At 44.5% G+C, this 243,316-nt stretch overlaps 8 protein-coding genes and 1 pseudogene across 13 annotated transcripts; 6 read left to right on the top strand and 3 right to left on the bottom strand.

Moving 5' to 3' along the window:
* Positions 1 to 7,976: 7,976 nt before the first annotated feature.
* LOC133359118 (adenine phosphoribosyltransferase-like) lies at positions 7,977 to 25,536 on the top strand. Its single transcript, XM_061577514.1, has 6 exons — positions 7,977 to 8,146; positions 11,915 to 12,052; positions 14,694 to 14,787; positions 16,344 to 16,490; positions 23,309 to 23,404; positions 24,946 to 25,536. The coding sequence occupies exons 2-6, from the start codon at positions 11,930 to 11,932 to the stop codon at positions 25,125 to 25,127; spliced, it is 642 nt and encodes a 213-aa protein (XP_061433498.1). The 5' UTR covers positions 7,977 to 8,146; positions 11,915 to 11,929; the 3' UTR covers positions 25,128 to 25,536.
* Positions 25,537 to 39,475: 13,939 nt separating this feature from the next.
* Positions 39,476 to 97,903, bottom strand: LOC133359051 (transcriptional regulator ovo-like). Its single transcript, XM_061577430.1, is given in 9 exon segments — positions 39,476 to 54,473; positions 55,797 to 55,866; positions 57,035 to 57,356; positions 60,337 to 60,400; positions 61,057 to 61,285; positions 61,287 to 62,688; positions 63,199 to 63,325; positions 95,581 to 95,699; positions 97,599 to 97,903. Coding segments are annotated over 7 exon segments (2,253 nt in total). The 5' UTR covers positions 95,628 to 95,699; positions 97,599 to 97,903; the 3' UTR covers positions 39,476 to 54,473; positions 55,797 to 55,804.
* On the top strand, positions 96,798 to 107,326 carry LOC133359048 (E3 SUMO-protein ligase ZBED1-like). 3 transcript variants are annotated; one of them, XM_061577425.1, is made up of 2 exons: positions 96,798 to 96,875; positions 103,400 to 107,326. In XM_061577425.1, the coding sequence occupies exon 2, from the start codon at positions 103,622 to 103,624 to the stop codon at positions 105,611 to 105,613; it is 1,992 nt and encodes a 663-aa protein (XP_061433409.1). In that variant the 5' UTR covers positions 96,798 to 96,875; positions 103,400 to 103,621; the 3' UTR covers positions 105,614 to 107,326. The 3 variants fall into 3 exon arrangements, with proteins under 3 accessions (XP_061433409.1, XP_061433408.1, XP_061433410.1); XM_061577424.1 differs by lacking the exon at positions 96,798 to 96,875 and adding an exon at positions 102,087 to 102,438; XM_061577426.1 differs by lacking the exon at positions 96,798 to 96,875 and adding an exon at positions 102,683 to 102,821.
* Positions 107,327 to 112,134: 4,808 nt separating this feature from the next.
* On the top strand, positions 112,135 to 118,740 carry MRPS23 (mitochondrial ribosomal protein S23). 3 transcript variants are annotated; one of them, XM_061577427.1, is made up of 5 exons: positions 112,135 to 112,239; positions 113,780 to 114,001; positions 114,857 to 114,928; positions 115,683 to 115,803; positions 117,240 to 118,740. In XM_061577427.1, the coding sequence occupies exons 1-5, from the start codon at positions 112,193 to 112,195 to the stop codon at positions 117,309 to 117,311; spliced, it is 534 nt and encodes a 177-aa protein (XP_061433411.1). In that variant the 5' UTR covers positions 112,135 to 112,192; the 3' UTR covers positions 117,312 to 118,740. The 3 variants fall into 3 exon arrangements, with proteins under 3 accessions (XP_061433411.1, XP_061433412.1, XP_061433413.1); XM_061577428.1 differs by lacking the exon at positions 112,135 to 112,239 and adding an exon at positions 112,291 to 112,490; XM_061577429.1 differs by lacking the exon at positions 112,135 to 112,239 and adding an exon at positions 112,517 to 113,159.
* A 29,020-nt stretch (positions 118,741 to 147,760) lies between these two features.
* Positions 147,761 to 163,131, top strand: LOC133359009 (collagenase 3-like). The gene is made up of 8 exons (XM_061577382.1): positions 147,761 to 147,884; positions 149,865 to 149,990; positions 151,781 to 151,942; positions 154,902 to 155,240; positions 157,275 to 157,412; positions 159,749 to 159,902; positions 160,579 to 160,682; positions 162,175 to 163,131. Exons 1-8 carry the CDS (start codon positions 147,836 to 147,838, stop codon positions 162,279 to 162,281), a joined length of 1,179 nt encoding a protein of 392 aa, XP_061433366.1. The 5' UTR covers positions 147,761 to 147,835; the 3' UTR covers positions 162,282 to 163,131.
* A 2,537-nt stretch (positions 163,132 to 165,668) lies between these two features.
* LOC133359130 (uncharacterized) lies at positions 165,669 to 186,824 on the bottom strand. Its single transcript, XM_061577524.1, has 10 exons — positions 186,758 to 186,824; positions 182,421 to 182,594; positions 181,859 to 181,974; positions 178,350 to 178,502; positions 177,363 to 177,498; positions 175,833 to 176,020; positions 171,274 to 171,431; positions 169,718 to 169,875; positions 169,022 to 169,108; positions 165,669 to 166,900 (listed from the first exon to the last, which is right to left on the bottom strand). Exons 2-10 carry the CDS (start codon positions 182,573 to 182,575, stop codon positions 166,753 to 166,755), a joined length of 1,299 nt encoding a protein of 432 aa, XP_061433508.1. The 5' UTR covers positions 182,576 to 182,594; positions 186,758 to 186,824; the 3' UTR covers positions 165,669 to 166,752.
* Positions 186,825 to 189,634: 2,810 nt separating this feature from the next.
* Positions 189,635 to 198,108, bottom strand: LOC133359008 (cytochrome P450 2C5-like; annotated as a pseudogene).
* Positions 198,109 to 204,139: 6,031 nt separating this feature from the next.
* Positions 204,140 to 211,331, top strand: LOC133359065 (cytochrome P450 2C20-like). Its single transcript, XM_061577447.1, has 3 exons — positions 204,140 to 204,312; positions 205,870 to 205,917; positions 207,719 to 211,331. Exon 3 carries the CDS (start codon positions 207,793 to 207,795, stop codon positions 209,305 to 209,307), a length of 1,515 nt encoding a protein of 504 aa, XP_061433431.1. The 5' UTR covers positions 204,140 to 204,312; positions 205,870 to 205,917; positions 207,719 to 207,792; the 3' UTR covers positions 209,308 to 211,331.
* A 14,764-nt stretch (positions 211,332 to 226,095) lies between these two features.
* LOC133359094 (cytochrome P450 2F2-like) lies at positions 226,096 to 233,754 on the top strand. 2 transcript variants are annotated; one of them, XM_061577479.1, is made up of 3 exons: positions 226,096 to 226,221; positions 226,448 to 226,495; positions 228,348 to 233,754. In XM_061577479.1, exon 3 carries the CDS (start codon positions 228,422 to 228,424, stop codon positions 229,961 to 229,963), a length of 1,542 nt encoding a protein of 513 aa, XP_061433463.1. In that variant the 5' UTR covers positions 226,096 to 226,221; positions 226,448 to 226,495; positions 228,348 to 228,421; the 3' UTR covers positions 229,964 to 233,754. The 2 variants fall into 2 exon arrangements, with proteins under 2 accessions (XP_061433463.1, XP_061433464.1); XM_061577480.1 differs by having other exon boundaries at positions 226,111 to 226,221; positions 226,445 to 226,495.
* The last annotated feature ends 9,562 nt before the right edge of the window (positions 233,755 to 243,316 follow it).

Here is a 243,316-nt window from a genome sequence, read left to right as displayed (position 1 = left end):
CAATGAAGGTAAATAAATAAGTAAATGCTAAACCGTCGGGGCACGGCGTCGATTTCAGCAGGCATCGTCGGCAAAGGTGTGGTAGCATCGTCGGCCAGTGTCACTGCATCGCACTGCGAACACCACGACTAAAAAGCAGCAACAATAAGTAATATTAAAAAAAAAATTTTTTAACACGCTTTAAACACATACCTGCGGAGGGAGCTGGTAGGAACGTTGGGTTGCTCGGTCAATGGCCAGGGTCAACGGCGGCGTGGTGTATTCCGCAAATATGGCCGACTGTGAGGGCGGGCACAAGCCGGCGTGAGTAGGTTAAACGTTGAGTTTTATAAGGGCACCACGGGGTGACCAGCCCCTCCCCACCCAGCCCACCCCTCCCACCCCCACCGAGCCCCACCCTCCCCACCCAGCCCCTCCCCACCCTCCCCTCCCGAACCCAGCCCCACCCTCCCCACCCAGCCCCTCCCCACCCTCCCCTCCCCACCCAGCCCCTCCGTCCCCACCCAGCCCCTCCCTGCACGACGGACGGACGGACACAATAATCCCCTGTGGGCTGGTGTAACCAGGAGGTTCCTACCAGTAACACACACCTACTACGCAACACGTGTACCAGCGAACACTGCCAACCCACAGAGAAGCCACTGGACTTAACACACACCTACTCAATTTTTATGTAAGCTTTCGTGACTGCAGGGATTCATATTCTTGGTTCTTTCGGTAAAGTCACGTAGAAGGGAAACAATAAAATAATTATAAAATAGAAAACAATAAAATTCTCACGACGTGTCTTACTGTTTGGATTTCATACCCGATGATGATTGCTTGCGTTGCAGTCGAAACAGTCGTGATAATTTTATTGTTTAATATTTTATAATTATTTTATTATTTCCCTTATACGTGACTTTACCGAAAGAACCCAGAAAGCACACCTACATTTCGATTTAAAGCTTTCGTGACTGCAGGGATGCATCTTCTTGGTTCTTTCGATAAAGTGACGTAGAAGAGAAATAATAAAATAATAAAAATATAACATAATAAAATACAATTCTCACGACGTTTCGGCCACAACGCAAGCAGCCGTCCTCAGGTGAACAACCGGGCTGTCGGAAAGACTCATTCATGACGCTGTCTTTCCGACAGCCCTGTTCTTCACCTGAGGACGGCTGCTTGCGTTGTGGCCGAAACGTCGTGAGAATTGTAATTTTATTATGTTTTATTTTATTATTTTGTTATTTCCCTTCTACGTGACTTTACCGTAAGAGCCAAGAATAAGAATACACACCGACTACACAACACGTGTACCAGCGAACACTGGCCCTGGCCTCAGGGCAGAGGTCGCAACCGGGTACCCGATACCCGTACCCTACCCGATACCTAGCTACCCGTACCCGGCCAGGTACGGGTACGGGTAGCCGTTTGCGACCCTGGTGCGGCCGGGTACGGGTACGGGTAGGCCGTGAGTCACTGGTGAGTAACCGTTTGTCACTCATTTCGGGTAGGGTACGGGTACGGGTAGGGAAGGGGTAACCGTACACGGCCGTACCCGGCCGGATACGGGTACCCATTTGCGGCCCTGGTGCGGCCGGGTACGGGAACGGGTAAGGAATCTCTCTCTCAAATTTAGCATTCTCAGGAAGAACGTAATCAACCAGATAGGGTGTTGACTGTTATGCTATCCGACTCTCTGTTGTATTACATTACATTTCTAAGTATACTAGATTTGTGTTTCTATTAAATTTATACCTGATGATGATTGCTTGTGTTGCAATCGAAACGTCGTATGCTGGTATTTAATTTAATTTATTAATTTATCTTTATACGTGACTTTACCGAAAGAACCAAATAATAATTCCTGCAGTCACGAAAGCTCCAAATCAAGTTTGAATCATAACCCGTTTGCGACCTCTGCCCCAGGGCCCGATGCCACCTCCTGGCCATGTCAAGTCGACAGCCGAAACACAATTGAGTTCGCGCCACGGCCACCGTGAACCTCGCAGGGCGACGTGAGTGTGCGAGTGAGCTCAAACCGATGCATGCCGTTCTCAACCACTGCCACTTGCGCGGATTTGCCGAAGGGAAGTGACGTTTTTATTTTGAGTTTGTTCATTTTGAGCAGGCGATATCCCATTGCGTTTAGTAGTTGCCGTCTTTGCGGACGATTCAATGAATTGTTACAATTCGGTGTCTTCGATTTAAACATTCCTTGCCTTTTTGTCATGTAATTGATGCATGCCGTTCCCAACCAATGCCGCTTGCGCGGATTTGCCGAAGGGAAGTGACGTTTTTATTTTGAGTTTGTTCAATTTGAGCAGGCAATATCCCATTGCGTTTAGTAGTTGCCGTCTTTGCGGACGATTCAATGAATTGTTACAATTCGGTGTCTTCGATTTAAATATTCCTTGCCTCGTTTTTTGACATGCAATTGGTTCTTTCGGTAAAGTCACGTCGGTATGAAATAAAATATAACTACGTGAAGGAAAATAATAAAATAATCATGGTTTAATTTTATTATTTTCCTTATACGTGACTTTACCGAAAGAACCAAGAAGATGAATCCCCGCAGTCACGAAAGCTTTAAATCGAAATATAATTACGTGACTTTACCGAAAGAACCAAAGAGTATGGATTCATGCAGTGACGAAAGCTTCAAATCGTACTCTTTGTTTTATTCCGGTAAAGTCAGGATAGGTAAAAAAGTTAAAATAAATTAAATCACGACGTTTCGGGCGCAACACAAGCGTCCTTCTTCAGGTGGGGACAACTTAGTCAAAGCACAACCGCTTAAGTGTGTGAGTACACGCCTTGTTTTGCGCCCGAAACGTCGTGATTTAATTTATTTTAAATTTTTTACCTATCTGACTTTACCGAAAACACCAAAGAGTATTATGAATCGATGCAGTCACGAAAAATTCAAACTTCAAATCATCATTTATACATTTTCACGCTTAGTTGGTCTCGCTTGTACAAGTTTGGTCATTTCAATTTGCCTACGTGTAACTATATCCACAGTAGCGAATAACTTTCCCGGAATGTTTCCATTAACTGTAAATCATCAATTGTCAAACGCAAGAGGACGATTCGTAATTCACGAGTGTGGGAATATGTTTTAGGGGGCGTCCATAAATGACGTCACGCGATTTTGGACGATTTTTGACCCCCCCCCCCCATCTTCACCCGGCGTCACAAAAAGTCAGACCCCCCCCCTCGAATATGACGTCACAAAGCACTGCCCCCCCCCAAACCATATTTCCATTTTTAAAATTAAACATGCTTCAACTAGCTTTAGAACTACTGTCATTGTAGTGCGTATTTAATGTGGCGCTGCACTCTGATGTTGTAGGAGAAACATTTATTAAAAAGTCTATTTAATTAAGTAGAACGTGTTGTCTATATTTATTTAAAGTTGCGCATTTTGATGTGACGTCACATTTCTCACTCCCCCCCCCCCTCGTCACACATCGTTACAGATGTCTGACCCCCCCCTTCCCCCAGGTGCGTGACGTCATTTATGGACGGCCCCTTACGTAGCCAAACCGCTCGAATCGGAGGTGCGTGGGAAGGAAAACAAACTCAACACAATCATTTGTTCATGTTTACAACGGTAAAAGTACACCTCTGACAATGCCTGCTGACACCGCTGCTAGCCATAGGGACGACTAGACGGTGCTCACAAGTTTCTCGGGAGGGTATTTGGCCTACTCTTCCACGCCGGTTGACAAACTGTGCTGTGCACCTTAATACTGCTGCTGGGTAGGAGGTTGGGAGATGTCATAAACTCTCCCATTGCAACAACAGCTGTCGAGCAGCGATATTTATACTGCTAGGAACCTCCTGGTTACACCAGCCCACAGTGGATTATTGTGTCCGTCCGTCCGTCGTGCATCCAAAAATGGGAGGGGTGGGGCTGGGTGGAGTGGGGAGGGTGGGGAGGGGCTGGGTGGGGAGGGGAGGGTGGGGAGGGGCTGAATTGCGAGGCAAGTCTGCTGACCATTACACCACGACAGCGTTGATTAATTACGGATCAAGCGCTCACAGATTTAGAACAATGTGATCACAAGGACACAGTCTTCGAGAACGTGTTATGAACCGGTAGGTTGTGTTCCCCTTTAATGCAGAAGTTGTTAACGTGTGTGGACAAACTAACATTTGTCGTCATGGTTATAAGGGGCGGAGGCATTCTCTTCATGCCGTATTGGACAGTGAGGGCGAAGCAATGTGCGAGTTGCAGTAAACTTAAACCTAATAAGTTATATTTAAAAAAATACTTCAAAAAAAGAAACACGCTTTAATGAAATGTACCGTAATAGTCATGCCAAAACTCCACGACTCCAGGAAGTGGCCCCGAAGCTTGTTATATCGTAAGGAGCCGTGGGCAATTACAGCCAACGTCAGTTGAGCGTGGACAATTAGACCCAAGCCGAAACATAACATATAACAAATATTATTTTAAAAAAAACTTTATTATGATTCAATATAGTATTGTCAGCAGTTTGACATAAGTATACCAAGTGTGCAGTCGATAGCACATTGGGAATTGGGTAAAACTTGAGTTACAAGATTTGAGGATACGACAACAGACAGAGTGAGTTTATCAAAAGCGTGTCAAAGAATGTTTTAAAATATATGTTTTAGATTGTTTTAATGATATAATATAATCTTGTCATCAGTATGACATAAGTATACCAAGTTTGCAGTCGATACCACATTGGGAATTGGGTAAAAATTAAGTTACAATTCTTTTTTTGAGGATACGACAAAAGACAGAGTGAGTTAAATAAAAGTGTATGAAAATAATACAAAACTTAAGCAGTATGTGTTTTGGTTGTTCCCTTGTTTTATTATTCTTGAAGAGTGTTATTGTTTCCAGACCTTGCTGAGTGTGCTCATCTTTGACTACACACGTTAGATTCCAAGAACACAGGATGAGATGTTACTATCCAGTGTGCAAGCACTTCCAAGAGTTCATGAACAGTGAGCCTGGTGAAATTTGGGGAGCGCATCGTCAGTAGTGTACCTTTGGTCCGAGGATGTTTCGGCCTTTCATACTATACACCCTCCCCAAAGGCGGCCAGCGACAGGGTGATCAATCCTCCACTTGCGTCCCATTCCCTATTAGTCATAGGAGTTGCCTTGTTGTTGATAGCCAACATCCCATGGGACTATGCATGGCAGGGGCATCCTCCTCCCTGAGTCAAGCTGAAAAAGTAAATAGATTACACATGCGACGTTTTAAATAAGCATCGATTCAAATGGTTGCTATTTCAACCAATTTGTCAGAAGGCAGTACAATAACAATGTCGCATATCCGACGTGCTGTGCATCTAAGGAAATATGTGAGAAGGTCGGATATCTTTGAGAAAGGTAGTTACACTCGGCTAAAGTGTAACTTATTCAAGACGTCTGGAAAGTTTTGACTTAAAACTAAAATTAAATGTTTTTTTACAACTTTTTTCTATCTTCGTGACTTTACCGAAAGAACCATGGAATACGTCTGGAAAGTGGGCCAAATATCCTCTATAGAGCCTATCTAGAGCTCCTGCTAATGGGGGCTCTTTTGCTAGCAATGGCACGAGCCGGCAATTGCAGGGCTGCACCCTAACCTTTGAATAAAAAATGACCAGCTGTAAAGAGATCATTGATCTTTGTGGATGAAACTGAAAACTATGAAATATAATAGCTAGAATATATTACAGTATTAAATCAAATAATATGATTTACACGACTAATCAAATGAGCGTTTCAAAGCTCTCGGGAACGTTTTGGAATGTCTCGCTAATGTATGTCAAAGGGTTCCATTCGAGTTGAATAATACCGGTAGGGACCTCCTAGTAATACCAGCCCACAGGGGATTATTGTGTCCGTCTGTCCGTCGTGCAGGGAGGGGCTGGGTGGGGAGGGAGGGGCTAGGTGGGGAGGGGAGGGGCTGGGTGGGGAGGGTGGGGCTGGGTGGGGAGGAGAGGGTGGGGAGGGGCTGGGTGGGGAGGGTGGGGCTGGGTGGGGAGGAGAGGGTGGGGAGGGGCTGGGTGGGGAGGGTGGGGCTGGGTGGGGAGGGGAGGGTGGGGAGGGGCTGGGTGTGGAGGGTGGGGATTGGCTGGGTGGGGAGGGTGGGGCTGGGTGGGGTGGGGCTGGGTGGGAAGGGGCTGGTCACCCCGTGGTGCCCTTATAAAACTCAACGTTTAACCTACTCACGCCGGCTTCTGCCCGCCCTCACAGTCGGGCATATTTGCGGAATACACCACGCCGCCGTTGACCCTGGCCATTGACCGAGCAACCCAACGTTCCTACCAGCTCCCTCCGCAGGAATGTGTTTTATAAATGTAAATGAACCGAACATAGTGGTGCTGATAATAATAATACAATGTATCAATATAAATTTGCTAATGTCGACACAACGTTGCACGTTTACTGAGAAGGGAGGGATACGATTGTGTTTCGTTACAGGAGACACTGACGTGGAACGGTCAATAGGTCATCAGTATAGATTTGAAGTATTCGTGACTGCAGGGATCCATACTCTTTGGTAGGTATAAAATGAAATAAATCACGACGTTTCTGGCGCAACACAAGCGTCCGTCATCAGGTGGGACATCCACAACAATTGTTGCGACGCTTGTGTTGCGCCCGAAACGTCGTGATTTGTTTTATGTTATACCTACGTTACTTTACCGAAAGACCATCAGTGTTTTCGTGTTTGTTTGTTTGACTTGGTCGCAGCGTGCTCTTTTGATCATCTGTGAAAAATGTTGCCCCCATTGTTGAAGAGTGCCAAGAGCTCAAACCCGTCCAATACAATACTGTCAAATTGCCATCGGTGGGATAAAACATTCCTGCGGAGGGAGCTGGTAGGAACGTTGGGTTGCTCGGTCAATGGCCAGGGTCAACGGCGGCGTGGTGTATTCCGCAAATATGGCCGACTGTGAGGGCGGGCACAAGCCGGCGTGAGTAGGTTAAACGTTCAGTTTTATAAGGGCACCACGGGGTGACCAGCCCCTCCCCACCCAGCCCCTCCCCACCCAGCCCCTCCCCACCCAGCCCCTCCCCACCCAGCCCCTCCCCACCCTCCCCTCCCTCCCCACCCAGACCCTCCCCACCCTCCCCTCCCCACCCAGCCCCTCCATGCACGACGGACGGACGGACACAAAAATCCCCTGTGGGCTGGTGTAACCAGGAGGTTCCTACCAGTATTAATCTGAAGTTAAACTATGTGCACCAATACCACGACAATTCAGTTAAGTCCACGAAGTTTGTGCAACTCCCTGTGTTTGTTGCGTTTTTCAACGGAGCTGATGTCGTGTTGTTTCAGTCAGTAACGGTGCATTCTTTTTCACGATTCAATCTCACTAGACCGCACATACGCACCTATGACCAAATCAAACAGAATGTGCCAGGTCTCCTGCAGATGTATACAGCCTGGGCATCTGGTCTGTTGTAAACAGAGCCCGCTTGCTAGTTAGCTGTGTTCATGTCCTCTGCTCTTCCTTTTCATGCAATGTCTACAGCCCGCTGGGTTCACAATCAGCCTGCTGTGTTAACAACCTCCTATCTGGTCAGCTGTGCCTGTATCCTGCCATCCAATTTAATGTAACAGCCCTCCACCTGGCCTGCTGTGTTTGCAGATTGACATCTGATAGTTTCGATTTAAAGCTTTCGTGACTGCAGGGATTCATCTTCTTGGTTCTTTCGGTAAAGTCACGTAGAAGGGAAGAAATATTATTTTATTACTTCCCTTCTACGTGACTTTACCGAAAGAACCAAGAAGATCTGATAGTTGCTATATACCACATCTGCTCTGTTCAGCCCACATTTAGGGCCAGCTATGTCCGTAGCCTAGCTGCCACGTGGTGAGCCCATGTCTGCGGTGTGTAACACAACTTCTGGATAGCTGTGTTAAGGCGCTTGCCACATTGACAGCCGTATTTAGAACTTGCAATCGAATACGCTCGGCTCATCCTCTGCTTGTGCTGCGCTGCGAAGAAATCCATTTCTCACTGATCGCCTTTGAGTGTCCGCCCTGAAAGGTCGCGATTGGTCGTGAATACATCCGCCCACTGCACTGCGCTCCTTTTTAAAGGTGCATCTGGGCACGAGGGCATCATGAGGCCGAGAAACGGCACAGGATCTGAGCTCACATCGACAACAGTCCAAAGTAGGTGCTTGGCTGCGTGTGCGCGTTTATTTGTCCTGGTGTGTGTATGTGTTAACATTTCACAGCACTTGCCCCAACACTCTATTAAGGCCATACGGGGGTTCATTGTTTTTTGTGTGCAGGTGTGTAGATTTCTGTGCAGGTGTGTGTGTGTCAGTCTGTGTGAGTGTATGTGTGCAAGTGTATGTTCACTTCGTGGGGGCTGCAGTAGTGTAGTGGTTAGTACACTACTCTACGAACCCGGCGACCCGGATTTGACCCCCCCCCTCACGGCCACCACCAGTGACAATTGTCTAAACAGGTGCTGGGCCTCCCCTAGGTTGACTCGGCCCTAAATAAGTGCGGTTTGTGAATGTAAAACGAATAGGCCGTTATGGTCCAACTTTTACAAAATCGAAAAACTACCCACAAATCGCTTAATTCGGATGACACGTAGCAGCATCGCCCCCTACTCTGAAACGAGTGCGGACTGTGCCTGAAACGTAGCGCCTTCTTGATACCCTTGTGCTCGAAGAACGGCGTAAACACCAAAGGCGGCTAAGCATGTGGTGTTGGTCATACCACTCTCTGAGCTGCTATGGAGGAGGCTTGCGAAGGGCGCTACTGGTCAATTGGAAGCAGTCGCCCTTAAACAACAGCGGAGGGCAGAGGAGCGACGCTCACAACAACCAGAGGAGCGCCGGGCGGCTAAAACGAAGCAATCTGGCACGGCGGGGGGCATAGCTGGTGCATCTGTCATCTCGGTCGGTCAACCCATGGCACCTGGGTCTGTCCCGTGAATTCCTGTCAGCAGCGAGCCTTCAACACTTCACGTGGCCTCAAAGTGCACCTGGCCTGGCATAAGCGCAGTGGTGAGGTCACCGCGACTATTGTTGTTGAAGTGCTGTCTTTTAATAGGTGCTCGTAAATATCAATATCCCAAGTCGCCTTTCTCTCTGTCGCTGATAGCCGTGGCCGATTTCATCACCAGTATACTGCCAGGTACAAATTTTTTACAACATGCAATAGACGTGTAAATATGTATCTGAATTTGTCTTAGGCCTCCCGTAGGTAAACTCGGCCTAAAAAAACAAGTAGCTGGTGGGGTGTGTGAAAACCCACAAGTACTGGGGAGACAAATGCAGCTGAGCATTGATACATTTTTGTCACATCACACAATCATGTGCTGTACTAGCTTGAATTCGAGATTGCAGACATCATTTGTTTGGATGTATTTGGAACTTCTTTTGCACCGTACGTAGCAAAACCGTGCTATTCGCAGGTGCGGGGTAAGGACAACGAACTAAACACAAAAAGCAGTTCTAAATATATTGGTTTTAAATCTAGATTGAACGGTGTGCATAGCTCCAGTGACTTCCTAATATTGGAAGGTAGAGAGCATTGTCGACGGCTGCAAAAGTGCATTTGAAAGCATGCAATGCGGTGCCCATCTTCGTTAGACGGCGAGCCAACAGCCACTGAACAAGGGATAATTGTGATTTTTGCACGAACTGCAGAAACATTAATTTCACAAATCACAACACATCTCAATAACACTTAGGAAACAGCTTACTAAGGCAGAGCATTTTCTGGAAGGATTCCAATAAATACGATTAGATTAAAACTCCCATTAATGAATGCCGTGGGCTATTTGAGTCCGCCATTTTCAAATAAAAATGTGTATAATCTTGTACATAGACTTTCACGACCCGCAATAGTACAAAACATCAATAATTTATTTTGGGTTATATTGTGTAAGTATAATGTCTTTTTTTTTTACTATAACCCTCCATCACCCAAGTAAATTCAAGTTGCCGCGTGGACAAATATGCAAATTCATATAGGTTTCTTGGAAAACTGCATATAGGTTTCTTTGAAAACTGCATATAGCTTTCTTTGAAAACTGCATATAGGTTTCTTTGAAAACTGCATATAGGTTTCTTTGAAACCTGCAATGATGAAAGCCAAGCAAATGCCGAGAAACCAAGTAAATTGGCATATTTGCACACGTGACAACTTAATTTGATTGGCTCTGTCGGGTGCTGGATGGTTACAGTTCGAAAATTGACAGCAGGAGGGTTTTGATTTATTTATTGGGTTACATTCAGCGGAGAAGTTGACTCAGCTCTGCGACGTCACAGGAGCAGGATATTTTACTGACACGAGGTGGTCCATCGCAGTTTCTGTTATACAATTCTGCAACCCCTAATTCCCCATCGAGGCAACAAAGGTCGCTTGCCTGCAATTTCAGTCATCGCATCAGTTGCAGCACGTGCTGCTGCGTGGTGTTCAGCAATTTAATTTTAGCAACGGGAGTGGCTGCGGTGGTGTCCACATCCATCGCACCTCTCGGTGTGGTTTTCACTGATAGTGACATCTTGAATATGCGCAGGCAAATATCCAGCTCTGCACAATTGCGATGGACTGCAATGGAATACATGGGCACTATGAACCATACATAGGCCCGTATATTTCTTGGACGCTAAGCAACATTGAGCCTGGATAGAGCTTGGACGGGTGACAGCCTTGTATGGAACAGGTTGGCACAGGGCAAAGGGGCTCTGTGGTGGACAACAGAGGGCAATGCAGTAAAATCCATTATCGTACCATACTTCTGTGCTCCCAGACGCTTTGCACACACATGCATATGTCGTGAGTTCAACTGAGTCGCAGACGTAGACGTGGAGGCAACACATTTATTCAAGTCCAACACACGGGGAAACTTCCCCTTAACAGAATAACAACCTGTGGTGGTGACCACCAGGCGAACTACACTAGTTACAACGTAACTAGCTACAACGGACTGGGACCAACAGCTTGGGTCTGGGTCCACGTGTTGGAGACTCGTTGAACGGAGAACGTAGACAAAGGCTTCTTCCAGGATGAACAACAACCCCTGTCCCTCTCAGGACCCGGCTGATATTCTCTGCGGCGTGGCCAGCTCCGCCATTGGCCACGACCACCTTCTAGAATCCTCGGGAAGGATCTGGGTCCCAACCACGTGACCACCCCCAGCCCCCTCTGGGGGCCCCTTTGTAGACTTAACTGGTCACGTGTCCTCCCGGGTCAACTAGAGTGCCATGGCCTCGAGTAACCTCGGCCGGCACTCACACACCCTGTCCTGTAGGGGCTGGCACTGCACGCCAAGCGTGGTGCCATCAAGCGCGATCATTCAGTGCTCACTGGGTCCCTCTAGGGCCGGTACTACACCCGCACCCCTGTGGTATCCGTGATGTCACTACACCGCACGCCGTCCCTTTCCAGGGCAGGCCCTGCATGCAACATGTTGACTTCCAGCGATGTCACTACAAAATTTGCGCATACAGTAAAACCTTGGATTGCGAGTAACTTGGTCTGCGAGTGTTTTGCAAGACGAGCAATTTTTTAAAATAAATATTAATTTGATAAACGAGCGAGGTCTTGCAATACGAGTAGTACGTGTATACACGCTTTGTCTGCCGAGCGTCATGTGATCACACCTGACATACGAGTGCTTTGATATACGAGTGCTTTGGATTACAAACACGTTTCCGGAACGAATTATGCTCGCAATCCAAGGTTTTACTGTATTTATGTTGGAACGCTGGGATAGTGGTGGCCACGCTTTGCTGTGAATCCTTGCGACCTGAGTTATATTTCCAACCGTGTGTCGAAATCTCCACTGACCAGCATGAAGTATTCTCAAATAACCTAACCACATCCTGCAACGGGTGTAGTTTCAACTGTGTACGAATTTTACACCGCGCCCTTCTGATTTGTATTTTACTAAAATGTATGGACGATTTTCAGCCTTGCCCAGAAGCGATGGACGTGTGGAACCCGATAAATAAGCAGCGGCGGGGCTGGTATCTGGACCTCATGGCACCGAACGAGAAGGGACCCAAATATGCCTGGCTGGACCCATCTCGCCTCTACTGCAACAAGGAGGTTAGGAAGTCGGAGCTTTCGGGGTGGCTGCTGGCCATAGGACACTCCGGGAAAATGCTTGGGAGGGCCGGTCCATTCCGAGGGCCGGTGGGCCGGTTTGTGTAGGGAAATTGCAAATGTGTGATCAGAGTAATTTTGAAAAAAAAATTTTACAATAGTTTATTACCGTTAATTTGTACGCTTCATTGCTTATTTACGCTCTCGGGTGCCATTAAGTCCCATATTCGGCAGCCCCAAAGATTCCTCACCGGCCCATTTGTTTTTTGGACCCAGCGCAAATGGGCCAATGAGGTCGCCAAAATCGCGCTAATACGTCACATCACAGGTCGAGTCACTCCACAGCCAGAATTTGGGCCAGTGTGTTTACAAATGCCTTGGCCGATTTTTTGTTCGAGTCCATCACTGACCATCACCATCATCGTCTGCAGTAAGATGGGTATACAGCATAGCTACTTACCCCACCTACTTTACCATGACACGAATTCTGGGGTGGACTCACATCTTTGAGTCCCTCGGATTAATTTGCAAAATGGTTCCATCAGTCACTTGTGACGTGGGATGGTCACCGTATGACCAACATCATGAGATGCAATATATCAGGACTGAGACGCGTTTAAGGAGTTAAGTGGTTTAATTCTCCTCTCGCCATCGTTTAAGGGAGATTCTTCGGTGATGCAGTTTAAAAGGAAACCCAACGGCAAGAGGAACAGCACCACAGAGTCTAAATGTGACCTGGTCAAAACACGACTAGATCAAGTGTGAATTTCGTGACCTGAAGGCCGTCAATAGAGTCGCCTTGTACAAACAATATGAATAGGGTATTAGCACAATATTTAGGTGTCAACACATTAGTTTACACCACTTGCCATCACCACGTTGAACCTATAAATGGTTCGGCGGCTTAGTGCTCCACACAGACACGCATCGAATGTATTACAACATAACCTTCTGTGCCAGTGGCCACACACCACGCCACAACAAACAGCGCTTGTTTCTAAGCTCTCACAGCCATACCGCACTTGATTTACTCTCAATCAATTAAAAGCATTATCTCGAGGTGTCATACATCAGTTGCAAACATTGAACTGCGTTTCAGATGTCGCAATTAAAGTCACCCTCCATGGCTCTCTGCCTATTGTCTCTGTGGGACTTGCATAGTTTCGGTTTTGGCCGAAAGTATTTTTTTTACCTTCTTGGTTCTTTCGGTCAAGTCACGTAGAATGGAAATAATAAAATAATAAAAATAAAACATAATAAAATAATTCTCACGACGTTTCGACCACAACGCAAGCAGCCGTCCTCAGGTGGAGAGCAGGTCTGTCGAGGAGACAGAGTCAGAGTATACTCGACAGACCTGCTCTCCACCTGAGGACGGCTGCTTGCGTTGTGGCCGAAACGTCGTGAGAATTATTTTATTATGTTTTATTTTTATTATTTTATTATTTCCATTCTACGTGACTTTAACGAAAGAACCAAGAAGACGAATCCCTGCAGTCACAAAAGCTTTAAATCGAATTTTTTTTTACTATTGGTCTGGTTTCGGTTTCGGCCGAAACTGATATTGACCTCCGGTCGTCAACCGAAGATCTATTTTTTCTTCATAATAAAGGCTTTTGGGTTCGATCGCGTTCACATAAATGTGTCGCAACCCTCCACCACCCGACACGGCCAATCAGTAAAAAATGTGTCACGTTAACAAGACGTCAATTAGTTACTTCTTCAACCCACCGGTGTGTTTGAAGAGTGAATCCACAACATTTACAATTTGAGTTGTACGACGTTTCGCTGGTAATTACATCCAGCATCTTGGGGCGATTTGCCAGAATAGTGAAGCCACCCACCTGCTTCCGGTCTTAAATAGTGCAGGATGACGTAATCATTGTTGAACCCCATCAGGTTTCGAGATCAGAGGCGGAGGTGGGAGGGGTATTGTAATTATTTAATAGATTAGTAATCAGTTAATTAGTATGTGATTCCTCTATAAGGAAATGTAATATGTATTGTGTATTACTTAATAATACGCTTCCAGGCTGTGTTACGTCTGTAGCTATCAGAGCGGTTAAAATTAATAGTATTTCTCTCAATTTCAATGGATTCTCGAATTTGTCTTGGCCAGTAATAATTAGTTTTGCATAACACTTCAACGTTATCAAAATCAATTGAGTGTCCTTGTTGGCAAGCGTGTTCTGCCACTGCCGACAGTTGTGTTTGAGAGAATGTCATGTTCCTTTGGTGTTCTTTTAGTATTATGCTAATCTTTCGTCCCGTGTGTCCAATATAACATTTACCGCATAAGCAACTGATCCGATATACACCTTATGTTGATAACTTAGGTAATTCATCTTTCGTACAAGACATTCGTTTTTTAATGTTGTGTACTGTAATTACCAGCGAAACGTCGTACTCAAATTGTAAATGTTGTGGATTCACTCTTCAAACACACCGGTGGGCTGAAGAAGGAACTAATTGGCGTTGTGTTAACGTGACACATTTTTTACTGATTGGCCGTGTCGGGTGGTGGTGGGTTGCGACACATTTATACTTACGCCATCTAACCCAAATGCCTGTATTATGAATAACACTGGCCGCGAAAGCCTACGTGTTAAATCTCCAATTCTACGCTCTCACCCATCTTGCACAGGCTCTGAGAGACTGCGTGGAGGACCTGGTGGGGCCCTTCCTGAACGACTCCATCGACATTGTGGCAGGAATCGATGGCATGGGCTTCATCCTGGGTGAGTCACAGCTTTGGAAATTCACGCAGAGTGGTTGACTACAGTTTCTACAGCCTCCAAGCTCCGCTCACTTCCCCCCCCCCCCCCCCCCCCGGCATTTTGCCTTGCTCTCCCTGCTCGCCCTGCCCCACACCCCCCTCTCTGTCTCTCCTCCCTGGCTCTTCCCCCCACCTCTCTTACCTATATAGCCTCTTGTCACAGCAGCCCTCTTGCCCACTTCAGCAATTGTTTCTTGCTGTGGTTGTCCCACCTGATGACGGACGCTTGTGTTGCGCCCGAAACGTCGTGATTTATTTTATTTTATTTTTTCTACCTACGTGACTTTACCGAAAGAACCAAAGAGTATGAATCCCTGCAGTCACGAAAACTTCAAATCAAGATTGGTTGACTCCTCCAGTGGCGAGTGTGATGTGGGTGCTAAGCGGTGTTAATTCAGTGCGGAATGTTTTATTTCGGCCGTGATCTTAGTGCAGCCTGTGGAGTTTGCATCTCGTGCTTTGCGAATTGTCTTGTCCTTTTTTTGTCGACTAAAGCACACTGACATACAGTCCAATCTTGGTCATGAAATGCTTCGGTGTGAGTGAGGAGCACGCAAATTTCCTCCCCATTTACAGGTCTGCTGCTCGGTGAAATCAGTCATTTATATACAGCCATTGTTTGGCTTCCTCGGTGCAAATGCGGTCTCTAATAATATTACCGAATGTAATCTTAATCTGTGTCTTCATTGAGAATCGTTCATTTCTTCTTGTTACACTTTGGTCCGTGGTTGCGTTCGTGGCAGTCATCGTCGCGCTTGATGATTTTGTTCACGCAGAGTATATTAGGTTGCGGTAAGACTGTACAAATTATATTTACATGTTTAGACAATACAAACAGGCCATTACACAGTAGACAGTATGGATAATACACATAAGACAGAAACCGGACGGCACAAAAACATTCATTGTTTAATGGATTTGTGAGTTAAAATCACGACATTTCATTACTTTGTGAACATTTTATCAAATCTGTTGAATCGTTGAAGTGGTAATTGTTTTACACACACACATTAATGCATTGAGCGGTTGGTGCACCCACACTCTACCCCACCACACGCAACCAATCGACTCACTGTGGAGTTCCCGTTTACTGCTGAGTGGACAGAGGCAAGAGGTGGGGGGGGGGGGATTTAAAACACTTGCCCTATTGTTTCAAGTGCCACGTTGATAAATTGAATCAAACCGGCGACGCCATTGTTGTCGATTGAACAGTGATTAACATTTATCCTCTTTTATTATCATTACACACCATCATTATCGATCAGGGCGTGGAGCGGTGGCGCAGTGGTGAGCGCACTGCGCTATTAACCCGGTCCACAGCTGGGTTTTAATTCCAGATCACGGCCAAAATCAGGTGGTGACGAGTGACATCTGACAACCGATCAGACAAGTCCACAGCACGGTCATACGTCTTTCAATGTGTTCACCATGATTGACACCGTGCATGCATCGCTCCTCGTGGATGATGGCACGCACTATCTCCACTTATCAACGAGATGGTCGTTTTCCATTGCCCAGGAACGGCTGTCGCGTACCGCTTGCACAAGGGGTTCCTGGCAATCCGCAAGGCGGGTCACCTGTGCGTGAAAACCATCAGCCAGAATTACACCGACTACTCGGGAAAAAACAAGGAGCTGGAGGTCAGGACGGATGTTATTAAACCAGGTGAGAGAGAGAGAGACGCACACACACACACGGGGCATGGGTAGGGTTGGTAGTGTCGACGAAGTGGGAGGAATGGTTGTCGGCTAAAGAATTGCAAAGATTAAGCGACAACATAAATGCACGTATGTGCGTTGAACTTCTTTCGCACCGTACGTGGTCAACTGTGCTAATCGGAGGTGCGGGGGAAGGACCAAAAAAAACTAAACATAAGTAACTGTTCAATCTTGATTTGAAGCTTTCGTGACTGTGGGAATCCATATTATTTGGTTCTTTCGGTAAAGTCACGTGGGTAGAAATGAAACAAAATAACTCACGACGTTTCGATAGCGACACAAGCCATCGTCTTCAGGTGAAAATCTCGACAGCCGCGATGTCTGCTGCGAGCAGCACGATGTCTGCTGCCTGCTGTATATTTGGAGTTTGCGTGTTCTCCCCGTGGTCACGTGGATTTTTTTTCTAGGTCCTCCAGTTCTTCCCCTCCACATTGAGAAACACGTGTTTAGAGTATTTGGCTGCTAGATATAGTTCCACGCGAAAAGCCACTTTTTCGAGCAATCGTTTGTGACCAGGTCCCTTCTGAAAAACAGCTATATCGCTTAGTGGGCATGACCTGGTAAAATAAAAAATAGCTTAGTTTGTTTAAGTTCTAAATATTTCTCGTACAGGGTTCCCTCCTTTTCAGGAACGCAACTGCCGCGGTCTAGGAGAACAGACTACTTCATATAGGTTAATGAAGGATGGGGGGGGGGTATATTTCTCTACACTACCGTCGACTGTCCACAACGCCTATTGCCCCCGTCTTTAAGACGTGATGGACACCGCCCAAGGGCCACGGCTCGATTCTGCTTGACTTGCAAAATGTGAAAGAGATTGGGTGCATCCCGAGTGATATGGTCAAAGGTACACTCATTCGTCATTGAAACATGTTTGTGGAGCATTCAACTTGTGACTCAAACGTATGGATGCCCCTATCTCTTACGATCTCTGACCGATGTGGAAGAGTAAGTCAAATATACGCTATAAAAGGGGCCCCCTAGAGTTTTCTCGAGTAGAGGCCGTTCTCCTGGAGAATGGCGTGAGCACGTTTCAGGCTCCACACCACCTGTTTTCTTTCTATTTTTAAAAAGAAATTCGGGTCAAAGCTGGATGACTCAAAGATCAGTGCCGAGCATGCACCGCTGAGACCCGGGGTTTGCATCCAGGCAGCCGCCTGCGATTAAACCCGGTTCTCTTGTGTGACAAGTTGGTCTCAGCAGAGTCACTGACAACCTATTGCTAACGAAACTATTTTTTAAATTTATTTTACCAGGTAAGGCCCACTGAGCTACGTAGCTCTTTTATCAAAAGCAACCTGGCCACAAATAATCGCTCAACGAAGTGGCTCATCGCGTGGACATTTATCGTAGCCAGATACTCCAAACGCATGTTGATTCTAAATGTGGAGAGACAAACCAGAGGACCCGGAGAAAAACCCACGCGACCACCGGGCGAACATGCAAACTCCTCATGTACATGCGTCAGGGTCAGGATCGAACCCACGACCTCATGCATACCAGGCGAGGTAGTTAACATCCCACCACAGCAATCTCCAACATGCATTCTATTGTGGATTGCTTTGAGTGCCAGAAAAAAAAGAGAACACCATAGATCACAAAACAAGCGTTATATGAAAGACAAATGTATTTCTTCGAAAAGTGGGCTTAGGCAGAACACATCGCTAGGAGGGACGATGGCCCAGAAGGACGGGATAGCCACGACTGTAGCTCGAGTCGTAAGCTTCGCTCACATGCAGGAGCTAGATATATTATGACATTGCAAGAAGAACGATGATAACGTGGTGGGGGGGAGGAACCTTCATCCATCTGTAAAATGATCAGGATTATTGTCATGACGGGGTGTTTAAACGTGGGCATCAGCAGAAACTAGGAGTCGGCAGAATTAAAAATAAACGTGACCTAGATGCCATGTGACACGCTTAGTTGATGTTTCTGGAATGCAGAAGGTGTCGATGGCGGTTAGAAATATCCTTCCTCGGGGTCATGTCCTTCAGAAGCAGTGAGCCGTAATCTCTGAGGGCCTGTGGGCTAGAGCCCTGCATGTATTCAGTTTCAAGTCTTCCGAATGATGCCAATATTGGGGCGCAGGAGCACGGAGATGCGTGTAATTATGGTTAAAGGTGCAGCCGTGAAATTATTTGCTCACACCACCACCGGTGGTAGGGCTTCCACTGGAGGAAGTTCTCGACAGAGACTCTTTGGAGGGCATTTGGCCTATTCTTACATGCTGGAGAGGAGTCCTGCAGGAGGTGGGAGTACCCACACTTGACCCGTAGTGTACCCATTTATACTGTGCATAAAGCATGTTTGGTAGTACTGGTAGGAACCTCCTGGTTACACCAGCCCACAGGGGATTGTGTCCGTCCGTCGTGCATCCAAAAATGGGAGGGGTGGGGCTGGGTGGAGAGGGGAGGGTGGGGATGGGCTGGGTGGGGAGGGGCTGAGTGGGGGGTGGGAGGGGTGGGGCTGGGTGAGGAGGGGCTGGTCACCCCGTGGTGCCCTTATAAAACTCAACGTTTAACCTACTCACGCCGGCTTGTACCCGCCCTCAGTCGGCCATATTTGCGGAATACACCACGCCGCCGTTGACCCTGGCCATTGACCGAGCAACCCAACGTTCCTACCAGCTACCTCCGCAGGAATGTGTTTACATACTACATGTAAGTGTATTGACCGTGTATAAAAAAAAAATCCAATGACATAAAAAAAGAGTAGGGCATGCCCCCCCGACTGCCAGAATTATTTGCAATGTCGGTGCTGCCTACACTTGGATTATATAGGAACAGCTGCTACTCGGGGAGGGGGGAGGTCTTTTGGGGTGACCTCCGCAGGCATTGAAATGGCTGAGATGAAATGCGAGTCAAGGCACTTTGAGTTTCAAAAGTATTAAAGTGCTTATGATGAAGAATTCTAATCCCGAATGAAGTGGCCTGTGTGGCTGAGGAGCGTTTTGAGAGTTCTTCTCTACATTGTGTGGAGTTTTCTCGAGGCACTCCGGAGTTAGATGCAAGCCAACAAAATCCATTCTCAAAATAGGCATTTGGCCCAAACGCCTCTTGCGTAACCCATGAGCAAGAATGTTGACGATTGGATATGGTGGCTGGTTGCCTTTTTAATGTTCATTGTCATGAGTCATGGTCAATCCATTGCCGGATGAAGCCACTATCATATCCGACATTCCTGCGGTGTAATAACTCACCGAGCACCCATTGTTGTGGGTTTATTTTTACATGTGTAGTGTCTTGTAAAATCACTCAGACTGACACGTTGTAAGAGGTCGCCTGCTTACACTTTATTAGCATTTTGCACCAGTTGTAGGGACTCCTATCACTGTCTATACGGTCACTTCTGTTAACGAATTCCCCTTATCTACGTTACACCTCGCTAACCTGCACACAGCAGCTCTCGCTCTCAGCAGCTCTGCACTCAAGGCTCTGCACACAGCAGCCCTCACACAGAGGCTTGCACACACCGACGCTCACACAGAGGCTTGCACCCATTAGCTCTCACACAGAGGCTTGCATACACCGACGCTCACACAGAGGCTTGCACCCATTAGCTCTCACACAGAGGCTTGCACACAGCGGCGCTCGCACAGAGGCTTGCACACAGAGACTTGCACACAGCTTCTCACACAGCACCCCCTTTCCACCGCTGCCCTCGCCTCCGCTCCCTCGGACCTACTCACTCGTCCGTCCCGGGCGGGGGGGGGGGCTCAACCATCACTTGCCCGGCGACTCGTGAGGGTTGAGGTCCGTTCTTGGCTTGAGCGGCAGCAGCGAGACGTCTTCTCTCCCTGGTCCCCAGCAACACGAACTCCCAATCCGCTCTCACGCACGTCTTTATAGCCCCCTCCCAATTATCCAGCTCCTCCCTTGTGTCTCTTTAGGGTCAGACAGGCTGGCGCCTGTCAGGCCATCAATCACCCCTTATCGCACGTCTCCCTGGTAACACCTCCGGTGTCAGTGTGTGACCCCAGGCCGACCTGGTCTGCACTCGCTTCTCTCCCAAATTAGGTGGCGGTTTGCTCGTGCAACCTAATGTTGCACACACGCACGTGTTTGTCCTCGGTTGAAACAGTGTGCGCCACGTATTTAACCGCACTACACATGTGTAGTGCGGTTAAATACTACACATGTGTAGTGCGGCTGGACAGTTATTGGCTGTCTAGTGCGGTTAAATACACATGTGTAGTGTCGACGGGGCGGGAGACAAGATTCTTGAGAAGACACCTTCTTTATGAACACTCTTAGGTTCACAGGTTTGCCCTCGTTCCTTCCAAGTCGTAGAGACACAACCCTGACCGCGTTACACCAACGGCATCGACCGAGACAGCCAATAACTGTCCAGCCGCGCAATGATCGGGCGAAGGCGGCGGCGACGACCACAGTAACGACGAGATTTTTGCACTCCCAGAACCGTCAGCCCGGAGCTCTCGCTCTCCGCTGCTTTTATCCTACTCGGCGCGGCCTGGCTCCGCCCTGGTCGCGCCTCCCTTCTCGAACCCGCTAGCGGGTTCCAGGGGCTTCCAGATGAGGTCTTCCGTGGCCCTTGCCCCAGTTCCTCCGCCCTGCTGGCACACCCGTGTATATGCTCAACGGCGTGTGCACTACTGTTCACTGCAGTTGCCGCTGCTGGACAGCAGTCGGCACTGTGTCACTACACACGTGTGTTTGTATGTGTGCATGAAGAGTGGTAGTGCAGTGGTTCGCACGCTGCACTGCGAACCTGGCGATCCGGGTTCGATTCCCGCTCAACGCCAATGACGAATATCTAAACCAGTCTTGGGCCTCCCCTAGTACAGTATCTGCTGCGGTGTGTAAACATCGCCATTAGGAAGACAAAGGCGGTTGGGCGTGGTTGCTGGCCACCCACCTCCTTGTGTGCCATGCCGGCCTTCATAGGTGCCCGCGAACAGGACTTGCTCCTACAGCCTGTTCATGAACATATTGCTCTGTGATCAATCACCATCGTAGCTCCGACTGCACATCCATATATTTGTGGTAAGGCAAATGTATGCCTTAGCTGGAATAGAAGCAGCTGTTATTCGATAGGCATTTGAGTTTGAAATTACACGCTGACTGAGGAAGCCAGAGTGGGGTGCTCAGTGCTCGTTTTAATGCATCTGAATCAAGTGCGTGTGCACACAGCCCCCCAATTTTGTCTAGGCTTCAAAAAGTGCCCTCATCTTTCAGTGTATTTTATGGCGATAGTAAAGAGGTAACATGCATACATACACACGTAAGGGTCAGTTTAACACGTCGGCTTTCGCGACCAATATTATCCATAATATGAGCCAAGAATGAGTGTGTGTCCCGCACGTGACGTCACTCCACATGAGACCCACCCCCCCCTTAATTAATATTCATGAGTGGGTGGATTTTTACACTAACACAGAGGAAGGTCGAGTCAGTGCTCGCCGAGCTGCATTGGCTTCCGGTTGCCGAACGAACACATTACGAGGTCGCACTAATTACACACAAAGTGCTTGCCACAAATGAACCACGATACCTTGCTGATATCAAGGAGCATAAACCATCAAGGAAATACCAGTCATCCTCGCAGTAGCGGCTTTTGGCTAACCATCGCGCCCTTTCAGATGCGCTTCTGCAGCCGTCTGGAACACTCTTACTTCCGATATTAGGAAGCCACTGGTGCTATGCACCCTTAAATCTAAATTGAAAACGAATTTCTTTGGAACTATATTCTTGGTTCTTTCGGTAAAGTCACGTAGAAAAGAAGCAATAAAATAATAAACATATAAACAATAAAATTCTCACTACGTTTCGACTGCAACACAAGCAATCATCATCAGGTGTGAAAAACACAGCAAGAATTTTTTTAAAAAGTGGCGTTTTTTTCTTAACGTCAGCACCACGGACAGCAATTTGGCAGTTGTTCAGATGGACGAGTCCATCTATGATCGGAAAAGAGGAGGGCGGAGAGGAAGAGAATGGAATGGTGCTGACGTTAAGAAAAAACCGCCACGTTTTTCAAATATTCTTGCCTGTGTTTTTCACACCTGATGATGATTGCTTGTGTTGTAGTCGAAACGTCGTGAGACTTTTTATTGTTTTATATTTGTATTATTTTATTGTTTCCCTTCTATGTGACTTTACCGAAAGAACCAAGAATATGAATTCCTGCAGTCACGAAAGCTTTAAATCAAAATTCTTTTGAATTGTTTATTGTGTTTAGTTCGTTGTCCTTCCCCAGTACTTCTGATTATTGCGGTTGGCTGCGTACAGTGCGAAATCATTTCTACATGCATACATATTCGTTTCAAAGTTGGTAAACGACCCAGCCAGGAGTCGTCTGGTGAATATGAGTGAATGATCTAAGGGGTAGTGGCGTTATCGTGTGGTCCATGGTTGGAGATTGTTGACCACAGTCACACTGTGAGATATTCTGACATTTTCACGAGTGTAGGAGGTTGGCACATATGTCTTACGATGTACTGTGTAATTCAATATAGACAATTGTTTGCATTTTTTACGATGCTGAACAATTAATAGCAATAATTACAGACAATATAGCAGCTGTTATAATACAATCCCAAGGTGCTTTACATCGATAACAATGGGGGAGGGATAGCTAAGAAGTTAAAATCGGAAATGCTTTTTGAAAAAAGAAATTTATTTTATATGAAACTTGAAGATCGTAAAAAACCCCTTGGCTGCACTTAGTGTGAAACTAAAAGCGCTTAGTATGAAGAAGCTATGCTACTTAAACGGACGAATGTTGTCTTTGTTGTCTCTGCAGGCATCCGCGTCCTCATTGTGGACCAATGGATTGAGACTGGCGGCACAATGAATGCAGCCATCGCTCTGGTGGAGAACCTGGGGGGTACCGTTGCAGGCGAGTGACGGTCGATCATCGATAATTCTCCGGCTCTATACTCGCGTAGGTATCAGATCAATTAAATCACGACGTTTCGGGCGCAACTCAAGCGTCCGTCATCAGGTGGGACAACCGCAGCAAGAAACAACTGCTAAAGTGGGCAAAAGGGCTGCTGTAACAAGAGGCTATATAGGTAAGAGAGGGGGGGGGAGCCAGGGAGGAGAGATAGAGAGGGGGGTGTGGGGTAGGGGAAGTGGAGAGCTGCCGAATGAAGAGCAGCTAGAAGAGATTAAAGGGAATTGTCGGGGGGTGGGGAGGGGAAGAGAGCGGGGCTGGGAGTGGGGAGCTGAGGCAAAAGCAAAAGGAAATGCGGATATGACGATTTAATTATCCGGCTGCTTCCAACATTATGTGGCGGTCCCGGGCCGATCCGACAAAACCGCTTTAAAGGCTGTAACCAGTCCGGCGGCGATCAGCACCACGTGCGTGACAAAAAGAGTTGCTATGCTTGATGTCAGTGTCAAATAACACATTCCTGCGGAGGGAGCTGGTAGGAACGTTGGGTTGCTCGGTCAATGGCCAGGGTCAACGGCGGCGTGGTGTATTCCGCAAATATGGCCGACTGTGAGGGCGGGCACAAGCCGGCGTGAGTAGGTTAAACGTTGAGTTTTATAAGGGCACCACGGGGTGACCAGCCCCTCCCCATCCAGCCCCACCCCTCCCACCCCCAACCCAGCCCCACCCTCCCCACCCAGCCCCTCCCCACCCTCTCCACCCAGCCCTTCCCCATCCTCCCCTTTCCACCCACCGATCCCATTTTTGGATGCACGACGGACGGACGGACACAATAATCCCCTGTGGGCTGGTATAACCAGGAGGTTCCTACCAGTATAACTGCAGTAATAACATAAAATAGACAGTGCGATATCGGCGAAAAGTTCGCCTGAGCATGGGTCTAAAGACTGCATCAGTCCCGCGTCCGTCAAACACAGTGAGTAGTTGACATAAGAGCGTAAGTACGAACATCATCCCGTGCAGAGTCTTCGAGATTGGAGTGGTAAGTACGGTACAGTAAATGGAGTAACTTTTAACGGTGGGATATTTGTTCTTGTCAATTGTTATGTTTCTTTACGCCAATTCCACATAGTAAACACATTTAAAACACTAAAACGTATACACAAGAATGTGCACATAAAAAGCTATTTTAAATAATGATGCGATTTTGATTTGAAGCTTTCGTGACCGCAGGAATCCATACTCATTGGTTCTTTCGGCAAAGTCACGTAGTTAGAAATAAAGTAAAGCAAATCACGACGTTTCGATCGCAACACAAGCGGTCGTAATCGACCGCTTTAATTTATTTCTAACGACGTGACTTTACCGAAAGAACCAAAGAGTAATGATGCGATTATCCGGCGGTTTCTGAAAATCCGGCGAGAGTGCCGTCTTTTCCCCTCGCACCTCCGACGAACACGGTTGTCTCCGTACGGCGCGAAAGAAATTCAACGTGAGCGCGGCAAAATTGGGTACGAAAATGTGTCCGTAATTGTGCATTGCAGGCGTGGCCACAATCTGCATGGAGGAGACGGCGGCTGGGCTTTCCCTGCAGAAGAGCTACAAGTGCTCCGTGTGCATCCCGAAAGAGATCCAGGGAGAGTTCAACTCCAAGTGTCTGGGCTCCTTCAACGCATTTCAGATTCAGCACGAGCCTCTTCGTAACGGCGGCGTCGGGTGGAAGTGACGTGGAATCGGACCGCACGAGCTCATGAATTCACACACAGAAACCGGATTTTCTTCATCAAGGGCCATTTTTCCCCCTCGGACTGAGCCGAGATGGGATCAAATGAAATATATTCAAACGTACCCAAAAACGTTGGCAACCACCAATGGTGACGATTAGTCGATCAATTGTTAAAACCACGTGAGACCTCGTGATGTTTATACAACGATTGGGAGATGGACTCTGTGACCCAGGGTCAGCATTTTATGACCCACAAAATCCATGGGCTCCATCCATCTCCCACTCCCCTCCATATATGGTTGCCACCTGCCCTGGAGTTCGCAGGATCGTCCTCTTACTGGTAGGAACCTCCTGGTTACACCAGCCCACAGGGGATTATTGTGTCCGTCCGTCCGTCGTGCAGGGAGGGGCTCGGTGGGGAGGGAGGGGCTGGGTGGGGAGGGGCTGGGTGGGGACGGGAGGGTGGGGTGGGGCTGGGTGGAGAGGGGAGGGTGGGGAGGGGAGGGTGGGGAGGGGCTGTGTGGGGAGGGTGGGGGTGGGACTGGGTGGTGGGGTGGGAGGGGTGGGGCTGGGTGGGGAGGGGCTGGTCACCCCGTGGTGCCCTTATAAAACTCAACGTTTAACCTACTCACGCCGGCGTGTGCCCGCCCTCACAGTCGGGCATATTTGCGGAATACACCACGCCGCCGTTGACCCTGACCATTGACCGAGCAACCCAACGTTCCTACCAGCTCCCTTTGCAGGAATGTGTTTTTGAGGTAGCCATCCTGATGAAAAATCCGTCAGTTGCTCCGAGACACTAAAAGTCTGATTTCTTTTTTGTTAGTTGTGTAATAATTACACCACGCAAGAGGATGCCTTTCACATGTAGTTCTCCCTTATTTTCAATAATGAAACACATTATTCTCCACATCGTGTCCCAATTTGTCTTGTACCTCAGCAGTGGAAAACCTAATTTCATCTGCAAAATGGAAGGAAAAAGTATTTTTCGATTTAAAGCTTTCGTGACTGCAGGGATTCATCTTCTTGGTTCTTTCGGTAAAGTCACGTAGAAACGTCTGAATGAACACCACCAAGCTGCCAAGCTTGGCGGTGTTCATTCAGACGCTGTCTTTCCGACAGCCCTGTTCTTCACCTGAGGATGGCTGCTTGCGTTGTGGCCGAAACGTCGTGAAAATTGTATTCTATTATGTGTTATTTTTATTATTTTGTTATTTCCCTTCTACGTGACTTTACCGAAAGAACCAAGAAGAAGTATTTTTCGCTTTCAAAACAGACTTCAATCTCACGTCATCCCCATAGCCGAGGGCTGATGTCCATGGCATAGACATTTGATCTTTTGCGACCATCGGCGTGTCTCATGGAGAACTGTCAGATCAAAATATAATTTTCAATTCCTCTCCCTATTTCCTTCCATTTTCCCCCGTGGGAACATCCTTGTTATTTTTCCATCGGCCGTTTCTCGAGTTGTATTCCGCACATACAACCTTCCATCTCATTAGATGCGTCAGTAATTCCTGCTTGTAGCCAGAAGAAGAGCAACCAAATAGATTTTGCTACACTGCGTTCTGTTGCCCGCCATGTAGCCCCCACAGCAGCCTATAGCAACCTACTGTGCAAGGCAGTTGCCCATCCAAGCAGAACCGGACCTAGACCTTTGGGGGCCCTAAGCAAAATTTGGTTGGAGGCCCCTTTGATGTATGATTTTTTTCACCCACGAGCTAGCAGTGACTCTAGGGGGCCCTCTGCTGGCCACGGGGCCCTTTGCAATTGCAAGGGTCGCTTAGTGGCTGGGCCGGCTCTGCATCCAAGTAACATCCAGACTCACCCCTGCCCGGCTTCTGATATCTCAACAGATTAGACCAATTCCTGGTGATGTATTCACGTGTGTGTGTGTGTAAATGTGCGTGCAGGATGAATGTGCTGCACGATTGTTATTCAGAGTGCAAATCAAAGGTAAGGGCTGCAGATATTAAGAGTCTGGATGAGAGGGGTTTAACTGTCATTACATCCCACTAAGTCTTAAGAACCAAACTCCGCATACCCAGTGGATTTGCTGCAAACAATGTGTATAAGAATATGCAATTCTAGTGCAATAATATACTGTATTAAGACAGCAATGTACAGTAATATAGCTTATTTTATGTTTTTTTTTTTCCAAGCCCCAGTCTGCTTTAACCTGTTATTGCCAACTGAGATCCTTGTAAAGCAGACCTGGGTAACTTTCAGTAGTCTTAACTGGCGTGAACGAAATTTGTAGAAGCAAAAAAAAAACACTTTATTTGCAGCAGAGTTCCACATTACATGCACAAAACAAGGCTATAAAATGAATATGAACACAGCTTATGTACAGTACTAATCTGACGAGGACTATCAACTTGAGAACGTACGTAGTTAAACGTACACAATGCACTAAACATAATTCAGATAACGACGCTCATGACACTTTACAATCCGGGGCACATTCAGTACATTTAAAGGTGACAAAATTCAAATCCCCTACGAATAGACAAGGCAGCTTTAAAATTATATTTCGGACAAAATTATTTCTGTTTTTGACTGTAGTCATGGCTAGGGCTACGTTCTTCGCCTGTTATTCTGAGCGTGCCATCCTGGACAGCTGTCTATTTGTACAGGTATCGATTCCACTTCATTTCCACCTTCGAATTAGTCAAAACTAATTTTTTTTTGTATTTTATCAGGTAAGGCCCACTGAGCCATACATCTCTTTTTCAGAAGGGACCTGGGCACAAACGATAGCTCAACTGAGTGCCTTCATCGCGTGAAATGTATAGCAGCCAAATACTCTAAACGCGTGGTTGTTGATTCTAAATATGGAGGGGAAAAAACAGAGGACTAGGAGAAAAATCCACGCGACGACGGGGAGAGAGACACGGCAAACTCCAAATTATACAGCAGGCGTTAGGGTCGGGATCGAAGCCACGACCTCCTGCATTCCAGGCGAGGTAGTTAACATCTCCTGGCCACCGTGATGATGATGAGAGAGAGACCCGCAAACTCCAAATATACAGCAGGCATCAGGGTCGGGATCGAACCCACGACCGTCCTGTATAGCAGGCGAGGTAGTTAACATCTCCTGGCCACCGTGATGATGATGAGAGAGAGACCCGCAAACTCCAAATATACAGCAGGCATCAGGATCGGGATCGAACCCACGACCGTCCTGTATAGCAGGCGAGGTAGTTAACATCTCCTGGCCACCACGGCGCCCCAATTAGTGATCGGCGCCGTACTGTCTCCACCCGTATCCAATCCCGATGGACCTTGCACGTGGGCTATTCGTGGTCAGTGCCGAGCCATCTATGCTCAGAACCCAATTTGGACGTACCTCTCTCTCTCTCTTCCCTGTGCTGTTCTCTGATACTTGGCGCATGCTGCTGTGAGATTTTTTAGATTATACTGGTAGGAACCTCCTGGTTACACCAGCCCACAGGGGATTATTGTGTCCGTCCGTCCGTCGTGCATCCAAAAATGGGAGGGTGGGGCTGGGTGGAGAGGGGAGGGTGGGGAGGGGCTGGGTGGGGAGGATGGGGAGGGGCTGGGTGGGGAGGGGAGGGTGGGGAGGGGCTGGGTGGGGAGGGTGAGGCTGGGTGGGGGGTGGGAGGGGTGGGGCTGGGTGGGGAGGGGCTGGTCACCCCGTGGTGCCCTTATAAAACTCAACGTTTAACCTACTCACGCCGGCTTGTGCCACAGTCGGCCATATTTGCGGAATACACCACGCCGCCGATGACCCTGGCCATTGACCGAGCAACCCAACGTTCCTACCAGCTCCCTCCGCAGGAATGTGTTTCACCTCTGTACATGATGCCGATAACACAGTTTGAATACAATTGCTATTATCGATCTGCATTATGATGCTAGCTCGGACCTGAGCACAAATGAAAAACTTAACAGTAATTGACAATCTTAATTTGAAAGTTTCGTGACTGCAGGAATCCATACTCTTTGGTTATTTCGGTAAGTCACGTACGTAGAAATAAATAAATAAGTAATTATCAGTGCTGTATAGCCCTGATATCTTACACGGCAACAGCCACGGATAGTAGAGTGGGTTTGCTGCAGGAAAATTCTGCAGCATATATACAGAAATGGTCCTTAAGCCAATGTTTATATTTTCGTATAAAAATGCTGCTTCGGTTAACTAATTTAATATGAAAAAAAGGTTCGATTCAAAATATTCGACTTTTCTGGCGTCACTTAGCGGACACTGACATTTCTGGCAGCCTTTCGGTTCACGAAATAGAAATCCTGAAATTCGTTTCGAATTAACATACTAACGATTACGTTTCTGATCTATTTAACGTCACTTAACACCGTGGCAACGCGTCTTAATTTGTATATTCGTTGGATGCAAAAATAACATCGTAGTTAACCAGTGTGTTTAAAAAAAAATACAATGTTAGCATGAAACATCGCTGATGAGGTCACATCATCAGTGGCAGTGCCTGTGCAATGCATGCTGACTTTTGACGACACAAATGCGAAAAAACCCACGGATTTGAGTTATTTTCCGTATTTTTTATTTACGTTTTTTTAGTTTGTATCCAATATATTCGCTTTCTATTACACTGGTCAACAATTTTTTTTTCTCGCCTGGACTTTTGCAGCTGTTTTGGACTAATTTCAGGGTGCTGATTCCAAATCTGATCTCAGATTTGCTCTATCATCTAATTTTTATGCTATCGGCATACCCAATTTTCATTGATTTTACCCGAAATTAACTCTGTCACTTATGATTGCAAGTTGTTGCGAGTCAGTGACTGCTTTCGTGTTAAAATATGGTGCTGTATTTTTAGGATAGTGTGTTTATAATATAATTTAATGTAGATATCCACATTTATTTAATATTTTTCTTCTGCAGTTTTTATTGAAAATGCAATATTTGATATCTCAAAAACCTGATGTGATAGACAAAAACTGATGCCAGATTTGGAATCAGCACCCCAAAATTACCTTAAACGCGTTAGAATACCTTATGCCAGATAAAGTGTGTTGACCAGTGTTATCTTTGACCGAGTGGACTGCAATTCTTGTCTAAGTTTAGAGCTATCGTTAGGTTCGGTTGTCTGGACAGGAGGTGGTCACATGACTGACTGTCATTCTATACAGCATGCATTGTAGTATTGTTTCAAAATCGCCCGATTGTGAACAAATAAGATATCTTAACGACGTAAGAGTGAGTTATGAAATGCTATTAGTGAGGCCAGATACCCAGTTGCAAAGTGTAACGTTGGTAACTGTGCATCACCCAAAGACTGATGAGGTAACGTCCCATATAGATGTTACAATTTTTGTTTTACATTTGCCAAGGAGCGGTGGAAACTGGCGTATCCTCGAAATTGCAGGCTAATTCGGAGGTTAAAACTACTTTTTTTTTTAAGTAACGAAAACTACACGCTGTGGTTTAGGGGCCGTCCATAAATGACGTCACACGATTTTGGACGATTTTTGACCCCCTCCCCCCTCTCGTCACACGGCGTCACAAAAAGTCAGACCCCCCCTCAAATATGACGTCACAAAGCTCTGCCCCCCCCCCCCCAAAACATAAAAAACATGCTTCAAATCGCTTTAAACTATTGTCATTGTAGTGCGTATTTAATGTGGCGCTGCACTCTGTTGTAGGAGAAAACATTTATTAAAAAGTATATTTAATTAAGTAGAACGTGTTGTCTATATTTATTGAAAGTTGCGCATTTTGTTGTGACGTCACATTTCTCAACCCCCCCCCCCCCCCTCGTCACACATCGTCACAAATGGCTGACCTCCCCCCCATCCCCCCTAGGCGCGTGACGTCATTTATGGACGGCCCTTTAGCAGTACACATTGCCAAATGCCTCTTCGTGGGTTCCGAGGATCACGTGACCGCTTCGTTACCACCACGTGTCCGGTGGTTTTCTGTCTGACACCAACTCACGCTGTGAAGCGAGACACTGATATATGCATGTTACATTCATTACGTTTCAAAGTCAAGAATAAACCCCAAGCGTAAAAAAACACCCCACCGTAATAAAAACAAATCATTTGGGAAGTAAAAGCCTTCACCTCGTGTAAAAAGGACAGTGAATCGATTAAGGAGAATTAAAATAAATTTCGATTTAAAGCTTTCGTGACTGCAGGGATTCATCTTCTTGGTTATTTCGGTAAAGTCACGTAGAAGGGAGATAATAAAATAATAAAAATAAAACATAATAAAATAATACAATTCTCACGATGTTTCGGCCACAACCCAAGTAGCCTTCCTTAGGTGAAGAACAGGTCTGTCAGACGCTGTCTTTCCGACAGACCAGTTCTTCACCTGAGGACACAAGCAGTCAAAATGCAAACAAAAAGAAACAACTCTGATAATGGTAATGATATGCACTGTGTGGACCAATCAATTTCAAGGACAGTGCATATTATTACCATTATCAGAGTTGTTTCTTTTTGTTTGCATTTTGACTGCTTGTGTTGTTGTTATTGCAAACATGATGCCTTGTATAAAGGTGTTAGTTTTGTACAACACAAGCAGCCGTCATCAGGTGAAGAACAGACCTGTCTGAAAAACAGCGTTGTAATGACACCGTCATACTTACACAATCTAACCTAAAAAAACCTTTATTATGAATATTGGTCGCGAAAGCCTACGTTTAAACTGAGGTTGTCGTTAGCAAGAAAATATGTAAACTCCCTTGTCAATATTACAGCTTCAGCACACCGGTATGTTGGAGAGGAACCCACAACATTAAACAAATGGATTCCTCTCTAACATAGCAGTGTACGGCAGCAGAAATTAATTGGCACTTTTGTTCACGCGACAACTTTATTAATGGGTGGTGTTGGGTGGAGGACGGTGTACGACACATTGTTTATGCGCCCTGACCCAAAAAACAATTGTGAATCATGTATGCAGCAGTGTTTGAGTTCTGTAGATCTGTGGTTGACTGTATCACTAAGTTTCCAGATCGACAACAGTGTTCATAGATCTTCTTGGTTCTTTCGGTGAAGTCACGTAGAAGGGAAATAATAAAATGATAAAAATGAAACATAATAAAATAAAATTCTCACGATGTTTCGTGAAAAGAGGCGAGGGAACTGGAGTAGCAGATTTGAGTAACTTTTTTGACAGGGGTGGAGCAATATTAATACCACAAGACAAAAACAGATAAATGTGGAATGGGCACATTCTCAGAGGTGAAAGCTTGGCGAAGAATGTTTCTGGAGGGAAAACAATCTTGAGTAAGAAACCAAGGGAGGCAGAACAATTTGAATTCTGGTCTATGAAGAAGGAAGAGGAACGGTACCGTACAGGGAAATGAAGATGAAAGTTTATGGTCAGACAAATGGAGGAAACTTGATCCAAAGTCCTGCCATTTGGTAGAGACCTATAGAAGCATCGCCGTAGCCCAAATGATTATATTTTATGTTTTATACTCTTAGGGACTTACTACATTTCATTGGCAATTTTACATATACATGTATCAATAAGTGCCTTCATTATAAGTTACGTTGAAGCTGCTTCAGTGACGTTTAAAAAACAAAATGTTTTTAAGGCTTTTAAAATGGCAACGTTCACACATCTGGCCAAATAGCACGGTACTGGAGCACGCAGCTTGCAGTTGGGGAGCTGTGAGTTCAAGTCCCAGTTGGAGGTTGACTTTTAGGGGAAGTCAACAGTGGTCGTCCCACCACACATTCTGCCACCATAAACATTTAGCAGATAGGCCTGTGACAGTCCACAGCGTGGCAGCACAAATGTGTTTTGCTGATTTAGCATGCCACACGAAACAACACTGCTGTGTTAGTGGTGAGCATACCAGCTAATTTATGAAGCTTGCAGCAACATAACAGGAATTAATAACATGCTCCTGTAATACAGGGTGTTTGAAAAATATGGACCCAATTTCAAAGCAGTATATTTCACGATGGCAACAAGTTAAAATACACAAAAAGTTACAAACGGTTTAATGAGTTATCAAGTTTTACTAACCATTTTTATAAATGCTCTATGTGCCCTCCACCTGCTGTACGGACAACATCGAGACGATAGTTGAATTCGTCCCAAACGCTTCTCAAAGTGTCTTCTTCCACTGAAGTCACCGCTGATGTGATTCTGTTTTTGAGGTCATCCAGATTAGTCGCTAATGGTGGCACAAAAACACGGTCTTTGACGTATCCCCACAAGAAAAAGTCGCAGGGTGCGATGTCTGGGGATCTTGGGGGGCCAAGAGTGTAGCGCCAAGTCTTGGGGTCCCGTGCGACCTATCCAACATTGAGGCAATGTGTCATTTAGAAAACGTCGAACCTGCAGGTGCCAATGTGGCGGTGCTCCGTCTTGCTGAAACATGAAGTCATCGGAATCTTTATTAAGTTGTCAAAAGAGACATTCCTGCAGCATTTCGAGATACGTTTGCCCCGTAATTGTGGGCCATAAACCTTTCTTTGAGAAACAGCACAAAACACGTTCATTTTCGCGGAATTACGCTCATGCTCTACAGTTTCGTGTGGATTCTCTAATCCCCGTATGCGCACATTGTGACGGTTAACTTTACCGCTTAGATTCATCACTAAAAATCAAACGTGGTAAGAAGCTGTCGGCCTCCATGTTCTGTAACATCGCATCATACATTTCTACACGCTTTCCTTTGTCACCTGCACGAAGAGCCTGGACCATTTGCAAGCAGTATGGCCTCATGATTAAACGTCGCCTTGACACACGCCAGACAGTCGTATGAGGGATCACAAGTTCTCGGCTGGCACCACGAGTGGACTTGCGCGGGCTACGCAGAAAACTCTTGGATTCTTCTCACGTTTTCCTCTGAAGTGCGTGGTCGCCCTGTGCTCTTCCCCTTACATAAACAGCAGCCTGTTTCCTCAAATTGTCGGTAACAACGACGAATGCTCTTTGACATTGGCGGATCAATGCCAAAACGCCGTTGAAACGCACGCTGCACCGCAATTACGGATTGAGTCTTGCTGAACTGTAGAATGCAAAACGCCTTGTGTGTTGCGGGGTCACCATCTTGCGAATGACTGAGGCTAGGGGCTGTTTGTGCGCTGGGAGAGGCATCGAGCAGTAATCATTTAAAATTCTATGCCCCGCCTTTTCAAGTGGTAAGAGTTTCATTCATGGGCGGTTCGTGGTTGCAGAGATATAACGATGTAAAATCGGGTCCATCTGTTTAAAACACACTGTACAGTATATGTGGGCCCATGGCTTAGCAGAAGTCTGTATCCTAGCGACCTCGAAGAATCAAGGATTAACCGACCGTGAAAATTCTTAGGATCCAGTTGAAGCTTCCAAGACTCAAAAAAAAAACGGGAAAAACCTCCCAAATGCTGGACTGTGATGGTGCGTAAATTTGTTTTGCAACATTGATGGTGTAAAGCATATAATTGCGGTTAACAATTCAGATAATTTTCTGTTATGAGCATTAATAACAGCTGATTTACTCAATAAAGGATTGCGATTGAAAACCTAACACGAAGACGCGTGTGTGAATGACTCGTGAAAATAATTATCATCAGCCATGGTCAATTCACTACTGGATGGCTTCCAAGCTACCGCCATCTCACGATCAAGCGATGATGTAATGATCCACAGAGCACCTCCAAAACTAGAGTTTAAATCTTTTCATCTCCACAATGCCCTCTTGAACGCGTTCAATTCCTCAGCTGCCAGGCAATCTTGACAATCCCTTCTCGTGATGTGTCCTACTCAAGCCCAGTTTCTTTTTTCTTCTTGGTTCTTTCGGTAAAGTCACGTGGAAGGGAAGTAATAAAATAATAAAAATAAAACATAATAAAATAAAAACATAATAAAATATTATTTTATTATGTTTTATTTTATTACTTCCCTTCTACGTGACTTTACCGAAAGAACCAAGAAGATGAATCCCTGCAGTCACGAAAGCTTTAAATCGAAAAAACCCAGTTTCTTTAACAAGTCTAAATGTAGACCATTAATCTGCGAATGTTTTGGAATCACATGCCCATGTTTCCAAAACAGGGCTTTGGTAATTGAGTCCAGTTTTCAGAGGTGGCCACCACTCTCCTTATCTAATTTTATATTTATAGAGCCTTCACTCAAGCCGGTTAACATAGTGAAAGCAACGGTAACAAAATATAATTATTTAAATGGAAGGGGGGAATGCAAGGGTTGAGGAATGAGTGACCGCGATAGAGGATACTTAAGGGTCAAGAAAGGATAAAGGGCCGTCCATAAATGACGTCACGCGATTTTGGACGATTCTTGAGCCGATTCTTCCCCCATCGTCACAAAAAGTCAGACCCCCCCTCAAATATGACGTCACTAAGCTCTGCCCCCCTCCCAAATAAAACATGCTTCAAATCGCTTTAAACTATTGTTATTGTAGTGCGTATTTAATGTGACGCTGTACTCTGATGTTGTAGGAGAAAATGTATTAAAACGTCTATTTAATTAAGTAGAACGTGTTGTCTATATTCATTTAAAGCTGCGCATTTTGATGTGACGTCACATTTCTCCTCCCCCCCCACCTCGTCACACATCGTCACAAATGTCTGACCCCCCTCCCCCCGAGGTGCGTGACGTCATTTATGGACGGCCCCTAATCCCAATGAGATAATGCTGTCATGTATTGTAACATTCCAAGATACATGTCAATGAATAAATATAATTAAAAAAAGATTGTATATAATACATAGATAATCGTGTTAAGTTATACTAACAGGAAATCAAACAAAATGCTTAACAATTATAATAGGTAAAGGAGCAATCCTGAACATGCATGCACATTCCACTGCGGACATGTTACTCACCTCTCCTGGGATACAGGTTTGATCCCGACCCTGACACCTGCATATTTGGAGTTTGCATGTGCCTGTCTTCCCCGTGGTTGCGTGGCTTTTTATCCAGGTCCTCCGGGTTTTCCCTCCACATTAAGAAACATGCGTTTAGAATATTTGGCTGCTATAAATTTCCGCATGGCAAGCAACTTTGTTGAGCTATCGTCTGCGAGACCTGGTCGCTTCTGAAAAATAACTATATAGCTCAATGGGCCCTAATCTGGTAAAATAAAAAAAAAACTAGTTTAGTTTTAGCCTCCAACTGAGAGAGCTCTGGAGCGTATTTGAAACTTCTGTCGGGACCCGCGGCTCTCGCATAAACTGCGTTGCGACGTCATTTTATGTCTGTTGAAGGCGAACGACACGGCAATCTATTCCTCTCGACGAGCTCTACACGATGCGCTAATCAAAGTCATGTTTCTTCTGCGCATTCGTCGCTTTCGCTGCGCTTGGACGACATGACAACAGAATAATCCGTGCCAGGTGGGTTGATGCGTTTATGTGCGCGGTGGGATGGAGTCGTCAAAAATAAATTAATTACGATTTTGACTTCTGTTTATTCGGGACCTCGGGGTCCTGCCATAAGGTTAATTTGGCCAGCTGTCATGCTCCCTACAAGTCCTGCAAGAGGGCGTATCCACGCTTTACTCGCACCACACAATCTGCTGATTTTAACCAACCGTGGGGTGTGCCCATTTATACTGCTGGGTGGACAGAGGCGTGGGAGTGCTAATTAGTCATAGCTGCATTACGTGTCTTATTATCAGGGGGGTGTATCTGGGGTAAAGGTGAAAGGCGGAGTCAGTCGAGAAACTCCGGGAACCAGCTCAAAGGTTCTGGAAAGGGGGCGTGGCCCAGAGGTGGAGCTTGGCCGGGCTGGGACAAATATAAGGGGGACTGAGCCAGAGGTTTGTGGCTGTAACGGGGTCCTGGCTGTGTCGCTGCTTGTCGTCATCTCTTCGTCTCCGACCACGTGGCTGATCTTCTGAAGACTCTCTCCGTCGCTGCGCTGGTCGAACAGCTTGCGTAGCGAAGCCGGAGATGGGGCTAAGTGTTAGGATCGCCTGTGTGTAGATGCGTTACACAATGTATCGCCCAGTGGGCTCTTAATAAATAAGAAGCCTTCTACTCGACAGTGTCTCGGAAGTCGCTCACTACACATATGAATCTGATTCCAGATTGAGATTTCCATATGGGATGTTTTTGACAACCATGGAAGTCCGTGACAGGTCTTTAACAACCGTCATCAGTAAGAGGAGCAAGCTGTGACCCCATATATGGAATTCCTTTATAATAATAGGGGTTTCCCCTTTTTTCTGGCATCAAAACTGAAACTTTTTTTTTACAAGGAATGAATATCTGCATTAACCACAATACTTGTAGTCAAAATGCAAACAAAAACACTATAATATATGCATTGTCCTTGAAACTGATTGGTCCACACTAGAGACAGCTTTCTTTAGAGCCTAGTCTCAATTGGTGCTAGACCAGATGATGCCAAAAGGCACTATCAAAGTAATGAGGGCTCGGGGTAAGCATCTACATCATTAGACCTCCTTTGCCAGTACCAAAATATAATAATAGGGGTTTCCCCTTTCTTCTGGCAAAAAACTGAAACCTTTTTTTACAAGGATTCATGTCTGCATTAACCACAATACTTGCAGTCAAAATGCGTGTTTTTTGTTTGCATTTTGACTGCAAGTTTTGTGGTTAATACAGACATGAATCCTTGTAAAAAGGTTTCAGTTTTGTTGCCAGAAAAAAGGGGAAAACCCCTATTATATTTTGGTACTGGCAAAGGAGGTCCAATGATGGAATTCCTTATTGAAATTATAGATATGTGCAATGTTGGAGCAAAAACCGAATTGCAGAGTGCACAGTAGAACCTTGTAAATAAGGATTAAACAAAGTAACAAAAGCATGTCTAGGTGGGTTTATTTAACTCTCATGATTACATTGTTTAAACATATTTATAATTACTTACGGAGTCAAGTGGTGGAGCATTGCTTTGCACAGTGCACTACTAACCCAGTGACCTGAAATTGTATTCAAAGCCACAGCTAAAATTAGTGGCGAGTGATATTTGAACTGGTGCTGGACACCCCTGCACGAGCTAGCAAGGACGAGCGTGGTCAAGGAGCATTAACCATCACACGAACTCTGGTCATCCCGGCAGGGCCTTTCGTCTATCCATCGATCAAAGGCGGTCACTGCACCACGCATTTTCAGATGCGCTTCTGTAGCTATCTGCAACGCTCTTCCTTCCGATGTTAGGAAGCCACTGGAGCTATGCACTTATAAATCTAGATTGAAAACTCGTTTCTTTAGAAGTGCTTTGTGTTTAGTTTGTTGTCCTTCCTCCGCACCTCCGATTAACATGGTTGGCTACCTACGGTGAGAAAGTCAAACACACAAACACAACACACAAACAGCCCAGATGTCTGAAAGGTGCGTGGGGGGGGGGGGGCCTTCGTCCAAACAGTGGACTGATGCAAGTCTATGATTATTAATAAACCACTTAAGAAATTTATTTCAGGCATTAAACATTATTTATATTTATTACAATTTCAAGTTTAGAAATTCAAATTATCTGCTGATAGCCGACAGCGAATATATAGTTGCCAACACAGCATTGTGGAGGCTTTTGTGTTTTTAAATAAAAGGGAGGTAGGTTTGTCTTAACCTGCGACTTTTGACGTCAACAAAATAAATCAAAACACTGCCTTTGCGTGCCATCACATTATCGAGCCGTTTTCTCTGTTACATGTTCTTCTTCACGTGGCATGCAGTGCAGAGACCATAACGTAATTTTTGGAACAGTACCATGTTATATATTAAAGTATCGGTTATTTAGCCTCTCAACGGCGTTGGTTGTTACCTGATGGAATTGCTTGGGTGCCACTGTTCAACGGTCTTGATGGGCAGCAGTTTAGAATGTTTTTTTAGTGGATGATGTTTTACAGAAGTTGTCAAGACGCTCTTCGCCCCTCCATACCAACATAAATAGTCGCTCCAAGCCTGGGGCGTTCCATTCAGACTCCGTCTCCTTGACAGACCTGTTCTCCACCTGAAGACGGCTGCTTGCGTTGTGGCCGAAACGTCGTGAGAATTATTTTATTATGTTTTATTTTTATTATTTTATTATTTCCTTCTACGTGACTTTACCGAAAGAACCAAGAAGTTGTTTGAGACAGTTTTTACCAGTCCAGAAAAGGTGAGAACTGGCTGGACAGGATTACTCTTCTCTCGCATTTGTGATCGCTGAAATTACACTTGGGGAGGGCATGAAAGGAGAGTTTTTATTTATCACTGAATAATTATTTTAATTGAGACAACGGTTCTGTAACAGATCGAGGATTATATATCCAATTCTATTTGTGAGATGACAAAAATACTCAGCTTTTTTAACAAGATCAGGGTGTTAACCAAACCAAAGGTTTGATGTGGGATGAGAACCTGTCCCTGTATAAAACTGAACAAGGGTAATGTACCGTACATCATAAGACAGAATAGGGAGTCGGGTAGTAGATGGGTCAATGTTTATCTACCACATGGGTTACTGTGGGCGGTAGTTTTATAATACATTTCCACCACAAACCATTTAATCTAAAAGAGAAAGCGATCGACTTAATTGAACCAACTTCACTCAAAAGCAAAAGGCGACGATGCAGCAGTAAAACTACATAGTATATACAGATGTGTACACTGGATCGTGATGCGCGCACACAAGATGTAACAATAGAAACCAGCAGCAAATAATTTCGGCACAGGTTAAGGTTAAACATGTACTTATTTAATTATTCAAATTCTACAAGTTAAACGGTCAAAGTATTTAATACTGTTCGTGGCCAATGTGGATTCGGAGAGGACGCTGCCATGGCAGTGCTAAACACTCGGGTGCATGATGGAGAATACCAGTTGGAGCGACACAGTTGGGTATAAATTACACCCAGACATACTTTGCACACACGTACACAACTCGTGTTTACCAAAAAAAATTAAGGGGAAAGTGTGGCACAGCACACAAGGGGCTCGTGCTTATTTTATGTAGAGTATGTCCAAGCCATGCCCAAATACCACTTGTCAAATGTGTGCATAACCAATAAGATACTCCACATATCCCCCATACATACGAATTATTCGACAGACAAATGTCACTGCTTTGTTAGCAAGCACCTATTAAAGTTGCCATGACAACTGAGGGCTTGTGTGGACAGCACCAAGCGTGCGTGTCTGGCTGCTTTGGTCTCGGCAGTGTCAATGATGACCACGCAGCAACAGGCGCTACTCAGTTCAGGCCGAACGACCTCAGAGGAAGCCTGGCCCAGGTTAATGTATCAGTCATAAACTCTGTATGCATTGTCGGCAAATCAGCTTCGGATGAAAGCCACGACTGCCACGATGACACCGACAGTACACACACCGCACAGACACTCACAAGCACTCACACAAGCATTTTTAACCAGCTGTGCCGAACGCGCACTATTAAAGGATTACGTTACTTAAATTGCGTCTCAAAGAAAGAAACTCCCGAGCAATCAACACTGCCATGGTGCAAACTTCCTCATACTTTACACCTCCCAGGGTCCCCAGCAAAGCGCTTATCGGGAAAGAGGATGGGGTAATAGATAAGCAGTGCGTGAAAGAGGAGAGGGGGTGGCGCACAGGGTTTGGGATACAAGGAGAACTTGTGGAAAGGAAAAGCAAGGGATGGGATGCAAGAGGGGGGGGTGGGGCTTAGGGTGGTGCTGGTGGGGAGCGAGGTCATGTCACGAACGAAACCCCACACTTGCGGAGGCACTGTCCATGAATGCGATAAACAACAAACCAAAAGCCAAGAGATGCAGTGTGGAAAAGCGACGTTAATTAGACTTTGGCCCCAGCTGCCAGTCATGAATTTGACATGATCCCCCCCCAGCCTCAACTCTCTTCTTATACACACGCCATCACCATGACCTTTACAGAGGCCATTGCCAAACGGAAGTAGTATTAATCATCACGGCAAATGTTACATTTACCCAAAAATAGCCTTATTCTAGTCCTAACAGACTTAATCAAAGATCAAAACATATTTAATCCTAGCCATTTTAACTGTAACCCTTTACACCTAGCATAACCCATTAATCATAACAATAATTCTTGCCATACGTCGCAATTTCACCGTAGTCCCAGTCAGAATAAATCTAGGCTTCATTATTCTTAGAACTTAAGCCATGACTGTAATATCGGCATTTGGGCCACAGGCTAAAATACTGTTAATAACATTTGGTTAAGGGCTAGGATATTAAGTTAGGAATAAAGACTGAGCACCCGAGTGAATTAGTGTTAGAGCAATAGGATTAACCCTCTAGGTTTCCACATGGGCCACGAGTCATACATCAATATTATCGTCGCCAGTTCACTTTTCCATACTGCAGAACCATGTTTTGTTTAGTTTTGCATTACACAGCTATGGTTTATGGAAATACATCATCACGCCCGGACTATATAAAACGAGGACAGCTTTGACCGTTTTGTTTAACTCAATCCGATAACACTTCAGACGTACATTTTGTGTTGTGACAACACATAAACACGGCCAAGTATAATGTTATTAAAAAAGAATGTATCTTACTTTTCTATCGCTTTAAAACAGTCTTGCTACTGCATACAAGAGGGTTCTGTGTTGTTTTGAAACATTTGAATAAAAAACTTTACAAACATTAACGCACATCAGCCACAAGACATGAGAAAAACGTTCACAAAAGATCTTGCAAAAACCACCAAAGCATCAGTGTATATGGAGGGTTGTCTCTAAACTTATCTGTTCAAGTGAAATAAGATCAAATACTCTTGATGGGTAAATTATTTGGTAAATACATTTTTTACTCCCCGCAAGTCAATCAGCCATAAAAACAATCAGTTATCACTCCATTCTGGTCATCACATTATTTCTTGCAGTGGGCGTTACACATCAATGGTTTCGGACAACAAATACTTGCCCAAACAAACCATCAGGCCAATCAGATTCGGCATAAGTTTCATTTTTCGTCAACACTAGTGACAACTCTGGACACCAGATTGTTTTGGAATTCAGAAAGCATGGCTATGATGTCACGGCAGTGACTCAAACCAAACTGTGTTCAAGTTTCACCCTTTTGCTCGAGATCGTCAGTACAGCATATTTCCCTTGATAACCTGCACTGCCATTAATGTGCGTGTGGTTTTCCACACGCAGACGTCTACAACATAGCCATGCTCTTTAAAAGTTTATTTCAAGCCGATTGATAATACGCGCTCCAGTGGAACTTTGCAGAGTATTTAGCGAGGTTTCTTGCAACCTTCCTTGTGGCATTTCAACCTTTGCCAATGTTGGCATAGATTCGGTCTGCTCTGCTGGTGTTAATATTAGCTTGCTTATGATAAATACAAACAAATTCAAGGGATACACACGCAATGTGTCATTTACACCTCTCCTCCCCACCACCACCACCAACAATTCTAATAAATTTCAGGTGGTTCCAACAACATTTTTTTGGCAAAGATACCAGCACATTATACCGAGCAGCCAGGTATATATATTAAAAAAATATTATTCTGTTTACATCGTTGTCTACCAGGAGCATGTGGACACACTAATTGAACTTGTATTTAAGCTAAGAGATCAGAGTACAATGGGGAAGGTAGGTCTTGCACTCGGTCAAATGTTCAATTTAATTCCCAACAGCAGCTGTCCGTTCATTCCCTGCTGGGAGCTATGAAACTTATAAGCCGACGTTGAAGACCAGGCGACACCAGCATTGGCAAGAATCGACCTCCAGGCTCAAATTTCAGATTAAGTACCGAAAAAATGGCAGCATAAAATGAAAAGAATTTACAATAAAAACACTATTAATGTGTAATTGTGAAAAAAATCAAATGCACTGAAATATAGAATTGGCTCGCTGGACGATAGCACTAAAATGGAGGTTGATAACCCCAAATACAAAAATACAAGTTTATTTTTGCCAATTCGACAGGGTATTGGAATAAAGCATGCATCAACGGTTTTGTTTAATGGTGGTAATAAACAGCATTTCATGTTATCTGTAAGGCCCATAGGCTGATACCGTAAATGTTCAGTGACTTCAAAAAACCATGTTACCTTCAATAATCCTACTATAAATACATTTAAAATACCAGCCTTTGTAGTCAATTAAACGTTTTTGCCAATCAGGAAATTGGAATGTTGAAACTCTTAAAACAGGAACTATTAATCAAATTGCCATCCGATGGCCCAAACCAGACCACTCACGAATGCAGGCAACGCTAAGTTATCTTCACGGAAAAGTAACAGGGGTACCTAAAATATAAACAAATACAACATCTGCATGTGTATCCAGAAGCTGGTTTACCCACTGCACACTGCTTATGCGTTTTTATTTATTTATTTCATCAGAGCTGCATTATGCATAAAAAGCAGTTTACTAACACTTACAATGTTGAAATCCACGCTCGTTTGCAGGGAGGCAACATGTTTACATTTTTCACATGACACACACTGCGATAAATTACATATTTACGCTGCACAGTCGAGGGGGGTATAACGATTAACTGATTAATATCGATACATGCAATGAATCGTGTGAAAGAATCGATGTTTTTTAAAATCGTGTATGTTGTACGTTATAAGTTCATGTCAACTCCGGCAGCCAATCAGCCAACAACAGTGGCCGTGACATTCATCCCATTTGATTTGCTTTGCTGGGGTAGACATGATAATTGTTAAACTCCTATTTACCTGCCACAAATACTTGACATTTCCCACCGCCCCCTACCAAACGATCTGGGTTTGTGAAAATGTAAAATACAATGCAATGTTCATGGAGCGTAATTGCACCGCATTAACACGTGGATAAAAATCATGTGCATACATTTTTTTCTGACAAAACATAATATCTGTTTTATATGCAGTAGCAAGACTGAAACACACACAGAAAAGTTATGTATTTTTTTTCAAACCTCCGTTTAGAAACACAAACATGAGTTTATCTGTTACAGAAATGTGTTTTTTTGTTTTAAAACTTTACACTTTTGTACATCAAGGACGGATTACAGTGAATAATTGGGTTTAAGAGAGCAAAAAAAAAGTTCAGATTACACATATTTACATGAGGGAGCAATAAGGAGCGCTACATTAATGTGAAAATAACAGCGAAACAAAACATAAAATTTAAAAATATATTTATATATAAAATGTCGCTCGGTAAATCTGTGAAGCATATGTTTGGGGAGGGACAATGACAAAAACATTTTTTTAAAATTGGCATGTTTTTAAAGGGGCAGCATCTCAAACTATCCAGCCTCCTTTATACTTTGACAATTCCAACCGCTTATTGGTGTGCCTACGTGCAGAAGCGAACCTTCAGTCTCAATTTTCAAACTGGAAATGTGGGCATTCGTAGGAAAATAAAATTAGATTTAAAATTTCAAATTGCATCACGAATTAAATTATGTTGTGCGAATAAACAATGTTGAAGGTCCAACAATCAACAAAACTTCACATCATCCTGTTGGGAAATGGCCCTGAGAGGTGACATCACAAAACTAACGCAAAAGGTTGCTATTTTCCTGGTACCAGACGGTACTCACAACTATGCTTTGCGAGGAATGATTTTGCTGCATGCCAATCATCTGATGGACACATACAAATTACAGCCCCCAGAGCTGATGTCTATCAGTAGCCTAATATTGTGCCAGTTGACTGACAACTTAGCTTAGATTCCTAGACGTGCATCTTGTGGGAGGGCTGATGTCCATGTCTGTTCAGTGAACAAGCACCCAAAATATCTTGGGGTGAGAAACGGACGCAAACCCTAGATGCCAGGATCACAACTAAAGGTTTTTTTTTTACCCAAAAATGATTTGCAGATAAATATGGAGCGAATGACTTGGTAGTCCATACAGCTTATGGAGGGGAAATTCTACTGGCTGTCGTAAATACACCATTAGAGAATGACAGGCAAAGCATTGTGATGTCACTTCCAGGATTTTTCCCCCACACGTGCAGGATCTGTGATGTATTAACAATTTCCTAACATACCTAGATACCGATTTAAAGCTTTCGTGACTGCAGGGATTCATATTCTTGGTTCTTTCGCTAAAGTCACACCTGATGATGATTGCTTGTGTTGCAGTCGAAACATCGTGAGAATTGTATTTGTTTTATATTTTTCTTATTTTACTGATTCCCTTCTACGCGACTTTACCAAAAGAACCAAGAATATACCTAGATACCGTTCGTACAATTGGGGTATATTTGGTATTTTTTTTGTTTAAACCCAGCGTGAGCAAACCGTTTTAAAATTCAACCAAGGTCTAAAGAGAGGATGGAGGACTTATTCCTTATAACGGTGAGTGTGACAGCCCCATTAAAGCAAAAACTACAACCCCTTTAAAAAATCAAACCGTCCACTTCAGTTTGAGAACAGATGACATTAAATCTATAGTATTTTTTATGAGAAAAAACAGCTCATTTGTGGTCAATCACATTTAACAGCTGTCTTTGCACACCAAGGTTTTGAAACAAAGTGAACACAAAATAAAATCACATGCATATACAATCACAGGTGCTTGACAAATGATCGAACACCTGCAGGAAATAATCTAGTAGCTTGAATTCACCTCATTAGCACATCACCACCACCAGCAAATGGACTCAGCCATTCCCGACAGCGCAAGTGGACTGTATGATTGGTAAACACTGCTAGATCGCAGACTTCAAATACTGTACTGTGGTCTTGTTTATTCTGCATACACTGTTGGGGCAGGTGCTTTTGAAGAACTATTAAGGTCAGCATAGTGCACGAAAGTATGGTGCAGAGGACATCACCACAAACCCACCACCTGGCTGGTGAAACATTAACTGGGCCGAGTACTCATCGTAGACGAGTCGACTTTCCCCCACATCTCAGATTAGCACGGTTGGCTACATACGGTGTGCATACACACGCAAGGTGCGATTTGCACTTGTGATAACCACCATGATAAGATATGGAACTTGGATTACTGGGAAGATAGCACAATGCTGAACCTAACAATGCCACCACTATACAAGAAGCACCCCTATGTGGACTTTATAGGATTACAGAAATCTACATCAGTGACGGGGGTGGGGGGGGCACACCATATTGCAGATCCTGTCATCCATAGTGCACCGCAGAGGTAACACCAAATAATCCATGAAAACATTTTCACTCCAATATGGTGTGCCACGGATTATGGGATGAAAGAGCCATGCGATTCCGTGAACCTGAAACAATTTCACGGATAATGATAAATTGGCAGATTACAAGGTTGTGAGCTAAGATCCAAATGGTGCAAAATCTGCTTCGAGTCTCCTTGAATTGATATCCAAGTAAAAAAAAGCAGAAATATTATTCTACAAAACAAATCAGGTCAGCACTGTTAAATTAAATAACAAAATATTACCTCTGCATTTCCCTGCAGCACCACACCTATAGCTGTGTTAAGCCCTAGCTATTTCTATAGATCCCCGCTCGTAATCCACGGAGCATTTTCAATCCATTCAGGATTAGAACACAGCCGCGAAGCGCCAATAATCCGTGAATTACAGGGATTTGTGAATGATTGAACTTCAGATTTTAGAATTTCTGCTGTATTAAGTATTCATGTAATTGGTATTTTGAAATTTAAAAAACCTGCTGCAGCTCCAACTGAAAAATGATTAAACTCAGCCCATCTGTTTAACAATTATACAGTCCGCTGCCGGCTTAAAACATGACGGTAATGGTAATAGAAGGATGTGAAACCATGAATTCAGAAAGACATCCAACTAAAATGAATATGCCAATAATAGTTACAAGTTCAAATGAAACACAAAGTGTTATACAAAACACAATATGAAACGAACCTCCACAATAACACCCACCAGCCCAACCTCCCCCTAAACAGACCCATTCACGCTCACCAAACATTGCACATTGCAGTTATTAGTGTCATGTTATCCAGTCTGCAAATATGCCAATACATTTCAATGATATGCCATTCTTCATCCATTTGGTGGGGAGGGAGGGAGGGTGGGTCATATGCTTCACGCTTCATAATTCGGCAGATACACAACTGTTTAAGTCAATTAAAACAAAAGCCCCAAAGTAAAAAAAACTACTACAGTACTTACAAGATAATAAAGTTAAGCTTTTTTATTCTCTTCCACAGCAGAAGAAACATTAGAATCAACTTTTACAGGCGACTGCTCCTTGTAGCATTGTGCTCATATATTTTAAAAAGGCAAAAGCAAATTTAAGAAGGGAACTCCGTCCAGGCCGACAGAAGACATTTCTTCCACAAATCTTAGAATTATAAGGTGCCTTAGTCTGACTATTGAAGTATTGTGCTTTGCCATTTAATATTGAATTTAGCCGAGATTGGAGTATCCGCAATTGCAAGCAAAGTGCCGGAACATGCATTATTTACTGGCAGCTTAGTTCCTTTTCATAGTAAAGTTCTGTAAAGGACACATTTGAAATGGATGGTGATTCAAAGATTTTTCATTCTCCAGAAGGTCAAACTCGGAAATAACAGCTTATCTTTGGCATTACATTCACGGCAATTGGCATGGTTGCTAAGAAGCCTATTATGAGATATGCATGTGAATGTGGGAGCAACTAAAAATGCTTAAACCTCTATAGTTGTCTATGACAGGTCATGAAATAGAGCCTCATTGCTTATTGGGCCCTTCCTGCTGAAATAAATAGAATATATAGAAAATATATCTTCATGTCCGGCTGATACACTCTTGTAGTTTGTTATCATCGGGCCTGTAACATAACTTTAAGCGAACCAGATCTGGAGGCCATTTGCATCGGTTAAGCATACAAATTGACGAATTAACGGCGGCCGACCTGGTAAACAGTTCGGATTTGTGAAGTCTCATAACCATGCAGCTGTTGTTACTACGTCCATTTATAAGCTGCATGTTATAAAAGAAAAACTCAAATTATGCAATATATATAAATGAACAACATTAACATAACTCCATGTATTACACTCATGTCTAAGCTTCTCCAAATTCAAACGAGGTTTTGGCCCTGCTCATCTGTCAACCCCAATGGTGGGAAATGCACAATTACTGTTGCAAGAACCATTCCAAAAGTCATTTAACTTTCACAAAGGTACCAATTTTAAATAACGTTGGAGGAATGATGGGCTGGATCAACATGAGCAATTGGTTTTGACTTGACCAAAGTACACGAGAAAAGCATCACCAGTAAAAGTTGATTATTATTCAAAAACAAACAATTTCCTTCAACATCACGTTGATGTCACTAAAGCTCGAGGTGGAGGCTTAAATGTCTCTCTGCTACATTGTCTATAGGATACATAATAACAGCACGTTTTAAAAATCGATAAAAGTAAAACCACGGAGGAAAAGAAAACGCGAAAATAAATCACATCACACTCTTTCAGAATCCGAGCACGCGATCGACACGATGCCACCGCCCAACGAGAAAGGGAGTTCATTCACAAGGCCCTGGGCTCTGGAAACCAAAGCAAAACCCCACCACCATCGCCACCACCACCACCACACCCAGTCACCCTGCCTTGTCTCGGACTAATGTTAGTGTGTGCCAATGCTAATTGTTGTTGCCCGCGTGGTTAGAGAAATTGGCAGTGCTGCAGCAAATACTTTGTTTGCCTAAGCGCATAAAATAAGTCTCAGAAATTGGAGAGGGTTGTGGATAACTTTTGAGGTTGGAAAGAGATCCCTCGTGTGCAGCTCTAGCATGGAATTATATCAGAGGAAGTCAATTATAAGGATGCCAGGAAATTTGGAGCTCTGGGTTGTACCGCATATTTTTTGGTATATCTGACATTTTGTTCCACTTGCCAAGGGCTTCGATGGGAACAATTCATAAAGAATAATTAAGTTCCTACAGATGCTCCCAGCACATTGAGGGAAGCGACGGATATCCATGTTGAACAACACATGGTATCACCTGAAAGCACATTGGACAGCTACACAGCACAACCACAAAACCGGTGGAGTACAGTTTGGTTTCCGCAATTCCTTTCCGACATTTCCCCCCACTCACATGAATGAGTTATGCTTCAGTGGCATACGTTTGAGAGGGTGTGCACCACAAACCATGGGAATCAACATATCAAATAGAAACTTCCTCAGTAAGGACACTTAGAACTTATTCCAGGTGGTTGAAGATGCAGTCTAAGTCTCTGCAACATGTTTTGTGGCGGCATTTCGAATTGTCTATTCAGTTTTTGTTTTCTTTATTTAACTCCGATAGCCGGCTGAGATTAATTTGCAACTTGCAAAAGGAGATCTGGATGAAATGCACTTATGCGGATTGATTTTTCATGGATTTTGTACAGGGTTATTCCAATGTCCTGCCATGCTTATAAAATAAACATATGAATTAATATAACAAGTAATGTGAGCGAATATAGTTGCAATATACAGAATATTAAAACAAATTAAAATTGGTAACGTATGCAGTTCACAAATGACAACATTTACTTTGAGTTATTGGCTTTCAAAAGCATCAATGTGTGCACTAGGGATGGGTTTTGGATTGATAAAAATGCAGATTCTGATATTTTTATGGAAAATTTAAAAGACTAGAATTTCGGCGGCCGGAGCTCCCGCGGAGGTCTTCTCAGCGCTTTACGCCTTCGCCTGTCAACATGTCCTCTTCTTCCGCTCATCCCCAATGTGTGCAAATATTACTGACTATTGTATGTAGGGTGTGCAGGCATACATGCCTACAAAAAACATTTTTTTTTTAGGGGGTGTGAATTTTTTTTTGTGGGGGGAGGGGGTCGACAATTTTTGGAAACCTGTTAGATAAACTTTTTACCACATTTGAGGTGGGGGGGGGGGGTCCAATTTCTATACCTTTTTGAGTCAGGGCTCCTGAAAGGCTCTTATTTAGTTGATAAAAGGAACGTCGGGCTTTTATAAAAGATGAGGAAGGTCAGGAATCACACCATTTGTGGTGCAGACTGCTGGATTGACCAACTATTGTCTCAAATCTGCATTTCCACATTCAGCCTAAGGGACCCCCCTCAGGGAAAATGGCTCGCAAGCGGCTTTAACATCGAGGTTTACAAGGGAGCCGGTTCGAGACCCTCTGTGAAAAGCTCGATAACCAGCTAGATTCCATCAACTTTGATCACAATAGTGTCAAGGAGAACTGGACATCCTTTAGGGATGTTGTCTACGTTAATCCCTCGAATGTCTTGGATCCACCACTCACGAGCATTAGGATGTTTGATGAAAAGGCAGATACAGTCCATGGTGGGTGAGAAACATTGGCGCCATAAAAAATACCATGACAAGATGTCATCCCCAAATACAACAGACTTCAGCAACATCCGCAGAGCTGTCCAGGTTAGGTTCAAGAGATGTAGGAGTCCTGGCTTCGTAGGCAAGCAATGACATTCAATGTTATGCCGATATAAATGACATGAAGTGCTTCTATGACGTTGTAAAAACAGACTACGGTCCACAGGTCTGAACCTTTCCTCTCCTTGGTACAGATGGGACCACTCTGATTAGAGTTCTTTGACAGATGAGCAGAGCACTTTAAGTGTTCTTAAACGGTATTTGTCGATCCACGCAGAAGAAATCACCCGCACGCCCCAGGTTAAGGTCACCATGTCACTTGCTGATCCCCACCACCTTAACTGAAACCAAGAAGGCTATTAGCCTTCTGGCAAGATGGATGGCACCAGGTTCGGATGCATTTCCATCAGAAATATACAATGTAGGTAGGTTGTGCTTGGTTGAGCTCAGAACATCTTCAAACAATTCTGAGCTGCGCCACACCCTGCCAGGTCGCGCAGTTGCTCCGCCAAGCCGTCATCAAGTTGTTGCTCCAATCAAGCGTATCGCTGCGCCACGCACTCCCGGCTTTCAATGTCCAAGGGTCCATTGCTGGTTATCAGCCAGTGGCTTGCTTTGGTGGATTTCCGTTGCTCATCGGCATCCACCCAAACACTGCCCCCTTCCTCGTTCTTGTGCCCATCTCGGCAAACTTTACTCAACCAACGCTTTGAACTCACCTCCAGCATTCCGTCAAATTTCAGCAGTCTTCAGAGCCACTCATTAGTCACAACAATTACCGTTAATGCAACAGACGTGGATGCAGGGGAGGGCATAGCCGAGGAGTTAGATGCAGTGCAAATCCTACTCCTGGCAAGTACTCGCATATTAGTGTGATAGCTAGCAACAGATGGCCTCACAATAAGTGTACGTCATGATGTTGCAGTTGTATATCCACATCGTGTCTACCTGTTATGTTGCTTCTAAATAATGACATCAACAGCACTGCTCAAGCCATAAGCAACATGTCCGGTGCTCGATGTATTCCTCCTAGAGTTTCGCGGCAAACTTTGCAAACCGTCTCTATACACCAGGCTCCACCAAAAATGTGATGTTCAATGCGTAGTCTGTACGGAATAAGTATGTGTCAATTCACGATCACGTCCTTCAAGAACAGTTGCATTTGAGCACCATTACTGAAAGTGGCATCAAGCATCAGACTGTCGTCATCTTATTACCTGTACGCCGACAGGCGACAGATATATTCAACCGACTCGACCAATGCCAGCCTCAAGATCCGCAAATGTTCGAACCAATGATGGTGGAATCTGTTCGTTCGCTCGCGAGATATTATCATCTCTCAAAATTGCATTGCCAACGTATCAGACCTTCGAAGCTATTGGGGGTCTTTGTTCATGGCCAGCAAGCTGAACTTGCTGGCAAATAATCGGCCAGTTTCAGCACCAGCCAACGACTCATTCTTTAATCAATTTGCTGATCTCTTGGAGAGGACAGCCAACTATGCAGCTTCGATAATCCTACTCGGGGATATTATTCTAATTTTAGACATTGCTACGCACTCACACTATAAAGTTTCATCGACTCTTCCAGGATCATGGGCTGGTTGCACCATATTAGTACACACAACACATCAGGATGGTTATCTTCTGGATGTGCCAATCACACACGCAGATAGCAATGGTGTTGTTGTTGCTTGTGGAGCCACCCATGCTGTGCGACCACTCATTCTTTATTGTTCAACTACAACAGTGGTCCTGATTGTTGCACTTATGGTGGGTAGGGCAGTCAGCCAAAGTGCCTAAAGTCGGTCCCTAATTTGAGGGCATATTGCTCCAGGTTTGGTTGTGCACTCGTGATCTGTGTTTTCTTTTTTGATGTTCAAGTTGTGTATTGGGTTTTAGAATAAAACAACCCCTACAACAGCGAATGTTAAACAGATTTATAGTTTAGCAAGGGGCTCCATCTGCTGGATAACGTGCACATTATAAACCATGGGGGGTATTCAGTTGCCGTAAAACGTTGGTTGGTCATTAGATACACTATTGTGAACCATCTTGGTTGGAAACCTAAATTATCGTATGGCTGGGGAAGCAGTTTCAGTTTGATGCTGAGGTTAGCAATCAATTCGGCTTCAGGCGAGGCAGAGTTGTGATGTAACCGGGAACGGGATTATTTCTCAGGGCAGGAGTTCAGTTTGTGGACGAATGTCTGACTTGGGTGGCCAGTCACAAATTGGGCTGCTCCTTATGTTCCACTTGTAGAGCAAGTGGACACATCTTTCCTGGCCTGTCCTCATGTGGTTGAGGGTTGTCCAAGCTTTCCATGGAAGGATGAATACAATAACTCATCACTAAATCTAATTGTTTGCAGGTGCTTGGTGGATTGTCGCATCACAGGACCGTCAAATATGGCTTGGGGATTAATGATTGATGTTCATGATGATGAAATATAAAACATTACTTGAAGAATTCTTGTTAAGTTTATGGTTGTTTACGTCCCCATTGGAAAATATACAAAGAATCTCAATTGGTTCTCAAATGGTTAAATAAAAATGTTGTACCAGTGAGCGTTAAAATCAGGGTTAAGTAAAATGAAACTGAAATAAATAGGTGAATCATGCATTTTCTCCAAGCGCTGCCTCATCCCACTTGCAATAAAGAATGAACAAAGCAACAAGCCAAACATCCAATGCAGGAGCATAATCCTCAAGTTGTCTCAATAGTATGACGTAATTTTTTTAATTGTAAATTTAAATAACTGCAATTGTAACAAACCTATTACAAAACGTAATTAATTCTGTATTATCTGAAAAAAAACTGCTATAATTGAAAAACTCACATCTGTGCAACTGTTACAAGAGAGTTATTTAAAATGTTTAAATGTCAATGGTTGAAACATGTGAACAAAACATTTTGTCAACATGTAATGTGGAAAACTAATTTATAATGTAAAACCACACCGATTCATACAATCTCAAACATTAGTAGATGGATAAGTTGAGATGGTAGAATATAAGGCTTCAGAACAGTGAGAGATAACAATGTTTAAGAATTTCCAAAAAATGCTTGTTAACATTTGCAATTTGCATTTCACGAAATTATTTAAGTAGTCTCAATTTTTTATTTGATTTTCCATTCGTAACAATTAAAATACTAAATGACTTTCATCATATCCTTAAAAATATAGCTCTTCAGCATTTCTTATTTGTTTTCACAATGGAGCTCTTTCATGAAAGCATGTTACTAAATGCACTGCAATTCATTTTACAATGTACACCTACTCTGGTGTTGACAAGCCACAAAACACATTTTAAAATACAAGGAAGCATGCCATCTGGTACGTTGTAGCAGAGTAATGAGACCCATTCGAGTGGTTTTCCTCCTGTTGCTATATTTTAGACCATGGTCAATGGCGGCTCCGGATGCAAATGGTGCAACAGCATGGTTATGTTTTAGGCTGGGGTGCTCGGAGGGTGGGTTGCAATTGGGAGTAGTTGATGGGCGACTGCTGAATCAATTGTACACAACGGAAGAGACAGCTGATGGGCAGGGTTATGTATGCCCGAGTGAGGAGGGTAGGTGGTGGTTAACAGTGGATTGGGTATGACTTTTCCCCACACCACTCGCACACCTCAAAAGTCCGAGACCAGGTCATCAGCGAGGCCACGGGACCGGCTAAACGCAGCTGAACGCACGCACATGCACCTACGCCAGCTCAAAGACACGCACTGATGCATGCACACTTCCAATCCCGCTCGCTGTTGTAATTCTTATCACTGTGATCATATCAATGATTTTTTTTCCACTTGAACAAACTCAATATTCTCTCAATCCCAATGTGGCAAAAACGTCTGATATATTACAAATTAAAACTTTCAAACTACACGAAAACATTACAATCTTTTTTTTTTCATTTTGTTTAAAATGTGGTTAACTATTTTTTTTCCATTAAAAATACAAATGAAACTAAAAAATGCACACAAATACAAGTAGACCTCAGTCAGTTTATGTTTTTGTTGCTGTTGTTAGTAATAGTAAAAAAAAAACAAGGAAAAAAAGGACTTGCTTCAGTTTCTCTCAAAATGCTTGTAGTGTTGAATGTGGATTTTTCTAAGTGGGACCCCCGATGTGATTTCATCCTCACTTCAGATCCATAAAAATCCCATCAGATCGTCCTGTCTGCTGGGGATGGAGGTCGACACACAGGGAGAGAAGAGAAAGAATAGAGAGATGCACAATTAAATTTTTGGTTAGATGTCAGTAAAATGTGCCTTAAACCCTTCCACCACCCAACAGCCATTTAATTAAATTGTTACAAAAACAAACGTGCCAATTTTTCACTGCTTCAGCACGCCGGTATGTTGGAGTGTTGGAGAGAAAGCAATAACATTTAACAATTGGGTATGACCTTTCGCTGGTAGTCCTACTAAACTAACTTAAACTATTTTTTATTTCACCAGATAAGGCACAATGAGCGAAATAACTATTTTTACATGTTTTTATTTAACTCACTCCGTCTGTTGTCGTATCCTTAAAAGTCTTGTAACTCAATTTTTACCCACTTCCCAATGTGCTATCGACTGCAAACTTGGTATACTTATGTTATACTGATGAAAAGACTATATTCTATCATACAAATTTAAAAACATATTTTTATACATTTTACATGCTTTTATTTAACTCACTCTGTTGTTATATCCTCAAATCTTGTAACTGAATTTCAACCGTCTTCCCAATGTCGTATCGACTGCAAACTTGGTATAAGTATGTCATACTAATGACAAAACTATTTTCTATCATTAAAATTATCTATTTTTCAACAATATTTTTTACGGGTCTAATTGTCCACACTCAACTCACGTTGCCTGTAAATCACCACGGTCCCTTACACTATGGCAAGCTGCGGGGCCACTTCCTGGAGTCGTGGAGTTCTGCCATTACGAGTACGGTACATTTCATTAAAGCGTGTTTAAAAAAAAGTATTTAAAATATTTTGAAGCGATCTCTTCCAGATTAGTGGTCCTGAGGCAGTGAATGATATCTCACATTCTTATGGCAGGACCAAGGCTTTCCAAATGACTACTCTCTTTACTTTCGATCATGGGGCAAGTCACCAAACGGGAACTCAATTTTACCAACCCCAGCAATACGAAGCCAAATAAACCCGAGCTGTTCAGACTAAGAGCTCTCCTACATGATTACAAGTAGATCTGGAACAATTAGTCAATGAACAATTGTCATATAATAGTTTGTTTTTAATCAATTACTCAATTACCTATAAAAACAAGGCGGCCACTCCAAAGAGATGTCGCCTCAAAGGCAAAAACTAGATGTATAAGAGTGTCATTCCTGAATCAAATGACGATTCCAGTACCACGAAAACGATGAGAGGGGGACGAAATCATTGCTTGCCTAGTTTGTACACTCACGATGAAACGCAAATAACGTTGAATGATCTCTACGGGTTAATGATGCTTGCAGACGTACGCACGTTCGAACACTCACCTACTGACCTAGAAGGCAGAGAAGTAAGCTTGCCTCATATCCGTGGGCTGTGCTGGTGGAAGCACCTCGGCTGCGAGAGAGACAAAGGTACAATGTGGCATGAGTAAAGCGATGTTAGTACATATGGAATCTCATTCAAATAAGCAACTGCTCATGACGGCCACATCATTTTTAAAGACGTAAATGTCTCACGAGTGTGATATTCATGTAAGTTCACCGAGCCAGTACATCAGACACCGGATATAAATTAGAGGTGGAACAATTAGTCAATGAATTGACTAAAAATGTAAATAAACGATTCTTTTTGTGGTTGATTACTCAGCTTTCTTTATAAATGGACAATACCCACCCCCACATTCTGCCTCCAAAAGTCGAGCAACCATTTAAGTGTCTCACAATGTTGAGGATATCACTATGCATTGCCCTCAACCATTCAAAAGCATGCATGGGAACAGATGTGTGACTTTTTAGCAATTATTTTCGTGTTATTTGCTTAGTCAATTGAACCAATAATTGGCACTGTAATTAAAGAATTGGAAAGACCACCTCAAGTTTAAAATCAAGACCATCACTCACAATAAAACAAGGTTCTCAAGCATTGACAGTATTATCCCGGTCGCTGGTAAATGCACCAAAATAAAAAAAATTAGGTACTTCACTTAAATCGATCTAGCCGAAGTCTACATTTGAAAATACATACTTTGCTTCTCAGAATATGGCAATTACCCAGGGTGTTAGTTTAAGATATACCTTTCAAAATCTAAGGCAGTTTGTCAATGATAACGGAGGAAAGTATTTTCCATGTATGCCCCCCTACACTACTGCTAATTAAATTAGCTTTGAAAAAAATTCCGTTCTCGTTTGCTATTCAACCATTTAAACTGCAAACATTAGAATGTAAGCATGACCTGTCATCTAGATGATGATATATGTTGTATGTACAGGAGACTAAGAGTACATGTACAAGTCACGTAGATGAATAATAAAATGAAAATAACTAAATTCTATCACATTTAGTTATTTTCATTTTTTTTTCATCTAAGTGACTTTACCGAAAGAACCAAAGAGTATGGATCCTTGCAGTCACGAAAACTTCAAATCTAGAATTACATGTACCATGTAAAATGCATTGCATTCTACATGGTGACCTCTGGATCGCAAGTCCAGTGTGTGTTAGCCATTGCACCACAGAAGCTCTCAATGAGCCTTTGCATTGCTGTCAAAGGTGTCCCGTTTACTTTTGATGCAGACGACAGGCGCCGACGCCCCCGTCACGCCCAGCTGGCCTGTCTGCTGGACAAGCGCCGATCCCCCGGCCGCCTGCGCAGCCTGCGCTGCCTTGTGGCACGCGTTGCACACTGCGTGCGAGGCGCCGGCAGCCGGGGCCCCCTGCTGCTCGCCCTGGTGAGCGCCAGCAGCAGCGGCGGCGGCGGCGGCAGCGGCGGCGCGTCCCGGCGTGGCGCGTGTCGGCTTTCCGCACGAACGGCACGGCACGCGCTCCTGGTGCCGCACCATGTGGGCGCGCAGACGGTCGCGCGTCGCAAACGCCGAGTCACAAGTCTGTTTGGGTGGGTTATAGCCAGGGAGGGTGTACAAATGGAAAGATATTGGGGGGGGGGGGGGGGGCGAGGAGTAGGGAGAAAGGTTTGATGGGGGAAAAGGGTAACTTGATTAAGGATAAGGATTTTTATTTACCAGGCGCTCAAATGCCTTATGCTACTCAAAGCGCCTTACATCTCACCTGAAGCACTCAAATACCCTGCTGCAGTCATACCAAACCAACCCCCATTTGGCAACTGTCCCTGTGTGGCACAAGGTGTAAGCAGCACCAGCCTATAAATGAGCAGGATTCAGATCTTTCCCAATCAAGTATTTTCCAAATAATATATCACATTTTGCAACTCATAGATGTGTTGAATGCGGAGAGTTGAGGATTTTTCTTTTTACATAATGCACACAATGGCAAAGCGTGGTTGGCATGTAAGGAACAAAATGGGGCCCCTGTCCATATTCTACCCCTCTTCATAGAATGGAATCTGGGCCCAAACTGCCGTTGGGGCCCAGTGCAGATGCACGGCCTGTACACTCGATAGCTACGCCACTGAAAGTACATGTTCTGCCAGTTTATTATTCCACTGCTGGATGAGGGCCTTCGCACACCATGATGGTCATAGGGGTTATGGATCATACTTTCACCACACTGGTCAGTGTGGCTGGATACAAGCACGAAGCACAAGCGTTGGAGTATAGTAGAGAACATATGGATTCTGCAACACTGCCCTCTGCTGACATTTTATAAAACAATAACTATTAAAATATTCTCACTATGAGATCTCTTTTACCAGTGGCAAAATATAATAGTAGGTTTTTACCCTTTTAACTGGTACAAAACTGACACCTTTATTCAAGGCATCATGTTTGTTTGAGTTGTACGCCTTCTGGTGTCATCTGGCCCTACACCAATGGGGACTAGGCTCTAAAGAAAGCCGTCTCGGGTGTGGGCCAATCAACTTCAAGGACAGTGCATATTATCATCCTTATCAGAGTTGCTTCTTTTTGTTTGCTTTTTTGACTACTTGTGTTGTGGTCATTGCAAACATGATGCCTTGAATAAAGGTGTCAGTTTTGTACCAGTTAAAAGGGTAAAAACCTACTATTATATTAAAATATTGTAAACAAAGGAAAGCTTCACTTTTAATAGTAAATGCTTAATGGGCTCAAATGTAAAATTAGGCATGTAATGATGCATATTCATCGATTCATTTAACCAAATATATTTTCACGTTCAGAATACATGCATAAAATTGCTTATGAAGATTTGATTTACAAATTATACAAATGACATGCAAACAATATATTTAAATTATTTTTAAGCAAATTCAGTGCACAAATTGTACAAACAAGACAGATAAATGAAAAACAATACACACGAGAAGGTAAAAACACAAAAAAAAGAATGGATCCTCAAATAAAAGTGACCATTCCTAAAATAACCAGTAGGGGAAGTATTGCATAATCACAAAAAATACAACATAAAACAATAACATCGTCTCGCCGAGTCTCACGACAATTTCAAAAAGAGTCCTCCTGCATTTGATGTTGAGCTAAAAAATAACTTTTTCTAGGCAGAATTAACTCCGTGTAGGTGGAATACAGAGGCACGCGGAAAGGTCTTCAGTCAGACACGCATGTTGCAGTTGGAGTGGCGGAGGCTTACTGATGGGAGGACAGGTGACAAACCCAGTTGTTGCAGATGGAGTTGTCATGGCACATTGACAGGTCAGAGGACAGACCCCAGGTAATTGTAATGCGGGTGGAGGAGGTGAATGCCTATGAACAGGGGGACACTGAACAGGCGCGGGAGAAATTTATCAGAGCGACTGTCTTTCGGCCACGCAATGCTCGGCTCATTCCCGTGAGCCTGTTTGTCCGATATACTGCCATTGCTGAAGGTATGGTTGCAATCAGCTACACTGCGAAACCTTTCCCAAGTATCCTAAGACAGTAGGTACTAGCAAGTGGCAAGTTCTCTCAGCTCCAGATGCTCCTATTCTGCTCAGTAGTGCACTCAAAGGCACAACCACGCACGCTGGCGCGTGTGTATATGCACATATGGCCAAATGTATGAAGATATAAACGCACATAAAGGGGTGAAGAGATCGTCTGAAGCGGTAGAGGAAGACCTGGTGCTGAGTGGACTTGCAGCAAGTTGGTATCAGCGGTGTCAGGATCAGCCTCTGAGGAGGCGGAAGAGCGATGCTCACAACAAGCAGGTCGGGTGGCTAAAACACAACTAAATGGTACTATGGAGAGTACTAAGGGTAGACCTACCAGCTAGTTACCTTACCCTGAAATACTTATCACCTGGGTCTATCTTGTATTAAACTTATTTTCATGAGCCTTCACCAATAAATGTGGTCTCGAAGTGCACCCGCCATTGTGGTTAACGGTGGCTGCCGATGAAGCATGTTGCGATTAATTGATTTATGAAATGTTTATGCTCACAATGCATGTATTGAATCACGCATTTAAAATATTTGACTTTGAGTATGTGCACGCATTATATTGTTTCAATTGGACTAATGGAGCTAATTAAACCAAAAATCCACTCGATATGAGACAGATAAGACAGAACATGGTATACATTATAAACTGGACAGTGCTCACAAGACAGTGGTACAAAAGATACAAAGGATGAAGAACAGATATTACAATTAAGGCAGACAGTCGATATGGTACAAAGACAACACAATTTGTGCTTTCGTTTCCTTGAGGCCAATAGAGATAATCGGTACAACAGACGCAGTAAAACGAGACACGAAAAACATTTAATTCTAAAATTGAATTGTGACCGAATGGTGAGAAATTCATTGAATGGCGGGGATGGTGAATCATCTCAAAACTCGGTCTGCATTCGTTTGAGGCCTCCAGGAATTTGCTAATGTTGTAATACCAACGGCGTGCAGTGGACAGCGATACCCGACAGTCAAGACAAGCCTAATCACGAGGTTGCTGTTGTTGTTTGCGTGTAAATGGATACCGGGCATCTGAAGGGTCGCTCCGTTGAGTGAACGCGCTTCACGTGGTTGTTCAGGTGGTCGCGGCTGAGAAGACACAGGAGCAAAACTCACATTGGGTACCCAAGGTCACTCTTGGCAAATGAGACCATCCTGGTCCCCTCAAGTTTTCACCTATAGTTAAACAAATTAAACTTGAAACATTTTAATGAAAAAGAAACACATCGACGCAAACATCTAGCTCAGCAGCCATTACAAACAAGCCGAAGTCAATAAAGATCCATGAGAGCTTTGCCAGCGGCAGGAAGTTGTTACCAAAATATATTGTACTCCAATGCAACTTAGGCCACAGCACCAAAGTTCTTAAATACACTGACTATTAAGGTTTTGCTTTCGTTATGTATTATTCAAGTAATTATTATGGGAAGTTATATTATTGTTGTGGTTGTGTCTGAGTGCATATTTTACTAATTGCCTCCCAGACATCACCAGCATGCAGTGCTATCACGTGGCACTCTCCTTTTAGCAATGGCCTAAAATGGGAATATTTGAGTAGTGGCTTTGTAAATTTGCACGTGCTCACGATTTGAATGACAAGAGCTTCCAATGAATCTAAGCCTTGTAACTTTAGATAAAGTGTGGACAAAGGAGATTGGGAAAGAGCAATAAAGATGTGATCCAATACGCATCTCCCTGCGGGAGGAGCTCAAAAAAACACACGCGCGTGATGTGCCGTGGCTCACCGAGAGAACCGCTTGTCGCAGGCAGGGCAGGCGTAGGGCCGCTCAGGGCCACCCTCGTGCGCGCGAACGTGCGCGCTCATGCGGTCGAGCCGCTTGAAGCGCTTGTGGCACACGGGGCAAGAGTGTGGCCGCTCCTCTGAGTGCGACAGCTTGTGCCGGTTCAGGTGGTAGACGTCGCGGAAGGCCTTGGTGCAAACCTCGCACACGTGGTTTTTCTTGACAGGGACGCCTCACTCCGTTCACTGCAGACGCACCGCTGCGCGACTTCTTGCCGGTTGGCGCTGCCGGAGCTGTCCCGGCTGCCGCGACAGTCCCAAACGCCGGCTGCCCCGCAGTCCCCACTGTGCCCGACGCGTCGAAGCTCTGCTCCGAGCCTGGGATGAGGCCATTGCTGACCATGGCCACATCCACTGTTGTGAAATGCTGCTGCTGTTGCTGCTGCTGCGAGGCTTGTCCACCAAGGTGCTGCTGCTGATGGTGATGCTGCTGCTGCGCAAGCACAGGTTGTGCCGACGTCTGGTCAAAGGGTGTCACGCCGGCGCTCGTCATCACGAAAACGGGCATGGTGAGAAAGTGTGCCGCTGCAGCCGCACTACCACCCCCACCCCCACCACCTCCGCCCCCACCACCCCCGTCAACGCACGGCTTGCCGTACGCGTACTGCGCTGCGCTCGCGTTGCCGGCGGTAGTTGCCGCTGCCAGCAGGTGGTGGTGGTGGTGATGGTGGTGGTGCTGCTGCGACGCACTCAAGTCGCCGGCTCCCGCCGTGTGCACCTGCTGCTCAGCCGACGAAGACGACGATGCCGCTGCTGCCGCGGATGACGCAAGCAGCTGCGCAGGACTCACAATCTGCCCGGCCGTGGCGATGATCTGTGGCGCACCACCTGTCGACAGCAGCCCTGCGGGGCTAGCCGCTGCGATGATCTGTGCCGTCGGTGTGGCCTGCGCCAGGATTTGGCCTGCGGTTGCACCGCCCGCTGCCACCAGCTGCCCGTTGGGGTGCGCAGCGGCAATGAATGCCTGCGACGAGGACGACGTGCCAGCACTGCCCGCTACCAGTGATGCTGAGGAGCCTTGGCCCTTAATCTTGGTGCGTGTGTGCGTCGCCTCGTGCCGCCTTAAGTGGTAGCGGTCCTTGAACTCCTTGCCGCAGGCGGCGCACACCAGCCGCGCCTTGGTGCGCGAGTTTGCCTGCTGCTTGACCTGAGACGGGGTCACTTGCTGCCCTCCAGCTGCCTGTTGCCCGTAGGTTCCGTCAGACGATGCCCCAGCCGACGTGCTCTGGTAGCTCTCCTGCTGCTGCTGTGTTGTTGCTGCAGCAGCGTAGGCGTCGCCCTGCCCGATTGGCGGCTGGGTGGCGACCGCTGACTGATCGGCGCTGGAGGGAGCAGGTGCTGCCCGGACCTGTGGAGGTGGGGGTGGTGGTGGTGGAGCTTCGGTCTGGACTGATGCGGGATCGACTGTACGCTGCTGCTGCTGCTGTTGTTGTTGCTGCTGTTGTTGTTGCTGCTGTAGTTGCTGCTGCTGTAGTTGTTGCTGCTGCTGCTGCAGGGCATCAGTGCCACTCCCGACTCCGACCACCGACTGCAGCATCTGCATAAGGTCCTGTGGCTGCTGTGCCACGCGGTTCAGCTGCGGGGAACACGACGGGCGCCTGTTAAACGAGGGATCACTTTGCTGAACTCACTTCATTTTAATTAATGAACACAACAACATTAATTTGTAAATGACCAAAAGACCATTAAGAGTTCACAGTGCACATTAGTGTCGGTGGCTTAATAAAACTGGGACATTTTAAGAAATACATTGAGATGCTATTTCATGGATCAATTTTGTCAAATCTAAGGCATCACAATGACTATCACCACATTAAAGAGTCAACCGTTCTAAAAGTAAGTCATTCAGCCATTTATCTGCTATGGAGAAGGACCATTGCCCATAACATCAACCTATTATATATTTTTCTGTTACACAGCATTCGTTAATGACAAAGGTAAGGTTAAGATACAAGCCCTGCGATTACTTTATCACAGCACTGCTGGCAGAATGGCCTCCCTAGAGTGAGCCTAAGTGCAAACATTGAGTGGACATTTTGCCTGCTCTGCCATGTTGGCCAAGGTGACGAAATATGAATTCCCTTGCCTGGTATATAGGAAGCCGTAGGTTCAATCCGGGCCCTGACGCCTGTATATTTGGAGTTTGCACGTTCTCTCCGGTCCTCCAGTTTTTCCCTCCACATTTATAAACATGTGTTTCGAGTATTTTGCTGCTGTAGGGTGGCCAGAGACAGGAGGATTTAAGACATTTCTTGCTGTGGATTTCACACCTGATGATGATTGCTTGTGTTGCAGTGGAAACGTCGTGATAAATTTTATTTTTTATATCTATATTATTTTATTATTTCCCTTCTACGTGACTTTACCGAAAGAACCAAGAATATAAATTGGCCTGTTGTTTCAATGACACTGAGTTTTTTTTTACGTGAGCATTGCCTTCAGTATTAGTTATATTAAAAAATAGTTACAACCGCTATTGTTTAATCAATTAATGTATCTGTGTATAGATAACCTTTTTTGAAAACGAGCTTTCCTTAGGGAGACCAAAGTTACAAAAACAGCAAAAAGAGTCTACACAATGAGAAAAAAATACAATTGAAAGCTAAAAAAAAATCACGTGACATATTATGATAATAGCTATCATCATAATATGCCACGTGATTATTTTTGAGTTTTCAATTGTATTTAACCACTTGAGAGCTTGTGACGATTCATTAATTATATATTTGGTTTCATGAAGGCCCTCTGGTACTGAATTTAAATCGGTTGCCTGGGTGATGGTGGCCGGGTCACTTTTAGGAGTCAGAGTGGAGCTGGAACTGCTGAGATCCTGGGTTCGATTGCAAACAGGCTCCTCCTAATTCTCTTTGGTTCTTTCGGTAAAGTCACGTAGGTATAAAATAAAAGCAAATTTATTTTCTACCTACGTGACTTTACCGAAAGAACCAATGAGTATGGATTCCTGCAGTCACGAAAGCTTCAAATCAAGATTAGACTCCTCTTGCACTAAGCCAGGTTCTAAAATGGAGTGAGTTGGGGGGAGTCTCAGCCCAGCCACCAATAAAATCACAACAATATTGATATTACATTAAATTCAAATGTAATTTTCAAAAATTATCGCTCAAGCCAATTAAAAAGTAAAATGTTAGATTCAATGATGTGGCATGAACAGCTTACACAGTATTGGTTTTGTGAGAACGTACACCTCACCTAGTATGGATGTCACTTGAGTGGATCTATGCCATTCTGTGCTACGCAACTTCTATGCATTGCTATGCGAGCATTTTAAATGGATCAAAATTGTTCAAAGATAACATTTCTTAAAAAAAAAAGAAATATTAAGTTTTAGTAAATTAAGTAAGCATTAAAGCTTTTATACATTTAATCATACGCTAATGGTGAAGCTTTGACAATTCAACAGTCACATCTCTCGTGATAAAGTCCCAAATAACATTGATAACTTTAACATGGGCTTTCTGCACTGGGGAAATAAGTTTACAATTGAGCGCAAAAGCCTAAACATCCATCACTGTTACACAAAAGGCGTTTGGAAACAGTGCCGTGCACACTGCAATCACATGTGCAATGTACATCTTTACCAATGTAACTAATACATGTTTCAAAGAAATTCACTCGGATGAAATCTGGGCTTTATAAAGCATCTGAATACAATTTCATCCCAAGCGGCGGAATCCCCAAGGAAAGGAACATCACAGCAGCACTCCCCACTCGCGAGGACACTTTCTGCTCCTGCAATATTAGAGTTGGGACTGCTGCTGGAGTAACGATTAATAAACTGGCCTTTTCAATCCAGAGGCCACCGGTGTTGTGAAAATGTAAGCAGTTGGCAAGTTCCTCTAATTCCCTCACTTGTCCACACCCAGCAGGATATACAGTAGAACCTCGGAGATCGAACGCACCAGAACTCGAACAAATCGATGTTCGAACGATATTTCCGAACATTTTTTGCCCCGGAAACCGAACGAAATTCGTAGGTCGAACGGGCAATCGCGACTTGAAAGAACCTGTAAGACTGAGACGCTTATGGCCAGCGTGCATGACGCTTGCCCAGACAAAGGGGACTCCCCCCTTCCAAACAATAACACCACCACCTCCACTCACCATCTTCTACTCAAGCCATTAACTCTCCTTACTACAGGTAAAGTGAAGTTCAATGTTCATTTATTTCATGTATTCCATATATTTATTCATTTATTCCATTTATTTATTGTGTTTCTTGGTTTTTTTGTATGCTTTTATGCATGTAATTACTGTAAACTTCGTGTAAAAATGCTTTACAATGAGCGCTTTCTTGTGTCTGGAACCAATTCATGTCATTTACATTAATTCTTATGGGGAAAATTAATTCGGCGTTCGAATGGCCTTCTGGAACGAATGAAGTTCTATCTCCGGGGTACTTTACAGCTTGTCCATTGGTGGGTTGCGTGCCGTGAGATAAAATGTGGATACTCCCACCTCTTCCAAGACATCTGTCTGCATGGAATAGTTGGCCAAATCGAACCTATAAGGCAGGGGTCGGGAACCTTCTTGACTGGGAGAGCCATAAAAGCCAAATATTTCTAAATATATTTCATTGAGAGCCATATATTATTTTTAACGTATAATAAATTAAATATGTCTTACTTTTAATGCGACTTCTGGTCACGGGACCCGTGACCCGAGAAATTTTATCTTCAAAACGAATTTCTGTTTACTTTAAAATGACACAGTATTATTAAGCAATATCACAAGTATTTTAAAATCAGTTCCAAACTGATTTTATTTTTATTTTTTTATTATTTATTTTTTTCAACTCAAAATTGTCTGGGAGCCATATGCCGTCACCGGAAGAGCCATATATGGCTCGCGAGCCATAGGTTCCCGACCGCTGCTATAAAGGCTCCTCTCGAGCTCCCTCAAGTGGAGGCCCTTCTGCCAGAAGTGTTGTTCGCAATAAATTGCAGGGCTGCACCTTCATCAACTTTTCTAAAATATGCATTCCACTTTATCCAGCTTATACACCATCCAACTATAATTTTAAACTAAAACACGGATAACAAGGGACATCACAGCAGTATCTTTCCTCCCCACTCACCTGTACAATTTACATTCCGCTATATTGGAGTTAGCGGCGTGGCACAGTACCTTTAAAAGCATGACACGACAGGAAATGTTCTTTGACATAATGGTTGAATTGAATTGGGTCATGTAAACTCTTGCAGGCACTAGAAGCGATGTATACTCCCAACAATAGATATGCTCAAAGGATTCTTGAATAAGATTGCAACTCTAAATGGAGAATTCATCAAATTGCTTGGGTCGGGACTATCGAAGGTGGACAATGTTTGCTGGAGGAGAGAGGAACAAGACGAGAGGAGTTGTTGAAAACTTAAAGTCTTGCAAATTATCCACAGGTGGACTGTCAGTATAGAGAATTGGAGAACTTAGCCAATGTGGTCATTCATGAGTGAGAGTGTGAAGTCTGGCAGAAGCTTTAAGAGAGACTTAAGCAGCACACAGTGATTTAAGCTGGTTGCTGGCGATTATGGAATTATGGTAATCAAGAAGACGCGTTATAAAAACGAGGCTTTTTCAGTTGTATGTGAGGTAAAAAAAGGTGATTGTGGGAGACATTCAGACTTGAGGGTAGGAGTATAACTCCTCTGATACATGGTCATATTCATAATAGTACAAATGCAGTTTGATAAATTGTAAAAAATTGCTTCATAAAGTTTTGCACATTGATCAATGTTACAATGCACCAAGTGGCATTGAATGCAACATTTATCAACATTTTGAATGGCATTGTATACATTGCTACAAAATGTTTGTCCCGTCTGCAATGCACCACTGCATATGAAAACCCTGCAGAAATGTACACCCGTATGGTGATTACATTTTTACACGCTTTTATTTAACTCACTCTGTCTGTTGTTGTTGTTGTAGTATCCTCAAATCTTGTAACTCAATTTTAACCCACTTCCCAATGTGATATCGACTGCAAACTTGGTATACTTATGTCATACTGATGACAATACTATATTCTATATATAAAAAAAATTTAAACATTCTTTTTATGTTATGTTTCGGCATGGGTCTAATTGTCCACGCTCAACTGATGTTGGCTGTAAATCACCACGGCCCCTTACGTCATAGCAAGCTTTGCGGCCACTTCCTCGAGTTCTGCTATTACGAGCACGGTATATTTCATTAAAGTGTGTTAAAAATATATTTTTAAATATTACTTATTTCATATTAAAAGGCTATAGCTAGAACTAGTTTGACTTAGCTGAGAATAAAGAGGCAGGGGTTGGGAAAGACCTTCGGTGTGGCTGGAACCTGGGTGTAAAAAAAGCAGGCCAGGCGAGGCAGTATCAGACCACCAGAGCACTTCCCACCTCCAGTCAGCTCTGCAGTCAACCAGACTTCAAGCGAGGAGGGGATGACTCTTCCTGTGTTTCATTCTCCACAGTTTGATAGAATATTTTGGCTAATATGGGGTTCCCGCGTGTGAAACAAACTTGCAACACGCCTGGGAGAGTGGGCGAGGACGTGAGAGAAGCGACCGCAGTGCTTGGCCTCCGATTACCAGCAAAGCGTGCAGCAGCGAATAGAGTGGGCAGCGTCAGGGCACAGAGACTAAGTTGCAGGAGGGGACACACGGGCCTGCGGGCACTGTTGTGCGCAGCAGATGTGGGCCGACTCACAACGGCTTCCACAGACAAAGCAAGCTTGATACGCAGGGAAGAGGTACAATAGGGAGTTCCATAGTGAACAAATGCCCAGTATCACCAGATGACACTTCGAATCCAACTTGTCACACACACCCCCGCGCGGTTCTAAACGGGCGCTCACCCAAAACTGTCATGAACACTATTTAGAGCCTTTCCTGTATGCAGTAATATGGATAATTGGTTATAGCCTTGCCATCAGGGGGTATGTAAGAAGGGTAAACTGTACCTAATGTGCTTGGAGTGTAGACTCCCATAATTTCCAGCTACAAGTGATAATAAATCCTGAAGCCCTTACCCAACGGTATTGTCTTTCTGTTGCTGCACCCTTGCTCAACATATTCTTGTATTCTTTGAGTCTTTCGGTAAAGTCGCGCAGACAGGTTCAAAGAAAATAACAAAAAAAATAACAACAAAAAACTATGACGTTTCGATCACAACACAAGCGAGCGTCATCATTCACCCATACCCAGTCTAGTGAAATGGATATTGCTAGAGGGACCTAGGGTTTTGAGAGAACGGGTTGCGTCCACTCTAGCGTGTGAAGTTATAACAATGTTGAAACCAATTATGCAAAAAATAATGCATACGAGGATAGATTGCTCATTCAGCACATTTAGGTCATTTACATACTTGATATACTATAGATAGCAGTAATGCAGCGGTTCGTGCACTCCGCTATGAAGTCGGTGAACCGAGTTAAATTCGCTGGCCACAGCTAACATCAGTGACGAGTGATGTCCGATCCGGTCCCTATATTTACAAAAGCTTACTTCAGCCGTCCCCACTGCTGCAGAGTGACATTGTTTAACTTTTTAATAAAATAGCACGTGGCTTTGGGTTATTTTCATTTGAGCTCCCTCATTGGTGTACATGTAATAAACATGACTTAAAAACCGTTCCATAGAACAATACATCTTTACGTTTCACTTCAATGTTATTTTATAGAGCCCTTTGTTAGTTCACTGCTGGATGAAGACCTCCTCATGCCGCGTTCACAGTGGTGGTTGATGAAGTGGGGGATCCAGGTCCGGTTCAGATATCACTGGCGACTTATGTTCACCCGGGCTGGCAATTGAAATTAGCTCGCCAAGTTCATAGGATAGTGCATGAACGACTGCGCTACCGCAATGACCTGTGGCCCCTCTATCAATTGTTTAGAACAATTTGCTTGAAACAAAGCAATCTCTAGTTCTCTCTTTTGCAGCAGAATACGTTAAGACTTCCACAGTAACCTTCTGCAGTTTAACTAATAACGTTAAGAGGTTTAAAATGGATGTCTTCAAAGAAATCTACAAGCAGTGCTTTTTATTTAAAACTAAACTATTTTAAAAGCCATTAATTACTTTTATTTTGGTTTAACACGTAGGCTTTCACGACCAATATCATCAGCTGTGTCGGGTAATGGCGGGTTTTAACGACACATTTATATATTTACGCGATCTAACCCAAAAAAAACTTCATTATGGATATTTTTATTCTACCAGTAAAGGCCCACCGAGCTATTTTTCAGAAGCGACCTGGCCATAAATGATAGCTCAACGTAGTGCCTTGTGTACATTTCTTGCAGCCAAATACTCTCACGCATGTTGTTTCTCAATGCGGTGGGGAAAACCGGAGGGCCCGGAAAAAAATCCATGCGACCACGGGCAGAACATGCAAACTCCAAATATACAGGAGTCAGGGTTGGGTTCGAAACCATGACCTCCTGTATACCAGGCGAGGTCGTACGGTGTCCTGAGAAACTGCTGCATTTGTGCATGAAATAATTCCAAACTGTACAGTATTGTAATTGTAGGTGTGAATACTTTTCATTATGCTGTATTGAAAGTTAAATGGAAGGTATGTAACAACGTTTCAACTCATAACTTACACGACTTGATGAACTTTCCTGATTTCGTATCACGGATTCAATTCAAGAACCTCGCTCGTCCTGTTGCATCCCACAAATATAAAAGTTAATATTTGCAAACTATTTTCATTTCACTAAAATTTATACAAGCATGATTCATTGCATCCACCATGGGTTTTGAATACATTTTAATCAATGCTTTTACAAATGCCAACCAAGTGTGCACCAACTAAGTCTCCTGCAACTACAGTACTTTGTCCGCATCTCAGTGAGAAATTGCACAAGGTCGTTCAATAGCATATTCAAACTTGTAAGAACCAATCACAGTTGACAAATGTGCTTTTGATGAAATACGTCGCTACAAATCGCAAAGTAGATCACTTGAAAATGCAGTCTCTGCTGTGAGCAGTGGTTGCACAACTGCTCGCACGCGACTGCAGAGACGTATGCATACAAGTGATTCAATTGCATGCAAATGATTGCTCAACTGTGGCCCCCGGCTTTACACTTCACTCCTTCATGTCTATGTATCGATAGCATCGATAGTTACATTTTCACGTGCAATTTTATTGAGGGTGTGTCTTCATGTAGTCTGGCACTGTTTTGCTGTTTTGCTGCCTTGGCCAAGCTTGGAAATAAATGTAATTATGCAATTTGAACTTAAGACACTTTTATTTTCAGTGATTTGCTTACTTTTCCTATACTTTGCACTGCTATTGTTTTTTGTATTGTTGTTATAATATTTCTGACCCACCCCTTCTGGACATCTGTGAAAAAAAGCTCCATAGCACATCAGATTTCTCCTGGATAAATAAACACTGAAATAAGTAGGCCCTGATTCGCACTCACAACCAGTCATTTAATTTAGGTCCATTTCCAAATTTCTATGCAACTAACACCAAAAAAAATATTTTATATTTATATCACCTACATGTTTTACCACTACAAACGCAACCCAAACAAAACGTAATTTGTGCCTCCAGAGAAAGCATTGCTGCTCACACTGAATAATGTTAATAGCTGTTTAAAATTCTCCACAAAGAAACAACCTGGCAGTTATTAAGAAGAAGCGATCCCATGCTGCGCTTGTAATCAGACAGCGTGTGTGCTGTACGTGCTATAAAGTGAGCATATTAATAATTACTAGACTGTTTAAAAGGAATATTCAGCTCTCAAAGCAAAATGTCTCATCTCGTTGATGCATCTAGACTGCTCTAGGGTGTCCAGACAACGTTTTAAGCATCATTAATGACAACAGGCAAGTTACATTTCGGGTACACTGCCTTAGAATTGCAGTGATGGGACTGCAAAGGCAGCAAAAAAAGAACCGTCACTTAAAAGTCGTTATTCTCATTTTAATGAAGCTTTAAACTCGTGTTGGACAATTTATGTGTGGCGATAGTTATGAATAAAACTGTTTAACACATTTTAAAAGCAAACTAGTGTAACTGCCTGTCACATGATGGGTTCATAAAAATGTAATGTTTAAATGTAATGAAACAGACAAAAAATTTAAGATTGTATTTAATTGATTGAAAAATTGTCTATCACATTTGGTGTAAATTGACGATCATCTCCCAAAAGTTTTCCTTGAGATGAATTTTGTTGATTTGAAGCTTTCGTGACTGCAGAAATCCATACTCTTTGGTTCTTTCGGTAAAGTCACGTGCCGAAAGAACCAAAGAGTATGAATTTTGTTCTTACTGGATTCTCGATTTGAACCTTATGGCGCGGTAAAGCTGGGTAGGCTACGTAGATTTTCATGCAAATAAAAAAAATTAAGTTTCTCATGAAAAGCTGATTACATTTGTAAGTAATTATTAGTTTGTTACAAGAACAATTAATTTTATCCCAAAAATATACAACGCTGCTTTTGATAAAAGCCCTCGCATAATGTCCGTGACGCTGTCATTTTTAGCCTGTTGATGGTCAGGGACTCATCTCGACGAGCTGTACACGATGCACCAGTACGGTGCGTACGAGCGTTCAGGGGTTCAGCGCAATCGTCCTCGCTGCGTTTCGACATCGCAGAGTGGCACCGATTTCGGATTGATTGGTACCCCAGTCGTGGAGTTAAGTACACCCCTGAAAAAAAGTATCCCAGAAATAAAATATTTAATTGCCTCGGCCATTTGGTATTATTTGGTACCCTGGGGTACCACCATAAGGATCATTTATGTGAATACAATAAAGTTAACTATTTATAAACCGGAAGGACAGGTCGTTGTTCACGAATTTTCACAAATGTTCGCAAAAAATGTGAGCAGGTTGCTTTTACCAAAATGAATATGCACTCGGTTACAATAACTTACTGGACTCTGAATTTATGTGAATTTTTATTTTATTTATATTTATTATTGATCGGGAGGTGAGAGGTCAGTGTTCGCTAATTTTCACAAATTTTCACAAAAGTCATCAAAGTGAAACTGCACTGAGTTCAAATTAAAAGTGAGATTGCTTCTTTATTTCAATTTCTATTCGATGTCCAAAAAAAATAACTATTGTCACACACAAATGAACCGAATAGAGTATTTATTATTATTCTACAATGGTGTGCAATCTAAAAGATTAAATATGAAAACAGGGGCGCACTTGGCTTTCATCAAAAGCAGCGTTGGAATTTTTTTGGAGAAATTGTTCTTGTAACAAACTAATAATTAGTTACACATTTAATCAGGTTTGCATGAAAAATAAAAAAATAATGCATGAACATCGACATAGCCTACCCAGCGTTACATACAGCGTAGTGTTAGGTGTTTGGCACAGATCACCAAAACTATATGTATAATAATACAAGTAGTCCCCGAGTTACGATGGTCCGACTTACGATATTTCGATCTTACGATGGCGATAGTGATACGACAAAATTGTTATCAACAACCTAACATCGTTCAAGTATGCAGACGACGGACAGAATCTTGGTGATTACAGTACCATATGATACGTTACGATACGTTCAATGCATGTATCATAGGTTGCTTTAGCGATTCCATTTTAAGGTTACCACGATGTGATAAGTTCAATGCATGTTAAAAGTTTTTTTTATAGCAGATAGGATTATTTCCTGAAAAAACTTTCTATTAAATTACAGTTCAAATAGGTAGGCTAAGAATTTACCTTGATTTTTTTTACTTGACATTTTACTGTGCAATACAGTATTGTAATTAATACATACAGTATATAGTTTATACAGTACGGTCCTGTAAATTGCTCTGTTTTTTTTTAAAATTATCACCATTCTTTAAGACTCCTGGGTAGGCTAGGCCATCTTCGACTTAGGATATTTTCGACTTACGATGGGGTCGTCGTAACACATCTCCATCGTAAGTAGAGGACTACCCCTGTAGTTCAGTTCTGATTCACACACCCTGTGCATTTGTAAATTGGTACGATTTTAGAGTCTGTTCTATTCAGGAATCATATTTGTCTTGTTATGTATCATCTGTTTCATGCATTGTGTACAGAACATCTTGTCTGGTATGTACTTCCTCATCTGTACAATTTTATCTGGTCTATTTGGTGTTGTTTGTACTCTCCATCAGGTCTGGGTCAATTACAATGTGTGCAGTTCATAATTAATTGCAATTACAATGTGATTGCAACTGACAATCTCACTGTAATTATAATTATTCCCAGATCTGTATCAGGTCTCATTTGTACAGACTTTGTGTTCTCTTTACATTAGCTTAATATAATTTTCGATTTAAAGCTTTCGTGACTGCAGGGATTCATCTTCTTGGTTCTTTCGGTAAAGTCACGTAGAAGGGAAATAATAAAATAATAAAAATAAAACATAAAATAATTCCTCACGACGTTTCGGCCACAACTCAAGCAGCCGTCCTCAGGTGAAGAACAGGTCTGTCGGAAAGACAGCGTCTGAATGAAACACCACCAGGCTTGGAGCGTATATACGCTCCAAGCTTGGTGGTATAGACTCGTGGTTAAGACATTCCTGCGGAGGGAGCTGGTAGGAACGTTGGGTTGCTCGGTCAATGGCCAGGGTCAACGGCGGCGTGGTGTATTCCGCAAATATGCCGGACTGTGAGGCGTGAGTAGGTTAAACGTTGAGTTTTATAAGGGCACCACGGGGTGACCAGCCCCTCCCCACCAAGCCCCTCCCTCCCCACCCAGCCCCTCCCTGCACGACGGACGGACACAATAATCCCCTGTGGGCTGGTGTAACCAGGAGGTTCCTACCAGTATTAACCTATTATCATGCACACAACACAATTCAAGTAGCAAGTGCATAAACATTTTTATTTACGAATTAGGTTATCATCGTTATCTGCCTGGTGGTCATCCCTTTTCTGGTGCTACTTCCACTGTTTGGAAACCCCTTTCTCTGACCATATGCACTGAAAGTTCCATCTCAAGCTGGGCTATAAGATTATTGAAATTAGCAATTACTCTGGTGATTACACTAATCTACAATTTTTAGACGTCATCTGCTTCCGAGATGAAATGTACTGTTTATTATGGATTTTGATGTGCTGAATTCAAATATGACAATTACAACGGATTGCCCACTGTGCCCAATAAATTTAAGTTTTTACATTTTACGCCCATGTACAGCACTGCCTTACTCTTGGGTAGTTCCAAATCCCTGATAAGGTCTTTCATTTCACCTTGTGTTACGAGGTGTGGTTCAGAGGAGGAGGATAGGAGAAAATCTGGGTCATGTGACTTTGATGGTTCAGGACCAGAAGTTTCATCCTATTCCACGTCTGACTCAGGTGAGAATGATTCTGATGCATCACGAACTGGCAGTCCTTCTCCGTGGGGTACTGGGCATATAGCTGATGGAATGTTTGGATAATGCACAGTCCACTTTTTCTTCTTTGACACACCTTTCCCAACTGGAGGCGCCATGCAGAAGTAACAATTTCTGATATGATCTGTTCAATCTCTCCAAATTATTGGCACTGCAAAAGGCATATATATATTTTTCCTGTTCAACCACTGGCGAAGATTTGTTGCACAAGTGTTGCAGCCTATGTCTGGGGCCCACATCTCGTCCTGATCTCCAATTTTGCAGCCAAAATAAAGGTGCTAGTCTTCCTTAACCATAGTGGTTATACTGCACTTTTATGATGCAAAAGTCACTTCATAACAAACATAGCAGAAGTGATCTGCTTTGTTCACACAAGTACGAGGCATCTCTGCTCACTTGGCTGAACAGAAATGTGTACCTTTGCAAGATCAAACACTGACAAATAAGGGAGCACGACACTGTATGATTTCTAGAGCTGATATAGGGCATTTTTTTCAGCAGAGGGATGTAAGCCTAGTTATGATTGCATCATCCATGACTTATAAGAATAACATGATACAATTTATATCATGTATGACACGATACCAGGTTCAGATTGCATCATTCATTGTTTTACTCAAAAAGCAAGTACTGTCCAAACCAGTGTTATTTATAGATCCAGTCAAAGATGTATTTTAGTTATTTCTGGTTTAAATTTGAGATCCCTTCCCTTTATAACTCACTTATCCTCCGCCATTCCCAAGTCAAGGGTCGTATATACTGTAGCATATCTTGAAAACTAGAGCAAATCAACAATTTAAAGCATCATTTTCATTCTCAGTGATCCAGAATTAGTAAAGTTGAACTACATTTATTTCGGAAGCATTTTGGCTGTGCTATCAGTTTGATTACTCAACGAAACAGATAATATGAATACAGTTGGGGGGACAAAATCGCCTAAACATGAATGAGAAGTCAAACACCAACTAATTTCGAGGGTTGAGAATGGTCCAATGGTTGGGAACCACTGATCTCTAGCTAGACTAGTGTCAAAATTACAATTATTTCACAAAATAAATGACTGATTGGTAAACAAGAATGTAATAAGTTTTTGAAACTTAAAAAAAAAATTCCCAGATTCTCTTAGCAGTAGTTTATAAACAGAGGTAAAATATTTTGCCAATGTTGTTAGTAATAAACTTTACCAAGTTTTTTAAAATAATATATTGATTCAATACTTCAAAAAATATAATCAAATTACTAAGTTGGGCTAGGTTGATTGATGCTGAGAAACTATAAAGGTGGGATACTTGCTTTAATCATGGATTGCCTTGAATTTAAATTGTTTTATAGGTATGTATGAACTTCTTAAACACCGTACAAAGTCAACCATGCAAATTGGAGGTGCAGGTGAAGGACAACTCAACACAAAAAGCAGTTCTAAAGAAGTTAGTATTCAATTGAGATTTAAATGTGCATCGCTCCAGTAGCCTAATATCGGAAGGAAGAGCATTTCAAATGGCCGTAGAAGTGCATCTGAAAGTACACGATGCAGTGACCGTCTTTGTTCAATGATTAGCCAAAAGCCGCTGTGAAGATGACCCGAATTTGCGCGATGGTTTATGCTCTTTGATGAGATCAAGGTATTGGGGTTCATGTGGCAAGCACTTAGTGTGTGTAATGATTGTGACCTTAAATCAATGCATCTTTACACGTCTAATTAATAGGCTTCATAAATCCAAAGCGTATTACATATCTGGCAGGCAACAACAATCATTGATCGTGTAATGTGTTTAAACGAACACACACAAAAGCACTTTAAAATGTTTTGCTAAATATACTCTATAAACAATCAACCCTTTTTTTATTTAAACTGATACCTCAAACACGACAAGCTAACATTAATACGCTTCCATTGCTGATATCGTGCAGACACTTAATTTGCAGACAATTAGTTTAAATACTAAACGTTTCATCTCTAATGAATTGGAATTAAAAAGACAAAGCACCTCACTTGTGCCATGGCCTAGAACCTGCTCTCCTCAAGCTACATTCCGGGACAAAATGTTATGAAGTGCATTCTCTAGGTGGAAACATTGGCTCAGGATGTTAATACCCATGTCAGGAGCACTCAACCAGCGGCAGCGAATTCTACGTTCGAATCAGGGCAGTCATCCATGGCTGAGCCAGATTCTAAAATATGTCAGCAAGTTTTTACGTACAGTAATCAGCCTGGTCACCAATGGCTTCAAATGAAATGTGTTTGGTGGAAACACACATTATTATACATGAATGGCCACAAACACTACATCGTGTAACGTTTTCCAGTAGTTTGCAATTAATTGCAATACCATCACATGGTAAAAAAAATACATTAAGCACCTTAACCTCCATACGGCTCGACTTGTCATCGACAGCCCGCGAGTACAAATCTAGGTTGAGTTGACACTGCCCATCACCAATTTATGGTTGATAAAATGTGTATAGCTTTGTGTGAAAACGATTAATTGACCCATACAAAGGGAATGATGAGGAATGCTCACGAGTTGTTCAGGGCTGATATTGGATAAGTTCTGCCCCTTTTCTGAATAGGAAGACTGACTTTAAGAGGGGAATCTAAAATTTTGCAACGTGCCCTGTGTCTGATGAAGGGGGGGGGGGGGTTTGGCGAGTTTGAGCAGCAATTCAAGTGTGCAGTCCTTGACTAACAGAACGTGAATGGACAAGGTGTTGAACATATGCTATATGGGAGGGGGGGGGGTGTCAAGACATGATTGATATATATAACACCAGTCAGTTCAAATTGTGTTTGTCAATTTCAATGCTGCTTTTGTCAATCAAAGATTGAAATATTGTTCAGTGGTTGGTGAAAGTGTTGATTGCGTCTATTTAAAAGTTTTTTCCAGTGTTTACTGTCGATGTTTAAAATTGGTCATGGAATCGAAGTGCATTCTATATAAATGCATGCCCTTTCTTTTGTAGAGGTGTTACGGAGGGCAAACAAACACACTGGGTGTGGTTATGCCCTTACGCCGAGAGGTGCTTACATCCACGTCCGCACCGTTTAGCCTGGGGGGCTAACACGGCGCTGGGATCCCCCACGGCCCCACCCCTCAGTGGGGGAGTTGCTATATAAGGCGGTGAGCCGGAGGGCTCGGGGTTCAGTGTTCAGCCTTAACCAGAGAAGCAAGAAGACCTGCTAGATAGGCCCTGGGACTCCCCTGGATCGCTGTCCTTCTCAGGACCGACCAGGGCAAGCCAGTGGCGTGGCCCCGAGAGCCCAGAGCTGATGTTCTTGTAAGAGCCGGTCTGGGGACTCAGGGTGTCGTAATCCCAGCTTAACCAGAGCTGGGTTAGCTAGCCTCCCCTAGCCCTGTAGTGGAGGACCTAGGAGTAAGGCTAGCTGTGACATAGAGTGTTGATCTCCCTGTTAGACGGGTGAAGGGGCCGATACCCCTTCGAGTGTTGTACATCTCGGCCTGTTATGTACTTTGTGCTTAATAAATAAGTGTGCCTCCAACTACGTCGTCCAAGTCTCCTGGAACCTACTACACTTTGATAAGGAAAAACTTAAGACTCAAAAGATCCTATTGTGGGTCCTGCATTAGGATTGGTCAATTCTATTTAGAAGTATTTTGCAAGTGCAAAGAAACCAGAGTGCCTGAAGAAAACGGACACATACAAAAGCATACCATTTAAAAGGTTGGCACAAATGGATTTAGAAATCCATTTGCTATAATATGGTACCATCTCCTGGTTACCTGATGTACCAACCCTTACCTCCAAAGTGCTGATTACAGACATGCATTGCCACCGCCACAACCGCCTCAATGATCATCTTTGAACAAACCACCATACCAGCAAGTGTGCACTATTAACATGAATAGTAACAAACGTATCAAAGGTTGGTATGCTGTGATGGCGAGGTATTATCTCCCTCGTCTGGTATACAGGTGGTTGTGGTCGATCCAGAACCTGACGACTGAATTTTTGGAGGTTGTTCTCCGTGGTCAAGCGGATTTTTTCTCCGGGTCCTCAGGTTTTGCCCTCCACATTTAGAAACGTGTTCAGATTATTTGGCGACAATACATTTTCACGTATGTATGATATGCGGCTTCAATAAACTACCATTTGTGGCCAGGTCACCACTGGAATAGATCTAAAAGCAAAGTGGGCTGTATCTGGTAAATATGGAGCGACATAGTCACGTACCGCCGGGCGAGGAACTCACCGGACAAAGGGACACCCGCTATGTTCTGTCAGGGCGGGGTGCGTACAATACCCGCCCCGTGAGGGTGGGGTACGGACAGTACCTGTGCCCCCAGGGGATAGGGGACCCTGTGTCGGGGGCGGAGCCTGGAAGGGAGTGAAAAGCCGATCCCCGAGGGGAGGATCGGCAGTTCGAGCTGGGAAGAAGACTCGGCGCTGAAGCCTGAAGAGGACTCCACAGGTGGACTCGGACTCGAGTAGGGGAGTAGGTTGGGTGCGCGGAAGCACGTGTTAGGTTAGCTAGGTCCGGTGGGTTACCACCCTAGCTATCCGGGTGAAGGGGCCGTTACCCTTTATGTGTTAGCCTGTTAATGTTAATAAATGTGTTTCCTCCTTTGCCTGGATGAGAGTGTGTTTATACCCACTAGAAATAGTGTTTTTAGTTTAAAAGGCCAGGTTACCCACAACCAATGGTTTCAGGATTGGAGTTGAGTTTGGTTGCCTAGAACTCCTACCGATGTGTTATAAACCCACTTGCTGTATGGTCATCTCTTGCGCAAGTCACAGGTCAGCAAAAACTATTTCTCAGACGTTATGGACTCTAGGTAATCTACCAACCGTCTTGAAAGTGCTGTATGACAGATACGTGTCACCAGTCATACCCAAAGGCACCACCAACCAGCAAAATATGCTTCAACACAGAGAGCCGCTAACTTATGAATACATGCACAGCCCATGTCAGTCCACTAGCTCGATGAGGTTTCCCCCACACCTGAAGCCGTATTACAACCAGTTTATAAATTGAGGTTTCCCTCCCAGGCATTACCCAGACTCAACTCTTGCTTTTTCGCTTCTGAGGTCTGATGAGAAGGGGGTGCTCTCTGGGCAGTGACGTCACATGTGATGTCACCCACATGCAGCAGCGTTACGCAGTGTGCCTGCTGACGTCACACATCCCCCCCCCCACCCTCCGCGTAGGCCGTGTATTAATCCAAGACAAGAAGTCTCGGGCAAAGCCGGGTAGTAAAGCTAGTCTATCTTCTTATATCTAAAAGTAAAAAATTGTCTGTTTGTGGCTTTGTGTGTTTGCGTGCTAGTGAATGATTTGGCTATCCAACGGTGGGGGTTACGTTAAATAAAAATAGTCAGGTACCACGCCGTAAGCCCCGCCGTGCCAACGTCATAGCACGAACTTTAAAATTCACCTGCATCGCCCCGACTGCAAAATTGTTCAGGAGAGGCCTCCTAAACAGTTGAGACTCATTGAGGCTTTCTTGGGTAAACAAGTGATAATAATATCTTAAGTTTATTTTTTTCTCAACAGGTACATAACTGGTGACCATGGCTACCGACTGCCCTCAAAACACTTTGACAAGTACACAACCCACAATGGAATGTAGTGTAGCATTAAGACATGACACCACCTGTTTCAAGGTGAATCAAAATGCGAAGAGACAACCTAAACATCAAGGGAGCCACGCAGGCCAGCTTTGGCCGTTTCTTTTGCCACAACAAGGATCTTAAGTCTGGCTATTTGATCCATTTTGATTTCAAGTGAATCTCAAAAATCTTAACAATGGAAACTTTGCCATTTACAGTTAATTTTAACACAGAGTTGCGGAGAGAGTTCTGATAGGCATAAAGGATGTTGACAATTGGTGGCATGAAAGCTGAATGGCCTGCAATGACCCGAACAAGTAACTAACCGAAGACCCAATGCAGGAAGTACCTGGCGTCAGCCTGAGGAGAAGGCAATGGGGTGCACATAATTGTGTTCGAAAAATGCACAGCAGTGTGGCTTTTTTGTTCACAAATAGAATATGAACGAGTCGCCCGTTTGTGAATTTGCATTCTGGTCATCACATAACCGAGCACTGCCCATTGCATGGTTACACAGGATGTACAGATGCTATACGTCAAGCAACTCGTCATGCAATCAAATGGAATACCAAACTCAATATACAGTGTTAATCATCTCTAAGTTTCTTTTCAATGGCAATACAAAATACACATAGGTTTGTTAATTTAATGTTTTTTACCATTATCAATACTCGCATACACAAAAAATATATTGTTTCCCAACCTTTAAACCTTGCACAGACCAGACTGGTGAAGTACGATCAAACAAGCCCCAAGATTGACATGGTGTGGTAAGGCCTTCATCAAGCAGTAGATTGACAAAAGGGCTCTAAGTTTTATGTACACGTTTCCCTCGATTTATGCAGGTACGATTTGTTTGATTTCCCAAATATATGCGACTAGTGTGTATATATGCGGCTATGTGATCAGACGTGGGACATTGTGTACTAGTGTATGTACTCTGCACTACGTAGCAAAGCGCGCATAACGCGCGGGAAACATATACATATTTATTGTGTATAACGGGTTAAGTGAAAAATCCCATTGGACCGCAACGTGTGGCTTGAACATTCTCATGGACGATCATTACTAAATTGATTTGATTATATATTTCATGACTTTTAAGAATTGAAAGTCAATGTTGAAAACTCGATAATCGATTCATAACTTAATCGCAACTGTGTAACTGTTTATTCATGCTTACCTCATGTGTGTACAGACAATACTGTATTGATTTGCACGAATGTGTTGAATTTCCAATTTGTATACAAATCAAGTGCTCTAAATATCCATTAATGTGTAAATATCCTAATTTCTATTCGTTATTTAGCATATTCTTACACTTATATTGCTATTACAAAAGCACAAATGAATCAAACTTCTCTTGCAACTGTCTATAAAAAGGCTGTACATGTATGATGTATCATATGTACCTTTTCCCATGCTGATGGCACACGTGTACGTGAAATCAAATATCTTCAGGTCAGAGGACGTAACGAGGCTCCCACAAGGGCATGCGGGAGGGCGTGTGGCACAGCTTGGTGCCAGCTATCATAGTGCGGTCATGTCGCTGCAGTTCTCTGCGGCGAGTACAATGTCTTTTAAAAACAGCGGCGCTATGCCTCTAAATAAAATTTATGCTAACCGCTTACGCGTTCCGAGAATGAGCGGTGAACGAAATCCATCCTGCAACTTGCAGACGTCTCGGAATGAAAATGGGTTAAGAGACAATGTAGTGGAAATGAGGTGTTCCCGATTTTGAATTAACTCAAAAGATCAGAATATTGGGCGTAGATACAACTTTTTGACCATGGTTTGTGGAAATGTAGCACAACATGACATTCCTTTGGTACATCGAAAGCATGTTAAAATCTTTAAAAATGTAAATTGTGAAAATTAAAATCAGACAAATCCAATTTTGTTCTTAAGAATAAAAAAATATTTGTATTCTTAAACATCTCTAGCTCACACAATGATTACAATGAATTGCAATGAAAGAGACACTTATTTTTTGTTTACAACATTCGTCCACCAATGGTTGTCTATTAAATGCAAACATTGTAGAGCCAGCGCTACAATTGAATCATAATTCGCAGCGCATGCTGAGAGCCAGCACTACAATTACATCACAAATCACAGTGCTTTCTTTTATCGCGTTTGTCTATTTTACTCCATTAAGTTATGCTTTAATTGTGATTGTCCATCTTGCATCAAGGTTTAAACGTTTAATCAAGTTTACACGTTTGAAATTTTTATGGAATACAACACCACAGATATGATCTGCTATTTTTTGATGGATCAATATTGCTTTGGTAACAAAATCAGAATGCGCCATTTTGTTGTTTTGGGTTACATTTTCCTTTATACTACAATACCATAAAGTACATGGGCTCACTAGCCTGATGTTAAACCTGGAAGATATTATTTTCAGGAAACTTCCAGTATTGAGTCCTGGATTCATATGAAGAAATGCTGGAGGGTTTAAGTTTTCTGGGTGGCTGCTTATGATGTTGCTTAGTGGCTTCAGGATAATGCAAAGTATTAAGTAAAGTGTTAAGATTTTAGGTTCGAATCCTCACAACTGCCTACCAGGTTCTCCGAATATACAAAAAGCATCAAATGAGGCATCACTTATTTTGTTGTTGCAGTCCAGCTCTGATGGATAAAATTAATAATAAAAACATCATGTCAGGAGTATGACATGGTTCAATTATGTGGAAAATGGAAGAGAAACTTCTGTAAAACCCAGCTTTGCTCATGTGGTTGGTTTGGATCTATTTTTTCCCGTTTCCCATTTTCCTGTTATTCTATTACAAATTATCGAAATGGAAATTGTACATATATATGCAACAAGAGGCTAATGGGTCTGGAATTCAAGTGAGTTTTATCTCCCTGTTTTAATAAGTGATTCATTGACTCATCATTCAATGATCAAAGGCATTTTAGTTCAGACTGCATGACGAATCCGACGATGTGATTTTGATTCTCGGCCACGGCGAGTGATATCAAAATCAGTTCTGACCCTCCCCTTTCGGCAACTGGCATTGACCAGCATGGTGTCGTTTGGTCAATTAAAATAAACCCCATGATTGACACAACGTGGTGAGGCATGCATACTATTAAAATTGAGAAACATTCTACAGATTTAAAGGTGCATTATATAACACATCTAGTATGACAACATGACAGACTGGGTAAGTGTAGTGTTGGGTTTGAGCTGTCTTTAGTTATAAGCTTAGGGTTAGGACAAGGGTTAGAATATTTTCTTTGTGAAAAAAAATTGGTTTGGTAAATGCAAATGTTAAATTTAAGATTTGTGTTAATGGTCGCAGTGGGTAGTGTTTGGTTTTGTGATAAAGGAATTGCTAGGTTTCAACGTAAAATTAAGGTGAGGTGAAGTGTGTTACATCTCGTATGTCCATTTAAAAAAAAGGGCTATGCTTAAGATTAGTTATAGAGCTACTGATGCCAGGTATCATGTTATTGCTAGGGTTAGCATTGAAGCTAGTTTTACAGTCAATGTTGACATATGTTAACTTTAGGTTAGACCAATAATGCACAAGGCTCACATTCTTTTTAAAAATGTAAACCTGTTCTGTAGCTTTCCCATCTACTTCAACTGTTTAATTTTGCTCCATTGTAAAAAATTACCTTTTTTAAATTACTCTGGAATTAAATGAAACGGAACAAGAAATCTTCATGTTTCATCAGCAAACGTAATTGGCAACAGCACATGCTCAAAACACACGCTAACATATGTTACGTGACTTGTCGTACGTACTGTCCACTGCAAACAGCTACAAATGACAAGGGCTGTTAATGTTTTAAAATACATAATACAGTTGCAATATATACATTAGGAACCACACGTTTTATCTTAGTCTCTAAGCCTTTATAAGATAAAGTGCTACACAGATTCGTAACGTTATTAGTTAAATCCAGTCTAAAATACCCTGACCAAGACATCCATAGGAATATTATGGCTCTTAACACAAAAATGCACAAGGCTGGAATATTAATCCATTACGGTTTGTCAGGCAAAAGGAACCACAGGATCATTATAACAGAGTACATCGAGTTTCTAAAGCTAAAGCACTCATGGGATTCATATGGATAAGAGGCAAGTGTCAAGTCTCACAAAGCCTTAGTATTAGAGGCTCCTTTTAAATGCCTGAGGTTCAGACAGCTTGAATGGATCGTTTATCATCTATGGGATCAAAACAATTTTAAAGGAAGTGATAAGCTAGCTGTATTTGTGCAGACCACACTCAAGCTCCCTTCATAGTGGCTTGTTAAAAGACGTGGAGACAAATCATCGATTAAAACTCGTTTTTTATGCTATGCATCAAAGCTGGTGTTTGAATTAGGAATACTTTCTAAAGTAAACCAATTTACGGTTTATGTACATGTTACCTTTTGGACAACTTAAAGTTTGAGATAGCGCAAACGAGATCTAGGTGAAAGAAAAAAATTAACCCGTAAAAACAAAGTTTTTCACTATAAATCCTTTATATGCGTGGCGGCTAGAGTCCTCTCGTCCTCTGGCTTGAGATGGCTGCCACCATTAAGCAATTGGTAATTAAATATAATTTATTTTTTCCTAAAAAGTGTAAAATTTTGGAAAAAAATTTTCACGAAAATAAATTGTCACGCACAACGAGTCTGTGTGCAGAATGTCAGCTCGATTGGATCACGGGAAGTGGGTTAAAAACGACCGAAATATTTGCACGGTCGCAAGCGCGAAGCAAGTGAACTTAATATAAAGGATTTAAAAAAGAGATACAATTGACTCTACAATTGAAATGTGCCAATGATTTATGGGTGGGGAGGGGGAGTTGAAGGATGTCACCTTGGGCACATACTTGCTAGCTTGTTTTATCCATGTCTGGACACCAAACACATTGCTTTGCCTGCTACAAGCAATAGATTTAATAACCCTACAGCAGTGTTCTTCATTGCAAGGCCCCGTGGGCCATTCTCGGCCCGTGGTGTCCTTTAGTGCAAGCCCTGACGTGCGACCCCTACCAATACACGAATGTGAAAAAAACGCATCATGCTGTCAAACCGAATGGTTTCAAATGTGTGGTTGCCCTCGCACCGATGTCTTATCGGCGAATGAGGCCCCCCTACTGAAAATTAGTGAAGAATATTGACCAACGGTGACTTTTAAAACAAATGTATTTGTAATTCTTACAGAATATGCAATCTTATTTTAACAGTATTTCAGAAAATCCACAATATTTATAAGAAATTTAATTAGTTTTTTGCATTTCATCCGACTTGTTTTGAACATGTACCTCAGTGTGTGTACTGAATTAAGATTATTCTATAACACACTTGTTTCGCTGTACAGTTATTTATCCCGCTAAAGACAGCGTTTGATAATAATGGCAAGTCCGTCAATATCCGCGTCAACATCAGTATCAACGTTCATCTCTCAAACACGTACGAGGAAGTGCACTGGATGCACAACTAGCCATTGGATTTTGTGATTTAGTGATTTTGGGGAAGTGAACCGGAAGTGACTGATAGAACAATACATTAATTATTATTGACCTCTCAACAAGCAATGTCTCATTTGTAAAGTGATTTCAGTACAGCCACCTCTGAAAACGAATGTAGATGGGTGACTCCGCATTTAATGCTGATGTCTTTCTCGGAGAACTGACCTAGTACCAGTGGGGACACTGGGTTCAAACATCCAGTCCCAAGCTCCCACCTGAAATAAAAACGAGTAGGGAGATATTGAATCGACCCCCTCCACGATTCAATTGTCATAAATTTGGGTCAATTCAATTCACAAACATTATTTGTTGCCATGGTGGTGTCTGGAGCATCAATGCTACTGCTGCTACTAATGCACGGGACTGACGGTAGGTCATTGCAACCTCCACAACAACAAATAATGCGCTGTGTCGAATGCCACCTGGGGTTCAAGGCTAAAGGCAGTTCTGCACAACAGTAACCGAGTGACGCCTCCAATGACCGCGGTGAATCTTCTACGATTTTTCTGGCCTTATTCTAAAATGCGAACAGAGACTCCGATGCGACTCATACCAGTTCATTCATCCGTCAGGAATGCCCAAAAACAGTGTGATGGCTACTCGCTGTCACTTGCCAATGACGGGAATTTCTGTCCGAATTGGCACTGCATTCAAACCATCACACTCCAAAAATACGATGCTAGTATCGCAGTTGAACAGCACTAGTACGCACAAGTCCTTCTTAAAAAGTGTCCACGGCATGTACGTGTCATGGCATCTATAGTGGCTTTACCTGATTTCCAACAGATTTCATATCCAACTTCATGGAAAATGAATGAGATGGTTCACTGATGGGGATTGTAGATTTATACATGTTTTTCACAAGATTAAAAAATTGGATGACTTGAGGTTGACTCTGGCCGAGTGACATCAATAAATATCTGGGCTGCAATTTTTGGGGGCCTGAGTTGAAACCTTTTCGTTTTTGGATTGTTCTAGATATAAGCATGGAATTAAACATAAGTGTGCAAAATTGCAGCTTTATAGTTCTTTTCGCACACAATTAAAATGTATATCAGTCCCTAAGATTGTCACTACGGTTGCTGTATTGAATCAGTAACTAACGACCATGTAAAACAATGTTTGTGCAAACTTGATTTGAAGCTTTCATGACTGCAGGAATTACTCTTTGGTTCTTTCGGTAAAGTCAAGTAGAAAGAAAATAAATTAAATAGCAGAATACGATGTTTTGATTGCAACACAAGCAATCGTTATCAGGTAGAACTCAATTTGAGAGAAAGACAAAACACAAACACGGAAACACAGACACACAAGCAGAGAGAGACAACACAGAGACAGACACACAACATAGACACGGTGCCTATGTTGTGTGTCTATGTTGTGTGTCTGTCTGTGTTGTCTCTCTCTGCTTGTGTGTCTGTCTGTGTGTCTCCGTGTCTGTGTTTTATCTCTCAAATTTAGTTCTACCTGATGACGATTGCTTGTGTTGCAATCGAAACGTCGTATTCTATTATTCAATTTATTTCCTTTCTACGTGACTTTACCAAAAGAACCACAGAGTAATGTTGTGCACCTAAAAATATTTAAACAATTTATAGAAGCTATAAAAAATAATTGAGACAAAACTAATTGATGTCTTATTTCTGACGTTTTCAAAATACAAGCTTCAAAGTGAGACGTTTGATTTCAAAGCTTGAAAAACACATCCAATATTAAGCTGTGCAAAATGTACGCAAGCTGCAGTCAGGAAAAACAAACATCAAACAAATGCCACATGACATATCTTTATGAACCCCAAGAAGAAATATGAAACCGGTTATAAAATTATATATAAAATAAAAGTTTGCAAACTCATTAGCGTTAATTTGCAGAGCTGATTTCTGTGACAAATCTGTAAAAACAGCCCATGAACCGGCACATAACTTATTATGGTGTACAGTACATCCTAAGATACCCTGGGCTCGAGATGTTGTCATGTGCCCTGATTATAAATGTTAGTGCATCCGATGTGCTTTTGGCAATGCATTAGATGTGTCCGTTAAAGACGTGTGTTAATTTGGATCTCTTGGTTGCACCATGTTGTTCTCATTTGGTATTTTTAGCACTAACCCTTTGTTAAATTGTGTTACTGGAAAACCTTGATGACTTATGAGATTTCAAAACTCACATTTCCACTTTTATTTTTTGTCAAACAAGTGACATTTAAATTAAGCAAAAATGGGTTTATAAAATCAACTGAACAGTTAAAAAACATCATTGAACTTCATTTATTCCAATGAAGACCGAGACATCTATATGGGTTTTTTTTTTCAACGATTTTACTTAACTTGTCATGGTCAAATCTTGTAATCAAAATTGTCTACTTCCTGTTGTCCAATTAATTCAAAATTTAGCACATGTACTCAGATCTGGTGACAATGCATGCCTGTATCAAAATAAATTCATCGATGAATTCGCTACTTTAAAATAAATTTACATTTTTTATGGACGCCTTATTATTTATATATATTTGTGTAGGTAAAAAACGTGGTCCCTAAACTCTCGAATCGCCTCGCAGAAGAAGCAGGCGCCACATGTCTCAGGCGCGCCTGCTCCGTGTGAACGAGTTACGGGCACACTCACTCCATGCAAACAAAAGTTGTACATTGAAGATTCATTTATAAAGTAATCAATTAATTCAAGTAGGCGTTGAGGTGGGAGCAGGCGCCGCATCATTGACGTACTTCTCGACCATGAGTTAAACAAAGTTGTCAATAAAACCGTTGATTTAAAAAAACTTTTTTGAAGGAGTTTATTTAATTAATATATGTGAAACACGTTTTTACTTGTATAGGTGCAGACACTTTTTATAAACTTAGTAATAAACATGAAGTCAGTCAAACACAATCTAGCATGCTTTGTATGGACAGCCATGTAATCCAGATTATCCAAAACATGACCATGCGACTAATGCAAATGTTTATAGAAGTGTTAAAAAAGACAAATTTTGGCTAAAAAGTCAATGCTTAAAATAAAAGAGTTAATATTTTTTTTTAAACGAGTCAACAAACTATGGCGATTAAATTGGTTTGACTCTAAAAGCTTCAAATCTCTGAACACTGCATAAAATATACAATCGCCATAATTAAAGAATGAGCAGTTTACCTCCGAGGAAGTGTGACATGAAAGCAGATAGAAAGTTGGCAAAGCCCAACTCTGTATAAAAGGATAAGTATATTTTCTATATAATACGTGGTCTTGCATTCTCGTAAAATGGTATACACTTATGTATTGATTTGATGCATACGTCCGCTAATATGTACAGCGTATTGAGGTGATATCTAGATGCTTAATAATTATGCCTTGTACTCGAATTCATATGTAGTGGCATTACTGGGCGATGCCACTGCTCTCCAGATGTAGTGCCAGCCCCAGGACGACAGGAGGTGGAAGAGTGCCCGGATTGAGCTGGGCCGTCGTGGCACTCAGGTTGAACCCGGGGAGGGGGGGGGGGGCTCGTGACCGGAGGTACGGACCACAGGACCCCCAAGAGGGGACTGGGGGGATGACGTGTCCACAGCCCAGGTCCTTCTCGAAGGGTCAAGAAGGAGGGCGTGATTAGGGGCGGAGAGTCGGGACTGACTATATAAGCCGGACCCCCGAACGGGGTCCGGCTTATATACTCGAAGACCCGAAGCCGCCACCTGAAGACCTGAAGCCGTCACCCTGAAGAGGAGCCCGAAGACGGGACCCGGACCCCAACCAGGGTCGGGTCGAAGTTAGCCTCCCCAGTGTTAGGGCGCGTTAGCCCGGAGGATATACCTCCGGAGGGTATCGGGTGGAAGCGGCCGTTACCCCTTCGTGTTAAGGTTTATTATTGTTATAATAAACGTGTTGCCTCTAGTAAAGTCTCGCTCTTCCTTTGACCTTCAGACGGCGGCACAGTTCCCGCCAAGAATGAAGTGGAGCGGCTGTCAGCGGAGCGTGTACCGTCTCCATCAACGCCTGCCCGTCCTCAAAAAACTATCTGCAGCGGGTGGCGACTGGGCGGCCTTCCAAAGACGGTTCCTCTCCAATTGCGAGATGGCGGGGTGGTCGGAGGAGCTGCGAGCGCTCCCGGCCACCCTGGACGACGCCCTAGCTGCCCTCATCACCATCCCGCGGGCGGATTCGCTCTACGTTGCAGCAAGCGCTGCAACAGATGGCGGCGATTTATGGACCACCATCGGACACGCGCCATCGCTTTGCTGCACGGAGGAGGGGTGAGTCTGAAACACCCCTCACCTTCGGCAGCGCGTTGTTGGCCTTGGCGAAGGCCGTCTTCCCCCGCATGGACCACGAGGGCATTGATGCTCTGGTCCTGGAGAAGATGCTGGCGTTGGCGCGGGACCTGCGGGTGGTCATACACATGCCGTTTACGTCGAGGACCTGTGCTCCCTCCGGGCTGCCAAGTGCATCCAGGCGCACTTGCTCCTACAGCGGAAAGCGGGTCTGGCGGCCTGTGCTGCGCCGGGCGAGGCGCGCATTCCGCCGGAGGATGCGGAACCCACCCGGGCCTTCACAGACAATCGGCTGCGTCGGGATGGCTCCCGACAGCAGGGACAGACGTCACCGCGACCGGACCAGGCATTCGTCACCTGCTACAACTGCGGAGACACGTGTCATCGGACTGCCGGGCGCCACGATGTCGATTCTCCGGACCTCAGCCGTCGTCCCCTGGCTCATCCTCATCTCCGTGGCAACCTGAGGCGAGTCGTGGCAACCTGAGGCGAGTCGCGGCACCATACACACTCGGCCCCTGCCTTCACCGCATGCATCTCGTTGCGCCGGCTCACGCGTTCGTCGTGCGTCGGGTGTAGGGGGTCAGAATGTGATCAATCCGCCTGGCCGCTCCGATTGGGTCAGTGGTCGGAGCTGGTTAATAGAGTTGTATGCTGCGACCGCGGGATCATCGGTCGTTATCGGTTCTATCGAGGGGGTCGCTTTCCAGATGCTGGTCGATACAGGAGTGTCGGCGACCATAATTTCGGAGCTCATTTATAACATCTTACCCAAAAAATGCCGCTCCCTATACCTCGTTGAGGTGCCATGCTTTGCCGCCAATGGGGGTTCATTGGGTATCATTGGCCAAATTACTGCCCAAATTTGTATTGGTGATAATAAATTAAAGGGCCCGATTCTGGTTTCCTCATCCCTTGCCGTTCCGTGCTTACTGGGGTCCGATTTGTTGGGTAAGATGCCGATCAAAATTTTGATCAACCAGGCATGCATTGAATTGCCATCCGGCCGTCGGTTGGCATTCCTGCCCTCCCTCACTCGGTTGAGTACGGCCTACACCACCGTGCAAGCGCTGACGTCCCGGACGGTGCGCATTCCTCCTGGAGCGCAAATGCTCGTTCCCCTTCGCTTGCGCAAACCACTCGATTCGGTGGCGACGGCGGGGTGAATACTCTTGGGTCTGTCGAACACGGCTGTGCGGGGGTTGGAGCTGGTCGGGGCACAAACCAGTGTGCAACGACAGGGAGCCCTTTTTTCAGGTCTTGAATGCCGGTTGCGGACTTCCGTCATACCACAAGGTACCGTGCTCGCTCACGCGACACCGGCACTCCAAGGTGATTCGGTTGTGGGGCATGTTGGGGCCGTGCCTCGGCCGCAGCCGCAGCCTCACTCGGGTCTGGATGAAGGGTAGTTCACTTCACTTTGCTCAGAGGCTGGCAACCTGTCAGAATTCCAGAGGGAAAAATTGCGGGTGCTCTTGCGGGAATTGACTGACGTTTTTAGCAAGGGTAAATTTGACATTGGCCGCACTAACTTATTAAGCCATCATATTGACACAGGTGACGCTACTCCCATCTGGCAGAACCCCTGTTGGTTGAGTCCGGCGGAAAAGGAGCATGTCCGATTGGCTGTTAATGACATTCTGGCTGTTAATGACATTCTGGCTGCGGACATCATTTCGCCATCCACCAGCCCGTGGGGGGTGTTGATCGTCCTCGTTAAAAAAGACATAATGGCAGCTTGCGATTTTGTGTGGATTTTCACAAACTGAAAACAATTTCGGTAGAGGACGCTTATTCCCTTCCTCGGACGGACAAATCCCTGGATGCCCTGGCGGGTGCACGTTATTTTTCCACACTAAACCTTCTGTCCGACTTTTGGCAATTGCCTCTGGACGAGGCCTCCAAGCCCAAAACAGCCTTCTGTACGCCACAGGGCCTTTTTGAATTCAACTGGCTCCCGATGGGTCTCCACTCTGCTCCAGCGACATTCCAGCGTCTGATGGAACTGGTCCTCGCTGGGCTTCAGTGGGACTCGTGTCTGATATATTTGGACGATGTCATCATCTTTAGCCGCACGTTTGAGGAACACCTAGATCGCTTGAGGGCTGTCTTTGTTAAAATACGAGCGGCTAATCTCAAATTCAAGCCCCAAAAATGTCCCCTCTTGCGGGAATCCGTGCGGTACCTTGGGGACGTCAGCCAATCAGGCATTGCCACTGATCCGAAGACGGCTTGCGTCCGGACATGGCCGACCCTCACATCGGTGGGGGAGGTGCGGAGCTTTATCGGATTTGCATCTTATTATCATCGGTTTGTGGCGGAGCTTTCTTCCATCGCTAAGCCCCTCCACGCGCTGATGGCCAAGGGGAGGAGGAGGCCGCGTTTGTCGCGCTTCGTGAGGCATTGGTTAATGCCCCTCCCAAATGCTACCCCAACTTTTCCACGCCATTTATTCTCGAAACGGATGCCAGGAACACCGGCATTGGCGGGGTTTGTCACAGGTCGTGAACGGGGTAGAATGCGACGTTGCATATGGCAGCAGAGTGCTGTCCCTGGTGGAGCAACACTACTGCATTACACGCCGAGAGCTGCTAGCCATAGTTTTTTTGTGCTGCAATACCGGACATATCTATATGGCAGACGGTTTACGGTGCCGTCTGATCACGCAGCGCTGCAGTACGCGTTGCGGGTTGACCAGCCATCCGGTCAACTTCCTCGCTGGCTCTAAGTCCTACAGGATTAATCGTTCACCGTCACCTACCGGAAGGGTACCAATGCTTTGTCGCGGTTACCACCGAGCGATGGGTGCGTGCGCTTCTTGGGCTTGGGGCGCTGTAAGCAACCAGTTGACAGCTCACCCTCACCCCTCGCGGCGTTGGCCTAAGTGGCTTCCTCAGAGGTGGGTTCCTCCAAGGTGGCTGACGAGTCTGTCGCACGGGATGCCGTTCTCAGCTTCGACCTCGCTGATTGGGGACGACTCCAAATGGAGGACGTTTCTCTTCTGACTGAAGTTGCGCCGCCGCACTATGCGGCCCGATAGGGATAAGGGCCGTGGGGGATTCGCGTCTGTTATCTTGCCGTGATGGCCTCTTAATGAAATTGGATGGCAACGCGTGTCAATACCAGATTGTCGTGCCCACCACCCTGCGGGGTCAGGCTGTATGGGCTGTCCATGAGAGCCTTTTGCACTTGGGGGTACACAAGACCCTTGCCACGCTCCAACTTGACTTCTTTTGGCCGGGCATAGCAAAGGATGTGGCTGATTTGCTGCTGGGCTGTGTGCAGTGTGCGCAATGGAAACCGCCAGTCAAGCCATCCTGTCCGCCCTTGCAATCCATCCAGATGTCCCGCATTAATGAGCTTGTCGCTCTGGACATCCTTGGTCCTTTTCCCGCCACCCCCCGGAGTAATAAGTACTTACTGGTTGGGGTGGAATATTTCTCACGCTGGCCTATTGCCTGGCCGCTCCCCAACCAGTCAGCGATGGACAAGGGTGCTCCTGAGGATCTATTGACCGACCAAAGAAAACATTTTTCTTCCACTCTACTGCGGGAAGTATGCGACCTGTTGGGTACGAAGAAAATCCGTACGTCGCCATATCACCCCCAGATGGTGGAGCATCTGCACAAGATGCGAACCTCAATGCTGTGCCATCAGGTCAGCGAGTCGCAACTTGATTGGGATTTGCAAATTCCCGGTGTTCTCACCGCATATCGGATGGCCCCTCGCGCGGGAACTGGCTATTTACGGTATGGCAGGGACGTCGCCGCCCCCCCCCCCCCCCCCCCCCCCGTTGAAGTGCAGCTGCGGGTCACATCAAACAACTCCAAATCTAAGATCTCGGACCACATGCGCTTCAATATTCAAAAGCTGATGAAAGCGCGGGAGGCGGCAAGGGAAAATTCTCATTCGTGCCAATTGGCCAATGAACGGCTGCGGTGCCTCTGTGCATCTGGACACGTGTGGGTTGCAGGTGACAGGGCCTGGCGCCACTGCCCCCAGGTACCATTGGCCACGTCGCCCAAATTGCTGAGACCCTGGAGGGGTCCTGTCGACGTCGTTCGGGTCGTCCGCCCGCAGTGCGTTAAGGTTCGGTGGGGCCGAAGGTGCTGGTTTGTTCATAATGTTGTCCTACCATCCCAGTTATCAATTTTATTCACCTGTAAAATTTAAAAGATGCAGCATAACTGCAGTATTGGACCTTGTTACCTGCTCAGCCAAGAGTCACGACGACACATTACACTTTCCACAAACATTATTTTAGGGCTGCAATTTCACCTTTTGCAAACTTCACATTCAAAGTAACTCCAGGCAGGGATCGTCTCTCTAAAAAGTTGGGGGATGACCATTTTTGTGCATATCAAAGCCGAAGATGTATGGTGGAAGGTTGTAAAAATGCATTTGCAGGAATGAAGAATAAATGACCATATCGAGGTGTCTGATGAAGGCTGTAATGAATAAAAACATAGCACAACTCTAACAGTGTGCTATTGGGATTTGTATTTTTAAAATAACACTACGTAATATGAATATATGCAAGGACATGAATGCGGTTGTGTTTTTACTGGGGTGGAACGGTAAATCAATTGTAATGAATTGTCTAGTTCATGAACACGATTACAGTATTGAATAAATTGCGATCCTCAATCAGGACTAAATAATAAGTAGAGTAAATGATTATACCTCTAATGTTCATAAATTGCAATTTAATATTTCTAACCAAACACATAATACGATACAATAAACACAAACTTGCCTATGTAGCTGATTGCTTTCATGCCTGGCTGAGCCTGTTTATGAATGTGTGAATTACTCGATGGGCCCCAATAGCTCTTGCAAGTACTGTATTTTGCATGTTAATGTGACACTAAACTGGATGAGGTGTTGCATTTAAGTTAAACAGTGCTTCTTTGTTGCCTGCAATGTTCTTGAGGTTCTCAAAGGTTAATCGTGACGAATAATAGACACTGCAACTTTGCTTACATTATGCTATTGTTTTCTACAATGAAATACTTTTGCAAATAATCACATCACATTTTAATCGTTAATACAGCCTGTAATAGGCACATTAGGCTATAGTCATACATTTATGCTTATTTAATACATTCCCCAGCCCAAATAGTTCACTCAAATCAGACAATATATGGGCACAGATCCACAGCTTCTCAGCCTATAAAAACAAAAAAGGGAAGCAGTATAAAACCATACTAACAAAAAAATTATTGTGATACTGTACTCTATTTATCACTTTATAATTAATTCAGTAAAAATTACGTTGATTACATTTGCACACCTTTGCAACAAAAAATGTTCACCATGCTTCTGCAATTTAAACATATTTGGCTAAATTAATGTTTAAAAGTTATATTAGAATGCATGGCCTTGGCACAATGCCCTATCATTGGCAATTTTGACATAAAAGAAAAAATCCATTAAATTATACATTCAACAACATGTTAATAAAGCCTGCTGACTTAATATGGACACAGTAAAGTTAAATGTGACCAGATTTCAGCAAATTATAATTAAAAACGGTCACATGCGATAGCATTTTCACTTGTTTTAAACATTGTTGGATACCAGCGGGGAAAAAAAACCCAAAACGCACATTTCCATAGTTAATTGCAGGCATATATTAAGATGAGTCATACGGGTGTATGTACTGCTGCAAATAATTTACTGCTGAACATTTTCACCGTTTGACAGTTAAGCCTTAAACTGGGATGAAAATGGTCATAATAGCCTCGCAGTCGGTGTGCTTAAAACTGTGGTAGTGTGCAGTGTTCACCATTCAACTCTCGCACCTGTAGTAAACCTTTGTAGTTGTGCATGCCGTCATTTGCTTGTGCATGCCGCATGCCAGTCGCAACGTGGTTGTTCAAGTCAGCGAGCGTCACATGTGTATGGACCGTTGAGTGTCATTCTTGCTCAAAGACCAAACGTGAAGATATGGAAGTACAATTACAAAAAAATTGCAGCTAAGCAATCAAGATATCCCATAGGTCTTCTTTGCAAAACAAATAATTTATATCAACTGGTCGACAATGCGTTTCTGTAAATTATGTATTGTTATTTTGCCAGATAAGGCCTGCTGAGCTATATTGCTCTTTTTCAGAATCGACTTGGCCACAAATCATAACGCAAAGAAGTGGTTTATCATGTGAAAGTGTATCGCAGCCAAATACTCCTAATTCATTGAAGTAAATAAATTGGGTCAGTGTACTCTCAAACGCATAATACAACTTTCAGAAACGGCGGCCACATCGCATTTACAGCCCGATGCTCACTTTTTAAGCAATCTAACAAAAAATTAAGTAAAATTTTAATCGTCACAAATAACTACTCTGCGACTATAGCAATGAACGATCGTTAAGCAAAAAAGTCAATTTGTTATTGTCCTAATTACGATTACAATATGATAAATCGCGAAAGAATTTCGATGCAGAGAACAACTTGGGTGGGGGGGGGGGTAGCAAAGTTACAAAATTAAACGTCGTGAGGGTATGCAGGCAGTGATGGTAACAGCTATGGAGATCGGTGGTTAACGAGTTGTCGAGAACCTGGCACTTAACGCAGCATTGATGAGTGGTGGGAGAAGCCAAAGAAGCGTGATTGCCGAAGACTTCGGAAACATGCAATGTACGTGAATACTACGTGGAGAACCAATTAGTACATGTTTACTGAATAACAGCGCATGAAGACCTTGAAAGAGCAATAGGGGCGACCCAAGAATAGCAGGTACTGTAGGCGAGCAATAGCTGAAGAAAATGAGATGTGACTACGAAGGAATAGCTATGACAGCGATGGCGATGAATCGGAAAGAGATGTAGAAGAGGGTGTTATTAATTGAGTTACAATATAAGTCAATTGGATTGTCGAGGTGTGTGTATATGAATGAGAGCGATGGGTAAGACCCAGGGAACGAGACGGTGTGGGTGGGGGCGACCGAGTAGTGAATGAGAGTGATGGGGGAGGCCCTGGGCACGTTCTGGGGTGGGTGGGGGAGACCCAGTGCTGAATGAAAGTGATGATGCGGGAGATCCTGGAGGAGAAACGAATGGCTTGAACGAGACGGGAAAGACCCAAGACATATGACGGGGTAAGGTTAAAAACAATGAGTGGATGGAATTACGACGGTGGGGGGGGGGAGCACAGCAGCGACGTTTGGAAGCCAGCGATGGAGGGGATGGCAATCCGAAGCTATGGTTGGACTGAATGCGAAAAATGTGGGTAGCGTAGAAGCCTTTGGGGGAATCCCACGACATTCAAGGCGATGCGAGGAGACGCACGGTGAACCCAGGCGCAAAGTTAAATATAAAACGACTTAAGAGTTAACCACCCCCCCACACACTTAATTGCGACGCTTTAAACGAGAACCCCGACGCGCTCTTAACGTTGTTTTATGTAACCGGGCCCTGACATGTGAAGCTGTGGGGGGTGGTAGGGGGGCCTAGGCCGCGCATTGGAGACGTGCCCATCAGCAGCGGCAGGATGAACACTTCCAACAGCGCACGCACTCACCTCGACAGCGATGAACGTAAGAATTCAACTAAAGCTGCCGTTCGGAAGAAAAAAAAACTTAAAAATGACAAAAATTCCGCCTGGAATTGGTGGACTGGGCCTCACCCCCTGACGTGGGCCCGGAGCGGCGATGAGGGGTGGTGTGGGGTGGGGGGTGGTGAAGGGATTCGAGTCTCGCTTTTTTCTCACCACCACCACCCACCACCGCCACTGTTAATCGTCAATCGCCGTCGCATTGAAACGCGTCAAAAAACATAATTAGGCAAGGCGGCTAACGTCGCAAAGCGAACGCGGCACTCACCTGGTACAAGTAGCTTATCCAGTTGGCGTCCATGAAGAGAGGCGGGAAAGTGGGTCTCAAAGTTAAAGGATGAGAAGTTTATTTTTAATTATTTTTTATCTAAAAAAAAATTCACCGGCGCGCCCCCGACAGGCTTGCGCTGGCGGTCCTGGTGACGGCGGCGCGGCGGAGGGACTAATAATGTGATAAGATCGCGTTGCAAGCCGCCGCGACGCGAACAAACAAAAGGGTTTAAAAGGCGCGGCCTGCTCCCGCGGAGAAGCCTCCTCTCGCCTCGCCTCCGCGAAAAGTGGGACGAGCGGCCACTTCCGGTTGACCCCTAACCCCTGCCCCCCCCTCTCTCCCTCCCTTCGGTCCCCCCACCACGCAACCACCGCCCTCACTCCTTTCCGCTTCCCACCGTCGTGACTTCCGTCGTGTGACGAGAGAGCTTCCGGTTCAATCCTGACCCCTGTTTGTCCTGCTCCTAAATCGCTTCCCCCTCCCCTCCCCCTCCTCCTCCCTCCACTCAAGATCGTCTTCTTCCTCCTCCCCTCAATCTCCCTCACTCCCTCCCTCCCCTGTACCCACATCAAATAAAATTTCCTCTCCAATCTCTCCCTTACTTTCTCTTCCCCCTGTACTCATTTGCCCCTCTCCCATCAGCTCAGTCTCCCATCTCCCCCTAATTAATCCTCTACCCTCTTCATTGTATCCCTCCCCTCCCCCTCTTCCTCTTACGCCTCATAACTACTGATAGACTCCCGTCAGAAGGTGTTCTAATATACACTGAATCGCATTACAACTGCTCACTGGCAAAATATGTATCCCGTCCAAAGGAGTTAGAAATAATAAGGTTTAGCTTTTGTAAAATTTTTATTTTCGTCTCAGTATACCACCGTCCTGCGAGGGCTCTTGTTACAGCCATCCAAGATCAGTGACCTCTTCCATTTTCAGCCTCGCATTGACCACAAATCATACTACAAATACTATATTTATAAAATGAGCCTAAAATGTATTGATTACATCCAATACTTGATTTGTCTTCAGTCCTTACTTCAACTGGTCCACTTTCAATATGTATTTCCCCCCTAAGAAATCAGGAAAAATAAGAATAACTCCTGGTTCATTTCTGAACTAAGTGACCTCCGAAAATAATGAGCATGGGCCATAGCAAGGAAATCAAAAAGTCCTAAAGCTACCCTACATTTCAGAATACTCCATAATAAGTGTACTGCTCAAATTAAAAAAGCGACACCTAAACACTTGAAATTATAGATATCTCCTAAGACAATCCCAAAAGATTTTGGTCTGCCATAAAATTCCTCCAATCTCCAGGACTCAACACTAACCCTGTTCATAGTCTTAATCATTGTCAGTGAAATTTCTGGTGAAAATATTCTTGACGCTTTCAACAATCGTTTTCTACAAGCAGAGAGTACATTTTAAACTAGTAATCTTTCATCAATGCATGTCACTCATTCTCCCACACCAAACCCTAATTATTTTGCCCCTAAATTTCTCAGGACATTCAGACTTAAAATTATAAACAATTCTCTACATCTTTTTTTTATCCCTACAATGCTGCTGAACCAGACAGCATTGTTCCAATATTTCAAAAATTAGGAGACAATGCTCTTGCATCCCTGATATGCCATTTGCTTAATATGTCTGTAAATTCCAACTCAATACCCATTTATTGTAAATTGTCATATGTCCATCCTTTGCACAAAGAGGAGGTGGGGGGATTTAAATAACCATCCAAATTACCAGCCCATCTATGTTGGTCTTTTATAAAACGTAAAAAACCGTTCAGAAACAGCTGGTCAACTTTCTAGTCTTATGGAAAATGCACTGAACATCAATCTGGCTTTATACCTAAGCTGATCACAAACAGTTTTTGACTACAATGTCTTACAATGTCCACGTTTCGTTCAAGCATATTAATCACTGGCTCCACGATCAAATTATTTAACAATATAAAAATCCTTGGCGTCATTCGACTCCAAATGTTCCTTTGACAGCTACTCCAACCACAATCAGATCTTGCAACTACCACCTCAGGGCCTTCTATCATGTATGTCCACTCATCACCACTGATATCGCCAATACCCTTGCCTGCAGCATCGTCCAGTCCTGTGTCGGCGATTGCAACACTGCCCTTGTTTGATTCTCATCAAGCAATTTCAAGAAACTCCAATGGTTGCAAAACAATCTTGCCTGCATAGTCCCTGGCGCCTGTCATCCTCAGTGAGATTCCCTCGCCTCCCTCCGCTCTGTTCACTAGTTTCCCATCACCACCAGGGTCAGCTAAATGATCACCTGTCTGTAACATTGTGCCTCTTTTTTCAGTCCACCTTATCGCTCTTCACTCGTCACTCTGAAATACAGCTCATGGTAGAACTATCTTCAACACAACTCACACATTTCTCTCTATACCAAGGACCAGGACTAGCATTGCCAGGCATAATTTCTCTGTGGCAGCCTCTGCCATCTGGAACACCATCCCGCTGAAAATCTACATCTACTTTTAAGATACACTTAAAGACCCACTTCTTTAGCCTGGCGTTCGAGCGACACTGAGCTTTTCGCTGCACCTCTGAGTCATGGTTATATACGTCTGTGATATTGTGCGCATGATAAATTGCATTAGTATTATTGTACCTTTGATCATCACATCTTACAAGCCAGGTTACTCGATTCTGGCCTTTGCAAAAAAAGCAACAGACTTGTTTATAAATTATTTATAAGGTAGAAAACAACGTGTAAAATTGGTAATTCTTTCCTTTGACTTCACTCTACTATAGAAAGGTGAAATCATAGGGTTCAGTGCTTATTCATATTCTATTTTCGATCTACATAAAGAGATTATAGTAAAATCTATCTCATTGTAAAATTAGACTTTTTACTGATGATACTTATTTATACCCCAGGATCTTCATGATAAATGTATGACAAAAAATTACAAGAAAATTTTACCTTTTTTTTACATAATCGCCTTGAAACCCCACCTGAATGCAAACACAACTAGATACGTTACTTTTAGGAATATCTACTACATCTCGGAACAATTTGCAATTTGACCATATGCACTCCCTGCTGTAGAATTGAAAATGTTTCTTGACATCTGGCTCAAATGTCATCTCGACTTCAAACATATATAAAATTTAAATAAAAAAACTTGTATAAAAACAAATCCTGCTTCTCATGTTCTACACAGAAACATTTTATAGCTACTACCGTTATGCCTATCATAGACTATGCTTACATCGTATACGAATAAGCCTCTAAAACCACTCTGGATTAATTAAATACTGTACTATTGTTATACTTCCTTATGTTTTATCTTACAAACTACTCTACTATCGCTGTGATCTATACCCCAAGACCAGTTATCACCCACTTTGAACTCGAGAGGGAAAGTCATTGGACAAGTTCATATTTAATGCATACACACATAACTCAGTCCCTTACCTATCCAAAGTATTTATCCATGACCACAATCCTCAAAATCTTAAGACGAACCACAGTACTGAAGTGTATTGTACCAAGGGAAAAACACTCAACTGGTTCTCACTCATTCTCTGTAAATGTCCCAAACATCTGGAATTCTATAGATTCAAACATGTCCATGCTCACTCTTTCATCTAAATCACAATGTAATGCTAAACTGTTGATTGTTTAGATCTTTAAATCTAGATCTTTATGAAAACTTAACCCTGCAATTGATTTTGGCATACATCCTTCTCTGACATATTGATATAAAGACCCACCTTATATTTGAATGTTTGTCATTTTATTGGCAAATGTATTTTGATCAGTCTAAAATATAATTCCCAAGCTGACTTACATTAGAGGGAATCTATTATGTATTTAACAATTATTTATATTTGAGCAATCATTTATAGTTCTCATGTGATACTGTTTTAGTGCTAATTTATATTTGCTGAATTGATGTACTTTATTTGTTTTGCGATTATCAGTCTGTTACCCAGGTAAATTTTGCAATTAAGACTATCCTGGTTTCTTCAGTTGTTCTCACCTATGCTGTTGTAACTTTCTGACCGGCAAATACTGGACATGTATGAAAAGGAGCTTCATGGCTCATCGGATTTCTCCAAGATAAATACAAACTCTGATTCTAAACAAAATAAACATTAACCTTGACTCCTCCCATTCCCCCCTCTTCACTGTTACAAAAAAATCAACAGATTCGTCAAAAGCCTTAAGATAACCAAAAATAGGCGATGTTTCGGGAAATGAACCTTCTCCAATAGCACGTAAATCATAACTGTTATAACTTATACTCTTAGGTTTTTTCGGTAAAGTAAAAAAACCTAAGAGTATGAATCCTTACAGTCACGATAGCTTCAAATCTATGGTATAACTTATCACAATACTTTACATTGACCTGCCACCCCCCCCCCCCCCAGATGAATTTCCGGCCCCCACCCCTCGTCCTTTGCCCCACCCTTCCATCCATCTCCAACGATTCGATTCCCTCAATTCCGTAAAAATTATACATCGCGATTCTCGCATCTACTCAATGTTTTGCCATCGAAGCGAACGTGATCGATCGGCAGCGATTGTGAGCTCGCGGACACGCCATAGACACGTGACGCGATAGAAGCAAGCTCAACCTTCAAAAATAAAAGAAAAACACCGTCAACTGTGTCGAGTTTACATACATCGATTCCAACAAAACCAGAAAAAAGAATCGTTGGTCGGGGTGAATCGACGCGAAATCGCGGGAACCCGCGGGCCCACGTTTTTGAACTCCATCGCGGCGGTGGAGGTGGACGCGGCGGCCGCGTCTCGCCGCGGACGATCGAACAATCAACACTGCAACACCGCGACAAACGTGTGTTTACATCCCGTCCACCACACGAGCGGAGCGAACACAGAGGCGGGGGTGGTGGGGGGCGGCAGTGTTCGACAATATGGCGATACGATGTGACGATAATCGTATCGTCCCGATTTTCCCTCCCGAAATTATCGAAATATCGCGATTATCGCGGCTGATTTTTATTATTTCCCTTTTTTTTATCGCTGTATTCGCTGACCCAGAGGGGATGCTGCTATTTTGTGGAAACGATTCCTTAAATGTCGCGTTGGGAATATTTTTCTTTACCGGAGTAATAGAGGCATGGCGGTTGTTGGCACCATTGTCGGGATTTTCTGTAAATATTTTAAGTATTTCTCGTGTACGTATCCGACAACCGTGTGCGTGAATATATTGTACAGGTAACGATTGCACGTATTATGGCAGGATTATGATAAAATAATAGCAATCGAACGTTTACATAATCTGTACTGGCAGCGCAGGCAAGAAGCAGGAAAACGGTAACAAAAAAAATATTGACAATCTGTGAAATGCAAAGTTATGGGGAAACATCGCGATAATTGTCTTATCGTGGGCATTGATATTGTATATTGTGGTAAATTATACCGCGGTAATCGTTGGTCATAAAAGTAGTTGGGGGGGTTTTTGTTGTTATCGACTTTTAACGGCGCTTAAATGTATGGCAATGAGTCAACCTGCCAAGCAGCGAGCCTTCGAAATTTCACGTGGCCTCAGAGTGCACCTATCCTGGCACCGCCACTAAGTGGCCAATAACGTTTGTTAAATCAACACTGGGAAAACGCAGCGCACGGTCAATTCGGCACGTCACAACAACACAGCGTATCGTGATATACCTATCTTCATTGTCTTTTTACCAAATATTTACATTGAAATAAATGTTAACGAGCAAGATATCTGTGGTTCTAAAGCAATATCAGTCTTATACCCATTGGTTGATGTTTTGTTGTCATTGACGCAGGTCCTTGGACCCACGTGGATGCCCTAGGACTCATCGTTGCTGGTGCTGTACCCCTGGTTGCTTCATCCCGGGCTGCACTGGAGTGCTGCTCTCTCTTCTCTCTTCCGTGTTTCCCTGCCGCTAAGCCAAAATCCCACCCCCTTCTACCCTGATATCGAGTGATTGACGGCCCGACGTTTATGTGACCCATCATCGTTTTCGTCACCAGTAACAATACACAAAATGGAGTCGGCATCAACAGCAGATGTTGACGTTTTGCTCTTCCCACCAGAAAAACGAATTAAATCGGCTGTCTGGGAATATTTTGGCTACCAGAAAGATGACAAAGGCTGCCTTATTAATACTGGATGGCCAATTTGCCGAACGTGTTTGGTTGCAGTATCCAACAAGGCTGGTAACACATCAAACATGATGACTCATTTGCGTGAATATCACCCAGCACTGCATACAGAAGCGTCATCTTCTGCTGGTGTTTCCTTTGTTTCACCAAGCACCACCCTTGCTACTCCTAGATCCATTCGACTGTCATTTGCTGAGACTATTGAAGGGACAAGGTCTAAGAAGTTGAATCGTGAATCAAAAGAGGCCAGAGCTTTGGATAAGGCTGTGTCCTACTTCCTGGCTAAAGACATGCAACCTTTTTGCACAGTTGAAATGCCTGGTTTTAAGCAGCTTGTCTCCAAGCTGAATCCTAAGTATGACATGCCTGGCAGAACCTTTTTCACGACAAAGGCAGTACCAGAACTTTACAATGAAACAAAGGCCAAGGTCCAGCAGTCATTGGATTCTGCCTGCTGGTTCTCTGTCACAACTGATACCTGGGTGGGCTGCACTGGGAAAGGGGAGCCCTACATGAGTCTGACAGTGCACTACATCAGGGTAACAGCAGACGGTGAATGGAAGCTCGAGTCACACTGCCTGGATACATGCTACATACCTGAGGATTACAGCGGCATGCACATTGCAGAAGCTTTCCAAGAAATGCTGCAAGAGTGGAGCCTAAATGTCCTCAAACTGAGCAGCGTCATCACAGAAAGTGCTACCAGCATGAAAAAGGCATTCAGTGAGCGGATGAAATTGCAGTGGTTGGGCTGCTTTGGCCAAAACCTAAACCTGGCCGTTCACAAGTCTCTGAAGATCGAGATTGTGGAGTCGGCAGTGAACTTATGTCGTAACGTGGTAAGTGCCTTCAATAGGAGCTGGAAGAAGAAGAGGGAATTGACGAAGAAACAAGCTGAGCTAGGAATGGAGCAGCAAACCCTTATTCAAGACACAACAACCAAGTGGGGGGGCATATACGAAATGGTGGCCCGACTCCTGGAACAGCGGCAACCTGTGCGTGCTGTGTTGGCAGCAGACCAAGGAAACTTGCATCTTAATCCAATGGATACTGACATTGCAATACTTGAAGACCTGGCAGCGGTGCTCGGCCCACTGCACGAGTTCACAGACTCATTGGCCTCTGAAAAATATGTCACTGTGTCTGCCTTGCGACCAGTATTACACCACATCCTGAATGACATATTGGGGGAAAAGTACGGTGACACCAGCTTGGCGAGAGACTTAAAGACGTGCATCGCTGGTGAACTCAAGTCTTGCTATGCCAGTGACAATGTTAAGATTCTCGATGTGTGCTCATTTCTAGATCCTCGATTCAAGAGTGACTTTGTAACAGATTTACCATCTGTCACTGTGGATTTGATGGAATGCATCAGCGCAGTGGAAGAAAATATTTTCACGACGCAAAGTGTTGCCACGTCTACAAAACTAGAATCCGGTGCCAGCTCAACAGGAGCTTCTGCTAATGTGACTACCTCTCCTGTAAAAGAAGAAGTGCCTGGTGCAATCGGAGCCAAAACTAACAAACTTGGGGCAATACTGAAAAAGATTACGGCCGCCAACCAACTTCATAAAGAAGGCACCGACGCTGATGACGGTGCATCATTAGCAAGCAGAGTGAAGAAAGAGATCCACCACTACATTTCTGAGCCTCTATATAATGCTGAAAGTGACCCTCTGCGCTGGTGGTCCGTTCGTTGCATTGACTTTCCCTTGCTGTCAAAGGCAGCTGAGAAGTATCTGTGCATCCCTGCCACCAGCGTACCATCTGAGCGAGCATTCGGCACACCGGGGCAAATTGTCACACCGTTTAAATCACAGCTGTCTCATGAACACTTAAACATGCTTATTTTCTTGCATCACAACTTAAAGTAAGCCTTGACTATTGTAGTAACGCATTTTCTGGATAAAGTACTCTGGAAAATAGATGCACCCCATACTTACATAGGAGCCAACACGTGGGAGTGGTGGTTAGCACACAGCGTTCACTGATACCATAAACTCGCACCCCAAACTTGCACCCGGTATCAATAAAGTTATACATCTGGTAACATCTACCGAATTATAAGATGCAATGCCCAACTTTTGCTTTAAAATAAGGGGGAGAAAATGATAGAGAATATGGTAGTTTCCATTTTGTGTAACTGACAGCATGTGTGTCGAAACAAAGCAATTTGGATTGTAAAGTTTTAATGATTCTAAGACTTAACGCAGGTTTTTTTTGTTAAACTGCAGTTGCTGGCACAGGCGCAAAGACCCAAAATGTCAAGCAGTCTTCAACAGACACCACTGTCAAAGTTGTACGAGATAAGAGTTAACTTTAGAAGTTAATTTAGCAAGGTTATAAGGACTTGGGAAAGAGACAAGTGGGATTTCCAAAGTTGACCAGTGCACTGGAAGAAGAAAGAGAAGTGGTTTGAGCCATAGTATGGGAGTCGAACAGTCTGGATGTATGGTGGTTGAACAGGCAAGTAGATTTAATCCTCAAGATGGGTATAGGAATCCCTGAGTGAAATCCATAAAACAGTAACGGTCTTAGCAAGAGTGATACTATGGTGACTGACCGCCGGTGAGCGATTGACTTGAGTGAATCAGTGAGTTCTGGATCATTAAATCAACCTGCTGTATACAATCTATCAAGTATAGTGAAGTAGGAACTGGATGCTTTACTCAATATATGACAATTTTTCCCATTCAAATTTGTGATTAAAACAGTTCAGAGTAAAGAAAAAGGCTTTGACATAAAAGAAAACTAGCTATGATACCTCCTTAGCCAGATTAGTAATACTGTATAGCAATTCCATGACATCAGGTTGGGTTGTTCCAAGTAGATTAATAGTTTTACTATGGATAAGAATATTGTTTAATATGATGGCAGGAACAATGAAATTTCCAGTATTACATGATATATAAAATACGTATCACCCTTTTTTTTTACTCCATATATGATGACTTGCCCTTTTTATGTTGAGTGAACTGCAGTTAAGCAAATAAGTCATCTTGATACCGGAAGTATTGCAAAACACAACAAAAGATATACGTGTAAAATACAATTAAACGCAATTTATGAGAAACTGACATCGTGACTATACCACAACCTAAATGCTAACACCTGTACACATGCACCCTGCAAAATGTTATATAAAACAATGTCTCGAATCTGATCCGCTGAGGACTGAGGTACAGAAACACTCCGACTAGCTGGACTAATACGGGGGGCCCTGGTTCGGTTAGCTGAAACGTCTGGCTTGCCACGTAATTTAATGAAAACCTCCGGTTTAATGTATTGTTATCAGGCTTGTTTACACAGGAAAGCCTCGCTGAATCTAGACTTTTTCTGAAGGATCTACCAAATGCTTGTAGGAGGGAGTGATGATTGCTATGTATATTCCAATTGAGTAATTTGCAGAAATTTTTTCAAACTTGGACCATGACGCCCACACACAATGGCCTATTCTTGCGAATGACATAATGGGATCTTGAACGTTCACTGTGAAACAGAACACGCTATTGATAGTCCATGTCACTGCCGTACGTAACAAAAATAAAATCTTGTGTACATATGTTAAATGTGTGCATTTTACTCGATAAACCAAAAACAACTAAAAGTACTGGCTGTATCTGTCCCGTGTATCGTTTTCTGTCGGTCGGTTTGGTACGTTGCCACCCCATCATCTCCCACCATTCATACACCAACCCCACCACTCCTGCACTACCTCTATCAAAACATTCCTGCGGAGGGAGCTGGGAGGAACGTTGGGTTGCTGCTCGGTCAATGGCCAGGGTCAACGGCGGCATGGTGTATTCCGCAAATATGGCCGACTGCAGGGCGGGCACAAGTCGGCGTGAGTATATTAAACGTTGGGTTTTATAAGGGCACCACGGGGTGACCAGCCCCTCCCCACCCAGCCCCACCCCTCCCAACCACCACCCAGCCCCACCCTCCCCACCCAGCCCCACCCCTCCTATTTTTGGATGCACGACGGACGGACACAATAATCCCCTGTGGGCTGGTGTAATCAGGAGGTTCCTAGCCAGTAGAACAGTCCTTAAAGAGCTGCATGCGGCTCCTGACCCGCAAGTTGCTGATTCCTGGTTGAGTCAACTAAAGACCATGTTATAAATATCTTATCGTCTAGTCAACTAGACCATGTTATATAGTGTACGTCTGAAATAGACTCGTGCAGTTTGAAAATAATGTTACTGCATATTTTATGTAAATGATTCATTGATATTATTTAATTTAAATTCGTTTTTTTTCATTGGTCCACCCATTCCAGCTAAATGTAAAATCCGACTACCTAGGGGTTTTACTGTGGAAAAATGTTGAATATGCAAGTATAGAAAATTACGTTGAAATGTTTTCTTGTCATGCACAAATAGGCATACAAAAATATTACTGGACAAAAGTAAAGTACAAACTACTTCGAACGTAGGAAAATGCTTTACCTTATAAGTGAATGTAGGAGAGATTAAGAATACCATGTACAGGTAGTCCCCGAGTTACGATGGCTCGACTTGCGATATTTCGATCTTACGATGGCGATACGACAAAATTGTCATCAACAACCTAACATCGTTCAAGTATGCAGACGACGGACAGAATCTTGGTGAGTACAGTACAATGATACGTTACAATACGGTCAATGCATGTATGATACGTAGCTCTAGCGATTTCATTTTAGGGTTACCACGATACGATACATACGTTCAATGCATGTTAAAAGTTTTTTTTTTATATAGCAGATAGGATTGTTTCCTGAAAAAACTTTCTATTAAATTGCAGTTCATATAGGTAGGCTAAGAATTTACCTTGTTTTTGTTAACTTTACATTTTACTGTGCAATACAGTATTGTAATTAATAAATACATACAGTATATAGCAGAGGTGGGACAAAGTCATTGTTATGCAAGTCCAAGTCGAGTCTGAAGTCATCAAATTCATGACTCGAGTCTGACTCGAGTCCAAGTCACATGACTCGAGTCCACACCTCAGAGGTGGGACAAAGTCATTGTTATGCAAGTCCAAGTCGAGTCTGAAGTCATCAAATTCATGACTCGAGTCCAAGTCACATGACTCGAGTCCACACCTCTGGTATATAGTTTATACACAACGGTACTGTAAGTTGCTCTGTTTTGCTAAATTATCACCATTCTTTAAGACTCCTGGGTAGGCTAGGCCATCTTCGACTTACGATATTTGCGACTTACGATGGGGTCGTCGTAACGCATCTCCATCGTAAGTAGAGGACTACCTGTATGTGAAAAAGTCATATTTGTAAACATCGCAAGAAAATGACAGACCGTGCAAAAATTCTGCACTGGGGTGGGGGCGGTTAATTGGTCAGGGCAGATATGTGGTCAGATATGCAACTCTTAATTATAACGTACGAGTGCACGGATTTTCCAAAAATTATAAATTAGACGATGTTATATTCTTAAATAATATGTATAAGTTTGCTAAACATTTGGGAGATAACTGTGTAAAAGACACAACTGGAAAACAATAATATTCTTAAATAATATGTACAAGTTTACTAAACATTTGGGAGATAACTGTGTAAAAGACACAGCTGGAAAACAATAGTATTCTTAAATAATATGTACAAGTTTGCTAAACATTTGGGAGATAACTGTGTAAAAGACAACTGGAAAACGATAATATTCTTAAATAATATGTACAAGTTTACTAAACATTTGGGAGATAACTGTGTCAAAGACACAACTGGAAAACAATAATATTCTTAAATAATATGTACAAGTTTGCTAAACATTTGGGAGATAACTGTGTCAAAGACACAACTGGAAAACAACATAAATTAGTCCCTAGAGCAAATACCGAAAGTGGACTGGGATCAAAATTAAGAGGTGGACGAGAGTAGATTGGAGTGAATTTGAAAAGCTAAACTTGACATTAAGGAACATACTAATATCTGAAGTACTTTTTTTTTAATCAAGGCATATTGCCTGATATGGCATGGAGCGTAAACATGAACACTGACGAATAATGTGGAACAAAAGCTCAAAAGTGCGCCAAGCATGGAGCTATGCATTCTTGGGATTGTCGACAGAGGAATACGTGGATTCAAGAACATGCAGGTTAAAGACTTCATCTTAAGTGAAATATGTGTGCTTGGGAATAACATGTTGCTGCTAGAAGGGATAAATGGCCAGTGGGTGAAAATAACTACTGAGTGGCAAAGGAGGGACCGTGCCCAAAACTATGCCAATCGCAGAGATGGAGCAATGAAATGGGATTCTAGATTTGAAGCTTTCGTGACTGCAATGATTCATTCTTAGGTTTTTTTCGGTAAAGTCACGTAGGTAAAAACGGAAGCTTGTGTTGCCTCCGAAACGTCGTGATTTTTATTTTATTTTACGTTTTAATGTTTTTACCTACGTGACTTGACCGAAAAAACCTAAGAATACAATGAGATGGGCTTGTGTGCAGGTGCTATATGAATTGTTACAGTGCGAGGGATGGGGAGGCCTTCATCCAGCAGTGGATTTTTAAACTACAGGATAATTTTCGTGATTGTGTATGCAAACATTGAGCATTTTTCAAGAACTGTTAAACAATATATTGAGCCACAACACAACTGCAACAACTCGACTACAATCACACAACTAGAACTTCTCAATCACAGCAACATGACTATTATTGGGTTGAACAAGCAACCTTGTATCCGTTGGTACACACGGTAAAGGCACCAGCAGAGTCAATGATATGTATGGGAAAATTAACCAGGAACTGGAAATTAAAGAGAGAAGACAAAGAATGGGAATAGGATGGAAAAGGAATGGAAAAACGGGACCAAAGGGGTAAGAAAATATTAGGAAAAGGCGACATCAAAACCTCGACGCTGCTGCAAGGAAACGGCACCTGTTTTCACAGTGGACGGTGGGGTTTATGGGCGGCTTGAGCTGAATCACATAGAAATTTAGATATTCTGTCCTGTATAGACGAGAAGGGAGTGGTTCAGAATGTGGATGGCCACACACAAGTCTCGGTATTAAACGAAACTATGTTTTATTTGACCAGGTAAAGTCCACTTAGTTATATATCTATATATCACCTGGCCAAAAATGAATCGCTCAACGAAGTGATTGGTTCTTTAGGTAAAGTCACGTAGGTATATACCTACGTGACTTTACCGAAAGAACCAAAGAGTATGGATTCCTCCAGTCACGAAAGCTTCAAATCAACTCTCAACGCATGTTGATTCTAAATGTGGAGGGGAAAACCCGGAGGACCTGGAGAAAAATCCACGTGGGCCACGGGGAGAGAGTTACCGCAAAATCTACATATAAAAGGCCTCAGAGTCGGGATCGAACCCACACGCTCCTGATAGTTGGCGAGTTTGTTAACATCTCGTCGCCGTCATTTGTGGGAGGCTTGAGCCGATTAATATCGATTAGGAATCGCGCTGTTGGGTACGCACGGTGCGAAATAAGTTTTAAATAGATACATACAAAGTGCTATATTTCTGAAGACTTCCCGCCTCAAGCATCAACAACAACAACCACCACAGGAACAACAGCAGCTGCTTGACCGGTGCTTTCATCCCTTACATGAGCATATTGTATGGGACTTCTTTCGCACCGTACGTAGCCAAACCGTGCTAATCGGAGGCGCTGTATTACCAACATGCGTTGGACAGTGGTGCAAAAGCACAAATTACAAAGCAACTCAACACGTTCGTTCATAACACGAGTCCTGAAAATGTAATGCAAATAGAATATATAGGCGACGTTTCGGGCAATAGACCATCTTTAAAGCGCGCATTGCCACAGCGAATAACAGTTGCAGACTGCACAGTTTACACCATGAGGCCTGATAAGAATCACATCCGGATTAAGTTGTTTATATATATACACATGTGCTTATTGTTTCCTAGTAGGCGCTATTATGTAACAGAAACACCCTTCGGTAATAAAAAATAAAATAAAAAAAACACTCCAAATAATCGATTACAAACGGCATCATCGGGCAAAATCGCGTTTCGACGAAGCCGGTTGTTGTAATCACGAAGCGAAACGTCACGGTATTCTTAAATTATAAATAAAATGTTGTGCGTTTTACTCTCCAAGGCGTAACGAATTGGCACGAAATGTTTACCTCACAAACCTTACTCATTGGCTGTGTCGGGTGGTGGCGGGTTAACGACACATATATATATATTTACGCGATATAACCTACACCCACTGCGCCCCTCTCTTCCCCCCCACCAAAAAAAGAAACACCTTTATTACAGATATTGATCGCGAAAGCTTACGTTTTAAACCATTACTGTACGGTCACAAAGAACGACATGACGTCACTACACCGGTAACATTAACTCGGTGGATGACGTCACGGCAACGGTAACTCGATGGATGACGTCACGTCAACGACTGGGGGCTAGGGGATGACGTCACCCACCCCCCCTCAACTGCCACCATCCTCACTACATCATGGCGGGGCTGACTCGCATCGAGCGTCACGGAACCATCTTCTCACGGTGCGCCCCCACCTCTCCTCCTCCTCCTTTCCTCGTCGCGGTTGTCGCGCTCCCGTGTCGTCGTCGTCGCGCCGTTCTTAGCCGCCGCGACCGTGGCTGCTGCTGCTGCCGCTGTTCGTCGCGGGTTCTGTGAGCGCGTCCGACCGCCGCCGCCTCCTCCTCGTCCTGCCTTAGGCCGCGGGGTTCAGGGTCACCGGGTCACGTGACCTCCCCCCCCTCCTCCCCAACACGTGGGGAGCGGTGGCGCAGCGGTGAGCGCAAATCCAGCCACTTGTGCCCGATTTGTCGTGAAATCCATGCGCACGTCTTGGTCACGCGCGCGCGCGTTGTGAATGTGCCAGACTCCGAATCCGTCGGGAGGTTGGCCCACACGAAGCTTGCAGTTTCTCTGGACAAAGTTATGCCCTGGTCCCCCTTCCATACGCTTGGCAAACGTGGAATCATTCAAAGGAACATCTGCGCCGGTTTGAAATTATTCAGGCTTTGGTTTAAATAGACTGGATATATTGTGAGGAGCTCACAGATCCTTCAGATATTTTGGACACGTTCCCGTTAGTGAGATTCCTCCGGCAGGCAAGGCTGCGTTGGCTGGGTCATGTTGCCCGCATGCCCAGCCACCGCATGCCCACGCAGCTTCTGTTTGGCTGGATAGAGGGGGGATAAACGGGCTTGAGACTAACTAGAGAATAGATGGAGTGATGTGGTACAGGAGGATGTGGAGCTGATGGGACTTGCCGACGACTGGTACCGGCGGTGTCAAGATCGGCCTCTTTGGGGGAGGTTGGTGAAGGACGTTGCTACTGGGCAGTTGGAGGCAGTCGCCCTCCAGCAACAACGGAGGGCGGAGGAGCGACGCTCACAACAACGAGCGGAGCGCCGGGTGGCTAAAACACAGCAAGTTGCCACAGTAGGAAACACAGGTGGTGCATCAGCTGGTCTTCTCAGTCAACCCATGGCAGCGAGATCTGTTCCGTGACCTGCCAGCGAGCCTTCGACATTTCACGTGGCCTCAAAGTGCACCTAGAATTCTATATTTGAAGGTTTCGTGACTCCAGGAATCCATGCACCTAGCATGGTACAAGCGCCGTGATGAACGGCGGTTGTTGTACCTGTGTGTATGTGTGCAAGAACATGAATTAAGTTAATATATTGTCGATAACGGAGGATAGATTAAATTAGTTTCCTGCGTAAATTTATTGCCGGTTTTTGAACGTACGTAAAGAATGAAACAGCAGCACATTGAGGTGCCGCGGTGGCGAGATGTTAACCACTTCGCCTGGTATGCAGGGGTTGGTGGGTTCCATCCCGACCCTGACGCCCGTATATTTGAAGTTTGCATGTTCTCCCCGTGGTCGTGTGGATCTTTCTCCGGGTCCTCCGGTTTAATCCTCCACATTTAGAAACGAGTATTTGGCTGAAATACATTTCCACGTGATAAGCCACTTGAGCGATCATTTGTGGCCAGGTCGCTTCTGATAAAGAACTACTTACCTCGCTTGGTAAAGTAAAAAAAGTTGAAGTCTTTCTATGTGTATCGCAGGGTGCGTGACCTGATGCGTGCCCAGGTGATCAAGGAGGCCGACCGGCCATTGTGGTATGACATCTACGCTGCCTTCCCACCAAAGCGCGAGCCCAAGTACCAGGGCACGTGGACGCCACTGCTGCCCACGCGCTCGCAGCGCAAAGTCGCGCACCGTGAACAGCTGCGCCCCGAGCCGGACCCCGTGCGCGCCATCGTTTACGCCGAGGACACCGTTCGCGCGTACGTACGTCCGTCGCGCCCTCGCCCGCCTCTGGGACAAATATCGAGATTCCATTTTATTAGTCGGATCTCTTAGAGACGCCTTTAACAGATTGATCTGTCAAGTCTGTTGTTTAAATGCATCCGTGAAAAAGATTAGCTCTGAGCTTCATAGCTCATCGGATGCCTCCAGCCTAAATAAAGATTCTGATTCTGATTTCCAGACTTTTGCCCAAGGACGTCGCAAGAGACCACCTCATCAATGTTTTTTGTATAGAGATCTCAGCAGAGACTGCGGTGTTGTCGATGGTTCCTGTCATGGAACTGGCTTGGCAATCTTTTGCCAAACACCCCCATTAGATCTAGATTTGAAGTTTTCGTGACTGCAAGGATCCATACTCTTTGGTTTTTTCAGTAAAGTCACATAGGCGAAAATAGAATAAAAATTAAAATAACTAAATTAAATCGCGACGTTTCGGGCACAACACAAAACGCCGAAGTATGCCTAAGAGGCATACTTCAGCGCTTGTTTTTTCTCTGTGTTTGTCCCCACCTAAGGACGGACGCTTGTGTTGCGCCCGAAACGTCGTGATTTAATTTAGTTATTTTTATTTTATTTTCACCTACGTGACTTTACCGAAAAAAACCAAAGAGTACCCCCATTAGAGACTGATTTGTTAGTCTTTTGTCTGGAAACTCCATCATAGACTGTTGTACAGTCATGTGCCTGTATGTGAGAGTCCACATGTGAATGTGTGATCGTGTGTTCATATGTGCTGGTCTGGATGTCACATTTTTTTTGCACGTAGTGTTGTACATGTATTTACCTGTGTGTGCATGTGCGTGCATGTTTATGTTACGTGTTTGCGTATGCAGGCGATTTTTCCAGACATACACTGCGGGCCGGTACGACCTCACCAGACCCAACTTTGTGTCGCTCTCACAGAGGTGAGGTGTGCTAGTCATGTGACCACAAATGATACGTATGTATATATGTTGAACTTCTTTCGCACGTACGTAGACAACTGTGCAAAAGGCAGTTCTAAATATATGAGTTTTCAATCTAGATTAAAAATTGCCTAGCTCCAGTGGCCTCTTAATATTGAAAGATTGCTGATTGTCATGTGCTTGTGTGATTGCATTGCAGAATTGTTGCAGCATTGTGTGTTGGCTTTGAATTGTTACATAGTAGTTGGTGTGCATTATTTTTGTATGAAGCATATTTAGGGATTGGTGTGCATGATATGACTGTTGGGGTATGGATGTTTGTGTTGGCGATATGCAACGTATTGGGGTAATATTCTTTTTTATTGCCATGAAATTTGGTAATCCTTAAGAGTAAACTTAACGTTCATGCTTTGTTGTAGCACTGCACCTATAGCAGCATCATATGTTGCAGCTGAAGTGGGCATTGTATCAGTAAGGTGTACGTTGATGTTAAATTGTATTGCGCTTGTGGTGACATCCTGCCAATGTATATTTTCTATGGCTGTTTGAAGTGTGCTAAAATCACCTCCACTGCCGACGCGATGTGGGGAGGCCTTCATCCAGCAGTCGATTGACAAATGGTTGATCATTGTGGCAATTCGTGGCTGATCCAATATGGTTCTGGTGTGGTTGTATGGGTGCCGCACAGGTCTATGTCCTCGTTCGTGGAGAAGTGTGGTTGTTGATGTGCGGTGATTGTGATGATTTGGTCTAGGTTTGTGCAGCGCTATGAGGAGCTTCAGGCATCTGGGGATCACCCTGAAGAGAATCTATTTGAGGAAACTGGGAAAGCATTGTTGGCGGATGGCATTGTCCTGCGGCGAAAAGGCAGCAAGGTATTCCACATGTTGAATCTGGACCCTACAACACACAGCCCCCAGAACCAACATTCAATACCATAACACAGGAACACCAAAGTCGTCAACTCAAAACACAAAAAGCACCTTTGAACCCAAGAACTCGTAACACACAGTGTACAAAACCCATGGTCTCAAAGCACGCAACACGCTCAGGGTTCTAGACACACATTACTCCAACACCTTTATTTTGGGTTATGTTTTGGAACTTGCTCATAGCCTTTGTCCAAGGTTGATCAACGACTATTTTGGGTTTATGCTGAGGGTTTTAGTCATTGATTAGGCAACAATTTATCTGTTCATAATAGAACATGGAAACAAAGCATTTAAGATGCAATTATGAAGAAGAACAGGTTGCGGTCATGGGTGGAGCACATGTAGAGGATGGAGGAAGGAAATTTACCGAGACAGCATTGGAGTGGTTTCCTAGATGCTTGCGACCAAGGGAAGGCTCTAAAGCCAAATTGTGCGATATTACTAGTAGGAACCTCCTGGTTACATCAGCCCACAGGGGATTATTGTGTCCGTCGTGCAGTGAGGGGCTGGGTGGGGAGGGTGGGGAGGGGCTGGGTGGGACTGGGTGGGGAGTGGTTTGGTGGGGAGGGGTGGGGCTGGGGCTGGTCACCCTGTGGTGCCCTTATTAAACTCAACGTTTAACCTACTCACGCCGGCTTGTGCCCGCCCTCACAGTCGGGCATATTTGCGGAATACACCACGCCGCCGTTGACCCTGGCCATTGACTGAGCAACCCAACGTTCCTACCAGCTCCCTCCGCAGGAATGTGTTTTGAGAAAGGCCCTTGTGGGCTGGGTATCAATTTTGCAGAAGCCGAGTGATTTGTCAGAAAGAAAGTGGTGATTGTGAGGCGTGGTGGCATCGGCAGCATTCATTATGATGGCCTCTTGATCTTGCCTTAAAACCTTAGGTATGTGCCCTTGGATGCATCACGTATTCTTTCATTGTTTGCTGAATTAAGGTCAGCGTTGTGCCCTGGGATTATGTTCCGGCAGTGTCCTGGTCTGTTTTCTGGTTTGTATGTCAGGTCAGCATGAGGTTTGTACTAAGACTGATTTTCAAAGCTGCATATTGGGTTAGTTTAAAGTTTATTTTATTTAGCCAGGTGAAAACCCAAGAGACCAGGAAAGTCTAATTTGCAAGAGTTACCTGGGTCTGGTCATTAGTTGGGTGAAAAAAATATGCATGGCATGTGTCAGGGTTTACTAGTTATGTCCTGGTTTGTGTTGGTGCCAGGTGTTATGTCAGAGTTTACTGTAAACAGTGTCCTAGTTTGTGCTCTGTCGTTATGTCTCTGGACAGGTAGCAACACTGACCTTCAAGTACTGTCATTCAGTTGCGTGAGATGTATTCATCAATCGACGTCGCTGGTGTTAATCGTTTGTGTGTTTGCTTTTCAGCTTGAAACAGAGGCAGAAGCCGCCACCCCTGTGGGAGCATCAGACCAGCCTTCTGAACCCGCAGCATCTTAACCACGAAACAACACGTGCACCAGCAACTGAATACTGTGACATTCATTGAACCAGCTTAGAGAGCTCACTGGTCGTGTATATCTATTCTGGAGAGATATATTCCAAATAATTCACACCAAAATAGTTTAATCTCTTTAAATGAGCTAAAGGAACCATCACCCACACTGCTCGTCATGACCTTTATCGCTAGCGGGTACATCCCCCCCCCCCCCCCACCCTATGGACTCCCAAAAGTATTTTACCTGGTTCTAGATTTGAAATTTTCGTTACTGCAAGGATTCATACTTATTGTTTTTTTCGGTAAAGTCACGTAGGTAAAAATTAAAAGAAATGAAATTAAATCAAGATGTTTCGGAAGCAACATATGCCACCGTGATCAGGTGTTGACTGCTCCAGCAAAATTGCTGTGATTTAATTTATTTTTATTTTTTACCAACATGACTTTACCGAAAAAAACAAAGTGTTTACCTGGGTCAAACAAAAATATGATAGGACCAGGGTTGCAGTCAGTTTCCTCTAACTCGAAAGGGTCACACTGTATAGCACAGTTTACGAATCACTGCACCACTGCTGCCATTATAACAATTCCAAAAGTGAATGTTGGAGATGGACCTTAACGATGGATCAAATTTCCATCATGTGGCCAAATCACAATGTTCTCAAGGCATTGTGGATTTTTTTGTCCATTTGGCAATGCTGCCCTCTATTGAGAGGCAAATCAGAAACCAGTGAAGGGTGCATGGCTGGATTTTGATCAGCTCAGTTTATTTTGAGTTGAGGCTGATTGACCTAAGAAGCGATTTTCATTGGCTACCTGACCATAACGTCTGATACGATATCAAACACGTGATATGGGAAGGTAGGGTTTCGAGAGGTTGCATAGAAAATCATGGACATTTTATGAACATGGATAATTACCTGAATTGTGCGCAATCGAAAGCTTGTGCATCTGATCCAGCTGTAAATATATTGTGATCACCCTGGTCATACACAAGATATTTGATGAAGCATAATTTACACTTCATTGGCTTGGTAATACCACAGTCGCTTGGGTATTTCACAGATTATATTAGTTTTTTTACTGCAAGAAAACATCTGTTTAATAAATAACTATTTATGATCCCTAATCTTGCCTTTTTTCAGTTTTCACAAAGTACACAATGTACATTAAGCAAGTTAAAGCAAATTGATGTCACCAGCACGAGAGAGTTATACCCGTGAATTTCCGAATGCTATCCAATTACAGCAGGGGACACCTTATCGGAGCTGTGTAGGACACTGAATTGTGGATATGGACATCGAGGTTATGAGATGTTTCACATCTTCAACTCTTAAGATTTTTTTTTTCTCCCGAGTTTGGCAGCTCCTGTTTCCGACAGTGACTTCCCTTGCATTATTGCTTTTAATAAAAAAAAATGACATCGCCTGAGTAGATTTGGTCTTGTCCATTCGGTCATATCTGTCACTTTTACAATGGATGTATGGACATCCGTCTATATAAGGTGCTTACATTTTTTTAAATATACGAATGAAAATTTGCAACAATACCACAATAAATGTGCTTCCGGCCTCTGGAGACCACCTGGAGAAGATTCCAGGAATGTGTTGACAATGATGGCGAATAAGTGGAGACTGACTTTTTGAAGCTATTAACATACATTTATTATGTTACAGTGTATCAGTTTCTCATTAAAAACGACAGTCCCATGAAAGTGTTAAAAAAAATTTAAGCACCCTGTTTATACGGAACAGATACATAAATGAAAATTCCTCAAGAAATTATGGATATCGAATCCGACTTTCCCTCCGTATACGGAAAATATAGTTGCTGAAAAGTTGCTCAAATAGCGAATTTCCGTATATTGTTTTTGCCGTAAACGAGGGATGATTTTAAAACAGTTCTGAAAAACAAGATTGGACTGGCACTTCAGTGCTTACGTACACTAGGGGGCACAGTTGATGCAATCACTGACGAATCGCCAAAGAAATTTGGCGAAGCTGCTGCGTTGGCAGTGGTGCACAAGCACGATTTAAAAAAAATAACTAGACTACATTTCGGGCGATGGGAGTACTCGCCAGCATGCGCTATATATATTTAAGGAAGTGTCATTGATTAATGTTTTTCAGCCAAAATAGGTGGTGGTGGGGAACTGTTCCCCACAACTTTCCATCCCGGCAATCTTATGATTTACCACAATTCGGGGTTCCAATTTTATTCAAGAAAAAAATATTTTTAATTGAAGTCAATTGGGGTTCTAGTTGCTGCAGGAGTTTTGGAACCTATCACTGTAAATACAATCTAGATATGCAAAAAGATTAGATTTTTGTGTTTTGATGTACATTGTGAAATTAACGACGAATATCGAACGATGATCTCGTGCTTCATTATACACCTATAGTAGAACCTCGGAGATCGAACGCACCAGAACTCGAACAAATCGGTGTTCGAACGATATTTCCGAATATGTTTTGTCCCGGAAACCGAACGAAATTCGGAGGTCGAACCGGCAATCGCGACTTGAAAGAACCTGTACGGCTGAGACGCGTATGGCCAGCGTGCATGACGCCCAGACAAAGGTTTTACCTCCTCCTCACCACCTTCCACTCGAGCCATCAACTCTCCTACTACAGGTAAAGTGAAGTTGAATGTTCATTTATTCCATATATTTATTTCATTTATTTATTGTGTTTCTTGTTTTTTGTATGATTTTATGCATGTAATTACTGTAGACTTCGTGTAAAAATGCTTTATAATGAGAGATGTCTTGTGTCTGGAACCAATTAATGTCATTTACATTCATTCTTATGGGGAAAATTAATTCGGTGTTCAAACAAATCGGTGTTCGAATGGCCTTCTGGAACGAATTAAGTTCGATCTCCGGGCTACTACTGTATTTGTCAATTACATAGTTACTTATGAGCAAGCCTTCACCACCCCATCCACAGCACCTCCGTCTGTCCTGTACCCTCCTATCAGTGAGCATTCCATCTGTGACACGTGCGTATGTACCTAGTCTTCCTGGTAACGACTTGTCGCATGTCGTAACGCAATTCTACGTGTGTTCATCCACAGTTGCCCACACTTGCACATCGGTCATCTCAGATATGCATCGTATTCGTGAGGGTTGCCTGTGGTGGCGCACGCTTCTGTGGTCCAGAAGCGGGGTTTGGTTTGGTGGTCCACAGATCTTTTGAAAAGCCTCAACTCCATTGAGAAGTGAGGTGGCTACGAAAACCTGGGGTCACCCTTTCTGGGGTCAAAGTCGAACTTTGAAAATTACTTGCAAATTGCCTGATTTGGTAACTTCACATAGCAACGTCGAAACTGCAGCGGATTATCCTCGTCTGTAAACATAACTTTATAAATGGCCTCGTGCTATCAGAATGGCACGAATATCAAACGGGCTCGATATTGTATTGCATTTGATTGGCAGGACGACTGAAGTCTCATCGAGGGTTGCTACCACCAAGGTAAAATTGACCAGGACATCATGGGGATAAGAATAACCCACAATACCAGTAGAGGGGAAAACTACGATTTTGTCATTCACGCAACTCTGATTAGCACGGTTGGCTACATAAGGTGTGAAAGAAGTTCAACATACGTACAAATTGCATATCGCAACGATACACAATCGGCAACACATAAACATATATACCCAGAGACCTGACTAGATTCTTGCATGAAAATGTGTTAAGCTCTGCTAAATCTATCATTTGTTTTTCCTTCAGCATTGCAAAACCTACTAATGCCACGCAGTGACGCCGTCGCTATTATTGGAACATTCCAGATGTAGAGGTATTATTGTGCATCTCCCATGCTGTTAGCCGGTGGTATCGGACACGTGCCAATATGGGGCAGAAGACGGCCTCAGCCCCAGTGTTAAGGGACTATGGCCCACAGGGCCCAACAGTAACCCCTATGGAACAGCATGACCAGAGGTGCAGACCCCAGACCCCAGGAGGGGGGCTGGATGAGGATGACATCACCCCCAGGTCCTGCTGGAAGGTTCGAGAAGGAAGGTGTGGCCACGGCTCTGTATAAAAGCCGGACCTCTGAACGGTCCCGGCAGTCGTTGCTCGCCTGAAGATTGAAGAAGCCTCCTGAAGAGAAGAACCCAAAGGGCAGAGCTGGACCCCTGGCTAGGATCGGCTCAAGCTTATACCGGTGAAGACGCAAGCGTCAATCGTGAGAGGTGTACGTTAGCCAGTAAGAGGCGTATTAGTCTGTAGGGGCTACATCCCTAGCATATCGGGTGTAAGGGGCCGTTACCCCTTTGTGTTACGCAGTTATTGTTAAATAATAAGCGTGTTGCCTCAAAGAACTCTCCTCTAGTTATTTACCCACTACACATACATCAATGCGTATTCAAAACAAAACATAATGGCGAACAAGCCATAATACAGGTTTTTTGGGTTAGATCGTGTAAACATATAAAAGAAGAGCACACATATTCTTCGGTTCTTTTGGTAAAGTCACGTAGGTAGAATTAAAATAAAATGAATCCCGACGTTTCGATCGCAACACAAGCGCCCGTCTTCAGGTGAATATCGCGACAGCTGCGATGACTGCTGCGAGCAGCACGATGTCTGCTTTTTTGTGAAGAAAAGCTGTTACCAGCAAGAGTTCATATAAGTTTTGAGAACAAAGGCAGCCGAAGAAGTGTTAATGGGGTATTATTTATTACCCTTATACCGCAGCTGTCAAAACGTGATTTATTTTATTTTATTTCTACCTACGTGACTTTACCAAAAGAACCAAAGAGTATGGATTCCTGCAGTCACGAAAGCTTCAAATCAAGAGCACACAGTCATTTATATGCAGTCATTACCCCCCCCCCCCCCCACTTTGCGCACGAAGAACACACAAGTGTTGTCATCACATCTTCCCCTCTATTTAAGGAACGAAGCTTAAGGATTTCTCCACAGCTCTGGCTGTTGCCTGATGAAGCCAGTTGTAATTACTGGCGAAACGTCGTACTCAGATTGTTAATGTTGTTGCTTTGCTCTCCAACACACCGGTGTGCTGTACTCGTTTAGTGTTGTACTCACACGGACACTTAACTTTTCCCCTGTGTCACTTTATTTACCTTGCATCCAGTGTTGATGCTCCTCACACTAAAACACACTCTTGTTCCGAACTCCCCGACTTCCCCCTACTCACCTCCACACACCTCGTGCGCGGTAACCACTCTGTCTCCCCCACTCTCTCTCTCACTCTATACTCTGATATCCTGTCCTCCTTCCCCCACACCTCCGCCCTCGTCCCTGCCCCCAGCAGGGGATCAGCCAACACTGCTGGGGAGGACGAGGTGAGGAGGGCGAGGTCCCAGGCGTCTTCTCCCCGACTCTTGTGTTCTTCATCCCTTGAGCACCAACCAACCAACTCCCCGTGCTGCTCCGCACACTCCCTGACATGTCCCTCCTCATTTGGGGTCCTCACTTACCCCCCATTAAGCTGGCGCATCTACGGCGCCTCCGGCACGTGCTCTCTCTCTCTCTTATCGCCTCCATCTCCCGCCTCTCCGGCGCCCCAACGCACACACCTGCTCGTCCCCAAATGCACCCGCTCAATCAATGCTTCTCCCCCTAATTGCTGCCGCCTTTCCGGCATCTAATCCATGTCTCCACACTTGCACCTGCGCGACCTCAGTTGCACTCCCTCCATCCATGCTTCACCCCCTAATTGCTGCCACACCACTCCAGTGTCACCTGACCTCACCCTTTTGCTAACCCCGCGCGTTACGCCACTACGCTAGTAACCAATTGGCATGTTCTATTTACGTGACAAAGCTTACTAGTTGGCTATGTCGGGTGGTGGCGATTTTAACGACACATTTATATATTTACGCGATCTAACCCAAAAAAAATCTGTATTATGGATTATATTCGTCGCGAAAGCCTACGTGTTAAAATGGCAACAATGTCCATGACTCTATATGTAAACGCCATCACAGTGGGTGTGCGTTGTATAACGTGCGAGTGCACGCCAGCTTGAGTTAACCAATAGCCTTATTTAAATGCATTTTCTTGATCACGACACCGCTGGCAAAATGGCCTCTACCAGGAGCAGCCCTAGAGAACCCCTCTAGAGGGTCATTCTCCTACTCTTCCATACTGACCAGACGTTTTTTTTATGAGGTTGGAGTATCCGCACTTTACTTTACCACCCGCGACCGATTGACTGTGATGTAGCCATTCGCATTGCTGGGTGGAGGGATCTGGATGGAGGTGGCAGGAGGGATTTAAAAAAGTTCCCATTATGTAAACTGCCGTGCCAGGAAATGGAGTCGGTGACCTCTGGATTGCAAGCAAAGTGTGCAAATTATTTCACCATTCATGGTTATTCCTAAGAAGTAGAATAATCAGCAAAGTCAACTAAATCTCTTAACTGCACATGAGGCCATTAGGCTTTTGCATGTGTTTTTACAAGGGAGACTGGCACAGCTATTATTCCATAATTGTAGTTTTATTACATCACTGATATTTTATGACGAAAATGGAACAAAATCTGTACAGTGCGCAAAGAAACATGCAAAGGTGCATACATTGCTTGGGATATTATGCGGAGAGACAGAAAGTGAAACATGGATCAGAGGGCAAACGCAAGTTCGAGAAATCACATTGACTTAAGGAAAGTAAGTGGGCTTGGGCAAGACGTGTCACTCGAAGTGATCAAGACAAATCATGGAGTGGCACCCGAAATACAGGACGTCGACCGAGCATATGGAGCAATGAAATAGGTTAATGTACATGTGCTAGGCAGATTATCGCTTTAATCCAGTTGTGGATTAACATAATAACACACACTTTTGGCGCATATATTTCGTGAAGCGGACGCAATGTTCAATCGAGAACTCAGGGGGCACGCTGCCAGTGCTCAACGTCCCTCCTATGACAGTCTGAACACGCGAGAACCTGAAAAGGTGAGAGGCTGAACAAGTGAGACTTATCTTCTTGGTTCTTTCGGTAAAGTCATGTAGAAGGGAAATAATAAAATAATGAAAATAAAACGTGATAAAATATTTTATTACGTTTTATTAAGTTTTCTTTTTATTATTGTATTATTTCCTTTCTACGTGACTTCACCAAAAGAACCAAGAAGATGAATCCCTGCAGTCACGAAAGCTTTAAATCGAAAAGTGAGACTTAATCGGCTGCTTGAAGGTAGATGATGGTGTTTGGATGCTGATACTCCGACTGATGCTCCTGCTGTTGTGGAGTGACTCATGCAGCCAGCTATGGCTGCAGAGTTTGGTAGTACATGTTGTTTATGTCGTTTATTGTGAAAATTCGGTCACAGTTCCTATGATCACTGTTACATTGCTTTTATGGCTTTACTTTGGTGATTTCGAAAAGTTTTTTGGTTTGGCCATGTGTGTTCGTTGTAGTACGGAGTTACACTGATGGCCTTAATCTAAGTTGTCTTGTGGTTGTTGTTTTTTGACTTGCATCCCACTGGGATTTTTGCACACAGCGTTGGTGTACGGTGCTTTTTCTGGAAGACTTTGCAGTTTTTTCCTGGATTTTCTATTTGCACATAGTCACATAGTCACTTTAAGATGTTTTCTTGTTGATGTTTTTGTTTGTTGCGGTTGCACCCGATTCAAGAGCCGAATGACTCACAGGGCTATACCAAATAAATCAAACTGAAACTGCTGCTTTGTGCAACTTCCAGATGATTGCCAGTGCAGCCACATTGGAAAACGCCCCTCAGCCAATGCAAGTCCTGGTTCTGGGTACGATTCCCCGATGTTAGATGTACTCCGTAAGACGTGGCGGTTTTTGCCGAGGTCAGTGGAGTGAAAAAGGGCGACGAGGTACGGTGAAAGACCTTGACAAAGAGCTCGGTGGCACAGGGCGGGATGTTAGCTTGAACGTAGTGTATATAGCGCCTTCACCAAGACGCTTTACAGCGAAACACGTTCCTTCGGAGTGGGCAGGTAGGAACTTGGTTGGACAGCGCATTCGTGCACGACAGAAAGCTCGCGGTCACGTGACGCACTTCAACCAATCCGGGAGCGTACGTGTTTGGGAGGGGCTATGCACGACAGACAAATAATCCCTGGTGGGCAGTGTGGAACTGTTGTTCCTACCTGTATTAAGAACGCTACGTATGAATGCAATGGTGGAGCTGAGGTTAATAAAATAGATGAGAGGAAGCAATTGGCGAATCTGTGATGCATGAATTCAGCGAAAGCGAAATTGATGACAGTAAATGACGATGAATGGATTTAATTAATGGAGAATGAGTGATAGCCGTGTAATGGGAATTTGAAGAGGGAACATTTTGACTTAAAACTTTCGTGACTGCAGGAATTCATATTCTATGGTTCTTTTGGTAAAGTCACGTAGATAGAAAAAAAAAATAAAAAAAAATAAGTGAATAAAAATATCACGGCGTTTCGATCGCAACACAACCTTTCGTCACCAGGCAAAGGAGTCAGCCTCTAAAGGCAAGCTGTTTATAAAGGTTTAGGGATGGGTGTAGCCCAAGTGTATCAACAGCACCAGGAGTATAGGCGGTGCACGAGTGCCAATGCAGCAACGATGCCAATGCAGCAGAATGCCAATGCAGCAGCAAAGATCCCTGCACCCTGCGCTACACACCACACTGCTGACGGTGGAGGTTGATTGACAAGAAAACACAAGTCAAGTCATGACCCAAAGTGGTTGATTACATCTTTCCAATGATTGCCGAGTCTATAACCTTCCTCTCGGTTGAAATTGTCTCTGTGTCTGTATATATGAATGGCTTCATGAACGAATATTTGTTGATAGCCAGTAGGCTTGCAAAGAACCATCGTCTTAGAGAAATCAGTTTCGTGTGAGCCAGCCGCATTAAAACAATGATCAGCCAGGGCAGAAGTATTGGTCCTACCGTGTTTCAAATCTTCCTCATGTTCACGAACACGGTCCGAGACATGTCGCTGTATCTGCGGCAGTAGTTACATTGGGGAAACTAAGCGACATGTCTCGAGACCGTGTTTGTGAACATAAGGCAGATTTTAAACACGGTAGGACGCCTGGCACACTTTACACCCTCGCCCAGGACTGGTGATCTCACCCCACAAGGAATGCTTACCCACACGGGTATTACAAGACAATTTTAATTCCAGTTGCACAATGCGGGAATTACAACATCCTGGTCTCCCTGGGTATTGCGACATGAATTATCGCCGCACCTATCATTGCCCATCCGCAACTGCATCGATGTACAGTAATGGCTAACGTAATTAATAGATCTTCTTGGTTCTTTCGGTAAAGTCACGTAGAAGGGAAGTCATAAAATAATAAAAATAAAACATAATAAAATTTTATTATGTTTTATTTTTATTATTGTAATGCGGGCGTAAATGGGCGGGGCGGATATGACGATCCGAGAGGGAGGAGTCAGGGTGACGTGGGGGAGAAGTTATAGCGGGGAGACAGGAAGCTATCTGGGTCAGTCGGGGGAGTGAAGGGTGGTGAACACGTTGGGTGGTCGCCGTGCCTCAGCCTGGTGGCTGAGGGGCTCATGACGGCGCCAGCCAGCGGGGTGGAAGAGAGAGTGGAGGATTGAGGTTGGAGATGGCGAGATAGCCACAGAGGCCACGAAGGGCTGAGGTAGGAAGTGGCGAGATAGCCACAGAGGCCACGAAGGGCTGAGGTAGGAAATGGCGAGATAGCCATAGAGGCCACGAAGGGCTGACGTTGGGAGGTGGCGAGATCGCCACGCACGGAGGAACAGGGAGCAGCGATGGAGCTGCTGTGGGGGGAGCCGGAGGGCTGCACCAAGAGCCTGCAGCGGAGCTGCAGGAGCGTGGAAGGCTACGGGAGCGAAGGCAGATGTGGGGCTGCCAGGGAGAGAGTCTCAGGAGGAGTGCCGTGTGGGAAGGAGAACGCGAACCCCAAATAAAGGACACGGAGTCAGCAAGAAGTGTCTGAGTCCTTTTATTACACTGGAGTCAGAAGTGAAACGGCATCTCAAAACAACTGAGAGAAAGAAGAAAAAAAAAAGAATATTCCTGCTACATCATCCGACGACGACGACCTTCCTCAGACGGTGGACCTGCCTGCGATGGAAGAGGAGATCCGTTCTGGAACGAGTACGGGTCCGGGTGAGCAAGGTGTCGCCGCGTCGGTGGACCTGTCTGTGCCGGAGGACGCCAACTTACGATGGAGACAGATGGCGATGCAGATGGGGACCTTGAAAATCGTGCTGGCGCAACTGTGTGAGTTCACCACGCCGAGGACGACGTCGGGGAGGCCCAGTGGTGATCCGCAGGCCTCTGCCTTTCCTGCGCTGCCAGCGCCATTGCCACGTGGCACGAAGACGCCATCTTGGGCGTGGCAGGGGAGAAACGGCGGGAAGCCGCCATCTTGTCTTCACCGCGGCGGGAGGACGCCGCCATCTTCAACATTGCGGCGGAGAGGCAGCCTTGCGCTGCCATCTGGAGGTGCCGCGGGGTGAGCAGCCTGCTGTGAGCTGCTGTTTTTCGAGGGGGTGCTGCGAGGAGAAGACGCCGATGCTGCAGCTGCTGGGGCGGGAGCTTCCCGTCCTGGCTCGGGTGCGTGACAACGGAGCCGTCAAGTCGCCGAACGAGTTCTGCGAGGCGTCTCAAGTTGCCACCCTGCCGTCCTCTTCTTGCTGCAGCCCCGGGCGAGTCATAACGATACGCACCCGGCCTTAACACACACCTCACTCATCTTTCGAGGGCCGGGGGGGGCTATTTTGGTTTTCTCTTATGACTCGATTGTGCGGAGCGCGGTTCGGACTGTGTGTATATGTGTGTAATAACGATGAACGCGCTATCTGCTTGTTGCTTGGTGTCAATATAAGTGTGTGCGTGTGTTGAGAATGGACGGAGAGTCTGCTGTATTTGCTGAGTGTCAAATTGTGTGTGTGCGCTGCTGCGTGGAGTTGTTATCTTGATGGTGAAGTTAATTATTAACTTGGGAGCGTCGGGTATCTTGCGCTGTATTATTTGTGGGTTACCTTGTGCGATGGGCTTAAATGAAAAAACAAATTTTTTTTTTTTGGTGTATTGTGCTGCGAGGTGCTGTGTGCGATGCGATTGTTGCAAGAGAGAGAATAATTGTGTTGTTGCTGCAAAGTTACGACAGGATTAATGGTGTGTTGGTTGCCTGCAGATCTGCTTGCTATTGTGCTTAAATGTACGCGTGTGATCGCGATATGCTGATTGCATGTGCTGTTATACCGTTCTGTATGGTTATGGGGTGCGATGCAGTGGTTGACTATTGGAATTGAGATTGTTATTATATTGTGCGTACTTGTTGGAAATTGGTAACAAATTCGAGGGGGACCCAAATATTTGGTTGTATGGGTGTTGTGCACACGAGATTGCGCGTATATTATAGAGGGGGACCCAAAAATTTGGTTGTATGGGTGTTGTGCACACGACATTGCGTGTATATTATAGGGGTAATTGAGCTTTTTGAAAATGAGGGTGCGCGATGACGCCGTTGTGGGTGGCTTAGATGTTAATGCTAATGGGATCGTAAATGGGCGCCAAGTGGCGTCGTGTATTGGTTGATTGCATGCAGCCACGAGTTGCTTTGCGAGTTGGGTTGAGTAACCAATGTGGTTGGTAAAAAAATTGGTTAAAAATTCCACGATATGACAGCGGTGCGCAGCAAGCTGGGGCTGTGCGTCTATCGTTGGTGGGGTTGTTATAACGTGACGGGGGATGCGTCTTGTGACCCCCAGCTAAGGGAAGCTGGGGTGCACGAATGGAGAAAACTGGCCACGTGTTCGCACGTTGGGCCGCCATTTTGCGCGCACGCGGGGTATGGCGACGATGCGCTTTGCGGAAAGGGCCGCCATTTTGAGTGCGCGCGAGAGATTGCGCGAACGCGCTGGGCGGAGGGGGACGCCATTTTTGAGCGCGCGGGAAAAACCGCGGTGGGGCAAATATTCCATCTGTTATGCCGCCATTGTTGATTGGGTGATGCACGAGTTGTGGTCACATCGGCCTATGGCTGATGGCTGACCTGACAGCCCGGAGGCGAAACCTCCGTGGTATGTCTTAAACTAATGGGCCATGTGCTCATATGGCTCGGGGAGTCATGGTTCAGTTGTGCGGTGGCAGACTGAACCTGGTGTGCCTGGGGCTCACGGGATCTGGGTTAGGGTGTTATTGTCTCTATAAGAGAACATTGCCCCGTGGGGAGAGTACATGGGGTCTGGCATTGCTGGGGGATGAACCTTCCCTGGGCTATAAAGCGTCAGACTATAAGAGGCTGGTGTGTGTCCATCGCTGATGGGATAGTAAGGGAGGAGCATGGCCGAGTGCTGATCTTCCCCGAAATGGCACTAGCCGAGAGTATGGTAAATGGATGTTGCTGTGGGTTGACGACCACGGTGAGGGTTACGGCGAGTTAAACGTCACCGCTGGGGAGCGTGGCTCTCTCCACGCGAGGGTGTGCGATTAGGTGTTTTGTTGGGTTGCTGAGAGTGACCGTGGGTACATGCTGTGTACGTGCGATGTCTGTGCTGGTCCTCAAGGGAGGACTGCTGGTGGGTAAGAGCAGGAAATTTTGTTGTTGTTGTCACGTGTAAATAATATTGTTGTTAAAATGTAAATACTGGGGCATCCATTGCGTTATTTTAGGTATTTATGGGGAGTTTTTTTTAAGCGGGCTGGATTTACATCATCTCCACTACCCTGAGGCCGGGTGGCTGTCGTGTACGACATGCGGATGTGCGTTGTTGTGCTGTGCCTCAGGGGATTGGATTCTCCTTCTCGTCACAGATTCTTCAGCTCCCGTCGCACTGGGTGTTACCTGGTGTGCTAGCTGGATGAGGACTTGAAGGAGCAATTGAGCGCCGTTCGTCATTCTGCTCTACCACTTGCTCTTTGACGTTGGACTTGAGCCGAGCGGATGGAACTGCAACATGGACACGCACTAAAACATCACATTTCTGGGTTGTGCGCGTTGGCCGTTCTTGCGTGTCAGTTGCCGTTTTTGTTCATTGTGCCATTTTTATTCTTGTTGTTGTTGTGCGGAGGACAGGCCGGTGTTCTGTTCCAGTTCCTGATACCTCCCCTTTCGTTGCTTGTGTTGTTGTTGTTATAATCTCCGTTGTGTCTGGGGGACTCCTGATTGTGATGCCTTCGCCCGCATTATTTTGTTCTGTTTCAGCCGAGGACGGCTGGGATTTTCTCTACGGGGGAGGGTAGTGTAATGCGGGCGTAAATGGGCGGGGCGGATATGACGATCCGAGAGGGAGGAGTCAGGGTGACGTGGGGGAGAAGTTATAGCGGGGAGACAGGAAGCTATCTGGGTCAGTCGGGGGAGTGAAGGGTGGTGAACACGTTGGGTGGTCGCCGTGCCTCAGCCTGGTGGCTGAGGGGCTCATGACGGTGCCAGCCAGCGGGGTGGAAGCGAGAGTGGAGGATTGAGGTTGGAGATGGCGAGATAGCCACAGAGGCCACGAAGGGCTGAGGTAGGAAGTGGCGAGATAGCCACAGAGGCCACGAAGGGCTGAGGTAGGAAATGGCGAGATAGCCATAGAGGCCACGAAGGGCTGACGTTGGGAGGTGGCGAGATCGCCACGCACGGAGGAACAGGGAGCAGCGATGGAGCTGCTGTGGGGGGAGCCGGAGGGCTGCACCAAGAGCCTGCAGCGGAGCTGCAGGAGCGTGGAAGGCTACGGGAGCGAAGGCAGATGTGGGGCTGCCAGGGAGAGAGTCTCAGGAGGAGTGCCGTGTGGGAAGGAGAACGCGAACCCCAAATAAAGGACACGGAGTCAGCAAGAAGTGTCTGAGTCCTTTTATTATATTATTATTAAAATAAAACATAATAAAATTGTGTTATAAAACATAATAAAATTTCATTATGTTTTATTTTCATTATTATTAAAATAAAACATAATAAAATTTTATTATGTTTTATTTTTATTATTATTAAAATAAACATAATAAAATTTTATTATAAAACATAATAAAATTTTATTATGTTTTCTTTTTATTATTATTAAAATAAAACATAATAAAATTTTATTATGTTTTATTTTTATTATTTTATTACTTCCCTTCTACGTGACTTTACCGAAAGAACCAAGAAGATGAATCCCTGCAGTCACGAAAGCTTTAAATCGTAATTAATAGATATTATACTCTTTGATTCTTTCGGTAAAGTCACGCCAATTGAGACTATCCTGGTCTCTTGGGTTCAATCTGGTAAAGCAAAATCAAGCTTAAAGTTCAATATCGATTAAAAGCTTTCGTGACTGCAGGGATTCATCTTCTTGGTTCTTTCGGTAAAGTCACGTAGAAGGGAATTAATAAAATAATAATATTTTTTATTATGTTTTATTATTTTTATTTTATTATTTCCCTTCTACGTGACTTTACCGAAAGAACCAAGAAGATTAAAGTTCAATGTTATAATAATTACACCACAACATAATATCTATTGAATCTTGATTTGAAACTTTCGTGACTACAGGAAGCCTTACTCTTTGATTCTTTCGGTAAAGTCACGCCGATAGAAAATGCATACAATTTTCTTTCAACGTGACTTTGTGGTGCAATGATTACTATGTATAATCGCAGCGTGGAAGAATAGACCAAAATATTCTCGAGAGGATCTCTCGAGAACTCCCTCCAATCGAAGCCCTTTCACCAGCAATGGCGTGAGCAAAACTTTGCTTTCGCCTTTTATCTTTTTTTAATCTTTGTTTTTATCATCATCAGTAAGTGAGTATCCACTGGCCGGCAAAATCCCATCACCACCTCCACGCGGTGCCGGCTGGATTCCAACCAACGGTGAGGGTCTTTGGCGTCAGATGGAGCGACCCACCGGCCAAAGTATTTCTGTGTCGCATCTATGGCAACGTCAAATCACTTTGGCCGGTGGGTCGCTCCATCTGACGCCAAAGACCCTCACCGTTGGTTGGAATCCAGCCGGCACAGCGTGGAGGTGGTGATGGGATTTTGCCGGCCAGTGGATACTCAATTACTGATGATAAAAAAAAAAGATTTTAAAAAAAGATAAAAAGGCGAAAGCAATTTCACATGAAGACGGTCAACGCATCCCCCGAAGATGCCCTGGACCGAGCCAAATGGAGAAGACAATGCCGAAAAGCGGACCCTGTGCCACAGCGGGAACAACGCTAGGAAGAAGAAGAGTAATTGAGTATCCACTGCTGGATGAATGCCTCCTCGCTCAAATTCCATCTGCCATGGTCTTGCGTATTGCACTTCTATAATCTGCATAATCTCACTCTTGCACACGAGCTGATTTAATTTCATCATCGCGAAAGTCATTCTCTTCCTCAGATGTGTTTTCTCCTATGGCTGCCATTTTGTCACCAGCCTCGTCCATCAACCATCTTTTTAAAATCCTTTATATTAAGTTCGCTTGCTTGCTTAGGACCGTGCAAATCTTTCGGTCGTTTTTAACCCACTTCCCGTGATCCAATCGAGCTGACATTTTCCACACAGACCCGTTGTGCGTGACAATTAATGTTCGTGAAGATTTTTTTCCAAAATTTTACACTTTTTAGGGAAAAAATATTATATTTAATTACCAATTGCTTAATGGTGCCAGGCAATCATCTGACCCATAGGTGGCAGCCATCTCAAGCCAGAGGACGACAGGACTCTAGCCGCCACGCATATAAAGGATTTATAGTGAAAAACTTTGTTTTTACGGGTTGTACTTATTTTACGATGTCTCCTGCCTATCCATCTCTTCTCTTTTTGTCTCTCAGTTTAATTCCATGCTTCTCTTCGTGCTTCTTTTTGCACATGACCTTTCAAGCCTTTGTCAGTGTGTTCTTTGTCAGTCTTCGCGTTTTTGATCCACGTCATATCAAGTAATGCGCACTGATTTAAAACGTTCCTCTTTCGACACATCGGCGTGTTGCTTTTGAATTCCAGATTCTATATTTTTTTAACCATTCAATCCTGCTACTACGGTTTGAAGGGGTTTTATTGTATTGAGTGCGTGCCTTTTTTCCACGTGCAAATCCATTAATTTTGTTATTATATACTGAAGCAATGGTCGTTAATGTGCATGCTACTGTTTCCATAAGCATTGCAAAATGATGTTTCTACTGTGATGCGGCAACCACAATATGAACCGTGTAATGTCTTATGAGCCCAGCGAGTTTGATTCCTAGCCACAGCCACTATTATCAGTGGGGAATGATATCTAAACCGGTCCTTAACTCCCCCTGCCCCAACCTGCTACTGATCGGCGTGGTGAAGTTTTGGGCAATCTCTGCGCCTCTCTCCCTTCCCATCACTGGCACGGCGTGAAGTTTTCATCCAGCAGTGGATGGACAAAGGTCTGCACATTTGTGTTGATTTATTTCATATTTGGGTGCCTTCGTTTCTCCAAACTGACTTTCAGTGCACATCTTCTAAAGTGTCGCTGGGAATTACTTTGTCGAATGCGTATTCCCTCGTCCGTCTCTCCCTTCTCCAATGTATTTATCATCCGCATGTCTTCTCGCTGTGTCTGCCAATGCTGTCTGGGTGTGGTGACACGCTTCAAGTCAGTTAATCCAGCGCGCAGGAGGCAGGATAAGTGGCACACGTAAATTCCCCTCCCATTTCGCTGAACTGTGGGTTGGGCAAGAAATTTCAGTAGTTCGTGGAGATTGTTTTCGTCACCCACATGCGCAGATTTGTTGTGGTCATCCACTATTTTGCGAGTAGGGTTTTCCTACAAGTATTCTCGTTTCCTCCCGCATGCAAAACACTCATTAATGGGAGTGGCAAAACATCCCAAACGCAGGTTCACTCGAAAGTATAGAAAAAAAATTCTAACTCCTGTATACAGTGCGGGATATAATTATTAACACAGTCATGTTGAAATGTGCAGCCCTCTGTCAACCTACTGCTGGATGAAAACATTCCCCGTGCTGTGTGAGTCATGGGGAGATTATACTGGTAGGAACCTCCTGGTTCCACCAGCCCACAGAGGATTATTGTGTCCGTCCGTCGTGCATCCAAAAATGGGTGGGGAGGGGCTGGGTGGGGAGGGAGGGGCTGGGTGGGGAGGGGCTGGGTGGTGAGGGTGGGGTGTGGAGGGTGGGGCTGGGTGGGGAAGGGAGGGTGGGGATGGGCTGGGTGGGGAGGGTGGGGAGGGGCTGGGTGGGGATGGTAGGGCTGGGTGGGGAGGGAGGGGCTGGGTGGGGAGGGGAGGGTGGGGAGGGTGGGGAGGGGCTGGGTGGGGAGGAGCTGGGTTGGGAGGGTGGGGCTGGGTGGGAGGGGTGGGGCTGGGTGGGGAGGGGCTGGTCACCCCGTGGTGCCCTTATAAAACTCAACGTTTAACCTACTCACGCCGGCTTGTGCCTGCCCTCACAGTCGGGCATATTTGCGGAATACACCACGCCGCCGTTGACCCTGGCCATTGACCGAGCAACCCAACGTTCCTACCAGCTCCCTCCACAGGAATGTGTTTTGACCGTCCTTCGCCACGCTTTTCGGTGCAGGTTGGTGCAGGCGGAGGTGATAGACGTGGCAGCATAGAAGCACACTACAACTGATTTTGCCGCACTGCCTTCTGTCGACCTCAACGTAGCCCCGCCGCAAACTATTCCACCAGTCGTGCATTATAGGTCACCCATGCGAGCATTGTCCAGAATTGGCAGACACTGCAGCTGCAAGCAATGCCGACTCGGACTGTGAAACCAACACAGACCCTCCTACATCAGTGGGAATTCAGTGCACCACCATGATGCTTGACAGACGGTGAAGCAGCTGGGCTGGATGGTATTTCTGAAGAACTGTTGAAAGGTGCTCTGCATCCTATCACAGAGGGTTACATCAGTTTTTCATCAAGGTCTGGATGTCCGGAAAGGTACCCGCTGATTGGAGAGACAGTTCAATCGTTTCTATGTACAAGAGAAAGGATCCCGTACGGCATTCCGCAATTATAGACCTACTGTGTATCTTCTTCTTGGTTCTTTCGGTAAAGTCACGTAGAATGGAAATAATAAAATAAGAAATAATTCTCACGACGTTTCGGCGTCTCCCCGACAGACCTGGTCTTCACCTGAGGACGGCTGCTTGCGTTGAGACGCTGTCTCCCCGACAGACCTGGTCTTCACCTGCTGCTTGCGTTGAGACGCTGTCTCCCCGACAGACCTGGTCTTCACCTGAGGACGGCTTCTTGCGTTGTGGCCGAAACGTCGTGATAATTATTTTATTATGTTTTATTTTATTATTTTATTATTTCCATTCTACGTGCCTTTACCGAAAGAACCAAGAAGATGAATCCCTGCAGTCACGAAAGCTTTAAATCGAAATTTACTGTGTATCTCTATGTTCGGCATCAGGAAACGGTTTTGCGCGTGTACGTCTGGGCATGCCGCAACCATTCCTGACCAAACACCGTCGACCACAGCATCAGGAGTTGCAGCTGGTCAATCTACAATGGAATCTGTCCTTGTACTCTGCCTACTTGTGGAACTGCACAGTGAGTTCGGCTACCCATTGCGTGTCGCTTAGATGAGTTTGAAGGGGGGCTTATGACTCTGTGGTTCGATCCACTTTCTGATCTGTCTTGAGAGGGATTGGGGTTCCTTGCCTCCTGCGGAACCTTGTGAACGATCTGCATGCAAGCACAAGCGCAAGGGTAGGGTTCGGACTTTCGCCACAATTCGAGACCACGTCTGCCGTGCGTCGGGAATGTGTCCTCGCACCAGTGATTTTCTTGTCGACCAATTGACTGGATCTTTGAAAACATGACCCACGACCTTGGAGTCAGAATTGTCTGGCACCGCTTCACTCCCCTCGACTATGCCGATGATGCAGGCTCTGTTTGTTGAGAAGCCTGAAACATTACCATCAGCCCTCCAACATTTCGACAACAATGCGAGATTAAATGTTTCATGGTATAAAAAAAAAAACGTCCAGAACTCGGGCTCCAGACCTTCCAGAAGCACCCTGCATAATCGACGGCAACACTGTCGAAGCAGCGGAGTCATTTATCTTCCTGGAATCTGCACAGACCAATGATGGACGATGTAGACCTGATGTCATGCACTGGATCGGCTTGGCCTCGGGAATAATGAACGCTTTGGACCGGATTTTGTCCCAGAAATTGTAAAGTGTGGACACCGAATTGAGAGTCTGCCAGTGCTGTGCTTTGTCAGTTTGTTGTCTGAACATTGCTTCAAGCTGATTTAGATCAGCTGCAGTCCTTCCACATGCGATGGCAAAGACGCCTTCTTGGCATCGGATGGTTCGACTTCATCGGGAATGTCACCATCGCATCTGCGACAGGTCTCCTAGCGATTGAGAGCTTAGTTCGAGGGAGACGGGTGTCACTTTTTTAGACACGTTGTCCACCTTGATGCGCAAACTCCAGCAAATTGCGGACTTCAGTTGGTGGCTAACATTTGAGGTGGACTGCGACCCTCAAAGGAACAGCTCAACGAGACAAATTACGAGTGAGCACCAGGACAAAAAGGGCCTTTTACCCCACATAGGTCTCTTACCTGACCCTAGCAAGATGTGTGACTAATTATTTGGCATGTGGAGTGGATTGGGATGTTATTGTGATATTAATTGTATTGCACAATATTACAAATTGTTGGTGAGATAAATATAATGATAGTTATGTATGTAAGTTGAACTTTTTTCGCGCCGTACATAGCTATCCGGATGTGCAATGTCCTTAACCGAAATTCATTCCTATCTATGTGAAGTGAGCGACATTAACAATAACATTACCGTGCAGTTTCAAAGCTTTAAATCCTCCGCAACCAGCCTTAGTGTATGTTCACGTAAGGAGCCATAGACTGATAGAGCGACTTACATAGCAAAACATTAACTCACATATAGACCCAGATGATCCGGATTTGTACAGTATTAAATTTGTATTTATTTCATGAGTATGTATATACATATTCCCGACCCTAACATTAAAAAACGTGGAAAAAATGGAAGAGAAGTTAACTATTTCTAAACCACCATGAGATTAGTGTGGTGAAAATGTTAGTCCATCGTTTCTCATGACCTACGTCACACATGCCATAGCTCATACTAATGTTCATACATAGCTCATGGTTCCTTGATTTCTCTCGACCAGATACTGAGCCCTAACTGGAACGAGAATAATTGCTCAAGTTAAGAGTTGTGACCGAGAGACCCCACAGACGGATACGCGAGGGATCTTATATTGCAGGTTATTTTTCGCCGAATCAACATCATGGTGACAGCAACTTGGGATTGCCCATTGAGCTGTATGTTCATATATAATTAACGAATTCAATTGCTCATAAGGGCACCTCATAAGAGCGCTTCGTGTGCAAGTGTTTTCACCATTTTTCTGTAGCCACAAGGTATTACACCAAAACTCTTTAACATGTCATCTTCACCCAGTGGCTATGTAGGCAGTTGCCCGTGTAAATACTTTATTCATCAGGCCAGGGGATTCATCAGCTCCAAGTCCTTGTGATCCACCACTGCCTTGCCTTTGCACGTTCACCAATTATTTTCTCTGTGCACTTTGTTGTTGTTGTTTGTTATACACGTGTACCGGTTGTGTGCAGCCGACACAGTATCGGAACGAGCCCGACCACCCTCATAGGTGTGTGTGCCGTGCCAGCCGGTATAAGAGGAGCACGCCAACCCAGCACACCGTTAACAAACTCGCGTGCGCGCGACGTCGTTGAGAAATGGATTTAACAACACAGAACAATGTCATCATTGTGAAGTCAACGGGGTTCTTGGACGGGTTGCGAAATCAGGCAGCGGTGGCACGTTATTGCGAGATTCAATCATCACTTTGGCAGTACATGTACTATACATACGCACCAAATAATCCCATTCCAAGCGGCTGCCAAACTTCCCACCCGCACTCGTAAACAAGGCCACATCACCCCAATAATGCTCTAATCACTCCACTGTGCTCCCAATCCCCCCGGATCGGTTGCAAGATCGCACTCGCGGTCTACTTAAAGATCATCCATGGACACCCACCCCTTGCCTCCCCTCTCATCTCTCTCTCTTCTCTACTCCCCTCCACGAGCTCTGCTCTACCTCTCTTGCCTCTCCCCTCTTTCATGATGTAGACATTGGAGGCCACGTGTCCACTGTGCAGCAGAATCTGCGGGATCTGGCAGGGGTAGAATTTGTTGCCGAGATATGGTGACATGAATGGCTTTGGCCATGATGATATCTGCGTTTTGAGCCTGGAAAAGAAGTCTCAATGAGGATTTTCTCGACAACTAAATCTTATTATAGTGAAGACAATACAGCAGGGTTCCCTACCACTTGCCTGTTGAGGTGCATTGGACATCGTTTCCTCGCGACTCTTGTGTATAGATTGGGTAAACATAATATCCTGGAATAAAATATGATTATACAATAAAATATCGATGTTTTTATAGCGTATACGTGCGATCACATCTCAAGATGCTGTATGGAAACAATTGCCTCCTATATTATATTTTTTTTTATCGGGAGAGGCAGTCAGTCATAGGCAGATTAAAATGTAACATCTTGAGCCTCGACTTCAGAATGAGAATATGTATTTATACTGGAGGAATCCGATGAGCTATAAAGCTCTTTTTCACAGGGTAGGGAGTCCACCACACAGACGGGTAGGGGAAGGGAATTCCATATCGTGAGGGCAGCAAAGGAGAATTTATAGAAGCCTTTACATAGCAAAAGTTGAGTGGGGGCTTCGATAGAAGGCCTTGGTTGCTGAAGCAGAGAGTGCGTGGATGGGAGAGTTGTGAATTGAGAGGGGGTAGGTAGGAAAGTGTGTGTGTGGGGGGGGGGGGAGGGGGTAGAATGAGATGACAGGGAAGAGTTAGGGGGGGGACTAGGAAGGGAATAGAGTGATTCTAGACTTGAAGCTTTCGTGACTGCAAGGATTCATATTCTTAGGTTTTTTCGGTAAAGTCACGTAGGAAAAACATCAAAATTAATAAAAATAAAATAAAGATCACGACGTTTCGGAGGCAACACAAGTCTCCGTCATCAGGTGGGACCGTCACAGCCAGATTAGCTGCATCAAGTGAGGCAATGATTAGGGATTACATCTTGAATCATTGCCTCACTTGATGCAGCTAATCTGGCTGTGACGGTCCCACCTGATGACGGAGACTTGTGTTGCCTCCGAAACGTCGTGATCTTTATTTTATTTTTATTAATTTTGATGTTTTACCTACGTGACTTTACCGAAAAAACCTAAGAATAGGAATAGAGCGAGTTGACAGAGCAGGCGATAGGTAGGGGGGTTCATGGAGGACTTCCCCCCGTGGTCACTGGACTTTCCAGGATCATTTGAATGTCTCAGTAACCGGGCCCTTCCCAATCTTACAGACACAGTCCTATCCAGCAGAAACGTGTTTTGCCTCCTTTTCAGTCGAGTATTTCATTGGTATATTTGATAAATTTCATAAAAGAAATAATACCACGCGAAATTTGAAACGGACAAAAGTCCGTGCCTCTTCATAAAAAAAATCTAGCCCGACAAGGCTGTGGGCGTTATGAAATAAAGTTTCGTAAAACTTTGTTTAAGCAAACGAACCCTGGGTTTCATCAGCATATTGGCCATCAATGACCGAGTTCATGCGTTGAGAAACTTGGCTACTCGGATAATTCCCACGCATACTACAGAGTGACAATTCTCGATTTGAAGTTTTCGTGACTGCAAGGATTCATACTCTTTGGTTTTTTCGGTAAAGCCACGTAGGAAAGTTGTCCCCACCTGAAGAAGGACCCCTGTGTTGCACCCGAAACGTCGTGATTTAATCTATTTAATTTTTTTACCTACGTGACTTTACCGAAAAAAACCCAAAGAGTATAGAGTGACACTAAGAACTGTACTACCAACTCATGGCCACCTCACAGCCCGACTATGCCTACTACACCTGGGAAGCCGTGCATCTGATACTCTGTGTGGAAGTCAAATGTAAATGCATTCGCTACAAAAACGTTATATTTAGATATATACTTATTCTTGGGTTTTTTCGATAAAGTCATGTAGGTAAAAAATAAAAATTATTAAAAGTTAAATAAAATAAAAATTACGTTTCGGAGGCAACACAAGCTTCCGTCTTCAGGTGGAACCGTCACAGCACGATATCAAGTAAGATACAGCTATCGTGCTGTGACGGTTCCACTTGAAGACGGAAGCTTGTGTTGCCTCCGAAACGTCGTGATTTTATTTTATTTTACTTTTATTAATTTTATTTTTTACCTACATGACTTTACCGAAAAAACCCAAGAATATGAATCCTTGCAGTCACGAAAGCTTCAAATCTAGAATACATAGATACTGTTTGCAGGGTGACTTAGGGCATCGTATCAATCGGATTTATCCAGGTCGGCGATGTGATAAATGTGTCGGGACAATTGTCCGCACACGGCACACCACATCCAGGATACCTCTCTCGATGGCAGTTCAAACAATGGGGCAACCCGAGTCAAATGTCCCCTCACGACCAACAACAGTGGTGAATAACTGCACCAGTTATGGGCCTCTTCTAGGTCGACTCAGTCGTAAAATGAGTACTGGGCGCGTTGTCTAAACATCAGTACTGGAAAGACAAAGGCGGCCGGGTGTGGTGTTGCCCCCCTCCCCCCATGTGCTGTGCTGGCCTTCAAAAGTGCTCGCTAACCGCACTTGCTCCAACAGTTTAGAAAAGGCTATACGGGGTAATATATTACTGTTTTTTGAGTGTCCGAACCGGTAAAGGATTCTGAAAATGGCTACCGGTTTCCCGGTTACACTTTAACAATGCTAACATAAGCCGCAACACATACCCACAGCCTCAGCGCAAATCCAGACTTAACACGAACCCGCATCCTCAAGATTAATCAACAGCGTCGATACAAACGCACAGCTTCAACACCAACCCACAGCCTCAATCAACACTGACCCACTCACAATCAACACCGACCACAGCCTCAACACGAGCCATAGCCTCAACGCTGATAGCGCAAATCTAGGAATTTCAAAAGAAGCCTTGATACCCGTTCCATGTTACTATGAATATCAGCATATTGGCCATTAATTAGCGAGTTCATGCGTTGAGAAACTTGATTACTCGGATAATTCCTACGCATACTATAGAATGACATTTCTAGATTTGAAGTTTTCGTGACTGCAAGGATCCCTACTCTTTGGTTCTTTCGGTAAAGTCAAGCAAGTAAAAATAATAATAAAATAAAACTAAATTTAGTTGTTTTTCATCTGTTTTTTACCGAAAGAACCAAATAATATGTTTTTCATTGACAGGAGCAGTCGATTGACACAGGGCTGTGCATTATAATAAGACGTATTATTTAAATAGTATTAAGTTGTATTTGGTAACCATTTTTATCTACGTGCGTGTGTGTGTATGTTTTGTGTGCAATGGAGCTCTTGCGTAGGATGTCAAGTTAAACGCCACTTATTTGCCCATATGGGTGATTCACAAAACAGAAATTCAAAAACACACACCACGTGTTTTGTTTTGATCAGGCACGTGTTCGCGTGGGGACCTTGCACGTGCACGGATTGACGCGCACCCCGTCAAGCGCACAAAGATCCTTCTTGAGACCACATAATCAGAAGGCTCTTTTCCCGAAACGTCACATTTTATTTTTCCATTTTAAAGCAGTGTTATTGTATGGATGTTCACCTCCTTTTGCAACCTACGTAACCAACCGCGCTAATCGGAGGTGCGGGGTAAGGACAACAAACTAATAAACACCAAAAAATCACGTGCTGGGTGTTCGCGCGCCTTGTGCGTGTTGTTGTGTTTACATTGGGGTATGGGGAGCGGTCGTGTAGCGGTTAGCGCGCTGCGCTACGAGTTCCATTTCCGCTCACGGCCAATACCTAGTGACGATTATTTGAACGGGTCCTGGGCCTCTCTTAGGTCGACTCAGCCTCCAATGGGTACCTGGTGCGGTGTGTAAAAACATCGCTACTTGGGAGACAATGGCGGTCGGGCTTGGTGATGGCCACCCACTCCCTCGTGTACCGTGCCGGTCTTCATAGGTGCTCGCTAATAGGAATTGCCCCTAATACTCTGTTAAGGCTACACGGGGGATCTTTGTCTTTGCCGCGATAAAACCAAATATGGCACGATACAATGGCTTTCCACGGGGATGCTTCCATAGTGTAACACGGTTAGCACACTCGATTTGCAACCCAGAGGTTGTCGGTTCGATATCCTTGCACGGCTTTTCAAATAATTATAAAGCTTCCACGACCAATATGTATTAATAATTACTGTTTTGTTAGATCGTGTTGTTATGGCAATGGTTCAAAACGCAATAGGGAATACTTTATTTTCCCACGTGACAACTTGATTGATTGATTCTCTCGGGTAGTGGAGGGTCATAATAGTTAAACATTGACATTATACCTATGCACATTATACTGGTAGGAACCTCCTGGTTACACCAGCCCACAGGGGATTATTGTGTCCGTCCGTCCATCGTGCATCCAAAAATGGGAGGGGTGGGGCTGGGTGGAGAGGGGAGGGTGGGGAGGGCCTGGGTGGGGAGGGTGGGGCTGGGTGGGAGGTGGGAGGGAGGGGCTAGGTGGGGAGGGACTGGTCACCCCGTGGTGCCCTTATAAAACTCAACGTTTAACCTACTCACGCCGGCTTGTGCCCGCCCTCACAGTCGGCCATATTTGCGGAATACACCACGCCGCCGTTGACCCTGGCCATTGACCGAGCAACCCAACGTTCCTACCAGCTCCCTCCATAGGAATGTGTTAGCCCCAAAGAAAATAAATACGAATCAGTTGAAAAATGGTGTCGTAGCTCAATGGGCCTTACTCGAAATCAACTGAAATGGGTACAACCGTGATAAATCGATGGGTTTACAATCAAATGTCGCCATTCTCACCTCGTCTAAGACGTCCGGCCAGCGTGGAAGAGTAGGCCAAATACCCTCGCAGACGAGAGTGGCTGCCCGCCCTTCCGCCAGCAGTGGGTGGTGAAAGTAACTTCGCGCGGCTGCGTCTTTGCCTTCCATTATCACAAAATAAACACGGGACCCACATTGTTGTTCGTTTCGCACAAATATCGTTTTTGTTACGGTGATTATTGTTGCCCGTGATTTTTTTATGTATATAAAAAAAATTAATGACTAAAGATTGATGAAATTACGAACTCGAAAAATGTAAGTGGTAAATAATGACTGGCTGTGTTCGTCATTATAATTCTTGCTTTGGAATTTTTTTTTCGGAACGATTGACCGCTCGGTAGTTATATAAGGCAATCATTTTCGTAGTTGACACACCAGTATTTGTTTATTTTGTAATTGACAACACACGTGTGATATAAGCGTTACAGATTGTGTAAAGTCGTCATGATTATAACGACGTATGGCAGCAGGCTTATATTGCGTGGATTTTATTTGCAAAACAACTTTCAAGGATTCATACTCTTTGTTTTTTTCAGTATTGTTACGTAGGTAAAAAATTATATAAAATCAATGAAAACTACTTTTTTTTACATTTTTACCTACGTGATCTAAACCGAAAAACCAAAGAGTATGAATCCTTGCAGTCACGAAAGCCTTCAAATCTAGAATTAACTTTCAGGGACTTTATCGCTAGTCCTACCAACAGAAGCACAGCAAACGTAAAACGATATTAAAAGAAATGTGAAATACTTTTTAAAAGATTTACTAAGAAATTTTATATCGTAAAGCATCGTGTAAACATTATGTCATGGTAACCTGATAATTTGCGTGTGTGTCATACAAATTGTGGCCTGTCACTTTATAGGTGAGAAACATGTGCCACCATAGTGCCAATATTGTGCAATACTCAGGTTTGCTGGGGGGGCATGGCGAGGTGGTGGCGGGGGTGGGGGAGGGGCAGAGCATTATAAGGTGCTTCGTTCATCGAGCCTCAGTCCATCATCATTTACGTTCAACTGCGTGCGGTCACTATCTCAGCCGCATGCATCCAAACACGTGTCGTTCCGTGCTGCTGCTACTGCAGCAGCAGCGGGGACTGCTGCTGCTCCTGCCGCTGGTCCTGCTGCTGCTGGGAGGAGAGGCGAGGCCGCCGCCGGCGAGGTCTGTGGATGGAACCCAGACGCGGAGAGGTGTGGAAGAGTGGAGGCGCACACAAGAGGTGATGCTTTGAGATCACTCACCTTGGGGCGTGTTCATTGTGCTTACTTGTCACTGCCAATGCAGTATCACGAGAAAAAGTATTTCAATATCGAATGTAAAGACGATTTAATAATGTATCGCTCTGGGACTCTCCTGAATTGAGTCTTGAAACTCAGTAATGGTATTCGCAGAAATAAAAAAAAAATTGATGTCTTATACCCTATGTCCCACACCGCATGCAGGTGCTTGGAGAACTTGACCTCGAGCTGCGCGATGACGAACATGAGATGGCCTCGTCGCTCTCCAATGCTTTCGGCTTTGACGATGGAGACGCCAATCGCAGAGACCTCTGGAGTGGGGACCTCTGGAGCGAAGGCTCTTCGAACGAATCGCAGAGCCACACTCAGCCCAGCCCTGTGACCGGTGACTCAAGCCTTGTGGTAGAGGAGTTGACCGTGAGCCAGCCCGGTTACTGCGGGGTCCCCGACCCCAACTCGTTCTCCTTATACCCATCCAGAAACAAATGGCTCAAGACAGATCTGACGTACAGGTGAGACGCTTCGCGTTTGCAGGACCACGTCAGAAGAGTGCCGCTTCGGCTGCGAGGTGGCCAGATGAGATGGTAGTACAGAACATCGAGTCTTGAATCCGTCTGTGAAGACCATTGCAATGTTATCCTCCCATGTGCGTGGGTTTTTCTGGGTTCTCCGGTTTCCTCCCCACACTACGCTAAGCACTCGCCAGCTGGTCAAACTCCCCAGTGCACCGAGTCTGAGCACTCAGTGACGATCCCCTCGCTAAATTAAGGGCATCATTACTGCTATTATTCTCTTACTGCTGACATATATATACCCTGTGGATACCAATTTGCTTAAGCATACTCGACTTAGCCAACGGATGGCTGCTGTGGTGTAACGATTAGCACAGAGGTCGGTGGTTCGATCTCCAGGCGCGGCAGTTGATGATCAGCAGTCCCCCACCTCTCCCCCGTCATGCCTGTGTCCACCCAGCCAGTATAAATAGTTACAGCCACAGTCGATCGATCGGCAGGTAGCGTGTGGTGGGGTTAACCGTGGCTACTTCGATCTCTTCAAATGCTTCTGGACAGCGTGAAACGGCGTGCTAAAAAATATCCGATAGAGAGGCTCTGCAGAGCACACTCGAGCGGAAGATCCTTCCACCAAGAGTTAGTAAATGATTTAATTTCTCTCACTTGATACAGCAATCGTGCTGTGACGGTTCCACCTGAAGACGGAAGCTTGTGTTGCCTCCGAAACGTCGTGATTTTTATTTTACTTTTATTAATTTTAATTTTTACCTACGTGACTTTACCGAAAAAAAACCCTAAGAGTATGAAGGGATGTATCCTTTTTAACCGATTAAAAAAAAAACATCTGTTGCTCAATGAAGAGGCGCTCTCGCCAAAGAGGTGGCTAAAGAAGAAGCGTTGCATAATTCGAGGCGGGGGGGGGGGGATTTGAACGCTCGCCTGTGAAACCGCAGTCGTCTCGTGTATCATTATAGACTCGCGCGCCCCGCACGCAATAGACCCCAGGGGTCGGCAAAACCTTCGGCTCCGCGGTGCGACCCTTTGGCTTCCCCGCTTTTGCAGTACTTTGGCTGGCCCCGTGCGGGCAGCCGTTTTTAAGAAGCAAAAAAACCCGTCAATGTTAAACATAATTTACGGTTACATGCTAATTTCTCACCTTAACATCATGCTAATCCTTCACATTAACATAGCCACTTCCGTGCCCTATAATTTCTCACATTAACACCATGCTAATCCCTCACATTAACATAGCCACTTCCGTGCCGTCTAATTTCTCACATTAACACCATGCTAATCCCTCACATTAACATAGCCACTTCGGTGCCCTATGATTTCTCAAATCAAAATGGTGCTAATCTCTGACATTAACATAGCCACTTTCGTGCCCTCTAATTTATTACATTAACATCATGCTAATCCCTCACATTAACATAGCCACTTCCGTGTCCTCTAATTTCTCACATTAACATCATGCTAATCTCTCACATTACATAGACCACGTTCCGGTGCCCTCTAATTTCTCACGTTAACATCATGCTAATCCCTCACATTAACATAGCCACTTCCGTGCCCTCTGATTCTTACACATAAATCAGTCTAATCCCTCACATTAACATAGCCACTTCCTTGCCCTCTAATTTCTCACATTAAATCATGCTAATACCTCACATTAACATAGCCACTTCCTTGCCCTCTAATTTCTCACATTAACATCATGCTAATCCCTCACATTAACATAGCCACTTCTGTGCCCTCTCATTTCTCACATTAACATCATGCTAATCTCTAACATTAAATAGGCCACTTCCGTGGCCCTCGTCGAGGAGGCCGCTCTCCTTTATCTTACAGTTACATGCTATTTCCTCACAATTAACATCACTAGCATGGTCACTTCTTTAAATTTGGGACCCTTGAGCTACACCCCATTTCTAAACCTTTTAAAACATTCTCCTCAGCAGCAGACCATGCTTTCCCACCTGATGACGGACGCTTGTGTTGCGCCCGAAACGTCGTGATTTCTTTTATTTTATACCTACGTGACTTTACCGAAAGAACCAAAGAGTATAATTTATCTCAAAGATAATTGATTAAATATGGCAGGGAATGGGTCACTATGGAAAGTCTTGGTGACGACAAAATGTACAAACTGTTTTGTGAAAGAATAACTAAGGGGGGGGGGGTCGGGTAAAAACAACTAAAATGACTCAGATTATTCTATCACCTATTTTTTTTTATTTAAGTCAGAATCTGTTTCTTATTTTGCTGTATACCTGCTGTGTTTGTGTACAAGTAGCCCTGCGTGTGATGCGGCTCTCGAACTATTTTGTTCCAAGGAAAATACTAAAAAATGGCTCTTCCTCTTTCAGAGGTTGCCGATCTCAGCAAAAGACGATACGGGCTGCCGATTTTTTATTTATTTTTACCCCCTTTTGCTCACCCCCCCACCCCACCACCTATGACTTTTTTTCATTAGTTAAAAAAAATTGTTATTCAAAAACCCATATTACGAAGTAGATTCCGAAGAAGCGGTGGGTGGGGGGGACTCCAGCAAATATCGTATAACAAATCTGGAGTGATTACACCCTCAAAATGTAGGGACCCACCGGGGGGGGGGGGGGGCGTTGGGCTCGCTGCCCTAACGCTGTAGGTCCGCCTATGAATTGTTAACGTGGCCCGAGTCATCTGCCGATCCCTGGCGGTTGCTTCGTTTGCTCCGTCCCGTGGTGGAAATGTTTGAAGAGCCTCGTGTTGGCCCACGCACATCGTGCCAACGTTTTGCCCAAAAGGCTGTGCACGTTTGCCAAGGGGTTTGTCTCCGCGCGACAGGTTCGTGAACTACCCGTCGGGGATGAGCAAGCAGAGCGCCGAGGACGCGGTGGCGGAGGCGTTCAACTTGTGGAGGTCGGAGTCGACGCTCACCTTTCCAAATGCTGCGGGAGGGCGAGGCGGACATCATGATCTCCTTCGAGCGGCGCTGTGAGTCCGGCCTCAATCTGCGCGCCATTCATCTCAAGCGCCCGTCGCCACGAGCAGAATCCAACGGAGTTTCGCTCATTCACCTAAACCTTCCACCCTGTAGCCACATAGACCGTTGGAGCAAGTGCTGTTGTTTCGATAACTTTTTATAGAATTTTCGATAATAATACAATGTCGGGTTACGCTGGCGTTAGTAAAAGTGGTGAAGACCATTTGATGTATTCACAGGCTATAAAAAAGGGACATAAGCATAGAGCTCACGAGGAATAGGGGACAGAGGAGATGATCGGGAAAGAAGGGGAATGTGAAAAGGAATATCAGAGAAAGGAGAGAGAGGGTGCCTGGCTGAGGTCACAACGTGAAGATGATCAGACCGAGGTGTTGACAATGACCAAGTTATTCTGGATGGAATGGCACACGGGAGGATGGTGTGACGAACCACCACGCCCAACCGCCTTTGTTTTCCCATTGCAGCTTCAGTATTTACTCTGTTTGCTGCGATATGGCGATGCTAAATTGAAAACTATGTATTTTTAAATCCTTTATATTAAGTTCGCTTGCTTGCTTGTTTGCGTGCTTGCGTGCTTGCTTGCTTACGACCGTGCAAATCTTTTGGTCGTTTTTTAACCCACTTCCCGTGATCCAATCGAGCTGACATTTTCCACACACGACTCGTTGTGCGTGACAATTAATTTTCGTGAAATATTTTTTTAAAATTTACATTGTTTAGGGAATTTTTTTAAAATATTTAATTACCAATTGCTTAATGCTGGCAGACAATCATCTGACCCATAGGTGGCAGCCATCTCAAGCCAGAGGACGAGAGGACTCTAGCCTGCCACGCATATAAAGGATTTAGAGTGAAAAACTTTGTTTTTACGGGATTAATTAGAACTGCTTTTTGTGTTTAGTTTGTTGTCCTTTCCCCGCACCTCCGATTAGCACGACTGGCTACGGTGCGAAAGTAGTTCTACGTACAGAGATGCCACGATATTTTATCTTACGATTTAAGGTGCCACAATAATCGTGTCAGTCCGTACTCTTTGGTTCTTTCGGTAAAGTCACGTAAGTATAAATAAAATAAATTAAATCACGACGTTTCGATTGCAACACAAGCAACCCATCATCAGGTGGGAAACCACAGCAAGAACATTTTTTGCAAGAAATGTTTTTGCTGTAGTTTTCCTACCTGATGATGATTGCGTGTGTTGCAATCGAAACGTCGTCATTTAATTTATTTTATACCTACGTGACTTTACCGAAAGAACCAAAGAGTATGGATCCCTGCAGTCACTAAAACTTCAAATCTAGATTTCGTGTCGTCCGTGTTTTGCACAGTATCATCGAATCGTTATTAAGGTTACTTTTGTAAAAAAAACATTCTCTGACAAACACATGTAGGAAATAATAATACAATCATTAAAGTTATAAGTAAATCGCTATGCATTAACATTAGTGCTTTGCAAAACGTTTTACGAAGTAGTTAATGGCATTGTGGTATAATATGATGTCAATAATTCCGTACAAAGTTAATAATTTAATACTGCTAAGAACCTCCTGGTTCCACCAGCCCACAGGGGATTATTGTGTCCGTCCGTCCGTCGTGCATCTAAAAATGGGAGGGGTGGGGCTGGGTGGAGAGGGTAGGGGTGGAGAGGGAAGGGAGGTGGGGAGGGGCTGGGTGGGGAGGGTGGGGCTGAGTGGGGAGGGGAGGGTGGGGAGGGGCTGGGTGGGGAGGGTGGGCTGGGTGGGGAGGGGCTGGTCACCCCGTGGTGCCCTTATAAAACTCAACGTTTAACCTACTCACGCCGGCTTGTGCCCGCCCTCACAGTCGGGCATATTTGCGGAATACACCACGCCGCCGTTGACCCTGGCCATTGACCGCGCAACCCACCGTTCCTACCAGCTCCCTCCGCAGGAATGTGTTTAATCTCTTTGCTAAATGCTCGCTCGGGAGTAATTGTGTTTGCCTCTGTGCAGATCATGGGGACGAGTTCCCGTTTGATGGACCGCACGGGGTGCTAGCGCATGCCTACGAGCCGTCACCTGGACTCGGCGGAGACTTGCACTTTGATGACGAAGAACAGTGGAGCGTGGGCCTCATTGGTGCGTCTGGCTGAAGCTGTTCACGTCTGCTTGCGATAGGGGCCTCGGAAGATTGGGCGTATAATCAGAACCAAAATAAGTAATATTTCAAAATACTTTTTTATTAAACGCTTTAATGAAATGTACCGTACGAGTAATGGCAAAACTCCACGACTCCAGGAAGTGGCCCCGAAGCTTGCCATAACGTAAGGGGGCCGTGGTGATTCACAGCCAACGACAGTTGAGCGTGGACAATTAGACCCAATCCGAAACATAAGATATAAAAAAGATTGTTTAAATTTTATTTTATTTTTAATGATAGAATATAGTATTGTCATCAGTATGACATAAGTATACCAAGTTTGCAGTCGATAGCACATTGGGAAGTGGGTAAAATTGAGTTACAAGATTTGTTGAGGATATGACAAATAATAAAAGCGTGTAATAATAATAAAAACACCCGGGGCTTAATTTCTCACTTGTGAGTTTAGAGAACGCAACTCGATTGGTTTTGAGTCGGGAATATTGCTTGCTGTAAGGCACTACCACTAGAGTACAAGGGACACCTGTCCGTAATAATCTTCTATTATGGCACCAATTATACTTCTAATTTTTGGGAAGGGTTATAAAAAAAATGTGACGCACGGACTTGCCGAAATGGATGTGGCGTGCCAAAATAATTCCTCTGAATAACATTCGACATCGTGTCGGCTGAAATTCAACACTGCTAATGACACGTGGAGTGGATTGTATGTGGGATGCCAAAAAATAATGCTTATTCTGAATACCTTTTCATTTAAATTGTATAACATACTGTGTATAAAACACTCAGCACATTTGTAAATAACACTGTGGCCTTTAAAGGAAACGTATGTAATAGGCGACCTTTCGGGTGAAGGGCCTTCTTGATAGCACATAATCATAGCAAATATGAAGGACCATTGCCCAAAACGTCACATTTTATATTTATTCTTAAGGCAGTGTTATTTTACGTACGTATATGTACGTATTTTTGTTTCATTTGTGCTTGTCAACACAGTTGGATTACAACTAGTTTATATAGACATTTACAAACAGGTCAAATGGCAAAGAAGACATAACTCCTAAATTCTGCAAAGGTTCTATGGATTTGAGGAGTTTATAATCGGTATCACAGATTAGATCCACCAATAGCGACACCCAGATTGGCACAGATTAGAGGAGTTATATGGTGTGTTGTCACGTGGCTTCATGGCGTCATATGTAATTTGGCAACATATCTCTTGTTTCATATTCTTGGTTCTTTCGGTAAAGTCACGTAGAAGGGAGATAATAAAATAATAAAATAATATAAATAAATTCTCACGACGTTTCGACTGCAACACAAGCAATCATTGCTTGTGTTGCAGTCGAAACGTCATTGCTTGTGTTTCAGTCGAAACGTCGTGAGAATTTTTATTGCTTTATATTTATATTATTTTATTATCTCCCTTCTACGTGACTTTACCGAAAGAACCAATAATATTAATCCCTGCAGTCACGAAAGCTTTAAATAAAAAAAACATATCTCTTGTTTCGATTTCTGGCATCTATTGTTTATCTCACTTTCATCCCAATCATCTTCATCTCTTGTCGACATTTCTGTCATCTCTATAGCTCTTATTGATCGTTTATACCACCAAATCTGTGTACCTTTATCTGTCAGCGGGCCATAACTCAGTGGGCCACTCCACGAGTCGTCGCGGGTCACATCTGGCCACGTGGGCGACAAGTTGACGAACCCTGCCGTTGTGTATAATGAGCTTTCGCGTTCTGGTCTCCCAACCCCTTAGGCTACAACCTCCGTGTGGTGGCCGCTCACGAACTTGGCCATGCACTTGGACTGCAACATTCAAACGAGCGTGGGTCCCTCATGAATCCTTCGTACCACGTGCGGCTTCACCCCTACCTCTCCGAGGACGATAAGGCAGGGATCAAGGCTCTCTATGGCACAGGTAAGGGTGATCGATGTGCCCCATTTTCCCCAACCACTTAGAGCCAGGCCCTGCCGGCAATGAGAACAGCCAGGGACAGTCCAGGATCAGACATATATCTGTGTCTATGCTCCCATGCTCGATAAGCAATTAAGGATCCATTGGCTTAGTCCAGGCATATTCAAACTTTTTGCACTAAGCGCCTTATTGAATAACGTGGGCCACAGAATAGTTAGGAGATGCATCAGATGGGCTACGTTGGATATGCAATCGAAATGGAGGATATATTATTAAAAAACAACAGAACAGATCAGACAGAAATACATTCGGTAGAGATTCGGGTAAAATATTTTCTTAAAAAACACGACATTTTCTACATGCTATTTATTTTATGGAAATGAAACAGACCCTTGGGTATGTATTATTTAGCTGAATGGTTTGTTCATTTTAACCACTCAAGAAATTAAATGAATCCATAGGCACTACTAGACAGAGTTACACATTTTTTTTTATATATATAGAAATGTGGTACTTGATGTTGTACTGTGTCACCATGTTGAACCCTGCTTGTGTTTGTCTTCTTCTCCCTCGTGTGCAATCCTGTGATTCTACAAAAAGCGTCCATAGTGACGCTATCCTCAACATCTCTCCTCCTCGTCGTCTCTCTGACCTCTAGTGTGATCCTATTCTGATCGGTCAGGTGTGGGTTAGAGAAGAAGTCTGTTGGTGACACCATGTAGCATTATTAACGACTCTCTGTATAACCCTCTTATATTAAATTTCGATTTAACGCTTTCGTGACTGCAGGGATTCATCTTCTTGGTTCTTTCGGTAAAGTCACGTAGAAGGGAAATAATAAAATAATAAAAATAAAACATAAAATAATTCTCACGACGTTGCGGCCACAACGTAAGAAGCCGTATTAGTCAACGAAATAATGCTTGGAGATACCTTCAGGCTATCCTATTCACAACCGTTTGTACCAACATTGGCAAGAATTTGTATCATAATTAGCATTGTGATCCCAGAGGTATGTACATTCACTACCTTTTTTGCCAATCCACTCACTGCTTTGTTGAGGACCTTCCCTCTGCTGTGTGGGTCATGGGCATTATTTGACCATGGGATGTTGGCTATCAACAACAAGGCAACTCCTATGACTAATTGGGAATGGGACGCAAGCGTAGGATTGATCACCCTGTCGCTGGCCGCCTTTGGGGAGGGTGTATAGTATGAAAGGCCAGAACACCCTAGGAACCAAAGGTTCACTACTGACGATGCGCTCCCCAAATTTCACTCGGCTCACTGTTCATGAACTCTTGGAAGTGCTTGCACAAAGGATAGTAACATCTCATCCTGTGTTCTTTGGAATCACCATGCTGGTCAGTGCGGGTAACATAGATGCCCTGTCCCCCAGTGACAATGTAGCTCACTAAAGTACTTTTGATATAATACAACGCATTGGCATTGCTGATGCATCTGGGACAATGTTATTTCATATGGTTGGGACAAAGCATTGCTTAAATGCAAAGGACTATTTTGGCATTGCCCAATACCAGCTACTGTCTATATTTAGCAACACTTGAATCGTAGCAATACCAAGCCATTGCCCAATTCCTGATAGAATTGAAGTGCTTAGTTGAGTAACCACCACCATGTGTCAGAGGCAGGTGCAATAGGGATGTGGGCTGTCAAGGCCAGTGCAACAAAATCCCTCGTTATGTACTCCTCTCATGTTCAACAACCCTACTCTTTGGTTCTTTTGGTAAAGTAACGTAGATAAAGAAATAAATAAATACTAATCATCAAAAAAATTAAAATAACTAATTTTTTTTTTTCCATCTACGTGACTTTACCGAAAACTTCAAATCTAGAGTTCACCAACCGGCACTGATTAGCCTGGTGAAGTATGGTTACATACTGCATCTATGGGGAGGCCCTCATGCAACAGCAGATAAAACTAAAATAATGTCCTGTACCATTTACATGTCAACCCACTGGTGAATGAAGGCCGCCTTCCTATGGCGTGGTAATCGGGGGCGGGGGGGGGGGCTGAGGCTGGGCTAGTTTCACCATACTTCACCACGCTGGTAGCTGCGGGTTAATGAAATGGTTGGGGGGGGGGGAGGCGTTGTCAGAACCAGCTGAAATATCACTTGCCACTGAAGTTAGCCATAGCTGGGAATCAAACTCAGGATCAGGTGCATAGCGCAATGCGTTAGCCACCACGCCACCCTCCCACTTTCATATTTTACTGTAACGTGTGTTATTTTCAATACTGCTTTGGTAAAATTTGTTACATTTTTGGGAACAATGTGTTCATGTACATAATTATCATTTATCCATGTACAGTACCTTACTCATCATCTAATAACGTGAAATAAAGTTTACAATATCAACAAGTTTTTTCCAAGTATCCCCATGTGTTTTATCCATTTTCAACGCTTTCCACAAATTCAGGTTGAAACCGTTCATGCATTCGTTCTGTAGCGGTGGAGGTAGGGACACAATACCTTTCGCAAAGACGATCCAATGCAAATGACATTTTAGTGTAAAATTATGTCGCTATGAGGGGCTGGTCCAATAGAAAACCGCACCTTCGATTAGCACGGTTGCCTACATACGTTGCAAAAAAAGTTCAACATACATACAAAACAAACCAAATTCATCACACACCACGCGTGACGTCATCTCAGTGTACACCTTGAAAATCACGACATCGCCAACGCTCGTGAAATTCCACCGAGGAAACATGCACACGCGAGAAAGCTTTACAAAATCAACGCTCATGCCTTGGTTTCTCTTCCTTGTTTCCTATACCCATTCACCTTCCTCGAATATCCTTGAAATCCTAAATCTGACAATGTACGGCGTTAGATATCTCTCTATCTCACCTATGGGTTTTGTGCTCTCTTTCCCTACACCTCACCACCTCTTTTCCTCCACCTCTCTGGTGGTTCCTCCCTCCCCAAACCTCCAGGTCCCCTTCCCCGCAGCCTGGAGGCACCACGACAACTCTCGGAGCACGACTTCACACCTCACGACGACAACACACGCCCCGACAGATCGCACGAAATCGCCAGCGATGCTCCTCACGGTGCACTCCTTGACCATACCCACCACGACGAACCCACGACCGCCAGTGACACCCCTGACGAGGCACGCGTCCTCGCGGCGAGCTGCAGCAGCAGCAGCAGCGGCGGCGCAGACTCCTCGCCACTGCCCATGGACTCGCTTGCCGGCGCGCCCCGCCTGTGCGGTGGCAATCTGCGTGTGGACGCCGCCTCCTTCATCCATCGACAGCTCTACATCTTCCAGGGCGAGTGAGTGTGGCACTCGTATTTCTCATCCGGCGGAGCAACCGAATTACGCGGGGTAGTACAGGGGCCAGCCCGGCGCAGCTCAGGAGGCGCCCGGCTGTTTATTTTCTCCCACTGCAGAAGCCACGGGGTGCTGCTGAAGTCAGTGTCATGCATTCGAGTGTAGCGACTAACGCATTGTTGCACTCCTACTCTTTGGTTCTTTCGGTAAAGTCACGTAGGTAAAAAAGTAAAAAAAAATTAAATCACGACGTTTCGGGCGCAACACAAGCGAAAGCACACCACTTAAGCGGTGTGCTTTCGCTAAGTTGTCCCCACCTGAAGAAGGACGCTTGTGTTGCGCCCGAAACGTCGTGATTTAATTCATTTTAACTTTTCACCTACGTGACTTTACCGAAAAAACCAAAGAGTATGAATCCTTGCAGTCACGAAAACTTCAAATCTAGAATTGTTGCACTCCTGTCCTGGCTCTGCTTGGCACCGATGTCTTAAGAGGCTGGTTTGCTTCTAGCTCTGCATGGCAAATTGCTGCTGGAAAACCACCCATATCATGAGGACCGTTGATGAAATTTTTAGAAAAAAAAGTTTAATTATTATTTTTAATAGTATAAATGTTGTTTTGTCTCTTAACTAGGATTCTTAAATATGTTATTGTTAATTTTAATGTCAGAAACACTTAGTCTGTAGCTTTCCAGTTGTTTGGGCGAAAATTGGTCTAAGTTTTGCCCAATCCTGGCCGGCTGGCTCAAAAAACATAATAAACAAACAAATAAGTGGTTGCAGAAAAGATGAAAGAAAAACAGAGCAACTAAGAACAGATGTTCACGGAGGTAGCTGGGTGCATAATCAAAGTTTTTGGGTGAGATCGCGTTATTTATAAAATGTGTCGCAACTCTCCACCACCCGACGGTGTGTTGAAGAGTGGATCCACAACATTTACAATTTGAGTTGTACGACGTTTCGCTGGAAATTACATCCAGCATCTTGGGGCGATTTACCAGAATAGTGAAGCCATCCACCTGCTTCGGGTCTTAAATAGTGCAGGATGACGTCATCATTGTTGAACCCCATCAGGATTCGAGATCAGAGGCGGAGGTGGGGGTGTATGCAATTATGTAATAGATCAGTAATCAACCACTTAGCAGCATGTTACTCACCTATAAGGAATTGCAATATGTGTTGTGTATTACTTAATAATACGCTTCTAGGCTGCGCTGAGTCTATAGTTATCACAGCGATTAGAATTATTTTAATTCTTCTCAATTTCAATTGATTCTCTAACTAATCTTGGCCAGTAATAATTAGTTCCGCATAACACTTCAACGTTATCAAAATCAATTGAATGTCCTTGTTGGCAAGCATGCTCTGCCACCGCTGACAGCTGTGTTTGGGAGAATGTAATGTTCCTTTGGTGTTCTGTCCAATATAACACTTACCGCATAAGGTGGAGGGTTGCAACACATTTATAAATAACGCGTTTTAACCCAAAAACCTTTATTATGAATAATACTGGTCACGAAAGCCTACGTGTTTAACAGGTAGCTCGGTGGCTGAGTGGGCCAGAGTACTGAGTCAGCCCGGCCAAGATACAGGGATAAAGTCGAGGTTTCGTCCACCAGTAATTTGGTTGGTCACTGAACATACCATACTCTCTCTCTGAAATTAGTTTTCAATTTAGATTTCAAAGTGCATAGCTCCAGTGGCTTCCTAATATGTTCGGAAGGAAGAGCATATCAGACGGCCGCAGAAGTGCATCTGAAAGCGTGCGATGCAATGTCTTTGTTAAATGGTTAGCCAAAAGTCCTTGTGCGAGGATGAGCGGAGTTTTTACGATGGTTTACGCTCCTTGACGAAATTCATGACAATCGCACATTCGACACTTAACCAGGGAGAAAAGCTAATTATGCAACAATTGTGTAGTATATCACCTATAAGGAGGTGTTGTGTTCAGCTCGACGCCCATACGTTATGCGCACTCTACACACACACACTCCCTTTATGTTTCACTCACACACTGTGTGCGTCTCCCGCAGGTATTTCTGGCGAGTGTCGAGCATCCCTGACGGGAGCGGGACTCCCTGGTCTGGTGTCGTCCCATTGGCCCGGAGCGCCACATCACATCGACGCTTTGTACGCGAACGCACGGAACCACACGCTCGTGTTCTTCTCGGGTAAGTCATGCACGCACGCACGATGCCCACACGTACTGACATGCGCAAGGACTCTTGTCTGTCAGCCTTTTCATTCAATCGCAGCCCTTGAGGAGCAATTTTTGTCGTGCAGAGTCGAGTAAGGGTCACCGTAATATGGCGATACTACAATAGACCAGGGCCCGCACTAGGTGGGTTGCTGGAGTGATCCCTGCTTCTTTTGGCCCACCAAAGTTTGCCCTCCTTAGCGGAGTATCACTGTTGGTTGCTCATACAACAGCTCCACTGGGCCTCCGAATCCGAGAAGAGCTGGAGCTCGACCTACGATTAGGACGGTTGGCTACGTACAATGCAAAAGATGTTCAACATGCATACACAGATTGTAATATATGAAGTCTATGATAATCATATCGACCGTTTTGCAGTATGTTGATTATTTATTGTATTGATGTATGTCTATATATATTTCCTGACATTCGATGAAATAACAATAAATATCACCGCAATAAAGGTCGAAATATATTGTTAGTCCCAATTAAATCAGTGCTTGTGAAACGTTTTTAGATTAATTGCCGGCATAGTGTTTATATGACGTCATCCGTTTTTTTACTGCATGTGCGTTACAAGCATTATAGATTGTAAAGCAGGGGCGGGGAACCTTTTTTCTGCCAAGGGCCATTTGGATATTTATAACATCATTCGCGAGACATACAAAATTATCAACTTAAAAATTAGCCTGTTATATTTAGTCAAATATTTAATGAACTCACCCCTAATGTGATGGCTGGAATTGCTTCTCTTTGGTGAGGCGTGTGATGTTAGCTGGTATTGATGATGTTGCTGCTACTCGCAACTGCTTTTCCAGGTTTGCTCCTAGATTGATTCAATTTCGAGTCCCACCTGCGGTTGCCTTGGCAGGGCCAAACCAAATTATTTCGTGGGCCTTATACGGCCCGCGGGCCAGACGTTCCCCACCCCTGTTGTAAAGTGACAATAATGAGGTGACCTGTGGCAGGTGTATGTTGAATGAACTACAGATGAAGACGTTTTTAGCAATCTTGATTTGTACTGGAAGTAGATCGATACCCCAAAATGAGATGATTACTTTTTTTTTAAACACAATTACAAATTTAGGGGATAATAATATCATAACATTTCTTATCCTACTGTATCTTACTGTATGATGAACAGTAATAACTCCTATAGTCAGTCGAGTAAGGGCTCATTCTGGCCGATTGATACCACAGACCTATGAAATTGATGATGAGTTACGTGTGACCTATGACCTTTGACCTATATTTTAAATAACCTTGGCACAAAAAAATTACGTTGTCAATCACAATGAGTGGAGTGTCACCTGGCGGATAAAGCCGGTTATTGCACCTGTTTCTAAAAATGTGACTGGGATGTGAAAAGAGAAGCCAAATGAGGCTTCAGGTCACTCATGCGATATGGACGTGTCGGAACACATGGACCAAAAGACCCAAACATCATTACAATAAAGCCTCCCCCATCTCCCCCCCCCCGTGAACTCCTGCAGCCACGACTCTACAAACCCCTCCCCCCCCCGTGCCTATATAAAGCCACAACAGCAGATCATTCTTTCTCACCTGATGACGGACGCTTGTGTCTGCGACCGAAACGTCGTGTTCTTTTATTATTTTTTCTTCTATTATCTACGTGACTTTACCGAAAGAACCGGAGAGTATAATGACAATAATAATATCAATAACATTCATTTAATCAGGGAAGCCTCACTTAGTCTCAATTCTTTTTTTTTTTCAGGAAGATTCCACATTGAGATGTGTGGCGACTGCCATCACTGAGTGGGTTCATGTGGCAGAAAACCTGAGCACCCAGAAGAAAAAAAACACAAGCGAGGAAAGCATTTAAAACTCTATACAGATAGCTTAAAAAATAAAGTATATTGTTGTACTGACATCTCCTGGCCAACTGGCAGCTCAAGCCTATAACACCTAGCACTCCAATGTAGTCTCTGATCCACTAACTTAGCTAGGCTCTAACCTGCCTAACTTAAGAATGCTAGCAATATTGTGTGCATTCAGGGTTACGTTTTAGATACAGATTCACGTATAATTTAACTTCCCACACACACGTCCATACGTACATGCATACAAACATACAAGCTTACACTCGATAATCTGCTTACCCCAATAACACGATCGATTTCACAGATGATTACCACTTGAGTTTGAAAAGCCAATGGTGCTAATCGAAGGTGCCAACATAATTGTCACTTCGAATCATGACAAGGCATATCACAGTGGAGGGAGTGAATCATTACGTCACATCCCTGCTGGGTCCCCTTCACTGAAGCTCTGTTGTCTCCTCTCCAGGTGAGCGCGTGTGGGCGATGAGGGGCTTCGAGATGGACACCGGGTCCCCACGGGATCTACGTTCCCTGGGGCTGCCACCGGGGACTTTGAAAGTCGACGCCGCTGTGCCAGGACGGGACCACACGCTCCTGTTCACAGGGCGGCAGTACTGGAGGTTAGCGGGCGGACGAGTGCACTTAGATTGCTCTCTGGTATGGGGAAGGGCCACTGCGTCGTATGCACATTTATCCTTTGTAGGGCAGTATTATATTCAACAAATGTTTTGAGTTTTTGTTACGTGTGAAATGCACTTTTCCAAAAAATAAATAAACTGTCTAGTTAATATATTTTCCATATCATTGGTGTAACAAGTAATGAAAACCATTCATATGCATAGATTAAATAATGCATCCAAACATGCGTTTGCCTTCAGCAAGTATTTCATTTGCAGTACGGGAATCGACGGGTTATTACTGTCAGAGCAAAATGTTTTGAAAATAGTTATTTTTTGCTCGGGTTTATTTCTCCAAGCTTTGGGCAATCTTGATATTTTGAGCAAAGGTTTCCTGGGACTTTGACAGAACGCCTTGGGCTGCTGGAGCAGAGAGTGCGTGGATCACAGTAGCGTCGGATTAGGGGGAGAAATATGGCAGGGTGGAGTCCATGCAGGATCTTGAAAGATGGCCAGGGCCTCATCTTTAAAAGTGATCCGACAATGGATCAGGAAGCCATGGCATTACAATTATTGTTGTACTTTTTTGTAACGAGATTTTACGTAAAGCGCTTCCAGACTCCGTAGTGTATAGGGTGCTATGTAAAAAAAATTATTCATTCCCATTACTTTTGTGTAGCTACAACGAGGTGACCAAACGCATGGACGATGGGTTTCCAAGGGAGCTGCATGAAGACTGGCCGGGGATCCCACCAGACCTGGACGCTGCAGTCTCTAATAACGGTACCGAACAAAATATCGCGACACGCCCAGAAGCAGTTCACTCCCCTCTGATGTCTCCAGCGATATCAGATCGCATTAGAGGGGCTTGCTTAGCTACTCCATTGCCCGTAGGATTTACATATAGATCTATAGAGTTGTATGGAGGTGCATTGACTTCCATAGAGTTACATAGAGATGCATCGAGATACATAGAGATCTACCATTACATAGATATATATATATCATTACATAAAGAGCCACAGAGTTACACAGAGATCTATAGCTACATAGAGAGCCATAGAGTTACATACCGACTCACAGAGAGTCATAGAGTTAAATAGAATTTCAGAGACTCAGACTCTATTTAGCTGGTGATCGGGCCCATTGAGCCAACCAGCTCTGTTACAAGCCAACCATAGGCCACGACCATCAGCAGTGGTGGCAGTTACAGGACCATTTTAATGTGGGAATGAGCAAACAATACATTATTTATGCCAAACACAACAATAGTATTAAAAGCTGAAAACAGCACTTACAGAAATAAGAATTACAACTACCAGCTCTTGTAATACGATTACAGTAACTAAAAGCATTACGTCACAACACTGGATAGAACGATGACCATCATACTAATAATAAGCACGTATCTGTTAATTTCCATACAGCGTTATTACTGCTTCAGCACACCAGTACGTTGGAGAGCAATCCACAACATTGAACAATTAGGTTCAACGTTTCGCTGGTAGTTATAATCAGCACCATCAGGCAGTTGCCAGCATTGTGACAACTGCATGATGATTCTCTCCAAACAAGGAAAACAATAATTTGTTTTAACCATGACAATGAAACAAGACAATTCATTGAACGAATCGTGGTGGAGTGCGTGGGTGATGGTATATATATATTTACAGGCTTACTGCCTAGAGAAAACCTGAGGGAATTATACCTTTGTATTGTTTCTTGCATCTGCTATTTCATATCGTATGAGCAGGAGGATGCTATCGTGTTGTTACAGTGAGCTCATCGGACTTACAGACCAGAGGTCGCTGGTTCGATTAGAAATCTCAGCGTGGCAGTTGAAATAATGGGCAGCTTTCTTTACATCCCCCACGCCTTTGTCCACCCAACAGTTTCAATGGGGATGCCACAGTCGATCTGCAGCTTGCGTGTGGTGGCGTACATTTTGGGTACTCCTATCTCTTCCAAGAGGTCTGACCAGCGAGGAAGAGTAGGCCAAATACACCCAATGGAGGGGGCTCGTTTTAGTGAAGGCCATTCCGCGAGAAGTGGTGTGAGCACGTATTGTGTGGCTGCACATTTGCCTTTTATGATTACCTTCATTATCTGGATTTCAAACCCAGAATCTCAGTGGTGCCACTCAGTGTCTCGTGCCACAAGTTCCCTGAGCCAGCTGGCTACCTCGCATTGCATCCACCCCTGTGATGAGGAAATCGAGGCGATGCCTCGATAGCTGGCATGAATCTGACCACTGGCTGTGTAAATCACCCCGTAGATCTCACGTTCTTCATCAAGGGCCAGCAGGTGTTCCGCACGTGGACAAGTTCTCGGCGCCTGGACAAGGTTATGAACCTCACCTCGTGGCTCGGTTGCGGTGACTGAAGCGAGCTCGCCGGTTGGCGGGGAAGGTGGGGTGGGGACAATGGCTTCATCAGTAACTCATGTTCCAAGACGCGTGGGAAATGCAGTGGTTGAAGGAACGAGGCTTGCTCAGCATGCACACGCAGGCTTACAACATTCACAACCACGTACACATATAGATGACCCACCATCAATGACAGAGCATGCATATGGAATTTTAGAATAACACGAACGACCTACGTCGTACTCTATGGAGCTCACAAACCTTAGCCCAGCGTGCACATGAAAGGTTACACTAACACTAACAAACCATGGAACTCGCCAACCTTAATCCAGCATGCAAACGGTACAGGGTGGTATATAGCGACACTCGCCTTATAAAGCAGCACGCTGCAGATTTTTTGAAAGCTTAATTCAGCACGCACGTGGCGTTCATTATATCGACGACGACACAGGTTTTTAAAGAGGACTGCGTGACCCAGAACGCAGGCGTTTATTATCGAGTAGCTACGACTGCGCATCTAGGCTGTGACAGACTAAAAAGTAAGACGCTTCGTATGACAAAAACATACTTTAAAGTTACTTTTAGGAGCTCTGGCCTAGCACTCGTGATATCACCACAGGGTGATTCGAAAGTAGGAGGGTGATAATGTTACCGCGATGCCAGTATGCATGAGCACTCGATAACTCCCATCTAAAGCCAGTCACACGAGGATTTGAACACTCTATCAATTGTGGTGCAGGCCTTCTTAAACAAATTGTCTCATATCCACTCATGAGATCACCTTTATTTACAAGAGCTCATTCACGGGAAGCAGTGGCGTAGTGGTTCATGCACTATAACACATTCGTGCGGAGGGAGCTGGTAGGAACGTTGGATTGCTCGGTCAATGGCCAGGGTCAACGGCGGCGTGGTGTATTCCGCAAATATGCCCGACTATGAGGGTGGGCACAAGCCGGCGTGAGTCGGTTAAACGTTGAGTTTTATAAGGGCACCGCGGGGTGACCAGCCCCTCCCCACTCAGCCCCACCCCACCCACCCCCCACCCAGCCCCACCCTCCCCACCCAGCCCCTCCCCACCCAGCCCTTCCCCACCCAGCCCAGCCCCTCCCCACCCCACCCAGCCCCTCCCCACCCAGCCCCACCCCTCCCACCCCCCACCCAGCCCCTCCCCACCCAGCCCCACCCTCCCCACCCAGCCCCACCCCTCCCACCCCCCACCCAGCGCCTCCCTCCCCACCCTCCCCTCCCCACCCAGCCTCTTTGCACGACGGACGGACACAATAATTCCCTGTGGGCTGGTGTAACCAGGAGGTTCCTATCAGTATTATGAACCTAGTGACTTTAGTTTGTATCCTGGTCAAAGGTAACATCAGTGACGAGGGATATGTCAACCCATCGTGAAGTATGATCAAACAGCCCCCATGGACTGACATGGCATTTTGAGTCATTTATCCAGCAGTGGTATTTCAGAGGGCTGTGAATTAAAAAATGTTTTTATTAAGAGCTCATTCAGACAACGAAACTCCGTCACAAAGGATATTTGGCATTGTTTAAAGCAGTTGCGTTTTTAAAGCAATGCCAAGTCTCATAGGCTGATTAAATGTTATTTCCTATCAGAAACACCTTGCTTGCATGTTTTTTTATGCAACTGATGAAGTTAAAATCTGGGTGGTCTCGCAGCTGAAGGTTTTAGAGAGAGCTGTTTGGTGCGTTCGATTAGGGAAGTCGAATTAGTGATGATTTTGTTGGTTTTAGTAGCCAAGCTATTGGTAGGGTCTCTGTTAATTTTGGTATAGCAGCCATCATTGAGGTCTTGGATTTTCTTGTTGTATGTGGTTTTATCCATGATGACAGTGGCATTGCCCTTGTCGGCTGAGAGGATGACAATATCATCTCTCTTTTTTAATTGAGCGAGTTCAAAACGTTCGTCCTTGCTAATGGGTTTCTTAGCATTCTTGAGGATAGCAGCGATTTCAGATCTTGCAACGTCTGCCGAGATGTCCCAGACCTTTGAGGGCTACATCGACCTGGGCAATGATGTCATCCACTGAGATGTGTTTGGGGGTGACTGCGAAATTCAACCCCTTAGCCAGTACCGATTTTAGGCTGTCAGAAATTGGGCTGTTACAGTGATTGATAACAATCTTGTTAACATATAACTTTTCCAAGTGTGGTTCGGGTTTCTTTTTTGACAGGAGGTTGAATTTGGCAATCAGGTTGACTCTGCTTTTGGTTGACATTGAAGCAGCAGAAAAAACAGTCATGTTATCCACATGGTCCCAATCAGATGTGGACATTTCGTCTGTTAATGCTAAATGTGATTGTAAGAGAGTCTCGTCTAAATGATCAAGTTCAAATCGGAGCAGCCTTATTCTTTCTGAGATTAGGGCTAGGATGGCCTTAAACAAGATCCGTTTAGCGTTAGGGGAAGCCAGTCCCCCACCCTTCCCTGCACACCCCCCCCCTCTCCCCCGTGAATCTCCTACAGCCACAACTCGACAAAACTCCTCCCCCCCCTCCTCCCGTGCCTATATAAAGCCACAATCTTCAGATCATTTTCTCACCTGAAGACGGACGCTTGTGTTGCGACCGAAACGTCGTGTTTCCTTTGATTATTTTTTCTATCTACGTGACTTTACCGAAAGAACCAGAGAGTACTTATCATTTACTTTATGTATGCCTAGTACCATTACTGTGTGTAGCGCTACTAACGTAATACATCGTTTGAGCAGAGTTCAGGATACTCTGTATGGCTTCAATCACATAAACACGGAGGTGCTCAACTATTTTGTGCTTTGTGTCTAACCAATAAAATGTAAAAATGCATTCTTAATTGTACTGGCATTCAGTGTTGTTTTATTTAATAAATGGTGTGTAAGAGAAAAGCGCAATTTGCGGAGCAAACACGTGCACACTCAAAACTGTACCGTACAGATGAATTGAACTTTAGGTCGTTGCGCTCAGAGCAGCAGTGCGTTAACCACTACCTGAACAGTGTTCGTCTTCAAATGGCAACAAGTCCTCATCGCTCAGGTCGGTCACTCTCTCACGCTTACCACGACTAATTGTCGAATGATCCACCAACGCAACCTAGAAGTCCAGAATGTGCTTGCACTGCATCAATGCCGCTGATGCAACCAGAAGGCCGTTGGGTGGACGGGCTGTGTTTTAAGATATTTGTTTTTATTTCAAATGGAGGGAGATATGTATGTTGAACTTATTTTACACCGTACGTAGCTAACCGTGCTAATCTGAGGTGCGGAAATGAAGGAGACGTTGTCTGCTTATCTATCACAACGGTGCATCAGTGAAAACTTTAAGGTCTTATTATTAGATTATATTCAGTGCGGGCGTAACATCCCCCCCTAAGGGATTTGATGAATTGTCACGACTCTGTATCACAATCCGATTCACAGTAATTTTTTTTATTATGACAGTAATGCTGCTAACATCACAAACATTTTACGAAATAAAAAAAATCTGTTAATTCATGTGTATTTAATATGAAAATATATGGCTGATATTTGAAGCTGCCGAACCTGTACTTTAGCAAAGGCAGGTGCCCACTCGTTAAACACTATTAAGCCATGTGGGTCTGCTGCCTCTAGTGAGTCTAGTCGATAGAAACAATTACATGACACTTTGAACGCTATGAATCACTCTTTGGTTCTTTCGGTAAAGTCACGTAGGTATAAAATACGTGACTTTACCGAAAGAACCAAAGAGTATGGATTCCTGCAGTCACGAAAGCTTCAAATCAAGATTTAATCACCAACCAGCTTATGGGCGAGTTCTTGCAAATATTTGTGTGCATGTGTATATATCTGTCCATCCATGCTTTATCAGATGTTCTTGTGTGTTTTGTGTGTGTTGGTAATTGTGTGTGTGTGTAATTGTGGGGAGTGGAAGTGTAGCGGTTCGTGTATTGCTCTAAGAACCAAACGACCCGAGTTCGATTCCTGCTCACGGCTAACACCAGTGACGATTATCTGAACCGATCCTCAAATGAGTACCTGGTGCGGTCTGTAAACATCGACACTGGGGAGACAAAGGCGGTCGGGCGTGGTGTTGGACATCCACCCCCTCGTCTACCTTGCTGGTCTTCATAGGTGCTCGCTAGCAGAACTTGCCCCGAAAGTATGTTAAGGGTATATGGAGAATCTTTGTCTTTGTGCTTGTTGGTAATTGTGTATGTGTGTGCACATTAATAATTGTGTGCATATGTTCGTAATTGTGCATATGCGTGTGTTGCTAATGTTGCGTGCGTGCAATGTGCTACTACTACGCCATGCCATATTTGGCAAATTTGGACCCTGAATCCACCAAGTTGTTTTCCATTGCAGAACTTGAGCTGTGCCACCAACGTCGTACGTAATGAACGCGTCGAGTCGCATGTAAATAACACAGCAGCAAGTGTACGTATTAGTAATTGCATGTGTGTGTGTATATATTTGTAATTGTGTACTGCATGTTTTTTCGTGTGCTCCACTAGTTACTCTTGTGCTTAGCCAATCGCCCAGGCTGCGGGCGTGGTGTTAATGCCGTGTGGAAAAACGCGAGCCCCATGGCACACAGCATCCCCACGGCGTGAATGTACTCGTACGAGTTAGGGTATGGCTTCCCACACACAGCGTACCTGCATACATTGCACAAAAGACAAAGATCACCCACGTAGCTCTTAACAGACTATTGAGGCAAGGGCTGTAAGAGAGCACCTATTAAACCGGTAGAGCGTAACGAAGGGATAGTGTGGGCCAGCACCACACAACAACACCAGGGTACTCATTTAAGGCTGAGTCGACCTAGAGGAGGCCCAAGACCGATTCAGATATTTACCACTGATGTTGGTCGTGAGCGGGAAAATAACTCGGGTCAGCGGGTTCATAGAGCAGTGTGCCAACTACTGCACTATCGCTCAAGATGCATGACACACACACACGGATCGTACCTTTTAGCAGTGCTCTTCATAATGACATAATGCGCTAAACAAATAATGAGTGCAGGCACATGTATACCCTTTTTGTCAATTCACTGCAGGATGGGTGTCTCTCCACACCACACGAGTCGCGAATGTCATGCGTAATTAATATTTCGCTCGCGAGTAAATGACCCAGTGTCATAGTTATCTGAAGCGCTGCCCGAGACGTAGTTGTTTCCAGCTCACATTTCTCCACAGCTCTTCACCATCCAGCGGCAGCTTTACTTTCTCCTTCTCGCAGTAACATGGGCAACCTCTAGAAAAGCATCTTACAAGGCTGGCATGGCACAAAAGAGAAGTTGATGGTCTACCGGGTTCTACCAAACATCTTTTACCGCTTTTCCAATGTACAAACACGAGCCACACCGGGGACATGCGGAGCCAGTCCCGTTGTAGCTCAGGAGGCAACACATTGTGTTTAGGGCGTCACGGTGGCGAAATGTTAACTACCTTGCCTAGTATTTACGCAATCTCACCCAAAAACCTCTATTATGGATATTGGTCACGAAAACCTACGTGCTAAACTAACCTCTATGTGGAGGATACTTTTCTTCAAACAAGGAAATTGGAGAAACTCCGAATCAAGCGGATAAAGCTGATGTCTTCGCTGGCGTTTCTCACACAAGTGACGACATCGCATTTATCTCTCTATTTAAGACCGAAACAGGAGGATTTCTCCATAACTCTGGATGTCGCCTGAAGATGCTGGTTGTAAATACTGGCGAAATGTCATACTCGAATTGTAGATGTTGTGGATTTACACACCGGTGTGCTGTACTAGTAACGAATTGGCATGTTTTCTTTACGTGACAAACCTTACTAATTGGCCGTGTCTTGTGGTGGTGTGTTGAATGACACATTTATATTTACGCGATCTAACCCAAAAACCTCCATTATGGATAATACAGGTCGTGGGTTTGATTCTGACCCTGATGCCTGTATATTTGAAGTTTGCACATTCTCCCTGTGGTCGCGTGGATTTTTCTCCGGGTCCTCTGGTTTTTCCCTCCGTATTTAGAAACATGCGTTTCAAGCACTTAACTGCTATACATTTCCACGTGACAAACCACTTCGTTGAGCTCTCATTTGTGGCCGGGTCGTTTCTGAAAAAGAGCTATATAGCTCAAGTGGGCCTTACCTGCTAAAATAAAAAATCTTTATACTTTAATAAAAAAAATAGTTTTATATCATTTTATTATTCTTCCACTGCAGAATTCGAGGTGTGCTGCTGATATCGCCCACAATGAACGAGTCGTGACGCATGTAGGCAATGCAGTGGTAGGTGCAAGTGTACTGACACAATGTATCACAACATGTATAAAGTCTGCTGCTGGCCCCGAGTCAGATTAAAATCGTTTTTTTTTCACCTGAAGACGATTGCTTGTGTTGCGATCGAAACGTCGTGATTTAGATTTGTTTTTCTATCTACGTGGTTTTACCGAAAGACCCAAAGAATATGAATAGCGAATCACAGTTTGGTTCTGCCTTGGCTCAAATGTGCCCCAGGAAAATGGGTTATTAGAGTTCCCTTTGCTGATATCCACCAGAGCAAGTACTTACTTCCGGAGCCAGTTGACTTACAAGAGGCCCACACCGAGTTTAAACCTCGCAGTCATCTGTAAACATGAGCATCAGGGAGACAAAGGTGGCTAGGCGTGGTCCTGACCACACTACTGGCTTGTGTGCTGTGACGGTCTTGGTAGTTGCTCCCGAACAGCACTTACCCTAAACAATCTAGAAGAATAAAGAGGGCATCACTATGTTTGTGATTACACTTACCAGTGAGTAATTCCATTGCTGTCAGGGAGAGCTGTCACACTCTGCCGGGTCAGATTATGTGATTTGAGCAGCCAGTTACAATCCATACTGTGAATACATCGATGTGAATTAGATAAACAAATAACAGACAGCCACTACATTGCAGAGATACAATTAGTAGGGGTGTAACAATGCAATCATTTCAGTGATCGATATTATTACGCTCATCATATGCATTGAATTGTGTGTGTGTGTTAGATTCCTTATTACATCCGCAGTAATAATCAGGCCAGCCACTGATTTGGAACCATGAATATATGAAACAAACGATGAATGTGCTACCCGCTAGGCCATGTCACACTTAAGAGGCACCAACAGCAATTCATTAAAAAATCATAGTATTTTTGAATCTGCGGTTTCCTCCCTTCAACAAAGTGACAAATTTGTATGCTGCTTCTCATGGAATCTTTAAATACACAGCAGCGCACAAACAGTAGTAGGCTCAGTACTGATTCAGTAGGCAGTAGATATGCTGATTTAATATAATTATAGTTATAGTAGAACTCCTCTCATCCGTGATGAATAGGGGGGGGGGGGGCGGGGAGGCCGACAAACTTCACGGATGCAATCATTAATCCAAGCAATAACCATCCGGTAGAAACCTTTAGCGAGTAGGAAACCCCACAAACTTCCACCGTGTGGCTGCGTCGTCTGCACCTGAAGTAGTCCTCGTCGTAGTCACTGGTGCACAGGTAGGCACGCTTGCTGAGCGCCTGTCCCAGCGGCGACATGACCACGACGTCCGGTGCATCGCATGGGCCCAGCGGTTCGTGCAGCCCGATTGACAGCTGCGTTTGAGGAGTCGCGAAGTATGCCTACAACACAAATATCCCACGTGAGACCTTTAGCATATACCCGTTTACCCAACCAGCACTTTCCTGTCCGAGAAATGAATGCATAAATATGAATTGGTTAAAACTATTAGTACTAAACTTTTTATTTTACCAGGTCGGCCCATTGAGCTATATGGCTCTTTTTCAGAAGCATCCTGGCCCCAAATGATAGCTCAATGAAGTGGCTTATCATGTGGAAATGTATAGCAGCCAAATGCTCTAAACGCGTGTTTCTAAATGTGGAAGGAAAACCGGAGAAAAATTTACGCAACCACGAGGAGAACATGGAAAAAATGGTTAAATATTAACCATCCCACATTTGCTGTTGACATAATCGTTATACAAGTTCAATGGGAATGAACTGCGGGCAATGTTTGAAGAAGTTCCTAAAGGATGCAAAGTTGGACTCAAGATGAATAAAATCAAAACGGAAATGTACGTGCAACAAATCACGTACTATGTCTTTTGGAGGAGCACAGAAGGAAAACACAGCAGAATGTTTATACCTCGGGCAGTTATTGAAAGTGGACTGAAATCTAAATGATGAAATAGGCTGATGGGAGCAGGTTAGGGTGCTTTTGGCAAGTTGAACTTGATAAATGTGAAGCAACGTGCCATTGTACTACCAGCTACTATGCAATGTTGGCACTAATAAAGAATACGGAACAAAAACTAAAAAAACATGCAAAAAAGTGTGGAGAGATGCATGCTTGGGAGTCGAAAAGAGGAACATGGATTGGAGAATGCACACAGGCTGTCAATACAAATTAAGTGGGCTTTGGCAGGACAGGTAAAGGTACGATAAGGGATGATGACCGGTGGGTGAGAATAACTATGGCGTGACAGGCAAAGAGGAGAGAACACGCCTGAAGGGAACGTCTGCTGCAGAGATGGATAGATGAAATCAGCTCGTGTGCAGCAGGTGCGATGTTACACCGCGGGACCGTTAGAGGCGACAACGCCTTTCGGAGGCCTTCACGCTGCAGTGGATTCGTTGTGGTTGTGGTGGCAGGTGGAATTTTTCTTCTTGGTTCTTTCGATAAAGTCACGTAGAATGGAAATAATAAAATAATAAAAATAAAACGTAATAAAATAATTCTCACGACGTTTCGGCCACAACGCAAGCAGCCGTCCTCAGGTGAAGAACAGGTCTGTCGAGAAGACAGAGTCTGAATTCAGACTCTGTCTTCTCTCACCTGAGGACGGCTGCTTGCGTTGTGGCCAAAACGTCGTGAGAATGATTTTATTACGTTGTATTTTTATTATTTTATTATTTCCATTCTACGTGACTTTACCGAAAGAACCAAGAAGATGAATCCCTGCAGTCACGAAAGCTTTAAATCGGAGGTGGAATTTTGCGTGTGAGCTCACGGATCGCACCATCAAGGTGTAAACAATGAAGTGCAATAGCATGGCCCATGCAGTCTCGTGCGACAGCCAGCCCAACAGCCAGGTCCCACCATTCCCTCTCTCGGCTCTGCTCCCTGCCCCCCTGTCTGCGTGACGTTCACCAATCCACACCATGAACACGTAGATGGCTGCAGACAGGCAGGCAGACACGCACACACACACGGGGGTCAGTGAGTGACCCACACCATTAGCGCGAAGAAGGCTACACACAGGAAAAGTAAGTGACTCACGCCATCAGCGCAACTCTGATTATCATGGTTGGCTCCATACGGTGCGAAAGAAGTTCAACATACATATCATAATCTTTAGACTGGAGGAATACGATGAGCTATGAAGCTCGTTTTCACATATATCCAGTAGGGGTGGGTCAGCAAGTTACAACAACAAGCCATAAAAACATTGGAGTGAAAAATAGAGAAACGGTAAACAAGTCATGAAAATAAATAATAGCATAGATTTGCTACACACCCACATAGAATGAGTGAGTGACCATTACCATCAGAAAGTAGATCTCTACACATAGGGGATTAGTGGTGGGTGATACACCATAAGCACATAATTCACTACACTCACACACAGGGTTAGTGAGTGACCCACAACATCAGCGCGTAAAAGCCTACACAAACACGGTCAGCAAGTGACCCTTACCGTTAGCATGGAGACAGCTGCACACAGACACACATAGGGGCAGCGATACTTAGTGCACATGATTGAAGTGAATCGCAAAATGGAATAATTAAAGTGGGTAGTAGGCATACAAATGGCAAAGAAACCTTGTTTAGCTTGATATACTGTTAGCGAGCACCAATTAGGACTGGTACACCAAATCCTTGCCCATCGCGGGTGTTACGTTCTTGAAAATAGCCACAATCAGCAAATCCGGGACCCGTAAACTCAAAGGCGAAGGAGAAAACTCGAGATCGGTTCACGATTCGAATTACGACACCCCCTCCTCTTGTTTTATCTGACACTACATTAACCCAAGCGTGAAACAGGAAGAATCTGTACGTAAAATATTAACATTTTTTAGAGTGTGAAATATAACTTGTACATACTCTTTGGTTTTTTCGGTAAAGTCATGTAGGTAACAAAAAGGAAAATAAATTAAATTACGACGTTTTGGAGGCAACACAAGCTCCCGTCTTCAGGTGGAACCGTCACAGCAAAAATGCTGTACGTGACTTTACCGAAGAAACCAAAGAGTATGGACCCTTGCAATCTAGAAATAACTTGTACAGTCAAATCATGAAATAAAAAAATGTATGTACACAGTGTAACACTCCTACCACTACGTAAATCGTGGACGGCTGAAGCTCCCCGTCTCACTGGACACTGGGAAAGTGACCTGGGACCCACAATGAGCCACTTGGGAGACATGATGGAGGCAAGACCGGCACGTGTGTTCTTCCGCAGCAGCGGCATCATGATCAGTACAGTTACGATGCATACAGGAATCTCGTCACCAACCGCAAATGATCAACCCACAGGGACACAATTGGCTGCGAACTATACCTCAATAAATTTGGTGCAAATACTCAAATCAACGAAGTGCAAGGTTTTGGTGAATATCACACAAACGGGTTATGTGGCCAAATCCATGCCTGGCGACCCTGGCCTGCCCAGTGCTGATGTTAATACATTGCAACAGATTCTTATTCAAGGTTGAGTAAATCTATGGGAGGCCTAGGACCGGTTAAGATCTCTCTTGCTACTATTGTCATCCATGAGTCAGAATTTAACTCAAGTTGCAGGATTTTTTTACGCAATGGGCTAACACTGTGTTTCCATTTCTCATGGGTAAACACACACTCAAAACATCATCAGCCACGATTTAGCCACGACTGGATAAAGCCTTTCCCCAAGTTGCTGCTATCCTTCACGGTACTGTGATACAACAATCCACGCGCCACATGCACTTGAGCCAATCTCATCACTCCATCTCCTTTGCTATATTCCTCTCTGGATGTTGTAATTCACCTAAATTGGATACAGTGTCATGATTCATGGTTGCAATTCAAGAACATATATATTTTTTAATTTGTCGAAAGTATCAGCCTCTAGCGACTGATAGGGTCACGTAAAGTTTGTCAACATAATTTGTAACATAAAAATTGTTACACATACAATTCAATGTATGCATCGGGAGCTTAAAAATCTATATTAATTGATTATTCAACTCTATTACACCCATACTCATTAGCATATACATACATAGATGCATATATACACCAACGTCTCTACGTTTTTTTAAGTGTATCTGAATGAACAAAAACTAATTTATACACATGAGGGATGAATTTTCAGCTTTAGTTTTTTCATAGATCAGATTTGCTGGCATATTTCTTCATATTTGGATATTTTAATTTATTAATTATAGTTTAAATCTTGACTTAAACTTTAATAAATCACATTGTTCATTACTACATTTAGTGATTTTAATCATTTAAACATGTATAATTGCGTTTGACTTTCTATCATTAAGTACCATCAGTAAAATCATAATTGATCTTTTTAATATTTTAATAATCAATAAAACTACGTCACGTGGTGGCACTTTTGGCAAGTAAAACATGGAAGTGAACTCAGGTGTGATGTCACTTCCTATGACATCAATTTTTGAGAAACCCTCATGTAAATTGGTGTTTTACCCAAAAATACATCGTTTTTAACACGTCATTGCTTTATTTTTTTGATGATTCGGAGGCTGTGGCTGGTGGATTTAGTTTTGTTTAATTATGCTCCAGCACTACAGGTTTGCATTTTAACATATATACAGTACGTCCCCGGGTTGCGGAAGACCCGACTTACGGAAATCCGACTTTATGGAAATGCTCCCATAAATTATGTAAAAAAAAAATGCAATACGTGGAAATGCTTGTGTTGGTTACGTAAGGGCAAAAAGTACAGCGCGGTGAGGTTGCGGATAAATACCGCGGAGCGAGGTGTAAGTCCCGCCTTCCGCGAAGTGTAAGCCCCCTCCCTACCTTACGCCTCGCTCCGTCAAAATTCCGCCTTCACAGAAGCCCCAGCTTCATTAGGATTAAGATAAATGGAAATTTTTGTAGCGTTACGTAATTATTTTCCTTTTGTAGCATTACTTAATTGTACGTTTTCTATGCATATAACGATCTTTTTCCCAATGTTTATATTGGTAGTTTTCTCCATTTTAAGTTTATTTACTGTACGTAGGAGCCGTCCATAAATGACGTCACGCTATTTTGGCCGATTGTTTTACCCTCCCTCCCCCCCCTCGTCACACGACGTCACAAAAAGTCAGACCCCCCTCAAATATGACGTCACAAAGCTCTGGCCCCCCCCCCACCCCCCCAAAACCATATTTCCATTTTGAAGATGAAACATGCTTCAAATCACTTTAAACTATTGTCATTGTAGTGCGTATTTAATGTGGCGCTGCACTCTGATGTTGTAGGAGAAAACATTTATTAAAAGGTGTTGGAAAAGGTGACATTTAGCATAATATTCACTTGAAAATATTCAACGTCTAACTAAAACTGCAGATGTTCAGAATATTATATTTAAATTCTCTTATAATTATAAAATATTTAAAGTAATTCTAACTATAAAAAAATACTTTAAACTTTGTAGTAGAACGAAGCAAAATGGGGAGGTACAATTATAACAATCACATATTCATTCCACAGAATGAAAAGCCCTGGTAGAATCATTAGAATCTAAATGTTTAATAACAATCATTCAACAAAAATTACAAAATGTATGCTTCTCCATTCTCCCATGGAGAAGCAAAATGCTCCTTCATGGAATAAATAAAATGTGACCTTAGTAAATATTAATAAGCAAATAGTTAATAATGAAAATATATGAAAATGAGTGTTGTTACAACAATTATATATTTATTAAAAGTTTCGCATTTTTATGTGACGTCACATTTCTCAAAATCACCCCTCCCCCCCTCGTCACAAATGTCTGACCCCCCTCCCCCTCTAGGTGCGTGACGTCATTTATGGACGGCCCCGTACTTTATTTAACACAATTACGTCGAGACCTTATGGTGTCAGCCAACAGCCATCAGAGAAGTCTAAGCCTAGCCTAATGCTCGGTAAACAAACATTCGGTAGTGACTGCTTTCTGTTAACAATGAATATAAAAATATTTCGTGATATTCATAAACAATTGGATACGGTATATGTTCGATTATTTTAATTAAGGGTAGTGTTAGGGTAGATATTCGATTAAATGAAAAAATCATAGGAGGTGCAGAGTGTATGCACAGTGATACTGTACAGGTAGCGATAGAAAACGAATGACAGCGCGATACAGTACTGAGAGAAAACGAACCTAGCAGCCGCGTAGGGGAGGCACAACTGTTTCCGGCTATGGGATTTTATCTCGATTCTGGGGGGAAATTGTTCAGTTTCCAACATACGGAAAATTCGGGTTGCAGATCGTTCTCGGGAACCAAACCCTTCCATAACCCGGGGACTGCCTGTGTATATATATAATTGGGGATAACCATCATCCCCTCTGCAAATCCTGCCGTGTTCACAAACCTATGAGAGTGAAGACCAGGTTCTCTGTGTGGATCTCAAGGATGTCGTGCAGTACGTGGTAAAGCAACGTGAACTGCGTGGCCACCGCCACGGGGAAGGACAGGAAACCAGGGATGAGCACCGTCAGCACCTCGGCGATAAAACTACCTCCAACCTTGTCTCTTGAGGAGCTGCCTGTGAGCAGCCACCTAGGGGAATGAAGAGGCGAGGAGGTGGGGAGGGATCAGATCAGCAACAGTTTTGGCATAGGCAAATATGAACTGAATCAAAAATTGGCAAAATAACACTGAACTGCAAAGGCAGAGTATGTGGTGGGTGATGGGGGTACACAGAGCCAGAGAGTATGCTGGGTGATGGGGGTAGCACAGAGCTAGAGATTATGGTGGGTGATGGGGGTACACAGAGCCAAAGAGTATGGTGGGTGATGGGGGTACACAGAGCCAAAAAGTATGGTGGGTGATGGGGTACACAGAGCCAGTGTATGGTGGGTGATGGAGGTAACACAGAGCCAGAGAGTATGCTGGGTGATGGGGGTAACACAGAGCCAGATAGTATGGTGGGTCATGGGGGTACACAGAGCCAGATAATATGCTGGGTGATGGGGGTAACACAGAGCCAGTGTATGGTGGGTGATGGGGGTAACACAGAGCCAGAGAGTATGCTGGGTGATGGGGATAACACAGAGCCAGTGTATGGTGGGTGATGGGGTACACAGAGTCAGAGAGTATGCTGGGTGATGGGGGTAACACAGAGCCAGAGAGTATAGTGGGTGATGGGGGTAACACAGAGCCAGAGAGTATGCTGGGTGATGGGGATAACACAGAGCCAGTGTATGGTGGGTGATGGGGTACACAGAGCCAGAGAGTATGGTGGGTGATGGGGGTAACACAGAGCCAGTGTATGGTGGGTGATGGGGTACACAGAGCCAGAGAGTATAGTGGGTGATGGGGGTAACACAGAGCCAGTGTATGGTGGGTGATGGGGTACACAGAGCCAGAGAGTATGGTGGGTGATGGGGGTAACACAGAGCCAGTGTATGGTGGGTGATGGGGGTACACAGAGCCAGTGTATGGTGGGTGATGGGGGTGCACAGAGCCAGAGAGTATAGTGGGTGATGGGGGTAACACAGAGCCAGAGAGTATAGTGGGTGATGGGGGTAACACAGAGCAAGAGAGTATGGTGGGTGATGGGGGTAACACAGAGCCAGGGAGTATGCTGGGTGATGGGGGTACACAGAGCCAGAGAGTATGCTAGGTGATAGGGGTAAACAGAGCCAGTGAGTATAGTGGGTGATGGGGGTAACACAGAGCAAGAGAGTATGCTGGGTGATGGGGGTACACGGAGCCAGAGAGATTATAGTGGGTGATGGGGGTAACACAGAGCAAGAGAGTATGCTGGGTGATGGGGGTACACGGAGCCAGAATGCACTGCGGGTGATGGGGTTACATAGAGCAAGAGCATATGCACAATAGAATAATATATCGATAATGATGTGTAAATGTGTGTGCAATCATGTGGGTGTGTGTAGACCTTGAGGCATTGGTGAGCATCGTGAAGTTGAAGGAGAATGTCATGTGGAATATGTAGGATGTCCACGGAACCCAGTAATGGCGGTCAAATATATTGGGGTCTGTATCATGCCATGTCCACCACAGCAGCTTGATGCCTGCATTTGGAGAGAGTGAATCGACCAGACAAGTAAATCACTGAGAGAAATCACCCAGTGGCTCACCAATACAGTAACTCACCCGGGCAGGTTAACCACTCAAGAGAATCACCCAGTGTCTCACCCCAAGAATGACCCAATCATCCAACCTAGGACAATTGTAGATAGGCATAAAACATATCACTACCCCACAATGCGATGGCCTGTTATGATTCAGAGTAACACATTCCTGCGGAGAGAGCTGGTAGGAACGTTGGGTTGCTCGGTCAATGGCCATGGTCAACGGCGGCGTGGTGTATTCCGCAAATATGGCCGACTGTGAGGGCGGGCACAAGCCGGCGTGAGTAGGTTAAACGTTGAGTTTTATAAGGGCACCACGGGGTGACCAGCCCCTCCCCACCCAGCCTCACCCCTCCCACCCCCCACCCAGCCCCACTCTACCCACCCTCCCCTCCCCACCCAGCCCCTCCCCACCTTCCCCACTCCACACAGCCCCAGCCTTCCCATTTTTTGATGCACGACGGACGGACGGACACAATAATCCCCTGTGGGCTGGTGTAACCAGGAGGTTCCTACCAGTAAAAATGTCTGTGTATGATGTTCTGTCTCGCTTGTACTGTCTGACTCGTACATTTTTTTGTCCGAATATAACATTTGCACACATTTAGATTTTCACATACACTGTTTGATGCGTATAATTCACATCAGTGTTTAGTCGGGGGGTATGAAGGGGATCGTGGTTAGAAGACAAGGATTGTTGGGAAGTAGATGATTTAGGGGAACACATTTTTTTGCATTCACGATGGGTTTGTATGACACCGGTAGTACGATTGGTATGAAAAAAAACTGACCCATGATGTCGAAGGGTATGTCTATGAGCAAATTCCCCAGTGCCACGGCGAACGGCTCGGCCCACCACGGGAGACCCATGTGATTGACGGCTACGTACGCATGGTAAATCATCATCGGGTAGAGCACGATGATGTGCATTGGGAGTCTCTGGCCTGCAAATAAAGGAAAAAAAAAACACGTAACATACACACACACACACAGAATTACACTTTGAGTTCCAGTTAAACGCACACTTGCAAAATGTAATACAAAGTACAGAAAACGCTAACAAGTTATTATACAATGTGGTTCAAAGGGCTAATAATGTGTCAGGGCACTGAGCTGGCACCACCAAAACCCATGGATGGAACTAGATCTACCTGAAATTAAACTGGATTCTCGAGCCGAGTAAGTTGTTTGGTCACCAATTGAGGATAATTGGCAGTCTAATAGTCACGAATTCATTTTTCACTTTGTTTGGATTACCCCATATCGAAATATATAAAAAATGTTTGACTGCCATGCAGAATATATTCTATGTAACATATCAAAACGTGTATCCTGAATGTGCGTAAAAAAACGATTTACGGGAATTCATAAATAGAATCCGACAATGTCCCAGGGTCTTTCTCTGACACAAGGTATATCAAAAGGACAACGTGTATATTATTGGAAGACAAATCCCACAATAATTGTCGTCTCTCATTATAGTGCCCAGTCTTATCTCAGGTCATACAAGCTGAAATTAAGTCAACTCGGAATGCTAGGACAACGAGTGAGAAGATAAGAAAACAACATCAGAATAAAGGTGATAAATATGGAATCACCAGGGAAAATGCCTAGAAATCAGTTGAGTCATGATCCAGGATATGCAGGACAGTGCAGTGCGTTTAGAGATGGCTCAAGACAGAATTTAGTGGAGAAAGCTAACAGATATACCCCTCAAAAGTGGGGGAAATGTCTATGAACATGAATATCTGTCCTTATAAAAAGTACATTTAAACCTGTTCTTAGGCTTATAGTTATAAGGGGAACAATCAATCAAACATTATTTAGTATAGCACCCTTCACAATAAAACAATGTTCACAGACCACTTAACACATAAAAAAGTATATAAAATGACACCAATAAAAATGTATATTACACAACGCAAAAGAAAACTGATTATCAACCCACTCCGCAAGCGAGTAAACAGGCCCCATAAACTGACCCGTCATATAGTGGTGTCAAGCTGAGAGACAGATCAACCCATAGGGATTTGTGACGGACTGAAGAGATTGAGTCTTCAGCAACCGTTTAAATGTGCACAGACTACCATCTTCCCTTATGTCAATGGGGGAGGTCGTTCCGCCACCTGGGAGCCAAACAATGGAATGAGCGCCCTCCGAAGCCACAAGACTCTGTGCACTGGAACTAAGACATCTGGCAGCTACATATCTCTCCAAAAGATCAGAGCGATAAACAGGACCTTATATCTTTATTTAAGATTTCCTGACTGCAGGAATCCATGCTCTTTGGTTATTTCGGTAAAGTCACGTAGGTATACGCCTGATGATTGACGCTTGTGTTGTGCCCAAAACGTCGTGATTTACTTTATTTTATACCTACGTGACTTTACCGAAAGAACCAAAGAGTAAGGACCTTATATATTAAAAGCAGGATATTAAATATGATCCGCAAGTAGACCGGCAACCAGTGTAATCTCTGAACGCAGGAGAAATGTGCTCCCACTGGTCATAATTTGTAAAAAAAAATCTGGCGGCTGTATTCTGTATTTGTTGGGAGACTATTAATGTGTGTGGTAAAGCCAGCATACATAGAGTTACAGTAATCAAGCCTATACGTTATAAATACATGATGCAGAATGTCTGAAATTGTATTTCTTAAAAATTATATAATTATTATGGATAGGTGTGCTCTAGTGGTAGTGACTTATGTAAATAATCCCTATTTACAAACCAGCTTAACAGCATTCTGGAAAAATGTACTGCCAGTTCTCAACTTATGAACAGGTTCTGTTCCTGACAGCCGTCCGTAAGTCGAATCTTTCGCAAGTCGGAAATCAATATGGTCAGTGTTATAAAATGTGTTACAGTTCAACAAAAAATGGAAGCATTGTTAAACTCATAAATAAGAATTATTATTGAACATTTGCATGTATTGCTGTGATATTGTCTATTAAATAAACCAAAATAAAGTAACATGAAAAAAACACGTTTTATTTTCACTTATCTTGAGTCCTGATGCTGGCTGGCTTACTTGTTAGAAGGGGTGTAAATGAGTCCCCACAATTGTACACGCACACACACGGGGGTATGCACACGCATACACACACAACAACGATTCCCCATAAAGACTTAACAGACTGTTGGGGCAAGTGCTGTTAGCGAGCACCTATGAAGGCCGGCACGGCACACGAGGGGGTGGGTGGCCAGCACCGCGTCCAGCCGCCTAGACTCGATGTTTAGTGGCAATGTTTACACACCGCATAATGTACTCATTTGAGGCTGAGTCGACCTAGAGGAGGCTCAGGACCCATTCAGTGAATCGTTACTAGTATTGGTCGTGAGCAAAAATGTACTCAGATTAATGGGTTCGTAGCACAGTACGCCAAACATTGTACTACTGCTAACCCACACACGGGCATGCGCACGCACCACACACGCACGCATATGCGCAAAACAACAACCGTCATTCGCCACAAAGTGGCAGTGACGTCTCCAGTGTTTGTGCCAGGCAATGTGCAAATTGAGGCCACGTGAAGTGTCGAAGGCTCGCTGGCAGGAGGCTCCTCCGCCCTCTGCTGTTGTTGGAGGGCAACTGCCTCAAACCTGCCACGGACCCTTCATGAGCCTCCTCCACAGAAGGCCGATCTCGACATCGCTCATACGAGTTATCGGCAGGTCCACTCAGCTCCATATCCTTCTGTACCACATCAGTCAATCTCTTCTCTAGCCTGTGCTATGCCCGTTTATCCCCCTCTATTCAGTAAAAAAAGAGTTGTTTTGACATGCAGTGACTGGGCATGCGGGCTACATGCCCCAGCCAACGCAGGCTATGCCTGCAGGAGGAGCTTGCCGATGGGACTGTGTCCATATCACACTCACTTTTATAAACACACAATCACTTTCACGCACATACACACATATGCATGCAAACAAAATAGTTCCATGGTTAGGTTCGCAAGTGTGAGTTCGCTAGTCAGATGGTTAAAAAAAAAATATCTTATGGAAGCTCGTTCGTAAGTGCCGATGTTCGTAGGTCGAGTGTTCGTAAGTCAAGGACTGCCTGAAATGAGAAATTATTTCGTGAGCAATAGGGTTATTAGACATCAGTGGAGTATCTTCATATGGATTACCTTTTATTACACCATACATACTGAGAGTGTTAGAAGACAGAGGCGGTATTGCCATAAACATGCTATTGGGCCAATGTTGGCCCAACGTTGCCATGTTGTTGGTCCAACGATGGGATGTGGGTTGTGGAGGTTGATGCTGCTGGCTTTATGTTGCGGACTGTACGACATACCTAGGAGCATCGTGGAACTCTGCGCATGCCAGAAGTTGTCGATGTTTGGCAGGAGGTAGCTGATGGACTCGACGATGAGGCCATGCAGAATTATACCCACCCACATGTACCGCCACCTTCACACGCACACAGAAGCACACCCTTCAGAATAGCATATGGATTTGCCGCCACACTTGTTCCTCGTTTCTTCTGGAATGCAGTCGAGTGAAACTTTTCAATCCCACTACGGTGTTCCGGCTTGTTCCAACCCAGATTTGAAAACAATAGGCCATGTGTGTTGGCATCACGGTCTGATTGTTGCAAACCTGAACAATTACTCGCAAATAACTTAATTGGATAAGAACAACGTACCAACATCTCCATTCACAAAAGAACATATTGCCTTCATGATAACCTCAATGGATAAACATTTTCAAGATTTAATCTACACTTGCTTTGAAGACACACTTAAAGGCCCACCAGTTTCACCGGGCTCCGGTCATCTACGTCTGTGAAATATGATGCATGTTACAAATTACATTATTCTTATCAATTATTCCGGAGTTGAGTGCGCAAACCTCACCGCCCGCCCTTGCGGATTGCATGCACAGCGCTCGCTGCCGCCACCAAAAAGACGGTGACCTCATTGATGAGCAATGTCGGGTGCAGGTCCCATATTTCCCGCGGGTCCCGGAACGTCACCAACCAGCTGCTCGACGGTAACGAGGAAAGCGCCATCCTATAAAGCCTGCAACGTCTGACTCACACGCAGGCACACACACCACAAGTGTATGCAGAATTGCCCTCGTTATTCTCGAGAGATATACGTTCTGGAGATTTGCGTGAAAATCATTTTTTTTGCGGATAATGATATTGGCCTACGAAAGGCTTTTTAATGGATTACCTTAAATAAATACATAAATAATCTATTAAATATATGAACATTATCATAATAACACATCTCGTCATCTCATAGCTTTATCTCTCATCACTTTTTCTCGTCACTTGCTTTCCTGCTCTCTCTCGATGCAGTCGTATCGAGTTCCGGATGTGATTCGCGGACAGCCAAAATCGCGGGCAGCAAGTTCGTGAATAACGGGGCAATACTGTACATTTATCTCATGGACATCCTAATCAACAGCAGCACTTATGACCAAGGCAATGATTTTGGCTTGGATTTTTTTTTTTTAACTCACAGCCAAGTTGTGGGGGAAAACAAAAAAAGAATTCACTGAAAGGTCACAGATTAAGGTGGAGTGGTGCCCCAATTATTATATGTTGGACCATGAGGCTGGCATACAATTGCCTACTCGTTTTGAATGTCGGGGAATCTTTAACATCCACTCTGAAGATGATGGCACATATCTAAGATCCTGGGTTTAAATCCAGGCAGCCACCCATGATATAAGCAGGTGAGAGTGCAAATGCTTACCCCGAGCTCTCATACTCTGATGGTGCATTGGCTTTGAGTTGTGCGCCTTTTGGCTTCATCTGGTCCAACACAATGTGAGACTAGGCTCTAAGAAAAGCTGTCTCGGGTGTGGACCAATCAATTTAAAGGACAGTGCATACATTATCAGAGTTGTGTTTTTTGTTTGCATTCCGACCGCAGGTATTGTGGTCAATGCAAACATGACTCCTTGTAAAATAGGTGTCAGTTTTGTTGCCAGATAAAAGGGTAAAAAAACAATTATCAGGTGAGAGATTTTCACAGTTTAAGCCTGGTTGTCAATTTTAACTGACAGAAATCAACCGGAATGTGTCTGATTTCGTCAGATCTTGGAATCATAACAGGTTTAAGTCTGAAGAGTGTTTGGATGGGTGATCACCATCAGCGTATAACATTATCTTATAGGCTGATGCAAGGCTAGGTTGTCTGCAGAGGGCAGCGCAGCAAAAAGTAATTGGTGTACTATATTATACTCCAATGTCTATGCTCCCTGTCTTCACCAACCTGCGATGACCAGCACTGAAGTATGGTCAAGTAACCCTCATGAGCTTAACGGCATAAGGAGGCCCTTATTTTGAAAGTTAGTTGACAGAAAGTGTTGTAGAGTTGGGAATTGGTTCAATAAAACAATTTTGTCAAACTTCTACCCTGTCACTTGTGATGTTATATATTTGTTCAAATTTTTTGTTTTGTTCAAACCATTAGCCTAAATGTAACATAATTTGCATAAACTATTATTTTACACGTGCAATTTGATGCATGAAACGTGAGTATAAGAATATATTTCATATCCATTCATCGTCATCAGATATGCTGAAATGGTAGCTGTAACATCTAATGACAATTAACTACAGGAAACGTCAGAACTTAATAAAAAGGCTACACATTTGGACTCAATATAGATTCATCAATAATGGGGTAAACAATAACGTACAACAATATTAATTGAATTGTAAATATAACACATAAGCTTTCCTTACCAATATTATGATTCATAATTGATGTTTGGGTCAGATTGTGCGTGTAAAATCCGTGTCATACACCCTACTCCACCCAATACAAACAATAAAGCTGTCATGTAAACACATGTGCCAATGTATTAATGCTTCAGCGCACCAATATTTTGGAGAGAAATCGAAAACATTTAATAATTTAACATCACTTTTTTTCTTATAGTTACAACCAACATCATTGTGATGCTGCAGGGCATCTCAGAAGATGATCCATGATTTGCTTCTCCTGACAAGCACATTCATGATTCCATGAGAGTTGCATCTGGCGAAACCCACTCTCAGTCTGTTTAGGCTTCGCCATGTGAGCAATTTGCAATTGGAGCCAGATGCGAGCTCCTTTGTTGCTTGATTTTTCCCATTATTTTTCCAGAGGGAAGTTCTAGGCAGATGTGGTCAGTGGTACAGTGGAGCACAAGAAGTTGTTCCTCGATGAGAGACGACGGTGTGCTGGCTGATGGCCATGTAGCGGATGGCGGGTGTCTCACTCTAGGACTTGCCGGTCGTGGTCACCTGCTGCTACTCTCCTCCTGATGTTAGGGGCGCAATGCCGGATAGTGCATATAGGCAGGAAACACAGTGATGGCTCTCAGGCAAACTGTTACGATTCTGCACATATAATTTAGGGCGGTGTCGACATGCTTACTGTGGGTGAAGAATCCCTAGGTGGAGCATGCATATTCAGCCACAGATAAACAAAGTGCTAAGGCGGTGGTGCGTAGAGTGGATGGATGTGCTCCCCATATTGAATTTGTAAACTTTTCGGAGATTGTTGTTTCGTCTGTTGGCCTTGGCTTTGGTATTTAAAGCAGCAAACAAACGTGCCAATTTATGACTGAAGCAGCAAAAAATTGGCACGTTAGTTTGCATGACATATTTATTAATTCGCTGTATTTGGTGGAGGATGGTGTACGACACTCATTTTACTCACACAATCTGACCCACAAATCTATTAGAACTGAACTGTATCGCACATTCTGTTTATGAGTACACTATTGCTTCACTGGGTAGAGTCCACACACGCACATATATGGCTTGTTATCTGCAGCAAGTTGTTGTTGTGGGCATGATAGCCGTTGTGTGCAAGTCCTTGGTCCTCTGCAGGCTTGCAAGGCCAACCAAAGCTCAATCACCTAATGTAACCCAATTTACGAAGCAGGTTATACTGGTAGGAACCCACTGGTTCCACCAGCCCACAGGGGATTATTGTGTCCGTCCGTCCGTCGTGTAGGGAGGGGCTGGGTGGGGAGAGAGGGGCTGGGTGGGGAGGGGAGGGTGGGGAGGGGCTGGGTGAGGAGGGTGGGGAGGGGCTGGGTGGGGAGGGAGGGGCTGGTCACCCCGTGGTGCCCTTATAAAATTCAACGTTTAACCTACTCACGCCGGCTTGTGGAATACACCACGCCTCCGTTGACCCTGGCCATTGACCGAGCAACGCAACGTTCCTACCAGCTCCCTCCGCAGGAATGTTTTTTTTCATCTAATTGCACTTTAAACAGCCACCCCACCCAGCCCCTCCCTCCCCACCCAGTCCCTCCCTGCACGACGGACAGACGGACACAATAATCCCCTGTGGGCTGGTGTAACCAGGGGTTTCCTACCAGTATTAAATATATTCTTGTGTATGGCAAAATGTTCAGGAGCTCAATGCCAATAGAGTACACAACAATGCTCTAGTGTACAATTAAGACAAAATCGTAAATATATTCTCGAGTTTTGATAATTGCGGGTTTACTTTTTTCATGTTTTACCACCCTGGATGTGTGCCACTGTCGAGTACTTTATTTATATCCTACATCTTCCTCACAAATGTCTTCCCCAGGGCCCAATTCGTGAGTTGTGCTTAGAAAGCAAGGTAGAGGAACAGGAGGCAGTGTGGAGCATAACATCTCGCCACCGTGTCACGGTATACTTACTTTCAGCGAGATGTTAACTACCTTGCCTGGTATGCAGGAGGTCGTGGGTTTGATCCCGACCCTGACGCCTGTATATTTGGGAGTTTGAATGTCTCTCTCCCCGTGATCGTGTGGATTTTTCTCCAGGTTCTTCTGGTTTTTTTCCCCTCCACATTTAAAACATGCGTTTATCGTACAGTATTTGGCTGCTATACATTTCCAGACAATAAGCCACTTACGTTGAGATATCATTTGTGGTCAGGTCGCTTGTGAAAAACAGCTATACAACTGAGTGGGTCTTACCTGGCAAGATGAAAAGTTTAGTTTAGCTTAAACAGTGGCTCTTGCGTGGCAGGATGCTTCCATGTTTGCAATCGTTAGCACAAGTGGCTTTGCAAACCAGAAGGCGGCCCTGCTCGATTCTAATTGAAATGGCCGGGCACGGCAGTTGATACAATAGCCACGTTTATTAACACCCCCCCCCCCTCTTTGTCTACCCATCATTATACATATTTACACCACGGTCAAAAGGTCGCGTGCACGAGTTATAGTGTCTAGTTATTCCTACCTCTTCCAAAAGACGTCTGACCGGCGTGGAAGAGAAGCTCTCTTGAGCTTCCTCTGACGGAGGCTCTCCTTTGTTAAATCCTTTATATTAAGTTCGCTTGCTTGCTTGCGTGCTTGCTTGCTTGCTTACGACCGTGCAAATCTTTCGGTCGTTTTTTAACCCACTTCCCGTGATCCAATCGAGCTGAAATTTTGCACACAGACTCGTTGTGCGAGACAATTAATGTTCGTGAAATTTTTTTTTCAAAATTTTACACTGTTTAGGGAAAACAAATTAAATATTTAATTACCAATTGCTTAATACTGGCAGACAATCATCTGACCCATAGGTGGCAGCCATCTCAAGCCAGAGGACGAGAGGACTCTAGCCGCCACGCATATAAAGGATTTATAGTGAAAAACTTTGTTTTCACGGGTTATACTTATTTAGTAATGGCGTGGGAAAATTTGGCAAGACAGGCACAGGGGTTGTCAGGATCAGTGCCGCAGTCCGGGGTTTAATGGTCCTCGTTGTCGCATACAGGACACTTTCGATTAATGTGTTGGTGACAACATATCCCTTTCCTGAAAATTTTGGCAAAATGCATGCGGATCCCAAAGTCAACGTGTTGGCAATTTCACAAACATTAAAGGTTAAAATGTACTGTATATCCAATTGCTTGCTCACGCCACTGTTGTGAAAAGGGTCTCTCTTGGCGATATTTTGCTCTACTCATCATGCGCGCCTGACTTATTGGGAGAAGTCGGAGTACACACACTGTACCCCACCAGACGTGACCTGCGGATTGGCTAACTGGTGCATCTATTTATACGAGTTACTTATTTCTTCAGGAAGCCACACTAAGTCGTACTTTTTCATGGAGGGTCCTGCTACATCGGGTATTTTTTTTAAATCTCAAGATGTTTTCAGCCAATAAAACAATTATACGCGAGGGAAGGAAACCGGAGCACCCGGAGAAACCCCACATGGCACGAGGGAGCAAACACTATCCCCGGACAGATGGAAATCGACGGAGATTCGTCAAATTGCTGTACTGCCTTCTCCCGGTGACCCACAGGGGATACGGTGACCTCGGTTCGCTCACTGGAAGTGGGTTTCGCAACATTTGCCAACGTCATATTCTTGGTTCTTTCGGTAAAGTCACGTAGAAGGGAAATAATAAAGTAATACAAATAAAACATAATAAAATAATTCTCACGACGTTTTATTTTTTTTATTTTATTATTTCCCTTCTACGTGACTTTACCGAAAGAACCAAGAAGATGAATCCCTGCAGTCACGAAAACTTTAAATCGAAACTGCCAACGTCGTTGACACACCCCCCCACCCCACTCACCCACCGTGTAAACTTGTACACTCACCCACCGTGTAAACTTGGACACGATAATTACACCGGCTCATTAACTTGCAGGCAGGCCCCATCGTAGCAGCGCAGCGCGCTAACCACGGCGTTAGTCCACCACGACCGCACAACCAACGCACAACCGATACGTGGACTGTCACATCTTTCTGGATGAATGCAGAGAATGTGCGCTTAATCCTGCGATGAATTGACTATGTTATGGACAGAGGGTGCTGCTGTACCACGCTTGTGCCGTTGGTTGCATGTTACAAGCCAGCAGCTGGGCTCGACGTGTCAGTGTTTTAGTACCGTTAACATTTGCAACAGCGGAACTTACTTTATATTTTTTGTATAAACACAAGTACTGCTTACCTGTGCAGCGCTCACGTTATCGCTTCCTCCTGCGACGGGAGAGAGCGAGAGGCTTTACAGTTCACCGTCTCGCTCTCGCGAGCCGCGCACGATGGCAAAGCCTTAGGGGCCGTCCATAAATGACGTCACGCGATTTTGAACGATTTTTGACCCCCCCCCCTTCGTCACATGGCGTCACAAAAAGTCAGACCCACCCCCCCCCCTGAAATATGACGTCACAACGCTCTGCCCCCCCCCCCCCAAAAATAAAACATGCTTAAAATCGCTTTAAACTATTGTCACTGTAGTGCATATTGAATGTGGCGCTGCACTCTGATGTTGTAGGAGAAAACATTTATTAAAAAGTCTTTAATTAAGTAGAACGTGTTGTCTATATTTATTTAAAGTTGTGCATTTTCACGTGACGTCACATTTCTCAACCCCCCCCCCCTCATCGTCACACATCGTCACAAATGTCTGACCCCCCCCCCCTAGGTGTATGACGTCATTTATGGACGGCCCCTTAGCTGACGCGAGGTCAGAAGGACGTGCGAGCAGGAGGAGGAGAGACGACGAGATCAAAGGGCGTGCAACGATGGCGCGGGTGAAAAGGTCCATGGACTGCATTGAAGAAGGGAAGGGACGAGTGCAACACGCATCACCCACTCCCAAGACCCCCCCACCACCACACCCACCCACCCACCACAAAGTCATAATAAAAACAATTGGTAAAAACAAAACAAGTTTTTCAATGCACACACTTTTATTCGCAGTCTAAAGTAGAAAATCAATAGTTTTCACCCCGGAATTGAATACAATTTGACGTGCTGAATAAAAGTGGGTGCCTTGCATCTCGCAATAACAAAGGACTTTTATCCACGGTGTTGGTGAGCATAAAAATACACAAAAACGTAATGGTGCACTACTTTGCTGACAAGCCTATTGATCCTATCAGCAAAAAAACTACTTGGAGACTGAATACGACAGATGTCGATAACATGTCAGTTCGTAAGAAAAAAATTAATAAAATTACAATGACGACATACGGGTGTGAAATCGACGGCTCGATTTGTGACCCCCCCGCTTTTCCGACCGACCTTATAGTAAGACCTCCACAATAACGACCAAAACTTGTATTTACGACCGCCTAATGACTGCTACCAACGCCGAATCGAAGTTATGTTTTAAGTGAAGGTGAGACGTTCATTACATTTCAAGGGTGGAATTATTGGTGAATTTTCCCAGTGGTTTTCATCATACAGAGCAGACGTTAGGTTTATTATTACATGGAAAAAAGTACTGGCGGAACTGCACGTCTTGTAGTGTGTATGATCCCAAGTGGGCAAATGTTTCCAAAGCGTTGTATCTCATGGATCATGGCGTCCACATAAGGCAAGCCGCGTCTGTCCTCCATACTTGGCGGTTGCTCTGATTCCACAACTCTCTCAATCTCATAACATCGGGTTTGAATGTCAGGGTGCATCACCATGAAAAGGAGGCCCCTGCATGAAGTGGTGGACGTGGTCCCCATTCTATCAGTGAAAAGCTCTGACTATTAGGGTGAGTCTTCTCTAAAAATATGCTATTGGGATTGTCCTCCATAGCTATCTGAGCCAGATAGGAATCAATCACGCCTCTAGAGTTGTATTACTCTCTTGTGGCATGGTGCTCAGATACTATATCGTCGATCACGTGTTTAGCCTTTGCTTGAATATGGATTACTTTGTGCCATGGCTCAAGAAGACTTTAGCAGAAATGGGAATACATCGCACAATATTGCCAGTGGTCCGGTTTGTAAGTGCATGACCTGCATGCACCAGGAGGTGTTTGAGAGGTCTGAAACACTCATCGCTATAATCACAACGGATCCTATTCAGGAGCGAGCAAATGACGTCGCCCACTGCCTTGTTTTAATTAAAGTGAGGATCAAACGCTGATATTTCCGGTCTGAAAGTCTCCATTTGGTACCTTGCTTCCGTCAAGATTTTGTCAGCTATTGTTGCCTTCCCGAAGCCAAAATGACACAATGTTGGCAAAGCAAAGCTGCGCTGCTGCTTCCATGTGTCTGCGTAGGGTGCTAATGAAATACCAACTTTGTGAGTGAGTTTAGTAAAAGGGGGAGTTATTGGTCGGTCAGCAAACTGATGACCTCGATTCACCAGCACTTATTTGACCGCCTGGTAGCCGCTCACCAATACAACAGGCGTAATCCCCAACATTATATTACACACTTCTTGTTGTTTTGGCCAATTTTTGCATGGCAATCTGCGGATTCTTGCAACTAAAGGCCGTGATGTTCCCCAGCAGCGGTAATGGCTTAGGACCAGGAGGGAAGCTCACTGGGCAGATTGTTGCCCCCACCACTTGCAGGACAAAATTGCTCAAAGATGGATACCACCGGGAAAAGAAAACGTGGGAGACCCACGACTACCTGACGCAAGACCGTGAAGGACGAGCTGGCACCGATCAACCCCTTTTTGGCAAACGATCAACATGTTGCCAAGGACAGGAAGAAGTGGAGGGAACTCAATGTGGCCTCATGACCCATAGAGGATGAAGAGGATGAACTAACGAGTGTGAATAATTTTCGATTTAAAGCTTTCGTGACTGCAGGGATTCATCTTCTTGGTTCTTTCGGTAAAGTCACGTAGAAGGGAAATAATAAAATAATACAAATTAAACATAATAAAATAATTCTCACGACGTTTCGGCCACAACGCAAGCAGCCGTCCTCAGGTGAATAACAGGTTTGTCGGAAAGACAGCGTCTGACAGACTTGTTCTTCACCTGAGGACGGCTGCTTGCGTTGTGGCCGAAACGTCGTGAGAATTATTTTATTATGTTTTATTTTTATTATTTTATTATTTCCCTTCTACGTTACATTACCAAAAGAACCAAGGAGATGAGTGTGAATAACTTGTTTATTTTGAACAATTAAGCTGTAATTGATAGATATAACTGAATTGGAAGATAATTAGACTGTTTTGGTGTTGAAACTATAAGTTGTTTTTGTAATAGTTGATAACATTTGATCATCGATAATTCGGAGGGGAAGGAGGCGCCGGATTTTTTATAACGCCAGTTAATCACATCATTATTTAAACAGCTTGTTTTTGCATGTTTTTTGCATTACATGTTTTTTTGGTGTTGTGTATGTTTTTTTAGTGTTTTAAATGTGTGTACTATATGAAATTGGCATAAATAAACATAAAAATAGACAAAAATAAATATCCTACAGTAAAAGTTCCTGTATTTACTCTACCATACTTACCACTCCAATCTCGAAGACTCTGCATGGGGTGATGTACGTAGTAGCACGACTACGCGCTTGCGTCAACAACAACTCGATGTGTTTGATGATCGCCGGATCGCACTGTATATTTAGTTTTTATTACTCATGCAGTATTTTAATTGTTTAAGTTGCTGTACATAGTGTATAATATACCGCATATGTTTGACACTGATATCGAGTATAGCTACTTTTTTTTGTCACATACAAGGTGCCGATCGCTGGACTGGTCAGAGTCTTTGGAGAAGTTTTGCCGGTTTCACCAGGATCAGCCCGGGACCGCCGGATGGTGTTGGAAGCCGAATAAACGCGGACCAGATAACCAATGACCAATTTTATTGTGTTCCATTGTGCTGTTCATTGGAAATACATAACTTGGCTGATGTAGAGCTTAATTTTAACATTGAGCTAATGGAGTGAGCAGGACCGGTGTTATTGTTTTACATGTTTATTGTCAGTAAAATACGATTTTTCTAATTTACATATTGTTAATATTCTTCGAAATATTTTTTTTACGTATTTATTATAAATTATATACGTATGTATTTTTTTCGTTTAAATATCAGGCACTTGTTAAGTGTAGGAGGCATGATATATGTTTTGGGCAGATGTTTCCTGTTAAATGTTGTGAGATATGAAAAGCGGCCGTTGTGATTATTGAGATTTGACCTGACTCCTTACTGGAAGAACACTTTGAGTAAAATTTTGCTGTATCACAAACCCCTGGTGTTCAGCTGTTGTGCAGTCGCCCACTTTTACAGAGGACAACACAATGCAGAGTATTTTATTCTGTATCTGCTGATCGTTTCCAACCAGGGCAGACCGGCGAGATCAGCATAACAATGCTATTCTGATACAGGCAAGTATATTATAGTGATTTATGCAAATGTTAATCATTGGCCCAGAAAAATATATTCCAAAATGTTCAAACATACATTTGTAATGGTTATCATATATAGACCAACCCCGAAAAATGCTGATTCATTATACAATTTTTTAATAAAAACATAAAGCGCTTACATGTGAGAAAACATACCTTCGCCCATTCTTCGTTCAGCTAATGAGAGTGACGTAATCGAACTATATTTCACCCCCCCCCCCCCCCCCCGATTCGTGGTCACGATAAATTTTTTAAAAGTGTTTTTTTGCCAATGTTATTACAGTTCGTTTAGCCAGATGAAAATTTAAGAAACCAGGATAGAGTCTCAGGGCACTGCCATTCTAATTCGTTTAGTGAAATGTTTAACATCTGTATTGTTAGCGTTATTACCAATACCCCAATGAAGCCCTCCTATGAAAGAAATATTTGTCAGGAACGCATCTACATATTTACAATGGTAGAATGAACCCTTTCAGCACTGATTCGATTAGAGCTCACTTTAAGAATGCATCTTGAGCGCAAAGAGCGGTCTGCCTGTATGGTTTAAATTTAATTTGGTGTTGCTATGAGGTCATGGCACCGATTTAAAGTGACTCAAAGATTCAGGCATCTTGGTTTATTATTCGAAATTTCTTGAGATCTTGTCCTGATGTTTGACGTAGTTTGAAATGCAATATCATATCTGGAAAATACGGTTGTGATGGCTGTTCAGCCTACCAGTGGACTGAAACACTAATATTGGGCGCGTTAAATGTATGTGTAGTGTCAGCGGAGCGGGAGACAAGGTTCTTCAGGAGGCACCTTCTTTATTCAACACCTTCAGGTTCACAGGTTCGCCCTCGCGCTCTCCCAAGTCGTCAAGCCTAGCCTTATCACAACCCTGACCGTGTAAGACCGACGGCGCCGACCGAGACAGCCAACAACTAACCGCCAACGCAATATCTAGCGAAGACGGCAGCGACGAAGGTGGCGACGATGACAGCGACGACGAGACGAGTCCACTTCCAAAGAACCGGCGGCCACGAGCTCCCGCTCTCCGCTGCTTTCATGCTAACTGGCGCGGCCTGGCTCCGCCCTGGCCACGCTTCTCTTCTCGAACCCACTAGCGGGTTCCAGGGGCTTCCAGATGGGGTCTTCTATGACCTTTGCACCAGTTCATGCGCCCTGCTGACACACCCGTGTGTATGCTCATCGGCGTGTGTACTGATCTTCCACCGCAGTTGCCGTTGCTGGACAACAGACGGCGCTATTACACTACATCTGTACACATAGCTGGCCCGTCCTGTCTCCTGCCATGATCGTAACGAGAGAACAATCTGTTAAAAAGCAACTGGGGATGATTGATGTTAAGTTGCATTGTGTTCTTGTCTCCTCCCATACCACATGGCTGGTCGAGATGACTGGAAAACGTTATGAAGTGAGAACATGAGTGAGTCATGTGATGGGAACACTTTATTCAAAAGTGATCTGGATAGTATCCGTATCTCTACAAGAGACCAAGAGACACCATATCAGCCCACATACACACTGATACATCCCCCAGCTGATCCATAACATAATTTTTATCCGTAGCGAGTGATGTTTAAAATGGTAATGGGTTACTCTACCAACATGTCCTGACCAAAGTGGTGAAATATGGTCAAGCAATAACCAAAACCGACGCCATTTAGGTAGGCTTTCATCCAGCAGTGAAATGATGAAGGGCTATAAATGATTAGTAAATACATTATTACCTTTATTATGCTGGGAATAAAAATTACATTGGGAGACAGCAAAATGAATACATGACTCAGAAAACATACACCAGTTAAGGACATTCATGACTGTTAATATGTTTAAACATTATTAGGTGATACTACGTGGGCATTGGTGCAAAATAAAATAAAAAGTTTCTAATCTACTCTATCTTTGGATTGATTATGTGCTATGAAGATGGGTCATTGCCTGAAACATCGTCTTTTATTACATATATATGTTTTCATTTTAAAGCAGAGCTATTGATGAACGTGTTGAGTTTCTTGTTTCAAAATGTAAGTAGGCTTGGGCAGGATATGTCGTTATAAGATATGATGGTCAGCTATGGAATGGAACCATCCATGAGGACATCCACAGAGGTGATGAAGTGACAAAATCAGCTTGTGTGCGCGTGCTAGGTAGTTTTTTTTTACATTACATGAGCGCGAGAGATGACAGTTTAGGAAGGTCTACATGCCTGAGCAGATTTATTGCACCTGATAATGATACTTTTAGATTACATTAACGAACAATTTAACATTTTCATTCATGTAATCACGATGCATTTACATTTGGATTGGTCATTCCTGCTAATTTCTGATTTGGACCTTGGTCTAGTGGCAATTTACATGATTTACAAGGCCTGCACAAACCCAAGACAATATATGGTGTTTTATGTTACACAACATGATTTTCACGTGAACACTGCTATGGGTCAGAGTCTTTTTTTACACTTGAATGAGCTGCGCAGCCCTAATTTATATAGGTGCGAAGAAAGAGTGGTACTGAATTGGGGCACTAAGGTGGGTGGAGAGACGGAGTTGGGCCAGTAAACCTCAAAGTGCTCAACTTTCCCATAAAACAGACACGGGGACCAGCAGATAATGTCAGGATAGCATCTCTCTTCATAAGCTGGCCACCCTTATCAAGGAAGTGATAAGGGTTGAACTCGTTTTGATGTTGCATTACAGGACAAATATCAGGTGTATCCTTACATTGGTACCAGGATGGTCATGTCTATGTGCCGCTTCTCGGTGGCAGCCCCAACAGTCTGGAACGATATCCCTCTGCACATTCGCAGCATCACCTCAATCGCCTCCTTCAAGAGAGACTTAAAAACTCACCTCTACAATCATGCTTTCGAGTGACTCTGAGCTTGGCTCCGCGCCTCTGAATTGCGGCCACTACGTCTGCAAATTTGCGCGCGTTATAAATTGAACTATTATTATTACCCTTTGGAATCAAAAATTAGTGGAAATACCATTCTGGTGAAATTTGCAAAAGCATTATTTAGCAACCCCATATTTCTCCTTTATTGTTCAGGAGGCCTCATGGTGAATGCACACCTCAAGTGGTAGGACAGAAGAGTTTAATAATTGATTAATGCAGTGTCAGAGGCTTCCAAATACCCATGCTTATGTGTTTTCATATGCATCCAGTGATTTAGACTTTATATTTTTAAACCTGCATTGCTCGTGTTAGTGGATGCCTCGGTCTTACACTCACCACTCAACTGACACTTAAAGCTCATGCTCACCCAGCACTCACCACTCACATGACATTCACCACTCGCCAGACCCTGACACTCACCAGATGCTTACTGCTCACCTGACGCTATTCTCCACACACCGCACACTCACAAACGACAAACCTACACCGCGGAGCATTCAAATTGGTCAGTAATGATGTCTGGACATCATAATGATAATATAATTTTAACACATTATGATTTTAATGCATAATGCTTTCTATTTTATTGCGTTTTTAGCAATTATCTTGCACCTGTTTAAATCGGTATTTCCCTTCCATTCGTGGTATTTTTAACCTCATTGAGCTCTTGCATGGTTTAATCAATTACATAAATATGCAAATATACCTATGACTAAACATAGCAGCAGTGTTCTGTATAGGAGAAACTAAATAGAAGATAATAATGAAAACGGAATTAAACTGGTATACATGCTGACCACTACGCCAGTTTGCATGCATTCAATTGTCAGGTATGCGTATACACAGTTATCAAATTTGGGATAGTCTGCCAACTCAAACAGCACAATTGATAAACTATTTAATGATTTACAAGTAAACCCAGATGCTGTCGCCCCACAACTGGCTGACATATCCAAAGAGCCAACGGACGTAAACATCAGGTGAAAAGTCCACAAAGAACTGGACCATGCACTATCAGACAGCCAGCCCTCCTCCCCCCGGTCGACACGGTTTTTTGGGGACGCGGTAAACAAGGCCCTCGCCAACACAAGGCCAGGTTAAGCAACAGGCTCAGATGGTGTTTACCCTCAACAACCTGGACCCAAGGGCATGGGCTTTTTACAAACATCCGTGCACGGTTGGTTACATACGGTGCGAAAGAAGTTCAACATACCTACATAATCCATAATAGAGGTTTTTGGGTTAGATCGCGTAAATATATAATTCTGTCGTTAAAACCCGCCACCACCCGCCACAGCCAACTAGTAAGGGTTGTCACGTAAACAGAACATGCCAATTCGTCACTAGTACAGCACACCGGTGTGTTGGAGAGCCAAGCCACAACATTTACAAACTGAGTACGACGTTTCGCCAATATTTACAACTAGCTTTATCAGGCGTTCGGATAGCTATCGTCTTAGTGCTGCGTGGAAGCGAATCATCAAATTATACATTTTGTAAATGCATGCCGACAAAAAGAAGCGTACTTCAACAGGGATTATCGTTGGTAGGGCGATTTTAATAAACACAATAGACAGGAAGGACACGTTCAAAGGGCTCGCATAATGCACATGCATAATGTGCGTTGCTTCAGATAACCCCCCCCCCCCCCCGCATTGTGCAAGAGCGCAGAAGGGTGGTCAACACATCTACGCCTCTATATAAGGAACGAAACAGTAAGACTTCTCCACAAATCTGGCTGTCGCCTGATGAAGCTAGTTGTAATTACTGGCGAAACGTCGTACTCAGTTTGTAAATGTTGTGGCTTGGCTCTCCAACACACCGGTGTGCTGTACTAGTGACGAATTGGCATGTTCTGTTTACGTGACAACCCTTACAAGTTGGCTGTGACGGGTGGTGGCGGGTTTTAACGACACATTTATATATTCACGCGATCTAACCCCAAAACGTCTATTATGGATGATATTGGTCGCCAAAGCCTACGTGTTAAACTGAGGCTGCGAAACGTCGTGATTTTATTGTTTTATTTTTATAAATTTTAATTTATTTTTTACCTACGTGACTTTACCGAAAGAACTAAGAGTATGAATCCTTGCAGTCACGAAAGCTTCAAATCTAGAATTGAGGCTGCATTCATTTGCACTGCTTCCATGACACTCAACGACCCTGATGATTTAGCTGACAGTACTGTAAGGAGCAGAACATTTGAATTGAAAATACACATCAGTCTCCACGTAATGTATGCATTTTGAACGTCTTTAGCACCGTACACAATGACCACTTATATAGAATTCCCGCAATGTATTGCAACTCATTTTTTTTATCAACCCCAGCCAGATGATGATCCACCCCAAAGGGCACAATGCAAATGGATATTACAGTCATTTTTATAACATACTGCTCGATGAGGGACTCCCTACGCTGGTGTGGGTCGTGGATGTTATTTGACCATTCTGCACTCCGGTTGGTGCTCGTTGGTGAATGTATGGAAGACGGTACAATGCAAAATTGGATTTTGTTGCACTGCTCACTGCAGCTCAACACGTAATCCTGCAGTCAACTTGTTTGTCAACTTACTTGGCCATGATGGTCACCCATACAAGTAGTACCCAGGCTCAACTGTACTGATGTTGACACACCACACCACTCATCTGCAGCCAAGTCGGCCAATGTTATTAAAAACGATAAAGATCCACCGTATTAGGCTTATAGGCTGGAGCAAAATGCTGTTAGCGACTAACGATTAAGGCCAAAATGTCACGCATGAGGGGGTGATGTCGCTGCTGGACCTGACAGAGGTAAGAGACATTGGCGAGTAGTGGAGGCATGAGCTGCATGAGCTGTGGCAAGTTCTTGATGTGAGTGTTTGCACATTGACTTTTGTGAACAGATCATGATTATTGGTAGACTGTAATGATCAGTTCATGTGCTTGTGTTCTGTTTGGTTGTTATTGCATTCCGTTACAATTAAAGCGACCCATGTGCAACTAACCTCATTTCAACAAAGTGTCCTGGGCAGCCTCTGGGTTGACTCAATCAAAAAAATTGTGGCGGAAATGGTGCTAGCGTTCTTTACGATAGATAGCCTCACCACAGGAACTAGTACAGCAGCTCCTCGCCAACCGCTGATTGATGTATACATCGTTTATCATTTGTACACCAATTGACTAACTGCGGACGGGAAAATTTGAGTATCTATAGGTAAGCACAGGTCCACAACACTCATTTACAAATTTAATGGGACCGTAGTTCTCCTGTGCCACAGGGCAACCCGTGGCCACCCATGGCGCTGTGTAGTTTATCAGCTGTACGTCTTTTGTGTACTGTATTGTAATTCTCGCATTGCAACCGCATTCACATACACCCTTTCCCATTACAAGACGTCTGCAAGTTGCAGGGTGGGTCCCGTTCACTGCTGAATATAAGTACTTAGCTTTACTTTTATTTAGAGGCATAATGCCGTTTTTCAAGACGGAGTCCTGTACTCACCGCAAAGAACTGTGGCGACACGACTGCACTCTCTGATAGCTGGCGTCAAACTCTGCCACACGCTCTCCCTCATGCCCGTGTAGGAGCCTCGGTACATCTTCAGGTCGAAAGACGTACCAATAAAGTTATTTAATTTTTTCTTCCGATTCTGTTCCGATAACGTACGCGTACTCCTGCCCACTGATCTGTCATTGATGACCCGGAGGAAGAGGGGGAGGGTGGGCTGAGCCCCTCCTCCTTCTAACCACCCCTTCCCCCATCATCGTATTGTCATCGTCATCATCATTGTTACATTTAAATGTATGTAAAGTTAATAATAATTACGTCATAAAACTTTCGTGACTGTAGGAATTCATATTCTTTGGTTCTTTCGGTAAAGTCACGTCGATAGAAAGAACCAAAGAATATGTAAATAATAATGTACAATCCCTGTCGATGAGATCATTGCTGAAGTGGAATCAACAGTTAGACATCTCTCTCATAATCAAGCTGAGGTGACTAGGCACGAGGTTGCCAAAATTATTGAGAACAGCAAAGAGCCAAAAACAAATATTCACTTCAGTGAAGCAAAAGCCTTAAGAGAATTGAGAGCAATAAAAGATATACAAATTCTTGCTGCTGATAAGGGCCGATCAACTGGTGTGATGCCCCATGAGGACTATGATAATAAAATCAAAGATTTACTCGATGAAGGTACCTACCTTATAATTAAACGAGACCCAACCAGCACCTTGGAACGTAAAACAACGGCAATCATTGTCAAGTCATCAATTCGCAAAGAAGAGCAATACCTGATCAAACCAAGGGCATCAAAACCACCAAGGCTTTATGGGCTACCAAAAAATTCACAAACCTGATGTCCCATCAAGACCCATAAGTTAGTACAATAGGCTCTGCCACGAACAAATTAGCACAATACATAACAAAACAAATACAGCCCTACATCGGTAGGACCTCTTCGTTCATCAAAACTCTGAACATCTCGTAAATATGATTAAAGATATTAAGCTTAATCCAAATGATATTCTCGTAAGTTTTGATGTGACCTCTCTGTTCACGAGGGTTCCGGCCAACGAGTCAATTAAATTACTCGACACTGGTAACGAACAACGGTTTAGCCAAATATATCCCAAGACGAGCTGAACATTGTCTAAAGAACACCTACTTCTTGGGGAAAGGTGACTTCTATAAACAAAAGGAGCAGCAATGGGCTCTCCTTTGTATCCTGTGACAGCGAATTTGTACATAGAAGGTTTTGAAACAAAAGCAATTGCTTCAAGCCCACTAAAACCATCTGCTTGGTTTAGATATGTGGATGACACATTGGTGGTCTGGCTACACAACAAAGATACACTGAACGCATGTCTAAATCATCTCAACTCGCAAACCCATCCATCCAGTTCACCATGGAAGTGGAAGCTCATAAAACTCTACCATTTCTGGATATTCTGCTCGGACAGGGTCGAAATGGAAAAATAACACACAGTGTTAACTGAAAAAAAACGCATACTGACGCCTATCTGAATGCAGTCACACCATTACCCCGCAAAGAAATCTGCTCTTATCAAGACGCTCATTCATCGAGCTAAGAAAGTGTCAGATGGTGACAGTCTGAGAAGTGAAATTCAACATGTTAAAGAAGCGCTGCAAATGAACGGTTACAATGATGCACAAATCAACAGGGCATTGAATACCAAAATCAAATCAAATAACAAGAGCATTGGAACTGCCCAAGTAATTAAAACGATCAAAATACCGTACATTATGGGACCTCCTTTGCAAGTACCAAAATATGTGAATAAGTATTCCCCTTTTTTATGGCAACAAAACAGGTGTAAAGATGTTAAAACACCAAACTGAAACCTTTTACAAGTGGAGTGACATATGACGTCACTACCGTGTCGGGTCAGCACACACATGACGTGACTGCTATGTTGGGTCTGTACACACATGACATCACTGCTATGTTGGGTCTGTACGCGTGACGTCACTGCCGGGTCGGTATGGAGGCTGTTGACGAGTGCCACGGGGGTCGTGTCAGGCCGTGGCACTCTGAGTGACCCTGGCTGGACACGTGACCGGATCCAGGTGGGGGCCAGGGGCCCTGGGGGACCTTGGGGGTTACGTGGTCGGGGAGTGGAGCCTTCTCGAGGGTCCAAGAAGGGGAGCGTGGCCAGGGTGTGGCCGGCCACGCCGAGGGGCTTATAAGCCGGCTCAGCACAGAGAGCTCGGCTGTTCGTGCCTGGGATGAAGACGCCTCATGAAGAATCTGAAGAAAGAAGTCTCCAGTCATCGTGGCCAAGCAGAAGCCTTCCTAGCTTGGCCACGCCAAGTAGTACCCGAGTGTTAGCGAGATTAGGACGGTGGTCACCACCTTATGTGTTGGGTGTGTTGCAGTTGTGTTGGAGTTGTGTTTAATAAATAAGTGTTGCCTCCACACGAGTGTGTGCGCCTCTGTCGAACCATTATACAAGGAATCATGTTTGTATTAAACATAATACTTGTGGTCAGAATGCAAACAAAAAACATACTCTGATCATATGCATTGTTTTTGAAACTGATTGGTCCACACCAGAGACAGCTTTCTTTTGAGCCTAATATCTGCTACAAAAGATGTATTACCGAAGCTATCAACAGAAGGTGTGTACAGGATTAACTGCACGTGTGGTGAATGTTATGTTGGGAAAACAGGGCGAATGATCAGCATGAGACTAAAAGAACATCAGATAAATGTTACATTCTCCCAAATTCAACTGTCAGCAGTAGCAGAACACGCGTGCCAACAAGGACACTCAATTGATTTCGATAATGTTGAAGTTTTGTGCTAAACTAGCTACTACTGGCCAAGACGAATGAGAGAATCTATCGAAATTGAAAGAAATCAAAATAACTTTAACCGTTCAGATAGCTACCATCTTAGTGCTGTGTGGAAGCAAATAATCAAATAATATATTATCCCGATTGAAGTGAGCTGCGCTAATTGACGCGAAGCGGGATACGGCTACCGCGGAGGGTCTGGCGTCGCGGACCCGTTCTAAAACGCCTCGATTTTGCTGATGTTCCCATTTGTCTTCGCTTTGTTATTTGCCTTTTAATGCCGGCTCGTACAGTTCATGTTGCTTTGTATTTTTACACATCCTTGTCGTTGCCGCGGGGTCTTTTATTGCGTCTCTCTATTACTCGTCTGTCCAAATTCATTCTTAGCTGGGACGGCTAGGTTTATTCATCACGGGGGGGGGGGGGGGGGGGAGATTTAATGAGAGAGCGCCAGGGGACATAAACGGAAGCAGGAGAGGACTCGTGGTCGGTGTGGGAAGCCTCGGGTCCGGACTCCATCGCCACTCTACCTCTCCTCGACAACGACCACGTGGCGAACCTCCAGCGAAGCCGTCTCTCCTCCAGGCACGCCGCCAGCCAGCGTCGTGGACGGAGAGAGGGAGACGTACCGCAGCAGCGGACGAGGGAGTGAGAGAACTACCCAGAGAGAGAGAGCGCGTAACTGTGCAGACATTCTATTAAATAAAAGACACCAGTCCAGAGTCGTCGTGGAAGTCGTTTATTACAACAGTATTGACATTTAATAAATATGTAACGTTTGGTTTACAAGCCACATTTTTATTGTTCTATGACAATTTTTTTTAGCAGAGTATATTTATCAGTAAAAACAAATTTGAATTAATGTGGTCGTGAATAGGGAAGGGCCAGTGATAAAAAGGTTACAAACAAAGCTTAACAACACAAACTTTTATAAATATGGAGTGGTTTAACATGCGCCAAGGGGGGTAATTGTAAACACATGCGGGTTGGGAACAGTGGGGTCGTATCGGGACATGCTGGTGTTGCTGGGGGACAACGGGTGAGACGGAAACGGCCCGTTAGGCAATTATGGATGCAGGGCAGTGATTGGCCAGTTGTTGTCAAGGACAAAGTGGCGCCTTTAAGTCTGGGAATGGGGACAGGTGGCGGCAGGGGGCGCGGGGCGTTGGAGGGACGCCAGTTAATTAATTGGAAATTAATAGGGACGGGGATAAATACGGGAGCGTTCGAGTGAGACGGGGAGTTGTGCTGGGAGCTGGACGGAGACGGTCGGAGCAGAAGAAGAAGATACGAGAAGAAGTATAGAGTAGCAGTGGAGTAGAAGAAGAAGTATAGGGTAGCAGCGGAGTAGAAGAAGAAGTATAGGGTAGCAGTAGAGACGGAGACGAGGAAGATATGAGAGGTAGAATAGGATAGCGGTGGAGCAGGGGAAGAAGAGTCGGGAGAGACGGAGAGAGAGAGGGAGGAACGGAGCGAGCGAGGCCGGCGGAGCGCGGCAAGCGAGCGGAGAACGCGCTGGAGAATGGTGGTGAAATGTGCTGAGTTTGATAAAAAATTAAAGTGACGACAGAAAAGGAAGAAGTTGTCCGCATAAAGTTCAGCACTACAAATATAGCAAGCAGAACGCAAGCCCTTCGGACGTGGCCGTCCATCCCCTTCCATACATACACCTCCCTCCCATTTAAATCATAATTTATTTAATCCTAAAAGTAGTTTTGGTTGAGTTTGCACGTTACCCAAAATCGGATAACTGTATGTACATACCTGGGATATCTGCTGATGTGAATGCTCAATCATTACCTATAGAAATATGTCCAACACACTCGTCAATAACACTGCTGTAAAAAAACATATAGGCCAGGAGAGATATAATTAATAAAGGTTAGAGACTGCATTGAAGACTATGGAGCCTGATGAAATTTTAATGAAACACGTGTTTCTGAGGGCTAGTTTCTAAATAGGCGTATGAATAATCGCTATTAGCAAGTTACTATTAAGGCCAGCATGGCTCACGAGGAGGTGATGTTGCCAGCAACATGTTCGGCCGCCTTTGTCTCTAGAGTGCTGATGATTGCACATTTTACAGTGTGTTCATTTGAGGCTGAAGAGACCCAATCCGAGTTCTGATATTATCTGCTGCTGATTTTAGACGTGCCTGGGAATCAAAGTCTGTTTGCCAAGTTCATGGTGAAATGCACTTTCCACTGTACCACCACTCACCAGAATGCTAATAACATACACATACCAGTCAGCCGCATCACTGGTAGCAGACACACACTCTGAATGTGAGTAATGTCAATATTTGACTGTACCATGAGTACTGCTGCTGGAGATAAAAATGGGTGGTCTGTTACTCCATGTTCACAGTTTGAGGGCGTGCCTTCAAATTATTGGGACTGTGGTGCGCAGAAGTTGCTGGATCTGGCAGATGTGAGAGGCGTTGGCGAGGAGCTGGAGACATCAGATGCATGAGCAGTGATGAGGTATTGACGCAGGAATATGCATGCAGATTGTGACTTTGTGAACAGATCCTGATGAATGTTAGTACGCAATGATCAGTTCATGTGTTTATGTTCCGCATATTTGCAATATGCTTGTAGATTGGCTGTTATTGTATTGCGTCACAATTGTAGCACCCATGCATTTTTCCACGTGCAACTTACCTCCTATCAATAAATTTTGCCAGACAGCCTCCATGTCGACTCAACCTAACACACTTGTGGTGGAAATGGTGCTATGTTAAAACAAGTGGAACGAATGTACTGTACGATGGTCACACCACACAAACATGTATAACACAATGACATTTTTACGGACCTCTCCAGACGCATTCGGCATGTCTTTCAAAGCGGTAGTACCAATTCTCACACATTGTGGCGAAATTAGTAAAACATTTTCTAATGATCGCATGCAGCTACTGGTCAATATCACTCTACCCCTCGTCATGCTCGTGCATCGCCCATGTTCAAACGTAAGAACTATCCAAGTTACATGTAATTCTAAAAGGAAACATTTGTGTGTATGTTTAAGAAAATGTATGATTGAAGCTATGTTCAAAGTGATTTATATGGAAAATAAATTACTTTCTCAGAACCTTTTGTCGACCTCTTGCAGGCCAGAAGTTACCCAAAAACAGTTTTCCCAATCGGGAATGAAAATTCAGTCAAATGTAATGCAGCTGCGCAGTGGCTGGTCAACTCGTTGTGGTGATATTGTAGAGTCAAGTCACGTTAGTGAGGCGCACAACAGTGAACTGGCCACTTATTATCATCGAGGTTAAATGCGAACAGCGGTACACAAGCTCACTGATGCTACAAGGGTTTTTGTGTACATGTGATACATTTTCGAGATGAGTTAAACATTTATTTTTACCATTTCTGATGTTGACAAAAAATTAACGTTTTTTGATTGTTATCATTTTGAATATCACGAATTTCGAATTTCACATTTTTGATCAACTCCATCTACTCGGGGATTGAGCGGTGTTGTGTGGCATGTGGGCTGGTCGATCTAGATACAGGGTGTGCTTTTAAGCATCTATTATGTAATTTGCCATTTTTGGTGGAGATCTATTTAGTCACGTTAATGTAATGATATGTATGAAAGTTAATCGCTTTGTTTTGGTAAATTTGAGGTTAATTAGTGCATATACAAGTAGTAATTGACTTACGAATGCCCCACTTACGAACATCCGCACTTACGAACAGGTTTTCATTAGATATGTTTAAAAAAGAAAATATCATCGAAGTGCAATGGTTAGCGCGCGAACCCAGCGACCTGAGTTCAGAGGATTATCTGAACTGGTCCTGGGCCTCCCTGAGGTCGAGTCAGCCTTAAATAGTACCTGGTGCAATGTGTAAACAACGCCACTAGGGAGACAAAGGCAGCAGGGTGCGGTGTTGGCCATCCACCCCCTCATGTGTCGTGTCGGCCTTCATAGGTACTGGCTAACAGCACTTGCACCACAGTCTGTTAAGGTTATACGGGTGGTCGTTGTCGTTGTTGTGTGTGCGCGTGCCTCCGTGTGTGTGTGCAAGTAGTGACTTATTAAGCCTCTTCTGACAAGCAAGCCAGGATCGGGACTCAAGGTAAGTGTTTTTTTTCTTTTCATGTTATTTCACGTTTTATGTACTATACACTATATACAGTATTACATGCAAATATAAATATTTATTTTTGTTTATGAGTTTAACAATGCTTACATTTTTTGTTGAGCCGTAGCACATTTTATAATACTGACCGTAAGAGCTAATTGAACTAGGGTTCATTATATTCTATGTTATATGGTTCTTTCGGTAAAGTCACGTAGACAGAAAAAATAACAATAAATTAAAAAATAAAGTGAATAAACACATCACGACGGTTCGATGGCAACACAAGCGGCCGTCATAGGCAAAGGAGTCAGCCTCTAAAGGCAAGCTGTTTATAAGAGTTTGGGGATGGGCATAGCCCAAGTGCATCAATAGGACCGGAAATATGGGCGGTGCACTAATGCGCAGCAACAATGCCAATGCAGCTATCAACAGAACCAGGAGCATGGGCGGTCCACAAGTGCCAATGCAGCAATGATGCTAATGCAGCAGCAAAAATCCCTGCAACCCGCTCGACACACCACATTGCCGACGGTGTAGGTTGATTATACAATTGTATATTCATTATACATTATACTATTATATATATGGAGATTCGTTCCCGACAGTGTTATTTCTTTAATATTGTCATGGCAGTAGACAGGAGAGGCCGGCTACATGGATAAACATTTAATGCACCAAATATTGTTGCTTTAGTCCACTGGTAGGCTGAAGAGCCATCGAACCATATTTACCAGGTACAATATTGAATTTGAAACTACGTCAAACATCAGTACAAGATCTCTAGAAATTCTGACTAATAATCTAAGATGTCTGAATCTCTGAGTTACTTTAAATCAGTGTCATGACCTCATAGGAACACCCAATGAGATTTTTTTTTAATATAAGCAGACCTCGTTTAACACTCAAGAGGCATTCCTGACACGCTAAAAGGGTTAATTCTACTATTGTGTATATGGAGATGCGTTCCCGACTTTTTATTTCATTAATATAAGCAATATGAGGGCTTCATTGGGGTATTGGTAATAGCGCTAATAATAATAATAATGCTAAGACGAGGTTGGAGCTGCTCCACTTCCAATTAGGGTCTTAGTGATGCCCTCAGTTAAATTTCTGTGGTGAGGATTCTTTTAGGTGGAGTCTGAGACTCTATCCTGGTCTCGTTAGTTCTCATCTGGCTAAATAAACTGTAATAACGTTGGGGAAAAAAATAGATTTTTAACATATATAATCGTGACCACAAATAGTTTGATTTGTTGTGGGGGCGGGGGGAGTACGAGTGAAGAATGTATATTTTCTCACTCGTAAGCACTTTATGTTCTGATTTATTTTTTTGTAAAAATAATATTTTTTTCCAGGACACAGAGCGCGATATCGAATAAACATCCTATGGAGCTAAGTGAGGTCTGCCTGCATATTAACCATTACAAATGAATGTATTAACATTTTTATAATAATTTATCTGGACCAATGATTAACATATGCATTACTCACTCATATGCATTACTCACTATCAGAACAGCATTGTTGACTGAAGCTTAATACTAACTGTAATAAATTGTATAGTTTATTATCGAATATATCAACTGCTTTTTTAAAAATAATGCTTCCAAGCCACACTTTACTTAACAATGCCAGCTCAATTAAAGTTATGATATCTATCTAAATGGTTTCCCCAATTACTACTTGTCTGAATACGCTGGTAGAATTAGGCGAGTAAACCGTTGCCATATAAAGGTTATTCTGCTTAGTGTAGTGTCCTCATAAATAGGCTATGCATGTGTGTCTGTGTGTGCAGACAACTTTTAGTGCACTCTACTACTTGAGCTGTGCGTTCACTCTGCTGACTGCCCTACAACACAGAACGACAAGATGGGGCAGCTGGCTGATGATGTCGCAACTTCGCCAGAATGGAAATCCTTGATAACAAGTCAAGTGCTGATCAGCCTGGCCGTGATCTGTATGGTGTTCCTAACCGTACGGGCTGCCCTGCAAGTAGTGGGGTCAACAATCTGCCCAGTGGGCTTCCCTCCTGGTCCTAAACCATTACCGTTGCTGGGGAACATCACTGCATTTAGTTGCAAGAATCCCCACATTAGCATGCAAGAATTGGCCAAAAAATATGGAGAAGTCTGTACCATAATGTTGGGGAGTACGCCTGTTGTGTTGGTGAGCGGCTACCAGGCAGTCAAAGAGGTCCTGGTGAATCGAGGTCATGAGTTTGCTGACCGACCAATAACTCCTATTTATACTAAACTCACTAACAACATTGGTATCGTATTAGCACCATATGGAGACGCATGGAAGGAGCAGCGCAGATTTGCTTTGTCAACATTGCGCAATTTCGGCTTTGGAAAGGCAACAATAGCTGACAAAATAATGATAGAAGCGACGTACCTAATAGAAACTTTCAAACACGAAACCTCAGCGTTTGACCCTCACTTGAATTTAAACAATGCTGTGGGCAACATAATTTGCTCCCTCCTGAATGGGATCCGATATGATTATAACGATGAGCAGTTCCAAAAGCTTACGTACATAGTTGACAATCTCGTGCAGTTACAAGCAGATCCGCTGGCAATACTGTGTAATGTTTTCCCATTTTTGCTAAAGTTGCCTGGGCCATGGCAGAAAGTGTTCCATTTTCGCACAAAGTTGCAATGCTTCCTCAAGGATATAGTATCTGAGCACCGTGCCACAAGAGATCAACACAACCCCAGGGACCTGATTGACTCATATCTAGCTCAGATGGATCAGGAGAAGGATAATCCCAACAGCAGCTTTACTGACCAGAACCTCATTCAGGTATTGATGGAACTTTTCATCGCTGGCATGGATACGACCTCCAACACACTGCGCTGGGGCCTCCTCTTCATGATGATGAACCCCGACATTCAAGCCCGATGTCATGAGGAGATTGACAGAGTTGTGGGATCCGAGCGACCGCCATGTATGAAGGACAGACGCAGCCTGCCCTACTTGGATGCTGTGATCCATGAGATACAGCGCTTTGGTAACGTTGTTCCACTTGGAGTTTTGCACGCTACATCTAAAGATGTGCAGTTCCACGACTACTTGTTTCCAAAGGGAACCCATGTAATGGTAAACCTCATGTCTGCTCTTCACGATGACATCCACTGGAAAACACCAAATAAGTTTAACCCTGATCACTTCCTTGATAAAGATGGCCAGTGTGTCCAGTCGGATGCTTTCCTGCCATTCTCTGCTGGTCCCCGTGTCTGTTTGGGGGAAAGTTTAGCCAAGATGGAGCTTTTCCTCTTCTTCACATCTCTCTTGCAGCACTTTGAATTTTATTGGCCCAACTCCAGTCTCTCCTCCCACTTTAGCTGCCAAATTCAGTACCACTCTATCACCACACCCCTATAAATTAGGGCTACGCATACGCAACTCACCGTAGCTAAGACAAAACTTTGACCTATATACGTCTTAATGTGTAAAACTAAACACCTTTTGTCTTGGCTTTTTACGTATTTTTTTGCAAATCCTGGAAATTTTCATTAGACCAAGGTCCATAGCTAAATATTGTAATGTCCAGTTGCAGGAACAGTCAATTTAAATTTAATGATATGCAGTATAATCCTTTGCTTCAATAAATATACGTATGTTAAGACTTTAATACATCTACTATACAGTATAAAGGATACTTAAACTGTCGTAGTTTTTAATATTAATTTTAGGTTTGATCCCAGTCTCTCGGCTCCTGGAGTAATGTCTCTGTCAACATACTTACGTAAATTCATTACACTCCCTATATCCATATACCAGCATAGACATTACCTCACAGTACTCACACTTTTAATGATACAATAATACAAAAAATATGAATCCCCGTCTGATTAAAGTAACCTTACTATTGTGAGCTCTGAATTGAACAACAACATAACCATTATCCTGTCATCATTCAACTGCTCACCTGCAAAGCTGACAGTTGTTATGTTCAAGTGTGGTGGCATTAAAATACATATTGTTTGATGTTTAAATTTGGGGACCACTGGTTGAGAGGTGAGGCCACACTTGTGCAGCCACCGTATATTTTTCTTGCAGTGCAGGTTCGAGTAATTCCTTGGATACGTTATGGCACAAAGGTGGCCTAGGGTAAGGTATCAAGCATTGTGTAATGATTAGCACACTGGACTTGCAATCCACAGAACAATGGTTAAATGTTATATCATGGCACAGTAGTGGAAGTAGTGCAGCCTATGTCCACTCAGCATTATTAATGGTTATACCACAATGAAGTTGATCAGCTAGTAACGCGCGGTGGGGTGAACTGTGACTAGGCCCACCTTTTTTAGCACATGGAAGAGTAGGCCAAATACCCTCTGGAGCTCCCTCAAGTGTAGAGGTGTAAGCAAGCAATTGCAGGCACACTCTTTTACTTTTTGACTGAAAAAAGGGCAAACTTACCCAGTTTTGTCAGATATAACAAAGGTAGAGAATCGCCAGATAAACCTCAAAAAGTCACCAGATATCGCTATTTTAACATTTTAAAGTTGGCAAAAATGTCGCCAAAAATACGTAACTTGAATAAATGAGTTTAACACGTAGGCTTTCGCGGCCAAGTGAAGGCTTTACCATTCTGGCGAATTGCCCGATGATGCTGCATGTAATTACCAGGGAAACGTCGTACTAAAAAAATCTGTAAATGTTGTGGATTCACTCCTCAACACACCGGTGGACTAAAGTAGTGAACTATTTGTCTTTCGTGAACGTGACACTTTTTTGCTGATTTGCCGTGTCGGGTGGTGGAGGGTTACGACACATCTAACCCAAAAACGTTTATTTTGAATGAATGAAATGACGATTATTCTAATTGTTTGACTTGCATCACACTGAGATTTTTGCACACAGCGTTGTAATACTTTTTTTTCTGGAAGATTTGCTGGTTTATCCAGGATGTTTCTGTTGCACGTCGTCGCTTTAAGATGTTCTCTGTTCATACTTAGTTTGTTGCGGTTGCACCCGACTTAAGAGCCGAATTGTTCACAGGGCTACACAAAATAAATGAAACTGGAACTGTCTTAAAATGTATTTTCATTATATCATGTGAACATGGATGACTTAGATATGAATTAAATATTGTAGTTCTGCTTTAATGGCAATCAAATTGGCTACCTGCACAGCTCCTCAGGCAGCTTTGAGCCAGCAGTGACTAGCTATCAATACCTGAAAGATTGGGGGGCCCTTTGGCCAATGGCCAGACGAGTTGTCATCTCTGCAGCATGATGCTAATTAATGATTTTGAAATGCCAGTTTTTCTAAATTGTCACTGATTATCACTGTATATAAGACTATACTTTTTAAAACCGCTTTTCTTTCATTACTGGTAACATTGTAAACAATGATTATAAGCCATTTGCCTGTTTTTCACATATACGATGTTAACAATAAAGATAAATGTACAACCATGTGTTGCATTTCTTTGTGTCTGTCATCTTCTATATGGTGTAATGGTTAACACACTTGACTTGCAATTCTCAACTCGTGGTTAGTTTCTATCTCCTAGCGAGCAGTGGTAACAAGTGGGGTAAGTTTACCCCCCTTGTGTCCACCCAGTCGTATATATGGGTGCAACAATATTACAGGCAGTCCTCTACTGAAGAAACACCTGTACTTACGAACCAGCCATCTAACCCCATGGGACTGGCAAAATACAACGAGGGCATGAGTGAGGACATCCTCCACGGAGCTCAATGACAAAATACAAACCTCGACGTCAGCTTTTCTCATGTCATCTTCAAACAGGCCCTCATCCTCCTTCACGACAAACTGCACTCCATTGCTGAAAAATACCTCACATCTATGGGACGACCAACACCCTACAGGGACAACCTGCATGCCCTTGCTCAAGAGATCCTACGTTAAATAAGCTATTATGCTTTACAGCTTCTAAAATGTATTTAGGAAAATTAACCAAAGCTGATGGATGCACAAATAGAAGCCTCCACGAAAATCTTGGAAGACATTGAGACTACAAATGGAGTCTTTTTTTCCTTGATGCACCTGCCAGTACTGAGAAGACCTGTGTTTTCTAACTGCTCCTCGCTAAGGCTCGCAAATGAGAGAACATTGCTCTAGCTGTGGCATCATCAGGGATTGCTGTGTAAATCGATGTGTGTGTGTCAGTCGATGTGTGTGTGTGTTTGAGTCCTAATGTGTGTGCGTTTAGGTCCATGTGTGTGTGTAAGTCGATGTGTGTCTGTGTCTTTTTTGCCCGGGCAATGCCAGATGTCTGTGCGTGTACGTCGATGTGTGTGTGTTAGTCGATGTGTGTGCATGGCTCCATGTGACTGTGTAAGTCACTGTGTGTGTGTCTATGTGTGTCAGTCGATGTGTGTGTGTACATGGATGTGTATGTGTGTGTGAGTCCATATGTGTGAGTTTGTGTTTGTAAGTGTGTGTTTGTAAGTCCATATGTGTGTGTGTAAGTCAATGTATATGTGAGTCGATATGTGTGTGTAACTCCATGTGTGTGTATCTAAAGTCCATGTCTGTGTGTGAGTCCATATGTGTGTGTAGGCCAATATGTGTGTGACTCCATGTGTGTGTGGGGAGCGATAGTGTAGCGGTTAGCGCGCTGCGCTATGAATCCGGCGACACAGGTTCGATTCCCGCTCACGGCCAACACCAGTGACGATTATCTGAACCGGTCCCGGGCCTCCCCTAGGTCGACTCAGCCTCAAATGAGTACCTGGTGCGGTGTGTAAACATTGCCACTTGGGAGACAAAGGCGGTCGGGCGTGGTGCTGGCCACCCACCCCCTCGTGTACCGTTCCGGCCTTCATAGGTGCTCGTTAACAGCACTTGCCCCAACAGTCTGTTCCAGGCTATATGGGGATCTTTGTCTTTGTCTTGTGTGTGTGTAAGTTGATGTGTGTGTGGGTCCATGTGTGTGTAAGTCCATATGTGTGCTTAGATCGATGTGTGTGTGAGATTCAACGCATGTGTGTGTGTGAGTCGCTTTATGTGTGTACATCGATTTGTGTGTGTGACTCCATGTGTGTGTATCTAAAGTCGATGTCTGTGTGTGTGAGTCCATATATGTGTGTGTTAGTCGATGTCTTTGTGTGTGTTGGTCAATGGCTGTGTATGTAGGTCGATGTGTGTGTCTGTCTTTTTTGCCCAGGCAACGCCGGGTACTTACCGCTAGTAAAATATAAAGAAAAGCATTGACTTAAAACTAGAACTCGCACTTGCAAACTGAACTGTGGAACTATTTTGATCAGTGGAGCGATCCTCAAGATGTAACGAGTCAGCCTCGCGCTGGGAGTGTGTGTGTGCACACTCGCACATTGTGCGTGTGTGTGAAAGTAAGTGTGTGGGGAGCGGTAGTGTAGAGGTTAGCAGGCTGCGCTACAAAAGCGTCGATCCTTGTTTGCTTCTTGCTCATGGCAAACACCACTGCAGATTATTTGAACAGGTTCTGAGACTACCTATGTCGACTCAGCCCCAAATGAGCACCTGGTGCGGTGTGTAAACATTGCCACTGGGGAGACAAAGGCAGCCGGGCGTGGTGCTGGACAATCACCCCCTCGTGTGCTATGCCGGCCTTCATTGGCGCTTCCCGCTAACAGCACTTGCCCCAGTAGCCTGGTAAGGCCGTACAGGGCATCGTTGTCATTGGGGTGTGTATCTGTATTTGTGTCAGTGGCGGCTGGTGATATTTATTTTTGGGGGGGCGCATTTTTTTTATTTTATTGAGGGGGGCAAATAAATATAAAGCAGTACCAAAAACCATTTTGACTACTTGAATATAAATTTTGATGATCTTTATTTACATTTCAGACCAAAAGAAGTACCAAAAAGAATGTTTCCTACTTGAACATAAATGTTTCTCTTTTATATACATTTCAGACCAAAGTACCAAAAAGCATGTTTCCTACTTGAACATAAATGTTTCTCTTTTATATACATTTCAGACCAAAGTACCAAAAAGCATGTTTCCTACTTGAACATAAAAACGTTAGTTTCATGCTATTATCAATATGGCTGCGGCTACTTTCATGACGTTTGCATTTGTCAGAGAGATGTTTGAGGTCTCTTACCCCCGTCGTTGTCCACAAAACTTCAGTGCCGACACTTTGAAATAAAAGACAGGGAAAACAAAAAAGAGAATTGCTAACATCACATCCAGCCAGCCACCTCCGTTTCTCATAACAAGCGCGGGTGAAGCTTCGTGTGTAGCTTTGTCCTCTGTCACTGGCCTGCTGCTGGATTTGTAAATCGGGTTGGTCCGGTCCGAGATCCTTTATCTTTTTTATTTCTTCCAGCGAAAGCCTTGTGAAAGGGTTTTTTTGTAAATAAATTACAGAATTTGGATGAACTGCTGCCATTGTTTACACAAAAAATTTGATCAGCCTAGCAAGTGTCAAAGTGGTGTCGCCTTCGCACTCGCAGTAGTGGCCTACAGCGTAAATTTGAATGACAGGTGACGAGAACCAATCAGATTGGATAAAATAACATGTATCCAATTCTGATTGGCCAGGGACGCAACGACTTGCGCCCCGAGGAGAATCTTTAAGAAACCAATTAGAGACCAGCTTCAGGTCACATGCTGTCCGAAAATGTAAAGTCTCACATAGACATCCATTTGTCCGGCGCCCCGCATGAAACACATTGAAAAACATAGAAAATAGTTGACCGATTAAAGCGAGTTTTTATTAAATGCTGATGCTTTTCTTACTACCAGCCGGCACATCGTATGAAAAAAATATTTTATTTATGTATTTTTATATAAATTTTGCATATGTATATTTCTTGAATATTGATGGGGGCGGCGCCCCTGCGCCCTCTATTGACGAGCCGCCACTGATTTGTGTGTGCAATTATAGCGACTCAGGGTATCAGGACTCAAGGTAAGTGAAAATAAAACAGTTTTTCATATTTATGTTACTTTATTTTGTGTTTTATTTACAATACAGTTTTTTTTCATAGTATCACGTCATCATCTCCGTCTTCACCATCTTGGGGCGCCGCTCCTCAGGCAGCCTACCAACTGTCCTGACTGAGTAGCATCGCCAACAATAGACATACTAATTATTAACAGTGTTAGCCCCGATGGTGCTTGTTAATAAAGAAGTACCTCCAAGTCGTATCAGCCCCGAGTTAGTCACTACACATGTGTAGGGTACTGTACAGGGCAAGGTTTGAGTGGGGTGAGTGAAGATGGCTGAAAACAGGTGCAGGGTACTGTATGAGGGAAGGCTCTGGAAGGGCGAGTGGAGATGCATAAAGACAGGTGGCCGGAAGGTACTGTCACAATGTTACAAACTGTGGGGAGAACAAGGCTAGAGAGGGGCGCGGCCTAGTGAGTATAATAGGGGGAGCGAGGCCCGTGCTCGGGGCGCTTGCTCGGGGACTGATCGACGACGGGAGGTGGACGACATCGGGGCTGACTACTCAAGATCTACATTGTGGAATCCATCGGGACCGACTGTTCGAGTTATACAAGACAGAAAACATTGAGCAAGACTGCTCCAGTTCATGTGTAGTGACTTGCTCGTTGGCGTTGAATATTTCTCACGCTGGCTTATGGCCTGTCCGCTACCGAATCAATTGGCTATAGCTGTGACCGAGACGTTCCTTAATGGCTATGTCCTAGATAAGGGTGCCCCTGAGCATCTTTTGTCCGATCAAAGTAAGAAATTTTCTTCGAAACTGCTGCGTGAGGTTTGCGATTTGCTGGGGACAAAGAAGGTGTATGTTGTGCAAATAGTTTAATAAAACGTGTTGCTCCCTAAGACATCTGCTACTCAGTTGCACTCACTACACATGTGTAATAAACGACTCTGTCAGGCTCTCTTGGTCTCTGTTGTCGTTTATTTAGGTTCTTCGTATTGCACCCCGCTGGTCCTCGGCCGGACCCGCGCCGCCTCCGCTGCGCACCCCTGCGCACGCTCCGTGTGGCCCGCACTCGCTGGTGGCCGCTCCGCTCTCTCCATGTGCCCCGCACACGCCGCCAGCCACACCGCTCGCTCCGTGTGCCCCGCACACTCCGCTAGTCACTCACTAGCCACGTGTGCCCCGCAGACTCTGTTAGCCCCTCACACACCGCTAGCCCCGTCTACCTCACGCACACCGCTAGCCGACGGTGTGCGTAGGTCTTCGACCACTTGGCAGATGGCGCCGCTCCTCCCGCACTGCCCAGCGTGGCTTCCCCTATTCTCGCTCCGTTCCAACTCCTTCTCCGGCTCCGCACATCGCTGGCCGACGGTGTGCCGAAGCCCCATCAGCCACGTGGCTGATGGCGCAGCGGCCACCCAACGTGGTCCCGCCTATTCGCTCCATCAACTGGCCTCGATCTCTTCCGGGCTCCCCTCTATAACCTCTCTCCCACGTGACCCTGACTCCTCCCTTCCGGATCGTCAGATCCGGCCTTCCCATACTGCCCTGCTGGCTCCACCTCCATTCACCTCGCTTCCCATTGGAGCCGAGGTGAACGGCGGCCCCTCCCACACGCCCCGCAGACCATGCTCCGCCCCCAATACCCCGTACATGTGATTTGGCCCGAGCCCAGCGAGTCGAGATAATTGTACTCACCGCTGTAAACACGTTCATTTAAAATAACGATTATCCTCTTGAAAATTGAACCTGCTAAGGAGCTTCTTTACACATGCAAATGTACAATATTTCTTCTTAATCGTGAGTTAAAAATACTTCTCTTTTTGTTGAACCGGAAGGCATTTCATAACAATGACCCTATGGCTAGTGCATTGTTGTGTTCCGACGTATTCAACTTACGAACGGGGCTCAGGAACTAATTTGGTTCATAAGGAGCACTGCCACGCACTATAACAGTGCATCTGCGCAGCGCCGGCTGCGCTGTACTCTCTGAAACTCGTGAGGTACAGTCGCAAAAAAAGGTCTAATAATATGGAGCACACCCAAAAAAGATAACAAACAGAACGGGAGAAAAAAAGGAAAGAACATATACACATAACTTTAACTGAGGATCTGCAGAACACAAGACACGAGTGCTGATTTGAACACAGTACTGCAGAGAACACAGCCATGCCCTGAGCGGTGAAACAAATGAGCAGAAATTAACATCAAACAGAACAAAAAAGTGTCTATATGAATGAATAAGTTATCAAATGATATATAAAAGTGAAAAACTCACGTTTGAAGGATGAAATCCCCACCAAATATACAAATAATGAGCAAAAATAGTATGTAAACAAGTGTATTTCTCCAGCCAGCCAAAGTTTTTTCTAATATTGTATATACTATATACAGTTGATCGATTAATTGGCATGCAATTATCTGGCTTTCAACATTATCCCGTGGTCCCGGGCCGATCTAGCGAAACCAGTAAAACCGCTGCAAAGGCTGTCGCCAGTCCAGCGACCAAACCATGTGCGTGATGAAAAAAGTAGCTCTTTTTGATTTCAGCGTCAAATATATACAGGTCAGAATACGTACCAATAAAGTGATTTTATTTTTTCTTCCGATTCCGTTCCGATAACGTACACGTACCCCTGCCCACTGATCTGTCATTGATGACCCGGAGGAAGAGGGGGAGGGTGGGCTGAGCCCCTCCTCCTAACCACCCATTCCCCCATCATCTCATCGTCATCATCATCATTGTTACATTTAAAGGTATGTAAAGTTAATGAGTGTATTTATTTAGCCCCCTATTTTCAATAGACCCTGTACTTTACCAACTGCAGATTTGCCTACCGCAGCCTTTTCCAGGAACCTAACCCCCGCAGTTGTTGAGCGATTGATGTTGAACACAGTGACCTTGTTTATTGATCTCCCAAACCGCATTCGGCATGTATCTCACGTCGGAATTACCGATTTATATGTAAGGGCTAGTAAAGCAATTTTCCTCCTTGTTTCATGTAGCTACTAGTCAATTTGAAGTCACCCACTTGTCCTTGTGAATCACATCTACGAACTTGAGAGCTGTGCAATTAACATTTTTTAAAGGAAATATTTGTGTGTATGTGTAGCACTGTAAATGGGCTGCCTGCACTTACCTGCAGTAGCAGACAGGGCCCATCAGGGGCAGTAACTCGGAAACACATCGAACGGACTCGCGGATGTGATCTGGAAGAGTCGACTTACGAGGCAGCACAGGGGAACCAAATTGGACATCAACAGGTGGCACATTCTCCTTCCCATACATGAGGAAGAACGGCGAGTATCCCGTAGAAGCATGAGGTGCCATCCGGTAGGCAGAGAGGACGCTGGGTATCTGCAGATCCCAGTCGACCTGTCGCTCATTAACAGTCTGGCACAACATGGCGGACAAGGTACGATTTAGACGCTCGACCATACCATCCGTCTGAGGGTGGTAGGGAGACGTCGAAATCTTATTTTTACCCAGAATAGTGCACATGTCACGCAACAATTTAGAAGTGAAATTCCTACCTTGATCGGTAAGCAACATTTCCGGAGCCCCTTTATCCATCACATAGCCATTCACGAAGGTGTCAACGATGGGTAAAGCGGATTGATCTGGCAGGGGCCACGCCACTGGCCAACGGGAAAAATATTTATTTCCACGAGGCGTCACGGGGAACGGTCCCAACACATCCAATGCAACCAATTAATTGATGCGCGTGACATAGATGGACTGCAAAGGCGGAATGTAACGTTGCCGGGGTGACTTTCTCTGGGCACACTCGGTGCACGAGCGGAGCGCTCCAATGACGTCAGACGTCATACCCGGCCAATAATAATCCCTCTGAAAGGTAAGCAACGTTTTCTAAACGCCAAGATGAAAGGCGTTCAGAGTGCAACGTGTGGATCAATCCTGCACGGAGAGAACTTGGCACAACCAATCTTGGCCGGAGCGACATGTCATCCTGCCACATCAACAAGGCATCAAGAACAAAAATACGGCCCGCCTTAACAGATTCCGAATCACCCGCAATCGGTAAGGCCTGATCACGCAAAGAGGTCAAAGATGCGTCAGAAAAAAATTGTTCCCACATACACACCAATTGTGAGAGACGCAACACGGCATCGCTGGGGGGAACTGCTGCATCATCCGGATGCATCTCAACTGAGGACACAGCCATCGGCCGAGACGCGCCCAGAGGAGAACAGCGATTTGTACCGGAATGGCACGCACACTGAGACGTGTGAGGTAACTGCGACAACGCGTCAGCATTGGCATAACGAGTCCCCTTCCGGTAGGTGACGTCAAATCTGAACTCCTATAAGCACTCCAACCAACGTGCCAACTGACCTCCCGGCTGCCCGATCTTCAAAGAATATTGGAGGGCAGCGTGATCAGTGTGTATAATGAACTTCCTACCATATAAATAAGGCCCAAAAAGTTTAACAAAATGAACGATCGCGAGCAGCTCCCGACGAGTGACACAATAACGGGTCTCTGCCGGCGAAAGTACCCAACTACCATACACAACAACACGTTATACGCACCCCGTCACCTGCGACAGGACAGCCCCGATACCCGTGTCACTGGTATCAGTTTCGAGGATGAAGGGGGTAGTCAAGAGTAGACGCGTCAGACAGGCTATCACGCAAGGCATTGAATGCAGCCTCTTACTTTGGACCTCATTGGAACTATTGATTTTTGTCCGTATGCACATGCAATGGCTTAGCAATGGACGCAAACTCAGGAATGAACCGCCGATAATAGGAGGCGAAGCCAACAAAGCTCCGAACATCCCCTATACTCGCAGGGACCGGCCAATCATGAACACACGCCATCTTCTCCGGATCCGTAGAAATTCCGTCAGCACTCACAACGTGACCCAAATATTGCACAGAAGTATGTAAAAGGTGCCATTTTTTTTTAAAAATTTGAGATTAGCAGAATGCATGCGCTCAAAAACAGCGCGCAGTCGGAGAAGGTGGTCATCAAACGACCGACTGAACACGATGACGTCGTCCAGATAAATGAGACAAGTGTCCCATTGGAGCCAGCCAAGACAAGTTCCATGAGTCTCTGGAACGTTGCAGGAGTGGCATTCAATCCCATGGGCAAACAGTGACATTCAAAAAGACCCTGCGGGGTACAGAACGCGGTCTTCTGCCTCGAAGACTCATCGAGGGGCAATTGCCAAAAACCAGAAGAGAGATGCAGGATAGAGAAGAACCGCGCTGAGGACAAAACATCCAAGGAATCATCCATCCGCGGCAAAGGATACGTGTCTGCCACGGAGACCTTATTAAGGTAGCTAAAATCAACGCAATACCAGAGGTTGCCATCCTTCTTTTTAACCAAAACTACCGGGGCGCCCCATGGGCTAGTGGATGGCAAAATAATATCAGCAGCCAACATGTCATCAACGGCGCGCCGCTCGCTCTCTTTTTCTGATGGCCCCATACGATGTGGGTTCAACCGAATGGGCTAGCATCACCCGTCTCAATGCGATGGGACAACAAGAACGTCCGACCCAAGTCGAAGTCATCCTTGCTGAACACATTGGAAATTCAGAAAACAACATACGCAACCCTTCACGCGGAGCCGGAGACAGAGACGCATTCTCGCCGCGCAATTCGGCGATCCATCGATCATCCACCAGACATTTATTCCCGACAGTGCAGACAGCCTGCGCAGGTGCGTGTTCCGCTCGATCGGTAAATGCGGTGGTAGCGTGAGCGAGAACAGGACCCACAGGCACAATAACATTACCAGGGCCCCCATTAAAACCCAGCAAAAACGGGGCCTGACCCGTTCTGAGAATGGTTTGAGCACAAACCAACGTCAACCCTCGCCTAGCAGTATTCAAAGGCGTCAATAGAATCCCATTCACCCCGACGGAACCGTAATGGTGGCATCAACCAAAGCCTGAACCGTAGCTGAGGAGGTCGGTCGTGGAAGCGGTGATGACAAAAAGCACAATTTACGACCCGACAGCAATTCCAGACATCCCTGATCCACAAGAATCTTAAGTGGCATTCTCCACAAAAAGTCAATGCCAAGCAAACATGGCATGGCCAACGTACGCGAAATCAGCATGGGTCCTGATGCGCGAATATCCCCAATGGCGATGCACATGTCAACCTGGCCAATGATGCCCATACTACCCCTGTTAGCAGCAACACATACATCATACACCGGCTGAACACGCGAAGCAGGGATCGACAACAACGGTAAAATAACATCTCAAATGATTGTGGCAGACGCCCCCGTATCAATCAAAACACGGACATCAACTCCTTGAACAGTGGCTACCACCGTCGACGATCCTACCACCGCGGCAACCACCCGTCGAGCCAATTTTTTCCACTGTGTCTGCGAAACTGGCCAACCTTTTGCAATGATACACAAATGCAAACAACTTAACTAATCATCCCGATGCGATGCACCCATCCCGGTGACATGAGATGAATGAGATGGCAAACGTGCCCGGGTGCCTGACGTGTGTCAACTCGCCTGTATGGAGGGACGTGACGGCGAACGGTCGGCTGCAAGAGACCTGGTCGGCGATCCAGACGGCGACGCAAGATGAGCGCGGCACTCCTGGGAGTAATGGCACACACGGCCACATCTGTAGCACATGATGGGAGGTCGCTGGTGGAGCAGATCGTTGTAGATATTATAGTGACATCGACCATCTTTAGGGCGCCGATTCCAGCGAAGGACAGCCGCTGCAACGTCGCCCGTCGACGGCGCCTCCTCGAGAATGACGACCACTTTCGATGGAGACCAGCCGATGGGCTGACCATCCTTAGCTGAGCCCCCATCCACGCCGCCATCTGCGCCCAGCGCTTCAAATTTTCACGTGCGTTGAGGCAATGTGCGGCCCACAAGGACGTCTTTATTTCGTGGCCGCACGTGGGAAGGGCAACATCCATCTCCGTCGCCAACGCCAACATGCGTTCCATCACCAGCGGATCTAACAGTTCCTATGTTACATTGGGGTATGCATAAACTGCCAAGGCTATCAAGGCGCTTCTGTAAGCAAGGGGCGACTCTGAGCTCTCCCGCCTACGGTGCTGAAATTTCCAAGTTCTGTTGTCTGGTGGCTTGTAGACCTCCGCCATCTCCTGAAAGGCTTGTGTAAGCGTCTTATTCTTTTTGGCGGGAATGGAGCGAAACACGGCCAACGCATCGTCGTCCAGCATGGTGGGTAAGGCAATGAGCGCCTCTTCCTCCAACCATCGGACTGATTTGTAGGTGGCCTCGAAGCGCCAGTGAAAGGCACTCCAATCGCCGCCAGCTGCCACGAACTCGCGCACGTGGGGTAGGTGTCGGCCCCGGTCGGCGCTCTCCTTCGCAGCGGGCGTCGCGATGGACGGTGAAACTTTGCGCGGGAGCGACGAACTAGCGGCCGACGCACCGCTTTCTGCAGCGGTGGTCAAAATGGCGGCCGTGACACTCAAACTTGGCGGGAACAGTGCAATGGCGGCCGTCTCCACCCTGCCCAAAATGGCGGCTGTACTCACCAAAGGGGGACCCCCTCCGAGGCACCGTCACCGGCCCTATGCACGTCCACCCCCGGACGGTCCACCACCGGACTACCTCCAGCGGCGATCGGTGTGACGAGATTGACAAGGCGGAGGAGCACAGTTGTTAGCGTGCCCAACTGGGTCTCCACCCTCTGCCACGGCTCGTCAGGGCGAAGCTGTTGACCTGGCTCCGCCGCACCATCCGCCGCAGGTGCGACATCGGCACCCGTCATGGGCTCCATCACCGAGGCGACGGCAGCCAGGGTCGGCAGGAGCTGAGTCGCCGTCTCGTCGTCGTCGGAGGACACTGCAGGTGGATTCTTCTTTTTATGATGTTTAGACATCGTGTCTTGCAGAATTCTATCAGAACAAGTGCACATCTTGATACCACTGTAATAAGTGGCTCCGACACGGTAAGAACTTGAAGTCGTTTATAAATAAATCTTCGGTACAGCTTGGTTGTCTCTTGTCTCGATCTCACTACGGAATAATCGCCGCCCAGGCGGCTTCGCTGCCCCATGCCACGTGGCGCTTACCCGCTCGCTAACACGCCGCTGGCTGATGGCACGCTAGGGAGTGGTTGAGCGGCTGGAGGTCGATCCGCCACGTGGCCAATGGAGATGGCGGGCAGCAGCGACGGGGAGCTCCTCTGGATCTTCAAAACCGACCTCGCACTTTGCTCCGGCTCCCGCATATATGCGCTCCCCGGCAACTAAACCCCGCCTCTGGCCACGCCCCTCATGGAACCTTCGGGAACGTTCCAGAGGCTTCCCTGGTGGCTCTGCCCCTCACCTTTGCTCTAGATGTAACCCCTACCCCAGATAAACCACAACTGGATGACAAGTAACGCCCCACATAATACAGGAGATGGCGATCTCATTACAAATGTATGAGGGAACACCTTTTTTTTATAACGCGGATGCGAATTGGATATAACGCAATTGAGTGAACATAACGTCGCACGAGTAAGGAGTAAGCAGTTTTACGGCTACCTTGGTGTAGCATCACAATAGGCGAGATGCTGCTGGATGCTTATAGATGCTACCCACGCACCTCAGTCTGTATACGCATCTCACATGTTATCACAGACAGTGCTTTACCCTATATTATTTATTGTAACGCGATTTTTCTATAACGCAGTGTTCTTCAGGAACCCAACTACTGCGTTATAAAACAGATTTGTATGGGTTTTAATCATTCTGATTTTGGATATTATTTTATTATTGTAAAACTACATTTTAACCGTGAAAACATCTGTAATTTGAATTATTTCACCGAAAGCATGTGTGTTTTAAAAACATAGTTTACATTTTCATTACTTTACCCTTTCAAAAATATTCAACAATAGCAATTGTTTTTAAATACCAGAAAGCCTATTTAAGTCTCAAGATTCTTTGGCTGGATGGTCTTGCTTGTGAAATTCGGCAAATTCCATGTGGTGATAACAAGCCCATGGATTCCAGAAGTGTATCAACCTCCTGTTACTGTTAAACTCATATAACCGATCCCTTCCAATCATTCCCACTCTGGTGCAAATGTAGGACTCGTACTCGGGTTGTCTTTCTCGTTCCGTTTATTTGCTCTTTAAAGTCCACACCTTCTCCTCATCACCGCTCCGTGTCTCCCCGTTCGCTCCGTCACGCTATCCACCATCAATGGCACTCTATGTCTCTCCGCTCTCTCTCCTCCTCTCCCAGAGTCCGTCACTCCGCTGCTACCCTACTCTGTCTCTCTCCGATGCATTGCTATCACTGCTACCACTCACTCTGTCTCCTCTATCCACTGCGATCGTACTTTATCCTATCTCTCTCCACTGCTACCGTTATCGTATCTTCCACTGCTACTGTACTTTATCCTGTCTCTCTCCACTGCTATCGTTATCGTATCTTCCTCTACTTACTCCTGCTCTTCGCTATTTCGGGCACCATTACTCCAACTCCTATCCAGACTCCAGCTTTAACCAAGACTCCAGCTTCCACCAAGACTCCCGTCTCTACGTTACGCTATCCTTTTATATCCACCCCAATCAGTCCCTATTAATTATCTCACCCCCCGATTACCCCTCGCCCCCCAGGCTCCCAATCTCACGTGACCTTGTTGTTCCCGCCTGGGCGACACCAGTCATTAAGCCCTCACCCTCTTAGCCAATCACCGGCCTGTATCCCCGGTTGCCCTTAACACCTGTTACGCCACTTAACGTGTCTCCCTCACGTCTCAGCAACAACAACATCGTCCTCAAATACCCCCTGCTGTACACTTGCTTGCTTGCATAGCAACAGACCCACAGAGCGCGTGGCGCGGCAAATTCCAAGTCCTACACAAGTGTAGTGACATGGAATGGGTCACTATGGCGCGAAGCGCTGGTTGCTGGCAGAGAAGGGGATCTGCTGTTGTAGCAGCCCAGTCTGCCAGCAGGTTACGTGGTAAGCCAGAGAAAGGGATGTGGGGAAAAGGTAATAGAGGGGGCACGTGAGGTAAAGCACGGGACTTCTAGTAAGTTCTAGAAGGAGGGTGTGGCAGAAGGCGGAGCGAGGCCACGCTGGGTGGATAAAAGGGGATCCCGAACAAGGTTTGGGGCTGTTGTTTGGAACCCGTCCTTGCTACTGGAGTCTTCGTCACCGTCTTAACCTCCTCGGCGTTGTTAGTCAGACAGCCTGTTAGCTGTCCTGACCAGAGTCTAGTTACTCCATGTACCTGTGAAGGCTATAATAAAAAGTGCCTCCTACTATTAGTGTCTCTGTGTGACTAACTACACAAGTGTCACCCGACGCAAGCATTAATGATTTGCAATACATTGACTTTATCCTGTGGGTACACTTTAGCCATAACTTAAGTTAGAAAGTCATAGAACCCATCTGACTCTATGGATGCTAATATTCACAAGCCAAATGTTTTATTGGTCTATGACAATTTTTTTACCAGAGTATATTTATCAGTACATTTTTTTTAAATAATTACTGTGGTCGTGAATAGGGAAGGGCTAGTGATAAAAAGGTTACAAACAAAGCTTAACAACACAAACTTTTATAAAGATAGACAGCAGAACGCAAGCCCTTTGGACGTGGCCATCTATCCCCTTCCATCCATACACTTCCCTACCATTTATATAATAATTTTTTTTATACTAAAAGCAGTTTTTGTTTGAGTTAGCACGTTACCCAAAATCGGACAACTGTATGTACATACCTGGGATATCTGCTGATGTGAATGCTCAATCATTACCTATAAAAATATGTGCAAAAACACACTCGTCAATAACACTGCTGTAAAAAAAATATAGGCCAGGAGAGATATATTTAATAAAGGTTGGAGACTGCACTGAAGACTACGGAGCCTGATTAAATTTTAATGAAACACGTTTATCTGAGGGCTAGTTTTAAATAGGCGTATGAATAATCGCTATTAGCAAGTTACTATTAAGGCCAGCATGGCGCACGAGGAAGTGATGTTGCCAGCAACACGTTCGGCCGCCTTTGTCTCTAGAGTGCTGATGATTGCACATTTTACAGTGTGCTCATTTGAGGCTAAATAGGCCCAATCCGAGTTCTGATATTATCTGCTGATGATTTTAGACGTGCCTGGGAATCAAAGTCTGTTTGCCAAGTTCATGGTGAAATGCACTTTCCACTGTACCACCACTCACCAGAATGCTAATAACATACATACATACCAGTCAGCTGCATCATGGTAGCAGACACACACTCTGAATGTGAGGAATGTCAATATTTGACTGTACCATGAGTACTGCTGCTGGAGATAAAAATGAGTGGTCTGTTACTCCATGTTCACAGTTTGAGGACGTGCCTTCAAATTATTGGGACTGTGGTGCGCAGAAGTTGCTGGATCTGGCAGACGTGAGAGGCGTTGTCGAGGAGCGGAGACATCAGATGCATGAGCAGTGATGAGGTATTGACGCAGGAATATGCATGCAAATTGTGACTTTAAACAGATCCTGATGAATGTTAGTACGCAATGATCAGTTCATGTGTTTATGTTCCGCATATTTGCAATATGCTTGTAAATTTTCTGTTATTGTATTGCGTCACAATTGTAGCAACAGTATGTTAAGGTTATACGGGTGGTCGTTGTCGTTGTTGTGTGTGTGCGCGTGCCCCTGTGTGTGTGCAAGTAGTTACTCATTAAGCCCCTTCTGACAAGCAAGCCAGGATCGGGACTCAAGGTAAGTGAAAATAAAACGGAGTATTTTTTCTTTTCATGTTATTTCACGTTTTATGTACTATACACTATTTATTACAGTATTAAATGCAAATGTTAATATTCATTTTTTTTTAGTTTAACAATGCTTAATTCTTTTGTTGAGCCGTAGCACATTTTATAATACTGACCGTATAGGCAGTGAGAGCTAATTTAAATAGGGTTCATTATATTCTATGTTCTATGGTTCTTTCGGTAAAGTCACGTTGACAGAAAAAAATAACAATAAACTAAAAAATTAAGTGAATAAACATATCACGACGTTTCGATCGCAACACAAGCGGTCGTCATAGGCAAAGGAGTCAGCCTCTAAAGGCAAGCTGTTTATAAGAGTTTGGGGATGGGCATAGCCCAAGTGCATCACCAGGACCGGAAATATGGGCGGTACACTAATGCGAAGCAACAATGCCAATGCAGCTATCAACAGAACCAGGAGCATGGGCGGTCCACAAGTGCCTATGCAGCAATGATGCTAATGCAGCTGCAAAAATCCCTGCAACCCGCTCCACACACCACATTGCCGACGGTGGAGGTTGATTATACAATTTTATATTCATTATACATTATACTATTGTATATATGGAGATTCGTTCAAGACAGTGTTATTTCTTTAATATGGTTATGGCAGTAGACAGGAGAGGCCGGCTACTTGGTTAAACATTTAATGCACCAAATATTGTTGTTTAGTCCACTGGTAGGCTGAAGAGCCATCACAACCATATTTACCAGGTACAATATTGAATTTGAAACTACGTCAAACATCAGGACAAAATCTCTAGAAATTCTGACTAACAATCTAAGATGTCTGAATCTCTGAGTTACTTTAAATCAGTGTCATGACCTCATAGGAACACCCAATGAGATTTTTATTATATAGGCAGACCTCGTTTAACATCCAAGAGGCATTCCTGAAGTGAGAGCAAATTGAAATAGCGCTTAAAGGGTTAATTATATTATTGTGTATGTGGAGATGCGTTCCCGACATTTTTATTTTTTTAATATAAGCAATATGAGGGCTTCATTGGGGTATTGGTAATAGTGCTAATAATAATAATGCTAAGACGAGGTTGGAGCTGCTCCGCTTCCAATTAGGGTCTTAGTGATGCCCTCAGTTAAATTTCTGTGGTGAGGATTCTTTTAGGTGGAGCCTGAGACTTTATACTGGTCTCGTGAGTTCTCATCTGGCTAAACAAACTGTAAAAACGTTGGAAGAAATATATATATTTTTACAGAAATAATCGTGACCACAAATAGTTTGATTTGTGGGGAGGGGGGGGGGAGTCTGAGTGAAGAATGGGGAAAGGTATATTTTCTCACTCGTAAGCGCTTTATGTTTTGATTTCATTTTTTTGTTATAAAAAAAAACTTTTCTCCAGGACAAGAGCACTATAACGAATCAGAATTATATGGGATCGAGCTAAGCGAGGTCTGCTTGAATGTTAACCATTACAAATGCATGTATTAACATTTTAATAATAATATATGTGGACCAATGATTAACATATGCATTACTCACTATAAAAACTGAACATACTAGCCTGTGTCAGAATAGCATTTTTACTGAAGCTTAATACTAACTGTTATAAATAGTATAGTTTATGATTAAATATATCAACTGCTTTAAAAAAATTATATGCTTCCAAGCCACACTTTATTTCACAATGTCACCTCAATTAAAGTTATGATATCTATATAAATGGATTCCCTCATTATTACTTGTCTGAATATGCTGGTAGAATTAGGCGAGTAAACCGCTGCCTAATTCTGCTTAGTGTAGTGTCCTCATAAATAGGCTATGCATGTGTCTGTGTGTGCAGACAACTTTTGGTGCACCCTACTACTTGAGCTGTGCGTTCACTCTGCTGACTGCTCTACAACACAGAACGACAAGATGGGGCAGCTGGCTGATGATGTCGCAACTTCGCCAGAATGGAAATCCTTGATAATGAGTCAAGTGCTGATCAGCCTGGCCCTGATCTGTATGGTATTCCTAACTGTACGGGCTGCCCTGCAAGTAGTGGGGTCAACAATCTGCCCAGTGGGCTTCCCCCCTGGTCCTAAACCATTACCGCTGCTGGGGAACATCACTGTCTTAAGTTGCAAGAATCCCCACATTGGCATGCAAGAATTGGCCAAAAAATATGGAGAAGTCTGTACCATAATGTTGGGGAGAACGCCTGTTGTGTTGGTGAGCGGCTACCAGGCAGTCAAAGAGGTCCTGGTGAATCGAGGTCACGAGTTTGCTGACCGACCAATAACTCCCCTTTTTACTAAACTCACTCACAACATTGGTATCGCATTAGCACCCTATGGAGACGCATGGAAGCAGCAGCGCCGATTTGCTTTGTCAACATTGCGCAATTTTGGCTTCGGAAAGGCAACAATAGTCGACAAAATATTGATAGAAGCGAGGTATCTAATAGAGACTTTCAAACACGAAACCTCAGCGTTTGACCCTCACTTGAATTTCAACAATGCTGTGGGCAACATAATTTGCTCCCTCCTGAACGGGATCCGATATGATTATAACAATGAGCAGTTCCAAAAGCTTACACACCTCCTTGAGCATCTCGTGCAGTTACAAGCAGAGCCGCTGGTAATACTGTGTAATGTATTCCCATTTCTGCTAAAGTTGCCTGGGCCATGGCAGAAAGTATTCCATATTCACACAAAGTTGCAATGCTTGCTCAAGGATATAGTATCTGAGCACCGTGCCACAAAAGATCAACACAACCCCAGGGACCCGATTGACTCATATCTAGCTCAGATTGATAAGGAGGACAATCCCAACAGGAGCTTTACTGACCAGACCCTCATTCTGATATTGATGGAACTTTTCATTGGTGGCATGGAGACTACCTCCAACACACTACGCTGGGGCCTCCTCTTCATGATGATGAACCCCGACATTCAAGCCCGATGTCATGAGGAGATTGACAGAGTTGTGGGATCCGAGCGATCGCCATGTATGAAGGACAGACGCAGCCTGCCCTACTTGGATGCTGTGATCCATGAGATACAGCGCTTTGGTAACATTCTTCCATTTGGAGTTTTGCACCCTACATCTAAAGATGTGCAGTTCAACGAATACTTGTTTCCAAAGGGAACCCATGTAATGGTAAACCTCATGTCTGCTTTTTACGATGACATCCACTGGAAAACACCACATAAGTTTAACCCTGATCATTTCCTTGATAAAGATGGCCAGTGTATCCAGTCGGATGCTTTCCTGCCATTCCCTGCTGGTCCCCGTGTCTGTTTGGGGGAAAGTTTAGCCAAGATGGAGCTTTTCATTTTCTTCACATCTCTCTTGCAGCACTTTGAATTTTACTGGCCCAACTCCGTCTCTCCTCCCACTTTAGCTGCCAAATTCAGTACCACTCTATCGCCACACCCCTATAAATTAGGGTTACGCATACGCAACTCACCGTAGCTAAGACAAGATTACGACCCATAGACGTCTTAATGTGTAAAACTAAACACCTTTTGTCTTAGCTTTGTACGGACTTTTTTGCAAATCATGGCAATTGTCATTAGGCCATATTGTAATGCCCAGTTGCAGGAAGTCAATTCAAATTTAAATGATTGCAATTAATGTAAGTGATATGCAATATAATCCTTTGCTTCAATAAATATACGTATTTTAGAACTTTAATACATCGACTATACAGTTTTAATATTAATTTCAGGATTGGTCCCAGTTTCTCGTTTCCTGGAGTAATGTCTCTGTAAACATACTTACGTAAAATCATTACACTCACTATATCCATATACCAGCATAGCCATTACCTCAAATAACTCACACTATTAATGATAAAATAAAAAACACTCAATCCAAGTCTGATTAAAGGAACCTTACTATTGTGAGCTCTGAATTAAACAAGAACATAACCATTGTCCTGTCATCATTCAACTCATAATCATTCAACTGCTCACCTGCGAAGCTGACAGTGGTTATGTTCAAGTGTGGTGGCATTAAACATAAATATTGTTGCTTCATGTTTAAATTTGAGGACCACTGGTTTGTAGATGAGGACCCACTTGTGCAGCCACCGTAGATTTTTCATGCAGTGCAGGTTCGAGTAATTCCTTGGTACTCAATAAAAATACATCATGGCACAAAGGTGGCATAGGGTAAGGTATCAGACATTATCCTGGCTTGTATGACTCAAACATTGTGTAATGATTAGCATACTGGACTTGCAATCCAGAGAACAATGGTTTAATTGGATATCATGGCACAGCAGTGGAAGTAGTGCAGCCTCTGTCCACCCAGCATCATTAATGGTTATACCACAATTAAGTTGATCAGCTAGTAACATGTGGTAGGGTAAACTGTGACTAGGCCCACCTCTTTAAGCACATGGAAGAGTAGGCCAAATACCCTCTGGAGTTCCCTCAAGTGTAGAGGTGTATGCTAGCAATTGCAGGCATACTCTTTTATTTTTCTTGAAAAACGAGGGGAAATTTACCCAGTTTTGTCAGATCTAACAAAGTTAGGGAATCACCAGATAAACCTAAAAAAAGTCACCAGATATCGCTATTTTAACATTTGAAAGTTGCCAAAAATGTTGCCAAAAATATGTAACTTGAATGAATGAAATTACTCATATTCTTAAAATGTATTTTGTTCGTAACATGTGAACATGAATGATGACGTAGATATAAATTAAATATTGTAGTTCTGCATTAATGTCAGTCAAGTTGGCTACCTGCATAGCTCCTCAGGCAGCTTTGAGCCAGCAGTCAACATCGTTCTTTACCAGCACGTTATCTTTATTGCTGTTGTCCGCATTTTAAAAAGTCACTAGACCATAGTTAGTCAACCTGATACTTTTTCATCACTTCGGAAAACTCAAAAGTCACTAAACATAGTAACACAATTACTTGGTTTGCAACACTGACCTTAACACACGGAGACTTGGGCCAACCACTGGTACCTAAAGATGACTTGTTGACCAATTAAGAGTCTACAAGTGCTGTGCAATTTATGAGTTTGTGATAGATAGTGAGTGCAATTCATTACTAAATTCCCATTGGAATTGATTACGGATTCCTGACTTTCGGAATAAGTAACCGTTAAGATCATCTTTTGTATATTAACTGCTTGTGCAGATGATCCACATGTGCAGACAGTGCTGCTGAGTGCGAGAGCGTGGGTATGAAACTGGGTGATAATGTTTTGTTATTGTTTCTGATCATCCTGTGTTGCGAAATGCTATTGTAGTGAGTCACTTCTGAGACACTAAGAGTAGGAGGCAACACACTTTTATTCTACACTTAGACACTTGTTCACACACGGTATAACTATAAACGGGTCTGGACTGCCGGTTCGCTGCCTGACCCACGACGCCGGAGATGAAGACGTAGCATGACGGGTTCCATTCCAACGACAGACAGCCCTGATCCAGCCTCGGGACTTCCCTTTTATGCCTCCCGGTGTGGCCTGGCTCCGCCCTCGGCCACCCCCCTTCTGGAACCCACCAAAAGATTCTGGGCTATACTCCACGTGTCCCCTCAGTCACCTTTGGCCCACATCCCTTACCTCCGGTCTATCACATACCCTGTTAGCCGGCAGGGCTGCTATGTCCTCATATCAACCAGCGCTACGCACCCGAGTGACCTATTCCATGGCATTGCATGTTCTGCTGGCAGATCGGCTGTTACACCCTGCTCTGCTGGCAGATCGGCTGTAACGCCCACAATTCCCCTCTCTGTCAGAAACCATCGCTATGCGCCGTAGTGACCCATTCTATGTCACTACACAATTATGACTACCCTATCATAGTGTAGTGAGTCCAACTGAGTCACAGACGTTGTCTTGGGAGCAACACTATTTATTCAACCAACTTCAACATAACATAACACAACCCACACTCGGGTATCGAATGCCTGTCTAACCACCCTACGGCAGACCTAGACATGGTGCGCTATCCCGGCCCGGACCACAAGCTGGGTCCCAGACCGTATGGCTAGAGGCTTCTTCTCCCCGACATTGATCTACATCACCAACTACACGAAAGAACCCCAAGCTCCTCACGGGGCCCCCGTTATATCGCCCTGGGCTGGGCTGGTTCTGCCCTTCGTCCCGCCCACCTTCCAGATCTCTCGAGCTCTTTCTCAAAGGCTCCCGAGAGCTCTTTTAGACCTCGTGACCGCCCAGCGGCCCCTGTCCACCGGTGGCCTCCCTCCAATATAATTCGGTCACATGTCAGCAGGTCAACCAGCGTATCATGCCCCAACGTAACCCTGGCTGGCTGACACTCCCTCTCGTTCCCTCACCGGGAACTCGCACAGCACACTGCTCGCTGTGCCTCCACACTGACGAGTGCTCCCCCAAGCCCGGCTAGGGCTGGTACTATGCGTCATAAGTGGGCTACACATAATGGCAACACATTATCCGCCGTGGCTTCGTAAGCCCGGCACCACACAGTGACAATCACAGTCACTACAATAGAATGATGTAAGCCACGTTTGACAACACTGTACAGCAAAGCATTGCCCATCGCTGGGGTTATGTTCTTAAAAATAGCCACAATCGGCAAATCCGTTATCCGCAAACACAAAGATATATAGGCTAACGAAGGTTTGGTTCATGGTTTGGAAAACATCCCCTCCTTTTGTTTTTATATTACCCAACGTCAACTAAAACATTAAACAGGAAGTTTTTTGTATTAAATTTGATTAATATTTTCTCGTGTTAAATATAACTTATGCGGTAAATTTATAGAATGAAAAAAATTACGTAGCGTACCATACACATATCTGTGTACAGTAATGTACATGACAGGACGAAAAATCGTGCAGCTGAATCCGACTGGAGGCCGGGAGCACGGGAACTGATACCAGCAAACAAGATGGAGATACAATGGCATGTAGCATCATTGCTTGCAGTACAGTTACTATGCACACAGGAATCTCGCAGTGAACTACATATCCTCCAGCAACAGGGTCGCGATTGGCGAACTGTTGCTCAATACATTTGGTGCAAAACCGAGATAGCTTCACCCATAAGAGGGAAGAATATGCATTTTCTCAACACATTCCTGCGGAGGGAGCCGATAGGAACGTTGGGTTGCTCGGTCAATGACCAGGGTCAACGGCGGCGTGGTGCATTCCGCAAATATGCCCGACTGTGAGGGCGGGCACAAGCCGGCGTGAATAGGTTAAACGTTGAGTTTTATAAGGGCACCACGGGGTGACCAGCCCCTCCCCACCCAGCCCCACCCCTCCCACCCCCCAGCCAGCCCCACCCTCCCCACCCAGCCCCTCCCCACCCTCCCCACCCAGCCCCTCCCCACCCAGCCCCTCCCTCCCCACCCACCCCCTCCCTGCACGACGGACGGACGGACACAATAATCCCCTGTGGGCTGGTGTAACCAGGAAGTTCCTACCAGTATCACTATCAATATCTGCCACACGATATTAATGATTTTGAGATGCCAGTTTTTCTAAATTGTCACTGATTATCGCTGTATATAGACTACAATTTTTAAAACCGATTACCTTTCATTACCGGTAACATTGTAAAAAATTATCATAAGCCATTTGCCTCTTTTTCACATACACGATATTAAAAATAAAGATAAATGTACAACTATGTGTTGCATTTCTTTGCGTGTCATCTTTTATATGGTGTAATGGTTAACATACTTGACTTGTAATTCACCACTCGTGGTTAGTTTCTATCTCCTAGCGAGCAGTGATAACAAGTGGGGTAAGTTTATCCCTCTTGTGTCCACCCAGCCAGATATATGGGTGCAACAATATTACAGGCAGTCCTCCACTTACGAACACCTGTACTTACGAACTAGCTTCCATGAAATATAAAAAAGCACTGACTTCAAACGAGAACTCGCACTTGCAAACTGAACTGTGGAATTATTCTGATCAGTGGAGTGATTTTCCGCAAGATGTAATGAGCCAGCCTCGTGCTGGGAGTGTGTGTGTACACACTCGCACATTGTGCGTGTGTGTGAAAGTGAGTGTGTGGGAAGTGGTAGAGTAGCGGTTAGTAGGCTGTGCTACAAAAGCGTTGACCCGAGTTTGCTTCTTGCTCATGGCCAACACCATTGAAGATATCTTAACCGGTCCTGAGACTACCTATGTCGACTCAGCCCCAAACGAGTACCTGGTGCGGTGTGTAAACATCACCACTGGGGAAACAAAGGCAGTCGGGCGTGGCGCTGGGCACTCACCCCCTCGTGTGCTATGCCGGCTTTCATTGGCACTGCTCACTAACAGCACTTGCCCCAATAGCTTTGTAAGGTCATACAGGGGATCTTTGTTATTGGGGTGTGTGTCTTTATTTTATGTGCAATTGTAGTAACTCAAGGTATTAGGACTCAAGGTAAGTGAAAATAAACTTTTTTACATTGATGTTATCTCGGCCTCGCTGTGCGCTGCGTTGCACCGCTAGCTGAGTAGTTAACCTCGCGTCCAATAAACCCTCAGAGCCAGGATGAACGCCTGACTCCAAACGTCATTTATTGAATTTAACGAGGTAAAACTGGTGAGAAAACAGCACAGATACAGCATCTGTTAATACCCGGAAACACCAACACAATGAATGAACACCACAGCATCATAATATTGTCTTAGATAACATTTTTCTTCTCAACAATAGATCCTGGATGGACCAGACACCTACATTACCACTGAATAGCTATACAAGAGCATAAGCTGCTGTGTTACATAAAGGCACACCGTGTTATCATCACACTGCACCCCAGATGTACAGTACTACACATAACACTGCACTATGAATGAGACATTTTGTCATCCTTGCAGATCGCAATAAAGTTACTTGGGTACAAGTTTGACTCGACTTATTAAATTACAAGTAACATTCACAATAGGGAAAGTTGCAGGCTTCGTTGTTAACTAGGCCTCGTATTTATCATAGCAATTTAACAGCATTATAAAGGCATTTACATCATTATAACGGTCATTATAACATTATAACAGCATTGCCAATATTATAAGAACATAAACGAACTTACAGACAATGCTTCTTAAAGTCCCACAATGGACAATTGCGGCTGGCTTCACTGGGACGCGATGTGTGCCGCCATCTTGAATTATGTGTGTAATGGCCGACGCCCGCGTGGTTGAGCGGGAATCTTAAATCGCAACTTCCTGGTCACGTGACCAAACTTAGCATCAAAAACAGGAAATTTCTGTGTACATACGCCCACATCTGCTGTGAGGCAAGACACCTGCCGTGAGCTAGAACAGATGTTATTTTATTTTGTGTTTTATTTATAATACAGTGTTTTTTCACAGGATCACATGTGTAGCATCAATGCGCCGACTGGTGGCTGTAATGACTAAGTACGTGGGAGTGACCACAAGAGGGAGAAGAACTGGGCCAAGGGTCAAAGAGGGGGTTTATCGGGAAGCTCCCAGAACCCGCGAGATACTTCGCAAAGAGGGGCGTGGCCAGGGGCGGGGCATGGCCGCGCTAAGGGGATATAAGGGAGAGTGGAATGGGGTTCTGGGCGCGAGAGGAATTCGGGGTCCTCCTCGTCATTCTTCATCATCGTCGTTGCTGCTGTCTCCTCATTGTCATTGTCATCGCTGCTGTCTCCTCGTTGCCATTGTCGGCGCTGTGTAGCTGTCTCACTATTTAGTGAACATCGTTATAAGTCACTATATAATTTACCAGCTCTACAGTCAGATATTGCCATGTCGCTGTACAGTCAGCCAGCTATATAGCCAGTCATAGATACATTTTAGTGACCGTGTCATTAAAAGTCGTAACTGTATGTCAACGAAAAATGAATGAGAAGCCCTCCTCCAGTCCGTGTCTGAATTCGATACGTTACATTTTGTAACGTCTATTTGTTCGTGCAATTGTAGTGACTCATTCTCCCAGTTCCAACAAGCAAGCCAGCATCAGGCCTCAAGGTAAGTGAAAATAAAACAGTTTTCTAAATATGTATGTTACTTTATTTTGTGTTTTATTTACGACGAGCTTTACTTGGATTTTTGTAATGGATTAATTTCATATTCCCTTATATTTCACTGAAAAACCCTGAAAAAAATGTATGCTTGCAAGAAAAAATCCAAAAGAAATAAATTTAACTAAATCGGATGCTTTTCACTCAAGGAAATTCAACCTTCAGCTACATAAGGTCGATTTGGCAACTCAGGAAGGCAATGACGTGGCAAGCTGAAAATAGTCGCGTTCACTTAGAAATTCCAGACAGCATTAGCTGTGCAAATTTCATGACGTCAGAGCTCAGTGTTCGAAAGTTATTGCTGCTTTACACAAACAGATGTATTTTCTGCTTTATATTTAAGATAGCAATTGTACCTGTTATTTGCACGGATATGTATTGAAACTCCGAGAAGCCAATGGCTTCATCGGCCAGGAGCGAAGCGCTACCTAAAATCTCCAGGCACGCTGTTAACAGCTCTAGAACTACGGCGCGCAAAGAGCCATATGGTAGGGGTAAGCATTGCAGCCCGCTTATCTCAGGTGTGTTGCGGGTTGACGCCACACACCTCACGGTCATTCCCCCCCCCCCCCCATCCAAAATACAAAAGTCTATTTTTATACTTTTTACATTGTGTACAGTATAGAACCTACCCACATGCCAAATTTCAAGTTTGTAGCATGTTGGGAAGTATGCTAAACATTTCGAACAGACACACATATTCGCAAATTTCCCTTTTATATATATAGATAGTTTTTTTTCACAGTATTACATGTGTAGTAGGTTAAATTCAGGCGCACACTGGAACCTTGGAGGCAACACTATTTATTAGCTAACACAACTGGTAACACTTAACATTAACAAGATAACGACATTGGGCGGTAGCCACCGTTCCTAACTTAGCTAACACACTGGGATACTACATGACTGGACCAGGACAGCTCAACACGCTGTCTGGTCCACTAGCGGAGACTAGAGACCGAGGATCGTGGATGGCGGCTTCGTTCCCAGAGTTGACCCAGCAGAACAGCCCAGCTCTCCGTCCACACCCCGCTTATATCCACTCCGGCGTGGCCGGCTCCACCCCAGGCCATGCCCCCCTTCCCAATCCTTTGGGAAGGCCCGAGCCCCCAACCACGTGACTCCCTGGGGCCCCTGGCCCCCCTTTATCCAGTCACGTGTCCTGTTGGGTTCACACAGAGTGTCACGGCCTGACACGACCTCCGTGACACCCGCCTACAGCCCCCATAACGAACCAACACAGTCGTGTCGTTCTACTATACTACATATGTGTAGTGGCATAGCACTGGCTGCTGGCAGAAAAGGGAATCCGTGGCATATGGCAGTCCTGACATCAGCAGGCCAGGATATACACAAGAGAGGGATGTAGGGGAAAGGTCACAGAAGGGGCACACCAAGAACCCGCTAGTAGGTTCCAGAAAGGGGGCGTGGCCAGGGGTGGAGCGAGGCCACGCTGACAGTATAACAGGGGCCCCTGTAGGGGATCTCGGGGTTGTTGTTGAAGTGGGTTCCCTGTCGTGCTGCTGAAGTCCTTCGTCACCGTTCTTCTCGTCATCTTCACCATTCTCATCGTCGTCTCCATCTTCACCATCTTGGGGCATGGCTAGTCAGGCAGCCTACCAACTGTCCTGACTGAGTAGCGTCGCCGACAATGGACGGACTAATTATTAAGAGGGTAGCGACTGTACTTGTCACTTGCGAAGTCACGGCCAGTAATGTCATTGTGGCCAACCCGGGTTGCGAGCTGTAGTACCAGCACTAGCGGTGGTTGGGTGAGCGCTGCTTAGCGCAGAGGCACCGCGAGCATTGTGCGGTTCCGGCTCCCAGTGAGGGAGCGAGAGCGAGCGTCAGCCAGCCAGGGTTACTCTGGGGCATGATACTCTGGCTGACCTGTTGTCACGCGACCGGACGATACTGGAGGGGGGCCACCGGTGGTCGGGGGCTGAGGGGCGGTCACGTGGTCCCGAAGAGCTCTCGAGAACATTCGAGAAGGAGCTCGACAAACCTGGAAGGTGGGCGGGGCAAGGGGCAGAGCCAGCCTAGCCTGTGAGCATTTAATGGGAGCTCCGTGAGAAGCTCGGGGTTCTTCAAGTGTTGGTGTTGGAAGATCCATGTCGGGGAGAAGAAGCCTCTAGCCACGCGGTCCGAGACCCAGCTTGTGGTCCGGACCGGGATAGCGAACCGTGTCTAGTTCAGCCGTAGCGTGGTTAGATGGGCATTCGAGACCCGAGTGTAGAGTGTGTTGTGTTACGTGTTAATGCGGAATAAATAGTGTTGCTCCCAAGATAACGTCTGCGACTCAGTTGGACTCACTACAAGAGTGTTAACCTCGATGGTGCTTGTTAATAAAGAAGTGCCTCCAAGTCTTATTGTCCCCGAGTTAGTCACGACACGTCTAGGGTACTGTACAGGGCAAGGTTCGAGTGGGGTGAGTGAAGATGGCTGAAAACAGGTGCAGGGTACTTTATGAGGAAAGGCTCTGGAAGGGCGAGTGTAGATGCATAAAAACAGGTGGCCGGAAGGTACTGTCACAATGTTACAAGCTATGGGCAGACCAAGGCTAGAGAGGGACAGGGGCCGAGCAAGTATAAGAGGAGCGAGGCCCACGCTCGGGGCGCTTGTTCGGGGATGACGGGAGGTGGACGACATCGGCACCGACTACTCAAGATCTAAATTGTGGAAACCATCGGGGCCAACTGTTCGAGATCTACCAGATAGAAAACATTGAGCAAGATTGTTCGAGTTCATCAAATGGAAAATACTGGGGCTACAGATAATTATAACCGTTGCGAGTTGAGAAAGCCGTATTCTCACCTCTGTAAATACGTTTGTGTAAAATAAATGCAGTCATTTTAGCTGTGACGGTTCCACCTGATGACGGAGACTTGTGTTGCCTCCGAAACGTCGTGATTTATTATTTTATTTCCATTATTACTTTTATAAACTTAAAAAAAAAATTTTACCTACGTGACTTTACCGAAAAAACCTCAGAGTATGGGTATCAGGAACTAATTAGGTTCATAAGGCGAGCACTGCCATGCACTACAACAGTGCTTCTGCGCATCGCCGGCTGCGCTGTACTCTCTGCAACTCGTGAGGTAAAGTAGCAACAAAGGTCTAATAACGTGGAGCACACCCAAAAAATATATTATCACAAACAGAAAGGGAGAAAAAAGGAAATAACATATACATACCTATAACGTTAACGGAGGATCTACCGAACACAAATGATTGTAAGAGTGGACCTCCACTCTTCCCACTGAACCTATCACCACCAAGATTCACGTGGCTGCCGCGACGACCCGCTGAGCCACTGATGGTGGAGCACGTCCCGACATTCCTTAGGGGATTTCACGACTTCGTTATCCCCGACGGTCGTCGAATTAGATATTACATATGGGGTGGCGATGGAGGCGGTGAGTGGCGGTGAGTCCCTAGATCAATGAGGTGGGTTAGCTAGCCAGGTGTCTGGGGTTTCACGACACGCCTAATGTTGTTAAGCCATGGCCGCCGATGGGCAAGTGGATGCTCTCGACGCTCACGGTAGTGGGTCGCTTCTGCATCCCCATGCGATGTTACCCAGCCAACCGCAGTGATGGCAGGTGATAGGTGGGCCCTGCTGTGGAGTCGCGGTCTTCCCCCTTGGCTCCCATTCCCGCTGTCATTGCGGGATCGCCCTGCGGTGCCCGGTCTACCCACGGACCTCCGCCATCACCTCCTCTCATGGACACCTACCATCATCAATGGCAGCTGCAGTGATTCTGACCCCGCTGATGGTACTTCTCACCCGACAGTCCTGGCAGGAGGTGCAGCCGATAGGGTCGGGGCTTTCCTCCACCTGAGCCACTAGCCACTACCCGGGTCCATCAGCTCATCTCCTCTTGAGCCAGGAGACACCGGGCCACCCACAAGGAGATCTATTCCTCCTCTCCACTATAGGGAGCACCACTGTGGTGCCTCGTCCAAGCGAGGATATCCTGCTTGGCTAAGCGGCATCTAGGCACTGCGGTAGAGGGGCGACTCGGATTCCTCCTGCCTGCGTTATTGAAATGTCTTCTTTGCGTTTAATGGCGGGTTGAAGGCCTCCACGATCTCGCGACAGGCTGTTTGGGGTGTGGTCCTCCACTCTGTTGGTATTGCCTTGAAAATGGCGAGGGCCTCATCATTTAAGGCCGTCGGCAAGGTCTTCAGCGCTTCGGCCTTAGACCAGTCCAGGGCTTGATACATGGCCTCAAATTGGCGGATGAAAGACCCCCAATTGCTGCCCACCACAAACTCCTTCACCGGCCTCAGCCAGCAAGGTCGTTTTGCCACTCTCTCTCTTGCCACGGCGCCCGTCCCTGGTGATGGTGTTTCGGTTGTCACTCTAGACGCTCCCTGCTCCCCAGTCTCCGCAGCTGTCAGCCTGATAGCTCCGCCCGCCGGCTCTCCCGTCATCATGACCATTGCTCCTGGTCTCTCCTGTCTCCCAGTGAACTGCATTATTAGCTGGGAGACTTCGTCAGTGAGGCGGTCAATCCGCCTCTCCATCCGCTTTTAGTCCCCAGTCACCAGCGGCATCTGAGCAGGCAAGCTCTTTGACTGCTGTAGTTGCTGTAGCTCCTGCTCAACCAATGCCATCATTGCCTCTCCCGCAACCTTGAGGTTAGTATTCGGAGCCTCCTTTCCCGGGAAGTTCTGTCGGGTGGTCTCCTTATCAGTAGAATTCTTGTGGCTTGGGCACAACATTCTAACACCACTTCTGACACCAGTTGAAATGACACCGACGACTGTGTACTGGGAGCCTCTTTATTATAGGCCCAGGCTTTGTTCTTGCTCTTGAAGCTCGTCCATTCCCTCAAACATCCCCTTTTATTGAGACCATTTTCTCAAACTTTCCCTCAATGTTTGCAGCTTTTTCTTGTTTAAATCCTTCCTCCAATCTCTTCAAACCCTGCCTCGCGACCAATCTTCGTGGAGGCCTCTTTCTGACAATAGGAGGCCTTGGCTTACTTTCTGAATAACAGTTTGGCTGCACATTGGCTTGGGGTGAGTGTCTCTTAATTTTGATCATTACACGTACTGTATTAGCCTGTGTAAGTGTTAGAAAAGTTATAACATTGTTAGAAAAGTTATGACTACCACCATGGGAACCTCATTTGCCAGTAAAAATATAATTGGCTTTTTACCCTTCTATCTGGCAACAAAACTGACACCTTTAACAAGGAGTCATGTTTGCATAGACCACAATACCTTCAGTCATAATGCAAACAAAAAAACATAACTCTGATAATGTGCACTGTCCTTGAAGTAGATTGGTCCACACCCGAGACAGCTTTCCTTAGAGACTAGTCTCACATGGGTTGGACCAGATTACGCCAAAAGGCGCACAACTAAAAGACAATGCACCATCAGAGTATGAGAGCTCGGGGTAAGCATTTACACCATGGGAACCTCATTTGCCAGTAAAAATATGATAATTGGTTTTTTACCCTTCTATCTGGTAACAAAACTGACATCTTTTTACAAGGAGTCATGTTTGCATAGACCACAATACCTGCAGTCATAATGCAAACAAAAAACATTAAAACGTCTACTCCATAAAGTATACGTATGCTGTTTTACAGATGTTCATAGAGTAGTTCCTCGGTTAACAATGACATTGGTTGACGTTTTTTTGGTTAATGTTTTGCCTCCCATAGGTTTCGACTAACGTAAATATTTTCATTAACGGTCTATTTACGTTATGCACGCGGGTGACAATTCCAGCCAATCTGAGGGCTCGTACATGGGCTGAGCATGCCTTAGTCAATTAACGATGCCCATTTATGAGCGTTTAGATCTCGACTGGCTTTATTTACATTGCTTTCTGTTATGGCGGTGGAAACAGCTTCCTTGCACACCCAGTGATTTTTGCTTGTTTTTACAACTTATAAGTGAATAGTGATTGCAATGACCCCTAAAGTTAATTCGCAAAACGAAAAGTTAAGGAAAATAATCCTTCATAAAATCAATAAATTATTAATATCAACTTCCAATCGTCTTGGAACGAATTGATGCGTTTAACATGTAATTTCCATATTCAATTAACAGTTAATTCGGTTAACAGCTTTTATGGAACGGATTAAAAACATTAACCTTGGGACTACTGTCTCATAATTAAAGTTTGATTTAATACCATAATTTTGTTAAAATGTATTTTTCATCGTCTTCTACTCTGACATTAAATAGAAATTATAATTTTTACAACATAGTAGTGAACAATCTGCGTATTTTTTTTCATGTATTACCCAACAAACCATTACATGGTAATATTGTGCATGTGTAATGTGCGAGTGTTTTAATCTTGGTTGCACTCACAGGACATTTAGATGTACAGGCTTGCTAAGAGGACCCTGGTGCAAACCGCCTAGTGGAGGGTTTTAGTCCCAAAATCATTAATACTAATAATATTGTTTCAGCTTGAAAGGGGAGGACCACTGGTGTAGAGGTGAGGAACCACTGGTGTAGCCACCGTAGAATTGAATGCAGTGCAGTTTCAGAAATGTCTTTGTTCTAATTAAGATAAATCACAGGACAAAGGTGGTCTAGCGAGGCAACATCATTCATTCTAGCTTATGTGACTAAAGCATTGTGTAATGGTTAGCGCACTGGACTTAAAATCCAGACGACAATGGTTTAATTCGTCGATCTCCCTGCGCAGCAGTGGCAGCAATGGGGCAGGTTGATTAAATCCCCCGCCTCTGTCAACTCAGCATTATACATGTGTAATGTAGCACCCTGAGACGTCCAACAGTTGTATTTATTCAGTATCACTGGCGGACATAACAGATGAGATGTAGCTG

Source organism: Lethenteron reissneri, chromosome 64 (genome assembly GCF_015708825.2).
Source record: "Lethenteron reissneri isolate LAM-NWPU_2019-01 chromosome 64, ASM1570882v1, whole genome shotgun sequence".
NCBI classification, from domain to species: domain Eukaryota; kingdom Metazoa; phylum Chordata; class Hyperoartia; order Petromyzontiformes; family Petromyzontidae; genus Lethenteron; species Lethenteron reissneri.
This window is presented reverse-complemented; position numbering and strand designations above follow the sequence as displayed.

Bases quoted from the DNA above. Each gene is read 5' to 3' on its own strand.
- MRPS23 (XM_061577427.1), top strand. From the start codon at position 112,193: ATGGCGGGGCTGACTCGCATCGAGCGTCACGGAACCATCTTCTCACG. The intron at 112,240-113,779 runs GTGCGCCCCCAC...TGTGTATCGCAG, and splicing joins CACGGAACCATCTTCTCACG to GGTGCGTGACCTGATGCGTG. The intron at 114,002-114,856 runs GTACGTACGTCC...TTGCGTATGCAG, and splicing joins GCCGAGGACACCGTTCGCGC to GCGATTTTTCCAGACATACA.
- LOC133359130 (XM_061577524.1), bottom strand. From the start codon at position 182,575: ATGGCGCTTTCCTCGTTACCGTCGAGCAGCTGGTTGGTGACGTTCCGG. The intron at 177,499-178,349 runs GTCAGTTTTTTT...CTCCAAATGCAG, and splicing joins CATACCCTTCGACATCATGG to GCATCAAGCTGCTGTGGTGG. The intron at 169,876-171,273 runs GTGCGATCCGTG...TTTGTGTTGTAG, and splicing joins TCATTGTTTACACCTTGATG to GCATACTTCGCGACTCCTCA.
- LOC133359065 (XM_061577447.1), top strand. From the start codon at position 207,793: ATGGGGCAGCTGGCTGATGATGTCGCAACTTCGCCAGAATGGAAATCC.
- LOC133359118 (XM_061577514.1), top strand. From the start codon at position 11,930: ATGGACGTGTGGAACCCGATAAATAAGCAGCGGCGGGGCTGGTATCTG. The intron at 16,491-23,308 runs GTGAGAGAGAGA...TTGTCTCTGCAG, and splicing joins GACGGATGTTATTAAACCAG to GCATCCGCGTCCTCATTGTG. The intron at 23,405-24,945 runs GCGAGTGACGGT...TGTGCATTGCAG, and splicing joins CCTGGGGGGTACCGTTGCAG to GCGTGGCCACAATCTGCATG.
- LOC133359009 (XM_061577382.1), top strand. From the start codon at position 147,836: ATGCTGCGGGAGGGCGAGGCGGACATCATGATCTCCTTCGAGCGGCGC. The intron at 159,903-160,578 runs GTTAGCGGGCGG...ACTTTTGTGTAG, and splicing joins ACAGGGCGGCAGTACTGGAG to CTACAACGAGGTGACCAAAC. The intron at 160,683-162,174 runs GTACCGAACAAA...ATCACCCCGTAG, and splicing joins CGCTGCAGTCTCTAATAACG to ATCTCACGTTCTTCATCAAG.
- LOC133359048 (XM_061577425.1), top strand. From the start codon at position 103,622: ATGGAGTCGGCATCAACAGCAGATGTTGACGTTTTGCTCTTCCCACCA.
- LOC133359094 (XM_061577479.1), top strand. From the start codon at position 228,422: ATGGGGCAGCTGGCTGATGATGTCGCAACTTCGCCAGAATGGAAATCC.